The 225,091-nt window shown below is 39.0% G+C and overlaps 4 protein-coding genes and 1 long non-coding RNA gene across 27 annotated transcripts; 4 read left to right on the top strand and 1 right to left on the bottom strand.

Moving 5' to 3' along the window:
* The first annotated feature begins 9,347 nt into the window (after nt 1-9,347).
* IL17RD (interleukin 17 receptor D) lies at nt 9,348-52,797 on the top strand. Of its 3 annotated transcripts, none has more exons than XM_069028224.1 (13): nt 9,348-9,548; nt 33,045-33,102; nt 36,350-36,475; nt 37,890-38,008; nt 38,697-38,817; nt 39,837-39,881; nt 39,976-40,127; nt 40,512-40,577; nt 41,004-41,058; nt 41,987-42,097; nt 43,741-43,925; nt 46,091-47,027; nt 49,304-52,797. In XM_069028224.1, the coding sequence occupies exons 1-13, from the start codon at nt 9,417-9,419 to the stop codon at nt 49,417-49,419; spliced, it is 2,223 nt and encodes a 740-aa protein (XP_068884325.1). In that variant the 5' UTR covers nt 9,348-9,416; the 3' UTR covers nt 49,420-52,797. The 3 variants fall into 3 exon arrangements, with proteins under 3 accessions (XP_068884325.1, XP_068884326.1, XP_068884327.1); XM_069028225.1 differs by lacking the exon at nt 9,348-9,548 and adding an exon at nt 23,607-23,667; XM_069028226.1 differs by lacking the exon at nt 9,348-9,548 and adding an exon at nt 32,582-32,648.
* A 3,760-nt stretch (nt 52,798-56,557) lies between these two features.
* Nucleotides 56,558-167,006, top strand: ARHGEF3 (Rho guanine nucleotide exchange factor 3). Of its 11 annotated transcripts, none has more exons than XM_069027691.1 (13): nt 56,558-56,582; nt 69,402-69,497; nt 92,261-92,327; nt 114,490-114,552; nt 153,043-153,150; nt 158,066-158,236; nt 159,973-160,035; nt 160,315-160,411; nt 160,515-160,591; nt 162,081-162,338; nt 162,504-162,674; nt 163,670-163,856; nt 164,773-167,006. In XM_069027691.1, exons 2-13 carry the CDS (start codon nt 69,409-69,411, stop codon nt 165,111-165,113), a joined length of 1,692 nt encoding a protein of 563 aa, XP_068883792.1. In that variant the 5' UTR covers nt 56,558-56,582; nt 69,402-69,408; the 3' UTR covers nt 165,114-167,006. The 11 variants fall into 11 exon arrangements, with proteins under 11 accessions (XP_068883792.1, XP_068883786.1, XP_068883784.1 ...); XM_069027685.1 differs by lacking the exon at nt 56,558-56,582 and adding an exon at nt 57,060-57,529 and having other exon boundaries at nt 166,743-167,006; XM_069027683.1 differs by lacking the exon at nt 56,558-56,582 and adding an exon at nt 57,062-57,529.
* A 5,627-nt stretch (nt 167,007-172,633) lies between these two features.
* On the top strand, nt 172,634-196,858 carry TASOR (transcription activation suppressor). Of its 5 annotated transcripts, XR_011154736.1 has the most exons (24): nt 172,634-173,133; nt 179,247-179,392; nt 180,492-180,584; nt 181,444-181,516; nt 182,470-182,561; nt 182,898-183,056; nt 184,103-184,230; nt 184,895-184,926; nt 185,580-185,685; nt 186,105-186,208; nt 186,318-186,421; nt 186,646-186,718; nt 186,861-186,935; nt 187,317-188,027; nt 189,060-189,499; nt 190,391-190,529; nt 191,371-192,299; nt 192,981-193,103; nt 193,661-193,820; nt 194,407-194,515; nt 194,669-194,847; nt 194,934-195,092; nt 195,446-195,648; nt 195,897-195,981. XR_011154736.1 is itself a non-coding variant. In XM_069028096.1 (23 exons), the coding sequence occupies exons 1-23, from the start codon at nt 172,752-172,754 to the stop codon at nt 195,499-195,501; spliced, it is 4,572 nt and encodes a 1,523-aa protein (XP_068884197.1). In that variant the 5' UTR covers nt 172,634-172,751; the 3' UTR covers nt 195,502-195,735. The 5 variants fall into 5 exon arrangements, 4 of the variants coding, with proteins under 4 accessions (XP_068884197.1, XP_068884195.1, XP_068884196.1 ...); XM_069028096.1 differs by lacking the exon at nt 195,897-195,981 and having other exon boundaries at nt 195,446-195,735; XM_069028094.1 differs by lacking the exon at nt 195,446-195,648 and having other exon boundaries at nt 172,636-173,034; nt 195,723-196,858.
* Nucleotides 196,859-197,871: 1,013 nt separating this feature from the next.
* CCDC66 (coiled-coil domain containing 66) lies at nt 197,872-219,124 on the bottom strand. 7 transcript variants are annotated; one of them, XM_069028097.1, is made up of 19 exons: nt 219,059-219,124; nt 217,988-218,052; nt 216,329-216,351; nt 215,061-215,478; nt 214,121-214,256; nt 213,846-213,949; nt 212,764-212,882; nt 211,813-211,989; nt 210,903-211,034; nt 209,682-209,932; nt 209,207-209,291; nt 207,631-207,792; nt 206,015-206,162; nt 205,447-205,572; nt 204,455-204,933; nt 203,468-203,505; nt 202,919-203,199; nt 202,332-202,459; nt 197,872-198,248 (listed from the first exon to the last, which is right to left on the bottom strand). In XM_069028097.1, the coding sequence occupies exons 1-19, from the start codon at nt 219,067-219,069 to the stop codon at nt 198,168-198,170; spliced, it is 2,964 nt and encodes a 987-aa protein (XP_068884198.1). In that variant the 5' UTR covers nt 219,070-219,124; the 3' UTR covers nt 197,872-198,167. The 7 variants fall into 7 exon arrangements, with proteins under 7 accessions (XP_068884198.1, XP_068884200.1, XP_068884199.1 ...); XM_069028099.1 differs by having other exon boundaries at nt 205,447-205,533; XM_069028098.1 differs by having other exon boundaries at nt 206,021-206,162.
* On the top strand, nt 202,391-207,623 carry LOC138117617 (uncharacterized). The gene is made up of 3 exons (XR_011154738.1): nt 202,391-202,451; nt 205,090-205,232; nt 206,583-207,623. It is a non-coding gene; the product is annotated as an uncharacterized lncRNA (long non-coding RNA).
* Nucleotides 219,125-225,091: the final 5,967 nt, after the last annotated feature.

Genomic DNA, 225,091 nt, shown 5'->3' with positions numbered 1-225,091 from the left:
GGGAGCTGGGGCTGTTCAGCCTCTTGGGGGGCATAAGGATCCCACCTGATTGCATCACGAAGGGAGTTCTTGTGACAAACAGGATTGTTGGTGAGGGAGAGGGATCCAGGGCTGCTGAAGAGCCTGCAGTTTTAGATTCCTTTTGAGAGGGATAGTGCCTGGACTTGTGTGACATGAGGGGGAGAGGGCTACACAGAGAATATGGAAACCAGTCTGTCTGTTTTGGGCACCCAAAATTGATACTGGTGGGGCCAGCAGTATTTTCAGGAGAATCCCAGGAAGAGTGAAATGCTGCTTTGCATGGCACAGTGTTACCACTGAAGTTTTGCTGTCTTAGATTGACTAGCAAATTGGAAAACTAATCATGTACTTGTTGAGTTTAGAAACAGCAATAAGGATTTCTTCTAATATCTGGTTTTTTGCAGGACACTGTTTATTAAGCAGGGAGGTAAGACCATGATCAAAAATGCTTAGGGATATACAGGTTTTGGTGTAGCTGGGTGTAACTGCCAATGACTTTCATACCCCTGGGTATGTTTTATATTTGATCACATGGATGTGCTATGGGGCTGGTATTGGAGTGTCAGAATAAGTAATACATTGCTTGTGCCTTAAAAGAAAAATAAAAGGGAAAAAAAAGAACAAAAAAGCAATGAAAGAACAGATTTTGCAGGTGTGTTTTGATCCATGTTGTGGATCCGTGGGTGTAAAGTCCAGTGTCTTGAGCAAACAGAATATGTTGTGGATTCACACAGGTATCAGTTATGCTTTTGATATTAAATTTCAAGCAGGGTCATCTGGCTTGAGATATTGTAAGGTTGTGTATGTGTGGCCAGTAAAATTGATACAACACCCAGACTGAAAGGGAAGTAAATATTCCTTCTTTCTGGATTTATGTTCCAGGTTTTTTTTCTCCTAGCTCCTAAACCAGGATTTCCTCTGCCATTAGGATGGCTTGAGAACACCATGAGTATGGTCTGTCACTCTTTTCCTTAATCTTGTGCAATTTGGAGCAAAAAGGACAGAAGTAGGCAGGTGGTATAAGATAGTCCTCTTCATTAAAAATTATCTATGTCATTAGTCTTGTTATTAATCACTATAAAATTTTGGAAATTTGTAATTTTTAAATTGCATATGTTTCAAACACATTATCTCATTGTGACCTTTAAAAAAACCCCATAACCTTGCACCAACTCAATTATCGTACCTTCTTTTTCTCTGATCCTTTCTTGCTCTCTTAGCACTGAATTTTTATTTTACCAGTCCATAACATTTTACTGCTTCTAAGGTTTTAAGTGCCTGTCCACAATTTCTAGATTCTGGGGCAGTCTCTTGTCTGCATAACCAAATTATGTTTTATATATTAAATGAAAATGAATATATATATATTAATGATAGATTTCATACTTTTAATCTTCAGAATTTTATTGTATGGACCCTAGTAATATTCCAAATTATCTTGGGATTCAGTTTCTATGAATGACGCCATATTAAGGAAATTAAGAAGATAGCAGATAAAGTATTCTGCATTTAAAATTGTTGGCTATTTATTTGGCTTTTCCATATAAAGGCAGGCTTTAAAGTTACAAAGTTTGAAACAGTTTTAGTCTGTATTTGAACTGCCTAGAAAACTGCTGGGCTGCTTCTGCCCTCTGGTGGCTGCATTTAGTAATGACAGCCCCACGCGTTCGGGGGTTTCATTCCGCGCTCTGGAGCGGGGCCGTGGGCACGGGATGCCCGCAAGGGATTGACTGATCCTTGCGATTAACCAACATTCGTGAGCGAACTGACATCGTGCACGCATACAAATGCTCCATGGCAGGCCTGATTTTCCAAAGCTCTGAGTGCTCCATAATGAACAGAACCTAGTGATGTGCGGGTGCTTAATATTTTTTGATACTCACAACAGCCAACCTTTTAAAATCTTGCCTCTAAATGAATTTAGGCTGCTGTCGTGATTATGTGTCTGTAAGACTGCCCAGGATTGCCAGTTTGTGGTAGGAGAATATTTTCACATTCCAGAAAGAAATTCTCAGGAAGAATTTCTTCACACAAAGGGCTGTTAAACATTGGAACAGGCTGCCCAGGGAAATGCTGGAATTGCCATCCCTGGATATGCTCAAGAAACCACTGGATGTGGCATTTACTGCAATGGTCTGCTTGACAGTGTGGTGATTGGCCAAGGGTTGGACTCGGTCTTAAAGGTCATTTCTAAGCTAAATGATTCTGTGGAAGCTTTTGACAAATTATCCTGCAGTTCTAAAAACCCCACTCATTATGGTGTAAAACTTAGAATGACATCTGGTACAATATCTACTAATGTAATTCTTCTGTGATAATAAATACAGTGTTGTCAATGCAAATATTTGCCAGGCAGAAACACTTATTGCCACCTATTTTATTTTTCATTGTTTCATCACATTAGAAGGATAAGAAATTACTTCATGCTATTTAAATACTGTGCATTTCTTAATTTTATTGCATTTCAAAGCATTTGGTCAGAGCAAAATATTTTAAAAATATTTTAAAATAAGATAGTATCCACTTTAATTTCTGTCATGATTCAAATATTTGTAGGCTTCCCTCACTTCAGAGTTTAATCTCATTATGTGCTACAGGATGTGGCTATCTGACAATATTACTGCAATTTGCTCTGATTCATTTTGGCAGAGAAAGGAAGTCAGAGGGAAGCAGTCTCAGGTGGCATCAGCATTGCCCTTAGAATGCTGAAACTTTTGTAAAATTTAAGTGGGTTACATGGAAAATCTTTTCTTGGGGATGTTTTTGTTTAAATGAGAAAGCTGATTCAATCTTTTCCTTCTCTCCTCTGTAAAAATATGATCCTAGGTAGTTAGTTTTATCACAAATTATGGTTTAGGAGGACTAGTATTTTCAGTGATTGTTACTATTATAATCTAATTCAAAAGAAATAATAATTATCTATTGTAACTTACCATATTAACAGGCTTTAACTTTCCATGGAGTCTTAACAAATCTTGTTCACTGCATTTGATCAGTCTGTTACTATCTGCATATTTATCTTACTCTTTCCAAAAACAAGCAGCTAACTCAATCCTGATATCCAACTGCTTCAAATTACTGTTTTAAAATAATATGCCAGACTGTAGATAAAAAGAACCATGAGTTTGTTTGTTGGAGAGGTAGAGCTGCCAGCAACAACTGTCATTCCTAACAAGGCCCTTCCTCTGGTTTTTTTTAGCCCAGTCATGTAGAATTGCTGTGGATTCTTTTGTAAATCTGTTATAAAATGTTTTAAAATTACATTCGACTATTTGGGGGAATATCTATCATATAAACAAAAAATGTGATTTCCATATGTCTCCAGCCTTTGTATTTTCTTTTGTTTGTGTATTTCCCTTTGTGGGAGTAGAATGAGGTGCTACTGACAAAGGGTTTTCCAATTTTCTTCCACAGTGGTTGCACAATAGTCAGACTTTTTGTAATTCTTCCAGTCATGTTTCTATTGTTCTGCAGTGATATCTGTTACAAGTGTCTCTATGCATTTTAATTGCAAAAATTTTCAGAACATTTTCTTTAGCCTTAATTACCCTTAGCTTTTGGCCTCAAATAACAAATGATGTCATCCCAAAGTGCTTGAGCAAATAGCTCTCCCTCAGTTAAATGGGAAAGGGTTTAAGGCAGGTTATGCTCAGTGAGGGGTCCCTTAGTGTGCTAGGATTAATTTTGCAGACATTGCCACAGGATGCTGTTGAATTGCACAACAGACTGTTAAATCAGGTTAGGGTTGTTCTCCCACCCCACCTCCCTCCCCCGTATTTCCCTGCAGAAGGAAAATGACAGGCTGTCTGCATGGGAAGCATTGTGCTGCAATAAGAAAGGGTTGAGAGTAGAATTAAAACTGGAAACTTTTGTGAAGACATTACTTCATTATCATTTCTGGCATTTATTCAAACTGCATTGCGAGGATCTTGGTTTGTGTTTTTAATAGCTGTTTGACATAAAATTTCTGTATTGCAGAAATACATTATTTTAAAATTGAACATTACAAATTATTCACTTCTTAAAGAATAAAACATAGATAACTTTGGGGATACAGTTGTTGGTTCAGAATACTTTTAGTTCAACAGCATTTTTATTGAAAAAGTAAACTTTGGGGATACAGTTGTTGGTTCAGAATACTTTTAGTTCAACAGCATTTTTATTGAAAAATGACTCATCCATGCAATTTTAAATTTTCTTTGCATCATAAATCTACTCTTCTCTAAAAGTGCAGTTTCATATTACACCTAATCCAGTGTAACAGAAGACTGCTGCTGAAAGATGCAGTCCTGCCCTGCTCCCACAGAAACAACATGTGGCCACAGGGTGAGTCACTTCAGTGTGCTTTTGGAGCAGGGAGGAGTATGCTTGGTGGCACATCACTAAGTGGAACAATCTTAGAGAACTTCCTTTATTATATTCATATGAATAAACAGATACAAAACTCAACAGAAATACGGAAAGTTGACATTTGGCTGCAAACATCGTCTGCCAGTAGAAGGAGGCCTCTATACAATATAGGGAACTGTGAGGTCTGGGGAGGAGTAATATTGTATGAAGATTTGCATCCATGGATCACTGACAAATTGTTGATTTGATGGTGATCAGAAGTAATTTTCATATAATAGTATTTGCTTTAGTTCAGTCATTTCCTTTTCACCATAACATACTCCTACATCTGATGCTGACTTGAGCCTCTAGGAATATAGGACTTAAACTTTTCTGGTCATTGAGTGCAATTTCCTGTAGAAGAGATTAAGTCATCCAGAAAGGTCACAAGACCATTCACTCCCTTCTCTCTGAACTCTACAAGCTTCAACACATCCCCAAATATCTGGAGACAGACTTGAGATTTTTGAGAAAAGTCTCAAACATGACACTGTGACAAAAAAGTGAGCAGGAGAGAAACATCCCTGCCAGTACACTCCATGGGATTCTGGAAGGTCTGGCCAGCAGTAAGGACTGGATGCTCACTTTCAGGACCTGTTGCAAACCATCTGGATATAGAAATGGTGGCTGCCAGTGTCAAAGTAGAATTCATGAATCTAATTCCACTTTCCCATCTGGACACAGCAGCAGCTACTCCAAAGTGCCAATAAATGTGTTTATGGCCACAGCAGGAGGCAGCTGGCTGCCAGGACAGCCTGCTGGGTGCTCTTTGCCACTCCAGAGAGAGAAGCAGCCACTTGGGTGGAATTGTTCTGGAGGCTTGCACCCACTGGTACTGTCTGGATGACCTTAGGAAGCAGAGTGTGTCTCTACAGAAAGCAGCAAATTAAAACCAAAGAATGCTACACACAGGGGTCTTTTCCTGTCCTTCTAAGGCACAGAGTCTTTCCTGACTCCAAATCTAATTATTGGTTTAGCCCTGAGCATGTGTGCAAGACATAAAAGCAGGCATCTTTATGACTCAGTGCTTAAGTTTCCCCATCTATAAAATGGGACTGGTAATACAGATTTTTCTTTGAGAACTCTGTGTTTCATGAATTTTTGTCACATTTCTCAAGGCCTAATGATTTAACAGTTGCCTTGAACAAGATGGGTATTCATAACAATTGATAGACTTAATTCAAATTTCAATTCAATTTTATGGCTTGAGGTTGCTTTCTTATCAGTTGATAACCTTTCACTTGAGCCTGGCCAGATCATTTGAAACTGTGGCATGTTATAATACAGAAGATTCCATGGAAACAGTATTTTTATGTCCCCTGACACAGGTGGGAATTTTCATGCCCTTGCTGGGAGTGTCCACATCCATTTCACACTTGTTAGTTTTGATCTTAAAGTTTGATACTGGAAGATGGTTCTTCCTCTATTTTATGCTCAGTGCTCATCCCATAGGTAAATCATCCCCATGGAAGTGGGACAATTTCATGTAAGTGGGTATTTTCAAAAGATCTGATTTTCTGTCTTCCGGTATCTGCCAGATGAAGACCCTCACATTGAGGGGTTTCCATTCTGGCATCTCTTTTAGCACATGGTCTGCTTGGTTCACTGCATCTCGTCCTCATTTCCTAACAGTGGGCAGTGTCTGTAACAGGAGTTATTGACGTATTGCAATATTGGGATATTGCAATAGTCATGATTGTCTGACTCAGCTGAATACTCTACAAGCCTGATGAATGCTTTCTGCCCCAAAGTAAGCTGATTTCTTTTGCAGACAAGGTCAGGCTCTCTTGGGAAAGAATTCAGTGCTAGAAATATGAACTATGGATGGAGCATACAGCTTCCAAGTCCAAGAATGAATTTTTGCTGAGCAATAGAATGTTTTTGTAGGGAATTTTTAACCATATTATTAGAAATTTTTGGTACATGAGTTTTCATGTTTTTATAGGGATTGCTGAGTTCTCACTGTCTCCTTCATCTGGGAACAGCTGCTCAGAAAGGGGAAGGGAAAAAAAGGGATTTTTAGCTTTAAGCAAGAAGGGAGAGTGGCAACCAAAACCAGCTGTAGAATGCAGGATATTGATACCCATGACTTTTGGATAGTATGCATTCTATACTGCTCAGAAACAAGAGACTGTTGTAAAAAGGACAAAAGAACCTACAGACAAGCAGAGTCCTCACAGCCACTTTTGCCCTTCCATGAGCTTGCAGCAGTTTGGAGACTCCAGTTAGAAACATTAACTGCTGTCATTTGATTCCATCCTCTCCACTACTTTTTTCCGCAAAAGATTTCAGTATAAATTATTCTAAATGGATCCTGAGCAATGCAATACTTCTGTATTCAGTTCACTCACAGGATAAGTTGGACATGGTGGCAGCATGGAGGAATTGTTTTTCAGACGTGTCATTTTGTTATTAGCATAGGCTGAACTATTGGGAAGGAGGTATCAATGCTGGTTTTGTCAGGTGGCATCTTTGCTTTGTGCTGCTAGGTTTGAGGTCTCAGTAAATATGACCAATCATTTTGCTGCTTTCTGGGTGCAACCAGTGGCAGCTGTGAGTGCAACCAGTGGCAGCTGTGAGTTCTTCAGTTATTCTGCTACTGAGGCATTGGCACCATTTGTTGTGTGTCTGTTTTTGTTAAAATCATAGACTAATGCATCAATGGCACAGATAATTCTAATTTTGTCCTCACTTAAAAATTACAGCTTCTCCAGCAGTCTAGATCTCAGTTAACAGAAAAAGCCAAACAGTTTTCCCTATGGTTTAGAAGATTTAATTGCAAATCAGTGGCGTTATGTTCAACAGGGAATCCTTGCTTGTCACAGGTGGTTATGGGAAACAGAGGTATTTACTGACCTGTAAATGAACTGTACATATGTCTTCCTTTCTTTAGCCATGATGCTGTGTTTATGTCCTTTGTAATTCATTCAAACAGAAAAGGACTAGTTATTTACATGGGTTTTATGCAGCCTGACTTGATTAAAAATAAAAATGTTCATATAGTTTTCAAGTCTGTTAGATTACTTCTGAGTAATGCAAGGGGAAAGTAAAGCAGGAATATCCAGACAGAAGAGTGCGGTGTACAGTTGAGAAAACATGCTAAACTTCCATTCTGGCCTGGGTATACCTGACCATCAAAAATATCTCATCATAAAATCAGTGAAATTCCACCTAGAGACTTAATACTACCTTTTTCAGAATTCCAGCCTGCAGGGGCAATGGACACCAAAAGTAAGAACCTTTTGTTCTCAGAGCCGCAAAGAGCTATGGCCTAACCTCCAACTTTTGCTAAAAAAAAACCTTTAATAGCAAAAATGTAATTTCTGTTCATGTCACAGTGGAGGGCTATAGCTTTCCTGAAGTCACAAACCTGTTTTCAAAGGTAAATGTGAGTGCCAGAGCTGTGATCCATCAACTTAAACAAGCAGTTTAAGAAAGTTTTATTGTATTATTTTCACCACTAGTCACAAAGGATGGAAAACCCTATGACAGGTGTAAAACTAATAGTAGTTAAAAATTACCAGCTGGTCATGTTTCCTTTCAACTGATTGCCTTAGTGGTGGTTTTACATACTATTTTAATCCAAACTGTAATGTCTTTTATAAAATACTGATGGGTTTGTCTGTTCCATTAGGATGATGTTTTTGTCCAAGATCAATCATTGCAAACAGAATGTACTAAAATCAAGGTTTTCAAAGCTAATTGGAGTTAAGGCATATGTAAAAGGGACATATGACAAGGCCCTGGGCTGCCTCATCTAAAACTGAAGTTAGAGCTACTTTGAGCAGAGGGTTAAGCCTAGTGACCCCTGAGGTCCCTTCCAAGCTGAATCATCCTGTGCCTCGGAGGAGCCTTGGGCTGCTCTGTCTCTTACATGACTTTGAGGCAAAGGGGTTGAAATTGATGTGATTTACTGATATATTAGACGAGCTTGCATTTGACATTTATCAGAAATATGATTTATTTAATTTTAAAGAAAAGTATTTTCATCAAAGCATGTAATATCAGAATTAACTCCAGTTGAATAAGCTGAAATATTTATTGCCATGTACAACTTCCTTTGCATTTTCTGCAATTGAAAACTTTATGATATTATATTCTTGCGGTTTGTCTTCCTTAATTAAAGAGTAATTAAAGAGTAGCTATGGGAACTGGTGTTGTTTAGCCTGGAGAAAAGGAGGCTTGGAGGTGACCTTATCACCCTCTACAGCTACCTGAAAGGAGGTTGTAGCCAGTGGGGTCTCTTCTCCCAGGCAGTAACAGGATGAGAAGACACAGTCTTAAACTGTGCCAGGGGAGGTTTAGGTTGGACATTGGGAGGAATTTCTTTACAGTAAGGGTTAGACATGGGAATGGACTGCCCAGGGAGATGGAGGAGTCACTGTCCCTTGAAAGCGTTTAAGGAAAGATTGGACATGGCACTTGATGATCTCAGAGGTGTTTCCCAACCTAATTTATTCTGTGGTTCGGTAATGCATGAAAGCACATCAAAGATCTATGACTGGTCTTTGGCTTGTGGCCCTGATCTTGTGAAGCACCTGGACCGTACTCCTTGGGTTTTGTGTCACTAAGTGATGCCTCTCTTCCCTGCAATGTAGTGAGTGGATCAGGAATATGGTACCGCACCATATAACCAAGATGGGAATTCGGCAAGGTACTGTCTTGACCCCTTACTTGCCAGGAAGGCAGCAGCAGCCCCCCGCTGTCCCAGGGAGCGGGGAGGCCCCGCACACTGAGGGATCCCCGGGAAGGGAAGGGAAATGAAGGGAAGGGAAGAGTGCAAAGCAAAGCAGCCGGAGGGGGTCCTGCTCCCTCCCATTGTTGCCGCTTGCCAGGACGGGAGCGGGGCGGGGGCGGCGGGGCCGGGGCTCGGGCGAACCCCCCGCCCCCGGGCCGGGCGCGCATGCACACACAGCCCCACAGTCCGACACCCGGACACACCGACACGCACCGGCGGCAGCGCTGCCGCCCCCGCCCCGCCGCCCGCGCCGGGCTCGCTGCGGACCATGGCACCGGGGCTGCAGCTCGGCTCCTTGCTCCTCGCCCTCGCCGCCTGTCTCGGCGGTCCCCGGCTCGCTGCGGCCGCCGGAGCAGCCGGCGGCAGGAGGGGCCCGGCGGCCGATGCGTGCGCAGGGAGGGTGAGTAGAGCGGAGCGGTGCTGCCGGCTCCCCGCGCAGGCAGCCGCGGCGGGGAAGGGGCTTTGGCGAGGCGCGGGGAGATGCGCGGAGTTCCGCGGAGTTCCGCGGAGTTCCGCAGCCGCGGGGCTCGGGCGCTGTCCCGCGGCTCCGCGGAGCTGGGGCGCTGCTCCGGGAGGGAGGGAGCGGCTGCCCTGGAGACACTTCTGCAACAAATAACGCTGCCCCGGGGCTCTGCATCTGGAAGTTAATTGCAGGCGGGAGAGAGGGGGGCATTTCCCGGCGAGGGATATTTATTGGTTTCTCGCCGAGGGGGGAGGCAGCTCGTAGCCGGCGAGTGTGAAGAAGTCACTCAACAGGTCCTTTACCACCAGCGCTTTCCACTTCCCCGAGCCGACCTGGATAAAAGCGATCGCTGGGGCTTTGTTATTTTAATGATTCGAGGCCGGTTTGGGGTCTTAGCTCCGGGCCTGATCATTATACAGAGGATGTAGGAAATTTACGGGAGGGGGAAGGGGAGGAAGGTGATAAACGTTTTGTTACTGGTCTTTGCCTTTTGTTCCCGTTTCTGGTGTGTTTTGCTGTCAGACTTTTCTCGATTGCTTTTCTTTTTTTTTTTTTTTTAATACGTTTTTAATAACTTTTGAGTTGTATGATTTGGTTTGTTCCTGTGCTGTCTCCCGATGTCTGGTTACAGGTTTAGTTGAAGCGTGGTGATCCGAGAGCACTGGAGGGAACACAACTGACTTTCATTGCTTTTCCTTTTTGTTAGACTGTCACTAAGGATTTTCCTGGTTTCAGATCAGATCCTTTGAGAACGTTGCTGCAACACACAGTTCAGAAGTTTGTAGGGCATAGTTTAGAAAGGCGAAAGCATGGGAAAATGTGTAAAAGAAGTGTGGAAAAACAAACTTCAAACCCTGGTAAAGCTTAGGATCTAAATCTTTGTGTTGGATGGAACAGTTGTAGGTTTAGACTTCCCTATAAGGTCTTTTTAACAGAATTAGCAATAAAATGTTTTGGCTTAGTACGTCTATTGTGTGTTTCACCAGGCACGGGCAGGGTACTTCACAGGCTCATAACACCATTGTATATTTGTGTCAAGTTTTGCACCTTCTATTAAGTAAGTTATCACTGTTACAAGTCATAGTACGTGAGTTGTAATGCACTTGAATAAATGTATATTGACGTTTATAGAAATATGCAGATGCGGTTTGTTCTGGATTTTTTTGCTTACATAATTAATATCATTGTGTGTGTTAAACGGGAATGTACCACAATATAATTCTTTTAATATAACAATTTTGACTGGCTTTTAGATCAGCAAAACTTACACTCTTTCCAATTAGCGTAACCCCCTACCCTTTGTCTTTATTGCTCACAACTAATGTACCATTTTAACTTATAAAATATTTGTACTCGTTTCTGGTTTTATTGTATTTTCCGCTTCAAGTTCAGACTTCCCTAGCCAGTTTATTAGATACCTTGTCTGACTATAATTTTGTAGTCTGATTTTGTAATACCACCCTTGCACATGATTGCCTCCATAATGCAGGCAGGGCAGCACTTATTAGAGTAATGACTGCAGGATGGTACCCATTGTCTCAGTTATGTGGTATTTATCTTGGACTGCATGTAAGTTTTGAGTAGACTTGACATACTATTAAGTGACTGATGGCCCCTCTAACACGTTGTCTGCTCTGGAGCAGGGCTGCCTTTGAAGTAGTACCCTGTAGGAAGTAAAGAGACTATTTGCTCTATTAAAATTCCTTGGTATTTCCTCTGTTTAACCGCAGGCCACTTCCCCTCTGCCACTCTAAACACTGCAGGGACACTGACTGATTGAAAAGACACAAGCCCTAAGTAATTGTATCCTATTCAAATAGTTATTCTTATTGCAGGTTATTTATAAGTGGTGTCTAATTAATGTATGTTAAGGGCATGAATAAATCTTAACATTTTATACAGAGAAAGTAAAAACGTCTAGTTTGCATTAAATGAAGTGGTTGAATTGAGGTAATTCTCAAGGGCATAAATAATCTAAAAATATGTCATTTAACTTTTAATGGTTGTTCAAGGAGAAATAAAATGTAGCTAGCTGGGTTTACGTGCATTTAGATACATTCACGCTGGGTATTTTCCTTTGCTAAAATTGTAAATGTGTGGTGTATTTCCCTATGGTGAATCTTTCTTTTATCATCTGAGTGTTGTTTTTGAGAATCTTGTGTTCCATTTTTCTCCATACACACACGGGTGATATAGGTACCTGCACAAGTAATGCACAGGTTTCTTTCACTGTACAAAATACAGTTTTAAGTGTGCTCAATATTTTGTAGCAGTAAAAAAACTGACTGAATGAGAGCATATTACTGGACTATGGTTAAACGAATGTGATGAGGAAGTATTTTTTGGCTTTATTCATAGCTCCTGATATTAATACCTAACATTTCCAAAACTATAAACTAAATCACATTCTAGATGTGATTTTTTGTTTGTTTTTTTTACAACTTCCATCACAAAATACATTTATAACCCATATTATTCATCTTCTCTGGTAATACACTGGCATTTGTCTTGCAGACTTAACATGTGTCTGTAGCAGGAAAGCAGTTAATACCAGGATGAGTAACTTAATTTTACTGTGGCTAAGAATTATCAGATTTCAGTGGGTTCAAGATTGTAGAATTTGGATTGACTTTGCTTGGTGTAGGATTCCTTTCATTGATGTTTAAAAAAAATTTTCATGTATTCCAACACTTAATATTATTTCAGATTAGGGTAGATGTTTGCTTAAAGTAGAATAGTATTGCAAAGTAGTTTTCCATATGGATGATCTTAGTACCTTGTATACATACCTTTATCCAGAAAAAAGTAGTGCAGAGAGGGGCCTCTTTTAATCTAGAATAAAGTGTGTCCACATGGGGAGCTCTTCTGGAAGAGTAGTCTCTCAATTTTTCTCGTGCTGTAAACAAGCCACGAGGTGCACAGAGAAGACAGACTTGCAATCTGAGGATGATTTGAATATATTTCAGATTCATTTATTCAGTGTTAAACACATGAGCAACTTTACTCTCAAGTTATTTTGTGGATTCTAATGGGACTACACACATGAGTAATTATTTTCATATGTTTAATTCCTCTGAACTTCCTGGCACTGAACTGTGTTCAGTATAAAGCTTAAATTTAATGTGACTATATGAGGAAGAATAAATAATCCAGCATTTTACCAGCCCTCCCCTCCTTGTTAGCAGAGTTGTGCCTTCTCTTGCTCTGCTAAGCAAAGCTTCTCAGACAGACTAAGAGCTCTGTTCCCGTGCATTCTCCCTGAAATTCCCTGCATCCCTTTCTGTGCTCTCTATGTAAGGAACTTTCTATTTCCTTTTCACTTCAGAGCAGAGACTGAAGATTTCCTACTGTTCCACTATTGGGAGCTCTGCCTGCCTCATTATTCTAATTTAGGCTCATGCTGTTGTGTCCCTACATTTATCTCCTCAAGCATCCCAAAGTAGACTCATGCTTCTCCACAGTTAGGAATCTGCCAGACACAGAGTTAAGTCATATGGAAATACTTTTCCCAGTTAAGTACATGTTTTGGGAACTTTATTTTGGAGGAAAAGCACCCTGTAAAATGGTAAGAAATTACCAAAGTTTAAATTTCTCCCTTCTATTTAATGTTACTTTCCAACAGTTAAAACCCCCAGATTTTCTCTTGCAGAGTATTTTAAAATTTTAAAAGGTATTAGGCAGATGACAAACCTAAGATGGAGCATGGTAGAAGGTGTTAATGTTTGCTGTGAGGGAGTTCTTTAATCTGTAGACAGTTCCAGAGCTGCTTTACTGCTCTGCACACCAGATGCTAGCAGTTCCATATCTGCTATTTTTTGGGAATTTATAGAATCAATAGATCTCTCTGTGGCATCCAGAACAATGTGGTAGCGTTTCAGGATTGATGAGATGTGTCACTTAAAGCTTCGTGTGTTCTGTGGTTAGATACAATGCAAGATGTTGCGTGCAAGGCTTTGCAAGCATGGTCAGTCATGCAGGTAGGCATCTGTATGACTTTTGTTTAGCTTAGAATTTGACTTCAAGGTCCCTCCAGGGTTTGTTTTCGGTTTTTTTTTTTTAATTTCATTTATTGAGTAATGTAGCAGAGAATGACAACCCATTTCTACTCTAGTGTCAAAAAGTGTTGATGGCAATCTGCCTGTTTAAATAAATTTAAAAATGCATTAAGTAGCCTAAACATGTTAGTGTTTAAAAAGCAGATCACTGTTTCCTCATGAACTGTGAGGCTGAGCAGTTTAATGCTGTGTTTTCAGAATGAGCTTTTAAATACATGACCTAGAGGAAAAAAATATGGCAACATATGTTTATGTAATTGAAACTAACTCTCAGTATTAACAACGAAATTATATATTTCCTTATGTGTTTGCATGAAACTGGGAAATTTGAATATGATAGGAATTCATCAGCTGCTGACTTAACAGGGTTTCTGCAGTTGAAGTTGCTTGGGACTGTTACAGATTTGATTGAGTTCCTCTCTAGAATGTGTCCCTTACTTTAGATGTTGAACTCCACTCCCTGCCTTATTGCCCTCAAAATCTGCTTTTGAGTAAGTACAACTGTAGAAACTGCTATATCAGACTTAATTTAAAATCTTGAGACATTTATTTAAGAACAAATTCTCCTTTAATAAATACTGTATAGTCCACTGGTGAAAGAATGTTAAGTTGTCACGATTAGATTATACTAGCTTTTCTTTAGTTAATTATTTGGTAATGTTAATATAACATGGATGTTACTTAATTAAAACTGCAACATTTAAAGGGTGTGTAATAAGGACCAGCTGTCTTTTCCAACAGATCAGTCTAAAGATGATGAAACAAAGCTTTGATGTGAACTTGCCTGCTTAATTATGCTCAAAGGCTGAATTTTACCCATAAATTTAGCATGTGTTTTTAGAAGCAAACAAGAGGAGTGTGAAGTATTACTGCAGAACTGCTAAGCTTGAATGCCCTTTTTAGTTTTTAAAAGTAAAAATTTTTTCAAGTATCTTGCTTTGGTTTTATATGTACTGCTACCATTATAATGAGTTGTATTTGAAATACATTTTTCTAGAAGTTGAGGTTAGTGCTGATGTTCCTGTAGTTGTTTTTACATTTAAAAAGGAATGTTATGCATTAATACATCATACCTGAGAAAAACCACATAAAAGTAGTATGAGTTACATGAATGCTTATTTTTTGTATCCTTATCTCTATATTAATTATAACAAAGGATTGAATGAAAGTGTAAGTTACAATAACTTAAAATAATCAGTAGATCAGTACATCTGAAGTACTTAATTTTAGATTATGGTAATGTGAGACTTTATTTAAGGGTCAAAATTTAAGTGCAAACTTGAAAAAGGATTTTATCCTTTCATGTGTATAGTATTTTGTAGTTGTTTCACTGTCCTATTTCTCCTCTCCAGCTCTCCTCAACAGGAGTGGCACATCCTGACACCCAATGTTTTGACGTAATTTTATCATAACGATAAAGATTTGAGCAGATGTATGCTTGGTAAAGTAGTGAATACAGGCTTATGCCAGTAATGGACAGGCTCATTGCAGTATTCATACAGCAGAAACACAGGTATTACCACTCTGGTTAACCAAATTCTGCCACCCAAACCAGGGTATAAATGTGTATCTTAACACGCTTCAACCTATTTCACTTAGTAAACTCTACTTTCAGCATCATGTCTAAGACATCATTTCTGGATTTTAAAGGTATAAGTGGCAGCATTGTTCTCCTCCTGTCACCTCTCACCTCTGTATGGTAGATTCCAAGAGTCTGAGGAAAATCAAGTGTGCAGGTAGGGATTTGTTCTCCCAAAGTTTGATTTGATTATTAAAAATAATTAGGCTTGGGTTAGAGTTTTATCAGGCATCAGCACATGTTCCAGGAGATACTGTATTCTCTGAAATCCTCTCACTTGGAAGCTGGTACAGGTGTCACTACAAGAATTGTTCCAGACATCCTATTTTTATTATTCCTCCTTGGGCTGTTATTCAGCAAGACAGTAAATCTGCTTTTGGGGCACATCATTCATACTCCAGTGTGCCCAAATAAATGTGAGAGGTGGCTTTGTCCTAGGAGATTTCATGCTGCATCAGGTGTCACACCTGAAAGCATAAACTCTGAGATGTACATTCTGGTTGATTCAGGAGAACCAGAGTTGTGTGTCTATGACTAATCTGAATCAAATTTGCACCTCTTGGTGATCTGTTGGCACACAGAGGTGCCTGTCAAGTGCTGCCCACTGTGTTGGCTGATGCACCTTTTGCTGGCAGCACGGAGTGAGGGAGCCCGCAGCCCCTGGGTCTGTCCCAGACCTCCTCCTTTCCCTGGACACATTGCAGAGCTGCAGCAGTGCCGAGGGCAGTGCAGGCACTTGGAGGGCAGTGCTGCTGGAATCTGTTCTTCTGTTTTCTCCAGCCTTTGTATTCAGAGGATCTCACACTGAAAGTAGGAGCTCCTTCTGTGCTGAGCCCTGGGTTCCCAGGAACAATAAGAGACTGTTCTGGAGCAAGTGGAGTTCAAAGGGCCCCAACTCAAAGTGTGTATTGGGACATGAGTTGCTGTGAACGGTGGGTATTACACCAACAACTGGGCAACATCAATCAGATCTTGAGGCTGCTGTCTGAAGGACATGATAGGCCTGCAGATCTGCTTGGAGCTGCACATTCTGGGCTTTAAGGTTTCCAAATGATTGATTTGTAGTGATCTATCCATACGATCCTTTATCTCACAAAATTGGGTGTAATAACCATTTCTATGCCCCCTGTTATATGGCCCTGCTGGATTTTCCTCATGGTTGGTGGGCAGACTTGGATTTTAATTTCTGACCTTGCCTATGTTCTTCACTCTTCTATCAGTGGGAGGGACTAGGTATTTCTGATCTTACTTCTGACTACATTCAAATCCAACCAAGCAATCAATGACTTCCCTGACTTTTTTTGTATACGGCTGTGGGAAAATTCCTGGTTGGCTGGCTATGAATTAATGAAAATCCTTAGAATGCTTCACTAATGATAGCTCCTGTGGCTTTAAAAATGCTATTCCCTTTTTTAATTTGAGGGAGGTCACAGAGGTTTACAGAAACTAAGAAAAGAAAACTTAACATCTGGTTGTGCTCTGTAGATGACTGCTTTTGTGTGAAGAAAAGTTATGGCGTCGCCTCAGCATCAAACACATTCAAGGTGATCCTTTCTAAGAACTCTTTGCAAGGGCCCTCTTTGCTCAAACTGTGTTTTCTAATTAACTTTGCTTTGTATTTTTAAATGGGGGATTTTAGTTCTCCATTGGAATCCCAAACTCGTATTGTTGCTTAAAGTTCATCCTACCTTTATAAAATAAACTTATTTTCCTGAGTTTTGTAATTATAGCATAAAAATATTTCTATATGTTTTCTAATACTTTCATCTAAAAGTTAAGGAACTCCAAGAGGATCTCCAGGCTGCTGGGTTGAATTCTGGTATTAATGAAAGAAGATTTGTTCTGTGTTTGCTTATCTATAATGAAGTTTAGTTTCAGCTATTTGTATGTAAAATACTGAAGAGTAATCTGATTTGTGAAAGTCCCCTTTTTAAAACCTTCATTTTACAGGCTGGAAGAGAATGATTTATTTTTTTCCCCCAAATAATGCAGATTAAAATTATATGTGAAGTTAGTTTATCTCATAGAAAAGCATAATATGAGAATGTTTAGGTCTAAACAGTTAATCTTCGAAATTGTTAAAATTGTAAGTTATCAGCTGCTCAGTTAAACATACGTAATTCCAGGTGTTGTGACTGGTCTGGAATCAGAAAGCATTAAAAAATACAACTTAAAATAGTCACATTATCTTTTCATATTATTCGGTGATTTAAGCAAACTCCAACCAGGCCTCTGTCATCTGCTTGTACAAACAGCTCCCCAGTCTGTTTTCCTTTCAAACATGGAAAACTAAGGGATTTGTTTCTGGTTTTATTGGGCTGTTTTGTTTAAAGAGCTAAAACCCTACCTGTTAAAATCAGTGGCAACACTTTGACTTCCATTTTGATGTGATTTTCTTTCATACTTGAAGTGGCGTGATGCTGTGTGATTGCCCAGCCCTGAGCTGCTGGGACTGACTTCATGCAAGAGCTGGGGAGTACAAGCCTCTCCTCTGGCTGCTTTTTTGTGTTCGTGGGGATGTTACTACCTGCTGAAGGAGATCACAAGTTCACCGTGCACATCCCTTCCCCAGTGCATCCCACGTGGGGAGGGTTTGGGTGATCTCCTCAGCAGGGGCAGTGCTGCTCAGAGCCACCCTGATGTGGAGCCAGCGAGCTCAACAGCAGGAGCAGGACTGGGGGGCACGGCTGACCCAGAGCAGTGGCTGCCAGGGCAATTGCTGCTGCTTAGGCTTTGTTGGTAATTGCTGTCTACAGTCGTAGTGTTGCATTGGTGTATCCTGCAACAACCCATGTGGTGTGTTCTTGCAGAGTTGGGAGCGCACTGTCAAGTTGTATCTTTGTTTATCCCACAGGAATAACTTCCTTGATTCCAACCTTAATGATTCTGTGATTTTTTTTTTTCTCCCCCCTCAAATGTTCCAGAGCACCTTTGGTTACAGCTGCCCAGCCAATGAACAATTCCATTCATTTCCTCTGTCTGAGCTATTGAGGTGCCAGTCTGTATCTTGTCTCACAGCCCTTGTAAAGCCTGCCTGCGCTGCTTCCTATTCCTGCAGTTTCTATGGGAATCAGTTTTATCTTCCTGTCCGGGCTTGCCCCAGTTGCAGGCAGTAGTAACAAAATGAGGACAGAAGTTGAAACTCGCAAATTGTGCAATTTATGCTGAGCATAAAGAATGCTCTGTCTGGATGAACTTTAAATATGGTGTGGGAAGGGGACATTGCTGAATTGCAAACCTTTTTGGCAAAGTTTTCAAGCCTGTGCTGGGCTTGCCCTTGAAGTTTGAGAGATATGGGGTATAAATGGGTGATTTAAGCTTCACCCTAGAAGTGTGAGAAGATCCTTAGAAGCTCGGAGTGGAATTCTGAAAAAGGATGGAGTGCCCTAACTCCTTTTAACTTTCAAAGGGATTTGTTCTCTTTTGTGGCTCAGGGGTGTAGTTATGTTTTATATTGACTCAGCAGTGAAGCTGGTTAGTGAAATTCTCACTCCCATCTGTTTCCTCCCACTTTGGTGTTGGTGTTTGCCCTTCCCTCCTCACCTGCTTTAATGCACCTATTTGTGAGCTGCAATGTAAATCACATTATTAAAGCAATCTGAATGGAAAGTATCCCTACTTTTTTTGTTTTGTTTTTTCCCCTTTTTACAACTGGAGTAATTTCAGTGACATGGAGAAAATGAGGCCCCCATGCAGTTATATTAAGTATATGTTCAGAATTGGTGAACTACAGCGTGGAGGCAGAGGAACTGAACAGGGGAGTCAGGAAATCCCCAAGCTAATTTTGTGATTAGGCCCAGTGTTCCATGTAACTATTCAGATGCTTTTAAAATTCCCACCCTTGAATTGTGTTTAGATAACTTTTTAAAAGGTGTCTCACCAAAAGAGGTTGAGGTTAGTATAATGAGCATATAAAGTATTGAAGATTTTTCATGTGAGCATTTTTTAACAGTGAGTTTTACACAAGAAAGAAGATGATAATGTTTCAGGAATCACTTCAGCATCTGTTGAAATGCAGCCAAGTCCGTGGTGGAATACAGAGCTCATGGTAACGCTATACAACCCTTCCTGCCAGGAAATGAAGAGTGGTGTATTCATTTGTAACCCAAGGGGGGCACTTCACCATCCAGCCTATAGTTTGTGAATGGAATTTGGACAGATTACCACTAAAATTACAGAATGACCCAGTGGGGGTCTTATTAACTCTCTCCATTTCTTATCTTGCTCTGTAGACAGTGTCTCTTATTAATACAGTATCTATGAGCAAATTTGTGTAGTTAGGGAGTACAGTTAAGGATTATTCCCCATTATAAGGAGCTTTCATTTTGTTTACTCTGTCAAAATTTTATCTGAGGTCTCCTGGTACTGCTTCACAAAGCAAGTGTTAACAGACCCAAAAGGAGAAAGGGTCAGGTGTGTAGCCCGATGCTTTATTTGTGAAAGAATATCTAAGGTTTTGCTTTTTCTGTTGTTGACTACAAAAAGTTTAGCTAAGATACTTTTCAAAGAACCAGTAAAATTGTCTGTTGCATAGTTAAAACTTTGCTTTATTGTTTAATTCTCTGTTTTGAGCAAATTATGTTCCTGGTGTTTAATGATTAGCTTAGTTTACCTTCTGACAGGAGTAATAGGTTAACTACAAAAAGAGTTAAAATAAGAACCAAAAAGAAAAAACACCTAACTCAGCCAGACCCTTAACAGGTGAAAAGTTATTTTTCCATGCTTCTTCAGAACATCAAAGGAAACAAAACCTTTATCTTTTATTCATTAGTTGGGAATAATGCAAGTGGGGATAGCTTAGGTTTCTCCATATAGCTGCATTTGTAAGAGTAATTCACTAATCATGCCATTCACTTTTGGGGTTCATTTTCATTAAGGACTGCTGGCCGTGAAATGTCATGCAGAGGTTTGAAAATGGGACATTCAGCTCTCTAAAGAATGAGCTGCAATGACAGAAGTTTCTTTTTATTACCTTCTGGCAGTAAATGTAGGCATCAAAGCCCCAAAGAAGTGCTAGAATAACACCCAATATCTCCTAAGAACGCTGGTAGCTGTGGATGATGATTGCTCAGGGTAACCACATTGCATTTGGTTTGCATGTTTTAGTTATTGTTTATTATATTCCATTCAACCAGTGAAGCTCCAGTATGCAAACTCCAGTAGTTTATCTGTGTGCTTGTCTGTGGCAAGCTGACTTGGAGTTATAGGTGTGATTCCTCCCTCTCCTCCCAATGTGGCTAGGTTTTACTGCAACAAAAAAACCCACTTGCTTCCATGTTTGTATTTTACAATTATATCCAAGTAGTGTTCCTGTTATAAGTTATCATTTCTACTGGAAGTGAAACTTGATGATCTTTGGATCTACTTCTCAATTTACTACAATAATGTGATTGTTTTTTATGTCTTCCTGTTCAGTGTTTTAGGATGAGCTGTATGTGTGTTAAATTTAAGGTTGATAGAAAGAAGTCAAGTGAAAGTTTGAGAGAAACACAGGTTCAATTTAACTTTTTAATCTGTATTTGACTGCTGTCTTAAAACTTAAATTGCATTCTGCTTCTTAAATGAGTGCTAGAAGACACCTTGTTCATTGTCATTCTGTAAAGAGACTTTATTTCTTAGAAGTGATTCCTTCCTGCAGAAAAAGATCAGTTAGTGTGCGTGGATCTTTAAAAACAAGAGGTTAAACAATTAGTGTAAATGCTTTTTCAAGTATTTTTAAATTCAGATGAAATTTTGTCATAATTTGATCAAAGTCACATAACCTGTGGCTCTGTTTTTGTTACACGTGCTCATGATCTGTGGATAACATTACATTTTTTCAGCATGAAACTGAACACTTCAAATCCCTAAAGCAGGCTCAAATTTATGGTTAATAAAAGAATTTATTGTACTGGATGTCATCTGTTATATCACTCTGGGAACAGAAACTGGCAGTGAGTGGACAGGAAATATTTCCATTTCAAATCGCTTCAGTCTATGGTCTATGGTGAAAGTGTCTGATTTCAGAAAAATCACTGTGAATATCCATGTAATAGAAGTATTTAAGAGGAGTATAAGCTTTTTCAAATATGTTTTTTTGCTTTATAGTATTTTGTGTGAAGATACTGCTTATTAATGTCACATGTTTTCTTTATTTCAGTCTTGATGCCTAACCTTTTCAAGGCAGAAGGAACAGTAGAAATGTAATTTCAGGTATATTCAGGCACCTCTATGTGCCAAGTAAGCAACAATTTGATGAGTTGCTGTGCAGTGGCCAAATTGCTTCAAAGTCTCAGAGCTTTGTGTTTGTAATTGGCTGGGTTTTTAAGAGTGTGAATTCCTGTGTGTTGGTTGGGTTCTTCCAGCTCAGTGCATTTCTTCAGGTTGTCTCCTCTTCAAATGTGTTATAAGGTGTGAGATCCATGGATTGTAACTTTATTAATGGAAACTTCAAGCAGTCAGGTTGGCATTTTGGTGTGTTTTTCATGTGTTAAGTAGTACTTAAACAGCTCTACGTTTAAAAGTATTTAAAGTGTTTCAAATAACTGTGCATTTTAAATGGACATGTTTGTCCAGGAACATGAAAACCAGCAGAAAAAAAAAAATTTAAATTTTTATCTTTATCATGTATTAACATCCTGAAATACTCAACTGTACATCAAGTAAACTATTTAGGTGTGTGGAATTTTTTTCAGCTTTGCAGGAACACAGAATAGGAAACAAGCCTTAATAGCATCAGGATTTATTACCTAATTTGGACAGTTTGGAAGAGTTTTATTATCTGATGTGTAGGCTAAAAAATAATTAATTAAATCTGTATGCAAAACCAAAGCACTCCTTCATTTTAAACACAAGAAAAGTTTAAGGATTCATTGTGAAACCTGTTAGTTACTGTGAGTATCATTGAAGGGCATGAACTGAAATCTGCCTCTCCTTGTGCTGTGTTCATTTGAACAGCTCATGTGCTTGATGTAGTATTCTAAAAGGATTTTTTTTTATTTCTATATATTTATAATTCTAGTGAGATGGGCAAAATTACAGTTTAGGATACCCTCCTTTCAGGTTCCTCTGACTTGTGAGGACAGTTGTGGAATGAGTCTGGATCTTATTGGTGCTGCTTGTGTGGAAACCAGAGGTATTTCTTTAGTGCAGCACAGCAGGGGTATTTTTCCTGAGGCTAAATGGACTTTCTACCTTTCCTGCATCTTGTCAGAGTAGGCCATGACAGAACAGATCCATATGTCAAGCCTGCATGTGCACCTCAGGCATTTGGTTTTAGGGTTCCTGTAATTCTTCCCACAGTATGATTTCCTATTATTATTATTTATTAGTGAGTATTGATATTTATAATTTCAAAAAATCTGATTTGACTGAAAAATTAAATGTTCTCAAGATACAGATGTTCTTTGCCATGGGTTTGTGGGAGTGTTTGGTTTGGTTTGGTTTTTTTAGTCATACATCAATTTTAACCAGTAATACAAGAACAAAAAAGTGTTCCAAGGTTCTAGAGAAAGATTTAGAATGAAAATCTCACAAGAGCTTAAATAGTAGTTAATCAAGTGGCACTAATGAAGTAATTTAAAGCCCAAGCAGGCTGTGGTACAGATTGTGTCAGTGTTTTAGCAGCTATCGCATGTCATGTCAAGTGCTGTATTAATTAACATGAAAAGGGCAGTTAGGAACTGGCCAGGTACCATACAGATAGGATGTGTAACCTTTGCTTTGGCCACCTTTCAAAAGCACTTAACATGAAATATTTATGAAAAATGCATCTCTTAAAGTGTTCAACTTGATCAAGTGTGTTATAAAGTGTGATATCCATAGGGTGTGATTTTCATTCGTGGAAACTGAATGCAGTCAGACTGGAGTTTCAGTACCATTTCAAACCTTAAATATCTCTTTTAAATATTGTATCTAGGCTCCCTTTTTAAGTAGTAAAATACTGCATGGGACTTGATAGCACAGAATGCCTAAAGAGTTTGCCAGTACAGAAATACTTAACACACGTATTTCTTTCCCTGGGGTTTTTTCCAACACTAAAACTTAGCAATACTTAATGCTTTTTGAATCCAAAAAGCATCCAGTACTGAAGATAGATGAGCACACAGGAAAATTGGAATGTATTCTGTCTTCTCTTCATCCTTCTTTTCATTGTGAAAAGCCTCAACAATCCTGATGGCAGAAACTATTCTGTGTAAAGAAGGGGTTGAATCACGAGGTGAACTTTATTTGAGGTTGGCAGTTCTCAGAAACATTCTCAGGAATGTTTCCTCAGAAAACTATGTTTTGGATGCTTTTGTTTTGTTGTGTTCAAATTCCTGGTGTTGATTATTTGGTGCAGCTTTTCCTACTTGTGTGTAAGTGGGGAACCTCCAGTTTGCCTGCAGAAACGTGCTGGTGTAGTTGGAATATTTTACTACTACTTCTTCCAGGTATCCTTCAGGTGAGCAAGAAGTGTTTGTGCAGCTTTGTGTATGTTTCTGACACTTCCAAATGGAGTTTTTTTGGCTGCAGATATGATGGCTGTACTCCATAGAGGGTAACTAGGGGTGTATAAATTCCCTGGCAGCCAAAGCTTTAAATCTGCAGCCACCAAATGTATCTGCCTGTGTCTCTGAAGTTCAGCCATGTGGATCATCAGTACACAGCAAGCACTGGACCTTCTAATCCTCTCTGTTGAATGCATTACTGCTTAAGCTGTGGAGTAATTGTCATCTTCTCTGTGGACCTGGACTAGACAGAGGCTTTGAGAAGGAATTATTTCCTAAAAATGCATAGTTCAGCAGTAAGAATCTCACATGGCAGAGATTTTGGGGAGGTGGGAGTAACAAAGTGTAGCAGCAAAGGAACCAAAGCCTGTCCCTATAACACAGCTGAAGGAAGGGCAGCACAACTGAGGCTTGAGTCTGCCTGCAGGAAGCAGCTTCTGCAGCTTGTCCATTAACTGAGGGAAGGGAAAGAAAGGGAGGAGTACTTGATTTCTTCCTAGGAGTGGATTTGTAGGGAAAGGTAATTGATTTTATTAGCACAGTTGATGTACAAAACCATTTATTTCTAACCAAAAAGTATCTTTAGTCGTTGTGTTTGACATAATGGCCCCTCCATTTTTATGGCTTGTTTTTTTCTGCTCACCCACAGTAAAAAAGTCTGGAACAGTCATCATGCTGGTGTGTTCTGAAACTGCAGCAATCTGCCCCTCACTTCTGATGAGCAGATTGTATAACATCTGTGTATGGAATAAATGTGGCACTTCTTGTGTCCCTCCTGCTAGTGAACTTAGTGCCAAAGGCACCTTTTCATTCTGACTGAGTAGATGCCTGTCACATTTCAAGTCCTGGCTTCTCATTGCCCAAGGCTTTTTAAGTTCTGTAGCTCACAAGGATGGGAACTTTGGGAGGAGATGCTTGTGTTATTTTAAAGAAAGTTGTTTTTTTGCTTCATCTCCTGTAAAAATGAGTTTCATGCGAGATATTAAAAATACTATTGGGGGAATGGTGAATGATTCTTTAAAACTAGAACGTGGGGGGTTGGCAAATAAATCATTGGTTATTTCTGGACTAGAACCATACTGCTTATGAATTCACTTTTAAATTCTCATGGATGAGTGTGTGTTTCTACACAATTGTGTGTTTCTAAATCCCTAAGAATAGTTTTTTATGTCCAAAATAATTGTGTTATTTCAAAGGGAGGGATTAAGATGGAAGAATCCCAAATCCTGTCTACTTTAAAAGTTTTATGAGTTCTGTGGCACTTTAATCAGTGCAGTTACTGCTAAATTACCTTGCCACCATATCCTCCTGAGCCAAGGCTTTGGTCTATTTATATGTTGGTCCTACAAAACCAATGTACATTAATATTCTTTGCAGTCAAGGTCTCTTGTGAATATGTAATACTTTCTGTAGTTGTGCCTGTATGCTTCATTCATGTCAGTAAGAATTACAGTGACCTTTCTAAGAATATGCACATTTTCTGACAGCAAACTCTTAAAGAATTTCAGTGACTTTCAAATAATACGGGAGAAGGATCTGGGGGGAAAACACTGTCTGAATACACCAAGACAAAATAGATGTGCTATGTCAAATTTTTCACATTCCAGCCTTCATGTGATGTTCTGCTTTGAAGATTTCCTTGCAAGCAGCTGTTATAATTTTCAGAAGTTACAAATTGGATAAACTCACCCTGTACTGCAAACAGAGTATTTGTATTCTGCTTACTCTGAGGTTGTTTGCAATAAAAATGTCCAAAACTGCAGTAAACTTCAAATTAGAATTTTTTTTAGGTTAAGCAGTTATGAATAAAGCAGTTAATCCTGATTTGATGACAGTTTCCCACAGAATTTTTAGAGGGATTTTTTTGTGTGTGTGCACTTTGGCATTTTATTGAGAAATGAAGAGTAAAAAATGCATCCTGAATTAGTCATAATTGTGAATTGTGTTCTGGCTGAAGCTTAAAACTGAACCTATGAAGTCAGTGCTAGTTACTTGTACTGATTTTCTGTTCATTTGGATGAAACCTGAAATCAAACAAAGAGCTTGTGCTGGGAGTTTCCAGATTGAAAGGTAGGAATCTGGCAGCAAAAGATTATTTGGGAGCCATTTATGATTTTGGAAATAAGCTCCTTTAATTGTTTTCCAGGTGCCATTGCATTTGCTCAGCTTTAAAGGCAAAGACTTCCTTTTTGGATCTGTCTTGCTTGCAAGTACTTACTCATTTAGGAGCAGCTGCAAACTTTTATTTGCAAAAAATCTTGAAAGATACAATTTGTAACTCTGAAGTTTTGGGTTTTTTTTCCTTTTCCCCTGATGTTCTGTCCTCTGAAAGCTACATCATTTCTCAATGTGGTAAGCAAAATGAATGAATGAACATACCCATATCTATTATGGACATATTAATATAAATAATATATATCCATTGATCTATCATGCTTCAGTCACTTCTTGAAACCATTTCTTGTTTGTCTTCTGTGTTTGAACATCTTTGTGAGACACAGACTGTTTCTCTCAGCTTATGGCTCTGTGTGCACAGTAAGTGCACAAACAATAAAATGAATGAAAATAGATTGTTTAATTGTTTCATGGACAGGTTAGTTTAGAAGTGCTTGGGCATAAGCTAAAATCCAGCGCTCGTGCAATCATTCCTCTTAAGTGTGAGGAACCCTGTTGGCCTACTGAGGTTGTGGAAAACTTCCTACCAGAAGAAGAAAGATACTCTTTGACTGGAATAGTCAGCTTGCTGATTTTACAGTATGCTGTGCAGTATGTTAAGCAATAAAAAGCCATTACAGGTTTCATTAATTTCTCCTCCTTTATTTCAGATATGTGTTATTCTGTTTGTTGTTTACAGCAGAAGTCAGTGTTTCTCAAACTAATTTGTCTTGGGTCCCTCTAAAAGCAGCTTTACCATTTGTAGCCCCCTTCCTTCCCAGTTGTAATCACCACTTCTGCACCTGTCTTGGCATTGCTTTTTCTTCCCCTTCCCAAACACCTCGTCTTTTCTCAGAATTCTCCTGCCAGGGGTCATGTCCCACAGTTAAGAGAACACTGCTTTAGCTACAGACTTTTGGCTTTTGTCCAAATATCCTTAGACCAGCACATTTCAGTATTGTTTGTGAGAAATGGGCTTTGTTTGAAAATATTTATTCTGTTAACTTCTGGGGCGTTTTTGTTTGTTTTTAGAATGCTTTTAATTTACCAAACATAATTTGCACAAGAATGTTGGAAAAAAATAAACTGTGTCAATGCAAACAATAGAAAACTTCTTAGGCAAACTTTCAAATTGCATGACAGAAATCAGAGCTGGTACTGCCCATTCTATGCCACGCTTTGCTGCATTACATTCCTGAGTTTGACTCGGAGATTTAAGATTTTCATGGTAGGTGGTGAACAGTATAGGTTAAACCTGCTTCCTTTGTTAAGTTGTGCCCCTAATAACTGCCTGTTCCTTAAAGAAGCCAGTTCACATAATTTCAGTGAACAACTGCCTGGAGCTGTGTTGTATCTGAAGAGTTGTGCTGCAAATACTTCTTGTAGTGTTTCTCCTTACGATGGTTTCTCACTTCTCTGTCAGACAAACTAATGTGTAAGATAACCTCCCACGCTGCCTTTTGTAAATAGAAGCTAAACCAGGCAGGAATGGGGCATAATGAAAAGGCATTTTTACTGGTTTGGTTTGCTTGGTTTTCTGTTTTCTTTTGTTCAGATGGGATATGCTGTGGCTCGTGCTCTTCAGCCAGCATGTTTCACCTCAAAAATCCCCAAAGACTCTATGAAATGAGTATCCATGAATACCTTTTTGGACCACCTCCTTCTCTGGTGGGGTTTAAACCAGCAGCTGTTCAATTCAATATCCTTTCTTGATAGGAGAACCTTGAGAATAACACATCATTGAAGTGGCAGAAGGATTGTTCGGACAAAATGTAATTACAAAATATGGGAAGTCAACCATAAAACCATGGATAATGTCATTGAGATATCTAATGATCACAAAAGGTCAGGACAACTCAAGGGGAGTATGAGTTCCTTGTGTTTGGTTTAGGAAAATAAGTATTACATGTTACTCTTCCAAGTAAGTTTTATCTCTCAGATTCTTACCTAAAATGGCTTTTTTTGCTACACCTCGATTATAACTCACTTTGCAATATGATATTATATACTTTAATATCTCACTCTGGGGCATCTACACAGTCCTGGTTTTGAATTTCTTCCTTAGAAGGTTTTGACTGTTGGTTAAATCAGTTAGCACATTTTTTTAAAAAGGCTAGTATGGATGCTTCATAATGTGTTTCCAAGACATAGGGCTCAAATTGGGTTAAAAAGCTGTATTCTGGGAGATGGAGAAGGAATATGGTAGATGTGAACATGCCTGACAGTTCTAAAACAAAGGCATGTGTTTTGTGTCTGCCTCCAGTCACCAGACATCTACTCCCTGGAAGGCTGAGCTGCGCAAAGAATGTTCACATGAAAAAAGGGCCCTTCCAGATCAGAGGAAGGGCCTGATTCATCTACCAGACAACCTAAGGGACAATTGTGTACAAGTAATGTGCTACCACCTGGAGATTGACCACTGAATTTTCACAAGCAGCATGGAAGAAAAACTGGGGTCTTTGAACATGACAGGCTGATGTTGGCAAGGATGTGTTAGGGAAGAACCAGGTAACCAGCTCCTATGACAGGATAATCAGGGATTTTGGGCCCCTCTCTACAAGAAAAGGTGCTGCAGTGTGGACAAGGAAGCTGCTGGAGGGGCTGGAGCACAAGTCTGATGAGGAGAAGCTGAGGGAGCTGGGGGTGTTTAAAAAGGAGGCTCAGGGGGGACCTTATGGCTCTACAACACCTGAAAGGAGATTGTAGCCAGGTGTGGTCAGTCTCTTCCGCCAGGTAACAAGTAACAGGACCAGAGGAAACAGCCTCAAGTTATGCCAGGGAAGATTTTGTTTAGGTATGAGGGAAAGCTTCTGAACCAGAAGAGTTGTCAGTCATTGGCCCTGGTCAGTGGTGGAGTCACCATCTCTGGAGGTGTTTAAAAGCCGTGTAGTTGTGGCACTGAGGGACATGGGTTAGTGGTGAGTTTGCCAGTGCTGGGCTGGTGGTTGGACTCAGGGATCCAAAAGTATTTTCCAACCTAAATGCTTCTTTTATTCTGTGACATTCCTTCATGCTCAAAAGTGATGGGTTTTGTTCCTAGCTAATACATAATTTACAATGAAGGAAAAGCAGTGCTTTGCCTTTCATGTCTCAGGTCAAATTCGAGGTGCTCTGAAGACCCATTCAGCTCCTCTGCAGCTGAACCTGTGTGCAGTGGCTCTGCAGATGAAACACTAAATAGCCACCAGCAAACATCCAACCAAAATCTGGTAGCTTCTTGTAAATTATGTTGCTTACATAAGAGCAAACACAAAAGATGTCAACTTAGTAAAAGAAATTAAAACCAGCCTATTTAGAGGAGTCTAGGTTCCTCTTTAAAATATGAAATAGGCACCAAGAAATCGGTTGCTCCTTTAATTCACTTAAATTCACTTAATTCACTTAAATTAAAACTAACTTTTCAGCGTCACTGAGATTTTTCTTTTAAATGCTATTCCCATAATTTGTGCATGCAATGCAGGAGCATATATATATATCGAAAGGTAAATCTGGACAAAATGCATGGTTGCAGTTGTCAGTCATATGAAGTTTTTAACAGTACAAACCCATTCACCCAGGGCTTGGAACTCATTCTGCAGTCAATGGAGTACACACAATTTATATAGCAAACATCAACATGGATTATGTATTTTGTTATATTCTCTTAAAAGCAATTCGAAATGCAGGCATCTAAATAATACAGATAATTCATCATTTTACTGATGACTCTAGAAATAGAAAATATTTTTACTTGGTCGAAAGCATCAATAAAGCTTTAAAACAAGAAGAGCAGATGTCAAATATAAAACCCTTGTTTTAGTGAGCAATGAGTATGATAAACATTGATTATTCATCTTGATGTTAGAGTTCAAAAACAATTGTCCCTTCAGTTTGCCTCATGGGAGTGTGAAATTAGGACCATGTGTGCATTGATTAACAACGTATGAAAGATGAATCATGATTACTGTTTTGGTCTGCTGCACAAGGCTGTGCTTGAGGGGTAGTGATTTCCTACCTCCTTTACCAGATTTCTGTAATTAGTGCTAGCATCCCTCTGTGTTTCCCAGTATTGATGTTGAAGTGGTTGCCTGACAGTACCTATTCACACACAGAAATTGGCTTTCTTGAATGAGAGAGTGTTTACTCAAAAGATGAATGTTGGAGTATATTTCAGTATTATTTGTAATAAAGATTAGTCATAGAACTATTCTGAAATCACCCATCCATTTCTATCACCAGTGCTATCTCTGGCAGGAATTGCCAGATGTAAAAAAAATATGTTTCTTTCAAATATGAAACACTGTATGTTCTAGCTTAAAAAGAAGAAAGGGAAAAGTTCAATAAAATCAAACAGATTTTTCATTTCATTCAATTGTATTTAATTTATGCCTGACAGCAGACATTAGTTAAATTTAACTTTTCTTGGAGGCACAGTTAGTTCCTGTGGTTGCAAATTTCATTTAAGCTTTATTTCTGGATATGTAATCCTAACTTTGTTCCTCTCTGGCCTAGTAATTGGTGTTGTCACCAAGAGTTGTCATAAATGCATTTCATTACTGAGCTGTTACTATAAATGAGGGTTGGGTATTAGAAAAATATAAACAAAATTAGAGGTTAACTTCATGTAATAATCTTTGCCTTTTATTAATACTTGTGCTCTTTCATGTTGAAAGATGGATGTTTAAATAAAATGAAATGCCTGTACATGCCTGGAACATGCAAATGAGCTGTTTTCCTTCAGGAGATGATGTGTATTGGTCTTACTTAGATCTGTGTTGACTTAAGGTATCTTGGGATCTTAATCATTCAGGCTGTTTATGTGCATTGAGGAGCAGATCCAACATTGATCTCTGTGATTTGAGGTGTGTGATGTATGATGGAAATTCTTCCTGTGCTTGCCCAATGTAGATACAGGATTTGGATTTTAGCTTATCATGTTTTCTGTGGAGTTCTGTGCTTTGAGCTCACATAATGTGAGATTTAATGTGGCTGATGCCTCCTGTGCTCCCCCAGCTTTTTGACAAATAAAGCTGTTTGTAATTTAATATGCATGCATTTCAACTTGGATTATCTGTCCAAAGATCAGTGGTCTAGAGTTCTTCAGAAAAGATATTTTGTCTGTTTTCTTTCCTATTTATTTCTTCTCAGTCCACGTGTATAGAAGTATGTAGACCACAGGGATTTTGTAGACAAAGCTCCAGGACACAAAGACTTGCTCTCTAGTAAAGTTCAGAAGAAATTAAATTAAACAAATGTACATTCAACAAATGCTCGTGGTTAATTAATGATAGAATCACAGAATGGTTTGGGTTGGAAGGAACCTTCCAAGATCATCTACTTCCACCCCCCCTGCCATGGGCAGGGACAATTAGCTGAGAATGTAGAGCCCTGAGGCCGTAACATTAGTGTTTATAGGTTTAAAGATGCTCTAAACAAGTTCTCCTAGCTATAAGCCATCTAAATAGCACAAGTACTTTAATTCAAAACCAAGGGAATGCTTTCTGGAAGAATATATTTTTAAGCTCACAGCAGTAAGTAGTTTTGGGATTAACACTAGAGTTTAGCATGATGAAATTATCTGAGTAGCTTGCATGTTTTAATTTACAACTAATACAACAGTTATCTAGTTCAGTAGTTGAAGGTGACCCTAATTCTCTCACTAATTACTGCAGCCTTTTTGCACCTTTTCTACATTTGGGAGCAAATATTTGCTACTAGTAAGTCTTATGTGCTGCATAAGTTCAGCAGAGTTTGGCTTATGTCTGTTTTATGCATCTAAATTATCAATGATTGTGGTATATTTATTTATGCTTCGCCTATTATATATTCTGTCACCTTAATCCCAGTAGAAATGTAATTAAAGGAAAAGTGTTGCCTTTTTATTTTCATATAGCATATAAAAATCCTATCTAATGAATGAAAATACGTGTGCTAATTTTCTGTGGAATTTGGTAAAATTTATGTCTCTCAAAACTTCATCTCTAGGACAAAAGGAAGACAAGTATCAATTAATTTGAGGGTTAATCTCCCTTTATAAATATAAAAAGTCAGTAGTTACTTCTTTGAGATTTTTTAAATCAAATAAATCATGTCTTTATTTTGCTATAAGTTAAATGACATTTAATAAAGTTTAGAGAAACAGTGAGTCATAATAGATCGAGTATTAATGGAAAAGTTACAGCCTGTTTCAGGAAGCTTTTTTGTATAACAGCTGGTTCAGTGCCAAGCTAAATCAAACTTAAACAAATGAAAAGCCACCTAAGAAGAGAGTGAGATTACAGATTTGTAACACTACTATCAAGGTCTGAATTGCTTTAATCCTTTAGGAAGTGCTTTACTTTTTTTTTTAACTTGACAACTCCCACCTTGTTTTTCTTTGTCCATACCTGGGTCTGGCTGTGGAGGGACACACAGTGAGTGCTTGGGCATGATCCTGACAACATCTAATTACTGCTGCTTTTTTATACTTTTATCAACTTTTATACTGTTGATTTTTGGTGTTTGCACTGTGGCAGTGAACCCAGATACAATTCTGTGTAAATGGGTGATATTTTTTTAAAGCTGATGGGAAATGTGATGTCATTTGACTTTCAGGGAATGATATTGTATCATAAGAATCAGTGTTCCAGTTTTCAGCTTTGTGTCTTGTGAGGGTGATGCTACATTTTGTGTTTCAAAACAATTTCAGTGCTTTCTGAAGGGGAAGGTACTGCATCTCTGAGGACCAAAGTTCTTTTCTATAAGTAGAGAAGAGACAGCAGACTCATCAACCTGGATTTTACCCTGGCAGAGCAGTTCTCTGGTTGGTCTTCAGTTTGCAGTATCTGCTTTAATGGTATTTGATAAAAGAAAAGGGTGTCTGAGGTAGCATAATGGGTTTCTGCAATGGTGCTCTCTTGGAACTTCTGATACTCCTTTTCATGTGGAGTCCTTTTTGGCTGACATTCTTTTCTCTTGCACCGTTTCCCCTGGAGAACCCAATTTGATTTGTTATTAAACCCTGATTAAAGGTATGGTTTTTGTTCAGACACAATTCACCTAGTTGGTGGAAGTTGAGAATATCACATAATTTTCTTCCAAAAATAAGCTTCTGTGATTCCCATGTACTGGGCAGGTCATACTACTTCAACCACAATTTCATGGCTTCATGCAAATACTATATTCAGACTTTGCTTTCTCTTTGTTTTTTTCTCTCCAGGGGCTGTCATCAGTCACAAAGAACAATGGACTACTCAACATCACCTTTAAATATGACAGTAAGTTGAAAATCTGCACTATATTCACAAAAATCAAGGACTCCATCCCAGTTGTCAATATATTGCAACATGTCTCTTAAACTGGCTCTAGGAATGGCATAAGCTTTTCAATATTGACATAATTTTAAGATGTAGAAAATCTGTGTCTGCAGGGTCTGGTAGATCTCCTTCTGTGTTTCACTGATAGTAAAACTATCTAACAATTTGTAGTAGTTTCTCTTTCAGGTTGGCCTGCATCATTTGCCCAGTATTTGACTGAACATTATAGAAAATTATTTTATTCTGTGTAAAAATGTAGTGACTGAAAGGTTCAGTACACACGAAGACATAGGAAAGGATTCTTTTGAGCTTTATACAGCTTTTCTCTGATGTGTAATTTTGGGTGAAAATGGCATAATGTGTGTCTTGAGGTAGAAAATGTATACAGGTAATATATTTAAAAAATTGTTGTTGCAAGGATAATATTGAATGTGAATATTGAAGAATATTGAATAGCATCTCTTCATTTAGTTGAATCAGTGAGAACTTTTCATCAGCTACAGTCTTCAAGGCCCAGGCCAGTGGAAAACTGCTGTCTACATTTGCAGTGCAGACAGATGGTTTTAGAGCTGTGGCAGATGTGGTGGGTTTTGCAGCTAAACTGAGAACAAAGCAATCTCTGCCATGGTAACAGTGATAAACAGGTTGCAGCAGTAATACTTCAGACCTCTTCAATCATCTGCTAAATGGCTGTACCTTGTTGCTGGCGGTTATTTTAGATATTTTGTCATCTTTCTTGTCTAGTTGTCAAAGTAGGACTGCTGACTACATTAAGAATTTATCCTTACTAGGGCAGGTAGTGGCCATCATCAGTATAAACTCAATGTACAGTCAAGGTCCTCATTTACATTAAAACAATGGTTTTTTTAATGCCAGTGCAAGTCATAGCTGTTTTTTTCTGCCTACCCAAAGAAGTTATCTCAGATGCTGAATGTAGGTAAAGTTTCACCACTGAGAGCATGCCTCAGGAAATCTAACAATAGTGATTTGTTTCATTCCGATCATCCTTTTGCTCCTCAATTTTTATGTTAATTTCTGAATTTGCAATCCTTCACTGTGAATTTTTTTTAAATCTAATTTGATCTTAACACTTAAAATGAGCAAAATTTAAGTGTGTCAGATTGTACAAGATGTAGGTGATCACTACAAAAGAAGTATGATTTTGTTTTTTAATCTACATAGAGAAAACTAGGAAGTAATACCAGTCAGAACAGAGATCCCCACATTTAGTTAACACAGTGAGTCTGTTTAAATCCCAGTATGTGTCATGTTTTTTCCATTAATTCTGGCACCAGAAACTGTGTTTAACGAATGAGGAGTATTAATTCACAATTCTGCTGGCACTGTGTGCTTCCTGGACAAAGGAGTTATTTGAGTTCTGCAGGACTAGGAAAAGAGTTTGCTGATAAGAAGACTAAAGAGCTCATGTGGTATGGAAATACATATTTACCTTTAATAAGCCAGCACAAAAGAGAATTTGGCTTGCTAGCTGTGATTTAGAGGCTTTTATTTTACCACACAGCAACTCTAGCAAACTGTGTTTTATGATGCTAAATTAGTTGGTTAGATTATTTATTCAGGTGAAAAAGAAATGTCTATTTTTTAGCATGTCACTTGTATTCAAGTAAAAGAAGTGGTTTCCTAAAAAGTGTGATTTTTCCATGCTGTTTTCTTCCTAAAACTGTTGTTCTTTAAAACTGTGAATCAGTGACTTGCAGTCAGACTTCAGGCGTTTGTGCTATATTCCATTTTGGCAAATTGTCATTTGACCATAAAATTCTAGTAACCAGGATCCAAAATCTTGGGCTTGCTATTAATTAGATCCAGACCGAGCAAAAACCAGTTACTTCAAACTTTCCATTGAAAGAGATCCTCTCTCCTCCTAAGAGGAAGTTCATGCTGTCATGGAGTTCACTCATAGCAACCGAATTCTACAAACAGCGGAGTCGGTACCAACTCCCAGCTTTTGTAAGAGGCAGTGTTGTACAGACTGTTCTCTTCTTATGTCTGTGACAGTTATATAAAAGACCCCCTGCCATGGTTATTCATAGTAAAAAGCCATTTTCTAAATCTCCTTTACAGTTAATAATTATTCTTTCCTTGCCCTTACGATCACACCTCTGAATTAAATTCGAATTTCCTGTACTGGTGAATCATAGCACTTGATTTTTCATGTTTCTTTTCTACAAGCTCTTATAGATGAATATATAGCATGTAAATGATCTCAGTTATTTTGAATTAATCATCAGTCACTAATATACAATCTACTGATCAATTTCTTCTGGATTTTGTTTGTTCCACTAGTTCAGGAGCAGAATGTTTTTGCACACCCATCTTCATGTGTACTGTGCTCCAGAACCAGTGAATCCCCTGCCTGCTACTTCTCTTCCTGCCACACAGTATGAGCCTAAATATTGTAAAGCTTTAAAAGTAATAAAATTAGGGTTTATTTGTTTTTCTTGTTTTGAAAACAAAAAGACAAGGTAAAGTTCAACAGCAAAGTCAGGAATCTTTTGCTTATATTTTGTTTTCTTAATTAAAGCTAAAGTTTTATATAATTAACATGTTTGTGGAGCTATAACTTTAGGGAGTACACAGTATTTTGTGAGAATAACAAGACAAAACCAGTCCTGAGTGAATCCAGTGGCAGTTAGGTGGTCTGCAGGGATGTGGCTGCAGAATGGGCAGCAGAGAGAACATGGATTTAGGCAGTAGGTTCTTTGTGGTCAGGATCAAGCAGTATTGTGGTTCAAAAGCTCTTCTTGAGCAGTTCTCAAGCTTCACATGGTTTATTGTTCTCATATGTGCCTGATCATTGACCAGCATTCTCTTGCTTTGAGCACTGCACATGAACAAAATTAATGTCAGTCTTCATGTTCCTTTGAACAACTACAAGGAAAAGTTGTTCTCTTTTGGGAGTCCCAACACATTGTGTGGTACAGGTTACACTGGTGGTATAAACTGGTAATTTCCTTGGGAGTCCTGTGAACTGTGGGTTGGCAACCAGTGAAAGTGGTTGTGCTCAATGATTTATGAAGTTTTGTGGGTTTTGGTGTCTTGAGACAAAAACTTCATCTAGATTTGCTGTATAGTACTTACAGAAAATAGTGCACTGGTAGTTTTACTTAGCTTGGTCTTGAAGACATGTTCGGGAATTTTTGTCAGCTGAAATGTTTTTCTAAAAGTGCTTGTTTGTCCATATTTTTAGACTGCACTCCTTACCTGAATTCAGTGGGAAGACACATGATTGGAGATGTGCAAAACATCACCATCAGTCAATTTGCATGCCAGGAGCAGGTGGCTGTGATGATCCTTTGGACAGCAAATGCCATTGGTAAGTTCTAGAGGGAAGTGGACTCACTCATCATGGGTTTGGTAATAACTTCCTGGTCATAGGTACTAAGTCAAATAATTAAATAATGCTTGAAATCATTGATGCAAACAGCCTAAGAAGAAAGGAATTGTTAACATCTTTGCAAAGCTCCTATTTTTCCACTGAATTCTGCAGAATTGTGCAGTTGAAAGCATTTGGTAATCTTCATCTGCAGACTGGATGGATCAAACATCCATGGGAAACAAAGCCTGGTGTTCTTCCTTGTAATCATCAGAGGTTAATCCTTTGGGAAATGTGAGGACAGAACTGCTGTGCAGACAGCTTGGGTAACATGGGAACTGGACACTTTCAGGGTCTTCATGTAAGGACAAATAGTGCTTTTGTTCCATAGAACAGTGAGAACACGTTTGGAAATGCTTTATCTTCTACAAAATTATAAAACATTAATCAAAACACACAAACCTAGTGAACCAGAGGAGGTGGTGGAAAATGTGGAAATGATACATATGGGATTTTATTTTTTGGTTTGACAAGCATAGCATAAACTGAAATGAGTCCATTTTGATTTATGTAGCATTTAGCTTACAAAAGCTGTGTCTGTGTCATTGATAAATATGTGTAATGCTATTGAGGACATGTAATTAGATGAAGTAGTGAGAGTTAAAAAGCTGTGCAGTGCCTTTGATACCTGAGCCACAAAACTGTCGCAGGGTTAACACTGGCGTTTTCCTGGGATATTCACATCACTGTGACTCAGTTTAGTCATGTCATGAAGTAATTCTGTGATGAGAACATTGTAAAGACACTGCTGAGATAAGTTGTATTGGAGTAACTTGAACAAAACGGGTGTAGTTCTGGCAGCAGTTATAAATAACTGGAAGTATACATGCACTGGAATAAATTCCATTCCATTTTAGTAAAGTTTTTTGTTATCCCTTACTGTACGAGAGCTAAAGAAGTTGTAACAATTGTTATCATTTTAATCTGGTAGTCTCAGAGATGATAGTAAAATTTATAAAGGAATATTTCTATAATTTGCCAGCAAAATATTATATTTGGTTGCTAGTAATGTGCTAGGAAATGTGAAGTTACTATGAAGTATTTCTGAAGGTGAAGAAGGTACTGATAACTTCTATTGCAGTGGTAATTTGGAAGCCCCAGATGAGACATGGGCCCCTCTGTTCTAAGCATTGCACAAGTATGTAGTAATTGTAGCCTTTGCCAAAGACTGAATTCTAGATAGGCAAGATAGAATGTGCAGAACTGATGTACAACAACAGGTATTAAATACAAACATACTTTGTATGACTGATAAGTTTCATTTTTAAAGACAAATGAAATACAAATTACATAAAATGCCACATAATGCATTTTGAAATATTCATCTTCTGTTTAAATGCCCTGCTGTTTGTAGGGATTGAATACCTGAAGGGATTTCGAGTAATACTTGAGGAGTTAAAATCAGAGGGAAGACAATGCCAGCAGATGGTTTTAAAGGATCCAAAGCAGCTCAGCCCCAGTTTTAAACGAACAGTAAGTGCTTTGTTTCAAGAATAGTTTCAGTGTTGTTTGACTGTGTGAGTAGTTTTGAAAGTGTCTATCATCCTACAACAGTTTGGGTCATTAAAGGTCATCCAGTTCCAGCACTTCTGCTGTGGTCAGGGATGCCTCCTGCTATCCCGGGTTGCTCCAAGTCCCATCCAGCCTGGCCTGGAACACTTGGAAGGATGGGGCAGCCACAGCTTCTCTGGGCAACCTATGCCATGGCCTCACTTCCTTCACACTGAAGAATTTCTTCCCAGTATCTAATCTAACTCTACCCTCTTTCAGTTTGAAGCCATTCCCCCTTGTCCTATTACTCCATGCCCTTGTCAAAGAGTTCGTTGGTTCCCGAAAGTATTACTGGTGAAATTAATGATGGTTGTTGCTTCGGAGAGAGATCTTGTCCCTTTCGATAGAAGCTTCCCTGGAGTTGGGAACTCTCATTTTGGTGACTCTGGAGTACAGATGCACGTCTGTAATGGTCTACATCCAACTATGTATTGAGATTCCTCATGTCAGATTGGAATAGAGGAGTAGGTAAAGCATTCTTAATGTATTAACTTGAGCCTTTGATTGCAAAACTGGGGGCTTGTTGTGAAAAATACTTTTAGTATTTCAACTATTATATCAACTATAATAGTTGATTTTAAAATACGTTGCAATCTTGTCTTTTTTGCAGGGAATGGAGTCCCAGCCCTTTGTAAATTTGAAGTTTGAAACGGATTACTTTGTCAAGATTGTTCCTTTTCCTTCCATTAAAAATGAAAGTAATTATCACCCATTTTTCTTCCGAACTAGATGTAAGTATTGCATATAATACAGTATTGCATATAATATAGTATTGCATATCATCTCCTCAGCGGGCCTCCCCTCTCCGCAACGCTTTGGGTTTCCCAACAAAGGAATTTAGTGGATGATGATGTTGGATGAGTCTGGGATAAGTAGTTACTGACATTGTCTTGGAAGGAAGATCTGGGTGTTAAGCAGAAAGAATTTGCATGCCATAGATAAATCTGTAGTGTGTGATCATATGTGTTAGGCAGCAACCAGGAGAAAAGTCTTAGGTAGCCCTGAGATTATTGCAGGTTTGCCTAGAACAGGATTGTTCTGTGGTTCTCAGGATCATTTAACTCATGGAGATGGTTTGCTCCTCTCTGGACATTGTGAAGAAGGGCAGGTTGTTTTTTGATTTTGAGATTACAATTTAAAAACAGCTGTCTAGAGATGGATGTAGAGGAGGACATTTAAAATTAGATAGCAGCAGATCAAGTTGAATTTCTCAAAATTACTTAGCAATTGGAGGTAGAGGGAAAAAACTTGAATAAGCTCCTCAGTGCTCACACAGTATGGTGAGAAACTGTAAGTACCCTTTGGGGTGAACTGTTGATATTTGTCCTGCTAAGGGTTTTTTTTCCCTGTAAAACTTTCCTAAGGTATTTTAAAGTCTGTCTGTTAATGCAGACCCCTGTACCATTGGTAGTAGTGCTCAGCATACTTACTCTGAGTAAATGTATTTAAGACTAGTTTTAACTTTCTCTCCTGACGTGCTGCACCTGGTGTTATCCCTTTTGTCTCACTGAGAAATGTGATACTCAAATTAATGGATCTCTGTTTCACATATCAAGATGAGAAGGGACTTGAAATCATGCCAAAGAAGTTAAGTTTGCAAAATGTATTTAGTCCAGGCATATTAGAGTCTGGGAAAGAAGTGGAGGTATTCAAAATTATGAGCTCCCTACTTTTGCCCTTGTTCTTTTTCTGTTTAAGTAGCATAGCAGTTTGATACTGTATAATTAATAATTTTTCTTTATATTTGTAGCGTGTGAATTGTTGCTACAGCCAGAAAACCTTGTCTGCAAACCTTGTAAGTAAAATGTAATATTTTAATATATTAATCTTACAAAAAGTTACTGTACTTGAAGAGTTGTTTTGTGATTCATGAATATCTCCTCTGACAGACTGGAAGCCAAGGAATGTGAATGTTACCCAGCAAGGCTTTAACATGCAAGTGTCCTTTGATCATGCACCTCACAACTTTGGGTTTAGGTACTACTTTCTTCACTACAAACTTAAGCATGAAGGGCCGTTTAAGCAAAAGACCTGCAAACAGGTATGTGGCTGAGTTGTGAAGCTCTTAAAAGCACAAACCCTATTAACATGAGGTGTTCTAAGGTCTTATAGAAGCTTTAAAAACTTAATATAAAATAGGATCAGTTTTAAAATTGTAAAACTATTTGGAACTGTTTATGTAAATAACAGTTATACTGTGATAGCACTCATCAGTCAAAAGCAGGCTTGAGGGCTCCACTGGACCTGGATAACACAAGTTTGTTCTGCAGGCAGAGGATTGTGTAATTGAATGGGCAGACTGAGTTTTGCTGCTTTAAGGTGTGTGAATACAAGAATGCTCTGCCTGTTCCTAAACCAATGTGAATTCTTTATTAGGTTTTAAAAGTATGTGAATGGCTTGCAAAGTATTCTTTCTTTGATGTAGGAGCAGAACACAGACACTACAAGTTGTGTTCTTCAGAACGTATCTCCAGGGGATTATATAATTGAGGTAATATTTCTGAATAGTCTTTTGTGCAACACCTAAGTGAGGATGTTAATGGGAAAATGGAGTAAAATTAAAATATTTCAAACCACACTGGTAGAATTGACCTTCGAGCATCCCTGCTGAAGTAACTTGGGCAAGTAAATTTTTTACAATGTTCTTGGCCTTTCCATAGCTTTGCTTCCCTGAGTGCATAGCACTTTCATCTGTGCCTTAAACTGAAGTTGAAGGCCTGCATAATTCCTGGACTTTGATTTTTATTTTTGTTAATTGGAATTCTGTTCCTTGGTCAATTTTTGTTATACTAGTTTGTGCTGCTCTTTAGTTTTAACTATTTGAACAGTAACTTTCTTCACGTTTGGTCATAAGAGCTGTTGCAGTTATTTTATGTATTGCAGAAAGTAAATAAAATTAATTTTTTACTTTTCCAAGCTGGTTGATGACACTAACACAACAAGGAAAACAATGCACTATGCACTAAAACCAGGTATGAGTTCTGTTTTTTAAACAATATACTATATTTAACGTATTAATTTAGATTCAGTTTTAATTATGTTAGAAGTAAGTCTCTATTTGACCTCTGTTTGCCATAAGCTAGACCATTGAGGTAATTGTGCTGTGATTTTTTGACCTAATGAAAAAGGAGTAGAGGTGACACTTGAGCCTACACATGTGCATCTCTCTACATTTGTATTTAGTGGCGTTTAGATCAATCCATCATTGGAAATCTTTGTGGGAAAGTGGCTTTTGTTGTATATGTGGATATGAGGGATCATAACTTTAATTGTATATAACTGACAGTGCAGTAGTGTGGGAACAGTGTAATGAAACTGTGGGAGCAGCCTAAGCACATCACCTGTGTCCTTCAGCCCTGGTACCAAACCGAGCGATCTGGAGAACCTGTCAGGTGGATGCTTCACATGCCTGTGGATCAGCCCTGTTTTTGAGAAGCTAAACAGGGATTTCAGAGTGTAATTGCAGCCTCAAAACAGCCACAGATGGAGGCAGTGGGAAAAATGCACTGAATCCTAATGCACATTGCTGAGGGTGATCTCTGCAAGAGGGCAGTTCTTTCTAAGTGGCAAGTTCAGCACCCTGGAACCAAAACATGTCAGGTCCAAATGACCACTGCATATCTCATCAAAACTACACCTGGCACAGGGTTGTTCTCCTGGGGCTGGTGTGAGTTGCAGCTCTTGTTACTTGCGTGAGCCACTGATGCTGTGGCAGTGGCACAACCACCATAAAACCTAATTTGAAATGGAGCAGGACATGATGTTTGGGCCTACTGTGTCTTCAGGAATTAGCTGATAATAGAGTACTGCAGCAGTTTTGCATTCCCAGTGTGAAGATCTGTTCAGGTAATTGTAGTATAGCATATTTGCATGTGGCTAATTGTGCTTGCTTTTTCCAAGTGCACTCCCCGTGGGCTGGCCCGATCAGAGCCATTGCCATCACGGTCCCTTTGGTTGTCATCTCTGCATTTGCCACGCTTTTCACAGTGATGTGCCGCAAGAAACAGCAAGGTAAGAGGGTTTATTCAGTACAAAGTTCAGTTTAAAGATGCTTTTGCAACCAAAACAGTCTTAATTGGTAGGTTAATTCCAGAAATATCTTTATCTGAACATCTTTCTTTTCTATTTCTCTGTCCTTCCTCCCCTCAGCTTTTTTGTCTATTGAAACCTATAGCAAATTCTTACTCAGTGCTTGAGAGTAATTGGTTGCCTAGACACTATTGTATCACAGATCAAGGCTTCACTGTAAAAAGGAGAGATCAAAAGCAATATTGGAAAATATTTTTTATTTCATGTTTCTTTTTATTTGAGAAAGTACTATGTGACCATGTAGATTACTAACAGGTTTGTAAATAGATATGTTTTAAACATTCCCTTCTTTTTCTCAGAAATACCTAATTCATTTTCATTTTAAATCAGAAGGAAAGTAAAGCCATGTGATGCCAATACAATTCACAGTGCTTTCTGGAATACTGTCTACAGCTACTATTCCAGATTTGCTCACTTTCCTGGAAGTTTCCTTTACCTTTCATTCTAAGCCATCTTCCTAAATTTACTCTAAGCCCTGCTTGCAGATGTTTTTCTAACTTAAGGTTCCATCCCTCCTTGCTGACTTCTCCTCTGTATCCAGGAGCTGGCAAGCAACGCTTGATACATTTAAATGTTAAAAAACCATTGGCTTTTTTTACAGAATTTGGAGAATCGTGGTTTCATGAATAATGGAAAAAGAGAGTACTTCTCCAAACCTCAGATATCTGTGTTATCCACCTGAATTTTGGCACTGAGATATACTGCAAGTGCTGTATGCCAGCTGGGTTAAATCCTTTTACCTTCTGGTCTCCTGTAGTTATCCCTTTGCTCATAGCTAGCACAGTTCCAACAAAAAACCCAGACAAATCACTGAGGATTTGGCTACAGAGAGAGTTGTTCCAGAATAGTTATTCCTGATGAATTGTTCTGAATTGAATCCCTAGATGGATATTTGTATTTTGAAATACTCATGCTTTATTCTGAATTAGCTTAACCAGCTGTAGAACTAGATTGAATTAGTCTGTCATATGGCCAGACATTTTTGTTCCAGCACAAAAGCATCTACGCAAGGAAACAGTAATAGCTATTTTGATTTAAATTAATCATATCTTAATTCAAATTAATGTCAAATTAATGTCCAAACATGGGTGTGTATATATACACTAGAGAGATCCTGTATGATATCCTGAAGGGGTCTGTGGACCTGGAGTTTAATATTCTTACCTGGCTTATGTTGTGGTTTGGGGTTTTTATAACAAGAGACTTTGTTAGACAGGAAACTCTTGAAGATGATACATCTTTTAGGCTTATAATATTTGGACAGAGATTAGAAGCTGGTTAATGGTGAAACCACCTCATTCTATCTATAAATTAAACCTTCCTTGTGTTTTCTGAGTTGGACAGAAATAACTGCACATTTAACTTTGAAAGTGTATTCCACAGGTAGCAACTCTTAAGCTGGATAAATAGAGTGTGTGCAACTTTTCTTTTTCAGGATGGAGAGGAAAGTCTTCAGAAAAAAAACCCCATTATTGTATGCATTAGTAAAGAGACTACAAAAGTAATAAAAACCCAACACAAAATCAAGCTTTATAGTGTGAACTCTCTTTTCTCTTCCAATTTAGAAAATATATATTCCCATCTAGATGAGGAGAGCTCAGAATCTTCAGCATATGCTGCAGGTCTCCATGTGGAAAGACTTCGTCCCCGGCCAAAAGTGTTCATCTGCTATTCCAGTAAAGATTGCCAGAAGCACATTAATGTCATCCAGTGCTTTGCTTATTTTCTTCAGGACTTTTGTGGCTGTGAGGTAAACTCAACATTTCAAATGTAAACAACTTTTCCTTAATTGAAACAGCACTCCCAAAATCTGTGCTTGAAAAGTAGGTATTTCAGTCCCTCCTTTCCACAGAGATAACTTTTGTTATTTTTCTAAATATTGGCTGTTTAAATTTACTTTACTTGGGGAAATGAACAGATCTTATCCAGTGTAAAAAAAAAAACAAACAAAAAAACCAAAAACACAAAAAAACCAAAACAACCCAAACCAACAGAATAGTGGAAGATCACGATTCCAGGACTTTGATTCAGCCATGTTTAGCTTGCTTTGAATTAAGTGCTTTTTCTGTTCGGTAGGTCTTGCATCTTTATAGTCAGCAGCCACAAAGAGGTGTTTTTGTCTACCTAATATACTTTAGTATTCCTAAAATATGTTTTGTATTGTAGTTTAAAAGAAGTTGAATCTCTCAAGATTTCTACTCATAGAGCAAAAACTGCATTATTAGCATTACTTGTTGACAATATGTACTTACTAATTGATTTTCATTTTTTTACTTCCCATCTGTTCCATTAATACTGTAAAATCAGCAACTCTTTTTTTTTTTCTTGTTTTTGTTTGAAAGCCATGAGAGAGACATTCAAATTGCTACTTTAAATGAGTAGGCTTAGAATCTCATACTGCTTTCTAACATAGAATCAATATGTGGCCAGTTTTTCACTTTCCAGCTGGAAAAAGGCAGGACAATGATTGGTCTCTTTGTGCTGCATTTTTCCTCCCATCCCCGGGATGTGAATGAGATGAGCTGGAGCTGGGTTTGGTTACAGCAGTTCTGCTCTCTGGTGACCAAACACAGAAACACAACCGAGGCCTCACGTGTTTGGTGGGGATGGTCAGAACTTTTTCATCTGTTTAAAATTTATATGACAAAATACTGATAGCATCTATGCACAGAAATAATATATTTTGTTAATAAAACTGTGGAGTTTAATACAAAAAGTGATGCTCGGTGCATAACAGAAGAATTGCACAAGTACTTTTCATATGGAATTGGAATGTTTTCTCATAAAGGATAAAACCAGTGGCATTTAGTAGCCATTTAAAAATAACTTGTCAGTAATAAAAATCGTTTCTCACAGATAGCAGGTCACACAGGATTTTGAAGACCAGAAACAAAACCAGACACAAAACTACCTGCATCTCCCAAGCAGCAGTAGAATGACTCCTCTTCCCCATGCATAGAATAGAGTTGTCTGTTTGGAAGGAACTGACAGTGATCATCCAGTCCAGCTGACTGAGCACTTCAGGCAGGATCACTTTCTTCCTGTAGCCAACTGTGTGGTAGCAGTTTTCAGGAGTCCTTGTGTTCTGGGCATCCACCTGCTCTGTCTTCTGATGGGGCAAAGTTTTCCACTCTGCTGTGGGTGATACATAGCAGAGCAAAGATTTTTGTTCTCTGGAAAAATGCTTCAAAGAGGATCTTATAAGTCGTTTTGATGTGTGTCTATTATGCAAGTTTTTTGCATCTGTTTTTTTCTTTTATCCTACTACTCATTCCTCCTGTGAGATGAAGCATTGTGTCCCTCCTCTTGCTGTACACCAGCATTTCAGATCATGTAGAGTGGTCAGAGAGCTTGACAAAGTACAAAATAAGATAACTCTTAGGACAAAATTTTCAGAGCTTTCTCATCAGATAAAACTGCTGCTGTTTTGCATCCTAACTGGAAGGACTTGATATTATAGGCACTAATTAGGTTTCTATCTAGATATGAAAATTATTGGCATCACACTTCATTAGTATGCAAGGGTGATAAGTGAATATGGCACTTAGGGGCACGGTTTAGTGGTAGACTTGGCAGTGCTGGGTGAATGGTTGGTCTTGATCTTAAAGGTCTTTTTCAATCTAAACAATTCCATGATTCTGTTACTTCTGTTACATTCAGCACATTATGGACCCAGACATACAATGGTAAACTGTTTGAGGCAAGCACAATTGTTTATTGTGCGTTGATGATATCAAATTTAGTTCCATAGGTAAATTCTGATTTACTTGATGCAGCCACATTTCCTATGTTCTTTTTATTCCCCAATAAATACTGCTATGTATCAAATCCATTGTACTTTTTTTTTTTTTAGGAACTACTTGGGTTTACATTCATAAAAGTTAATATCAACCAGAATTTTTTTTTCTTTTCCAGGTGGCGTTAGATTTGTGGGAAGATCTAAAAAACTGTAAAGAAGATCAGAAGGAGTGGCTTATTAAAAAAATAAATGAGTCCCAGTTTATCATCATTGTGTGTTCCAAAGGAATGAAATACTTTGTTGAAAAAAAGAACTGGAAGCACAGAGGAGTCACCAAAGATGCAGGAAAAGGAGAACTCTTTCTCTTTGCTGTGTTGACTGTTGCAGAGAAGCTTCGTCAGGCAAAGCAGAATTCAGCTGACCTCTGCAAGTTCATTGCAGTCTACTTTGATTACTCCTGTGAGGGAGACATCCCTGCTATTCTGGATCTAAGCACTAAATACAAACTCATGGACAATCTCCCCCAGCTCTATTCACACTTACACTCCAGAGATCTTAGTGTACAGGATTCAGATGTGTTTCCTGTTAACATTAGTAAAAGGAATTATTTCAGGAGCAAATCTGGGAGGTCCCTTTATGTTGCTATTTGCAATATGCATCAGTTCATTGATCAGGAACCAGATTGGTTTGAGAAACAATTTATTCCCTTCCCTCTGCCTTCTTTACACTACTCAGAGCCTGTCATGGAAAAATTTGATTCAGGCTTGGTTTTAAATGACTTGGTGAATAAACAGGTGATGGATGGTGATTTTTACCTGAAAACAGATCTAAATATTTCAGTGGGGAATTCAGACTCTCACTGTATAATTCAGCACTTAAACCTTGGAGAAGATACAGAAACTCAGGACATTCAAGTTGATGGCAGCTCTGTCCTTCAGCCATTGTTACATGTTGTTAAAGCTTCAAATCTGAAAGACATGCCTCGAGATTCTGGAATCTACGATTCATCTGTTCCTTCTTCTGAATTATCTTTACCTTTAATGGAAGGACTATTGACAGACCAAATGGAAACATCTTCCATTACAGGAAGTGTTTCTTCATCATCAGGTTTAGGTAAGATACAGCAGTGTTTCAAAACTTATATTCAGTTACTGTGCATATTTCTGCCATCTCCAAATAGGTAAGATAATATGTGAGGAGCCATATAGAAGGCTGCAGAGAAAGGTAAGCATTGTATAAAGATGGTAAAACAGGTACAGTGACTTTGGGAAAATGAATATTTTTCTTAACTTACAGTGTGTGGAGGAAATCTTAGCTAGATGAGATTTCACTAAAATTCTATTAATAGGTCACTACTCATTAATTGACCTATTCTTGGAGAGATAGTTTCTTTCTTCCTTCCAGGGGCTCCTTGGCAGCTGGGATTTCAGCTGACAGCTGTGTGGTGTAATCAAGAGGGTGATATGGTGAAGCATTCTCACAGACAGCCATAAATCTAAACCTGACATCCTATTTTGCTCCAGCACATACTGGATCCTTTAGGGATATTTTCTGTACAACTCAAGTTTCAGAATGACATCAGGCTTCTCACCACACAGGGATCTGGGGAATGAACAAGTGGATTTCAGTGGAGGAATTTAAATGCTTGGAAGACACTCCAGAATAGAAACCCATCTTAGATGCCTCCAGTTAGAAGGTGTAAATTTTGCCTCAGGCTGTATAAAAAAAACTGGTCTGACCTTACTAGTTGTAGGATATTGAACTGGCATCACAACTGCATCAGCGTGGAATGTTCCAGCAATTGTATTGACATGATAAAACTGCACTTTGCTAAGATTTTCCATAAGCAGCTACAACAGGTGAATATTGCATTTTGATGGTAGTATGCTGTTCTGCTTTCTGGAATGAGTGCTGACAGTGAGTTAACTAGACTTTTCTCTTGGCTAAATTAATTTTCTAATATTATTAAGACAATTCATAACTAATGTTTGATGCCAGAATTATCTTGGAGGAAGAGAATACAAATGCTGATTTACAGATATAGCACCTATATTTATCAGGTAGATAGTCTACAGGACTAAATAGTTAAAATTTGAAAAAAACTTCATGGGGAAAAAACCCCAGATTTACTGATTTAATTAATTAAGTCACAATTAGTCTGTTTTCAAAATGAAAACTATATTTTTTAGTTTCCTGCTATCTTCTTATTTAGCCTTTTGTCACATATGTGGGAAAAATTACAGATGATCTCTGTAACGGTTCTAGTGAAAGTAGGATGCTGGTTTAAAATGTATGGTCTTCCTGTAAGAATGCTTTCCCAGTGTCCCCCTCCTGAATCAATTACTGAGCTGTCAGCTGGGTATCCCAGCTGCAAGGAGGCACTGGAAGAAAGAGGCAGTCTTCCCAGTAATTAATTCTCAAGTCACATACCCCCTTGTTAACATGCTTCAGCTGGAGAGGTTAAACGTTAGAGCTCTTGCTGGTGGAGTTGGATTTAACACTGATGTTCCAATGTCTTAAGAAACCACTATAATTTCTGCCATTTTCCCATTTACTGTCCTCATCCAAAAGCACCACTCTGACTGACTCTCCCCCAAACCTGCCTCACCTAAAGCACAGTCTTAATGAGGTACAGGGTAGAAAGGAGACAGTATCTGGAACTGAGCATCATCTGCCTTTTAGAGTGTAACCCATTCAATTTCTTTAGTGTCCCAGACGTACAAAACATTTATAGCCCTAATATTTAGATGCCTGAAAATGAGAGGATTAAATTGAATTTTTAAACTTTTATTGTTGTTCTGAGAGGTGGACATTATTATTACTCTGAATTCACACTACATTCTGGTTTTTTACTTATTTTTTACCCATTACTTGATCAGAACAGATGTGAATAGCTCTGACATTTAGCATCTCAGAAGAAGATCTTTCCTTTTTTCCTTAAAGGACAGTCTGATATAATCTTCTGAAAAAAATCATAAATCATGTAATTTAAAATCCTAAATCACTTAATTCGTAATCCTTTCTTTCAGTGCAGTTCCTGTGCAGAGTATTGATGTGCAAAGAAAAAAAATCCCCAAAGAGATCATCATATTTGGCATCCTCAATTGAAGTTCAAACCAGTTTAATTTTGAGGAAGTACCAACAACCAGACCTTCACTAGGTCCATTCACTAATAAGGTCTTCCCAAAGAAGTCCTGCCTGGGAAGAAAATTAGTATTGTATCTTTTGATAAGGTTTTACTGAGCCTGGTGGTTCAGCCTCAGGAGTGTGTGACAAGATGGTGCAGAGGTTTTTCATAAGTTTTCTTTGCATTGTTTCTGAAACGTTGACCAAATACAAAATCACTGTTTCAATTAACGAACTTCACTTTTTTTTTTTCCCTTTTATAGGGGAAGAAGAACCTCCTGTAATGACTGCTACAAAGTTCTTAGTGCCTGGAATATGTAAAGCAGAACTTCATTGCCATATCCACACTGATGAACTGCAGGCAATTGCTCCTTTATAATACATCACAACATTGTTATGCATTGCCACTTTATCAACAGCCTCTGTTTGTGCTTTAACTACCACACTGTCTCAGCACTAAATCTACTTGAAGGAACAAACAGCCCCTGAAGAAGATCTGTTATTCTGTTTTTTGTGGCCAGTAAACTTGAATCTGTTGGTCTTTTTATAAAAAGTCTCTCATGATTTGAAAAATGTAGCATGGAAAAATAGAAGAGAATACATTTAAAATTATTCCTGTTATAATTTAAATGTCATGGTATTACACTGTTTATAGATGCCATAATCAAAATTTAGTATTTTTTGCTAGGAATAACTTTGCAACTGGACATAAAATAGCTTGGAACATTAAGCCTTAGTAAATTTTGTAGTCCAGCCTCTAGTTTTAAGTGCTGATGTACTTGATGGCAGGAGTGTTGTAGTGAATGAGAACAGGATTTTTTTCAGAAGCAAGATAAAATGCCAAAGGTAAGATCAAGAAATTCTCCATCAGAAGAAATAATTTTCTTTTAGAAATGTTGGAGCTCTTTTCCTCAGTCTCTTTTTCCCAGATGTTAATGTGTCTCAGTATTTAACTTCAGTGCATGTCTCCCTGTTCTGCATTAATCTCCCGTCTCTGCTGCAGTCTGGCTGTGGTGACTCACAAACAGCACCATCCTGAGGCTGAAGTATCGTTTTTTGTAACAGACAAAAATACAGGTCCTCCATATGCTGAGTGATACCATGGAAACAAAGTTTCCTATTTTTTTCCTGAAGGGCTAATCTAAAGAATAAAGAGATGGGGGAAGGAAGACCGTATTTTATATTGAAGATACTCTGGGTTTGTTCAGCCATGAGATGAGTATGCTTTATGGGGGGTTCATACTGTCCTTTGAGGACATGGTGCTACAACACCACCTGGGCTAAACCAAGCCAAGCCAAGCAGTTAACAGGCAGGAATGCTTTATCTTGAGTCAAGCAGTAAACAGAAGCCAGTGAGTTACTCTGCAGTTTTCACTAGTTACCATCACTTAGTGATTAAGATCATGTACTGTCACTAGTATTGTATTAAGGAAAAATGCAAAAACTACAACTGGCCATGTTTATCTGCTGACACAGAGCATGCATGTCCTGTTTCCTGCAGTGACCAGCTGAGTAAATCCTCATTCAAAATGTCCCTCCTGTTTCCAAGGAGCAACTTTTCCAGAGTTAAACACATCTGTGTAACTGCAGTTCCAGGCACTATTACAATAAGCATGGGAACAGCAAATACTAAAGGATACCTTAGCAATGTGCCTTTGCTCATTCTGCTCATGGAGTCAAATTCTGTCTCATTTAACCTATATTCACATTCCACTAGCAGGAGGTTACTGTAGGGAGAATTAAGGGAGAACTCAAATACCTCAAACATTCTCTCAGTTTTAATAGATGAGAATTAGACATTGCTAACTGTTGCATTTTATTATCCATTTTAATAGCATGAGATAGAACTATTAAGTGATTATTTTGGCTGAGTAGCTGTAAAGCTCACGGGTTGTTTTCTTGAGTTGTTTTTGTTTTGGTTTGGGTTTCTTTGCGTCAGTTTGTATTTAATCTTTTAATTTCCAAACAAAAGACTCTTGAGATTGTTATCACAGATGGAATAAGAAAGTGCTGTAACAATTATTTGTGTATAACCATTGATGGCAGAATTCTGACATGCTTTGCAATTGTAGTATGGAATTCTGTGACCATTTGGATGCATGTGTTGGATCTGGAGGGCCTTGTCCATTAATGTAATGTTTCTTATTCTCTCTGCTTTCTGAATTTCAGAGAACATTACCTGGAAAACTTCAAAACTTGCAATATCTAAGTTTAGGTACGTTACTCACACAGGGAATCGTCTGCACCTTTGATGATTTTTTTTTAAGGCTGTGCCTTGGGCCTTATTGAAGGCAAAATTCTCCATGTTTTCCAGTACTTGAAGGTCAAACTAGGCAGAATCATTTAGAGGTAAATGCTCCTCCACTAAATCCAGCTATGAAGGATCTTGATTTGGTGCAATTCTTGGTTTTTTACTGGAGAAAGGGTTTGGGTTGAATAAGACAAGGCAGAAAGGTGACACAATTTGTGTGCTGAAGATCTGCTGTGCATACAAATGCCAAAGCTGCAGAACATGAGGAGGAGGAGGCAGTTTCTTAGCAGTGAGCTGGTGGAGGTAATGCTGCTTTCATCCATGGGAAGTCCCAGCTCGCTTACTGTTACTTAATGCTGGGCTAAAGATTGGGAAGATTTCCTTGTTCCATTAAATGAAATTAAGTTTTCTTTTTGAGCTCTAAGAAAGCTGAGTGTTGAAAAGGGATTAAGGCAGTTGCACAGAGAATTGTTATTAATGTTTTTTTTTAAATTTGTTCAAAATTTGCTGTACAATCATGCAAACTTATTTGTTAATTATGAAAAGTCTGTGCACGTGACAGTCAAATCTAGGGGTGTGAGGGAAGAAAAATTCCTTTATTCCTTCTTATCTTAAGGTGGAAGCAGCATATTGTATGTACTCAGAAAAAAGACAATATAATTAAGTGAAAATATAGATTAGGACAGCCCACACTTAAAGTATACAAAAGTAAGAGAAGTAATACTTAATCTAACTTAGTATAGTTTTTTTACAAAGTCAGAGTTCTTAAAACAATTAGAAAGATACTGTATATTGAGATTCTGGGAGAACATAGTACTGAATTGGCAAGAATTCTTAATTTTTTTCTCTGATGAGAATAGCATCAAAAATCCTTGTAAAAATTATTTTTTTAAAGATACGTTAACACATGTTAGAGATTAGTTTACTACTGTTTTCAAGCATTAGTAAATTCTAAACATCATGTTAATGGCAAAAGGATCCCTTTAATTTCTGGTACTCTCAAGTGTGTGGACATTGGATGTTTTATAGTGTATTTTCTGGGAGGGTGGAAAAAACATTGGAAAGCTGAAGGCTCAAGATGTGGCAGCATGTTCAGCATTTTGAATGATGAGTACAGTTGTTGTCATAATTTGTACGTGTCCAAGGACACATAAACTGTTGAAAATGGAATGCACCTGACATTTGCAGAAATAATTTTTTATCATACTATAATTTAGAAGTTAAATATCAAAATAAAATATTTTTATTCCATTTCATTCATTGGGCTTTTCTTATACTGCTAAAAAGAAATGGCTTAAAAGTGCAGTGGTTTTATCCTGCACCCTTTGAGTGCAGTTCCACACAACACACAAGCAGCCAGACCTGCTAACTGCTGTTCATGCTCTACATGAGGGAGGGAAATGGCTGTTTTGATGGGTCTTTATTATAGTCAAGCAACTCTAAGAAACTTTAACTTCTAAATCTTCTGTATTGGACAGACTGGGTCTGATTTTATTTTTTAATAAAATTGTGTTAATGTGATTTTATGTAATTATTTTTCCTATATCCTCCCTGAAGGTCTCCTAGCAGTACATGATTGTTCTGCATGCCAAGTGAAACTTATCCACATCCACAAAGCTGTAGTAACCTGGACTGGATTCATTTTGTCAAAGAGGATGTGATAAATGCATAAGATTTATATGTGGTTTCTTTTCATCCAGCTGATTTCAAAGCACTGCTCCAGTCAGTGAAGCTTGCAAACTGTAATTTTAGGGGTAGGCCTTGAAACCCCTCTGATTCCTTATGTTGCTCAGGTAAATGAAGGGAATCTAGTTATATAATGTCAGATATAATAATTTAAAATATAATAGACTTAATAGTTACAATAGTAAATATCTATGCAAGAAGAAATCAACATCTGGAGAATTCTCTTCATCAGGTTTTAAGAAGACTTAAAGCTGTAACAGTCAAGGCTGATTGACAAAAATCAGACTTGTTTTCCAGACTCTCCTGGTAGAATTGCAGGCCTTGACAATAGATGGCAGATTGAGCTAGTATGAGTGAGTGGGTGGAATGCTGTCCTGTTGGGCTGCTGATTTAGTTGGAATTCTAACTATTTAGTTGCTACTGGTGTGCAAAAAGATCTGCTTGAAGAGAGGCTGTCTTGTTGATCATATGAGTCAGGTAAGTTTATTTCATGGCAGTCCATCAATTTGGCATTTTGTCTCCACAGGAGAAGTGTGTATCTGCAGTTTCAAGTAATTCTAAGCTCTCTAACACATCTGCTCCCTGTGCAGATTCTGTATTAACCCTTGAACTGTAAATCAACATAAAATTGTTCACAAAACTTGCTCTGAATTTTTGTTAATAGCCAGCCGGGTTTATGATGAGATTTTACTCAGCCTAAAATAGTTTGCTATTGATAATCATAATACATTATCCGAGGAACACAACATTTCTTACATTTCTTTATTACTACATTTCTTAATAGCCATGGAACCCTAGATTATATCATGGACTTTGGTATAGATTATACCAAGGACCAAGTGTTTTTTCCATTTTAAACTAAATTAACCTTTAATTGCAATATTGACTACTTCCAATAACTGCAAACCAGGACTTCTTCATTACCTTTGACAGTATACTAAAAATACAGATCACACCTAAAAACAGAAGTCACCTTCTTCATGGTTAAGAAAAAAATTGATTTCTAACCCAATTACAGAGGATTAAACTTCTCAAATTGGATGCCTTGCATAGTAAAAGGGAAAATTAAACACCTGAAGAATGGGCTTGTTTATTTATTTTTTACATAATTACCACATTAAACTGTTTTTTAAAGAAAAAGAATCCCCAGAAGTATTTTACATTGAGGAAACCTGTGCCAGGAGTACTTTCAGGGCAGCCAGCTACTGTCTGGTAAAAATAATTTACAGTGCAAGTTGTTGAACTATAATCACGATATAAAAGTGGTTTTTGGCAACATTCTTTAGGCCTTTCCAGAAGGCAGTGGCCACACCCTTTTTAGTAATGCTTTATTTCTCAGGTGATTCAACCAATCTCAATGGGTCTGGTTATGAAATCAGATACTAATGATGGGAGTGAGAGATTTTTTTTCTTCATAAGTGTACAACTGGTCATACACAGGCCATGAACAAGAGTTACTGTGCTGGTGTTACATGAGAACTGGGTAGGAACTAGATAAGGAATAGGAAATAGGTCCACTTGGGAGCAAAGGTGGGCTGGTGTCAGCTGAAGGCAGAACAGGGTTTCTTGTCTTGATCTTGAGCCATAATGGTGATTCTTTGAGCAGTCTGTGACCACTCAGTGTATTTGGTTAGAGATTATTGTACAGCTTTGGCATTTTGCAGCAACTTGTGTGGTGGAACCACAGGGTACTGGTTCATGTCCCAGGGTTCTGTGGCACCACTGCAGCAAATCCTCTACTGATGGAGCATGTGGGAGAGTGCCACAGCAAGAACTGCAGGAGAAGGAAGAGGTAGATTTTGGGGCAGACGTTAAGCAATGTTTTATTTCCTTTACAACACCCCAGAGAGACTTCTGAAGGGTGAGGTACCTCGGGGCAGACTCTGCAGGGGCCTGTTTCAGCCCCGTAGCACTCCTTGGTACTATTCCTCTGGAAGTGCATTGCTTGATGAGAACCTGGTTTGCAAGAATGACTCCTTTATAATTTTGATGAAAATCTGGAGTGATTTCATTGCTGTCAGTTACATCATACTTATTTCAAAATAATTAAAAGTGAGAATAGAATTAGGCCTGCTTGTCTTTAGCAATGTCTAATAGAGGGGATGTACCCGGAAAAGCCATGAGTCATCAACAGAAAGGAAACTGTCTGCTCTTCATTGTAGCTTTTGCAAACATGCCAAGGTGTGTTTAGGTGTTAGGAAGGAAGTCACCATCTCTTTGCTGAACAGTTGGACAATGCTCAGCTACTGAGGGTGGAGTGGGAATACCAGTGACAGTGAATCAGGAAAACAGGGCAGGATTTGTGTTTCTGAATTTCACCTTTTTTGCTTAGACTGCCTCCAAAGCTGAGAAATACCAGTACATTTATTTGATTATTCATGTTTTTTACCCTTGAATTGTCTTGCTAACCATTTTTTAAAAAGTGTAAGTCAGATATCACTGTGTTTTTAAGATAATGTTTTGGACTGAAGTAATAATACATTTAACATTTGAATTTTATATATTGCATACTAAAGAAAATTCCATGCTTATGATTTTAAAATACTGAACAAACAACAATTAGAAGTTGCGTTTTATAATTTATCATCTTTAAACCCAGGAAATGCAAATTAGTAATTACTAAAAAGTTTCCAGTCTCCGTGGACAATGCTTTTAGTTGATGTGTTTGACCGGCTTCCACTTTGTTATATAATTATAAATGTTACATCAACTAATTGTTCATTCCCTGTGTGCATAATAAGTGGAAATTTTATGGACACATAAAGTTAAAAGTCTCTAAACAGAGCATCTCTTCCCATTTCCTGGTAATGAATACAAAATTAAGCTTTAAAACAGGGGTCTGGAACTGTCACTTTCTGTGACTGACATGATAAGCCCTGGATAAAAAATGGACATGCACTTACAGCCTGTGCATCTCTGCTTTTGTAAGAGGCACTACCAAAGCAGGGGGTGGGATGTCTGTTTTCCACTTTTCTTGGCCACAGCTATGACAGGCTCAGTGTTCCAGGAACCCATCAGAAATTACCAGACTTAAGCAACCTCACAGATTTCTCCATTCTGCTAATTGCATCAATACTGCTGGGAGCCCAGGTTTTGCCCATAAGCTGGTGTTGCTTAAAACATAAGCCCCTGACTTTGCCAGAGGGCAAGAGAAGTGCCAGGTCTCCACACACCTGTATAATTTATGTGAATTGTTACTTTAAGAGTAGAAAAAATCCCCAGCTATAAACTACTATGTAAAACTACTACAGCATCTTGATGGCTATTATCCAGTTAAATTGTCCCTAGTTTAAAAAGAATTCACCTTAAGAACCAGTTTCTTTAAATACGATTTTAATTCCAGAATGTTTTCATACAGTGTGGAGTTTAGAGATTACTTTAGTATTCCAGCCTGAAGAAATGACATGGAATTAGAGACCTTTACTTAAAGCAAGGTCTGATGTCCATATGTGTCTTCCATACCACATTCCTATCCTCAGCAATTAGAAGCGACAGAGAGATGAAATCTCCTTGCAAGATGTTGGTTTAGAAAGTAAGGCCAAACCATAGTTAATTATTAGTTATTCTACTGTAAAGCGTTTCTGGTGTCTGGGCTATAAAATGTGGTGAGTTTCTTTATTATTGTTTTTCCATTGGCTGTTTTATGTTGGCAATGCCACTACTGTGAGAGAGACCTACCAGCTACATTTGAATTTGTATTTAAGTGATGTAATTGTTAGTATTTATTATTGTTATACTGACTTCAGTCACAGAAAATAAGATTATCTTTACCAGGTACAGTACAAACAGATAGCAGAAAGAGTCCCTCATCTAAAGTGCTCATCATCTACATGCCTCCAGCTTCATATCTGTATTTTTCCAGGTCAGTAGAACTTTTGAGTGTATTTCCATACTACTGCTTTTGTCCAAAACACACATGCCTGTTACCATCCGTACATTATTTGTCACTATTTTGCCCACGTTTTTAACCTAATGGGACCTACTCCTGGTCCCATTGCTGCTAATCTCGTTTGAGATTCTTAGCGTGGCGTGATGTACTTCGCCTTTTTTTAGTCGGTCTGCCTCCTTAGCTGTTCCCGACCCCAGCTTGGCTTCCTTCACCTTCCCCGGGCGGGAGGTGAGGGATGGGGGGAGGCCGGGGCAGCGCAGCCCGGAGCCCCGGCAGACCCAGGGGCGTTCGGGGCTGCGGAGGCAGCTGCTATGGGCCCGAGCGGCCGCCCCTCGCCGGGATGAGCAGTGCAGGAGTGACCCGGAGCGGAAGGGAAGGACAGAACACACAGCCGAGGAGCAGATGGGAGCCGGGAAAGGAGCCGGAGCGGGAAGGGCGGAGAGCCGGGCGGGGCCGGCGGAGAGGGGCGGGCGGCGAGGAGAGGCGAATACAGAGACGCGTCCCCTCCCTCGGGCCGCCCGGAGCCCCGGGACCACCGCGTCCCGCCCGCTGCCGCCGGCTCCCGCTCCTCACCCTCCGCAGCCCTTTCTCGCGGCCGCCGGGCCGGGGCGGCAGCTCCGCCAGCCGCATGCCCGGAGCCGAGCAGGAGCAGGACGGCGCAAGGTGAGTGCTGTCCCTCGGGGCTGGGCTCCGGCGGGGCTGGGCAGGTGGGCGCTGCCCGGCAGAGCTGGACGGGCTCGATTCTTCTGGGGCAGCCGGAGGCGGCAGTGGCGGAGCTGAGCGGAGGTCGCTCCGGGGGGACCCGCCGCGCCTTACGTGACTCGGCACGGAGCGGTGGCGGCGGTGCCACGGCGGGTCGGGAGGGGACTCCTGCCAGCTCCTGCTGGGTGGAAGGGAACTCGTCCTGCTCCAGCTCCTCGCCCCGCTCCGCGCTGCCCCGCGCAGGGGAGGCCGCAGCTCCGCGCTGCCCAGGTCGGTGCGGGACTCGCGGGCTCCGCTCGTGTCCCGGGAGGGGCCCTGAGGGGCGGCACCGGGGCTGGCGGGCGCTCGACCCGCTCCCTCTCGGATGCCGTTATTAATTTATGGTTTTGAAGAACTTTCAGCGTTTGTTTAGTGGCAAATCTTACACGAGCGTGGGTTTCGAGGGAAGGGCCGCGGTGCCCGGAGCCGGCCGCCTCCTTTGAGCCCCGTGGTGGTTGTCACGGACCGGCTGTACCCCCGCTGCTGTTTGCCGTGGCGGGGCCCGGAGCCGGCTCTCGGCCCTTCCCTCCGCCCGCACGGCCCCCGCCTCGGGGGAGGAGGTGGGGGAGGCTCGGGCTGAAAGGAAAGTGGAAAAAAACAAACAGGGAGCGTAATGAGTTACACTTGCGGAGCGAGGCTCCGCAGCTCGCAGCGGGCTGTGATGGGAGGCGCTGGTGCGCGGACCGCAGCCTGGTCTCTGCAGGTGAACGCGCGGCGGGGTCCGTGCCGGCTGCGGGGTCAGTGCGCTGCTGCTCATCTCAGGGCTGTGCTCGGCAGCGGCCGGCAGCTGTGATTTACTACGGAACCATTTACGTTCATGCAAGAAATTCAGCTTTGGTAATTTTTTTCCCCGTGATTTTATTTTTTAATTTATTTTTTATATAGTTCTTAAATCTTACGATTATATAAACGTTCTTGTATGCCTACATTCATTAATGCAGTTTCTAGTTAAATGTTATCCTTTAGTACATTTTCACAGTTAAAGGGTAGAGGACATTCCCTCATTCTCAAACACTTGCTATGGAATTACTTTGGTTGCATAGTTCTCTAGCATGTACCGAGGTCTGCCGAGTGCAACAGGTTATGAGATGGATGTTGTATCCGTACACAATCTGAGTTCAGAATAGGAGAAGCCATGAGATTTGGAAACGAATGGACCAAAGTATTGCAGAATAATAGTGCTTGCAGAATGCAGGTAGTAGAGTGCGTGAAACAGAGCTGCCCTGGTGCAGATGAAGTAAGGGAATGCACGGGGATATCTCTGGCTTGTCATTTTTAGTGGGTTTAGTCCTTCTGTTTAAATTTTTCATATGTATGACATGATACCTGTTCTCAGTATGTATTTGTTAGCCAGTTTCAGTAAACAAGATGTCGCATTGTTTTGAACAGAGATCCCATTCACTTTCCCGTCGGAGCGGTGTGTATGGGTTAGCAGTGTGGCAGGGCCTCGTGACCGCGAAGACACTGTAACATTCAGTATCATTCCCTGCACATTCTCGCGGACCTCCGCTCTGATTTGAATAGCTCACTTCTTCTCAGGACTGCTTTTGTGTAGACAGTTGTTCTGGCGTGATTCCAAGTTGTGGGAGTCGCATGTGCACATGATTTGGAGGTGTATTATGTGGAGTTGCTTCCAGAAAGTGGCCAGTGAGACCACGTCCTTAAACAAAACTTTTGTTTTGCTGTTCATGAATTGAAGTGGGTGAAAGCTGGTTCTGCTCGGGAGTTTATGTGTAATACCTTCATATTGGCTCAGGAGCTTTTTCCCGTGTTAAAAAGCTCACGTGTTTCTTTTCTCCTATCTTTAATTTTTTGCTTTAGGTATTAAAGAAAATTAACCTGACCCCTTAAATTTTGATTATCCTGGAGTTTTATTTGTATGTTTTCAGTGATTCAGGTTTTTGAACAATGTCCTTTGATGAAAGGATTTTTCTGGGTGTGTGTATATATATATATTCACATATATTTTATATATATTTATATATTTATATATATATATTTATTTATTTAATTTTTTTTTTTGTAGAAGCATCTGCCTGCTGCTACAAATGCTATAATGAATGTGTTTAGAATCCTCTTGGAGTGCTTTGTGTATGTGCTGTATGTTTTTGCAGACACCTTATCAGCGTATAAATGAGAAGTGTATTTGGAGAAATAATTTGTTGCCATTTTCTTCCTGTATAATATGGAGGGAAGCTGGCAAATGATTGTGGAAGACTTATTTTGTTTAACTCAACCAGCCTCTATGTAAGTGTCTTTGCTTTGTTACCGAAGTGTGCCTCTCAGCTTGTGGGGGTGTGTTGTGGATTCCAGTTGTTCGGGTCATATGAAATCTGGAATTAACAAATGGTTGAGGTCTTGCACAAGTCTTTAGGAGTGTGTAGAATTACTGTAGTGTAGTAGCTAAAAAAATTGGAAAGAAAGGACTTGCTAAATACGCTCAGTAATGTGTGATTAACACGCACCTCCTGCTTTGCTTTTGACTATAACAGCTATGAAGTAAATATTCTGAAATAAATGGTTATTTAGCATGAAGTAAATGGTTATTTAGCATGTGGTCTCCATCCGCAAATGTAGCGCAGAGGATGTGCACACACAGACTGTTCTCCCCTGTAGTGCCAGCCGGGGTAGAACGTGCAGGGATGTTCTGTCAAGTACCGAAATGTGGGCAATGATTAACTCGCAGGTGCTCGGCACAGCCCGAGATCAGCTGAAAGCGTTCCTGGCGAAAGGATCAGGCTGTTAATACCTAAACACAAGGGCGTGTGTACATTTATTTACTTCCTAATCGCGTGCTGATGAGTATCCTGAGGGGAGGCTGCTGCCGTGGCTGGAGGAGGTCGTTTGCAGTAACACGTCTCACCCAGACCATTGCTGAGGGCGGTACTTGAAGGTATGGCCAGTAGTAAAATCCAGCAATTCCATCCAAAAATTGTTTAAACTGGACAAGAAGCAGAAGCTTTATGTTCTTGGCAATAAAAGAGGGGGTTTGGCCTTTTGTGTTAAATCATTATATATGCAACCAGAAACGTAACCAGAAAGGTGCCCCATACTGTTGTTGTTGTTATTTTTTCCCTTTCTGTAGAGTTAATTACCCTCACAGTCCTCTAGTTGCCCTCATAGCTCTGCAGGTGTAATCAATGTGTGGTACAACTTGCATTCAAAGAAGTTTATTGGCTTTTACACCACTGAAGCTTGCATAAACTTGGAAAGTTGGCAAGAATTATCTGGACTTGTGTGGTTTCTGTAGAACAAGAACAGCTGCTCTGTTGGTATAATCTCTCAGACATTTCAGTTGTTAAAGAGAAGTGCAGCTTTTGTTAGTTTAAACACCTCACCATTTCTCCTAAATAAATTTTTGGGATTATAACTAGGAGTATGCCCATTACACTGTCTGGACTATCACCTATTTGCTGAAGACAACAACCAGCTATCTGGACAGGTTATATTTTGGGGATGACTGACTCCTTCATGCTTGTGTATGGCCTTTCCTTGGGAGAGGTTAAAGGCATGTAGGAATTGTAGCACCAGCACGTTTGTATGGACATGTGCAGTTATGAGGGTATCCCAGGCCTGGTATCCCCCTGTGGACAGTGAGGTTCTTAGGTGAGGCTGAACCCTAAAATGCTTTGCCTACAGAAGTAGGTGCTGTCAAAATTAACATTTGTTGATGCTCCATAGGTAAGTAATTAATAGCCTAGAAAAAAACCTCACTCAAGTGAGTAGATTGTTGTGTGGAGGGGTGATCTTGCAAACTTTGCCATGTAGACTTGGATTCTAAAAACTTTCCCATGTTGGTTTGGATTCTGACTGTGCTTAGCAATTGCAGGCGAAAAGCTGTAAAGACTCAATTTTAGGACAATACAACCCTTTGTCTGCCTTTCAGTGTATTAAATAACCCAGAAAATAAATGCAAGGCCACCTTGACAAACTTCAGTTAAGTGTATTAAACTGTGCAATAATCCTGAATGAAATAATCATGATTATTAAGACAGTAGGCTGAAAGGATCATCATTTTAATTTTAGGCAAAAAATATGACACCCTTCCAGGTAGATAAAATTTTAACCTGCCGTTTCCTGGCAGTGATGATTCTGATAAAGGGAAAAATGTGTGTTGTATTTGTCTCAGCTGTGGTGATCTTTGTCTTGGTTTTCATTTGTGCTTAATGTATTTTTGTTGAAGATAAACAAAAGGGAAGCAGGGATATGCTGAAAGGATGAGAAGAATATGAAGAAAAAGGACAGTGGTTGCATTAATTTTACACTGGGCATGCCTGCTGTATCTCATTTTTCTTTTTTTTCAGAGTCTGTCTTTACTGTGAAAGAGATTTAATTTCAAAAAATGTCTTTTTTGTTTAGTTAATTGTTCCTTAAATTGACTTAGCTTTGTATAGCCCTTTTAATATTCTTTACAGAAACAGCAAAAAGATATTTCTGGAAATAGTTTTCCTCTAGGTAAAACCTAGATTTAAAAAATAATAGAAAAAAATCTTTGTGTTTTAGTGTTACAATTTTGAATAGAAACTTAGTGCTTGCTTTCAAATACAGAAGTTTGAGGAGGATAGAGTTAAATAAATCTCAAATTGCTGGTTGTATGAGTCACTAAATTGGGAACATAAATACTCATATTCTTTGGAAAGAACCTCTCAACATTGTTTTCCTGCATAGTGTCAACTGCAAAGCACAATGCAGTATGTTTAGCTTAAAAGTAGTTGTATTTGCATTTGAAATCATAGTTTATGATAAAAGTCAGATAACCTTTTGCATGTCAAACTGGCTAAAGGCTAGCATTAAGTCTCCAGTGGAAGCTGCATTATTATACTGTTGTGTTTTGTTTGCTTGCTTAGCTGAAAAGAAAGAAAAACTTGGAGAGGGGTAAAGGGTAGAGAAATGGGCAGTGCTGGAGAACTGCCTGCTGATAGAAGGGACAGGTTGTTTTCTTTGCTGTCTAGTGCTGAAGCCAGAGACTTGAAATAGGAACATCTGGATCTTTTAGTCCAGAGAGAGACAGATTTGTCTCAGGGTGACATAAGTAATTTCAACATCAGTGGCAAAAAAAGTTCTTGATATCTTTGTGTATTGAATAGCGTATAGTACTTGCTGTTCTCTGTATTCTGCTTAAACAGAATTCTGCTTTTGTGTGTATCTTCTGCATTTTAAACCTCTTTAAAATGTTTTGTTGAAGTCTTTGCAAGTGTTTCATAACATTAGGTTTTGTCCTAATCAGATGAGAGATTTGGTTGCATGTTTTAAGATGCAAGAGTACCGAAGCATTATTTTTTTATCGATATGGTAATCAACTACCATCCCTAAAAGTGACAACAAAGCTCACAAACATTCCCTGTTGTGCCCTGCACTGCTAAAGTTTGACTTGAAACCACTGGCAGCTCCTGATAACTTGGCAGATTGAAGAGTGTGGATGAGTCCTTGCTCTCCTGTATTTATGGCAGTAATGGACAGTATTATATAATATGCTGGTGTGCAGGACAGACTAAACCAGCAGTGTCAGTCCTTTCTTGTCCTTTCCTGAGCCATAACCTGCTTAGGAAAATCTGTGTTTGTATTTTGGGAGTAGAACGTGTGCATGTACCTGCCTGTGGTGTCCCTGATGTTGCTGTCCTACCATGTAAATGTATTTAAATGGATCTGAAAGCTGAGATGTAACCCTGTCCTCTCTTCGATGCTGGGAAACTTCTCTGGGGGCTTTCAATGATGGTAATGTTGGATGGATTCTAATGTAATTGGTTGCCATTTCTTTTGGTATTTTTTAGGGAAAAGAGCTAAGGCTCAGTTAACTGGAGGAGTGGTTCTATTGACAGTGTTGTCTCATACTGGGCTGTATTTCTCCAGCATGGAGCACTCTTTCATGTCAGTCTTCTGGTCTCAGCCTGGAATGAACTTTTATCTATTTATTTATTTAATAATTGTCTTCTACCTTTTAATGTACTTCGTGCTGAGAATAAGTACATCATTTATGCTATTTCAAAACTAAATATTGTCTTTTATATATGCTGGATAGACTGTCTTGCTGTCTATAGCAAGTGTGTGTCTCTGGGAGAGGGTGCCAAACTCAACACTTGCTGTGAGGCAGGATCATTCCATTACTTTAAAGCTTCTTCTCTGTCACCTTGAAGAGTTCTGACAGATTCACCAAAATATGCAGCATCTGTGGTTCTCTGAACTGCTGCCTCCAAATATCTTTGTGTATATGCTTGTAGAAAGTACCTATATAAAATTTAACTGCACTTCTGAAGAGGAGAGAAGGCAAATATTTTTAATGCAATGCCTTCAGAACAGGAATAAAAACTCTCAAAAACAGGTATTTGAAAAGGTGCTCCAAAACATCATTCCTTAGGGCATCAGGTGCATTTTTAAAGACTCCAAGAGGGTAAGTAATGGTATGCCACATGTGTTCATTGAGGTCAAAACTTGAAATAACCATGGCGTGTGTGAAACCAAGTTTATGGTGTGCTGGGTGGATGATTTGAATTGAAGTGGTCATCCAAAGTGGAATTCTCAGCACTGGCTGCTACTGTGAAATATTGTTCAAGAGCTTCTTGAGTTTTCACTCTGGTTTCACCGAAGTGTGCTATAGTGGCATAAAGATGTTTTGCAGCTGCCATATCTGAAAGCCTCAGAGAAACACTTTGAAGAAAAGATTGTTTTTAGAATTTGTCGTTATGCAGTTAAGTAGTGAAGTTTGGTTTAAAGTTTAAATGTGCCCTTGAACAAAGTGTTTGCCTAAGGCGGCAGCTGGCTGGGCGCTGAGTGCTATTGAGATGGGAGATACTTGTGTTTGCTGACTTCGGGTGTGGAAACCTGACTTTTCAGAAAGCAATGCAAGGGTAAGTGTGTTCATTCACCTGAAATGGCAGATTTCAGGCATTTAGTGAGGGAATGGGGATGGCCTCTTTGGAGATGTTACACTACACCTGCTAACTGGTAATCAGCTCTTCAGGCTTTGTGAGCGCAAAGACATTGGCTTCAGAGAATGACAGTGGCTAACACATCAATTTCTTTGTAGTAGATGCACATTATTGCCCGTTACAAAGTGATGCTACTGCCTTCTTTTTTCATTAAAAAAAATAATAGTTTCTGCATTGAGGGTTCTTAGAGTTCAGAAAAGATTTTTTTTTCCCTCGCAGTTCTCTTATCAACTAAGTTTAACAAGATACTATTTCAACAATGCAAAGCATTTTAGTGAGGGTGAGGAACTGTGGGAACATGTTTCATCAGAAGCTATTAATTATTTTTGCTTTAACTATAGTGAACAGCTGTTGAATGATTTGTTATTTTTTAACTATGGCTACTGTGAATATCTTGTCTAGAGATACAAATAGGGTGTGGAGGGAAAGGCAAAAAATATTTTTAGCCTGAGGATCAAAGTGTATCTACACTGTAACACAAGGAGAGGGGGGAAAAAAGAGGAGGAGGAGAAAATGGGCTTTGTGTAGGGAATCAGTTTTAACATGATTGGCTAATACTTACCCTATTCTTCCAGATATAAGTTAGGTTTGAGCCTGTGGGGTATTGTGACTTCAATACTTTCCTTGAACCCTCTTATGTCTTTGTGTTCAAACGATCCTGCAGTGCTGTTCTGTGCAGGTGTTCAGGGGCTTGAGTGCTGTGCTATACTAGAGCCTTTCCCCCTGCTTTGCTTTTGTCCACTTAAGGGCCATTGCATAACTCCCAAAATGAAATACAAATGAATAAAATATACTTAAATATAGCACACTTGTTGGTATTTGCGCTAGTAGCTTACCACTGCTAGACTTTTCTGTGCCATTATGTGGTGTAAGAATTTGCTCTAAGGCAGATGGACTGATAAGGCTTCAGACAGAGTTAGTGTTTTTAATGGAAGCATAGAAGAGGTAACATAAAAGAATTTTGGGGTGCATGTTTCCCTCTGGGGACTCTTGTGTTAAGCAACGTATACTTGGTCATAGAAGATTAAGTATTCTGAATTTTAGATGTCTCCTCAAAGCCAGCAAGAATGTTTCTTCAAGTTTCCTCAGTAAGACAGAGACAGTAGTGTTAAACATAGTTGCTATAAATAAACTCTTTGGCATTGTTTTCCTATGTTTTTGTTCTGCAGTAGCTTTTTGCCCACTTCCTGCAGTTACAGCACAGCACGATCTCCAGGACAACACCTAATTCAAGTGCGTGTCCCTTATCTGGACCAGGCAAGGTTCAGTGTACAGAGGCTCAGGAACAGAATGCGTCTGAGCAGTCTCTTAATATTCATTGACTTGTCTTGGCATCTGGCTTCAGGTTGTTAAGAGGGAAGATGATAGATTTATTTTCCTCCTTCAAGTTTCATCATGAATCTTGCCTATGCCATAAAGTTCAAGTCCAAACAAGAGTTGGATGGTGATACAGAAAGAGGCACCTGTGAGCAGCACATTTTTTTCTGAACATCGTTCTTTTGCTTCTTGAATTGCATTTAATTTTCTAAGATGTTGTTGTTACTGGAGGCTGATTTCTGAGGATAGTGGTAGTATTCTGATTGTGTGTATATATATATTTTTTTTTTTTTTTCAAAACATAAACAAAGTTTTCCTTTGCTAGTTTTAACTTTCATTTTGTGTGGCTTACTTTGAATATGAACAATATTTTTTAGAGACTATAAGCCTTACAACTTTCTTTCCACAAAAAAAAAAATTCAGTTTTATTTTAGACTTACTGAAGCAGTTTCTGTTTGCTGGAAATATGTAAAATATGTAAATATTCTTAATATGTATGTAAATATGTAAAATATTCTTAATGCTTGAAAAGATAAATCCCCCTTGTACATATTTAAGTAAATAATAATATTTTATTCTCAAGAAAGCGTCTTATGGGAACTCTGTGGCACATGAGTAGGGAATCCACAAGCTGAGAATTTTTCACTGAAACGACTTTCAAGTAAGTAATAGTGGTATTTGGTATCCATGGCTTTGTAAAGTGTTGACAGACACCAGTTTTCCATTTGCCATTTAGAAACTAAAAAACTTTTGGCATTTTGACAAGGCCATAAAATTTGTCAATGTTGTGGGGATCAACTGTTTAATTACCTGTTGCTCCTGGTAGAGCATGAACAAAGACTCGTGTAGACCTGTTGACAGGAATAGTGTGACAAAAGTGTGTCCCCAAAGCTTGTCTGACTCACTGCTGTCCAACCTCCAGAGTGTGGCTGAGGAGAGCTGCTGAATGGCAATCCTGATGTGGCCTCCAAACCTTGGCAGTGCCCTCCATCTCCACAAACAGTAACCAAGGAGTGTGATTGGAAAGAAGCTGATGTAGACAGCTGATATAGGCTGATACAGACAAAAGTCACTCAGGGTGCACAGCATGCTACTGTTGTTCTCAGATATCAGGCTGGGAATGTGAGGGAGTTGAGAGGTTTGACAAGATGTATTCCTCTCTGTATTACTTCATGTGGTTTTCTTTTGCAGAGCATCTGAGAACATAAATTGGGTTAATGCCATATTTCATTTATTTTCTGTAAGATCTATGTCAACCTTTATCATCAATTGTTCATAGAAAAGAATAACACAATAACTTTTATCACTTCTGGCCTCTGCTTTTGCTCTAGTTTGAGTGTGGAAGTCTCAGTGCAGAGATATGTATGGCTTGGATATTTCCACAGGTGGGGAGGAGAGTGCTGAAAACAACTTCATTTTTTTTTTTTTTTAGTCATATGTTGAGCAGTTGTGCTGCTCTAGTACCAGCTCACAGGTGAACAGTGGAAGTTGTACCTTTTTTTCTGGAATGGCAACCTTGTGGTTTTGTAATCTGAATCTTTGACCTTCCAACTTTGAGAAGTAATGGACTGCTTCCAACCTTTCCCTGAACCTTTGATCTTACTGGTACGGGTGACTGTAAGAGGAGGTAAAACTCTTGCTCCCATAACTTGTGTGATCACTGAAGAATCTGGGCTTTCCCCAGGTTAGGAAATTGCTTCCTCAAAAATGGGTGCTTTGCAGAAGATGTTAAGTATGGACTCTTGCAGTGTTGCTTTAAAATATATTTAAGAAAAACTCTCCTCTTCCTGTGTTATTATAGACTAGAGAAGCAAGTAATAATTTAGTTTTCAACACATGTTGCTGCTCAGCCAGTTTTAGAATTACTGGGTTTTTTTGTGTGGATTTGTTTGGTGGGGTTTTTGTGCTGTTGATTTGGTTTGAGTTTTTGGTTTGTGTTTGTTTGGTTTTGCTGTTTTTTTTTCTTTGTGGTGTTTTTGTTTGTTTTTTCTTACTTTTTGTTTCTTCCAAAATGATCCACTTGAGAATCAGGAGTAAATTTGAGGCCAGGCACTGATCCAAAAAGAGGTCAGATGGCTGAGTCTCTGTTCCTGCCCTCACAGAGGTGAAGCTCTTGTTGTTTTCCTGTTCAGAATAGTTTTTTTGATCCTTAAAATAAGATGTCAAGAAATAAATTTGCCCAGAAATACACTTGTATCCCTCTCTATTATGAGGGATGTTAAAAAAATTCAAGATTAAGGACCTATTCTTGCAAATCTGTCCTGTTTGCTCTGAAGGGTCAGTGCTCTGTTCACAGCAAGGGACAGGCAAAAACATGACATTAATGTCAATAAGGACCAAAGTTTGGTTGCTGGTCCTGGGACTTCTGTCTGATAAACAGGGCTTTGCCAGGGCTGTTTATCCACTCCTGCATGGGCAGAATTTGGAAACCAAGATGGGCATTCTCTTCAGAGCATTTATTTTGTGCAGGTTGGCCTTATCTACCTGCCAGTGACGGGACACGTGCCCTGCACTCAGTTTTTCATGCTGTCCCTGAAATCTGTCAAGTCATATTTTGGCCCAGGTTTCACACAGGTTAAACCAGCTTTTCAATGGTTCTTTGTACCTTCTTGAAAAACTATGGGATTATTATTTTGACAAGCACAGTCTATTTTCTGGTTGTATACTAGAAGGTATTAATTAACGTACAGTTGAGCCTGACTTCTGTTAATCCATTAGGTCTTGTACTGATCATAATAGAAACCAGGTGTCAAATCAAGTTGAATAAGATGACTGATGGCTAAAAATATCCTCCCCCCTCCTTTAAAAGAAAGCAGGAGTGGGGAGGTAAGCTGTAGGACTCACAAGTTTCAGGTTAACATTGTGGATCCTGTTACCAAAAAATAATTACTGTTTCATGGTGGAATTAACTTGCATTATGTAGAGTCTTCATTTGTTCTTGCCATGCAAGTAATTTACTGGAAACTTATTTGACCATATAGACCTTTTGTAAGTGGTGTAACTTGGGAATTGCTATTGCCAGCACTGGAATATGTCTGTGCTGTTTTAGAGTGGGACTTCAACCATGAATGAATTGTTATTTTCTGCAAATTGGCAAAGTATGATCTTAAGTTATTAAAATATGCTAAAAAGCTTCTGTAAATCTCTACATGTTAGAAATTGAACTTTCCTTCCCTACATTGTGTGTGTGGATCCTTCCACAGCAGTGCTGGCTGTGGCTGCTGCTCTGAGTTAACAGAACTGCTGTGATGCACAGCCCTGGCTACAGGCTTGCTGACATCAACTCTCTTGGCATGTGTTCAGAAGAGTAAACAGAAGACAATCAGTGTTGGCTTTGGCATAACTAGCAAGTCCATAAAACTGCCAAATCTTTCTCAGTGTATTCATCCAATTAATCCCATTGATGTAGGACATTTACTTAAATGAGTAAAACATACTGCATTTGGTTTTTAAAAGTTCTTGTCTTAAAGTTTCAGTTTTCTACTTAATTAGTAACCACAATCTTTACTTAAATAGCATTTTTCTTGTTTTTTGATGTTATTCTTTTGTAGAAAAAATATGAATTCTGAAAGCTCAGCCCTTACCATGAGTAGCCCTGCTGTAATAAACCAGTGTGCCAGAGGAGGAATGGAAAAAGAAAAAATTTGGTAAGCTTTGCTTCTCATTTTCTGAGACATTAGTAGACAGCAATACTGGGAGATGTAGTTTGAAAATTAAGTAAAACAATTATTTGTTATAACAGATAAATTTAAGTCTGTATTATTTAATAACAGAGAAAGAAAAAGGGAAATAATTTTTTATTTTGGTTTTGAGTTTTTAGCAAATGACATGGTACAGGGTGTCATGGGGGATGGGCAATGGAAAAACTCCTGCTCACTTCAGCAGTGCAGCAGTTGTGCTCAGGGAATCTTTCACATATGGCAAATGTTTTAATCTCCCAGTGCTGCTGCTATGCTGGTATCAGCACCTTCAGTGCTATGAGGCTCCTGAGATTCCTGCCCTGGGAGACATTACAAAGTCAGTAGTTTCTATTTTGTGTATAGAAAAAGAATTTACTCTGTACTGGAGGAAAAAAACAATTGCACTGTTAAATGGTGGTTGTGGACAAGTGCTTACACTTCATAACAATTTTTTGGTGAAAATTGCCACAGACCATTTTTAGCACCTGGTTTGTGTTTTCATGAAAGGAACAGGGTGTTGAAAAGGCTTTGATACTATTCCACCTGGGTTAATGAGAGCCTTTTATTGAGAGCCTGCTGGTTTTTACTTGCTGTTGTTTGCTAGAGATTTTTTACATTATTTATTTACCATACGGCAAACAACCAATAAATTAATGACAGGAAGCGTGACGCCCATATGGACAAAAAGCAACCTTACTGTTGTTTTTGTAGTCTGAGAAATACTCTTGAAAAGCTGAAGAATTAAAGAAATTAGCAAATGAATGTTCTGTTTCCTGTTGCATGCTTGTCAGGAAATCTTTTTTTTTTTTTTGCTTTGGTTTTTATGTAATATTAAAATAACGGCATTATAGTCCCTGAAAGTAGTTTCTTTTAAACATGTATTCTGGAACATTCTCAACAAAGTCTTTGGATGAAAAGGCAGGACAAGGAAGAACTGTGGGCTTCCCTCCTTCCCAAATCTACCAAGGGGTGGGAAGTTGACACAAATCCTTTTTTTTGTTTGGTATCTTTTGCTGTTTTTTGTATCCTGCTTGTGGTATTGATCTGGGAAAATTTCTGTTTAATGTCTTTATCAATGACCTGCATGAGGGGATTGAGGGCACCCTCAGTCAGTTTGCAGATGACTCCAAGTTGGGTGGGAGCCTTGATCTGCTGGAGGGTAGGAGGGCTCTGCAGAGGGATCTGGGTGGGCTGGATCAGTGGGCCAAGGCCGGTGGTGTGAGGTTCAACAAGGTAAAGGCAGATCCTGCCTTTGGGTCACACCAACCCCCTGCATCTCCAGGCTGGTGCCAGAATGGCTGGAAAGCTGCCTGGCAGGAAGAGATCTGGGGGTGCTGGTTGACAGCAGCTGAATGTGTGCCCAGGTGGCCAAGAAGCCCAGTGGCATCCTGGCTGTATCAGCAATAGTGTGGCCAGCAGGACCAGGGCAGTGACTGTTCCCCTGTACTGGGCACTGATGATGCCACAGCTCAAATCCTGGGTTCAGTTTTGGGCCCCTCACTCCACAAAAGACACTGAGGTGCTGGAGTGTGTCCAGAGAAGGGCAATGGAGCTGGGGAAGGGGCTGGAGCACAAGCCTGATGAGGAGCAGCTGAGGGAATTGAGATTGCTTAACCTGGAGAAAAGGAGGCCCAGGGAGGACTTTATCAATAGCAGTGTGATGCATGTCTGGTTGGGTTTCTAAAATACTGGTTTTTATTCTGGGGTTCTGTGAGTACTAGAGCTGACTGAACATTATTTTTCTGAGCCTAATAAAGTGCAATGGTGCACTGCCTTATTGCATTGTTCATTTATTGCTGTTTATTCATTGTCTGATTCTTGGAACTTATTTACATTCTGATGGTTCTGGGTTTATTTTCATGGAAATGTGAGTATTTGTAAGGACTGGTGTTAGTCATACCAAGATTAGAAATGTCTACTGTTAAATGTATATAGTGACAATGTAAAATATTCAATTAAATCAAAAGACTCCACAGAGCAAAGCCATGAGCAAGACCTTATCTAGCATTTAAACATCAATTATGATGCACGTAAAAGGCTTTGATGTTGCATAAGGCCCCTAGAAACAGAGGGGGGAGTAAATAATTGACTGAACCCCAGTTACCTTGTACAGCCATTTACCAACTCTGCCATTCTAGTTCATGAGTGTTTCATATCTGCATAGTTTGGTGCCTCTACCAGATGAAGAAAATAATTGAATTCTCCAACTTGCAATGCTTCACTTGATTCTGTTGCTTTTCCTCCCCCCCAACATACATAATCAAGATTACAGCAGCAGAAGAATGATGGTAGTAGCAGAAGTGTGACTGCTGTGAATGTCTGAAAATTACAGAGTATCATGGCAGTTTGTGTGAACCAAATTAAGGTGCTCTTGATAAGCAGGAAGGGTGAGGAACTTGGTGGATGGTTGTAACATCAACAGTATCAGCTGTCTGAGCTGGTGTGGAAGAGTGTTGAGCAAATCAAGGCTTGAGAGCCTTGAAATTGTAGAAGCTCCTGATCTGGCAGATTCTCACTTTCCTAAAGTTGAAAATTGCAAGAAAGGAACTAAAGATAAGGGAGCAAATGGGAACTTTGTCAATTAATCCATGATTTCTGTGAACTAGCTGGCTGGCACATTGTTTTTCAAAACAAATGTGCAGGAGAATTGGAAATTTTCCAGGTTTTATTACTGTGTGTGGATTTTATAATGTGCTTCCTCTAGGCTGGATGAAACCTTGCTAGTCACTCCTCCATCATCTTGCCTAGGATTAAGTCAGGATGCATTTAATCCTTTTAAAACTAATAATTTGGGGTTCTGGGTGTCTCATGACAGTTTGTGGTGCCTTGGCATTTCTGTCTCCAAATACTCTGCCATGTTCCTTATGAAGTATGCAGTGTTCTGCTATTTTTGTGACAAAGTTTTCATCACTTTTAGACCAAATTTCTCTGAAAACTGTCCATGTTATGAATAAATAAATCTATAAATCTTAAAACTAACCAAACACACAATGTTATGTGTGGACTCCAGTGCATTCTGACTCTGTACTTATGACTTGGCTTAAACTAAATTTGAGGACAGAAACTTCTTAATATATTTTTTTTTCTTAAGCTGTAACAGATTGTTTGTTTCAGCTTTCCTTTCTGATCTGAGACTAGTGACTTTGTGGGGAAGGGAAGCTATTGAAACTCTAGTCTGTGTAGTGAGAAAGAAGACATGCTTAGATACTGAATTTAGATATTGCAAAAACTAATTTTAAACCCAGCTCTGTGATTGCATACATTGAAAGAGAACAGCTTACTGTCATATCTTAGTGTGCACGTCTGGAAACTCTTTGGTATAGAAAAAGTAGTTATTCTGGAGTATTGTACAAACCTCTATTTGAAGTGGTTTTTTTTTAATATATAAATTCATCTGTTTAAGAACGAAATAGAAATAATAGGGTCAACTGAGACGACAATAATACTTGAACTGACATCCTCATGACTAAGAAACCCCCATGAGTAAAAGCAAGATAGGAAAGCAGTGGTGAGCAGCTGAAAATGTGCATCTTCACTTTGAGGAACTGTGTAGATACCACATAATAGTAGATACACATAGATTTTACCTTAATGCCTGTGGTTTTAATCACAGCCCTTCTTCCTCAGTCAGGATCAGAATGGAGTAGCTAAATTGCTGCATTCTGCACCTCAGAGACAGACAAGTGCACAAGCTGACTCTTAGATTGTGTGGGAAGTAAGGTTTCGTGACAATAAATCATCTTGACTCTGTTGCACATTTTGCCAGCTGCTAGTTGATGAAGGAAGAATTATGGTCTGGAATTACTGTAAGAAGAGAAACAAGTTTCACAACTTTCCCTGTTTCTCCTATATCCTTGTTTAATCAGTAGAAATGAGTCATCCTGGAGAACTGAATTAAACTGGCTCTAGTTTAGTGCAGTTTAACTGCAGATGTTTGATTACAAAAGGCACATACATGTTTGGGGAATGCAAGGTTACAATGTGTACAAAAAGGAAGCCCCGTAAATTACAGATTAACACTTTAGATAGCTGGATAAAATTAATCTTTTCTGCAAGAGGCCTTGAATAGTTGCTTTCTAGTAATGTCTTATTACAAAGAGAGAAAATGCTTTTGGAAAGCTGAAGAATATTCAGGATAGTCAGCATAACATAATAATTATGACCAACTACTCTTAATAAAGCGGATAAGTATTTATTATAAATATATAAAATCACTTCTCTCTTACCTAACTTTCTTAGTTTATTTAAAGTACTTCTCTGCCCATAAAAGGAGTAGTAGAATTGAAAATTGTTACACGGGAATCACTTGCATTGGGACTTGCAGCCTGAGACCAGTCCCTTAAAGGAAGTGGATGAAGATCCAGGGGAATGACGTAGGGCATGGAGAGGGTGACTCATGAGGCTTGTAGCACACCCACAAACAGTGAGAGATGAGAATGTGCTGAAATGGTTAAAGTAAGTGCACTCACCAGCTGCTGACTTTGCCTCATGCACACTTGAAATGGGCTTTGTAGCTGAAGAAAATATGCCCCAGAGGCAAGTACAAGTTTAAACATATGTTCAATCATCATGTCTTACAAAACTAAGTATGGATTGCATTTCCTCATCCTGGATGGGATCAAAAACTTCTTGATTGCTGCCTTGAGAAAGAAAAGCGCTGGGGCTGCCCCCGGCCCGAGCCCACGAGGTGGCAGCCTTGGTTCGGCTGTGTCCGTTCCCTCTCTCGTGTCTGGCTGTTCTCCTTCCCTCTTCCCACCCCGCCCTTGGCTTTTTTCTGGGATCGCATAAAGAAATAGCAGCAGAGGTGAGTTACTGATTGCTTGTTTAAAAACTACCTTACGAATCTAAGGCTGCTGCTTGTAGGTAATACTTGGTGGTTTTTTGCAGGGGGTTCATTTTTTCTTTTTTTGGTGAAAGATCATCACTCACTAGATTCCTGGATAAAGCTGTGATCTGCATCTTGTACATGTTATTACATTGTCTCTAGGTCGTACTGCAAATAATTTTTGTTGATGGTGTGCCTCTTAAAGCATCTGCTGCCTTCTTGGTTATGACTCTGATGGGCTCTACCTGCTTTTTCAGAGTTACAGGTCTCTTTACTATAGCTGTTAGCTGAGGGAGCGAGATACAGCAAACATTTCTGAAATATCTGATTGGATCCAGCTGAATATCAAGAAATTTTTATCCAAGTAAAAGATAATGCCATCTTTAGGCTGCTCTCAATGGTATTTTGTTTATGAACGTGTATTAGTGCATGGGCTGGTGACATGGCTTTTGTACTCTGACAAATCAACTGAGTGTTCACAGGGAGTGTATAGAGGGAGTGAAATACATTTATTTATTAAAGCAATGAAGCATGTTTTAACACTATAACTTTTAGTTACTTTGATGTAGGAAAGGAGTGTAAAAATCTGTCAGTCCATTTGTTTTATAGAAATATATTATTGTATTCTTCCATATGGGCTATCCTGGTGAAATCTAGAAAATAAATTTATTTTAAAAATGTCACTTTGGACTGTGTGAGTAACTCTCTTGGCTGGAATAGGAATCACTGATACTGAGAAGCTGAATCTGTACAGCTTTACATAAGTAACCAGGCTTTCATATCTTGATATGTTAAATTTTTTAAACTTATTTTCATTCTTCCCCTCTGTGGATTAGAGAAGTGCATGCTGTCAGGGTGATAAATAATACAGGTGATTAGGCTTGGATCACCAATGTTAATAACTAATACACTATGGAAGGAGGCCTCACCATCCCTAACTCAGGTTTTGGTCATTTGTAAGTTGAAATTATGATTATAGGGGATAGATACATCTCCTTAAGTGCTGTCTTGCAAACATCGAGTAAATGAGTTTTCGTAGTTTAGAACAAGGATGAAATTTGTTAGCTTAGTTCTTATTCATGCTGTAGAGCCTTATTTTCTCATTCAGATATGCAGCATCTTGCTGTATTTTCTTTTCCTTCTCTATTATCTTCTGAAAAAAATCCACAAAAAATTGCAGAATAGTAAAAATTTCTAATTGAAAATTACGAAACATGTTAACAAGCCAAGTAAAGGAAAATGCTGCCTTCTCTCCTTCATGGTTGCCGTGGCTTAACCCCTAACTAATGACAATGATAGTGTCACCAAAGTTGGGAATAAAACTCTCTAGCACTGTAATTTCAGTATTAGAAAGAGGCATCACTTTTATTTTAGGTGCCAGGCATGAGGGGGATATTTCCGCCTAACCCACTACATAACAGACCAGTTTAAATCTATGTACTTATACATATTCATTACATTTCCCAAAACTCATGCATACATGCTAAACATTCACACAAATTCTTTTGCATATTCAAATCGCTTCTTGGAGTTTATTTACATTAGAGTAGGGGTCTTTTGAGGGTCTCTGGTGGTCATTTGGGGAACATTCCATTCCTTAAATCGTCCTTTTTTGGTCACAGGCCTCCAAAACCAAAGTTTCTTCTCTTTGAATGCACCCCAGCTGATGTGGTCTGGCCAAGACACAGCTTCTTATCAGTGTTGCTCAGGCCCAGGGACTTTAAGGCTGCAGTAACCACTTGCACACATTAATACAGGACTAAGCACTGTCCTGCTTTAGTTAAAGCGAAAGGAATTCACAAGATTTAAAGGCTATTTGTTACAATTAACGATTTTCCCAGCAGTAGTAGTAATGGCAATGAAAGGGACAGAGAAACAACCAATGCACAGTAGGGTTGCTCACCAGGTATTGACCAATGCCCGTCCCCATTCAACAATCGACCCCCTCTGGCTCCCTCTCATACTGGGCATGACCTCCTGACTTATGGAATATCCCTGTGGCCAGCTCGGCTCAGCTGCCCTGGCCATTTCCATCCCAGTTTCTTGTGCAGCTCCTCACTGGCAGAGCAGGGGACAGTGAGTGTGAGTTTCTGCTAATCACTTTGAAACATCTTGATTCTCTGTGTGGGTGTATGTGCATGTGTCTAAATGAAGTGAGACTTTTTTTTAATGTAAAAAAACCCCCAAACCCCAGTGATCTACCACTGGTAACCATCTGTTTCCTGTATGCTTACCCTGCTTCTCTTTTTAAAGATTCTTGTCCTTGGTCATTATTTCTTTTCACTAAGATCCCAGAATCTGTTCTTATAAACAGTCTGTTATTATTTTATATGCGTGTTCAGCCCATATTACTGTTGAGTTTCTAGTTAATACTCTGATACTGATAGGAAGACTTCTCCTTCCCTCCCTTCCCCCCAAAAAAAAGTTCTTAGATATGCTTAGTTAATTCTCTGGCTGTAGAGGGAGCTGGTGATAAAAGTTTTTAACGAACACAAACGGTATTTCTTTGGAAATATTTATACATTGCAGTAGTTGGAAACAAAAGATCAGAAACAGAAGGCTGATTCATAATTTGGTCTTTCCTTTGAGGGGGAGGGAAGGCTGGAGGATGTATGAACTGGTTAAATTAACTGCATTTTCCTGTGGGCCCTGAAAATTTCAACAGGTAGGTGTCAGAGACAGTGATTTGAATGTGTATCTTTCAGCTGAATCCATTTGGTCACCTGCAAATTTCTGGGACACAAAAGATGGCTTTTCTGTATTAGATTGTCGTTCTATTGCCTTAAAACTACACAAGGAAATTCCTCAGCAGACTTATTTCTTTTGATGTGGAAAGAGAAAACCTGTGTGAATAGGGATATGAATATTAAGGTCATTATGAACAGAAACTCACTAAAGATGTGTGACTAAAAAATACCTGCAAATATGTCAGAATATCCTCTTATGTTAGTTAGTATGAAAAAATCATGTTTTTCTTCCCTGACTTTGAGCTTAATTATTATTGTAAGAAGCATGAATTAAAAATTAATCTAATGTATTGCTAGGAATAGATGTGGTTTGTTGTCACCTTCTTTGTCGGGCTTTGTACCTGGTGGTGAAGGCCAGGAGCTGACTGTAGTTTATGAGCTCTCCAGTTAAGTCTTCATTTTAAGAAATGGATTCTAAAGTTGTTTTTAAAAAAGGGAATTCAATTACTACTATGCTTCTGAGTGTAGAGAAGATTTTGTTTCAAAGACTCGTTTATTGTTGCAAATTGCACCAAAAAGGAGGAGCTCTGTTTTTCTCTCTTGGGGTTTCCCCAGCCCCACTCTGTAGAGAACAGTAAGATAAATATGACTCTATTTTGAAAGCTATATAATGAGTTTTTATTCCACAGATTAAAATCAAGTGGTATATGACTAGATAAATAAATAAAAGAGAGAAGTTGCACTCAGATTTTTAAAAACTGAGGTCTCTCTGCAATTTCATTAGGTACATTCACATCTGACACTTTATAATCCATTATTTATTACTACAGCAGAGCTAGATCTGGCAGGTTGTACCTGGGCATGCTTAGGCACATTTCCCTCCCACTCAGATCTGCTGTTTCTCTAACTCAGTGCAGGGAGGGAGTCATGCTAAGTCAACTACAAATCAGTTAGGGATTTGTATCAAAGTGCAGGCAGGGAAAGTCATGATATGCTTTTATTGTAACTACCCTGGTATATAGCACCTCTTGTGTCCCATCCATCAGATTTCATAAGTTTGGAGGTTTTTTTTCTTCCCCCAGATATCCTTCTTTATCTAAACTAGCAACTGACCCAAAGAGCTCTTTCATCTTCCTGCCCTGTGCAGTGCTGTGGGGGCACTGCATAACAAAACAGAAACCTGTTGGAAATATCCACCAATCTCCATACAAATGAAGAAGAAAGCAGGGAGGAAATATAGATTTAGAGGGTTAAATTAGTTTATCATAAACCTGTGAAATTTATTTAATAATCTGCTGGTTTATTATTCCTGAAATAACAAAATTTTAATAAACTCCTCCAACTGTTGCCCTTCACTCTGCTAGAGTGCGATCTTTTCATTCTCCGTGTGCTGGAGCAGGGAGGCAGCTGAGCTTTGGGAGTCGCAGCCGTCAGGGCGCTGCTGTCCGCCCTAACTCCGCGGCGGGTCCGCGCTGTGCCCCGCGGAGGGCGCTCCTGGCCGCGGCACCTGCCCACGCCGCGGTTGTTTCCCTTATTAAACATGCCATGTTTCAATTCCATTTCAGCCGTAGCCAGACTTCTCCCACTTGCTGGTGTTTGTCTTTTGTTTTGAAGGACTTAATTAATGTTACAAGACTTGGCTTCATGGTAGTTTTTTAGTTATCTGTATCAAGGTATTGAAAAGGTACATTCTTTAGCACCGGAATCATGTCTTAATTATCTCTCTGAAGGTTATATGCGTTTGATTTTGCTCACTGTGTGTGCAGGATGGGTAAGGCTGGACTTTTCTGACCAGCAGTGTCCTTCAGGTCTGTAGGTGTGCTTTTCAGAGCTTTCTCTTGTCAGGTGAAGCAGGTTTCTTTTGCAGCTCCTAAACAGCCTGTTTGCAAGGAGACAACAGTGAAGTGTCCCCTGACTCTGTGCACTTAATTAAATAAAAAACTGTATGTGCTAAGTTTGTAGTCATAAACAGAATAGTGTTTTCTTACTGTGTTCCTCTACTAATGTGTAATTTCATGAAACTGAAGCAGCCGTCCCTGCCTCCCTGAGGAACACAGGCCATGAATGTTCAGCTGTTTGTTTTTCTCATAAACAGTGCAGGTAGGATGTGATCGTGATTTTCTCTTACCGTGCTCCTGCCTCAGGCCTTTCAGCAACTGACTTCTACCTACAGAAACACATAATTGTCACAATGGGCAGGTTGGAAGATTGACCAACGATTCTAGAACTGGCAAAAAAAATTTCTGGATTCTGAATCTCTGGTGTCCTTATTTAAAGGAAATGGTCTCATGTTAAATTCCATCAAGGTTTCTGAGTATTGTTTCCTTACCCATTTCTAGTCAAACTGTTTTAATTGGTGATTAAAATAATATTTTTTGCCCAGTAAGGAATCTGTGACTCTCTTGCCAACATATTGGTAGCCCCCAAAACTGTCTAATCCATCATCAGGTCACGGTTGATTTAGGATTTTGCATCGGCTGGGTGACTAGGTGAGGACAGTTTGTAGTCTGGTGAAGCAACAAGCTGTGTTTTCCCTGAGGAAATGCTGACCTGTTTTCTCAGCCTAGCCCAGCAGTTTAGAAATTGCTCAGGTAAACAACACTGTGGTGCTGCAGAGCAAGATTTGGGATCAGTATGGATGACTGTTGTCTTGCTTTGTCCCAGACTTAATCAAGTGGAAACTTAAACAAAGCGTGTGAATTCCTTTTGTTTACAGTGCTAACCTGTGTAGGAAAACAAGCTCAGTTATTCAAGTGCCTGTATTTATTTGAAAGTGAAATATCTAAATTTTCAGATTCTTTAAACTTCCTACATGTTTTGAGATTTCTGTAAGAACAGAAAGGTTTTTTTGTGTGAAGCAGTTGTAAAAATGTAGAAACACACACCTTTTTATTATGTGTTAATGTCTATTAGGCGTTGTAATTGGTGTGCAAAGATTGACACTCCTGATATCAGAGCATGCTTACAATAAATGTCTGCTATGGTAATTTAATGCCTTAATAGCCTTTTAGCAATCAGTTACATCTCAAATGCACTATAGGGCAAGGGGTTTTTTTGTTAGCTGAGGCTTTTGCTCACAGTAGAACTCCATTACAAGTGTACTGCAACTCTGTTTATATTCCATTAAAGCAAAGATGTAACTGTTCTGATCAGGTTTCCATTTAAAGATAACTTAAAAATACTGTGATGCTTCTTTTTTGCGTTTTTTTTTCCCAATTGAATTTAGTGATCATCTTAAAGCTTGTTTACATATCAGACACAGTGTTAATGTTTGTCTTTGTAGATAAGGATTAGCATTTAATATTTTTCACTTGTTAGTAATTTAAAATATTTCTCTCTTGAGAAGAGTAATCTGATTCTATGAACTTGGAGAAAAAAAAAATTTCATTTTTCTCCACGTAGGGAGGTTGATTCATTATGACAATTTAAAGAACAGGCCTTTTTTCCCCATTCCATAGATTTACTTTAAGAATAAAAGTTACGACACGTTTTGAGTTTAAAGATCCAACCAAATAACACCCCAACTTTTATCTTCCTCAGTAGGACACCAAGGGACATGGCAGCTTGGAGTTCTGGAACCATTTTTTTTGCTTTTCAAGGTACCTCAGCAAGTCAGACTTGCAAAAGGTGTGTGTGTGTGGTTTGAAGAGAGCCTGGTTTCCCCAGGAAATGACATATGACTGTGCTGTTGGTCTTGCCAGCAACTTTTGAACTCATTGCCTAGTTTCGTTTTTTAGTAGATATGAAAAATACCAGACCATATGACCTCCAGTTTTAACATAATTGTGTGTGGGTTGAGGTGAGAGATCCCAGTTAGTACAAGCATGGTTAGAGAGGGCCCCAGAGAGCGTGGCCACTCACATCCTTGGTAAAGAACAGCAGCACAAGTGTTGCCCTGAGCTGACCACATCCCTGTCATGGCAGGGGAGCACAGAGATGGTGAGTGCTGAGGTGTGGGACACAGCCTGGGGGCTGCTGCCACTGGAAGGACCTTGCTCAGCTGCCTCAGCAGAGACTGTGTGTGCAGCAGCGAGCGGAGGCTGTGCTCTCACCGTGTGTGCTCGGCGCTAAACCCCTGATCTTTAGTTCTGGCTGAAATCACGAGGTCACAGCTCACCCCATGCCATGCATAGGATGCGAGTGCGGCTTCACCTCGTTCTGGTGCCGCTTCAGTCTCTTGGAAGCGAGAAAGCAGCTTTTATCTTCAATCTTTACCCTGAGCAAACAGCCCATACTGGAACATCAGACTTGCAAGCTTGTTCTTCATTACTGTGCCACTTTTCTGAGTGATTGACTCATCAAATCGCTGTGTATCTCTTCTTTCTCGGTTTGAAGTTGTTGGGGTTGGGAGATTTGCTTGTAGGGCTCTTAGATAATATTGTTAGTGAATCTTGCAGCAGCCTGAAATCCTTGATGTGTGACCACTCTTCAGTTGGAGGTGGGGAGAGTATCAGATGAAGTGAACTCTCTCACATCAGTTCATAGAATCACAGAACAGCGTTTTTGGCACATTTGGAAATGAAAAATGCTGTCCTGAAAGCACAGATAGTGTTTTATTAATCAAGAGATACAGTATAAGTGACTGGAAAAAATCCAACAGCTTGGCTCCAGAAATGCACTTTACATATTTAGGAGTAGGATCACTCACCTATGGCTAGCAACAGTAGTTCTGGTATCTGTGACCATAAAGGAAACATTAAATGCTTCTGCATCATCATTGATCAAATCAACATCTGTTGTTTGATTTCTTCCCTTGTGGTTTGACTCTTACTTCAGCTGCTGTAGTGACTGAGAATATTGTCCTTGTGTTCCAGTGCTTTCTGTATAGAGACTGAAAAAGCCTGTTCTCCTGTGTTTGTGAGTAGGGAGCTTTTCAGTTTTTATAATGGAATATTGCAGTGTGTGTGTCTAATGTACCTCGCTGAAACCCGAATACATTAGCTATCAGCAAGAGTAAGGACAAAGATAAATGTGTTCTAATTTAAAGGCATGGCATTAAAAGTTTCTGAAGAAACCTAATAGTGGAGAGTGTCTGGAAAAAACCAAAAACCTGATGAAAATAAAGAACAAAACTGTGTGTGCAGATGTGCAGGTACTAATTTCCTCCATTGGTGGCTCATCACTGGTCTACTTTACAGTAAAATCCCATTTCCTGCCTCACTTCATGTGTTAATGCTTGATTTTGCAGGGATAGTAATCAAGGAGGAAAGAAAAAGTATAGGAGTGTGAATATGTATCCATAGAAATAAATTTTATTTTTTATATATACATATATATGCATTTTGGAAAAAACCTAGCTCCAGATATCTCCTACTGATAAATGAACTTTTTGATGAATGTTCTTTGACCTGGGACAACACATATGAACCCTTTCAGAGCCATCACTGGTATGATGTTAGTTTAAAATAAAGGATTCTGTACTTGTAAGAAAATTATTTTAACACGGTTTCATGTTTCTTTTGTAAAATGGTCTTGGGCTGAAATTAATGTAGTTAGTGTATTGATATTGAAGAGACTAGAAAACCTAACTTGTTGCTGGCAAAAGTAGATGTAAGTGAACATTTTCTGTCCTGAGTGCTAATTTTGAATGGAGCTTTAATGGTACCACAGTTTCAACAGGTTTGACTCCCTTGCATTCAGGGTTTCTATAGTAATTACTATGGCAACAGTGAATGTTCCCACGGGAACCCAGCTGTGAATAATAACTAACTGAAAACATTTTGCTTTTGCATCTCAGGTTAAATGTCCCTTCAGTGAAAGTATGCGGGTTTGCTTACTTAATAGGAAGTCATTCTTTTGCATAGAAACCCACATATGTTGACAGGTGTGTCTGGTTTCAGAGTAGAAACACCTTTTCAATGTATTGCTGAAGTATCATCCCACAGACCAATGAAAAGTGTTAGAAACATTAGATGTAAAATTTGGCACCAGCTTCAAATGTTTTATGTTGTAAAGAAACTTCTTAAGCCAAATTTGTAGTACAAAATCTTCTGCTCAGGAGATATAACTTGGTTTTTATTAACAGTATTAGTCATTATGTAAATTATTTACATCCTTCTTGAAGATAAAACTATCTTGGTAGCCTTCTGACCTCACTGTGCAACAAAGGTCAGGATCACACAAGTCACATGGTAGAGGTCAGTATTTGTTGACTTCAGCATCTATTTATAAATTGCCTTCAAAAACTCTCCTGTTTTTTTCCGAAATAAATTTGTCAGTGTTAAATGAAATATCCTGAAACTGTTTGTTGTTAAATCTAGCTCTCCTTGTACTTGTAAACTGGCCTTTGTTGGCATACAACTGCCTTGTTCATATTTATTTCACTTTCATTCAGAACAAAGGGGAAACCAGTCTAGTGTTTATGATATGAATAAACTTCTAAACTTGAAAGCATTTCAGGGCTTCATTTGGTAGCTTCACTGTCATGGAGTAACACAAAATGCTTATGGTGCTCAGGGGATTTGTGGCCACAAGGAAAAGTTCTAATGAGTTTTATTAAGAAAAGGGAAACGAAACTAATAAATATTTAAAATACTCTGATAATTATATTTGAGATCTAAAAAAAATTTGTTAAAGCTGAATAAGAAAATTGTGAAGAGCACTTTGTTATATACGAGGAGAAAATAGTTTTCTAAGCTCCAGGGGCTGATAGTTGCTCTTAGAGTTATTTATGCAACTTAATAGGAATTACTGTGCAGATGGAAATGTGGTGAAATGGAGGTGAAATCACTATTTATTTGGGCCCCTGTGGTGTACAATCTGCTAGTAATGCAGGTGAAAGTCTTACAAGCAAAAATGTATTTGTAAATCTAAAAGCTCCATAGTTTGATCTTGATGACTTGTATCTATATATCACATAATGATACTACATGCACTACAGATGTTTCATCTGTGAGTATCTTAAATATTTTGTTGCATTTATTATTCTTATTGGTCTTGGTAATCTAACAGATTATAAATTCTGTCTCCCAGGTTTCACTGGATGCTTGTCTTTAAAACAACACCCAAAGGAAAAAGAGATAAAGTATCATGATTTGGGATTTAAAAAAAAAATTCTAAGTAAAAATCTCTAGAAATGGCAAAAGGTTTAAAAAGTTGAAGCTTTATCCCTCAGGCTTGATATAAATAGTGCAACTTCCCATGAACGGTTTTGCTATTGATAACATGACGAGGACAAGAGGAGATGGCAGCACAAGATGAAATGGCCTCAAGCTGCATCAAGGGAGGTTCAGATTAGACATCAGGAAGAATTTCTTCACTGAAAGGGGGATCAGGCATTGGAATGGGCTGCCCAGGGATGGGGTGGAGTCACCATCCCTGCAAGAGTTCAAGAAACAGCTGGATGTGGCACTGAGTGCTGTGGTTAATTGACATGGTGGTGATCAGTCAAAGGTTGGGTATCTTGGAGGTATTTTGCAGCCTTAATGATGGTATTATTCTATGAATTTCTGACTTTCCCCCCACTTCTTAATATTCTGTTCTTTATTCAATTGACAATGCTCGAAGTGTGGGAGAATTTCTGTTGTCCATGGTGTAGTTATGCCGTCATAAAATGCTTGTGTTCTGAGCAAGGCCCGAGGATGCTGCAGAATTTAACCTTTGGTGAGATTTTTATGTCCAAGTTATTGACCTCTGTGTGACAAAGTAGCTAAATGGAATTTGCCATGACAGTCTCCAATCCTTTAGGCATGCTGGAGGGCAGAACTAATGGAGACAGAAAATTGTGGTATAATTTGACTTTCCTGGAGAGGCAGTTACTGCATGCTGAAGATAAGTTATGGGCATAGCTGCATTCTCTTGGAAAAGTTTAGTTTATTAGCTCTGGTGGTAACAGGCCTGTTACAATCTCAAGATAAGATGTTCTGGTCTGTCTGCATAGAGATTGCAGGAGTGGTTCTTGTCGTTCAGTGTAAAACCCTTTGAGCAAGAACAGTCTTGCTCAGTGAAACATTATGCTGAAAGTTACTCCTCTATAACTGATCACATTTAATCAAAGCAGATTTCTTTCCTTGACTGTCTGGCTTAGTGCCATATCCTTGAGAGCAAGGTGTGAAAGTATCACACAGCTCTCTTGAAAAGGTATGCAGGAATGTTTTACTTTCCAACACAGTCTCTAAATGGACTATAATGATGATCCTATATGACATTTTAGTGACAAACGTACGTTTTTTGCCTTTTCAGGCGAAATACAAACTGTAATGCAGAAAAATATGAAGTTGCAAATGAAGGATAAGGAACCAGCAGTGTAGTTTAAAATCGTGTATAGGAGTGAATTGCCTCCAGATGTTACTTGTTTTAAGTACTGTTATCCTCTTTGTTCAGTCCTGTTCTCTCTGAATGTCTGTTAGTGAATCACAGCTCCACAGGAACTCAAGTTTACCTTCAGAAAGAGCCAGATGAGATGAATCCAAACAGAAAGGGCTTTCAGAACTCACCCATTTCCTTTATCAAGAACATGGTGTGATTGCACTTGAATGGATTTTGAGGGTGTTAGTAGGTTCTCTATGGCTGAGCTGAAAGTGTTGTTTGGGTGGATTTTTAACAGCTAAGAAATCCCTTGTTTGATTTCTATGTGAAAACCCTTTTTTTTCTGTCTAACCAGCAAGTATACAGTCTTGCTAACCTAAGTGGATTTCCCAGCCTTAGGTTCTAGTTTGAAAACAAAATGAAGCAGACTTGTCTTTCCTTGAGCATGAGTGTTGTGAGGTTTTTGCCCCGAGGCTTGGCTTCTTCTGGTGCTGTGATGTTGGGGCATTTAAGCCTTACTATCAGATCTTGTTTTTCCCATGGACCACAGGATCCTCTGTGGCTGTTGGGTGGAAATGAGCAAACATTTCTTTTGAATGAGCAGTTGTTCTCCCTGTAAAGAATTCAGCGTGTCTCTGAGATACACAAGTGGGACGAGGTAATGACTAAAAATTAACCAGTATTATTGCCGTTTTTTCTTCAGAACATAATTGAAACGATACAGGAATATTTTTAGGCTGCATAGTCAAAGTAAGGCTGTGAATTATCTCTCTCATCTCAGCCTTTTACAATATTCATGAATGGTGATATTTTTTACAGAAACATAACACAGGACTCTGTTCACATCCTCCCCAGCATTAATGCAGCTGTACCTTTGTCAAACAGCAGAAAAGTCTGGGTCCTCTTGTTGGCCATCAGCCAGGGATTTCTCTTTCAGATGTGACCAGAGTTCATGTATATCAGGGGGGATACTTTTATAGTGATGTATATTGATGGCATTTATTGCATTAACTTGCAGTAATTAGAAATGAAGAAATAATTTATGGTAAAAGCTTTAAATCAAGCTTGATATTCTTCAGAAGGTGAAACGTTATATCATTTGGAATATTTGATTTTTAGATTGAAATATAGCTCTTAAGTTGGCCTTCAGATTTTTTTATTTTCATCTTTCATAAAGATGTTTTTGATTTTTCCAGGAAAGCAGTCAAATACAGATATGAAAAAAAATGCATTTTGTAGCTTCTTTGTGTTTTGCTAGTGATGGGATATTTTATGGTAGGGTGCATTGATTCACAGTATAAATAAACATGTTCTGCAGAAAGCATGGGAAAAGAGTAGGTGTGTGATAGCTCACTGCTACATGTACCTGCTTTTTGCAGCCACAGTCACAGGGGCTGTTTTTCTTTCTTAATGCGTTTATGCCAGTTCACGATCGTAGGACAATAAAAGATTATGTTCACATTCAGGAAGTCAGCACTGCAGCTGAAAATCAGTCATTGTTTTTTTTCTCAGTATTTTTGTTTCTCTCAAGATATGAAATGTTCAGTCTTGCTCAGCTGAGTGGCCACCCCATCCCCAGTTACCCATTTGTGACGAGCTCCTGTCTGCAGGATAGGGCCCTGGCAAATGAAACATGCACCCAGTCTTGGAGTTACTTTGCCTTTAGCAAGAAAATCCCATTAAGTAAACTCCCTATAGGAACTTAAATCCTTTCTGAGCCCGATTCTGTTGTGTTAGATTTGTTTTACGCTTCTGGAAAATAAATGGAATTTTCCACAATCTCCTTTTAGGGCCAAAATGCACAGGCCTAGTATAAAAGAGAAGTAGTATTTGAGATTACAAATGGATGAGTCAATGTTTTTTATTAAGTAGGTCAAAGCATGAGCTTTTTTCCTCGTTTTAAAATCACTACCAAAGGTGCATTATTATCTGTTATTTAAAATATCTAAGAAAATCAGTATTCAAAACTATTGTTCAAAGCTAAAATGTTCTTGCACATCTCAGGCTTCACCAGGTAAACCACTTCCACATTTTCTGTGTGTGAAATTTAATATCACAACTATTCCAATGTGTTAAAATCAATGTGCTTTTGTGACCTGTGTCTTAGTGTACATTTTTGATAGGTTGAGCAGCTGATATCAAAAAGAACAGATCTGAGCAGTAAGTACTATTTATTATTTAAGAGCATCTTTGTAAAATATTCACAACTGTAGTAACAACCTTTATTTTTGCAGATTGAAAAGAATTTTTACTTAGCACAGTTTGTCTCCAAGTGGTTTGAGCTTTGCTTTTATTATCTGAGAATTCATGTAGATTTGCGAAATGAGCTTTTATCTTTGAACGGATGTAGCAGCTGAATATTTTAAACAAACCACGCACAGTTTGGATATTCATATCTAAAAGATACCCTTGTAGTCAGTGATTCTGTGTGCAGATAGACTGGAGGATCAGATAAAGATATAAAAGTTGCGTGAGCTTAATATAAATTGCCATAGACTTAACTCATCATCGTGCTTCAAGGCAGATAACGCACTTTTGTTAGTAAATGTAATAGAAACTTTAAAACATTCAGTCTGTATTTTAGTTTTTAGATTCCTTTATACACTTACCTACCAATTGTCATTATATAACTAACCTGCAGCGCAGTAAAAGTTGCACAAAAAAGCTCCACTGATTTATTCTGGAAGGCATGTTAATTTGGCCTTATATAAATATTTTTATAATAAATCCCTAGTATGTGTGTGAGGGAACCTAAACAGAAAACCCTGCACATCTTAAGGACAAATGCATTTTATTCCCTAGGCTGCAAAATAGTGGTAGAAACAGTTGGTCAAAGAAAGTGCCAGAGCACAGAGGGTATTACCAATGTCAGAAGTTCCTGCAGTAATAAAAGTTTAGTTCAGTAAAATTCTAAATTATTCTTATTGAACGGCAGGATCACTAGGAGGTAGCAGGTAAGCAAGTTAGTCATTCCCTGGTAAATGTTTCAAGGGATCTAAGGTATGTTTTAGTTACTAAGACATGAAGATGCCATGTCCTGGCTTAACGTTGCCACGGCTGGAGTTTAAGGATGAAATGGAGGATACACAGTTAAAACTTCTGCTGATGAGGAGGAGCAGTTTGACACTCAGAGGGACGGGCTCAATGCTGGGTTTCTCCAGGGCTGCCTTTCCAAGGGACAGGTCTCTGCTTGTGCTTTCCTCACAGTGGAGGGACTTGGCTTCAGGTTTTATTCCCAAGGTAAACTTTCCGTAGTGATCCCCAAGCCAAGCTCAGACAGAGGGTTTGGTGACCCCTCCCTCCCACAGTCTGGAGAGTCCCTTTATATCCTCACCCTTTAGTCTTTCCTTCTTAACACTTCGGTGCTGAGGAGAAAATGCTTTGGTGCCTTTTGGCTAAACAAAAAGAGATCCATGTGTAAGAAAGGTCAAGTGTTAGAAGTTACAACTTTGAGATTCATGCTGCAACTAATTTTAGGGAGAAACTCCTGCTCTCTTTACCTCTGTGCTTCCTTTTCTTACCATAATCTAGTCTGTGATAACCTATTTGGTGCATTTCAAGAGTGTTCAGCACAGTGCACTTAGTTATAGGAACCATCCCTGCCTCGTCCTTGACATTTGAAAAAGCCTTACTATATAGTATCTGGGTAATGTATTTTAGATTTATGTGCCTCTAAAAGTCAGGTCTGCTTATCACTTTTAATCCCTGTTAATATCTCCTCTTTTTTTCTTCAAGCTGTTTTATTTTGTTGTATCTGCTACCTACTTATGCCAGTGATGATTTTTATTACTGGTCTTGTAAATTATTTTGTTACTGAACCAAGTTTGTTCAATACACTATTGGACCCGTATCCCCCCTACCAAAGTGTAGTATCTATTGGCTGTGTAAAAAATAGAATTCTTTGACAGTTTTGTATTTAAAATATCAAATAGTAATTTGGTGTTTTAATAGTTTTGTAACATAGGCTGTTTCTTAATTAGCTTATATGCTGCTGCACTTCCAAAAGGATTTATCCAGTAAACAGAATGATCTGAAGTAACAGTAGTATTGTCCTGTAGGGGAAAGAAAAAAAAAAAAGCAAAACATTAATTTAAAATGTGTCTGAAAAATCTGCAATACTTTTTTTTCAGTAGAGTTTTCACTGGTGTTGACAGATGGGAAGACCAAGAGATCAAAATAACTTTAAGGTAGTGAAGGACCAAACTGAAAACTGTAAATGAGGTCTTGCTTTTATAGAACTATGTTTTGTCACTTGAGGTGCATTCGAGAGTCAGAATTTTTATGTCACTTCATATTTAATTTAGGGGTGTGTTCAGCTTAAAAATGTTTGTTCAGAATGGTGATCATAAACAATTTACAAATATGTTTAACCTAGATCATTCCTAGTTATGGGAACAGTGAGATTTCTGAAACAGTCTTTCAGGAAAACAGTGGGACAGTTCGTCCACAGTTCTAGTATCTTGGTATGTTTGAGATGGGCTGTATGAAGTGCTTGCTTGTAATGGGAAAGTGGACTTGAAACATTCACTGTGTTCTAGACTTCAAATGCCCCTGGTAGAGTAGAAAATAGGGAAGTAATAATCAGGCCAGATGCATGAGAGTGAAAGTTTTTGAAGAAAGCATTTAAGGTAGCACATAGGGTGCTAAATGAGTCTAATGCTTCAGTCTGCATTAGAAGAGTGCTGCACACATTGGGTGGAAAAAAAAAATTGTGAAGAATTTTGTTGTACCCTGATTGTATCAGATCAGGTCAGCAAGTCACGGAGGAACACAGAGTGACCTCCATATGTTTCTCTGACTTTAAAATTAACACAGTTCAGTAAAACTACGTTGTTTCATTAGGCTGCTGCATTTAAGACCCTTTAATAGTGCCACAGTAGTATTAAAATGAAGAGTTAGCAGACCACTGTGAATGATGGGGAGATTCATTCTCACCAAAATGAGATAAGGCTCTTGATTGATAGTAGGAAAGAGGATACCTATTGTGAAAACTGGCAAAATGTAAATTTGATATGTTTGCTCTTTATAAAGACTGGCTGTTTTGTGTAGTCTGGGTGGCTATCAGTGAATGGGAAAGTTACAGGTTGATGATAACAATTGCTTAGTCATCCTTCTTCTGCTGGATGGACTTTAGTTGAGTGCAGATGGATGATATGACAAATTTATTGCTTACTAAAGAGTTCTCAGTTCTCATTACAGAATGATTGTGAGGAGAGATATTTTTTAATTAAGTCTTCATTTCCTTTGAAATATTGTCTAAACTGTCATAAAACTTGCTTTGTTGAAGTTGAAATGTCTTTTGCTTCCCCTACATTCATCTTAATTAGTATAGAACTACTGCAATTCTTAACAAAATGGGAAATTAAATGCATGAACAGCATTAAAATATAAGGTAAAAATGAAGAAATGTAAGTTCAAACATATATGTTTTGAAAAATTACTAAGGAGCACAGCTTTATAGAAAGCTCGCAATACTTTCTCAAAAACCTGACTGGTTCCAGTGTGAGATCATCTGTGAATAAAAAGGTGCAAAACACCATTAGGACAACTGATAATTTGTGTAAGTCGCTCTTGTTAATCACATTTTTCTCTTTTTATAATGCACTTATTATTCCAGTGAGGCTTTTAGGTTAGAAATTCAATTTCATAATATTTTAACTTGGAAAGCTGCAGTAGAGGAGGATTTATTAGTGGGGCAGTCTTTAACACTAATCTGTCCTGTGTGCTGCCTTGTGCTCTTTAATGACTTTACCAATGCACTTCAATATTAATATTCTTTCTGGTTGGCAGGCTGGTGCAGTGAAAAACTGAGAAGATTTACATCTCATCCTTTGATGTTACAAAAATTACTTAATTGTCACGATTATAATTTTTTGCATTATGCTGGCATCTAAAAATGTTTACTGTGATCACAGCACTATGATGTGTTTAATGAACATGGAAACTAAAGCATCTGTACACCAAATATTTTACACCAAAAAAGAGAAGACAGAAAAAAAGACAGTGGAAACTATTGCTATCCTGACTCTAAGGAAAGAGATAGGGGTCTGGTGTGTTGGAGTCCTTCAGGAGCTATAAACAGCAGGAGGAACTTGTGTGTTAGTTCAGTGCTTTAACTTCAATATCTGTCATGTTATTGTTGGATGGTGAGGTTTGACAAGCAGCCATTTAATTTGCTAATTTTTAACCAAGTTTTTGTGTTCCTGTTACTATTCATGGTCACTTCTGTAATGTGTCTAATTGCATGGTTGGAGGTGCAGTGTGCTCAGCACTTGGGTCCTGCTGCCAAACCATGTGTTGATCTGGTCAGCTTCAGCAGGTCACTCGAGCTTTGATCTGACTCCATGTGTAAAATCTCGGCAATGTTTGCCTACCTTTGTGAACTAATTGAAGATCTTACTGGTGAAAAGCACTCATTAGGAGAGAAGTGGGCCATGTTATGGTTACTTTTCAGACATAATTGTACAGTGTTAATTATAGGGTAGGAGAATTTTTTTTTTTTTTAAGGAATAAAAACACAAGTCAGCTTCTAGTTTTTAGCGTCACACAAGAGGCTGGCTACCTTGCTTTTTACAGCTTTCTGTAGCTCTACTGTCAGGAGGAAAAGATGTGAAATATCCCCCTCCTGTCCAGCTGCACCATCTTGCATCACGTGGTGTAATTGCAGGTTCACAGACTGTTTGGGTCAAGGTTGTCTCTGCTGAAAATCAGTGGGAGGAATAAGTTGCTGTCAGACATCAAGTCAGAGCATCTTTGAAGGCTTGAAAGGCTGCCATGTCCCTTAGTGCTCAGTCTGAATTAAAATATTTAACACTGAAGACAGAAACCTGTCAGAGGTACAGCCAAGGAAGTCTAAGTGTCTTAGTACTTGAAGCATGTGTTTTCTTTTCTCCCTCTATTGTCATTCTGTTATTGAGGTAGAAAATATGGCAGCTGAAAATGTAAACACTTTTCTTTGTCTCATCTTGCAGGCCAAAACAGCAACAACAGAATAACTTTTCCTTGTTTCCTTCCACCAAGGGCTGGAATTTCAGAGGGGTAAGTTTAGTACTGTTTTGTTTACGCAATAGCATTCCCTCCTACTTCATTCTGTTGCAGTGTAACTTTGTACTTACACCATGATCTGTGAGGACTAAAATAATGGCAAAACAATTAGACCTTTTAGTTTTGTACCCTCCTAAAAGGCTTTTTAAAAATGCCAGCTTTTTTTTTTTTTAAAGTGATTGGTTGTATTATTATGAGGGGTGCGGGACATAATCACACTATACATTAACCTACTGTAAACTAAAAAAATAGGGTGTGTTTTCATATCTGAAAATAAATAATGAAAACTGGACTGATACTCTTTAATGTAGATATTTGTAAAGTTATTGAAAGTTTGTATTATGTGAACTTTGCAGAAGTACAGTTAAATCGTAACAAAGATTTACGTGAGTCTCTTACAAGGCAGAAGGGAATTGGTTTTATTTCTATTTGCATGGCTGAGTAAGGAAATATGGAAGCTTGTGTGTTCCCACAGAAACTGACTGAAAAGATACATGAAAAAGCAATGCAAGTGACACTGAGAATCTTAATATTTGGTGGGGGTATCAGGAGCTTTTATTCTTGTCCTCTTCAGGTTTCCAAGGTAGCTTCTTAGGTAGGTTAATTTGTTCAGAGAGTCATCTGTTATCCCCTCTCCGTCTCCTATGGCCTGTGAACCCTTACACCATTTGGTGTAAAACTTAATGTGATGGTGGTGTTGCAATGGCAGTGGTGTGTTTGCCATGTGTGTAAGTGCTGGAGCCTGAGATACAGTGCAAGAGAAGTCACTGCATGTTGTATCTAAGTCATAGTGATCTTTTGGTTAAAGGAAGGGCTCTTCTGCCTTGCAAACACTAAATTACCATTACCTGTAATGTGGACTGACTTGTACTTGGGAGACCATATAAATTTGTTTTCTCTGAGCTTCTTCCAACAAAATAGTTAAGTAGACAGACATTACTTAAGTGCTTTGCTGAAAGAGTAAATGGTATTGACAGATTTACTGATCTGTGTTGCTATAATATGGTAGACTTCATTAAAAAAATTTTTTTTACAATATCTGGTACTGACTTTTGCATTCTAATTTGGTGTTTTAAATAGAGTATCCACTGTTGTTTACGGTGAGCTTTTTATTGTCACTATTTCTTGTGTTATTCTATTGTTATTGTGTTAGGGGTGAAGTTGTCAGTGATACTGAGAGAATAGTTCCCTCACAACAGCCCTGTCAAGAGTGTAGGCAAAATATCAACAACCTCTAAGCTGTAGATTAATTATACAGTGCAGAGCCAGTTTAAAAATAAAATTGACTCAGTGTTTCCCCCAGTTCTCTCCCAGCTATGCTGGAAAAGTAATTGAGGAAGAAGGTGGGCATGAAAATAGTAGGAAGAGTATTGTAGGTGTGAGTCGTAGCTGAAGAAACAATGATCCCAAGTTCAGAGCAGTAGCTCACTGCAGTAAAGACATGGGGCTGGTTTAACAGTGGCAGCATGAGGTCTGTGATCCTGTGTGGTGCAGGTGGAGCAAGCTGTACACAAAGAACAGAAAACTGGGGAGTAAAATACTTCAGAATCAAGAACCTGAAAGGAGGTAGGAATACTAGTATTGGAGAAAACAGGCAGCAAGTTAATGGATCTTCAATGTGCTTCCTTCATGTGTAGAAATGAAGATCTGTGCCAAGTGACTGCCACCTTATTTTTAAGGAAACTTAAAATTTTGATACTTACACAGATGTGAAGTTCTACAGCTGTAGTATTTCATACAGTGCATAGTAGGCAGTTGCAGTTGTTTGAAACAAATGGCTGCATTGAGGGAAGAACCTGTGTGAGTCGTTCACTTGATCTGTTTGGATGCTGAAGCCAAGATAGCTGAGCACTGGAAAAGAGAGAGCTAAGTGTCTGTTGATGTTTGCATTGTGTGAGCATTAATTTTATTTTGATGGATGGAAAAATTGTGTTATGAAAAGCCCAGTGAGCAGACTTGAAGTCACACAGGTTTTCATAGAGATGGTGAAAGATAATAGGTTGGCTTTGATGTCTTTTCTCAAACATGACTAAAACCTTGCTGGCTAAAAGAGCTGGGTTAATGTTGACAGTGGAGCAGAGCCACAGCTGAGTATAACAAACACAACTCTGGAGCTGACTTATTCATGGCTATGGTTTTTTTTAACTTCTATATCTATTATTACAGACTATAATACAGGATCATTTCAACAGTCACAAAAAATAATAAAGAATAAAGTGATTAGCACAGAATTGCAACATTGTATTCATCTCCCTGTCCTCACTTTGCAGTCAGTTCACTCAGTTTCAATGTCTCAGTATCATGCTGATAAAGGGACATGTCAAAGAGGCCTTGAACATACACCAACGTAAACCTCAGAGTAAGATAAGGAAGGCCCGGAAGGTACACATTTATCAAAGAAACTCCTCTGCACTTCTCTTTTCCTTACTTAATTTATCAGAAGAAGCTGATTTCCATCTTGAGCAGCTCTTTCGAGCCCTGTGGTTGGAGATCACATTTAACTCTCTCAATGGGGATTTTCATGTCAGAATGATACCATGTTTCTGTCATTTTTAGATAGTGGTAGCAGTGGCTTCCAGAATTTTGGGCAATGTTTAGATATCAGTGGGAAGAAAGGAGTTTATTAATTTTTTCTTTTTTTAACTGAGTAAATCAAACCTGGTTGACATTAAATTTTGGCTTAAAGTTACTGAGCAGTGAAATCTTTTTGCTGTAAATCTCCTCCTGCATACACAGAAGACATCAGGTTAATTTGGGGTTTGAAGAGATTTTTACAGTCAGGTGTCCAGCAAATAGACTATTATAGAGGGAAAGTATTTATAGTGAGAACTGTCATTCCTGAGGAAGAAACGGAACCTGTGGAGATAAGAATATCCCACACTGAAGGGAAGACCAGAACATAGGAGATTAGGTGTTAGATGTGGTACTTAAAATAGAAGAGGAATAAAGCAAAGGAATATAAAATACAGAATATAGAAAAGGAATAAAAGCAAAATCCTATCCTGGATATAGGATTGGAGAAGGAAAGAGGAGGAGTCTGCAGCTTGGAGAGAGGGATAGTCAGGGTGGAGAAAGCAAAGAGCTGTGAAAGAATTGGGAGAGAAAGAGAGTGGAAATGGATAAAATATAGAAATGGAGGTAAGCTACTGAGTGTAAAAGTAGAGAGATGGAAGCACAAAGTGGAGGAAGAAATTTATATAACACTGCAAGTTGTCTTGGGGTAACGTTATGATGTGTATCCCATATCGCTGCCTATGCCCAGAAATTAATTTCTGTGTCTTTCTATGCCTCTAAACTGAGCCTGAGAGGGGGAAGGAAAAAACTGAGCAAAACTTTTTCAGGGCAGTTTGCAGCTTGTTCAAGGTCACACAGAGATAGCAGGTTTTTTTTCCAGCTGCGGGAGGAGAGCGAGGAAGCACCCGGCTTGCTGCTTTCCAGTCAGCTTTTGGCCAGTTCTTTCAGCTTCTTGTTCTCCGGAGAGAGAGACTGAGAGTTGGACTTTGTTTTTCCTTCTCTGGAATTCCGGATTTTCTCCCTTTTATACTGGACTGTTTTTTTCAACCTCAGAGCACATCGGGAGGACTTTCCACCAGGCACAGAGGGCCTGGCCCTGGCCCAAGCCCCAGCGCCGAGGAGACCAAAGGGAGGACTCTTAACACTTTCCCAGGTTTTTTTCCTCCACAGTGAAAAGTTTTATTATTTAGCCTTATTTTCCTTTTCCCGTGTGTTTGGTAAATAAATAGTTTTATCTTCTTCACTTTCCTTTGAGGAAAATTTATTTTTTCCCCGAACCTGGGGGGGGGAAGGGGTAGTTGTGCCTTCTCTCAGAGGATATATTTCTAAATTTGGCCAAACCGGAACACAAGTTTATCAGTTCAACATTTGCAAGTGCTGACCCTGAGATGATAAGATGATGTGGGTGGGGAGCAAGCTGTGGCTGGGACTTGGTAAGGAGAAGAAACACAAATATCTGAAGGGATGAGGCAGTTCAGAGGCAGGTTAGTAATGAATATAAAGGAAGTACCAGCACAGATCTTGGCACAGAAATTAGTATTAATTCTATTTTTACTTTATCTTCTGATTGCCATTAATTCTCACTGTTCTTCTCATCTCCATGCCACCATTCCCTTAAAACCTTGATGCAGATAAGTGGCTTTCCTCAGCCTTGCTGTTTGGTGCTTATGAGAGAGCAGGTCAATATGCTGCTCTGAGTCTGTGGAAATAATGTGTTATGTTGCTGTGCAGGGTGGGAAACGGCTTCATTTCATACAGCATTCCATCAAATGAGGATTACATTTGTACAGTCATCCACATACAATTAGAAGATGTCAGGATTAAAGCTTCTGTGGTTTTTTGGTACTTTTGATACAGTCTTCAGTTATATGCTTGTATGCTATGTTTCACCACACTGAGCAGTCAGTTTTATAAATAAGGAAGTTCTGAATTCAAGAAGAAAAAGAATCTCTCTTGAGAGTGAGATTTCAGCTGCTTTATCTGTCTCCCTTCCTGCTCCCTTAAAAACACTCACTTTGTTTATTCCAGCAAGATAAGCTTCTAGACTTAGATATGCAAATGGAAGTCTTCAAATGATTGTTTTTCTAAAAAAAAAAAAGAAAACCCAACAAAAACTTAAATAAAATTGGTACATTTGCTGAAGTAGTGGTACACGGTGTTGCTATGACGAAGTGTGAGGTGACTATGAAGAAACTGCCAGTCAATCAAAAGAAAAGCCATTACCTGATTAGTGAAGAATGCTGGGCTGTAGGCAGAACTGAAGAGGATGCTGCTTTTGTCTGCACTTGTCTCTAATATGTCTTTCCACTGTTCCACCAAGAGAGCATCATTTCCTGCATGCTTTGAGCAGACTTCTGAACCATTATGATGGCTTCTTTATTTCCTCCCTGCCATGCACAACAAATTTGGCTGAAGATCTTCAGTGCTAAAAATAGTGAAATCTAAACCAACATTTTGTACTGAAATAGTTGGAGGCATGTGTTTAGTGCACAGTTGCCTGAAGATTGAAGATAATTTATTGCATCGTGTCTTCTTCCTATTTCGTCCTTCCTTGTTTCCTTTCTAGTTTTGCAAAAGCATCTAACTGAGCTGCAGATGTGGTCACCTGTGAGGAAGGCTGATCTAATTTATGAGAAAGCTGACATAAATAAGTGTTAAATATGCTGAAAGTCAATTTTAGATGTGGTTTCTTTGCTAGTTTTACTGCACAAATGTTTGTGGCGGAAAAGATGTCTGTCATGCCAAATGAGAAGAATTCCAGTCTTTTCTGCACTTTTTTTTTTAGAAAACAGTATATTTTTGTGCAGACTGGCACACTTCAGTTATCCCTTTCAGGGTGTACGAATCTCAAGATTAAAAGATAAGAATTGCTAAGAGAGAAAAGAAGTTCTTTCATGGCTTTAACTTGATGATTAATTGCATAAATTACATAATTATTTACTACCATAGAAAGCACCTCTGTACCTCTCCTGTATTGTGCCTGGTTTTACTTAATTTCTGTATCCACTGATAGTTGTTTGCTTAAGCAGTGATGTTACCTGTAACAGAAACATATTAGAAGTGGTATCATACAGGCCATTTTTCATACTTGTTGAAATGAAGTTATGCACTAATGTCTCTACATCAAATATGCTTAAATATCATTATCTCTTAGTATGTCCAGTATGATTTAAAAACACATCATATGCATTAAAAACCTGTGTGGTTTTCTGTTAGTTCAGTATACTCCTAGGCATAATTTAAGCAGCCTCCTCCTCCTTGGATGGTTATGTCATTGACAGCATGTTTTTATAAGTGATTATTTTGTGTAGTCACAGCATAGCTGGGAGTGGAATAATTGTACCTGTTGTGACACAGCAGTCAGGAGTCAGTTCCTTCCCATGCCATATACAGACTCTGAGGCAGGGGTGTCCTGCTCTCCAAGGCTGCTCTGGTGCTGCTGCTTCCTTCCTTCACCTCTGCAGAGTCCTGTGTCTTCTGACCTGCAGCAGGTTAAAGAGATGCCAGGTGGATGCTTGGTCCCTGACCCGACTCATCCCCCTTTGTCTTTGAACAGAAGAATTCCATATTCCTTTTCTGCTTTCCAACAGATGATGAATTCCTGTGTGCCACTGGCTCCTTTTAGATCTCTTCCTCTGTCTTCTTACCGTGGGTTCAAGCTCTTCCATTTCAGAGTTTAATTGTCTCAGCTCATCTCTTTTACTGCCTGGCTCTGCTCAGACGTGCCTTTGGTCTGCCTCTGTGGAGGAGCTGGAATGCTGCTGTCCAGCTTTGACCTTTCCTGGGCCAGAATGCCCCTGATACCTGACACCAGAAATAGTGAGAAGCAATTCTGTAAGTCTGTTCTTGCAGTTCTTCCTCGGGAGCACTGCAGGAGCAGGGAAGCTTCCCACCATTGGTAGCAGCAATGTAAGGAGCATTACAAATATCCTTTTGTGATACAGAATTTCTAGTTCAGAAGACAGGAGCTTATAAATGGTAGGAAATAGACACCCTGGACACGGATTTTTGTTTGTAGAAGAGTTGGTTTGATGTCTCCCTGCTTAATCTGTGGGCGGAGTTTTAAATGGTTTAGCTTGTTATTGGTTTTGGTTTTGAGCAAACCATTAGAACTGTTGTTGATTAGTCACAAGACTAATTTCTCTTGGAACAGCAAGGTTTATGTTGGCAGACAAATAGAGATGCTATCAGGAATTCATTGTGTGGCATTTGCGTAACTGGATAGCAGTCGATTCCATCCACAGTTTCAAAACACTTCAGCATTGTTGTATTCTTAATGTATACACTGAATTCAAAAACCAATTCAGAGTGACCAGTTAGACAATTTGTAAGACTTAAAAAATGTCTTACTCCAAAGCCATGTGCTGAGTCAGCATGGTTTGATTACTGTCACTTCTACCCACAGTGTGTGATGCGAGATTAGTCATGTCATGCTAGAATGTTTTATTTGAAATTCCAGCAAAACATGGTTTGTTGATGTGTTGGTTGTTAGGCCTGTGATAAATGGCCATATCTCTTTGTAGAACCAATGGGTACTGTAAATTACAAGGTCCTCTGCATACAGTAATGTGGCAAAAATCATGAACGTGCTGGAGAGACATCTGTGAGTTGTTTATAAATCAGTTACAAAGGAGAATGATGTGGGCTGGGCTTCAGACTTCAGCGTTCCAGGATTTCAATAGTTTGGGACTCGGGTAGACAAACTTGTGCATATTTTACGGGCTATTACTGCTTGTGCTGCCTAGAGAGTGCTGTACTGCTTAGGAATTTGCACTGACTTAATTAACTTAATTCAGTAGCTGATTATTAAACTTCCACAACTTTTACATCTGAAGTCATCTATGAGTTAAGTACATAGCCATTAAACCTTTCCACCTAGTTTACAGAGGTGCTTCCAAGTTAATTACGTGGTAGTTATAGAAAATACACTTTAGATTCTATGTTTCTTGGGGCAAAAATATTTAGGGCCTTATGGAGCACTTGGCTGAGGCATTCATGAAAAGACCTTCGCAGACTTTTACACTTTTATATCTGCAAGACTTTTCCCCCATGACTTTTTTTGCTTACTAAAGCTTAGTTATTCAATTAATACTTTGAATTTTTCTGATAATGAAAATAGTGTAATATCTCCCATTTGGAAGGGTTTTGTATAATTTAATTTTATCTTTTCAAAAATTGGTTGGTTTTTTTTTTTTTTTAATACTTCATACAGTCATTGTATGAAGGATTTTGGGGTTTTATTTTATGGATCTTTGTAAGTGCTTTGTAACAAGTTTATTTTTGTTCCGGGTGTGGTTTGTTATTTATAGTAGAAATATTCTGTATATGCTATAAACCCTCCATGCCAGCTATTTTGCACATACAGACAATACTGAGCTAGAAGCAGCATGTGATAGAGCAGATAGGTCCAATTGTGATCCTCTTTGGCTAAGTTGGATGTTCTGTTATAGAGCAGATTTCCTGTCTTTAATCATAGACTGGGTGTTAACCTTGTACTCCTGCTGTCATTTACTGTTCTTTTCTTTGTTGAGCAGCAGATGAACTTGACCCCTGTTCAATTCAACTCAAATCCAGCTCTGCCCATTTCTTTGTCTTTGTTTCCCCTCACTTCACCAGTGGCTGCTCTTTGAGAACACGTGATGTGAAATTACTATTTCCTGTGACTTTGTTTCAGAAACCTGTAATGGTTAACAGAGTGGTGCTGTTGTCCAGCTGAATTTGGTGCCACTCAGTCTGAGAAACCAACATTTTAGAAGCAATTTTGAACTGTAATTAGTATTTTATTGATGCTACAGTGTTTTCTATTAGCAATTTTATTTTCAAATGTCTAGTGGATATGAATGGCTGCACACATGGGCTTGAATTGCTGTTTTGTTTACTCGTTGTGATGCTTGCAGGAGAACTTGGTGTTATCACAACCTGTTACAAAGATCCATTTTTAACATTGCTCTTTCCATTTTCTCCAAATTGTTGTTATGGTCTGTTCTCTTATTTCCTAGTGCTTGTACTGTAAAAACTCACTGGTCATTCTAAGATGATTGTAAAAGTTTCCAATTTGGTGGTGCTTAGGTATTATTATTTAAAGCTGTGGATTAAATTTTAAGTAAAAGTAAATAGATGGACTACACATTTGGAAAAGGTTTCAAAAGCATAGCCAGAGACAGTTGGGAAATCCTCCATACTGGAAGTTTTGTTCTAACATCTACCTCTCCATTTCCAGTCCCTCTGCAGTTCCACAGGTTCTAATTTAATTAGTCAAGTTGTAATTGTGACAGAAAGCTAAACAAAATCCCTTTAAGGACCAGGAGAGGAGGAAAACCTCCTGAAAAGTTCTGAACTTCTGAAACAGCTTACAAACAGTCCTAGAGCTGATGGGAAAAGGAAATTTGAGTTCTTTCTGATTGGAAGGAGCATTTTGAGTGGTTTGTTGGTTTCTCTAGGAGGGCTCTCATTCATTCCAAACACAGAGGTGCTTTCACAGCCAGATTTGCTCAAACATCTCAGTTGTAGAATGAATCCTAATTATTTCTAAGCATAAGAGCAAGATTCCTCTTGTAAGCTAATGCTGTGGTTAGAATGTACACAGCACTTAACAATTATGGCCATCTTTTAAAATCTGTCACAAATGCATAACAACAGCAGTATGGTGGCGTCTTCCATTTATTGCAGCCTGGAAACAAATTTTATTGTTACAGTAGCAACCAGAAAAAAAGGTCTCCATTTTGCTGAATATCACATGAACATTCTCTAAAGAATTTATAATCCAAGCGTATGTAAGAACATACTGTAATATTTCTTTAAGAATACTAAATTAAAAATTTTAAAGTAAATTCACACCTGTTGAAGCTCTTAAATTTCGTTCATGATGACAGATCTTTGTAATTACTGGATTCTGTTACATGTTTTGAAGTGGGATATCCCATTCTAATGGAAGATGTATGAAGCAGTGTATATAATATGATCCTGACATGATTTGTGGTAATGTTCTAAGGATATGTAAACTGCACACTTAAAAATATTTATTACATTGTTCTTAATGCAAAAACTGTACACTGGTGGTGTCTGTCTCTTTCTAGATTGTGATTAAATTGTTAAGCTTTTCAGAGAGCGTTAAATTTAGCATTCTTAAAACACTCATAATGCACAATGAGAAAACAGTTTCAATCTCTGTGCCAGCAGGCTCCCCACTGAATTTACAAAATTTATTTATTTTCCAAGCACTGTTTTCAGTTGTTTACAGCCTTAAATATCCTCAGAAGTAGCAGTCATAGGTTTCAACAATCCTTGTGTCCTCTGAGACACTTCCAGTCCAAAGCAGAGCTTTAGTCTTGTGAAAAGGTCATGAAATGAGGGCAGCTGTACCGATCCTAAAAAGATTAGATTAGATTTCGTGTCCTGCCTGCAAGGATACTGGGAGGAGATGGGAGAGAACTGCAGCACTTCCTGAGGGTCCTCAGTTGCTCAGTGGCTGGTGCAGTTTGGTGTGGCATTTGCTTCTGGACTACTACAGTCCTAGAAGCAAAAATAAAAATTACTCTCTTTTAAATGTCTTCAGCAAACCATAGCAATTTTTTCACATTCTGGGAAGCATTATCTTAGAGTTCCTCAGATTTTTATCTCTGGGAGAATATGTGAGAAACTACAAATACAGTGGTTTGTACTATGGGAGATGGGATGGGTAAATATTGATGTCTTGCAGGGAATTTGCTACTGATGAACATCTCTCCCAGCCCTTGGAAGGAGCAAGGTCAAACTTCACAACACTTGAGATGTGTATTTTCCCCTTTGTGCAGTAAAAAATCCTGGTTGCAGCAGTAGGATACTGCCCTGGAAGAAGGAGTTTTATGTATCTATTTTCCTATTTGTAATATCTATAATTTTAAGAACTCTGCAGAACAAAGCAACAGTGAATCTACTTAGGTAGCTTTGCTCGCATTTTGCTGTGATTTTTGATGTAGCAACTGGAAACTGTGTGCTGTCTGAATAATGACTTATCATGTGCTGCTGGTTACAAACATTTGATAGGCTCCAGCCTTATGCCACCATGCTGCTTTGGGCATTTTACAAGTGAGAATCCTAAGGCAGGAAACTTTCTGAGACCTGGTGTTGTCAGATTTTTTAATTTTAGTTTTTTAAAAAATTTAAATGATGAATAGCTGGTGTTCATTCTCTGTTCTTGAAAACTATAGTTACAGCAATATTTAATTCCCTTTATCCAGAGCTTTGTGGATGTTTCTGGCTATTTATTCGATTCTATGTTCATTCTGCTGTCTTGTTTCATTTTATGTTTTGTTGGAGTGGGCAACAGTGCTGTAACTACACAGGGACCAAAGGACCAGCTTTCATATATTTACATATTTTGAGTTTGTCAGTTTTGATTTCTAGACCTCATTCTTTTGAGGAAGTTGCTGTCTGGAATCTAGATAGGGTATCTTAGATTTCCTTCCTTGGTACCTGTGTTGCTGTTTACAATATAAGTAAGTTCAAGCTGCACTTTCTTTCAGGTGGATGCCCTTGATGCTGCTGTCAACAAAGTGCAGAGTACCTTGGAGGTGACTCGTGTGCAACTGCAGGGAAAAAACACAGATAGAATGTTTTCTGTCCTCAGATTGTAGAAAGCAGGTTGTGCCATCCCATTAATTTGTGTTGATTGATACAGGTAGGGGGCCACACTGCTTTAAATATTGTTTATTAAATTGATGAGAAAAAGCCTGACACAAAGCTGAAATCTGTAGTATCTGCCTTTAGGCTTCTTAAATTCTGATGGCTGCAGAGGCAGGTGGTTATAGATGGCCTGAGGAGTAGTGCAAGTGCAAATATAAAGAAGCATAACAAATTAAAGTCTTTACATGTTGTGGTCTCCAGGAAGTGGAATATGGAAATCCAAATATTACCAGGAAATCTGATTGGAAAATGTCTACCTGACTTCCTCCTTGGTGCAAATAAAGGGCTACAGGTATCATAACACTTGAGAAAACTGCACTCCTGTATTTGAACCTGGGTGAGGTGTTACCAGATTCTGATAGCAAAGGATTAGGGTTTCCTGTATGGGGTAAAAGATTATTTAAGAAATACCTTTAAGTTAATAAAGAGAGAGTAAAGAATGCTTGAAAAATATTTCAGGCTTATATATAGAATTTATATGTATTTCCTTGGAAAAATAAACTATGTTCTGCTGGAAGGGTCTGAAAAGAAGGTGGCTAGGCTGGATTTTAGCTCACCTTTGGGCAGGGAAGACAGGCCAATAGCATTCACCAAGAGGGATGTACTTGAGTAATTTTTTAAGTCTTGGCCTAAAATTTCTGCATTCTGAAAGGTCTTTCAGTCAGTATTTTCTGTCTGCAGTAATGTCATGGCTCCTCTTCTCAAAGGAACTGGTTGCTCACTGGTATCAGTTTCACCTTTTATTTTCTTCCTCCAAGCTCAGCAGAAATTTTCAATCAGAAGAAAGATTGCAGCAGATCACTAAGGACTTGTTTTTTTTAAAGATGAAGTTTGAATTGCTGTTATCTTGTCCCCAAATTTAAATTTATCTTGACATTCTTGCCAAGTGGAAGAATGCAGAATTCTGCAGCTGGCAAAAACAGCTCTGTGCAGATCTGAGCAAACCACAAAAGACTGAACAGGATAGGGACAGATTAAGAGTGAGATGTAATTCTTCAGTTATACTGAACTACTAGTGATAAAATCAAAGCCTGCACTTGACCTTTTATGCAAAATTGGGGTGCTCTGCCATGCTTATCTTTGCTCCTTTATTCTGGGCTGATTCTAAAACACCCTGTACTTCATTTTTACCATTATGCTTCCGTGACTTTAAGAACTCCTGCTAAGCACATCCCCTAACTGTTCAAATACTAAAAAAAAAAAAAATCTGTAAAATAAATATTTAAAAGTTCTGCCCAGTATCTACCAGCTCTTTTGTTTGCTGAGACATCTACATTTGGAGACAGTTGTCTGCCCTTGAGTTTAAAGCCCATTGCTGCTGTTTAAGAATTGCACAGGTGGGAGATGGACTGTTTCAGTTACAGAGACTCAAAGTTCCCAAACACCTACCTGTTATTTTGGAAACCGGTTAGTATATCTTTACCTTCACCACACTGGTGCTGTTCACTTATTGGCTGTTTGTAAAACACTTTTGTCTATTTAAAATATTATTTTGAAGCGGTGTGTGAGAGAAAAACCACAGCAGAGATAGACACGACATTACAGACCCCTTAGCTTCTGACACCTGCAGTGTGTTGCATGACAGGAAGTGAGAGCAAACTGTGTGGCTGCATGGGGAGTAGTTCCTGCTGAAAACTGAAGGACAGACATAGGGACTTCTTTGTAGCAAAGACTTTTCACTGTCACGCTGAAAATTAAGAAACCTCCTCAAATCTGAGTACAATACAAAATAACTCATGGTGTGGTGCTGCTTGTTTGTGCATCATCAGGTAAGCGTGAATTGAGATGGTTTAACTTTTTATTGTTTGTGTATAAGTTGGAATTGCACAGATACTCCTTCCAAGCATGCCAGGATTTAAGATTAGGTATTGATTAAACCAAAATGTTGTTTGGCAGGAATGTTTCCTTCTATAAGGAAAGAAATTTGCTAAAGGTTGAGGTAATATACTCTGCTATTCCCAATGGGACGGAGGACGGTTTATTTTTCTCTCTGTATTGGTCGTTGGTTGCTGCAGGATGATGGGTTTAGGTCTTTGCTTCTGCTTTTCTGTCATACCCATGTAAACATCTCTGCCTCAATCTCCTAGGCTGAAAATGTGAATTTTGGCTGATGCTAGGGTTTAAAGGGGAATATTTGTAGCAATATGCATTATTGTCTCCATTGTCAAAGTGAAAGCTGTAACACATCCTATTTACAGTGTGTTTACACTGCAGAATGATTCTGCTCAGCAGCATGTGGATGTGGTATCACTTGGAAAACTGGGTGCTCTGATGGACACTACCCTTTGGAAAGATGTGGATAGAAAAGTAGCAAGATAGATAATTACTGTAGAGAATACAGCCTTTGAGGGAGGTTTAAAAGATTTTGTGCATCTTGTGTATAGAAAAACAAAACTTGGTATCAGATGTGAGTATAGGTTTATCTCTGAGTGTGTGTGAACAGTTGCAAGGTGGGCACTTGTTCTCTGTATTTGCCAAGTATAGCACAGGAATAAATGGGCTTTTTTCATAGCAAGGGAGATTGAGGTTAGATATTTTGGGGATAAATACTTCCTGATTTTCGTGTTCATTAAGAGTAGAACAAAGTATAGAATTAGAATCTTTCATTTCAAACTGCTGTATAAAAACTTTTCAACCTGTCTTACATGTTGCAGTGGTTAGCGTTTAGTGTACTTGGTTGTTCTTAATGATTTGTGTTGAGTTTTGATTTTGGGCTGTTAGTATGTGAATAGGAGTAGCCCATTAGGGACACCAGTGAACAGATGTGATCTCAAATTTTGCAGCTCCAGCCGCAGTTTACAGCATCCTTTCTTGGAAAACTAGAGAGCATCCTCTCATTTAGGAAGCCATGTTATTTCAAAATATTTGTGTATATGTTGAATCAAGGTGGGGGCCTGTAGTGTGAGGCAAATCAGGGATCTGGAAACCTTAAGGCTCTACAACACCTGACAGGAAGATGTAGCCAGGTGGGGCTCAGTCTCTTCTCCCAGGTAACAAGTGACAGGACAAGAAGAAACAGCTTCAAGTTGGACCTGGGAAGGTTTAGATTGGATATTAAGGAAAAATTCTTCACCAAAAGCATTGTCAAACACTGGAACGGGTGGTCTAGGTCAGTGGTGGAATCACCATTCCTGGAAGTGCTTAAAAGCCACGTAGTTGTGGCACTGAGGAACATGGATTTAGTGGTAGCTCGGCAGTGCTGGGTTAATGGTTGGACTTGGTGATCTTAGAGGGATTTTCCAACCTAAGGGATTCAGTGACTCTGTGTTCAAGGGCCTGTGTGCCCTGCAAGTGCACAAAACCTTTAAGAATAGACTTAGAGCATTAAAACACCCCAGCTTTGATTATTCTCGCTTTTACTGTAAAGTTTGCAAAAGTTTCAGTGTATTATCTCTTCTAGATTCCAGTTACTGGTCCTCTCCCCCGTCTTCCAAAAAGGGGAAGGAAGAAGGTTAAATAAAGACAGAGTAAATACCAGTGCTCAAACAAAGCTGTGCTAATCCTTGTCCTTACAGCATCCCGTACATGCACACCCATTTCCTGTTGTTAACGTTAAACACATTGAATATTACTTTCATTTCATTGTTCACTACAGTGTTCTTTTTGCATTACATTGACCGGAAAATCTCCATCACAACGAGCAGTGCAGAAGCAGAGCCTGCTGCCTGTGGCCAGGGGAGGCTGGCAAGGAGCTCCCATTTTGGCCAGCAGAGATGTGGTGACTCCTGGAAGTGCTTAAAAAGTGTGAAAGCCATCAGTGGCAGAGATGACCTCACCTCCATTGCAGTTTTCACTGTGCTGTAACAGAGCAGAGTCTGTTTTTTCATTTGTTTTCTTTGGAATACCAGGAACAAGCAAGTTCTGTTCCTAACACCAGTATCCAGGGCTCCTGCCAGCTGAATGTGTGCAGGGTGGGAAGCTGGACTGTCCTCGCTGTGTCCCAGGCTCAGTGCAGGCTGTGCACTGGGGTCATCTCTGGCCATGTCTCCCTTAAAAGCAATAATGTTTAGCATTTTGTGTCACTCTTGAGAAGATGAAACCTGGAATGTCTCTGGTATTCCAAACAGCAGAGGGCAGTGGAAATGTACACGGAAACCAGTTTTGTTATAACACTAAAGAATTTTTGGTTGCAAGTTCCTTTTGCCAATATAACATAAAGAACTGTGTAGCAGGTTCTGGAATTTCAAAAAAATTTTGTGTTAGAATTCACTATTTTGAGAATATGGTCTCCAAAATCATGTACAATGCATCATTCAGCTAAAAAAAAGCATCATGCTCTGAGGAAACTTGCTTTAAGATGTTTTTGTCTCTGCATCCCACCAACACTTGTCAGCGGTACAGCCACGGAAGTGGGAGATGAACAGGGAGGCTCACTGGTATTGGCATGAAGGTGAGTGACAGGCTGTGGTAAAGTGAAAAGAGGGCTGACCTCTAAAGGTGGTGGAAGAGCCATCTCTTTCTGAAAGTGCTTAAACTCTAGGGCATGAAATGTCACTTTCTTGTGAAATTGCAGTTGGTTACCTTGGAATCACGCCCCATATTCAACAGGAAGTGTAGATATTTCTTGCTGCGGGTTGCAGAGAGAGTTGTTTGTGTGATTAATATGTCACATTCTTCTGCTATACAGACTATCTAGAACTGTGCATTGTATCAGCCAGGCTCGAGTTCTTTGATTTTGTTTGGCTTTTTTTTTTATCATCTCTCCCTTTATTTCATTTTAGATGCTTGAATGCCAGAGCAGCAGGAGTGTGATATTGATGGAAAGTGTGTAATTGTGTGAGGCTTACTCTTTTTCTCAGTATCAGTATCATTCTGGCTTGAAGCCGGGTAATGCAACACCACTGCTGCCTCTTCTAGTCCACTTCTGAACTCTGCTTGGTGGGGTTAGAGCCCACCACCTGTAGCAGGAAATGTTAAATTAGTGATTATTCAACTAACCTTAACAGAAGATTATTAATCTCTTGCCCAGTGATTAAGCTGGATCCAAGGCATATTTCATTAACTGAGTAATGAAAAATGCTAAGAAAAATGCTGAAGCTTTTAGTCAGAATTTCTTCCTCTTGTATTAGGAAGACTAAACTGAAATGTTTTAACTTTTCTATTCGCTGGCTGTGTCAACTGTTAAACTTTTGGAAACATTTTAAATTAGACAGGAGAATAGAAACATTGTCTACTTTCCTTCTAGTCCAGTTAGTAGATTTTTCTTTCATCGTACCTCCCTTTTTGCATTCCTTTTAACATCTGTTTTGTACTGTTTGTGCCTCATTGCTGGACTGTTCTGAGTCCTCTATACTCTGTGGTGTAACTAACTGGGAGCTTGATAACTTTGAGATCATTTGAATGGGATTTAAAATGGGAACAGTGAAAACTTGAAACAGATCTTATAACCCAGGAGCAACAGCAGATGGAATTTTTTGAGTCATTAAAGGAATAAATATGGTCTTGGCAAGTGGTGCTTTTCAGGGCTTTTTAAAGCGAGATCAACGTGTTGGTTGGATGGGTGTGGACACACTGACAAACTACAAAGAAAAAAGAATGAGAATTGCAGTGTCTGAATATTCTTTTGAACTTACCAGTTTCTGTACATGTTAGAGACTTAAGAATTAGAAGGGTGTTTAGAAGTACACATCTGTATTTCAGTATATATGTGTGGATGTTGCTGCTAAAAAGTATTTACATATCAAGAGAATTTATAAGCTAACTGGATTTAAAAAAAAAAAGATATAAAAACAGTGTGACTAGAAATTCACATGGAAATCTGGATTATTGCTGTGATTTGATGTCTTTCTATAAAGAAGTGATGTTATGCTCCTGCCTTATTCTGAGCTGCTTCAACATCGGCTGTGATTCCCAAGGCATAATGCTTTGGGTGGGAAGATTCCTTGTAGATGTAGAGGTGTTCTCAGCTGGCTCAGGAGATACTGATTGCTTTTTCAAATTAAAAGAAAAAAAAATCATGTAATAATGCTGCTTTTCATGCAGACATAATCCACCCTTTGGAGTGTGGCTTAAACCTGGCATGTGATGTTTGACTTTTTATTGAGTATTTGATCAGTTTTCTCCCCTCCTTCCACATTCATCCCTTTTGATTTTATTTTTGCTCTACTTGATCTCTTCAAATCGATTTTCTTTGGTTAGTTTTGTTTTTTAACTCAGTCTGATACAGATATTGTCCCTAATAAAAGTGTACCATAAACTGAAGAGGAGCATAAAGCCCAGAACAGTGAATCCCTTCTTGCCTTTTTCTCAACACTAAAAATGATACAAAACTTTGTTAGCTAAATGGTTTTCCCTTTTCTGAATTATTGCAAGTTACAAATGTGTGTATATATCCACTTGTTATATGTATTTGTATATATTTTTATATGTGTGGTGTGTATGTGTGTATATATGCACTTCTACCTACTTACATTTATTTTAATCATATATTATGTCTCCATTATTTGCAAAGTTATTTTCTTCCAATTAGCAGTGTTGAAGTGTCTTCAGATGTATTTTCTGGAAAGACTGTTTTAAAAAATATTTTCATATGAAAACACTAAATACAGACTAATTATATGGTTTCTAATTTTTCTTTGTTTTGGACTTCTTGTTTTGGGGGCATGGGAAAAGTATTTCATTACAATGAATGGATTTCTGTATGAAAAAAAGGCCTTAAATTGTTTAGTGTTTGGTTTTGAAATGAGTCTGTGACTAAGAATGTCTAAAGATATGGTGTGCCTATGCAAATACATTGTCTTGAACTGTTATTTTTGATACCAATCTGTGTGCAGACACATTTCTAAGCATTTAGAATGGACAGATGATTTAACAAAAGTCAGCAATTCTTCTGAAAAGCATTTCCTTCACCATCACAGGATGGGTTTTGTCAAGCTATTTTTGTGCATCTTTGCATTTCATCTCCCAGGTGGTAAAGTATAAATCTGTGGTATTGATAATTAAAACCCTGTGATGGAGACTATGTTAATCCAGCCTTCCTATAACAATGTCTTATTGCTCTAATTCCTTTAATTAAATCATTACTTTAATATATAATTGGATATCTTATCTCCTCATCTCCTGTGAGATAATTATGGAAAGCAACTCTTTCCTGCTATGTAAAGGCCAGGAAGTGTGCTGTCTCTGTAACCGTGGATGTAGCCACAGCCTTTTGGGCAACAGGATCACAAACATTGAATTCAAAATTGTGATACAAAGGGCTTTTTCAGCCTAGAGGTACATGTTCAGATGCAGGTAATGAACCTGTGTGGTCAGTCAGAAAACACAGACACATTCCTGATCAGAAGGTGTACTTGCTACTATTTTCATGCAGATGTGTACCCATTTTTTAAGGTCTCCAAATACTGTGCAAAAAAAAGAGTTACTGATGTGTTCCAAGCTTTGCTGTTTTCCCAGCAAGGCAAAAACAGCATCATAACATTTTCCAATTTAGTTTGGTTCACGTACATACAAATTCTAATAGAGATGCTCTGGGGTGAGATGGCATTTGTCCATTGCTCATAGCCCAGTGTGGAGTTACCATTGTGTCCTGTGCTCAGTGTGGCACTCAGTGCTGCAGTGGGACATCCTCATGTCAAAGTGTGCTGGGGACTGTGAGGAAGCAGGACTGGAGTGAAGCAGAGCCTGCCTTGCTGTGGGACACTGCAGTGCTTCCTCACCCAGCCGTGCCCTGGGCTCGGCTGGAGGCTGCTACACCCGACAGAGCTTCTGGGCTCTTTGTTGAGAGGTTTATATTGCTTCATGTGCCATGTGAGTTAAAACATAAAATGGAGAGCAACAATTAAGGGGTGATTTTGTGGGATGTGGCAGATTCAGGGGTCAGCTGTGTTGTGCTATGGCAGCTGAGACAGGACTTGGAACTCCTTTGGGAAAAAGATCTTCACAATGAGCAGGGATTAATTTAATGAGCACCTTATGCTTCCTGCACAATATCCACTGCAATCTTAGATTCTAATCCACTTCTTATGGGCAAAGAAATTTATCTGTGATCTGGTAGCTCAATTATTGGATTTTTTTTTTTTTTCATGGAGATCTGCCTCCCCCTTATACAATGGTAATAGCCCTTGAAACTCTCAGAAATATTAAAACATGATTCTTGCCTGCAGTGGTTGATATTTAACAATTTCTATATGAAATGACTGGTGTTGCATAACCACTGAGACTAATAGAGAACATAAGGAGTATAATAACTGCAAGCTTCCTGATAACATGTAGATTTTTTTGTGAGTGTGTATTACTTTTCAGTAAGTAGAAGATCAAAACTAAAGTGAGGAATGATCCTTTGATTAGCACAATGAAGTATGAGGTAGAGCAAGAGATGTTTTGTGGAGGCTGTCCCAGATTTACTCAATATGTAATTGCTTTTCCTACACTTTAGCTGTCTTTTCATTGCTTTTGGTTGGTACATCACAGTTGATGTTCTGATGGAACAGTTGATTTGTTCCTTGGGAGTGTATTGATGTTTAGTTACATAACCAAAGAGGTTGCCTCTAAATAAGATGTGAGCATTTTAATTCCTGCTAACTCAGTTTTGTGCTGTGCTTTACCTGAATAGCCTTGCTGTGGATGCTTGTCCTCATAGCCACTGCTTTGGCCACACCACCTCTGTGTTTTGGACCCAGTACCCCACTTTGAATATAGCAGTTAGAAGCCCACATGTAGTTGTTGTGTAACTTTCCCTCTGCAGAAAATGATGTCCTGCCTCGTTCAATTCACTTTCATCCTGTAGCCTTGCCTAGTACACTTGTACTTCGTGTTATGTAATTTATAGTCTCAATCCACTTTCATTAGAGTTGGACTGTGTTGGAAGTGCCACCTTCTGTGTTGATCTGTAGCCATGTGACTGCAGTAAGAATCTTGTAATTGGTTGTTTAACAAGGGAGCTGCTTATTTGTTGTGTGTGGTCATTTGTCACACTCCATTACCAGTGAAATCGAGTCTAAAATGTCAGACTTAAAGCAACACTATCCCAAGCTCGGGATGTAGTTGCATCCTGTCCATCCATGCACCAGAACCATCAGTTAGTATAGACTCAGGTACACCAGATCCATGTACCATTTTAGTATTCCAAATCCAAACATCCTTCATTTTTAGTTAACCTGTGTCCACTGTGTAGGAGGGCTGGTACTTTTCAGTTTTATAATTTCTTTTTGTGAAGTAAAGACTTGGCGTAGACTTAAGTGGAATCAATATATGATTTTTTGAGTACAGCTAAAGGATGCATGCATTTGGGTTCCCAGAATTCTAATTAGATTTGAAGAACAGTCTGCAACATGTTCACTAGAATCTTTGTAGATGTTCCCCTCTGGGCAAAGTACTGACCTGAAAGATTTCATCCGTGTTTTGTGTTTTTCACAACGACTTCACATTTGCTAACCCTAGAACAGTAATTCAGATTAGTTTATCCTGTGGGAGAAAAATGAACCTTACAAAAGACTGATACAGGATAAGCAAGCATAGTCAGTATTATTTCAGATATTTCTGTTCATAGCTCAGTGTCATCTGGTCCAGAAATTTCTGTGTTCTAGTCAGTCCTTAAACTTGTTGCTAAAAATCCATACTGTAACAGTAAAGGGGATTTGATTGTGCTTAGCCTAAGGGTGAAGAATTGCTTTTCATAAAACACTTTTCACTGTGTAATGTGGTGACAGAACTCATGGTCCAGTTTCTGGATAATAAAGATGTTAAAACACAGCTGTTGCTGACTTTGAAATTATTGTTAAAAAAGTATCAGAAGTTATTTTCTGAAAATAAGAAAAATTTTATTTGAATGAGTCAAAGATCTGCTGAAAACCAATGAGTAAATATAAAAGGTTTCAACACCTAGAGTTTAGTTTTAAAACAGTATGAAATCAAAACATCTGGATTTTATGATAAATATTCCTTATCTTTTTTCATCAAAGAAACAGTTCTCAGAAACCATATGCTTGACCTAGTAGATTCAAAGTTGTTTCACTGGCTTGATGAAATAAAACCTTCAGGCTTCGCAAGAGCTGGGAGAATGGGCATGGGGGGGGTAGGATACTGTTTTTAGATTTTTTTTTAATGAAAAATACCTGCATCGTGCACAGTCTCTGCCTTTTAGCTGAGCTTTGGGAATCCCATAAGCTATGAACTCTGCATGTCATCTGTCTGGGGTTTTTTGCATTCTTAATTGCTCATCTTTGACTTCTCTAGACTGGAAACTGAATCCCAGCTATAATAATGTGTGACTGCTTCTCTGGTTGACAGTGGAAGACAACACAGCTGGATAAATAAGAATCATATCTTCTGTGACTTCTCTTATTTCCTGAATCCTTCTGGCCTGTTAGAAAATGCAAAGCTCTCCCAAATGACATTTCATACTTATTTGAAGTGCATGAAGATTTAATCTTGTGGTGAACCTGTGAAATTACATGAGGGAGGGCTTTTTGCCATTTGCAAGCCCAAAACCTGAATATAGAGAGAATGCAATCACTGACATGGAGAGTGAAACCCTAACATATGTTAATGTAACTCCTGCAGTACATGTCACCTTTTATCCTCACTATATTGACTGTCTAGTGATAGGACTTGATTGCTGAAGGTAGGCCTTGAAAAATCTGAAGTATAGGCTTTCAGCAAAAAACATGAATTTCTTTTCCTGACAGTCTCATTAGTTACAAAAGTTCATATCAAGTGCCAAAGTAAAATTTCCAACATGGAATAATTACTTATGCTTTTAGTTAGAACTAAGTTTCTTAACTGAAGCACAAAAAGGAACAGCATTTAATTCACTATGTGCTAATAGGTAGCTTTTCAACTTGTGAAAAGAGAGTTTATATTCACATACATGGTGATTATAATGATGATGAGAGAAAATTAACCATATATACACATATATTTATGTGTATGACATCATTATGTACTTGTACAGTATTATGTACTTGTTTCAGGATCAAGCTAATGGTAGTTGGTACTGTTCATCAAAACTGAGCTCTCTTTTCATTTTGCTTTATAGAAAAAACGGAAACAGAGTACTCAAGATGAAGATACAATCAGTATCTGCAGCCTGGATACAAGTGTGAGTAATTTAATTTTCTTTTTTGCCCTGCCTCTCCACCCCCTAAAACTAAAATATGGCTGTTAGGAGTATTCTGAAATAAGCCTGTTGCATCTTCTCAGATGTATTGTTTTCATAGCATGAAAAACTTGTTCTGCTTGTTAAGAAAAATAATAATAATATTACTGCTCTCATTTTCTGTATTAAAACCTTTAAAAGAAAAATGAAATCATAATGACAGTTTATTGTAAAGCATTGAATCTCTTATTAGTAAATAATTATCATGATAAACGGGCTTTGTGAATGCGGGTTTTAAATGCAGGCCTTTTATACCATTGCATGGGTGTATGAAAAATTCCATTTCAGTTGTCAGTGGTGGTTAATGTGGGCTATAAGAACCAAACTCCTTCTGTTGATTATGGTGGATGTTGAACTAAAGTATTAATGAAGGTAATTATGCAGCAAACTGCAATGTGTGTTGTTTTTCCTGTAAACTTGTGACATAAAGGTGCACTTGATGTTATAATTTCGAATCCATGGAAATAAAATAGAGGTGGGAAAATTTGCCATTCCTTCTGTTCAGTGTTTTCATCAATATTTGCAGTTTTCTATTTACAGTCAGCTGTTGAACCAGCTTTCCTTTTCTGTAGACCTCTCACATAGTGTAGACAGACAAAGTAATGGAAAAAATAGAGAATAAACACTGCTTGTTTTAACAGTTGTATTTTTTAGCAGGTGTCAAACCTAGTGCTGTGGTTTCTTTAAAGATCAGATGTTAATTTTGGTTTGAAGTATACCTGTTCTTTGAAGAATTAATTACATTTAAGGGCTCACCTGCCTGGATGGCTGCAGAAAAATGCAAGCTCTTGCAGGCACTTCAAGTGAGCTGGGTAGAATCCAGCACTATTTGGGAAATCATAAACCCACAGTAGCCTGACCTTGTCTGTGAGCTAATACTTTAATGTTAGTTAATCCCATCAGACCTTCCATTGGGCCCAACTTCAAAGGAATTGTTATTCCTTTAAAGGAATTGTTGTTCTTCAGGGAAAATTGGAAATTGTTGACTATTTATTATTATTTTTGGATAAATTGATAGTTTTTAGATGCTTAACTCTGATCCGGGATGGAAAAAGCTGGGCTTAACTATTTTATGTTGCTGCAAAGAGTGTGTATTTTATTCTTCTATGATTAAGACAATTAGGTAAAATTCTCTTGTGTAGAATCTGTTATACTGCTGTAGAAATACTTCGATGAATATAGCTTCTCTTTTGGCTAGTAGCTAAAGATTTAAATACTTCTTGAAGGGGACAGTTTCTGCAAATAGAAGAACTCCTGGAGGAGGGTGATCTAATGTGACCTTAGCTCTGAGTTTGCCCCACAGAAATACAGACAGAAAGCACCGAGCAAAATGAGGTTTGTGGTTTACTGATGAGCAATAGGTACAGCAGTAATAATTACAATGTCCTTCATTTGCAGTTATTAAATACCACTTAAAATTTATAAAATATTTCCTTCGTACTGCTTTCTGTGTAACCATTATTATTGGCAAGACAAACATGAGTTGGAGAAGAGATAAAGTAATTTATTAAATGTTGTTGCTCATCTATAAGACCATGACTAATAAAACTATTGAGTTTGGATTTTTATTAAAATATTTGTAAATCCCTACTTTAGAGGGATCTTGTCAATAAAATGTGTGAAGGGCTGTTAAGAAAACTATTCCCACTGTCATCAATGCAGAACTCCACAGTTTCAATTTAAATGCACGCTGGAGTCTGTATTACAAAACAGGGGTAAGAAGTGAATGGGTGAAGAAGTTTGAATCTTTCCTTACAGTGCTTCAGAATCACTCAGGTCAACAGGGTGGGGAATATCCCATGAGGATATAAAGGGCATGCATTGTATTTTGAAGAATGATCAGATTATTTAAATGTACAATTTATATAAACACTAGTTGACCTTTTTTTTTTTTTTTTGCTTGAGGTAACTTCAAGCCTGTCACCTCTTTTTTCTGTTGCCAGAAAGTGCTGATTAGTTTATGCTGTACAGACTATATTGTCTCTTGTGTCTCTGAAATTTACTTTGCCCTGAACTCTTCTACATTGCAATACTACAGTTTTGTGTTCAGCACGTGGTACATACTGTGCCCTCACCACTGGCAGGAGTTGCTGTTAAGGCCAGTTTGCCTCTGGCTGTGACAGAAGACTTAAAGTGTCATGGTGACTGACTTGGAGAGGGAAGGTGCCTTTGGTTAAGAAAATGAGCCTGGCATGTGACTTCAGAACAACACCCTCAGGTTTTTCACTTCAGGTGATGGTTCAAGTGTGCCCATCAAAACTCGGTGCTGCTGACATTAAAATAAGTTGGGCAGGAAGAGTTCACATTTTCTCACGACTTGTGTTCCTGCCCATTAGATTATCATCCCCCCAGTAAAGGAGGACTATCACCTTTGTAAGCCTCCTGGACATGGCAAATAAACCTTTGTTTTTCCTTTCACATCATATTTTGCTTATGATTAATGATAAAGACAGTGCTGAGGATGCATCTAGACTGAATACCAAGTGTCTTGTGTGATTAGAAAATATTGGAGGGTCTTCTAGTTGCACTGTGGAATGCTGTAGCACAAAAGGGATGGTTGGAACCCAGCAGTCCATGGCTGAATACTTACCTGTAGAGGCATTTTGTTCTCTGCGTGTGTTTAAATGCTATTTATATTGAGGAGAAATGTCTCTTTTTGTGTCTTGGGTTTTGGTTTTAGAGAGCCATAGCTGACATTATAGGTAATTCAAGATTTTTGTTACAAGGCAGAGAGTTGGCTGTCTTTTGTTCTCATGTTTGTGATGGCAAATTTCAAAAAGAAGGAAAGTGTCAAAAATAATCAGTTCATACCTCACAGGAACCAGCTGTGGTGGTGTTATGCAAGGTCATTTTTCCTTTCTGTGTTGTTCTCCACTCCTCACATACAAAGTAACTTATTCTCAAAAACGGAGAGGGGGCTGAAGAGAGGAGTGAGGAGAAGTATCTAGAATAATCAAAAGTTTGCAACAGTTTCTGTTTAAAAAACAGTCAAATATACTGAAACTTACATAAACTGGAATCAAATATCCTGGGAACAAAATGGCACATGATTAGTTCATGAGAAGTGGTCCGTGTAAGGTCATTTTTTCATGGGATTAAGGGCACAAAATAAAGCTGTTTGCAGGTTCCTACCAAAGCAAAAGGGATGCCATTTCACCTACCACCCAGTGGCACAATTCTGGCACAGGGTGTTGTGGATACCAAAGGTTTTGCAGGAGTTCAAAAAACAGGGTAAATTAATGGAAGAAAAGTCCGTCAAGAGCTATTAGACTGAGTGAAGCCATCCATCTGAGGAAGCCCTTGAAGTTGCATATTTCTGAGTCTGGGAGAGAAAGCTACGTGTCTGTCACTAGGTGTTTACTCTGCTTTCACACACTTGCCTGAACAGCTTTTTTTTTAACTATTGCTAGAGAAATGGTGCTGGCCTGAGATCCATCCTTAGCCTGTCATGGCCATTCTGAGGAGACTTTAGTTAGCCCAATGCACTACCTTCTTTTCTTCCAAGCAATGACAGCTTTGAAATTACTTAATGAGGGCTGTACACTTAATTGGAGTCTTTGGATTATAGCATGATGTAAACAATTAAATGTTCAGGTTCCTTTGTCTAGCAATTCTCTTATGCTCTTGAAAAGATATGCCAAATTGTTTATATGTATATCTTCAATGAATGCATTTATTTTCCAGGGCTAAGAATATGAAAATTTGAATGCGTGTGTTCCCTATTATGAATTTAAACTGGGATAATGGTAGATCATTACATTTTTACAGATAATAAATCTCTCAGGCTGTGTAATAAAATCGGTTATTTTTTATAAAATATTGTAGGTATTTAACAAATAATTATGTTAGGCTCTCCTGTGCAGCACACTGTCTGGTTTGCACGATCAGGTGAAGGACTCCTGCTCTGGTCAGTTCTCCAGCTCCCTGAGCTGCTGATGTAAAAAGCTCATGGTGCACTCACCCAGCGCTGGTTTCACAAGCATTACCTCAAGGATGTACTTCCTTTTTGTGCTTGGTAATGGAAAGATCTGGGGCCATCTTTACTGTCTAACATTTCCAGTTTGTGTAAATGTATCTGTTGGCCACCTTTGCCCTGGAGAGGGTGGGGGATGGCAAAGAAAGAGGATATTAACTATTTAATGACTGGATTGCTTCATACCTGGGAAAGCAACATCCATGTGGGTTTCCTGCCAATTACGTCATCACGTGTCTACAATACTTTCACAAAAATAGATTTAAAACTTTTTTCTATGACTGACCATTGCCAGACATACCTGTCTTTTCCAAGGGAATCAGTCATACTGACAGAATTTCACAGGAAACACTGCCTGGAGCTTTGCTGACTCAGGACGGGGGCTAAGCACGTTGAATGATCTTTGTATTTGTTTAGTGACCTGGACTGGTGTTGATGCTTCAGGAGTTGATAAACTGGCTTATTAAACTGGCTGGTTGGACTTGGCTCATTTTATTGCCAGCTTAAAGAAGTGGATTTGCAAATCCCCTCAATGTCAAATAGTTTGTGATAACTTGTGACAGATGTGGCCAGCAGACTGTGAGGACTGAGTGCATGAACATACAAGGCCACTGTGGTCGGAAGTTGGTATTTAAAGGGAAATGTGCGTATTATCTGACGTGGCTTTGTTCATGTTGGCCTCCACTGGGAGGCTTAACTCAGGGGACTTCAGTCTATCTGGTTAACTCAGCCACTGGTGTTTCATGCTTGTGCTCTTAAAATGGTGACAGCTTCTCGATCTGCATATGCGTATTGATTTACAGACATTTTGTAATTAACATGACTTACATAAACTTCAGATTTTATCGGTATCCCTTTAAAGGCTGGGGAATTGGGAGAGAGAAACTGAGACAGCTTGAAAGATCATAGAGGGCAAAGTACATTTTTGTATTTAAAACACCTCCATGAGCTCTACTCTGTGTTCCTCCCGTTGCAACAGTCTCTCCTTAGTTAAATTCTGAGCAGCTTCTGGATTATTTCTGTCTGTGCTTTTGCTCTTTGTTGCTGCTGTGACTTTTGTTCTTTCCTCATAACCCAGCTTTGAAACGTGGTTCTTCATTCAGTGCAACCTTCTCATGAGCCTGGTGCAGCACTGGAGGGTTGTGCTCCTTACTCATGCACAGGCAGACGGTTCTTTAGCTGTATTCCAGAGCTATTAAATATGGTTAATACATCACACTGAGCAAAGTGGTGGTGAATGCTGTTATCTGGAGATTTTTGTACAGAGCACTCAGCACGGTACTTAACAGCAATGCATTGTTAATGGCTGTTGTAAAAGGGGGAACTGCAAATCTTGTAATGGTGATGGTACCATGTGCCTCAATGTCTGAACTCTAAAATCATTAGTAACTCAGGAGGTATCCAGAACAAAAACCTGGTAAAACCTAATACAAAATTTGGACTTTTCAGAATAAAATTATACTTAAGCAAAATCCCATCCAGAAAAAGAATCAGGGCAATGGTGTGCAGTTCTCCTCTGCAATTGGTTGTATGCAAATTTCTTGTAAGCTAATGGAAGTTGCTGCTGTTCTTATGTTGAGGAGAAGGAACATACATAGATATGTCAAACAGTTTCATAAAGAAGGTAAAATTTCAGAAGAGCTGTTTAATTTTGTTACATAGAACAGTTATCATTACTGAAAGTTGAGTTCTGCCAAATAGTCACTTACTATTGAGTGAACTTGAGATGTCTTACTGCTCATCTGTCTACTTGCAAGTTAATAAAATACGTCCCTGTATAAAATACAAACAAAAAGGTACCCAGACTTAAGCTACATTTGCATACACTAGATGAGAGTTCATTAATTTTGATTGCTTTTAGTGCAAAGTGATCATTTATTATGTATTTAATAGTCAATATAGCTGAAACATTATTTGACATAATTAAACTTAATTATAAACTCAATTATATTTCATTGCTAAGGTATGGCGAGCTAGCTTTATAAGCTTAGAGAGGATTACTTCTACATCAGCTTATCAGAGTCAAGATAATTAAAATATATATTGTATTTGGGTCTTTTATTTCTATAAACTGTGGTCTGTTGCATGTTCATAGTATAAAGGTTGCCCAGTAAGATGTATACAATATGTCTGAATTATTCATGACCTTTGAATATTGCTGTGTAGCAGGGCGGTCAGTGCTCATCTGGATTCAGACTTCATTATACAGAGACTGTTCTTAATCCATTATTAATCCCTCATGTGATTGTCATAGACTAGACCCTGTCGGCTGTTGGCATTACTTGGAGTAATGTTCTGTATCTTAAGGCTCTGTTTTGTTACTCTCTTGCTATTTTTCATTAGATAAGGCCTACAAGTGCTCTATTGGAAAATGTGTAAATTGCTGGTTGGGCTGCATTCCCCCACCCCCCTTTCTAGTATGATCTCAGAGTTCCTGTGTAGTTATACAATTACTCTTTATTTATGTGAACAACCTCTTTGAATTTGGCTAATTGTTCCAGTAAATCTTATGGATTATTTCGGTGAAGACAGCAAATGTGTGATGAACTTTCACATCTTCAGTGCAAAGCTGCCTGGACAAATATGCCAAACCTTTGGAAACACAGACCAAACTGTCTTGAAATGTACTTGTGCAACTGGGAACTGAGTAAGAAAGTGTTCTCTTGTATGCATTCACCCAGAAATTAAAGATGGTCCATAGATACCTTAAATGAAGTATGATCCTTGAAACCAACTTGTTTCTATGGTTTAGCTCAAACTATAACAGTATCCTACTGTGACTTGCTCCCATCTATTTGTCTGCCCCTATTTAAATCCATGTCCAAGGCACAATTCGATACAACATCATCAATTTGTTGTATATGCCTTTTCCTTTGCTTTGAGATTCTTTATTTATGCAATTCTTGACATTCTGCAGTCTCTGAGGGGGAAGTAAAGCCACAAAATGGTTTTGTTGGGGAACTTTGCTGGGGAACTTGTTGGTTCCTAGAAAATGACTTTTCTTCATATTTTTTTTTCCTGATGAGGCATGCTCAGTGTTACTATTCTGAAACTGAAATCTGTATAACTGTGGAGCAAGAAAGATGTGATAAAACCCCAAATCTTATGATTTTCAGACACTGCAAAGCTATCCCTTATACTTTTGCCATGGGGTTTAGTTGTTGATCAAATCTTAGATTGTAATAAAGTCTTGGGAACTGTGAAAGACTTCTGATATAGATCTGGAAACAGGTTATACCAATTCTTAGACTAGGTGTGTTTTGCTGAGATGCCAATTTTTTCTTCCCTTGGCTGTACTAACAAAAGAGAAGAAAATGAGCTAAGTTTTTGCCTCCAAATCAAAAATGTTTCAAAAACATCCGCTCAGTCTGTGGACTTTGCTCCCAACAGCAGCAAATTACCTCAGTGAGAAATAGATGAGAAAAAAAAGAACTTTATCTTCATATTTCTGAAGATTTTGTTATTCTTATGATATTTGCATGTAGCACTCTTTATCTTTCTGATTCAGTCAAAAGTAGTGTACATAAGTCTGTGTTCTATTTCAAAGATTTGCTTTGGATAGTAATAGCAGTGTAATTTATGATATTCTGCCATAACAGAAAATGGAATTTGAAGTTTGAATTCAGTTTAAATTACTTTTGGGTTACAGAAACAGGCTTGACATTTGCTTTTTTTCCACATGGCAAATCGGGAGCATTTGTGAACTGAAATTAGCCAGATGTTATTGGCAGCTATGAAGTTGGATCTCCATTAAGCAGTGCATGTAGTGGTTGGTTTGATGAAGATTTGTAGGGGAGGTTTTCATAATGAAATTGAATCAAGTAATGAGTTACTGTAATTTGGTTTATTTAGCAGTCAAAATAAAAACCGATATTAGTTCTATAGTGATAAATATTGTATAATGCCATGCATTTTCTAAAATTAAGTTTTATACATCATTATTGGTAACTGTGTTTTATATTGAATTTATAATATGGACTGTGCAGACATAATTTATAAGAAAAATGAAGGCACCATGTAAGCAATGTGCTGTGTGTGGCCTGGAGCCAAAGAGTTGAGGTTTTTCAAGTTATGTTAAACTTTTGACTGAAGCAGTCTACCTATATTTGTTCTATTGAGGAGGGAAAGGATGGCCCATTCATCCTCAAATAATATCCACTGGGAGTGTTTGACACAGTCCAGTGCTTACTGAAGTCTTGAGTGGAAGCCAAGTCAGGATTTCATTAAATTAGCATGGCTGTATAGTTAAAGTCCATAAATTTCTGCAATGCCAGCTACATTTTGGCTGTGCTTCTAGAAGTGACCAGCCCTCACAGGAAATGAAGTTTGGACATAAATACACTAGGATGCCTCTGTACATCATAGCATTAGGACAGGCCTTATGAGGGCATTGTCCCATCCATCTCTCAGTGGCTGAATTAAATTATAATGAAATTATTCACTACAGATAGTTTTGCACAATCTTTTTTAGAAGCCTCTACTACTTATGCAGGCAATCCAGCCTAGACTTTCTCTGTCTGTTCTTAACAAGGTTTCCTACTCACAAACAGTTTAAGGCACTGTCTTATACCACATGTGAGCATTCAGATCAGTGTAAGACTCTAAAATCCCCTGAACAGGTATGGGAAGGGGATCCTATACTGTACTTTTTACTGTAGCCAGGACCTACAGACAACCAGTTCTTTCAGATGATGCCTCTTCCATAAGCAGGTCAGAGGAGGTATTTTTGTTTCATCTAATGGGAAGTTAAAGTAATTTTATCAATATATTGAGCTGATTTTCATTAAATAATAGATAATGTCTGTCTCTATCTTTTGAAGAAACCTCTTATACTAGGCTTTGTATTTTTTTAAAACAGGCTGCATCTTAGCAGGAAAATCATTATCAAATAACTTGTTCAGCAAGAGCTTAGCAACAAGAAAAACAAAGACAAGCTTACTGTTAAAATTTTTCTGGTAGGTATTTCTAATTTTAGCTGGTGAAAGTAGTTTTTTTTAAAAAAAAGAGATAAGAAGTTTCACTCAGATATTTGTGGTTACCTGGTCTATTTGGCTTGGTTTTATTCTATCATCAGCATTAAGTTTTCTGTGTACCCTTGAGTGGATCATTGGACTTCTCTCTTGCTGAGATCCTTATCTGAAAAATGCAAGTAATTATGTGTGTTTGTTTTCCTAACCTGCTTTGAGACCAAAATGCAGAAATTCCTGGAGGAGTGTTCTGCACTGCCAGTGCTGTGACTGCAATTGGAAGGAGTGCATCCCAATGCAGGCTGTCAGCCAAGGCCACTCCAGTGCAGAACAGTGTAGGGAGACACAAGCAGGTCAATCTTATAACAGAGAAGTGTAACATGATTTGTCATAAGTTTCATACTTTTCTCTGGAGTAATCTTAGAATGCTGTGGTAATGCCACAATAATCCTTGGAAATTATCTCTGCATAGCAGCGATTTCTCAATTCATTTGGTAGCCTTTAGGTCCTCTTATCTCTTAGGGAAAAATTTTTATTATTATTTCTGTCATTCTGTTATCACTGTAAATCTGTAATCAGGACAGCTGAGGGGGTATCTGCTTACAGCTGCTGCCTCTTTTATGCACCTGCACCCTGTTCCCTTTCCATGGTGTGGAAGGCAGCCAGGAGGGGAAAGCCCCCAGCAAACAGAAGCTTAACAAGTGTTTCTAAATGCTTTAAGAGTATTTTATGAAAAACCATAATATGTTATGTTTTACAAGTGTATAAATATGTTTGTCAATAGAATATTAGTGTGTCACCTCTACTGCTGATGAACAAAGCTGCAGAAAAAAGAGAATTAAAACTTGCGGAGTAATACTCTTGGGGTTTAAGATATACCCACTAACATACAGAAGGCTGAACAAGAGTATTTTGTAAAGTCAGCCCACCTGGACGAGGACATCTCTAGTGGTAACTTCTGAGATATTTACAGTTGTTTGAACTTGTTCATTTAGATGACTACAAAAATTTTAAAATTGAATTTCTTTCCTTTTTTTTTTTTCAATTAAAAAAAATTGAAAAAATTTCTGTAAATCTGCAAGGTTCATTCACTCAATTCTACATTTGCAGGAGAAAATGTAAATCTGCTGCTATATTAGAGGATTTTTCACTTACTTCCTCTGTGCTGTTTTCTGTGTTATCTGCTAAATCAGCCATTAGTTGGATTAAAAGGTCTGTTTTTTAATTGATCTGTTAATTCTTAGGGCAATATTTATAACAATCTAGCTGATTTTTTTACCTCTGTTCTCAAAGAAACCAGTACTGAAAGGATTTGACCTTGTCTTGGGAAATGTTCAGATTTTTATCTACCATTTTTGTACATAAAATACATTATTTAAACTGTATATATGTGCTTTTTACTTGAGGTAGAGGTTCCCCTTTGAGTTTTGTTTGCCTCTAAGAGCTTAATCCCTTCATGGAGGAGGGATTCACTTGATTTATCTCAGTAATCTGGCTTCTTTACTGAACATTTGATAGAATTGGAAACCAAACCACAATCTTTTTAAAGCTCTCCTTCCTGGAATGCAGGCAGTTTAGCTGCCAGAGATATTCCTTTGCATTACTTAGAATTTTATGCCAGTTTTTTTGAAAGATGCTTAGGTAGTGATGGATGCATTAATCTGCAAAGAATTGTCAAAGATGCTGAAGCATTTAATTTTTAAACTTGACTGTAGGTAACAATACATTTAAATATCTGTTGCTGTGTGCTTAATGGTTCTACTCAATTTTAACTCACTGTGAGAATGTAATTGACTTTTGATTTGATTTTCTAAAAATGTAATTCAGAAGATAGCAACAGTCCACTAGTCTGGCTTTGCATTAGCATGTTGATTAAAAACACGTTATGAATTTTTGCGTATTTCCTCTTAAAACTTATAATTTGAGATTTTTCCCTTCCAAATCACCTTAGTGTACTGAATTATGTTTGTAAAGAAATGGCAATTTGCCATGCTTGTGTTCAGAACAAACTTGATCTTAATATATGCAGGGCACTCACCTGGTGAGGCATCATACAGCCTGAGTGACTTACCCACTTGATAAAGTAAAACAAAGAATTATGGTGCTGTTGTGAATGGTAAGTTTGCTCCATATCAGCTGCATATTACTGAAATAAATTTCCAATTTATAAAGGTTTAGTTTTGCAATGTTGGGGATAAACAACCAATTATTAAAGCTTTTAATAATTCATATTACTTAAGAATGTGTTCCTGCTGGTGTAGCTGTTGGCTGTGTAGGGGCCCTGGTAATTACAGAGAGTGTCCAGAGCACTGTTAGAATTACAATTCACCTGCTTAAGGCCAAAGTTCTAATTCTGCCATTTTGCTTTTCTGTGTTCTAGGTGAGTTCTTCAATGAAATGTAAGAACTGGCTATGTGTTATTTGGCCTTTATTGAATCCCCCATCTTTCAAGAGATCTCACTGACTTTGTTGTAGCTTTGAATTATGAGACATGCAAATGAAAACGTAGGATAGCTGAGGCTTAAATAGATAAGCTTGGACAAGATGTTTTGTGTTCTTGTCATAGCAGTTACTCTTCTGCAAAGGTCAGTGAAAACCTTTGAAAGTGAATGAAACTAATTGTACACTTCCAGGACTTCAATAATGAGCAAAACAAATGCAAGCCCTTAGCTGCGGGGTGTGAAGCTGGCAGTAAATTTCTTCTTCCTGTGAAATTAATGGAATTTCTTCCAGAAAGCATTGATTTCATCTAAGGAGGATGAACCCAGATTGTGTGAAAATATTAGCAAAGACAAGTTGCAATTTGAATAGGCATATGGTCTTATTGTTTATAGATATCTTTGGATCAGATCTTTCATCTTCTAAATCAGATATTTTTTGTCTAATTTATATCTGTTGTTGGATGCAAAGGTGGTCAGTGATGTGTATGGGATGGTATGTAAACAGGATGAGACTTTGGAAGCGGCAAACTGTGTGAACTGGGTTTTGTCATGAGGGCAAAAACATTCTTTGAGAGTCGACACAAGTGTTTGTTATACTGTTTACTAACTAACCATTAATTGAAGTTCTGAAAGTATTTACAGGTAGTACAGAGTAGTTGGAGAAAGTTTTTCTTGCCTTTTTAATGAAAGTGCCATCTGAAAGCTCCACAGTTGCTACTTATTTAGGAGAAATGAGTCAACTTTGAGGCGTAAAAGCTGAGAGTTGTCAAAGCATTGTTGTATTGGAATATGTTGTTTACATAGTGTTATTTATTGTATGCATTGTGTTATTTCTGGGAGGTTTCTTGTTTCATATTCTGGTATTTCTTGCTTACAGCATGTTAGTTGTGATTTTTTGGTGGCTTTTTTCTTTTGTACCATCACTTAGAATAGCACAGTGACTTCCTGCACTCTGTATGAAATGTGTTCTGCATTCAAGTAGTTGAGTGTTTTGATGTTTGAAGACATTTTTGCTTTTAGACTAGAACCTCTTGTCTGAATAAGCAGCTTTTTATGCCTTTTCTGCTCACTCACTCCAAAGTTTTATTTTAAGAGTTATGATAATGATAATGAACTTGCTGCCCGTATCTATGTGGAATTGGCCAAGGAAGTGACGTGGAGGCTGGGTTTGACACTGCCTGAAGTTAAAAGCCTCTTTGTGGTTACAGAACATATTTCTCATGAACTTCATGTAACACTTACCTCTTCTCTGGCTTGGTTTTGTTGCTTATAAAATGCTGATGAGCTTACTTTTCCTTAGTGGTACTAAGAAAACTTATTCGTTGAACATAAAGGACTGTGGAAATGTTACTGAAGTGGAAACTACTGTTCTTGTACTCATTTATGATGTAATCGGAATTGTGCTTGGTCTGGTTGCAGAATTTCAGGACCTGCTGTGGTTGAGACAGTCTTTTGATGCAGGAGGCCTAGCTGTAGAATAAGCAAAGTAAAAGCAGTGCCAGGAAGTACTTCAGTACAAATTTGTTAAAATCAGTTTACTGCATGAAGACAATGTAATGGTGTTCTGTCATATAGTAAGAAGGAAAAAAAACCCCAAACCCCAAAATGATAAGAGCCCTTAGAGCATAGCTAAATGTACTGATCTCTGTCTTCCAAAATACTTTCTAGCCAGCACCTGCATCAAACTCTCACTTGACTAATCTGCACACAGGCTTTAAAAATGTCATTTACAGAAGTTCCAAAATACACTACCTGGTCAGAGACAGCTAATATTCATTGCCCATTTGTTGCCATTGTCATTCCTCATTCCTCTACCTTGTTTTTTTTAAATTCAGTGACTTTTCTAAATAGAATCTTGGGTCATGGATAGGATTAGATGCCTAACTGGCAGCTTTTGCCTAATTCCTCAGGAAGTTAAGATAGTTTGCCTCAGGAAAAATAATATTCCCTGTGACATCCTGGCGGGGAGACTTTTTCTTTCCTGTGTCTGGGGATATGGCATGACATGATATGAATGAATGTTCCCTTCCATTAAATGAGATGCCTTGTTTCCAAAGTAATTTCTTTAGCAGCAGTAGTATAGCTATACTCTGATTCTTACTGTTGTCAGCTTTTAGTGGTTTTTATTTACATTAGCAGAAAACATAAATAATGTCAACATATTAATAATTTTTCATCCATGAGTTAGGCAACAATGTATCTCTTGCTGGATATATTTTCTCACATTTGTCACTTCTTAGTGCTCTTTATAAATAACTTTCTCTGTGGTGTTCACTTAAGTAAGCTAAAAAACCCTCTACAAATGAGAGATACGGATTAGGACATCTTATAAAGTAATTCTTAACATTAAACAGACCACAAAGTTGTAAATATACAAGTGCCAGATGGATTTACTGATAGAGCTCTCATCTCCTAGGTTCCTTTTAGTGCCCTTAGTTTAAGAAGAAAAGAATTGGTGTATTCAGCAGCGTTCAGGTTTTTTTCTTGTAACCTGATGTCTGAGGTCATTCCAAAAGGTAAACCTATATGCAAGTGGGAAAGGGAGAGTTGATAAAGCCTTTATAAAACAGTTGCTATGGTATATGTAGGTACAGCTACACTGGTAATGAAGCTATGACAGATTTTGTTTTGCCTTGCATCACTTTCCACTTCTTAGAAGTAACTCCAAAACAATGAATTGAAATTTCCCATTGAGTAAAGAAAAAGGAAATGGAAGAAGGAACAAATTGTTAGCGGCAACATTAACATCTTTTTTCTGTTAAAGGATCATTAGAAAAGCTAAAATGTTATAGCTCTTCCACGTGGAAGCTTCTATATGGAAAAAGTGGGTCTTATCCTTGGGGATTACAACAGCTAATGAAGGAACCCCTTTATTGTTCTCGGATTACTGTAATTTCCTGATACGGAAACAGTTTGAGCCAGCCAAGCTTGCACTTGTGAGTTTGGAATGGCATCACCTGAAAACTGCTTCAATGGCTTCTTTCTCCTTTATAGAATTATTACTAATAACTACTCGAATTGCTGCTTATGGATAGCAAAACTGAATCAACAGCAGCTCTGTGAAGCTGCAAACGGGTGCAAGTTCCCCTGTGAGCAGCAGTCACTGGCACTCAGGTTCTGGTAGGTATTCATGTAATGCAGCTGTAAATTTACAAAAGTAATTTGTGCTGATTTGTTTATGTGCATCATTTGTGAAGGAATCAACTGCTGCTTTGCAAATACTCTGTCAGGGCAGTTAAAGCAGAACCCAGTACTAAAAATATTCATGTAAGATCTGCTGTTACTGAACAACAAAAATAAATGGAAGGAAATGCTCCAAAAATAACTGGGGATGGTTTTTTTTTTTTTCTTTTAAGCCTATACCCCTCCAAAGACTGTTCTTTAAAATACAGAAGTTAAATATCTGGCCTCATCTATGGGAAGGTGGCTTGTGCTGAGCACTAAGAGCTGATCAAGAAGAAAGGTTGCAGAAATGACATTCCTGTCATGAGTCGATGAATCCATGGAGTTGACACATTCCTGACCCTGGCTTTCCAGCTGAATTAGTAGTTGAAATGCTGATACAGGGTACTGAGAGGTTCCAGCTGAGACTACTTGTAACAGCCCCATGAATCATATGGCTCTAGACAGAATATTTAAAATAATTCTAAGACAAAAAAGACTAAAACTGATAAAGGCTATTGTTCATTAGGTAAGATAACTATTCTCACTGTACCTGCTTGTTCAGGTAATAGCTTAGCAGCAGACTGAGACCCAGATGGTACCAGTGACTGCCAGAGGCACCCTCGTGTCTTTGTTAATTGGCATTTGCCTTTCCTGTTTTACCTCTCCGTGTTTTGTACCAATAAAAGAGTATTAAAGCAAGCAGCAGTATTTTTCAATACTGCTTGCCGTGCTTAATTGTGTGCAGCAGTCAAGTGTGTGCTGGTTCCACTGCATTAATTAATTCCAGGCTGCCAAATACAGGAGGCAGCTGAAATACAAACCTTTTCTCCATGCTGACACCTCCCCTCCCCCTGTCAGGTGTGACAGCTACAGCCCTGCGTGACTCAGTTCAACAGGAAGAAGTAACACTTTGAGATTTAATTAAGACAAGGTGTCTTTAAAGTTTCTTCCCCATCCCCCTCATCCTCCAGTTATTTCCTGATACATTTTTGGGGCCAACTTAAGCAAGTTTAGGAAGGAACAGGTTTGGAAAACAGATGCATGCTTCCTGAAAAGAACCATTGGAAACTTCCAGCCAGTTTCACAAACAAGGCATAATCCTCACCCTATAAGAATTGAATATAGTATGAGAGAAACTGTGGTCTCAGGTATTGGAATTCATTCACATAGGGAAAAATATTTAACAAAATTATTGTATAAGAATCTTAAAAACTATGATCAAAGTGTTATCTCTTTGAAATGTTTCTTTAGTATTCTCACCCTTTTTTCCACTGGTCAATACTGGGGGGGAGTATTGAGTGTTATTCAATTTCATTATTTTATTTTGTTCTTTTTTTTAGTGTTATGTGAACTGTTCAGGCACTTTGTGAGTATTGGTCAGCTGTTACTAGTTAGTAAAAAGGTCTGAAAAAGTGGTCCTGAGATTATGGGTGGCAGACAACACTGTCTCAGAGATCAGCTTAATGATTCTTGTGGCCACATGAAAGAAAAAAATCCAAATTACAGGCCTGAATTTGTTGGTAAGCACACCAATTGCTCAATATTGTTGTCCATGATCCCTAAAATTTGGGGATTACTTGTACAAAATCTGTGTAGCTTTTCTTTGCAAAGAATGTCCAGTTCCTGAGCCACTTGCCTGCAAAATGTGCTTACAGAGATAACTGTACATGGGTATTTTGTGGTCAGAGGCAAAACTGGATTTGTACTATATGCTTCTGTAGCAGTAGAGAGAGGATGAGAAACACTGGGCAGTATTTCTGATGTCATTTTTCAGCATGGTGTTTGGTGACATCTTCCTTCTGTGTTGGATAGGAAGTCATAGTGAAAGCTGTTCATCTCCTAACACTAGAGATGGAATCAGGGCTAAAGATTTCCCTCTATCTATTTTTTCTTTTTGCAAGGAGTATCTCTCTTTGAAGTTATTTGTTAATTGGGTTTATCTCTGTTACTGTAAGTTGGCAATATCTCACTCAAAACTGCTCTCTCATAATCTGGATACAAATGTAAAAATTGGCTAACGGGATGTTTTGATTGCCTTGCAGAGGGCGGGGGGAATACTACAATTCTGACAGAAATGTTGGATCAGAAACTGATTGACTTAGAGGTTTTTGCTGCTCAAATGCTGCAGGTGTTGAGAAAGAATGTGAGGACAGGCAACGATTAAAAAAATCCAAACCTGTACACCACAAGCAAAGCAACCTTCCCTCCTTGAGCTGTTGTATATTGGGGAAATAATATCTGAATCAAAGCTCCATTGTAGATCTACTGTAGGTATGTAAACACATAATTCAGGACAAAAAAAGAGGTGCTAGTAGGGTAGGTAGCAATTGTAAAACAAGTGCCAGGCATTAGACTGTGTCTTACATAAGATCTGTTTCCTGGTTATTGTATCTTTCCCATATGTGCAGGTAATACCAGACTGGTGATTTAGTTTCACAGAGATCAGGGAGGCTGCTCATGTTCTAAAAGGTCTTTGTAGCTTCTTGTTTCAGCTGTTTGGCTCATTCATGTGCTGTGGTTAATATATCCTGCAACGACACGTTATAATGCACATCTGCTGTTAGATAGCACGTACTGGAACAAATGGCACTTCCTGAGCTAACAAAATAGATGGATCCTTATTGTGGCAAAACTGCAATCATTTGGATAGATATCCTTTATTTTAATAAAAATAACAGCCCTAGAGGAAGCAATTAGGAACAGAAGCAGGTAGTCTCTAAGTGTTTGTACAAAAACAACCCCACCAAATTCCAGAGAGCAGTATGTAATAACATACCTGTGTTTCTATTGCAGATATGGAGGTGCATTCCAATCTTTATTGTACAGCTATACTTTTATGAAGGCATCCTCTCAGCCTTTCAATTTGGATTCATCAGTGCAATGGCTGGACATTTCATAGGACTTAGCCATTTTTCTTTGTGGATTACCATTGCAACTCCTTTAGGTAGTCTTGAGTACCCAGCCTGGGCTCTCTTCCTAGGTCCTGTTTTGTTTTAGGGAGGAATGGAGTAGTGAATTCAGGGGGAACTGGCAGAGCACACTGAAATACCTGTACCATGTGTGACAGTGTGCTCAAAGTACAACATAAGGATTAACCTTTTCCTTCTGCTTTATTGAAACATTTTCACGTGCCAGCAGTCTGCTCACTTTTTTCTCCCACTTGTTTGATACTTGGTTTATACTTTTCTATTCATTATTTAACCATCATATGCAGAATAAGATAAGTATACAGGCAGTGAATGTTATCATGTTTCTAATGGATAATTATTAATCTAAATCAAAATAAAGGTCCTGTATCCTGCAGCCTGGAAAAACATGGTTTTACTCCTGTTGCACTTTTTACTTCCCTTTTCCTTCTTCAACTTTTATAGGTGACAAAATATTTTTGCTTCAACCAAAGTTAGCAATTCTGGATGGTTGCAAGTTTGTTTTCTATTTCAGAAAATGGTTCTTTGTTAAAGTGCTTGCAAGCCCATTTCCCACCTTTAGCTAATTTAGTTACCAAGAAGTGTTCTGTAACCTTGCTCTCTTCTGTAGTAGCCTAGAACTCATACACAAACTCACAGTTTGAGAGCTGAAGAGTGAAATAATATTCCTTGGGAGGAATTTTTTTTTTTTACATTCAAAATCACTTGCAGGTCTACTCAAACTGCTGCTTGTGTGCAAGGTTGAAGGTCACGTTAAGTAAAAGGACTGTCTCAGGGAATTTTCTAGTGGGCAGTGTTGTGTGTGGGCTTCTAGTGGGCTGTTCATGGTACAGAGCCTTCAGCACTGAATTTGTTCTATCCATCAATTACAGAACACGTATTGCCACACAGAAAATTAATTTAATGTGACAATTCCTTCTCTTCTAAAATTCTTTTGCTGTGTTCCTGAATGGCATCAAACTCACCTGAGAAGTAGGTCCTTTTATATATCCTGTATCTAATTTTTAGTATTATTTGCCATTTTCCTAGGTAATCACTTTGATTGTTCTGTGCTCCTCTTTGCATTGCTCTAATGACTTCCATTGTGCATCAGACAGAAACTACAAAAGCTTTTGAAAGGATAGATAAATTATTTATCCCAATCCTTCAAATCATTCAGCCATTCAGGTTGTTCACTCCAGTTCCTGTCTGGTCTAGAATAAAAGCTTTCCTTCTCAACTTGATATTTAATTTTTTTTTTTTAATCTGTGTGATTTTCTCCTGCTGTACATCCCCATGTTTTCAGAAGAATCCTTCCCAAAAGTTGCATGTTGATCAGAACAAACTTGTCAGCTGTTAATGATCTTGAGCTCTGAAAGCAGTGCCTTGCATTAAAAGTACATGGCTTCTCTTTTCCCTTTAGTATACTCTCTTTATAAAACACATCCTTAGAACAAAATAATTTTTTGGCTATGGTTGATATTTAAGTCTCCTCATGTTGTTCTACAGTAACTTATATCAACACTTCACTGTTTACTAGGGTAAGAGTTTTTTTAAGAGTTCATGTTTTTGCAGGGATTTGAAGATACAATATTTGATATCCATGTAATGTAACACCAATCCCAATTTTATAATAAAATCAGAATGTTTGTAAAGAGATCTTGGTTTTGTGTTCAGTCAATTGCTATGTTTTCAAGATTATTAGATACAAGAAGTATGCAATTTTGAGTTGTTTCTTAGCTTTTAAAGTAGTAAACAATATTTTCTCTGTGATGGTTGGAATTACTTTCAGAGACATTTTTTCCAACTATTGACTTTCTCAGCTATCTTGGGAACTAAATTAACTGTGATCATTAGTCACCTGTCCAAAATTCATAGTTGAGCTTGAATGGAAGTGGAACACTTGTGGTGGGTTGTGGTTGCAGATTTGGTAATGAAGATCACATAAAAGCAGAATGAACTTGATCAGTGCCAGAGAGCAGTTTGTGGTTAACAACTTGACCAGAGAGGAGATAGCCTTCAGAAATTACAGCTGGCTTTCTTAAATCAGGAAAGTATTCAGGAAAACTGTTTCTTATTTATCTTTCTGTGTCAATTAAACCTGTTGTAATAACTTCTGTACCATGGGATGGGATTACATCATTATATTTACTCTTGGGAAGACAGTTATTTTGTAACTTTAAATAAAATCTTTTTTATTCCTGGCAATGGTTTCTCAATTCTCTAATCCTTGATAATGGGATATGAACAAAGAAGATCTGTCCTAGTGTAAGTTGTTGTCTGTTTGAAGATGTTATGTTCCATTTCAGCTTTTAAAGATTAGTCACATTGTTGCCTAATGTCACATCATCTTTAAAGACACAGGTCTGCAGTGCAGTTGTACTGGGAGTAGAGTAGTTCTATCAGTTGTTGATGCATTACCAATTTTTGAAGGACACTTCTTTTTGAAGTTATACCATGGTTTTCCTCCCTGCTCTTAGGGGGAGGATGTGGGTAACAGAAAGATGGTTTCTTGTGTTTATTTTTGTCTGATGTTTTTGTACGGTAGGTCATAGCATACAGGAATTGAACAGCATTTCTAAAGGTATTAATGGACCACTACAGTGGAATGTTGTAATTTGCATAGTCACTGTAAAAATCTGGATTGTAAGGCATTGTGTGATCTAAGGAACTCTATTCAGGACCAAATGTGGAGGGTTTCTGCACTGGGTTGTCTCTATTGCAGTGTGAAAAAAAGGCCTCTCAGGTTCAAGGCTGCTTTACTGTAGGGGAGATATCAGACTCCTGTTTCTGTTTGTAAAGCACTGAGCAGTCTCACTATTTTGCTTGACTTTCATCACTCTCTCCCATGGATGTCTTGTAATCTGTGTTGAACAATTTTTATTTGCTTAACTTTGGGTCTAGAACACTGCTGGCACATCCTTGGCTATGGTCTAGAAAAGGGTACATGAATTGTAATTTTCATGCTTCTGATTTCACTTCCTGCAATTGTTAGACTTTCCTAAGGTACATTATCTCTAAACTATTAGTGTTGCACAGTGATCTTAATTTGCAAATTTTAATTTTTTTTTAAAGACCTTTTGCAATTAATGTATTGTGGTGGGCAGTGCTGGGTTAACAGTTGGGTGTGATGATCTTAAAGATCTTTTCCAACCTTAATTCTATTGCTCAGGAGAACATGAAATCAGTCTCAAGATTTGTGTTCTAAGTATTTATTCAAGAAGCACAGATGTTCTAATTTCAAGATAGTCAAATTGGCAAAAATGACTGCCTGGATGAGTAACAGTGCACAGTTGTTATGGAAATTAATAGGTGGGTTTGTTTTTGAAAATAAATAAATAAGGCTTTGGATCCAAATCTCTCATCTAAAAAAATGAAATGATGACAGTATTCTTTGGGTATGACTTCATGAAACAAGCTGAGCTAACAGTTTAGAGCTACTAGGAGGAGAAAAACCAGCCTTTTCCCTGCCCTGTCCTTATCTGTACCTGAGAGCTTTTTCACCATTTCTCTGCAGTGAGTTCTGGTGCTTTTCTCATGCACAGTAACTTGTTCAGCTCCCGAAAGCAGCAGATGAGAGACCTGGGAAAAGAAAGTATTTGGGGGGGGGGGGGGGGGGGCGTTTAGACTGCTGACTTACCTGTGTGAGGAGATGAATGTTAGAGTTGCAATAAGGAAGGACTTGCAATAAGGAAGGACTTACAATAAGGAAGAGCAGGAAGAGAGGGAGGAAGAGGAATTTGGGTAGAGAGGGAAAGGGGGTTTATGCTTTTACAAGTGGCAAATTGTCAATTCACCTCAGCCATACTCTAAAATCCTGTTCTTTGTCAGAACTTGGGACTTTGGGTACAGCACAATAAACTGTGTCAAACTGAACACACATACGTGTAACAAGGTTTGAAGTTTGTATAATTAGGTAAAGAGGTGAATAGGAAAAGACAACTCAAAAGACCCAAGTCTTATCCTTTGTTGCTGGTTTTATTTCTGACCTGAAGAAGGACCTGTGTAGCTGAAAGCTCTTCTTTTGTTGTTTGTTCAATTGGTTCTTTTTAGGGTTTTGTTTGCTTATTTGTGTTTAGGGTTTTTTGTATGCTTTGGTTTGGCTTCTGTTGTTTTTTCTCCCCCAGTTATGTGATTTGTCTAATAAACCCTAGAAAACCCAAACTTTGCTTTACATATTGCAGTTGGAGGGCATGGTTGGAAGAATGAACCAAGTGGCATTTGGGCAGTATTGTGAGATTGGTTCTAGACGGGAAATTCCTGTTGCTTCTGAATAGAATTTTCTTTTTGCTCTTTTCTGAGCATACATACATATATAAGCAAAACATACATACATACAGCAAAAAATTACAAATGACTATCCACTCTGAGGACAAATATTACAGAGTTACTCATGTAATATAAATGTTATTGTAATAAAATTTAATCTAAACAAAAAAATAGACCACTACTGTGATGTCTTGCTAAACGTTTTGTATTAGGGATAGTGATTTCTCATAAAGAAATGTTACCTAGTTTTCCAGTCAGCAGGAATGCTCTGGAGAGAAATTCCTGCTCTCCCACTGCCTGTAACTTAGACAAAAATATTTTAATTACATTTAATCTTGTTTAAACATCATACAAGTGTTTCCAGTAATTTCCTCTCCCTAGAATGCCATTCAATGAAAAATTCATGAAAGGACACTCCACTTTGGGTGATCATTTCACCCTCTACAGAACTTGAGCAGCTGTTTAAAATCCACATGGATAAATCGGTACAATCCTCCCCACCTCCTCCTTTCTGCTCTCCCCAGGGAAGTGTACTCAGACAAACTCAACCAACTTCTTTGTTCATAAGTGTGACTCGTGGAGGATCATTTTAGCCAATCTCACCACACCCTGTGATTCCCTCATCAGGGCCCACCAAGTGGTGTGTATTGCTGGGTGTTGTAGCAGGGTGGAGAAGTGTGAACCCTTCCCAGTGTCTTGAGGCCAGCTGTCCTTAGGCTTGAGCTGAAGTCACCAAAACAATTTCTGTTTGTGAACCTGAGGCAGATTTAAAATGGGCTGTTACTGTCGTCCCTAGGGAAGCTCGTGAAAGGAGTGCTTCTGCCTCAGTGTGAATGTGATTGTTACAGGGCATCCTTTAACTGTACAGTATTTCCTGTGGTAATCAAAAGTTACATGAATTTAGCAAAATAAAACCTAATCAAAACAACTTGGCAGGTGGTTTGATCTGTTTCTCTCCCAGTGCAGATTTGTTCTACCAGCTATGCTTGTATGAAGAAACACTGAGTGCCTGTGTGAATTTGAAAGCCTGCAGTCTTCCTTACAACTGGGTGTGTGTTTATACAATAAATCATTCGTGATGGTTGGCATGAGAATCATGGCTCTTCATCACTTCAACATGAGTGTACTTCAGGGTAGAGGTGGTATTTTGAAATAGCCATTATTCATAGTGGAAGACAAGGGAGACTCCTGCTATCAACTAATTGTATTTGACAAAAGTTAGCGGAACAGTTCAGGGCATCTTGGCATCCAATCCCAAAGCCCATGATAATAGTGAGGAAACATAACTTCCTCCTTCTCATGTTATTCCCCAAGTGGCACAGATAAGCATCACGTGAAAGGTCTTCAAATGGAGACTCTAGACAGAATAGAAATTTGGGATTCAGTTTTGTGATGTCACATGTTTGACAGAGATGTGTGTCATTGTTCTGCACTGTCTTTCCATGATTAGGACTCTACCTGGAAAAATTACAGGTGTGGTTTTTGAGAACACATTTTTAATGGTAATCACTTATTCTCTAATATTTTTATTGGAATTTCTCAGCAACAAAGTGTTTAATCAAGCAATCTTTTCCTGATATTTATTACCTAGTAAATTGTAACTCATTACCATGTGAACAATCTGCATTTGCAATGAGGAAGTTACAGTTTCTTGAACAGCTGGGTAACTGCCTGATAAATGCTCTTTTTTTAGCAGTTCATATGATTTTTGTCTTCTCACTCAACACTGTCAGTGGTTCTGCATTCCAGCTTCTGAGCAGATTCAAATTATTAATGTTGGGTTGAAAAGACTTCTTCAAAAGTTCTCTTTGGATTTTTTGAATGTGGTTTTGGTGTCGGTGGTTGTTTGTTTCTCTGTAAGGAGAGCTTCCTAATGAGTATCCTGAAGAGATACTGCAGCATGTTGGAGGGAGGCTTCAGAGATACTCCACAGGTGCAGAATTGTGTGTGTGTGTGCAGCATTAGCCTGGCTGACTTCACTGGTCATTTCAGAACAGTAGGAATAGTAGCTTTGCTTTGTGTATTCTTAGCAAAATTCTTCCTCTCCTAAGCAGTGGCTTCTGGTTTACTGGTTTGCTTGTTGTGAAACCACACACGTGGAATCACAGAATGGTTTGTTTTGGAAAGGACCCTAAAGCTCATCTCATTCCAACCCCCTGCCGTGGCAAGGACACCTTCCACGAGGCCAGGCTGGTGAGAGCCCCATGCAACCTGATGGCCTTGAACACTTCCAGGGATGGGCTGTCCACAGCTTCTCTGGGAACCTGTGCCAGTGCCTCACCACGCTACCTTCACAGTGAAAAGTTTTTTTTCCAGTATTTAATCTAAATCTACCTTCTTTCAGTTTAAATGAAAGGAAGGGTGCATATATTATATGAGAGATACTACAAAAAGTGCAAACTACTGTGGTTTTTTTAACTTGAAATGTGTATGCAATATTTCTATTTAATTTAAGGCTTTTGTAAGGTTTGACCCTGAACATCTCGAAGGGCTTTGCTGTGCTGACAGATGCTTTTGCAAGAGTTACTTCTGTGCTAGGTTTTGAATCTGTGAGGAAATGAACTAAAGGCATTGGTGTCAACACCATGACCACAGAACAGCTCTGTCAGTGAATTTCAGTCCTCAACCAGGTCAGCAGTGGTAGGCACCTTTGAGCTGGGCTTTCCAGACTTACCAAATACCTTCCTTCTTTCTCTCTGACAGGTAAGTAACTGTCTGAGTAAATTCTGTGTTGGCCTAAATAAGTTAAGAAACCCCTCCTACACCTTCCCCACTGAATTAAACCCACAAAAAATGTGTTCCATAAATGGCAAAACTGATGCACTGGCTTGCTTTGCAATCTAGTCACTACCATCGTTTTATCTGAAATACTAGTTTATTTTTTGAAAGTACCTTACAATTCAGATTTACAATTTTTATAGCGTTAGTGTAGACTTGTAGTCTTAAGTACAATTTTTGGAAAGAGTGGACTCACTGGCTCCACACTTACAAAATTCCTTAGTGGAATCACTGGAACCTTTGTTTCTCCAACTGTGTAAGTGGAGTTCTCTAGGGAGTCTTTCAGCCACAAGTTTATGAACTGACATTTGACTCTGCCTGGGCCTGTGTGCACACACACAATGCAGTGACTACTGATGGGCAGTCACTGTGCAGCCTAATTTAATGTAGAAATGAAATGTAAATCACACTAAGTCTGTAAGATCTTTCAGAAGGGACTCCCAAGTGTTTGACATGCAGTTCAGAAGGGATTCAATACCATGACTAACCTGTAATCATAATTCATTGTTTATAAATGCACATAGCATTCTACAGACATTCAGCTCTCTGAAAGAGAGTTGTTTGCAATTGTACCATTTGTTATTCCATCATATAATATTATGTTTATAAAGTTCAGTGCTGTTCATCAATGAACTTTTGGGTCCAAATTTCATTTCTAAAACTGTATTTACACTCTTCTGGAGGAGTAAACAAATGTCCATTGAGTCTAATGAATCCTACTTTCCGTGTCATTGAAGTCTATCTTGTAGGTACAAGATGCTCTGAAACTTATTGACATGAAAGTCCTGCCTATTAACAATCATATTCCTCTTAGAACTATTTTTTCTTGTGTTTCTCAAGAATGCTTAGTCAAGCTGAAGTGCACTGGCTGGATTAATGGAGAAATGACAGAATCCTTTTCTTGGCATATTTTTTTATCTGTATAAACCCAAGTTCATTATTTCAATCTCCAAACCAGTACACTTCTGTCCTGTGTGAAGTGCTGTTCATGCCATGAAGCATGCTACAGGATTAGATTGCTTTGAGAACATGCCCTGAAGGTATTTTGTCTAAATGATTTAAGTGAAGCTGGTTTTTGAAATGGTATTAGCATACACCTTCATAAACAAACATACACAGATGGTATTTGAAATCAAGGCTTCTTGGGTTTAAATGGTTACACAGCAGCTGCTGTGTTCTCATGGAGGTTCTTGACCATTTTTTACAATTTGTATGTAGTGGTGCTTGAAATGTGAGGTGAAACTGCCTAACATTGTCAGGTTGTGCCCAGAGCTGTGTCCCCTGAACATCACATGGAAGAAGACTTGCAGAAGTGCGTGTATGTTTGTGTGACTGAAGTAACTGTTCATAGCTTCAGAAATCCTGAGCTAAGACTTGTATGTAGTCTTCAAATAAGATGCTACATTTTTTCATATATTTTTTTTTAAATATGGAAAGAAAGGGGGTGGCTTGAAGAATTGATCTAACCTAACACCAAATATCCAGTGGTGGTGAGCAGTAGATGGTTAGAGAAGAGTCTGAAACACAAATAGCCTGTCATGGTCTTTCCCAAAATACTGCCCCAGTAGTCAAGAACTTGTGTCTGAGAATATTTCTTAGGAGCAGCATCTTTTAACAAATACTTCCAATGTGTGTAATACAAAAGTTGTACATAATATGAAGAATTAGTTCCTTTTTGTTTGCTCTGAATCTGCCACTGTCTGGTTTAATCCGGGGAATAATTTTTTCCCTGTAGTTGAATACAGTGAAAAATCATTCCATATTTGCTTCCTCTGTCAATTGTGGTTTGTAGGTCTTTATCATACCTGTTGCTCTCTCTCTGTCTTTCTGTATATCCTGTCTGCTTAACCACTATCTTCATGAAAGCTGTTCTGTGCCTCTTGTCAACACTTTCACTTTCAGTGAACTGTGTCCTGCCCTACTGTGATGCAGGTGAGGAGGCACAGAACACCCAAATGTTCAATGTCACATTTCCTTCTAGAATCATTGCCCATCTAGAAGTACTGATAACTTTGTTCTAGTGATTTTGCAGGAATTTCAGGGTTGGAAACCTAGTAGGGCTTTTGTTTTAAGGGCAGACTACCATAAAATAGAAAGATGTGCGTAACAAGCACAGGAGAGCATCTCTGGTTGTACTGCAGCTGCTCTTGAAAAAGCCTAGGAGGGTAAATATGAAAGATAATTATATGTTTGGGATATTGGTGAAGTCAAAGGAAAATGTCCAGATGAGGACTAGATTTGCCATTTGACTAATCTTATTCTAAAGTCATCATTATCTGATTAACAGCCTTTAGAAAAATAGATGCTTGTAAAGCCACATCCATCACATAATCTCCCTTTAAAATCAGTCAATTTTTTCAAGGTCTGTGAAGTTATTCTTGGTTGGGCTGCTTCCCTGTGGCTGAAAATATTCTTCCCTTCTCCCCCATCCAGCTTCCTACTCAATTTCCTTTTCCTTGTCTCCAGTATTTTGGTCTCTGTCAGACTGGTCCTGTGTTGCAAACAGGGTCCCTAATGCTTCCTCTCTCTTTTCAGGAAATTTTCACTGCCTTTGTTCTAAGGTAGCCATCAAACAGAATTTGCCTGGCAAATTTCAGACACTGAAATGCCCTATGAGACATCTTAGGCAGAGGTGTTTTTCCACTTTCTCAGTTCGATACAATGAGAGGTGCAGGCAGGGGAGTCATTTGGCTGAACAATAGCAACAAAAGTGGAACTTAAAAAACACAAGAAACAAACTCCAGCTTGCTGGACAGGAAAAAGCAACAATATGGGTAGGAGGAAAAAGAAAAAAAAAGAAGTGTACTGGGGAGGGTGTAAAAGCAATGCTCAGTGTTGTGGCACCATGACATCCGTGCCATGATGCAGATTGCCGCTCTGATCAGCGGGAGCACAGCGCACTCAGTGCAGGTGCCACTGCCGCGTGCAGGTCTGGAGGCCAGTCTGGCTTTGGGACTGTGCCATTGGGGACCACTGTTAGTCCTGCCCTCCTGTCGGACACTCGGCTGCCCGAAAAGCCAGACGCTCTCGCAGTCGCCCGGCGGGAAGCACACGGTTAATGTGTCCCTGTGTCCGTGCGCTGTTAACGCTGCGGGAGCGATAAGGGGGAAGGCGCCCGCTCCGCCGGGCCCGGGGCTGCGGCCCCGAGGGTGCGCGGGGCTCGGACCCGCCCCGGCCCGCCCCCGGCCCGCCCCCGGCCCGCCCCCGGCCCGGCCCCGGCCCGGCCCCGGCCCGGCCCCGGCCCGGCCCCGGCCCGTCCCCCCGGCCCGCCCCCGGCCCGTCCCCCCGGCCCGCCCCCGGCCCGTCCCCCCGGCCCGCCCCCGGCCCGTCCCCGGCCCGTCCCCGGCCCGTCCCCCCGGCCCGTCCCCCCGGCCCGGCCCGCCCCGGCGCTGCTGTGCTGCGGCAGTCTGCTCGGGGCGGCTGCGGGTGATGCGCTCCGAGCCGCGGGCCGGGGCGCAGCTCAGCCACAGGCAGCGCTGCCGGGGCCCGGGCAGGGCCGGCGCCTCTCGCCCGCTGCTCGCACAGAGCCGGCGCTGAGCCCCGAGACCGCCGCTCCTGCAGCCACCATGGTGGCCAAGGATTATCCCTTCTACCTGTCCGCCAAGAGGGCGAATTTCGCCTTGGAAGCGCAGACGGTGACCAGCCCAGCTAAAGAGACCGAGGTAGTGCTGACACGGTTGTAACTTTATTTTTTCTTTATGGTGGGACCTGTATTGCGTTGGAGAAAAGTAACGTGCTTTGAGAACAGTCTGCAGTGTATAGATACCTGTTTTGTTCTGGCATCCTTTACTGCCTTCTCTAGGTAAATTCACCTTTCTTTTGGAATAAAGCAAGAAACAAAATCTAGATTTTTGTCTTTAGGAAAATTAATCTTTAAAATAGCTGACTGAGAAGTAGCTGTTTTACATAAGCAACTTAAAGTGATTTAGTTGTATTTTATCCCAGCACTAAGTTACAAATTGTTAAACTTACATAGGAACTGAAAGGGAATCAGTAAAATGGTGTCTTAAAGCATTAACTGTTTTTTCCTCGTCACAATAAACAAAAAAATTAATCCGATGTACAGTTAACTGAAAGTCCTGCCCTATCAGCAGGTTGACTGCTCTATTTCTTAAAAAGCATGGAAGCCTTTCAAGTGACAATAGAAATCTTATTCATTAATTCAAATTCAACATTGTTTATGAAGAACTTAAATATTAGATACTTTAGGTTAATGTCGGTTTGTGTTTGGGGAAAAAAACAGTGACATTAAGGATTCTGAGTGCTCTGGAGGAAGGAAGAACATTTCTCTCTGAAGGTTTTTATTACTTAAATATATAGTTTCTTTATTAATCTTGTTTGCTGAGTAACTTGAAGACAACATATTAAGCTGGGTTCATTTAATACATTTCCATCAAAGATTAATTACCTCCCCACTTGAATAGATCTAAAGTAAAATTAATATAAGCCCAGTGATCTTATTTAATTATGATGCTTAAGCTAAGAACGAAGATGATGCTGCACTCTTGCTTTTCAATGTACTTTTACACAGAGAGACTTAATGATTGAGCTTAAGGGAAATGGAATTCTTTTCAACTGTGTGTTTTTGAAAAGTAACACCCTGCCTCTGTGTGTGTGTGTATGCATCTATGGAAAACACAAGCTGTTATGTACTAAATGTTTCTCTTAAGGGTACTCATTATATTAATGATAATATTAATGAAACATGGTTTTAGCCTTTACTGCATGAAGGGATTTTTTGTAAATGAATTGAATTGTCAAATCTGAAGGTTGGAGTATTGCTCTGTTACAGTTAGGAAGGGCAGCTTGATTATAGTCAAATTCCAAAGAGAAAGACTCAATAAAAGCTGAGAGCATGAGGAAGTATCAAATGACAGATGTGATCAATCAAAATTACAACGTGTAAACAGCTTGTGTTTTATATGAATAAGAAAATGCACCCTTATGCTTTCGAGCTGTTCTCTGAGAGTAGGATGGGATTCCAGCATTCTGAAAAGGAAACTTTTAAACATCCTGTTTGTCTTAGGAGGGTAAGACCACCCACCACTCCAAAAAATTGATTAAGAAAGCAGAAATAAAGCTACTCTTTGGGAAAGGCATTATAAGGAATGTTGTATGCAGCCTGTTTCTTTGAAGTCTGTCAGTGTATGGGGGAAAAAAATCCTTAAGCTCTAACATTAAGCTGTTCTTTCAGCTTTTGTATTTACAAGGTGAATTAAAGCTGTTGGGCGCCTTCTACCACAGCTGCGTGTCACTGCAGCAGAGCTTTCCTGTGTCCGGGCTGGGCGTTTCTGCCTTTGGAAACGCGAGTTTCGTTCTAGTTATTAACATGTGAAGTCGGTTGATTACTTAATAACTCAAAATTTGCATAAATGTTAGTATGTTTGGATTAGAACAGATTTTCTGCTATGTAGCTGTTTTGAGGAATTAGTCAGTGGCAGAAAAGAGAACTGAGGTTTTCCATTTTCAGCTTTCTTTAAGCTACTCCAGCTCCCTTGGCATAAACTCTGTAGAAAGTTGCACAGTCACAAAACAATGACAAATGAAATTCCCAAAATATATGTAAACATTAAAATCTGGATTCTGATAAAAAGCTATTGTTCTAGTCCAAGTACAGTTAATCATAGCTCTTTTTAAGTGCAGTTTAAGGGCAACAAAACACTGCAGTACCTGAGTTAATATGGCAAACACTATATGGTTGTTACATGCATCATTACATGCCCCACACAAAATCCTGTAGTGCAATTGTAGGTGTGAACAGTACAGAGGTGTTGGGCTCTTCCCAACTTCTTCATAATTCAGAAATAGAAACAATTAGTAAAACTTGAAATTACTGTAAGTTATAAAGAGCCCCACGCCTTTCCCGATGAGAAACACCATTTTCCGTGTTTCACTGGTTAAAGCACCTCCCTTATCACCCCTTCTGAAGCAAACACCTAGACCGGGTTGGCAGCAGGTGAGAAAGAGCATTCACAGCAACAGATTGAAGTGTGAATGTGAAGTCATGGGAAGGAACTCCCGAATGCCTCAGAGTAAGGATGTCCTGTTCTGCCATACAGGATCTAGCACAGTACCTGGATTTAGGCTCCGAAAACTACAACGGGGGCATAGAATTCCTTTGCATCTCCAGTATGTTGTATGTTTGCTTACAGCTCTTACAGTGCAGAATCTTAGACCTCAGAGTCAGGTCTGTCAGGCTGTTTGCAGCCTGTCTTTGGTGCTCTCCTGCCATCCTCCCAGCACTGGTGTGCTGGAGCTCTGGGCTGCCTGGTGCTCAGGACGGTGTTTATTTGGAGTGGGGAGTGCAGGAAGGGGAATGTGAAGGGGAAGCCACCGGCCTCTAGGCCATGGCACATCATTAACAGGAGAACCAGGCATGGAGCCAGAGGGAGAGGGGCCAAAAGATCATGAGATAAACTCCAAGTCATGCATTTTCTTTGATCTTCCCAAATGTATGTATTTCATTTTAATGAAATATTAGCAAGTTGCAGTTTTGACATATTTCAGGTAAGTTCATGTGCAGTGTAGCTGGAAATGTGTCAAACCCCCGCACTTGGAATTGCTGATCTGTTCTGCTTAAATGGCAGTGTCAAACAAACAGCTTGTCTTTATTTTTCCATTCAGTAAATTACTGTATGATGTCTGCTGGTTAATTGGCAGTCCAGGTTAATATCCAGTTTGTTCCAGAATGGAAAAGGTTTTTCTTAGGTTGCCTGTACAAGCAGCTTCTAATGAGAGGAAATGCAGAGTTTAATCAACTCTACATTAGTTGTCTGGATTTTTCAGGGTTTCTGTTGCTTGTGTTAATTCACCTCAGTGTGAGGTTTTTCTGTTAATTTGCCTTCATTTCCTAACTGCTGAAAGATGTATTGATTTCTGGATGTTGCAGATGAATGAATAATCAGTCAAGATTGCTGGATGCAACTTGTCCTTGTGCTGCTGACACTTGAGTGGGTCTGTCTTGCCTATGACAAATGAAATCCAAGGTCCTAAGGGTGGTGACCAACGAGGGCAGCCTGTGTGCAACCGGGAGCCAATCTTTGATTAACACGTGGTGGCATAACATTCTGCAAACTTCACTGTTGTCTTTGACCAGGAATACTTCACCACTTCCCTAAATGGCTCTTCATTGTACCCCAGCTGTCATTTCAGGTTCTCTTCTTTGTGATTAAAACAAAATGTCTCCGGATTTTCCTTTGTTTGCTTGCTGGTTTTGAGGAGGCTGACAGAGGAGGAATAACAAACCTCCTCCTGCTACCATCAGGGAGTGCAGGTGGTGCATGGGATCTTAAGGATTTGAAGGAAAATTGTATCACCAATACACACAGTTTATTGGATGATCAAGTTGTCTTTTTGTCGATTTATTAAAACTGCTTAATAAATTCTTCTTGAGATGCTGGCAGTTTTAGTAGTGGAATGCCTCTCCCAGGTTTTAGTGTGGACTTGTGTGGATGATTTATTTACCTTTGTACAACACTGAACTATACGTACAACTGGTTTAGGGTCACCTACTTTGTTTTGCTTGACCATATGGCTTGGTTCTGGAAGAGGCAATGTTCTATAATTTTCCAATCAGAATATTTCTAAGATTCTATGAAGCAAAGGCAAATTCTCTGCTGTTTCAATATAAAACCCCAGTATTTTAGTGCCAAAATCAATTGAGAATGTTGTTCTAGTTTTAGACTTGCTTTGCTCCGAAGGTACAAAAGCTTGAGATGCCTGGGTTAATTTATTTTTAGGTTTAAGTGTTTGCTGTGTTAAAGACTGTTGTAACATAGGTTGTTTTTTCTATTTGAACCTATTTTGTTTTGGTTTGGTTTTTATCCTGCTGAAGGTTAAATACTGATAACATCCTGTGGAACAGAGCTTGAATGTGTATTTTTTTTTTTTATTAAACTCCAAGTTTTGGGGGCATTTATTAGAGCTGTTTAATCTGAAGCCAATTTAACTAGTAGCAGACTAACAAAAATAATATTGTTGGGCTTCCTGCCATGACAAATGTTGACTTACCCTTATAAAGTTGACTAAAAACTAATAACCTTTAAAGTATGGAAACCTTTAAGGCATATGGAAATATAGCCAGTTACATGAAGTCTGAAACAGAGTGGTTTTGTTTGAGTTTACTGGCACTGTTTGTGAATTAGGTTTGAAACAAAGGTTACTGTACTGTTTCAATTTATAGTGTCTTCTATTTATTACAGTGTTAACATTCTTGAGACTAATTTAAGTTAAAACATTTTTCCCTAATGAATGCTCCCATAGCACAGAATGAATGCTTTGGATATCTGTTTGTCCCGATTCACATAAAAAAGGAAAAAAGGTAACCAGCATGTTTTTTATAAAATGTTAAGCAAGTTAGCTACCCCAAGTCCAGAATTGATGCTGTAAATGTCTCAGAACTTGCTGAACTCCAGTAAGTTGGGATTCTAACAGGCACTGACGATTTCAGCCCCTTTGTGTGTGGGTTAGGAGGTCAGTTGGCCTTTGAAGGTTAAATAGGATAAATTCTAATATTCTAAAATGCTAAGTTTCTGTACCAGTTTTCACACAGCACTTACTTTCTGGGCTGTCTTAAAAATCTCTGTAAATTCCTTTTGTTGAGTTTGGTTTTAAATGCAATCAGAAAAATCAACACAATATCCTGGTCACAGTAGTGCAGCAGACAAGAATAATGGCCCCTCAGGGACACATTTTCCTTTGTTTGTCGGATTCAGCACCAGTTCTCTGACATGGAGACTGTTGTTGAAGTTGCTGATAAGAGATGAGAGAGTCAGGTGGAAAAAAAATCATAGCAGCAGTGAACATACATTTACTCTTCACTGGCAGGAAATCAGTGGCTAAGCCCTCCAGGGGCATGGAAGAACTTGGAAGTGAGGTACTGGAGCAAGTGAAAACCTTTTATATGGCACCTAGACTACTATTCAGCATGTGTTATCCAGGTCATTGGTTCTGATGTTCTTAGGGCAATATGAAGGGAACCTGGCCTCATTCTTTTTGTTTCCTTTCTTTCAGTTAGGAAATGAAAATCAGTCTTTTGCTAGAGTAATTTATCCATGAAAGTGTAATAATTAAGCTGTGCGTGGTCTTGAATGACAGTGTATCAAAAACTGAGTGATACAGTTAAATGGGTTTAACTTACTCTGCTTTGAACTTTGGGAAAATTCCATTCTTTACTTATACTAGTAAAGGAGGTTTTTTTTTATTTTGCTGATGAAGAGCACCAAAGTATTACCTTCTTCCCCTAAATAGCCTTCTAGAAGCTTTCATATCTGTGTAGTGTGTTCTTGGATGCAACATAACCAGTTATTAGGTACCAGTTTCACTACTGAAGAGGCAAAAATAGCATGAACTTAGCTGTCAGTGCATTGCAGCTAATGTAAGTACCTAATTCTTCACAGGATCTTCTGCTTTAACACACTTCCATGGCTATTTGAATGCTCAACTTGCCCTGGGAGCAGGTGCTGTGTGCTAAGATCCAGGCTTTTAAATGGTAATCTGTGTGCATCAGACCCAAAATAATGATACAAAAGTTACCTTTTTGCCAGGATGTTGTCATTTTGAAATGACCATTCCACAGTTTAGGAAGCAAGACGTCCTCAGTTTTGCAAGGCAAAAAGACTTAAATTTTACTGAAAAGGGGGCTGGCAGCTGTTAGTCTTCTGAGTGTGGCTTCCCAGTAATGCTGTAATTGTAGGTGATAGCTGTGTTTTCTGCTGTCCCACAGCAGAAGGGCAATTTTTTGAGAGTTATACATTAAGAGATGGAGCTTTCCTTGCTTACTAAGTAGTCCAAACCATTGTGTTAGAGCTTAATATATAGAAGATACTGGAGATACAATTGGACATATACATAAAGAGTAAATTAGAATGAAGAAGCAATTGGAAGCACTGTGTCCTTCATGCCTGAAGAGGCATGGCATCTTTGTAACTTCTTGTCTGATAGCTTCCCATCTTAAACTGGTGATAATCACTGATTATGCCATTATGATTAATTTTTCTTCCTACTAATTCTCCAGAAAAGTATATTATAAAAATGTACTAAGAAGGATATAGTAGTTTTTTGAAATGTCCACTGTCTGGTTTTCAGAACTATCCATATTTTGGACACGGATTTGCTTATCAGTTTGTTCACAGTTTCAAGTTCTTTCTGAGGCTGCATGTATTCATGGTATTTCCAGCTTAAATTTTTTTCTCTCTGAATTCAAATGTTACCAAAGTCATCTTGAGTTCAAATACATAGCTCCCTCCAAAAGACATCTGCTCTTTGTTCTAGCCTAGTCAGGTATTAATTTGATTTCACTTGACTGTTCAGCCTTTGAAGTTCCTGCACTCATGTTTCCCTCAGCTTTATTTAGCCTTATATCAAATTTAAAGCCCTGTCAGATTAATGTTACTTGTTCACATATACCAGCTCCACATTTTGGAAACTCTGCCAAACTGTAGTCTGGATCTTTTTTTCTAAACCTACTTCCCGTATTGCTTTGGCAAGCCTTCACAACTCTGAAAATACGGCCTAGCATGCGATAATCTCAGACCTCTGAAATAAGTTTTTTAAAATACTAATAATAATGGCTTTAAAAGGTCAGGCAAAACATTGTAACTCCTGAATTTTTTGTGTCATAACTTGGCCCGGTTCCCTATCTGGACAGGTGATAGTTGTTGCAAATGGATCCAGCCTCTAAATCCTATCTCTTGATCCCTCTATTTCAAAGTTCCCTGAGCTGTGAGGTGGGAGGCAGGAGAAGGGGTGTGATGACTTTGGTAGCTCTGAGTCTTCTGAGCACACTCAGAGTGCAGGTCTGGAGTCTGATGTTCATTCTACCAGTGCAGTGTGTCTTCACTGGAGCCTCCTCATGCTGGGCAGACACAGTTCAAATTCATACCCCAGAGGATCTTATGGTTCTGGGACTTCTGGTTAACTGGAAAATTGGAGGGTTTTCAGAGACAAATTAGGGAAATAACATATTGGACTAATGTGCAAGTGCAGATTCTGGTCAGTACCTCCGGGTAAAGCAGAACAGTTCACACTGTCTCCTCTTTCCATTTGTTTTGTTGGCTGTGACGAAGAGAGTCCTTGGTGAGAAAAAAACACCCACCTGTTCAAAGCTTGCTCTTGACTGCGGAATTTTTCCCTATCTAGATCACTGGTCTCAGTAGTTTGTTCAGCTTCTCTGCAGTGCTGGTTTGGAGAGGTGACCCAGCTTGAGAATGAGGATGTTGATGAAAGGGGAGGTAGAGGCAGAATGGATGTAGACAGTACAGCAGAAATCCTGCAATCAAATGTGCAGCAGTTTCAGTATTACTGTCTGACAGTTTTAGAATTGCTCTGGTAGTGCTGTATTTTCATTGCACAGTCAAAGCCTTATTTGTAGAAACTCCATTTTTCTACAGTAGAAAGGGTGACTCAGTGCTGATGGCTTTTGTTGTTAGACTTTTCTGAATAAAACGATTCCTGGAACACTAAGATTTGATGAGTTTTCACTTCCAGCTCAGTATCTTAACCTACCACACCGGTTCTAATGCAAGGTGCAAATCAGTTTGGGAGTATTCAGAAAAGCTTTTCTCATACTTAAGAACTTATGATTAACAAGATTTTCTTTCAGAACTCATTGGTAAAGGTGTAAAGTCTCAGGCTTCTGAAGTCATCTTAAGTAATGCTATTTGACAGAATTCTGTAATAATGCTGATTTCTTTCCATAAAATTGAATTCTAAATTTGAACTGCATGTTTAACTGTTCCAAATTCTGGTCAGAATTTTCCATGTGAAATCAGAACACAATACATTGCATGAGGAATTCAAGGTGGGGTGCTGACTCAGAAGGGCAGGACTGCAGTTACCTGACCTTGCTTTGCCTGCTGGGAGAACAGCTGGCCTCTAGCGGCTCACAGCAAGAGGTTCCAGAAGATATTAATGGTGTTTGATGGTGGCTGAAATTCTGCTTGGTGTTCATCTTTAAAATCAGTTTCTGTATTCAGTGAGGTTTTGCATTACGAACATCAGTAAAAACTACACTGCCTTAGCATTTTTCTCCTTGAATTGGAAGGGAGGAATGGATACCAAAAAGGATACAGCATAAAGAAGGAGCAATAATTTTTATTAATCCTAATCCTCCTCCCTTATCTCCTGGAAAGTCCATACAACGTTCATTTCCAGGCTTTGCTTTTGGGCTGGGGTATTGGTGCCTAAGTGCCCTGTGCTGCTAAGGCAGAGGTGCTGGCACAAGCTGTGCTGCTGGCATGGCATTGCCCACCCGGCTGGGGCTCCGTGTCCTGGCACTGCAGTGCAGCACAATTCCTGACCAGCTGCCTCTGCCACGGGCTGTGATCTGGGCCCCAGCACTCGGAATAATCAGGAACCAGAAACAGCTCATGGCTGTGCCACCAGTTAGAGAAGAATTGCACTATAATTGCCAACATTTTCCCTCTTTTTGGGGAGTGGGGGAGGGGGGTGGGATGCTGCTGCTGGAGATGAGTATGCGAGTGGTGCTGCAATGACGTAAAAAATGCTCCTTCTGAAACCTGCCTCAAAGACATGGTTGCTGAAAAGGAAGGGTTATGAATAACAGTGCAGTGATGAAGATGAGGATTTAACTTGCTTTAGACTGCTACGGTTCTTTAATGCCAGGTGTCATGTGTGATGGAATACATTATTTTTGCTAGAGGGTTAAACACTGTGTCGCTCATCTCAGCTGGCTTTTCTGGATTTCCAGGTCTGCCTGCTGAGAAGTAAATTAAATATGTAGCTGCTTCTCACCTTTCCTCTGTTGCTGCACTAATGGAAGAGAATTTTTCTTGCCAGTAATACAGATGGTGATCATCACTGCTGAGATTTTTTTTTTTGTATCAAAAAGGATGACAATTCTGCATTATTTCCAGAAGGATTTGTATTTCTGAAGAAAAGGATAATAGGCATGCTTCATTTTCTTAAAGCTATGTACAGACAATTGGAGGCATAGCAAACTGTGCAAACTTTATAAGCATGGCTGAAAAAGAACGATGAACTGCCTTAGGATGTCCTTGAAATATGGTGTTGGATGGGGTTTTTAACTTCACTTGGAAGGTTTGGCTCTTTTTCTGTTGCCTTTTGCATGTGCTGTTCGAGATCCATTAAATGTCAGATGGAGGTTAGGAAGCCAAGGGTAACTGTTCTATTTTTATGTATTTATAATCACTTTTTTCTGTGTTACAATTTCTGTTAATTTTTAAAAAATATATATATCTGCAGGACAATTGGCATATTATTTTGTTTATACATTAATTTGAGTGCTGTTGTGCTGTTAAAATATATATGAAAAGGAAAACATTTAATTGAGTGCTTTATGGTAGATTTTTGTTTAATTTTCCTTTATATTTTATGCAAAAAATAATATATGAAAGCATGCTATTAATGCCTTTCTGTATATGTGAGTATTTTCATAAGAACATGCATTCAAAGACAATAAGAGTTAGAGATTTCTGTCTAAATTAAATTATATATTCTGGGAGAAAATACATTTAACTGAATAAAGTCACATGGTGACAGTGCTAGATGCAAAGGCACAAACAGAATTGTTTATATTTGAAAGTATTCCTTTCAGTGAGAAGATTATTATAATATGCAATATGAAAATTTCTCTGCTAAGAATGAGTTAAAATAATCAAATGATACTGTCTTTCTTTACCTCCCTTCCCCCGTTCCTAGCCATGCCAACTTCTCCAACATTACATTTTCCAGCTGTTTCCAGGACCTGTAGGTACCAGCCAAGAGCAATTTGTCACTGTCAGCGTTTGAAAGTGCTTTTGTTTATATCTGCCCTTATTACAGACCAGGTTTGCAAACATGCTTGCTGCAAATGCTTTCTTAGGAAAATCAGCAGAACTGTTGGCAGTCTTTATCTGGTTATGTTCACACTCCCCTGATTTTTTTTCCTTTCCTTCCTCCTCCCTGTGCTGCAGGAGCCCAGTAACAAACGGGTCAAGCCTCTCTCCCGAGTCACATCCCTGGCCAGCCTCATCCCTCCTGTGCGAGCCACTCCGCTGAAGCGCTTCAGCCAGACCCTGCAGGTAACCAATTCCTGCTGCTCCCACACAGCTGCAGTTCCCCCCACGCTTCCTGGGAGCAGGGATGCACATGGACACTCCCCACTGTAATGTGCCAAACAGGGTTAGGCACCTTGTGGCCACAAGGTCACTCAGCTTAAAACTCACAACTCTCACCTTGAAAAAACCACTTCTCTGTCCAGATAATTAATGTTTTTCACTTACCAGTAGGAGAACTATTGTACCTGTAGCATATAAAAATTGTTTACTAAAGGATTACATTTTCTTCTTAAATTTGATGAAGAGAATATTCCATAATGCTTTCAATTAATGTTGGTTGGTTTCTTTGAAAATGTTATTTTTGGTATAGTTGGTCAGGTAGGACTGCCTAAATTTCCTCCTGTAGAGTGAACTTTGACCTTACCTAAACAAAAGAGTTAGTGAACAACTGGAAATTTCCAAGTCATTTTCCAAAGCTGCTGATAATAAAGGGCAAACAATTTTTAAATGCAGTTTCTATGTTACAGATTAGGTGTGTAATATTGAACATACTTAGAGGCTAATGAAACTTTTGTTTATAAAGCATTTGTGCCTTCAGACCTAGAGATGGCAAAATATTGGGGTGCTCAACTCCTGATTGCAGTCACAGCTGGGAGCTGCAGCACTGCGCTGGGTCTGGCCTAGAAAGCCACTGTTTCCTCTTTAAAACAGTTTATATAAGAAGGCATGTAAAAGATCTAAAGAAAATTATTGAGTAAGCTTAATTTCTTTGAGAGGAACTTTAAAGGTAACTTGAATGTGTTAGAAATGTTCCTTAATCAAAACTTCCTAAATTAGAGCTTTACTGAAGTTACCTGTTAAGGGGGAAAGAAATAAAACTTTAGAGTCTTATGAGAAACAAGAACCCCATTTTTCTGTAGTGGTAATTACCTAGAAAATGGATATTACAGGGTTTTCTGACATTTCTCACATTTCTGTCTTTGGTTCCTGTGATGTTGGAAGTGCAGATTTCTGCACAAGGTTGGAGGATCAGCCAAATGTCTGCACCCCCCAGCCTGGCTCGGTGCAGGTGTGGTTTGTGTGACGCGAGCAGAGCTCCCTGTATCCCCTGGGCTGTATGAATCTCCTGCAGAATCTGTCTCCAGGAGAAATTGGCCAGACTCTGGAAGGGGCACATCAGTTCCAGTTGTGAGGAGTGTGGAAAGGGATTTAGTTTTTGGCTAAACTGCTGCTGAGTGAGGTGCTTCCCTTTCCTAAGCCTTAGGCAGCTGTTGGCCTCATTTAGGTACCTGTGCTATTGTTCTGCAGCAAAGGCCTCTGGGACTGCACAATGCAGTATCCAGAACAATACTGTATTTAATAAAGTTGTTTCAGACTAACCAAAACAACTATCCTTTCATGTATGCAGTAGCAGCTTCCCGAGATGAGAGCTATATTAATGTGTTTCAGGGTAAATTTTGTCAAAAATAGGAGGGAAAATAATGGCTTTGTTGCAAGTCCTACTGTTGCAAGCATTTCTGTTTTGCTCTGTTCATACTGACCATAAGAATATATTTCAATTAGCAGATTAAATAGTGATGTTATTTATACCATCCCTTCTAACTATGTGCTTGAAGGAGCTGTGATGAGAAATCAGCTTCTGTGTTGTCCAAATCCTGCTGGTGATGTCCCTCAAAACTCCTTCATACCTGGCTGTAAATTGTCTTCTTATCTGATTTTCTCAATAGCTGTAGAGCAGGGACAAAAAAGACTGACCTTGTGCTCAGGTGTTCTACTTGGAATTATTTAGAAACATTCTGGGAAGTATGTATAGCTATTTCACTTTATTTTGTTTTGACGTCAATGTCACTGTGTCTTGAGAACAGTGTAGATTTCCTTTCATCATGTGATCTCCTGTAAAAAAGAAAAAAAAGTTGATTTTTCTTAGTGGGTGAACTTTTATGTAGCTTCATTGTTATTTCAGTCAAAACCCATGTTTCTCCTTGAATTGCTGCTGGATGTTCTGTGGCTGTAAAATGCAGAAAACTGCTGTCATCACCACAACATGCAGAACAAACAACTTCTTCCCCTGGAAGAAAAGAAACAAAGTCAACAGAACATCCATCTAAAAAGACCACTCCAACAGCATTTCAAACAAACCTTCTTAGATATTCTTCTAAATGGAAGATAGTGTAAGAGGGAGAGAAAAAAAAAGCTTATTGTGTATAATTTTCCTTACCTCTGTACATGTACCTTCCACTTTACATTAATGGACTTTCAGCATGAGGAGAAACATTTCTGTCTGGGATTTGTATAGGTTTTTTTTAAAATATGTTCTTAGCAACTTTCCATGTTTTGCATATTTTATTGATTATAGAAGTATTTGATTTTTTTGTGTATACTTGACTTTATTCCAATTTTCCACTTATTTTCAATACTTTTTTCATAAGGATTCCAAGTAAAAAATATTTAAAGTCTTTCTGGTTTTCTTTCTGGGCTTTTTTGTTTTGTTTTGTTTTGTTTTGTTATTGACTATTTGTAGTCATTCTGTTTCTGTCATGTAGGGCAGGGTAGACCAGCTGACTAATAAAGTGCTGTTAGCTTCACCTCTGCCAGAGTCTGTCTGTGTAGCTGCAGGATACGTAATGCTAACAGGTATTTCATACCTAATGCAGATATTCTTATTTTTTAATCCACCTGGGAAGCAAGTTTACTTCACAGCTGTATTTTCAGTCTCCATCAAGCCTAACTAATGATTATGATGATCTGCCTGGTCTTATTTACAGCTGTGCTGTTTGGCTTAAAGCAGAAAATAGGATCAGAAAAAGAACTCCAGCTGATGCTGAAGAAAGAAATTGAAGTCTGGCTGGCTTCCTCTGCAACTTCAGTTTTCATCAGTGTGTCTTGAATTTAAGTAGGGAGTCCAAGTTACTTTTATCTCTCTTAGGACACCAGAAATTTCTAAAAATCCTCAAGAAAAAAATTGTTTTTAACATCAGTTCTGAATGCCAGGACTTTGATCAGTAGTGGCCTTTGCCCAGTACATGGAGGTGTTTGCTTTACTGCAGCTCTAATTAAGGGTTGTTAATTTCATTAATTAACATCAGTAACACATAGACCTTTCAAGTAACAGTCTTGTAACAGCCAGGGAAATCTGTTGCCACCAGAGAAATACGGTAAACAAAATGAAGGGTTGTGAATGGATTTTCCCCCAGCTCCTTAAAATTTTGGAATTACATGAAAATTCTAATCATCCCACAGGGCCATATTTTTTAAACAGTGTGTTGGATATGTTTTTTAAGGAAGCCAGAAACTAAGAAAATATTTTTAAAAGACTGGAAATGGAGAAGTGCTATTTTGACATTCCTGCAATTCCGTTGTGGGATTCTATCATGATGGATTATTTTTTTTTTCCTTCTTGACAAGTACAAAGCAAAGAGAGATACCATCAGACTATCTTCAAACTTGTTTTTAACATTTTTTGATAGAACTTCAGTTTAGGGCTCTATTCCACTAATAAATAACCTCAGTCCTGTGCCCCTTATTAAGTGAGGTACACTTCGTATGGTTAATGAAAGGCTGATATATAACAGAAATCAATTAAATATATACTTATTGTCTCTAGGTAGCAAGGATGCTAAGCAAACAAGCAAGCAAGATTTTGGGGAGTTTGGTTTCATTTTGAGTCTTTTAGCCTCTTTGTGCCCCTTCTGCCCAATGAGGACAGTTTAGGGCTGTGGAGAATTGTACAGAGTGTTCTCCTGCAGCAGGGAGGAACATTCTGTCAGTGCATGTGAAAGATTACTTTTCCCAAAACACGGCCTAATTTGACTTTGCTCCATGATTCCTCATTATAATAAATGTAAATTAAGCATGTTATTTCACATGTGTTTCTTTATCTTCTTTACTCTTGAAGGAAGACTAGCACCTGACTTGCAAAGTTTTGGGGGGGTAGGGGGGTGTTTATTGTTAAGGTCTTTGTCAATTCCAAGTAGGACTCAAAACAGCTTCTGTTAAAAGACAAGTTTATATTTTTATCATATCTTCTGATATGGTAAAAACATAGTATTTATAGGCACTGTTTGCGTTTCATGGGCTCTTACCTTCAGAGAAGAATTTCAAATATTGTCCTTTGTATATGCTGCTTTCAACCTGGAAATTGAGAGAATTTATTTTGTTTTAAATATTCTTACCCAAGGCAATTGAAAGATGATTGTGTTATGTAAGGGAGGTTTTAAATAACAATAAAAATGTCGAGTATTTCAGCTATGTGAAGTAGTTAAATAATTTCAGAGGTATGACCTCAAAAAGAAGCCTCTAATTTTAATGAAGCAAAAAAGAAACCTTTTCAAAATAGAATAGTAAGAGCATAAAGTATGCATCCTTAGCCTGAAATCCTTCTAAGAGTTTACAGGCAATTAGAACTCTCAAGTCTGTCCTAAAATTGAAATTGGCTTTATTGAAATTTAGGACCAGACCACATAGTAGGTACAGAGATGCTGGAACACATTGGTAGAGTGTCTAATATTTGCATTAATTCTAAATTTTTGATGAGACAGTTGTGGAATGTATGAGTAATTCCTGTCAGTCTACTGAATTGAAGCTCTGTATTTGACCAGTTCTGTTAGTTCAGTGTGCTGCACCATTCTGCATTATCCCTGTAGTTCACTCTTGGTGCTTGTTGTATGGGAATGCATTGCAGAAGTTTTGTACATGTTGAGGACAGGACATGGACAGAGTTCACTGCAGGAAGGGAGGTCCTGCCCTTTCATGAAGTTGTATTAAAATAATTTCTCTTACGTTCCCAGTACTAAATGGTGCTATGAAGTTCAAAGTAAAAACAAATCAGAGAACATTTATTTGTTGTACTGAACTATGTATAGTAGTTCCTTAGAAAAGGAGAAAATGGAGAGTGTTAACATGAAACTGTTGTAACATAAACCTGATTCTCTCTTCCCAGCGGTCCATCAGCTTCCGCAGCGAGAGTCGCCCCGACCTGTTCAGCCCACGGCCATGGTCCCGAAATGTGCCCCCTGCTAACACAAAGAGGAGAGACAGCAAACTGTGGAGTGAGACCTTTGATGTCTGTGTCAATCACATGCTTACATCCCAGGAAATCAAGCGGCAAGAGGTATAGATATATACACACATATATATCTATTTTAACTGTAAATTTCATGTTCAAAGGTCGCCTTTAAAGTGTGGACTTGGGAATGCTTTTGGGCATTGGGGTAGCACTTGAAGATGTCCTGCAATTCAAACGTGTCACCACCTCTACTAGAAGCAGAATTCCATCCCTAGTCTTTATGACTCAAGCTGTATTAGGTGAATGTATTCTTTGTAAAAACCAGCTCATTGTATTTCCTTAACAAAGCCGAAGTTACTGAGATACATTGTCCTGGGATTGGCTGCATGTTCTGTCTGACACTTTCTGGAGTCATGGTTGATATGTTAGTGTTTCATTTTGTTGTTGTGGTAATTAGAGGTGAGCATGCTATGCCAGGAACAGGCGTTCATCAGCTGATACATACACACAAAAATGCACCATCATTTCCCTTTTGGAAAAGACTGTCTTTGAGGAAGTTTCCAGTGCTAGAAAGATGACACACTGATCAAAAGATGTGTCTTCCAAAGCAAAAAAGAAGCATGCCAGTGCTTTTGGTGTGTCATACAAGATAAAGTCTAGATAGTTCATATTATAGTCAACACAGAGCCCCTTCAGAATCAAGATATTTTTATTTTCTAAAGAAATTTCTAGCAGTATCAACAAAGCTTGTAACTCTCCCTGAGAATACTTCAGGGACTGAGTCATAAATCAAACAACAGTAGTGACAAGCATTTCTTGTGCAAATTTTAACATTGTACAAGAATTCATAGGAAATGAATTTGTAATTGAAAACTTCAAAGGCAGCTTATTGAAAAATAAACTGTAGAAACTGTGCACAGTGCATAGCAGTCACTGCTGTGTGGGGGCAGGAGCCAGGATCCTTGGTACAACCCAAATAAGTGAGCTGAATCCCAGGAGGTTTTGCAGGAGGGTTCTGCTATGTGCTTGTTCCCATTCTGTGTGCTTTTCTGGGACAGCTGACCCACTGCCTGTGATTTGCACTGTGGCAAATCTGGCAGGAATGTGTGTTCCTGAGCCCCAGGAATCTGCTCCAGCTGGGGATGGGCTTCCATGATTTATACTGGTTGAAAGCCTTGACTGTAAAGCAAGGAATTCTAGCCCGAAATGTCCTTAACTCTTAGTGTACTCCAGTATAAGGAGGAAATCATGCAGTAAGTTAGTAACAATAGGGGTTTGATTTTTAATCTGCCAGCTTTAAAGTCTCAGATGTGCTTCAAGAGGAGTAACTAACATCAGCCAGTGGTTAACTAGAACTCAGCTTTTGTAACAAAAAAAATGAACTGGTACCAAAATAAAAGTGCTCAGTACCAAAGAAAGGCTTTAAGTAAGATCTGTCTTCTACTTGGTAGAACCCCCTGTAACTTTTGCCACTGCATGTGTTAAAATGGAGCACAACAAACTCCTATGCAGGCAGTTGTGTAAGTGGTTAAGAGACAGTCAAGTCAAAACTCCACAATGAAGGTAGATTCCTCCATCTGGGAACACATCCCTTTAGAAAAAAAAATAATTCTTTGGCTATTTGAGATAAGCATTTAATGAACATTCTGGTATAACTATTTTAGAAAACACTGCACTTGATTCTGTAGTTATGGAATAAAGCCTTACTTTATTTCTGTAGATTTATCAGAGAAATGCTGTTACATGGTGTTAAGACAGCTGTTCACAATATAACATCAACCCAGCAAGTGGAGCATAGATTAAATAAAGATATTTTCTAATATTTGTGTCTGTTTTTACAGGCTATCTTTGAACTTTCCCAGGGAGAAGAAGACTTGATAGAAGATCTGAAGTTGGCAAAAAAGGTATGTTTAAAAAACAAAAGCAAAAACCAAACCACAACAAAAAGTACTAATTGGTTCATAACACATTTAAAACAATCTTTGTTTTTTATAGTTGCTAAGACAGTAGAAGAGGAAAAAATGCAAAGCATATTTTAATCTTCCCATTCTTTCTGAAACACTTAAATGTGCTGCTGGGTTTTTTTTTATATGAAATTGATAGTTTAATATATGGCTATGAAACTTACTTACAGGGAGCAATTTTGCACCCAACAAACCACAAATGTTTGTTTTTCTTTTCAGGCTTATCATGACCCAATGCTTAAGCTTTCCATAATGACAGAGCAAGAGTTGAACCAAATTTTTGGAACATTGGACTCTCTAATTCCTCTACATGAAGGTAAAACTCAAACAGTCTTTGTCTGCATAATTACTGCACATAGATTTAAGTCATCAGGTTTATTAAAGTGAGGTTTCTGTTATTTTTTTCTAATCACAATCAGATCTCCTTAGGCGACTTCAAGAAGTCAGGAAACCTGATGGATCAACAGAACATGTTGGCCACATCCTCGTGGGTTGGGTAAGGCAGAGTTTATAACCAATTTTGGGACTTTAGTTTGGAGCTGTAGCATGACAATATTTCCTTTCTGTATCTAGTGTAACTTGTCAAAAAGATATTCCCAAAAATACTTCTAAAAGGTAAGGCAACTATTTAGAGACCTAACAGAATATTTCCTCTTTTCAGGGATTTTCCATGAAAAGGTTTAGACTAGGATATTGTTTTAAAAGCTTTTGCTATTCAAGAGTTGAGCACTATTTAATATAACTTAAATAAAAATCAAGAGTCAGACTAGAGTTTTTCTTATGTAGGTCCTTTAAGAATCTCCCCGTTTGTGTTCTGGTTTCCTTGAAAATTCATATTGTAATAAGGGCACTCCCCAGTTAGTTTTGGATGACATTCTGTTCCAATCCAAGGTAACAGGTAGGTGTTAGTGTTTTTAAAGATATTGCTTTCTAGAACTTTGTTAAAATAAGGCAGACAGGGATACAAGAGAGATGCTGCTGCCTCACAAAAGATAAAGTTGATATGTTCACGTTCACCAGCATCCAAAAGCATAAACACTGAAAATAGCTTTTGTTAGTTTTGTTGATAAAATTCTTCACTGTAATAAAGAAGAGCTATTTTTGGTTTTAGATATGTGAGAAGTATGCTTTTAAGTAAATGTAAATAATGAAATTTAGCAGGGAAAAAAGGGCTTGAAATCTTTAAGGAATTAAATAATGATATTTAGCAGCTCTATGTGAAAGTGTGGCCTATGGTCAACAAGGGAAGCATGCTCACTACTGTATAATATCTATAATGCAAATAGTTAATGATAATGATTTGTAAATGTCAAAATAATCTCAGTTTTCTTTGCCTAAAGTAATTTAAAATATTTTCTGATGTGTGTTGAACATCAGTGAACTTCTCTTGGTTCAAATATATTCAGTTCTAACTTCCTTTTTTGAAAGATTTTCCATATAATTGTGTGTTAATACAGCAGGTTTTGTAAATGGATATATTGCTCTAATCAGCAGACAAGCTATTTTTTTTTTCAGATTTATAAGGCACAGTTTTGTCATCTTAGTTTGGTCAAGGTTCCTCTGGGCAATATAGAAGTTTGGTTGTAGAAATTTGCTGATCTGAAAAAGGCCAGGTTTGGGAGTGCTCATTCCTAGGCCTTTATTTCCGTTCATAATTAAAGCCAGGCTTCTGTGTTCGACTGTTGTCTGCACTAAATAATGCTCAGTCTTAAGCAATTTGTATTTTTAATGCTTTGCAATAGTATTGGAGATCTGGAGGATCTGAGTGATGAGCAAGTGCTTCTAAATCACTCAAATGTTGAACAAGGTGGTCTGAGGACCCTTGTAAAGGTTATATTTGTTGGAAAGATTACATCAATAAACTGCGGATAAATCTCCAGCTAAAAGAGTCTCAGCATGAATTCTGACATCCTGAATCACCTGAACCTTTCAGTGCAGGAAATCGTGCTTTACTTCAGCTACACAATTATTTATTCTTTCCTCAGCTTCCATGCCTGAACTCCTATGACAGCTACTGCAGCAATCAAGTAGCAGCCAAAGCTTTACTGGATCACAAGAAACAAGATCACAGAGTGCAGGATTTCCTGCAGCGCTGCCTGGAGTCTCCCTTTAGCCGCAAACTGGACCTTTGGAATTTCCTGGACATCCCCAGAAGCCGTTTGGTTAAATACCCACTGCTGCTCAGAGAAATTTTAAGACACACACCAAATGATCATCCAGATCAACAGCACCTGGAAGAAGCTGTGAGTTACTGTTGGGTTTGGGGTTTTTTAGCAGATTATAGCAGTTTTACCTTATTAGTGAATTAAGGGACACTACATAAAATATGAAAATGCAAATACTTATATAAACAGCTGAATATTGGACTGTGTAATTAAAATGCATGTGTTTTCATTGTGTTTCTGCAGATAAATATAATTCAGGGCATTGTGGCTGAAATCAACATAAAGACTGGTGAATCTGAATGCCAGTATTACAAAGAGAGACTTATTTATCTTGAAGAAGGCCAAAGGGATTCATTGATTGATAATTCACGTGCTGTGTGTTGTCATGGGGAACTGAAGAACAACAGGGGAGTGGTAAGGAGTAAATATTTTGTCATAAATAACTTTTAAAGGTACCCTCATTTTGCATGACAGCTAAAAGAGCTGTGAGCACACATAGAGAAACATCACTCTAATATGTAGGAAGTTGATAAATATTAATCATTATCTATAACACTCATCTTTTTTGTTGTAGTTAAGTATCTGTATTGGGAGATAATAAGATTATATGTATCTCTGTCTTTTATGGGGCCTAGCAATATCCTGGATAAATTGTAAATCTGATCAATTTCAATACTTGCTGGAAAAAACCCTCAAATTTCTGGTCTCAGAGATGTGATATTAATGTCTATAAAGAACACGCAAAATGCACCAACAAATTTTAAATTTGTCAAAGGCTGTGGTTATTAAAAATGCTTTATTTGATTCTTTGTTGAGATCAAAGTTAATTTATTGACCAGAGAAATTTGGTACTTTGAATTCCAGTCTCTGGGACACTGCACTATTGATAAGTTTCACAATTTGAGCTTTCAGTTAAAAAGAAAACAAAAAGAAAAGAAAAAAAAATATGATATTAGTAGAAGAGAGCATTGTCTTTCCCAGATTCCCCCCCCCCCAGTGTTTAATAGAACTTTTGAATGGGCAAACAATTAAAAAAGATCTTTTTTTGATTACTGACACTAGTGTAAATATCATACTTATGACACTTATGGAAGTAAATAAAACTTAAGGAAAATTTATTTTAAAAAGCAACAAAGCAAGCAGTGCATTTTTTCAGCTCTGGAACTGCTTCTATGTAGCATGTTCATGTATACAGTGGAAGGGGGTCCTGTTTTACCACACAGCTGAGAGGGAAAGACGAAACAGGTGCTGCTTCCTGGTTCACCTGATGAAGATCAGGCAGTTCAATACCAAATTAAGAGGAAGAAACTGGTGCTTTTCATCTTTCTGGTGAACTTTATTTGTTCTGTTTGGTTTAATGATGTTTCAAGAAAGGAATAATGCTGTATTTTCTATTAATCTTTTAACAGAAACTGCATGTCTTCCTCTTTGAAGAGGTGCTGGTGATCACTCGGGCCGTGACCCACAATGACCAGCTCTGCTATCAGCTGTACCGGCAGCCAATCCCCGTCAGGGAGCTGGTGCTGGAGGACCTGCAGGACGGAGAGGTGCGCCTGGGCGGATCCATACGTGGAGCATTCAGCAACAATGAGAGAAGTATGAATACAACTTTTTGTATTTGCTTATGTAGGGTCATCATAACCTTAAGATGACTGCCAATGTGGCATCAGAATGTTTTCTCTAAAATTAGCTCCATCCAACATCTTGATTTTTGTTCCAGACTGGTTTATTATGTTCTAAGTTGTTTCTTTTCAATTCTTTCTCAAAGCTCACTATATTGGTAATAGAATTTCTCCACACACCTGCTCCTGTACTACTGAATTGAGAAGGGGATAATGTACAAACTGTAGTGGCAAAACTGCAAAGTTATAAGCAAGTGTATTTTGAAATCTTGAGCTTCAGCTGTTTTGCCTTTCCTTGTACTGGAGATGCTGATTGCTATTCCATAATTCTTTTGAGATGGCAGATACTGTAGAACTCAGGGTCAAGACTGCAGCTATTCATGTTAATATCCTTCCTGTTAATATTATGAAGATGCTTCTTCTATTACAAGGGGCCTTTAAATCTCATCTGGTCAAAACTTCAAGGGGTTTTTGTGTGTATCCACTGCATTAGTGAAGTGAATGGAAGAGAGGAGTCTTTGGCTGGCACAAGGACACTGTATTCAGTGAAGGTTCTGGAAATCTGCTTTGCAGAGAAGTAGGAGAAGAAGCATTAAAATGTGGGAGAAGCCTTCATCTTGCTGATTCACTTTAAGTTTTATGGATAGCTCATGCGTGGCAGAACCGACATTATTTAATCCAGCAATATGAAGTTACTAGAAGTGCTTGTGGTGTTCTGTGGTCTTCTCCCAGAAACAAGGAGATACCCAGACTCTTCTCTTTGGCCTGACATGGTCTTGTCTGATCTTAACGCAAAGATTGTGCTTATTCTGTTACTTAAATATACTCTTCGATTATAAAATCCATTCAGCCAAAGCATTCAGAGGTTTGATATGTTTTGTTTCTTTCAGTCAAAAACTTCTTTAGAGTCAGCTTCAAAAATGGATCCCAAAGCCAGACTCACTCTCTCCAAGCCAATGACTCCTTCAACAAGCAGCAGTGGCTTAACTGCATCCGCCAGGCCAAGGAGAAGGCTGCGTGTGCAGGCAAGGCTGGCGGGCTGGAGGCACATTTCCTTGTGTCCCCCAATGGACGCAGAGTGCCCCAGGGAGAGGCTGCCCTGGAGCAGATGGAGCAGTCGGACTGTGAGTCAGACTGTAGCATGGACACCAGCGAGCTCAGCGCCGACTGCGAGCGCATGGAGCAGACGAACTCTTGTGAGAGCGAAAAGCAAATAGAAACCAATGTTTGACAAGGACTTACAGTTCGTGGAAGAAAATCTGTCTCTTACCTGTACAGTATTTGCATTCCATACATGGAACCATTCGGAGAAGCACTTTTAGAATACTTTTTGTGAAAATGTCAATGCAGTTCTTGTATTTGTACCTGTGAGTGTTGTACTGTAACTGCCCACTGTATAAGCTGGAATCTCTTGCAACTCATGTCCTGTGATTATATTCCATAAACACCCAAGGTGGATGAAAGAGGTACTTGACCAGTTATTCTCAATGTCCTGCTGTCGACAGAATCTCTAAACTACTGTTTATATATGCATTACATAAATAACCTTTTCCTAATTTTTAAGTATTTGCCCTTTAAAGGGGCAGCTGAAGATGTGGACTTAATATGGAATTTCAGGATGGGTATCAAGATAATAAGTTTTCTTAAAGGCATGGAAAGAAAAAATAGTTTCTTGGAACAAAAAAAGAAAACAGTCTTGCAATAACCTATCCAAACTCCTGTGGTATTAAATCAACAAGAATTATAAACAGTGGGCCATGGAACCAGGGACTCTTAAGGAATTTATTTTTCAAAATGAAGCACTGTCCTAAGATCCAGGAACCAAACTTTTTAAAATCTGGGTATTTCAAATCATCAGCATAGTAAGATGGGTTATTTGTCAAAGCATGTAATGCTAAAAATAATCAACTGAAAAAACCACAACCAAACCTCTGCAGCCAGCACTGAATTAAATGAAATGCTGAGAATACTGGATATTTGTAAATAAGCTGGTAGTTTGCTTTCAGTGCCATATATATACATTATCCCAAACAGAGTAAGAATGGAAAGGAGCTTTTGCTTGTGAATAGGCCCTCTTCAGCATTTTGCACTCCACTGACCTCCACTGTTGGTTTTAAGCACCACTAATGTTAAAACATTTAATTTTCTGTAAATGTCTGTTTACAATTACACGTAGTTGGTTTTTAAAACTAAGTGATGATTTGATATAAATGGTGCTCTACAAATACCCCATGGGATTATGTAGAGAGTTCAAACAAAAAGGGAATTGTTTTTCCTTTAGGATGTATTACATCCTTTTTACTTTCCTCAAGTTTTGTTTTAAAAGTTTTTGTTACATTTAATTTTGTACTGTAATTGGAAATGTTACTGTGTTTTCTGGTGGCTGATTTAACATACTCATTATGATGAGAAGCAAATGAGTCACTTAAATGCAGTCTAAAACACATAGTTGAACATCCTGTTAATTTTCAGGAATCCCTGGGTAATATTTTATTCCTTACTATAAGAAATAATGCCAGTGCTGTATGGCAAGCTATGAAAATGATATATTACAAATTTTAAATGATTCTTGGTATTACACAAAATAACCTGTGCAGAGTACTTGTAACAACAAAAGTAGAAAAACTGCTAAGTTATTGCCAAAAATATTTTTCTTGTGTTCTACAAGTTTACAGAAAATTTACTAAGTATCTTACATATATATATATGCTGATGTGCATTACAGAAATCAGTGTGACAAGATGATAAACAATATAAAACAAGGTATTTTTATTTTTTAAAAAAATGGCATTTTTACCCTATAGAACATATTTCTGTATTTATAGTTTTTAAAAAAAATCAATTTTCTTTTCTGTTTCAGGCTTTGTAATTTATTTCAACTGCTTCATTTTTTAGAGCTGAATGAGTATACCAGTGAAGATGAGAGAAAGGAAAAATCTGCAAAAGAAAAGGCACAGGGAAGTTGTTCAGCAAAAATGTTGAAAAAGAGCAAAAAGCATGTAAAATGTTCAGATAGAGAAGAAAGAATGAATGTGTGTATTGACTTTTTTTTTATTTTAAATAATGGCCTTAAACTTTTCTGGAAGCATTTAAAATAAATTACATTAAACCATTTTGATTTTTATTTGGTTTGGTTGGTTGTGCAAGAAGGCTACAAAAAGATTTCAGTGGTACACGCAGTGAGGCTTTAACGTGAGTGACCAGAGCTTGTATTTTGTTTCTCATAAAGTGGTACATATTTGGATCTAATTTGCTAAATGCACAGTAGTAACAGAAACAAGTTACTGCACTCAGTTCACCATATTCCCCAAAGTTTTGTATGACATAATTAATTTAGTAAGTAGGTGGAACAAAAAATGTAACATCCTGTCATCAGTTTCTCCCTCATGATTCCTTGTGGATCACAATTGAGGTGATTAATTTTGGGGTATGCAGGAGCCACCAACCAGCCAGGAAATCTCAGATTTACATTTGTTTACTATAATTTAGCCACTTACTGTTCAGCGTTCTGGAGTGCAAGTGTTTTGGTTGTGCTTTGTAGTCGACATGCACTTAGCTACTGACTGATCTAATAAATCCTAATGATGTTGGGTTTTTCCTCTTCAAATCATCCTAAGAATTAAGCTTTCTAGTTTAGGAATGCTGATATCGTGCTGGATTTGGTAAGCTTTAGTTCTAGCACTTTTAAAGTGTCACTGCTTTTGAAAGGATGACTTTTGATTGTGGCAGGAGGGTGGTGGTGGTGGTGGAGGGGTGGGATGGGCTTGGACAATAAAATGTACCCAAAAGGATGGGTAAAATGTAAAGTTATGAGTGTAAAGTAAAGAGGAAGAGTAATATACATAAATATGTTCAAGTGATTATCACAGTCAGTAATCCTGGTGTCCAGAGGGGAGTCTGAGAGGTTGCAGCAATGAAGAGGCAAGAGGGAGTGAAAAGCCTGAGGTGCTTCCAGGTTGACCACTGCGGAGATGGCAAATGAGGAGAGGGATGCAGACACTCATCTAAGGCTGAGGTGTGAGCACTCTGGATGTCACACTCTGGGAGAAGGGTGTGCAATGAGGTGTCCTGCTCTCAAGAGCAGGAGATCTGAGGTGGCAGATCTGTCCCTTCGTGGCAAATCTTAGCAACCTGTTTGCTCTTCTGCTCCTGATGGGGACAGTCAGTGTAGCTGTACCTTATGGAAGACCTGACAGACCAGAAGCAATACAGGTAAAAGCAGAGATTGTCTTGACTGAGAAAGAAAGGTAAGCAAAGAGAATGGCCTTGGGACTCTGAACTGCATGGGTCCTCTGAGACTACAACACAAAATTGAACTGTCTGTGATCTTTGTTTCCCTAGATTTGCTCTGCAGTTCTGAAAAGAACAAAGCCAGGATGGCGACTGGGAACAGAAGGTCTGTAAGGAGACACCAGGAACAGTAAGTTTGAGATCTGTGAAGCTCAGTACCAAGAATCAGTAGCCAGAATCTGGGTAAGGATAGGGCCAAAATTGCAGGGCAGAAAAAGTAATTATCCTATTTAGCATGACCCACCTGAACCAGGGCTTCTGCCTTAAGAATGCTTCTGTGACAGTGGGAACCAGGTTGCTTGGAGTTTCACAGAATTTCTAGAATTTGAAAGCTGTATCAGAACTTTCAGATAGCAGTTTAATGGATTGCACTTTTTGATAAAAATGATGTTTTATGGTGCCTGGCACTTAACAGATAATTCTTGATTCCCAGCATCTAACAGAGTCTGAAACCAACTTCCACATACACGGAAGAATATTTGTTCCCTTTTAAAAGGGGTTTCAGATGCATAATGGACACCTCTTCCATATTTCATGTTTATTCATGAATACTGATTTTAAAATACTGTGATGTTGTTCTCCAGGTTGATGCTGCCATCTCTTGGAAATAATGGTGTAGTTTCACAGCTGATTTGATGACATTGAATTTTAAATATTTTTAAGATATTAAATGTATTAATTATAAAATGAAAGTATTTTAAAAATACAAGTAGATATTTTCAATCTTTTACCTGAGGATCACATATTTGTTAGGAAAAAGTACTAGGTGAATTTCTGCTACTAGTTCCTGGTTTTACAGAGCCAGGTCAAGACTACTGCCCCATTTTGTCTCACTTTTTAATATCATAGGCATATTTTCTCCATGGCTGGTAAATGATACTAAAGCTCTTTCCAAGTGTGAAAATTAGGTTTTGTTTCTGAGTTTTCCAGAGATTCTTCTCTTTGCATGGTCTAGGAAGAAAGATTAATGAGACAGTTCTCCTATCTTTGATCTCCTGGCACCTGAAATTTAGCACAAAATTAGCTCTTAAGCTTTTGAAAAAATTAGATATGTTTTGCATCATTAGAGTAATAATGAAAAGTAAAATAGTAATTTATGGTTATTTAAATTTAATCGTAACAATATAGTCATTGATTAATTTCAAATTTCTAATTTAATTTTCAAAATTTCTAAATTTGCTTTCATAAAAGAATACTGAAGTAATGTCTGGATGAAGCACCCAAGTTTGCTCCTTGAGCATATAACCCTCCCTTGTGTCTTATTTTGTGGCTCTTAATCTGATCTAAATCTGTATTATTAATGTGTTAAAATCATCTGAGTTCAGAATGAAAGGGATCTGCAGCTGCTTTGTACTGGGGTGGGAAACCACTTTGTGCAAGCCTGAGAGTCATGGTTGAATGCCTGGCAAGTACAAAAACCACAGAAAGCAGAAACTGGAGAGAGAGAATAAGGTGACAGATTTTATAACCTATTTTTACTTCAGGGTATTCAAGTAACTCTTCCTATGGTGGTTTTTCACTGAACATTTGTTTTGTGAACTGGGATTCTTGGTACCTGTTTAATATCTGTTGGGATTTAAGATGCACAGTGTGGTGCAGTGATCTGGAATTGTTGGAGCGTTTCTCAATTAATACCTAGTAATTTTTGTGATGATCTCTCCCAGACTTAGGTTAATTGATACATAAAAATAATCCTGTACAACTGCAAAGATGTATCTTGTTAAAGCAAGTGATAAATGAAGAAAACTTTGTGTGTTGCTTGGTAAATAAGCAGGACTTCAGACTTTGTTTGGTCCAAACACCAATCGACTGAACTTGTTGTGTACTGAAGACATCCACAGCCTGAAATCATCCACAGCTGATTTTAACAGCTCTGCAAATTCAAAACTGATAAAGCAGTTTGACATGTTTGGAGATGTATAATGGATCAACACAGCCTTAAGTAGGACCAGATTGTTGGTATTTCCATTTTTTCTTATATATGGAAATTCTATTTAAACAAGGTAAAGCACAACAAAATTATTTCAATAATATATCAACACATCTGTAATACTCTCTTTACCAGCACTGAATCCTCACTAATGGCAGGACATCACATTCTCAGGAGATAGTGTTAATTTATCCATAGGATGAACACTGCATTTGTGGGGTTTATTACCTCTATATAATAGAACACCATGTTTCTGCAGTTAGATAAATATTGGGTGTTATGTTTTTGTAATTTATGTAAATTATAGTTACAGATGCTAATTGAGGTAAAGAAATTCAGCCTAATTAAATTTAATAAAGAAATAGATTTTATTCTGCGGCCGAAAGATCGGTCACACAGAAAGCCACGATCGGAAAAAGGTCAGGCCCGAGCCCGGGATCGGTGCTGGGTGAACACAGACCTGACCTCTGTCGTGTCAGATCCCCAAGTTCACGAGAGCTGCTTCGGCTGGTTCCTTCTTATACAGTTCTTGGGCGGAGTCCGAATTAATTCTGTTCTTCTCGCAGTTTAGCACATTCACGATGTTTTCTTGTCCCGAAGTTGGACTGCACAAAGCATTTTCTGGGTCTGATGAATTGTCTGTCTTGGATGATGAATGGTCCATCTCTCTGATTCCTGGAACAGTTATTCTTAGTTCCTCGAATGGGATACTCCTTTAACGTCTCAGAGATGTTAATCAGTTTCATCATTGTCCAGATCATCGCCCAGGTGTGGTGTTAATAGCTCCAGATAAGGTCTACCTCCACCCGGAGACAGACTTTTTCTATCTGATTCGTTCCTGGCCGTATTGTCTTCTCTGCTGCTGCCAAGGCTTGTGAAATTTTCTCTGTCCCCGGCCTGGGGTTTGGGCTTAGGCGTTTTTATTTGTACAATTAATATATACATTTATGTACACAAGCACGAATTACCAATTTCATTTATAATACTAATTACCCTGTTTAAATTTGCTGGGTCCCCAAACACTCCTAAGAACTAGTAATAATTATTAGCTTATCTTTTAACACCCTGGAGACTACCACTAGGCCATTTGGGGGTTATTTATATTTTCTGATTTACAGCTAATCTAAAAAGAGATTAATAAAATAAAAGGGCCAAATTAAAATATCTGTTCCTTGCACACCGTGCAAGCAAGAAATCTTCCTATTTTTAAGGTCAGTGACTGCTTCCGAGATGACATATAATAGCTACAAGTAGGGGGATTGAAGGTAATTGGTGTAAATAGCTAATGAATATATGTATTTGTTCAACAACTACAGCACTAGTATACTTTTAACAAAGAAAACAAATGATGGGCTTTTAATGTTTTGCTAGTTACTTGTAAAACTAAAATCTGGTATTTGCATTTCCTAGGCGCTGCAAGAATAAATGGTTATTTTCAGCAGGCACTGTTCACTCCGGTGCATTTCTGGGACAGGTCTTTGTTTTGGCTTTCGCATTTTCACATCCTTCTTGCACCAGAAGTTGTGAGCCTTACAGGGACAATAAATATTAACCTTCTGGCCTCCCATATAGGTTATTTAGTGCTGTTCTAACTCATTATGAGACTGTGAAAGAATCCTGCCGAAGTAAATACACGGTTGGGTTTGTTTTTTTTGGTTTTTTTTTTTTCTTTTTGGCTTCCCTTCATAACCATGATAATGTATTTTTATTCTTCAAAGATGAAGTGTTGTCATTTTGTCCAAAGTCTTAGAAAAAACCCTGGAATCTGAGAGGAACAAGTACGCGCTGGCACTCAGTGCAGTGAACTTGTACTTTGCGTTGGGAGTTCGCGCAGAGAGCTGTGCCAGCCCTGGAGCCGGAGCGTTCCTGGGCCCGAAATGCCAGGGCAGGTTCCAGCCGAAGGCAGGCAGGGTTCATTGCGGGGGGAGCCCGTTCCCGTGCGTCCTGCCCCAGCTGCGGGGCAGGCGCCTTGTGCCGGCTGCGGCCTTCCCGGGAGCGCGGCGTCCCCTCAGGGCAGCGCCCCGGCCCCGCTGCCCCCGCGCTACCCCTCGCGGTGCCGGTTGGGGGAAGCGGCACATTGCGAGCGGGCCCCGAGCGGTGCCGGTTGGGGGAAGCGGCACATTGCGAGCGGGCCCCGAGCGGGGCCCGTAGGCGGGAGCGGGACGTTCCGAGCAGGTCCCGAGCGGGTCGCGTGGGCGGGAGCAGCGGGTCCCGAGCGGTGCCCGTAGGCGGGAGCAGGGCGTCCCGAACGGGTCCCGAGGGTGCCCGTGGGCAGGAGCAGGGCATCCGGAACGGGTCCCGAGGGTGCCCGTGGGCAGAGCAGCTGGTCCCGAGCGGAGTCTGTAGGCGGGTCAGCGGATGCAGAGCAGCCCCCCCCGGCCCATCCCGTGGGCACTGCCCGCGCCCCGGCCGCGCCCCTATTTATGACGTGTTCCGCCAGCGGATTGGCCGGGCCGGGCTGGCCGCAGTCCCGCCCCCCGTGCCGCCGCCATGTTGTGTGGTGGGGCGGGGGTGGCCCGGAGGCTGCCGTGAGGCGGGCGTGGGGGAGCCGGGGCGGCGCGGGCGCTGCTGGCGCTGGGCAGGGGCGCTGTGCTGGGGAGAAGAGAAGGCGCGGGCTGCCGGGCTCGCTGGCTCGCTTCTCCGGAGGGAATGGCGGATGCCGTGATCCGCAGTGGCGGCGAGATGGAGCTGGAGCAGCATCAGCGGACGGAGAAGACCAGCGCGGGCGTCCTCGGAGTGGAGAGTAACAGAGCAGGAGCCGCTGAGGACACCACACAAAATGGCGGACGCTCTGAGAGCGGTAGCGCTGGGGAGGCGCTGCTGGTGGCTGCTGCTGCTGCAGAGGACAAGGTCCCCACAAACCTCAGCATCAGCAGCAGCCAGCGCAGGAGCAGCATCTCGACGGCAAATGAACAGCAGCAGCCGCCCAGCGGTATGCTCGGGGGGCCGCCCCCTCTGCCTAAGCCCCCAGAAGACCAGCAGCCTGTTAGGAGGAACTTTCAGATCCCCAGGAAGAGCAGAGAAAAGAAAGGTTGTTCCTTCCCTTCCCCTCCCTTTTCTCCCTCGCTCCCCTCTCCATCCGATTCATCAGGCCAGCTCCCAGACACCTCACACGGCTGCATGCAAACCCTGCGGTGTGGAGGAGGCTCTGCTGGCTCGCACTCGCGAGGATGCTGGGGAGCTGATTTTAGTGTCAGGCTTTTACATTCTTTTCCTACCCCTCCTCTTTTCTTTCTCACTTTTATTTTGTCACAAGGATGAAAAAAACAAAGCAAAAACTCGGCTTGAATTTCAGACTTTTGCTTTAAAAGGAGGAGAAGCTGGATGCGATCAGGGTGGGCTTGAGTTGATCTCGGCTCTGCTTCTGGAGGTGCGTTCGCATGTGGAGAAGATGGTTCTTTGGGACACCGACATCAGAGAAGATGGTTCGCTTTTCTCTTCCCCCTGACCTCCTCCCTGCAGGAGAGGGGTGTAATCCTGGTTAGGATAGACTAAACAAACACTGAGCAGAGTTGTCCTTCATTGATGATACGCAGAAGACTGTTCTTATCTGGTGAAAGTTCTTTGCAGGGAGGAAGGGAGCATCCCACATTTTTGTGCCTCACCTTTGGAAGCGTTCTGCTTCCAAGTGTCCAGGGTTTGGGGTTTTTTTTTTGTTTCTGAATAACTCTTCCTCTAAAAGCTTGTGGTATTTCTTGGTTTTCACAAGACTCCACTGGTTTCTGCTTAACTTTATTTTTGTTAAGTGGAGTTGAAGACATGTCTGATTTCCTCCCTGAAACTTATCTCAGTTCTTGCCCTTTTGCAATATGGAGTCAGTAACTTAGTCCATATCATAGAAATAGTTGTTTGAATAGGCTTCTTGTTCTTCAGAGAAGAGTGTAACATCTTAACTTCTTGAAATACTTTCTTCTGTAAGGAAGAGATGAAGGTAGGTTTATTTCATTATCCAGTCTTTTCTCTCCAGTAATGGAATAATTCCTTTTGGCAGTAATGACTCCGTTTTCTTCCCCTTCTTTCCCATTGCCACCCCACCGTGGGGTGATAGAAGTCTGGCAGAGATTCATTGTAGAAAGAACTGGGTTGATTTGGAGGAAAAAAAGCCTTTTATAATTCATCTGACTGAAAAATACCTGGATATAACATCGTGCCTCATGAACAACTGAAGTGTCTTGTATGTCACGCCGAAGTGTGGTTACATGTGAATACCTTTAAATGTATTTCAGAAATATTTAGTACTTAATCAACGGTATTTGAAGTTCCTCTTTAGCATTTGGTTCCAATGTGAATGAAAACCTGCAGAATACCTTTTCAGGTCATTTTGGTTCATCATTTGCCTATGCAGAGCCATCTGCAGTGTGCAAAAAGTTTTAGGTTGTGTAGTTCACACCTCAGGCTTCTGTGCCCTCTAGGGTAGAAGAAGAAGCCATTCTTACTTCAAAAACTGACTTACTCATATCAAGGTCGTTTGACCCATTCTCACCTTTTTTCCTTTCTCAGCCTGCAGAAATTTCTCAGGCATTTTAATCATTCTGATGACTTAGAGCTTCCGAAGCTCTCAAAGCGGACCCAGCTCCGTCAGCTCATGGTGCTTGTGGGCTTACAGGTGCTGAGCATTGGCTTCATATCATGGACTGCCAAACGTGCAGTTTGAGGACAACCAAATTGCTGTTGGGATTTGTATTGTCATTTGAAAAATGATGACATTCAGTCAGTTCTGGAACTGAACTGGAAGATCAGCGCTGCAGGGATCATCTGATGCTGTCGTGGCACATGCTTACGACATCCTTATTGCCAGTGCATAAGTACATCTTAAATTGCAAAATAATCTGAATATCACAAGTCCCTCTCAAAAGAGCTCTCTTGGCTTGATTCTAAAGCCCAGCATGAAGCAATACACATGGAAGCTTCCTTCATCATTCCTTGCCTTGGAATTGTCCTTGTTTTGCTTTTTAAACCACCATTTCTCTCCTGGACGTACCATCCTGAGAGATAACTGCTGCCTTGATTGTGAAGGCTTAGCTGCTATGCACAAAGTATGTACAGGATTTGTCAGAAGTGTTTGGGTCTCTTAGGAGGGTTTTTTTTGGTAGGTTTTTGATTTTTTTAAACATGGAAATGTGTTTCAGGAACAATTTTTGGTAGTGAAGCGATTAAAAATTGAATCTGGAAAGCAGAAGTGTAAGAGAAAATTTAAGCTTTAGCTGTTTATTTATCTTCTTTGGAGTTTATCTGCCCTCCTGGAGACTTAAGTAGGGACTGAAAGTCAACAGAAATCCTTGTTAATCTGGAGAAATGCATCCAGAGGAAAGATACCTCTTAAAGACAGCTGTGATCATTTGGCACAGAGAATACTTTTGATTTCCTCATTCTTTTTCCTAGCATAGGACTTCAGGAAGTAAGTGAAAGAAAGGTTGGCTGCAACATTATTTTTTTAAGGTGTGCCTGCATTTGTCTGTCTCCTTAGAAGCCTTGGAAGGTTTGTTTTCTTGGTAAATAGAGTTTAGCAATGGTGTTCTGCTCTCTTGAGCAGCTTATCTATCATTTATCTTCAGGCTTGTCCTGGCCTCTTCTAATTCAGTTCTCAGATCTTCAGGGGTTTCCAAGTTTGCTTGAAACTTGAGAGATCCTCGATATGATTAGAAAAGCAAATTTTAAGGCTAAAGCACTGTAAGGACACTTTTAACTTGCTGAGCTATATGAGTGATCCCCTTACCAAAAGATAATTCCACAAATGATGCTGACATCGAAGTCAGTGCCTTTAAGGGGTTGCTTGTTGATTAAAGCTGGATGTTTATTTCTGGAGTCTATCAAAGTAGCAAATGACTGCTGTTTCTGAGGCTGAGTGGGGGAAAAAGGTCTTGCTTTTACCCATGAAACTCTCAGTAATATGTGCACAAAGGTCCAGGTTGTCCATTTTCTGCTTCACCTTTTTGCCTTGTCTTTTGTCTTCTCATTTTCCTTTTCTTTGGTAGAGGTGTGCATCTTCTGTTTGCTACACGATATTTCTAAGTGGGGAACTCTCTCAGTCCTTGAACTTTGTAACTGTTTAGGCCTTTTGAGAGCAAAAGACATTTAGGCTGAAAAAATCATAAAGGTAAAAATGTTACGGTTCATTAATACCACAGATTTTTGGTCTTAGTCTTAAAAAATGAGGACTGAAAAAAATGAAGACTTAAAAGGGTGCTTCTCAATGGAGCTTTTGTAGCAGGAGCACTTCTGAGTGAAGAGTGCTAGCATTCTGCCAAGTTAGCTGATTAGAAAATCAGTCCTGTCCTTATCTTCACTTAAAAGCTTGTTCAGGATTTCGCAAGCAGGATAGCTCTGTCTTCACATTCTGACTTAAAGCAACCAAACCCACTAACTCCAGTCTCACTTTTCTGAAGTTGAAACATCAGACAGCTGTGAAAGAAAAGTAGAATCTCTCAGGCATGACATACATCCAAATGTCCAGTCCCAGTCCCTTGAGTAGTACTTATTAGCTAAATTCAATTTCCACCTAAAAATAAATTACATATGTTCCAATGCCCTGGGAAGAAACTGAACAAACCCAGTATTTATTTACGTATTTTTACCTATGCAGAACAAGTCAGCAAACCTTACAATGATTGATTTATGTTATAAGGATGCTGCAGGTTAGTCCTTACTTTAATTACTGCTTAATTAACACAGGTCAGTAAAGGTGCAGCATACCCCCATCAGCTTTGTACAGCAAGCCTGGAAGACATGAATGTGCACACTACTGGTCTTTGAAGTGATGTAGGACTGGAGATGAGCTCAGTAATTTTGTGGTTTGCCTGGGAGCACACTTTGGTGACTGCTGTGCAAGGTCTAGTTTATTACTTCTCGGTTTTATTTTAGTTTTGTTTTGTTTCTGATTTCCTTCCTTGAAGTGAGGTGCAGGCCCTGCTATGGTGACATGAATATTTTAGACCATTGCTCTCCTTGAACACCGCAGCTGAATTAACAAAAACTGAAAAGTATTGCCTGGCTACTCGCCTCACTGGGGTCGTGTTTCATGTTTTGGTTTAGAACATGGAAGTCTGCAGTGCCTCATGTTCTGGAAGAAAAAACTGCAACAACCTTAAAAAAATTTCTTAATTTCTGTATTCCATAGTTAAAGGACTAGGTAGGGCTTTTCCATGAATGTGTTGAGAACTAAGTGTATAGTAGTTTATGCAGGTTCTCCCTAGCAGGAGGATAGGGGGACTTGCTGGTTTTGGGCAAGTCGGTCTCAGCTCACTCCTCAGAGCTTTCCACAAAGCTGGAGATGTTTAAACACAAATAGGAACATGGATGACAATATTTGCACGTGTGACAGGATCTTAATTCGTGTAATAATGTGCCTCTTCCTAGATCTGCATCTGGGAAAGTAGGTGAGACATTGTATATGGTTTGTGGTGGCTCTTTCTAGCTCACCCTGCAGTGGTTTCCCCCTTGTTTAGGCTCCCGGTGGAAGTGAGAGGCTGATTTTTACTGAGCATGTGTCCTGGGGGAAGGAGGGAGAAGGGATAAGGTACAGTAAAAACTGGTAAGAAAACAGGAAATTCGGTCAAGCAGCTAGCACAGATAACCCTCTGCCTTAAGTGGTCCTTTTTGAGGAGCTGGCAGCATATGAACCCCACATCTTTCTGACTGTGAGTTATTAAACCTTGGTGTTGTAGTGCCCAAGAGGTGTTTGGAGCTGGGGTGGAACAGGGGGTGCTTTCCCAGGGCATGTCCCCCTGCAGCAGGCTTGTTTTCTATTCTCTTAATAAGTGTTTCTCTCTTCAGTACAGGAGCATTCAATGCCAGTAATACTAAGTTGAGAATTCCATTCACTCTCAGTTCTGTCTCCTCCCATGTTGCTGTCAGCTTTTCAAGAATGTAGGCATAGTTACTAAAAAGGATGTTACATAAGTATGGTTTCTAAATCACTTTCATAACTTCCACTCTTAAAAAATCACTTGCTCATTGTTGCTGGTGTTGGAATCACTGCTTGAGTTTGCAGATGTGGTGTTGCATTCTAAAGCGTGCAGCTCTTACTAAATAACACAGAACAGTTCAGTTTTCATTAGGAACATTTGTTTTATATTGAGGCTTATGCAGTAAATCTTTTCTGCAGATGAGGGAAAGATTGCTGTCTAAGTCTACTGCTATATTATTTAATGAAATTGGAGAACATACTCTGAAGATGTAATTAAATTTAATTTGTTGTTAGAACAATGGTAGATTTGTTTTTTTTGGTGAGACTAGTACTATTGTTGTTCTTCCTAACTGTTGTAACTACAGTAAAAATCCTGCACTTTTGGTTTGTGTTTTGGAAGTTATTCTGAGGAGAAAAACCACTTATTGTGTTGTGCTAGTTCAGTCCCCCAGAGATGTTATTTTCCTAGCCACTACTCTCAAAATCTGCACTGCCATTCTCTGACGCTCCCTCTGGGGTTGCTCCTCTGATCTGTTTGTCACCTTGGCACCCAAACACAGATAAGAAGCTGGGGATATGAATGCTTCCCTGTGGGAACTCAGGCAAAAGTTTGCCCAGGAGGGAACTTGTACAACAGCATGTAAAAGGCTTGTAGTAGGGGATAACATCATCAAACATGAACACAGGCAGTGGGGGTTTTTTAATAATAGGAGCCTATTTGTCTTCTTCAAACAGTGTTGAATTTCTTCATATTTAGCTTAATTGCCATTAGCAAACAAACACAAAAAACCCTGTAATAGTTCTGAAGCGAGGCCAAGCTATGAAACTCTTGTTGAGGTTTTTATTAGAACAATTTGTTCCTGCTTCTTAATTTAAAAGAGTTAATTAGTTAATTACAGTTCTGAAAGTTTAATTACAGTGTTTCGCAGTACATATTAGATGTTTTTCAAGGGGTAAATTTGGACTTGAGGTGATTGCTTTACAAACTTTTGAGAACTAGTAGCTGCTCAAGAGTAATATTAAAAAGCCATAAATGATTTTTTGTAAGGTGCTATCATTCTAGGAAATTTCAAGATAAACTTTCTAAAGTTCATATTTTTGAAGAATTTTAGGTGTTTAGTATTTGAAATTGAATCACAAACCATTTGTCTTCATGCATAAACTCAGTGAACTAGAAAGTTTTGGATGTTTTCACGTGTATATTGGTGCTAATTATTTTATTTTTTTCTCTTTTATAGCACTCTTTCAGCCAGTACCTCTAAGTTCTCGAGAATTTGAGGATATTTTGAAGATCCTGCATTCTTCCTACTTGGCTCAAAGTTCAGTGTCCAAGTTTAAATACAAGAGAGCCAGCTTAGTTCATAGTGAACTGTTGGAAAAGGAAGTGAGTATATTTGTGGCTTCTGCTTCTCAGTAAGGTGTCAGTCAAAATGACAGTGCTTCTTCTCAGTCTAGAGGCAGAGACCTGGGGATTATTTTCAGTTATGTGATTGGTACTTAATTGCAAACTCACATCCCCAGAAATGTAAACAGCTATTTTTTCAGGCAGGTTTATTACTGCATAGTTGTAAACTCTTGCCTGCCAGATAACTCCAGAGAGACTAAAAGAAAAATTGTATTTGGCACCATTTAATTCTATGTATTTTTAGCTTTCAAAAAGTTTCTCAATTTTTATGTATTTGAATAAGCTGGAAAGATAGTTTAATGTCTTCTTTGCAAGGCTGATGTTTCCCGTGAAAATTAAGATTAAAATACATGTCTGATATAAGTTTCCATAGTCTCTGTAGTTTATTGTTTTCCAAGAAGTACTTAAACTGAAGTTGATTACTGAACTAGAAAGTGGAGCACCTTGGTTGAAGCCCTTCTGCTTTATGTGGTGTCTCTTAAATCCAGCCTTGGCTTGCTCTCATCACTCTGAAATGAAGTTTTCATTCCCAGGGCCGAAAAGCTTCACATATGAAGTAATTGAATATATAATTTGTTCCCTGTGATTATCATCTTGAATTTATAAACCGTAGCATTTTCTGCTACTGTTACATTAATTATTCATGGTTACAGCTGAGAAATATTGGTAAAAACCACCTCAGCAGCAGCAAGGTGCATGTGCAAAAGTACATGCACAGTGTAAGAGATCTGTCTCCTAAAAAGAGAAAAAGCCTTATTTCTGGAGTTAAAAGATGATATGGAAGGCGTTGGGCTGGATGGTTCTATCCAGTTCTGCTACAAAGATCAAACTAAAATGTTACTGCACAGGTTTGTTTGAAGAGTGTCTTTTTTTTAAAGAAACAAATACTTGGGCAGATTAAGCTGATTAGATTTCCCACAGGTATAATGTTTTTGAAATTTAACTGTAGCATACAGTAATTTCATTTGGATTATCTTTTGATTATTTTTGTCCACTTGGACCTGCTTACATAGCATTGACTCTTGACTGTGCTAGCAGTAATGTGTCTGCCTGTGTTAAGAACCTTCTGTGTGAACAGTTCACAGAAAAACGCAGAGAGCTGAAATTCGATGGGCGCATGGAGAAGGAGCTCTCGGAAAGCTACGCATTCCTCATGGTGGATCGGGGCCAGGTGAGGACCAAAACACTGCAGGGGAAATGCTTTCTTTAGCAATTAAGAGGTTTTGGGACTTTGGTTTTTTTCAGAGTGTTTTTATTGACACAGTCTTTTTTGCAAACTTTTTGCAAAAGTTACTTTTGCAAAATTCAGCACTGGAAGGTGTAGAAGGATGGGAAAGGGATCTAATATGTCACCATTTAAATCCTCTGTTCCCTGCTATTTAAGGTACTCCCTTTACATGTATCTTCTCTGGTTTAGGCTCTGTTTTAAAAATAAAAGGATAGATTTTCTGGATGGCATGTGAGTTTTTATTGGGTTTGTGTTTGGGTTTTTTTTTTTAAATTGAGGAGCAGTATTTTGTGTTTTCATTGCATTTAGGCTTTGGTGTTTATTCTGTTTTTTTGCATAAATAAGGTAACCTGTAATATTAGAAAGTGGACATTGTCCTCTCTGTCTCTTCTTTGATCATATACTTCTAATCAAAGTGATGGAAAGGGAATTTCTGTGCTTTGCTATTTTAAGCCAGGATTTCTTAAGCATGCAATCATTTGGCAGGCATACTTCTGTTTTAAATAATAAAATTTTCTGCATTAAAAGCAAGTAATGTTCATAAACAGTGTTTAAGTTATAGGGAGGCTGTTGTTTTTTAAGATACAGGTGAGTCTGTATAGCTGCTCCATATCAGAGTTTGACTTCCACAGTTTAACAGTTTTATAGAGAATTCAGTCTACTGTTGCCTCTGTTTGTAAGGGTTGGGGTTTTGTTTTAAATCTCAATTTAAATTTTGTGATTCTCATTTCTCACTGTTTGTTTTGTTCAAATCCTGGCTTTCCTAATAGACTTGCTTAAAAAAACTGTCTGTTCTCTTTAGATCCAGAGCATATGTGAAAAGGGGCTGCAGGTTGGCCACTCCAAAATCACAATTCTCGGCAGCCCTTCCATGGGTAACTATCTTTTCATTATAAGTGCTGGTGTTATTCAGTAGCAGTTGGCAAATAATGGCAGTTGTGTGAACTTTCAGTCCTTTTTCTATCACTGGCTGCAGCAATATCACAGCAAGATGTTTTTTGCAAAGGGAATAGACATCAGAACATTATTTCATAGCTCTGTTTTTCAGTAGTAGGAAGACCTAATTCTCATTTTGGCTTTAGTCAAACCCATGTACCATGTCTTTCCAGTAAACCTGGGGGGCCAAAGAGCTCATGCAGTGTGTGGCTGGCTGCCTCTGTTTGTTTGTAGGTGTGTATTCAGAAATACCTCATGGACACAGTAGCTCAGCTCAGTTTTGATGTAGATAGAATTCTTGAATCCACAAATCCAAGAAGAGCATAGATTGGAGACTTACAAGAGTCACAAGGTGTTAAAGAGTCTTGAGAGTGCAAGATAGTGAGTTCCTTTTGCAAAACTTTTCAAATAGAAAATAAGGAACTAATTTTGTCATCCTGTGTAAGAGGAACATGATACAGAGGTGATGTGAATATTGAAAGCAGAACAGGTTCGAGGTGGAGAAGAACAAAGCTTTATGAGCATTTGATTTTTTACTGGTTTAGCTGGTAGAGGGTCTGGAGCAATTTGCTAGAGCAGTTAAATGCAGACTGGGAATGAGAGGAACCTGAGCAAAATTGATGTTTTTCAGTATCTGAATTCAGTTATAGTTCTTTGATGTGAGGTAGTCAGCCAGACCAACAAATGACAGTGAATGTTTGAGGCCTTTAAGTCTGTGAAATAATTAAGTACTGAAAAGCACAAAATTATTTTACCTTTGCACTTGAGTGTCAATTGTATCTTTATTCTTTTGTGTATATTGAGCTTTAATCCCATATAATGCTTTTTAAACTTCTAATAAAATTTTAACATTCAGCATAATGTATTTGGTTTATTTTTATACTCTTTTCAGGCGTATATATCTCCAAGTATGCTGATTTATTGCAGCCTAATCCTCTAGAATCTGGAGCAACTGGAGATGTGATTGTTTTTAAAATAATAAAGGTAATTTTATCTTGCAATTCTTGAAAGATTACATTGCTTACTGATAACACACGGGTGGTTTAAACCTAACTTACTTTTAATTTGCAGAATCATCTGCTTACAGAACTCTACTAGATTTAAAATACAGTGTTGATATTAAGCTTAAAACATAATAAATTGTTCTAAAAGGTGAAAATGTATTGTTTTCTTTGAAAGTATGAAAATAATATGCTTCTACAAGTGGCTTTCTTAATGGCCTGTTTTATTTTCTCTGCTCTTACTTACTTTGATACTTGAAGCAATTTGCCAGTGTCCAGAAAAAAAGCTCATGCTTACAATTCTGCTGCTTTATTACAGGGGAAAATGAAAAGCATATATGACCACACTGGTATGAAAGCAACGGAATCAACTGTCAAGAGTGTGTTGGATCCCACCCCAAAGCACGAGTGTCATGTTGCAAAGAATGCAAATAAAGTCACCTCCTTGCTGGCTTACCGAGCCTATGAACTTACTCAGGTAAAGCTGAGACTGTTACCTCCTTACATAAAAACTTCATAAATGATGGAGAGAAAAATCACTGAAGTACAAGAAACCCTGGGCTTCCCTGTAAAGCTGCAGCTGGGTGTGTGAACAGCCCACTGGTGCCTGCATTAGAAATCACAGAACAGCATGGCAGCCTCTCCTGTTCCCATTGTGTGTTCCTGAGCCTCAGGCAAAGATCTCCTTCAGATTAGGGTGGAGGTGGAATAGGAAATAACTGGGGAATGTACATGGGACTGGAATGGAGGCTGGAAGAGAGGACATAATGTGGGGAGTTTGAAGTGTGAAAGTACAACTGGTTTGTGGTTGTTAAGTGAGACTCCTAAAAGGGAAAATGTTGGCTGGGAAAGAATAGCATTTTTCTTTCTCTCCTTTTTTCTTATTCCCCTTTCCAGATTCTCAGGTTTAGAGATGATGAGGGAGGAGAGGATGAAATCAATTCCAAGCATTTCTGTTCCTCCAGGTGTTCTATCTCTTACTGCAGTAATCTGTTGCAGTCAGATAATTCCACCAAGTCTGTAGATTTCAGGATCCTTACTTGAAAGCATTCTCTTCAGTATTAGCAACTTCTTTGGTCTTCTGTAAATCACTGGGCTGGACACTGAATCAGATGACTAAAAAATGAATGTATTTTTTCATTCCTCATTACAAACTTGCCTTAATTAACATTTTACATTAGAATTTTGTGACTGAATTAAGGATAAACCCCAAAACTCATTGCAATATTTACTTTCCTCTGAAGTTTTTGTTTTTATTAGTTGTCCCTTCTCTCACCAAGAATATACTTTCAAGTAAATGTTGCAAAATTGTTTTCTCATTCTTGATTTGCTCCTGAAGTAGTGTCTGCATCTAAGTCATTGAAAAAGGAGGGAGAAGGAAAAAAACTTACTTTAATTAATTGTATTCTATTGTACATATGAGAGGAGCATTTAAAAGCTTCCTTGTTTTAAATACCAGCTTTTAAAGAAACTGACTGTTGCTCCAGGCTTCTGATTTAACATTGTGTCACTTCTTTTTCCCAGTACTACTTTTATGAATACGGCTTTGATGAGATCAGGCGAAGACCAAGACATGTTTGTCCTTATGCTGTTGTTTCATTTACTTACAAAGACGACATGGTACAAGGACCAAAATTTGTACCCCCATCAAGGTAAGCTACGAAATGAGTTTTGCAAAGGCTGCATATAGCATGAAGAATTCATAGCTCTTGGCAGTAGCTTAGAACTGATTTAAATGAACAGTGCTGAAATGAATGGATGTGTCACAGGGACTTAGCCTAATAAATACTTCTAATGCAAAGCAAGAGGTGGCAAAATTGGTTTTACGCAGCACGGTGGCCCCTGTGGGAAGCAGTTCTGCTGCTCTTCCCACCTGCTTGCCTTCTGCCCAGGTAGAATCCTCAAATAGTGGGGGGTTTTACCTAACTGAGGGAATTAGTGGATGTAAAAAACGTTTGTGGCATTATCTTGCTTGGTACCCTACAATAATATTCTGTATATTGTGTCTCTGAACCCTTCACTGGTGCCTTACTGCTTGTGGAGAGAATATGTAGATGGCCAGTTGATCACAGATGCAATGGGATACCTGTGCTGATGGGAAGGTGTCCAGGTGTGGGGACTGTACTGTGAAGTGCTAAAAGCAGTTACCAAGGTATCTAAAATAGTATAAGATGCTGCAGCAACATAGCTTGAGGTTAGAGAGGTAATTACCAGTCTTGCTGTCTTGTTAGACTGATGAAGTGTCCTTAATGTAAAATTCAGTGGCCAGAATTGTCTGTTCCAACCTAGTCATTCTGTCTGTCTTCTTTTGTTTAGACCAAACACCTTCCACACAGATAGAAGTACAGGTAAGAATGAATTCCATTATTTTGGTTTTATGGTACAGACATGGAAGGTTTTGATGTCTTTCCCCTGTAGTTTTATGTTTGACCAGTTTAGTTATGCTGTGTGTATACCTGAATTCTGTCCTGAACCATGCTGGTTCCTGATACTGGATGATGAAACAGACACCTTCGTGTGTATCTTCTTTTATCAGAACAAACCACAAGTGAACAAAATCAAAAGCCTTTCCCCCCTCCTTTCCTACTTAGAGTGTAGTAAGAACTGATCTTCAGTTCCTGAATTTCCTGTTCAATAGCACTTCAAGTAATATTTTCCTCAGTCATGCTTTGTTTTGAATCTAATTCAAGCAAAATTAAATGTATGAAAGTGGTTGACAGTTAAGGTGAGGACAGAGGATATCACTCCTCTGATATTGGCATCTAGGGTGTGCTTATACACACAGGTGTAGGTAACACACCAAGCTCCTTTACTCTGCTCAGAGCAGGTCAAAACATAACAGGGTTGATAACATCCTTTCTGTTGCCTTTTAACGTTGTTGTCTGGTCTGGTATTAGTATGAAATTTCTGCTAAACTGGTTTTGGAGATTCAGCAGCTTCTTCTTTCAGTCCCAGCTGGCAAGTGGTTTAATTTAGTCTTCCTTTCTCCATCTTAATTTAGAGAAATCTAACATTACATTGTGGAGGGGACAACTTTGGAATAAAGGCAAACTTGTGTGCCACGTTTCCCTAAAATCAGCAGCACTACCTTTCCTTCCATGCAAGCTGTGAGTATTACCATTTAGACCATTTAAAATATTGCTCTATTAAAACTCTTTTGAGTAGAGACTGCTGAGTTTTGGATATATTCAGATGAAAACCTAAGATACTGACTAAGTGCCTTAAATATGTCAAACAAGACTTGAGTCATGCATGTCCAGAACTTTCTTGAATTCGGGCACACAACTGTCAACATCTCTTTGCTGTTTGGTGTTTTGTTGCTTGTGGGTTTGTTGATTTTTTTTTTCCATTGAAGTGACACACACTCCTGTGCAGGAATATACACCACTGGCTCATGAGATAGTCCAAAGAAATTATTCTTAAGAGTATGTATTTACTAGTTCTTATTTTGTCAATGAGGTTAGGAATATAAAAGGTAAAAAAAGAGGTCCTTATTTTTTTATCTCCCTCCAACCTTCTTCTCCAGTCCTGAGAAGCTTGAGGTTGAAAAAGTTGTCAGCATTGATCAGTTGAAGAAAAAATTTTCACCAGCATTGTTCTTTAAAGAAACTTACCAAGGAGGAAAAGAAGGTAAATAGTTCTTGCTTAATTTCTTTAAATTTAGAATTTTCAAGTTTTCTGAATTACAATTTTGTTTCTTTTTTTCTTACTTTCTCTTTCTCCCCTTGTATCGTGTCAGTGTTGAAGAATGGCATGCACTGTAGCCTGTATGAAGTTGTGGAGAAGTCCCGTTCTGGGAGTCACTTAGAGGGTTTACTTCAAAAACTAGAGAAAGAGAAACTTGTGAGTGCAACAGATTTGACTATTCCTGTTTTTAAAAATAATTTTACTAGTTAGTAATTTGAGGCATACTACAAGATCCACAATCTCACTGGAATTCTTTAGCTGGCGTATTTTTAAGTATCAGGGCACTTCTCTGCCCAAGACAGAATTATCTGACAGTCAGGAAGCGTATTCCTGGTGAGCAAATGTCTTTGAAGCAGTTTGCTCTTTTTGCTTGAAAACAGGTCCTTGTGAAACCACTTGTGGACAGAGGATTTCTCTTTCTTCTTTCTCCTTGGCAAATGATGTCCCCTTATGGTAAGCATACTCTGGGTTTTTTGGGTTTGAGTTGAGTTTGTTGTTTTGGTTTTTTTAGGGGAGTTGGTTTTTGAGTGCTGGATTGTCTTTTGGACTGTAGTGGTCCTCTCCTTTTACCTGTTTTTATTTTTTTGTGTTCTAGACCACCAAACTGGATGGTCCCATGTGCTTCATGCATTGTTTCTGTTTCCAGAGCCTAGAGGTGTAATTAACTCAGGTAGGTTTGTTCACTGTTGTGTACAGGTTTATTTAAACAGAGATGATATTCTGTTGAAGACTTTGTACTGCTCACAGTCAGTATGGACTAAGAGTAACAGTTTGCATTGGATATGGCCATGGTGTTGGTGTTTTAAAATATTTGTTTCTTCACAAAAGAAAATATCACACATTGTAGGTTCCTTTGTTCATGTTTGAGAAAGTAAAACTTTGTTGAAATTTCTTGATATGGCTTCCCTGGCTTCTGAATTATTTCTTCACAGTCATTCCAAACTGTGTTTCATCCAGTATGTATTAACACAGAATATTGCTAACTAGTCATCATTTATTTATAGCTTCATGGTTTGATTTTAATTGTGGGTTCCCTTTTCTCCTATGGCAGCACAAAAAAGTGTTCCATATGGAACACAGAAAAATTCAACTACCATGGTTTTGCATGAAAGAAAGGAAATCGTTTCAGAACTCACAAAGCTGATTCAGTCTCTACATTTTGCTTTTATTCGGTCCCGTAAAGACAGTAGTGCAGATTTCAATGTTGTTGTGGAAAAGTACATACATGAGTATTTTAAAAAACTCTACAGTGGCACTGGTAGAGAATTTATATTACATGAGTACTCATCACGGCTGGATGACAAACCATTTCTGTATCCTGCCCCGAGATACAAAGCTCACATTGACAGCTGCTTACAGAACTATATTTTTGGTTGTGAGGCCTATCAGCTCCTCGTTTCCAGAGCTAAGGAACTGCTGGACAGAAATCGGAAGCCTCAGCGCTTCAGTCCCATCTCAGATTACGAAGCTACGGAAGAGTACTCTGACTTTGCCAAGGCAAAATGTGGGAAAAGAATCCGTTCCAAATATGAAGCCCCTGCTGCCAAACAAAAACTGCCTCCTCCTGGAGATGATGATACTGAAAGACTCAAAGAACTTATTAATTTGATCCAGTGTAGGAAGAAAAATGTAGGTGGAGATTCTGATTCTGAAGACCCCAGAATTAGAAGTGGTGTGAAAAGAAAGCTGGAAAACCAACCTGAAAATTTACAGAAATATCTAAAAATGAGTGACTCTTCAGAGAATATTTGTCAGTATGAAGGTAAGAAAGTTTTTCTTTAGAGTTCTTCTTTAAACATTGTTATTCAAAGCATATTTATAATTTAATCATTATAGATTGAGTATTTTTTGCATGCTGTGGTTGTTTAATGCATGGTGGTTCATTTAAACATTGGCCTGAAATCTATCCATAGTTTATTTTTTGCAGGTTTCTTCTTTCTAGGAGACAAGTTAATTGGAATTGTCCTGCAAGTTGCGTTTGTTCTGCCTCTTTGGAAAGAAGGCAGACTTTCAAAGAGTTTACTTGCCTTGGAGCTATCCAAAGACTCAAATAGAGAACACTCAGCAGAGTTGATACTGTAATGTCTTCTGCAGAGTTTGACTTTGCTGTAATTCTTTATGGCTCCAATACCTTCTATAATACCTAAGAAGTTTAGATTGAAGGGAAAAAGCATAGTTAAGTTTTGAAATAGCCAGTAATGTGTGTAGTGGGACAAAGGAAACAACCTAATAGTAATAAGATTAAATTATTCTGCACATGAAATTATCTAGAGAATGATCTCAGATACCTTCTGACTTAAGATCTGCCAGAAGAAACCCCTTTGATTTCTGTTTCCCTGACCCTTTTCTCAAGGCAATGATAGAGGCCTCCTGCAGAAGGGGAAAACTGGGGAGCAGGGTGACACAAAGAAGAGGGCATTTCCATCAAGCACCAGTCACTCTCATGTGTGTGAATCACTGGAAGGAAGTGACTGATCTTAGTTGTCCTCTTGAGAGAGTCAAAAGCTACTGAGTGGCATGTTGGGGTGAAGGAGGCAAAGGGTGGGCTTTATGTTTGGGATTCCTGCTTGGAATTCTGTGAACCTTCAAAGGTCTTCTAATAGTGATTATTAATGTAGAATATGTGATGAATGCATGTCTACATTTTTGTTAAAATAAGTGTATGTATACATATGAACCAATGCTAAAGAGTGAGACTGTGGGTACATGGCACATGTTTGCAGGGGGATCTGGTTTTGTTCTTATTTTAAGACTTAGTAATGGATTCCCTTTCCCCTCCTTGCCCTGTTCTAAGGGGGCAGAACCTTGGATTCACCACACTCTGTGTTCTCAATGAATTCTGAACATGGTGGCCACGAGAGTGACTTCAGGCAGGTGGATGTGTCTGACCCTGCTGCCGACACACCTGGGCTCCTCAAAGTACTGCTGGAGAGGCTGGCCACTGCCGACCGCTGGGACCCGGCCCGGGCACAGTCTGTCAGTCAAGCCTTAGCAATAGGCACTGAGGAAATTGAAGAGGATATGAGACAAAAATATGAATATGAATCCATTCCAGCTCAGGACAGAGATGATCACGAGCTTCCTAACATTGCTCAGGCTGACAGTGTTACCTTCACGGACCCGCAGAGCCCGGCCATGCTGGAAGCTGGCGTGCTGTGCTTGCCCTACCCTGTCGATGTCAGTCTGCAGCTCCCACCTAATGAAGCAGGCCTTGAGCACACACTACATTTGCAAGTAAGTGAAACTGCTAAGATGCTGACAGTGAAAGGACTATTTTCATAAATATTGTGAGACAGAATGAAAAAAAATTCTACTTTTTTACAGAGGTAAACACAGGTAAGTACTAACTTTCCTGCGAAGCTTTTCTGTTTGGTAAGAACATACATGGAAATTTTCTTCACTCTTAAGCGTGTGCTCCTGGTTCTTTATATCTGTTCTTTCTGTAATAAAAAAGGAGCAGAGTTGAAGAATTCTGAGCATTTCACTGCATGCCCAGCTCTCTGTGTGCCTTCAGTGCAGTGGTGTACATGAGCTCTGTCAGCTCACAACTAGCAGGTCACCCTTGTGCTTAGGGATCACAGTGCCCCAGCTGCTTGCTCCAGCTTCTTACCCTACAAGAATGATTGTTCCATGATCTCTGTTACTGGTACTGACACACAAAGCCCAGTTTCTAAGTCACAGAGCAGGAATGAGTTTGTCCTACCTGTAATATCCACACCATGCTGCTTCTACCCATCTGGAATGTGAGATGAAATTGGCTTAAGGCCAATACTAGTTGCAGGCAGTGCCTCAGCAAAGCCAACATCTCATGGCTTTAGTCAGGTATCAATATAACAGCCTGCAAAGAGCAAGGGAGCAGCCAGTTCTCCTCTCCTTTCCTCTTTCCCCCCGCCCCCAGCTTCCATTGTAAGGCCAGTGCTCAGGAAATAACTGCCTCAGTTATTTCATGACAGACCAGGGAAGTACCTCATGGAAACGGTTCCAAGTTTGACTGGACTTGATTGATGGCAGAATTGCCAGTGTGCTGGTGAACTCAGATGTGTTTTTTCTGTCAACTGCTCAGAATGTAAAGGCTTAATAGTAGCAAGGTGTTGTTTTGAGATGAGCACTGTGTTTGTTTTTTAGGAAGCAAGCACTGGGAATACCTTTGAAGACTACAGTGCCTGTCCCAGTGCACCTATAGAACATGGCTATCGCACGCAACATCCCATCTCAAATAATGTGGGGGAAGTTGGAATGCACTGGAAACTTATTCCAATTACAGGTAACATGGGTTTTCACTCCTCTATTCCTACAAATAGCGAATGAAAACATATTCTAAAGGTGTGTAGCTTTCATAGATCTGTTCTTGGATTACATGTTGGTACACAAGCTCCTCTGTAGCCTATGCAGTTGTTTCTTGTATTTGATTAATACAGAAATCTGCTGGATGAAAACAGATATTGGTGGAGAATGTTGGTTTGGCTTCATATTGACACAAATTAGAAATGTGAACACTTTAAAAACAAACAAAACTATAGGTTTGAATTTGGATGGTGAAGAAACTGAGTTGGGGTTATGAGGGGCTTTCAGCAGTCCTTGCAGCACCACTGAAGCTGTGTCAGTAATCAGTCAGACTGATATCCTCCCCTTTTAAGCAAAAAAACTTGTGTTCACAGTTGCAAGATCAGATGCAGCTTGCAGTCCAACTCCACCAAGTCATTTGTGTCCAAAATAAACTTTTTGAAAGTGAGGATTTTAACCTAGTAGCAAATGAAAATACTTGAATAATGTTGCCCTGCTTGATTTCTAATTTAATTTTTAATTTGTAATGGAGGCATATCATGTTGTGCTTACCCTGTGTTATCTCTGGGAAAACGACTTGTATTCTGCTTTTTCAGTAGACTTGGACTGTGTTGCTTTACTGTTTTAGGAACTGTTAAATGTACTGTGCTTCTGTACCTCAGCAGACTGTAACACTTGAGTCTTTGGATTTAAGTTGGTTGGTGGGAGAGACATAACAGTAATGCTGGTTTTGGGCTGTGATTTGGAGGTTTTAGTGTATCAGTTGTGTGTGACTTTTGAGATGATGATGATGATGATGATGAAGAACTCTTCCTCTGCAGGTCTGAAATCACCAGAAGAGCCACTGGAGTACTTGCCACCAACAGATGCACTTCCCAATGACCCCCGGGTAGTAAATCGACAGAGGAATTCTGATTATCAGTTTCCATGCTCTCCATTCTCAGACACACAGAAGGGGACAGCAGAAGATGGACATTACGCAGGACAAGTGGAGAAACCTGAAGATCAGTATGAGCTGACAGATCACCCTTTTACAGCTAAGCATTCCATTAGTGCAGTAATAGAGACAGCACTGTTAGAAGAATATAAGCTCTTTGCAAGAAAGATTCAAGAAATTTTGGAGCAAAAGAACATTGCTTATGTCAGTGGCATGTCCACACCAGTCCTGTCTGCCCAAGAGAGGATAATGAGACTTTCTGAACACATCAGTTTGCAGGCATCAGAGGTTTCTGTCCAAGAATATATAGAGACCCTGAGTGAAAAGTTGAGTAGTGTCATTTTGGCTTCTTCATGCATGAAGCAGACTCCCCCAGTCTATTCTAGTCCTGAGGCACTGGAGGTGGTGAGCAGCACTGCCCCCAGGCCTGTGCCCGACACGGTGGCCGTGTGCAGGGACAGCGACACGGCGCCGCTCCCAGAGCCACTGTGCAATAACCTGGGGGAAGAGCTGCACTCTCATGAGCAGCCTTCAGCAAGCCTCCCCCCAGGAAAGGAGAAAATGGGTCATGGGAATGCTAAACCAGAGGATCAGACTTCTTCTGCTGGTGATCTCGTGGAACCACCAGAAAAGACTCAGAAATCCCCAGAGAACTTAAATGTTTCAACTCAACCAGCTTTTTCTGATTTTATAAGTCAGTTAAAACCTGAAGACTTTAACAGCTTGGTCAAAATTATGAAACATGTACAGAAAAACATTGTCCAATTTTATGTTCATGAAGAGGAAGAAAGTGTTCTCTGCAGAGAAATCAAGGTAAGTCTGAGTTCAACCTCTCTCTCGTGTCAGAACAGTGTGTCTTTCAAATCCACTTGTATGAAACTGGACTCACTTTCACTATGAAAGTGAATTGTAAAAGTAGGCTGTCCTGTCCCATTTCTTCCTTGAGCTTTTGAGGTAGTCTTGCTTATATTTAGCTTTTACGTAAGTCTTTTTCTTAGAGCTGGAAAACAGAACAGGCTGGAGGTTGGTTCTTTCTGAAGATCCTGCCAGGGGGTGGCCTTACAGAAAAAAGATAATAAGGGAAGAAATGTGATAGCTTACCATTTTAGAAAGAATGTATGAAAAGTCACTCTGTGTGCCTTTGGGTTTTTTTCCCTTCCCCTCTAATTAATAGTAGAGAGAACTTAGAGAAATCACTGTTCTTCTGTAGTTAAATGTGTAAGATGAAAGTTGAAAACTTCTGGCTTTTCTTGAAAACTCAGGCAGTTTGATACTGTCAGTTGGCCGTGGGTATGTGATTTGATAGGAATGACTGACTTGCTGAAACAGCTGCTCTGTGTTGCTGCATCCTTCTGATGAATGTATGTGAGAGATAGCCAGTCCCTCTGGGATTCACTGACTTGGAAAACCTTCCTGTTGTGGGTGTCATCTGGGCACTGTTTTTACCAAACTACTTATTAACTTTTCCTTTGTCTCCTCTTTCTGTGGTGGCAGGAATATCTTAGAAAGTTAGGGAATACAGAGTGCCACCCAGAGCAGTTCCTTAAAAGAAGAGCTGATTCAGATAAACTATTGATCATTATCCAAAATGAAGACATTGCCAACCTCATCCATAAGGTATGTCCCACGTAAGTAACTGTGTGCTACAGAGAGCTGTTGCCAATAGTGAGATGAGCTCATTTGGAGCAGTGCTGCTTCCTTCCCAGCACAGCATTAAACAGTGCCCCGTGTTCAGCTGCTGTTTGAAGAAACAAAAGGGTTGTGGTAAAAATGGTCTTGTCCCAAATTCACCCGTAACTTCTTCCACCTCCATGCATGTGCTAGTGCATATTTATTGTTAGTAGCTGCAAAGCTGTGCAGAGGCCTGAGTAGTTCTGCTTCTGGGATGCTCTAACAGCAGGTGAAGGCAGCTCTCAGATGACCTGAGCTATTCCTGATAGCTGGGGCTTAAGATCCTGTGCTGGACAGAAAGTAAAACTACTCCAAGTACTCAGTGTGCCTTTACCTTATTCCTGTAATGCTCCAGAGAGCACCTGCCAGGCAAGACAAGAAACTAATTTTTTGAAAATGTGTTTTGAAGTTTGGTGCCTGGCATTGGTAGGTAGGAGAGTTCTGTAGTTCCTTTTTCTGTGTGACCTCTGGTTACATCTCTGATTTCAAATGTTTTTAAACAGATCCCTGGCCTGGTGACTCTGAAGAGGCTCTCCTGTGTCAGCTTTGCAGGGGTTGATAGTTTGGATGATGTGAAAAATCGCACTTACAATGAGCTGTTTGTTTCTGGGGGTTTTCTTGTGTCAGATGAATCTGTCCTTAACCCAGAGTCCATCACTACAGGTAGGTGTGATGCTTCTGGGAGCTTTAGAACTCAAATCCTGATATTTCAGTACCTGGGGAGGTCCCAAACTCACCACAGTAAAGGATCAGGTCTTCCAATTTTTGTGATGTTCTTTGAGAACTTCAGCTAATTCAGTCTGTCTCAGCTCAGTGACTTTCTTGAACAATATATGAACAGGGAGATTTTGTCTTCAGTTTGTATTACATTGTGTAGTTATGTCTCTGGAACCTTTTATTCCTTACTACTCCATCCACAAATACGCTATATATACTTTTTCTTTATTTGAAATTGAACAGTTGATGAAGTTACAATTTAAAAAAATATTTTAGCAAGGCAGAGCATGTATGACTGGGGTCAGCTTTTAAATACCACTGCTGGGCACCTGAGGTACAGAACAGCCTCTCAGTTTTATGATACTGTTGTTGGCCAGTCTGCTTGGAAGAAAACTTGAAGTGAGTGGCTGCTGTTTGTAATTGTGTGACTGTACTGTGATGGAAACAGAAAACAGCTTTTTGTATATACCGAAGCAGTATTTTCAGTCTGCATACCACAAAATTTAACTTTTATTCAATATCTCTATAACAGATAAACTAAAACAGTTCCTGAAGTTTCTGGAGGATCTCAATACGCCAGAGGGGAAATGGCAGTGGAAAGTCCACTGCAAAATACAAAAAAAACTTAAAGAACTGGGGAGGTAAGTAGGGTTCTGCAATACCAGCTGTTAAAATGGTTCAGCATTCATTATGCCCTCCAAAATACACTTAAATAGAAGTTACTCTTATGTTTGTCTTTTGATATTTAGACTGACCTTAAATAGTTTCTAATGCTGACCTTTCCCCCCCTGCAGGATGAATGCCAATGCCCTGAACCTGCTCACCCTTCTGAACACCTATCAAAAGAAGCACTTGGTTGAGATTCTGTCTTACCATAACTGTGATTCTCAAACTCGAAATGCTCCAGAACTGGACTGTCTCATCAGGCTTCAGGCTCAAAACATACAACAGAGACACGTTGTCTTCCTAACAGGTAAACACCACATTTGGGAACACCTCTCCCCCTTTGTTGATAATGGGTGCTAAATATTAATACAAACCCTTCTTTTATGTACTTAGAAAAGAATCTCAAAACGTTCTCGAGTTACGTTGATAATGGCATAGTGGTTGCTGCTGTTGATGACTTTATGTGTAACTTCAAAAATCTCGTTGGGTATCACAACTCTGTTACTGAGCAGAACCACCTTCCTCCCTGCAGTGCTGGCCAAAGACAATCAGGTAATGTCAAACACACTTAAGCTTTCCTTTCCAAACTGCATGTGGGGGGGAGGTCCTGGGACAGTGTGCCTTGACTCTGGTCAGTGAACACACAGCTGGCAAGGAAAACCCAACTCTCAGGCTACTCTTTGTCTATTTGAAATGATGGGGGAAAGGCAACTGGGGTGGAGCACCAGAGACCTTAAATACAGAAGTACAGGCTAAGATGGTATTTGAGGCACTAGACAGGGCATGTTTTCAGGAAAAGGATAAACTTATCTCTATCTACTTAGAGTAGATAAACTGTACTGAGATGTCAGTAATTGTACTCCTTTAATTGTCTGATCAAATACTCACCTGCTGTGTAACTTTAGATGCTGTTTTGACATTGTCCCCTTTGGAGCTGGGAGTTGGGATTTCCCAGCACTAAATATGAACATGGTGTGCAGAAGCTTTTAGCACCGAGTAACTGGACACTCCCACAGAGGGTTAAGTGTGTGTGTTGAGTAAGTGAACACGAGTGGCAGAAGACCAAGACTTAAATGCTGTTGGACTGGCAGACCTGAAGTGTAACACTGTGAGTAGTGTATGGCCTTTTTAACCAAAGTTTGTATTTCAATAGAATAGGTCTTTCTCTCTCTTTTAATGTAGTTCTTGTAGAAAAGGATGAAAAGGATGAGGAGGACATGTCTCTGGATTCAGGGGATGAGTTGTCAAAAATAGAAATCTGCAGTGATGCCTCTAAGTTTGATACTCATGTGGAAGCTTTGCAGACAGAGGCCAAGGGCCCACATGGAGTAGATGCTAAAGACAGCTGCTTATCAGTTACAGAGTTATCTCCTGAAGCACAAACTGGCCTTGTGGAAAAGACTTACAAAACTGACTTGGAAGAGAAGCAGCCAATTACTCCAGTTTCTACAACATGCTCTGCTGAAGGAGAAAAACAAAATGCAGTTGAACAAACTCCTTTCAGTAACTTCCAGGTTTATAGCAGACAATTAAACATGTCCCATCAATTCAGCCACTTTAATGTACTCACTCATCAGACTTTTCTGGGGACAACATACCCAATTTCTCCTGCAAATCAAAACCAAGAAGGGAGCAATTATTTTCTATCTGCCTACACTCAGAGCATGGATACAGAAAAGTCATCATCACCTCGTGGCTGGGATAGCTGCTGTGATTCTTCCAGGCCATATTCAGAAAATAAATGAACTTCGAAAAAGAGACTTATAAGTTGCTGTGGACTTCCCTGTTTCTAAAATGTTGGATTAATGATTTCTATTTTATTCTGGAACAAAATGTTTCTTGTTATCTCAGATGTTTTCATGTTCTATTTAAATTCCTGATGGCCTGTCCCTGTTGGAACCATCTGAAAATTTAAATAAATGCATATATTTTTTAACGTTTACTGTACTTGAATTATCTTGTTCGTTGGCACTTTTAAGTTTCTACATTTGTATCTGACCTGTTACCTAGGCTTCAGTTTGAGGTCTGTTTAATGTAAAGCTGAATGTTTGCCTAAAATATGTGAAAGAGCCAGTTGTTTTCTTTTTTTAACTGTAAGAGTATCCAAGTCACGTTTCTCTACATAAATATTAAAATTAATGTATTTATTTGACATTGACACAAATTTTGTACAATGTTTTTACATAGCTCTAAGGCAGTGTACTTATTTTCACGACTCTATACTGGATTTTTGGCTAAATACCTCAATTAGAGTAACCAATGGTGCAGTTCCGTTACAAAAAATCAAATAAACTCTTAATGCACAAGGGACTTGCTAACACCTTGCTTTGTCTGTGGTTTTTATATTGTTTGCAAAGTACTTGGGGAACACCCAGGCTTGGTTTCATTCACAGCAATTATTTGTTCATCTCACTTGGTGCTCTGTGCTACTGCAGCACCATCGGTGTCCTCCTAGCTTTTAGCTGGCCACTGTAATTACTGTAATGAGAGGACAAACCTGGGTTTAATGACTGTGGGAGTTCAATTTGCATCAGAAAAACCTCACTCCTCTCCCACTTCAGCTTAATGATTCCTGGGCTTTCAGCCTATTTTTTGGTTTGGTTTTGTTTTGTTTGTTTTGTGAACTAGCACTGGGGTAAGTAGTTTTACCTGTTTCTTATTCTTGTCTTTTTAATTTCACATCTGCTGAGTTACCAACTTTTTCCCCCTCAGCGATTCTGTCTTGGCTCGTTTTGTTCATCGTCCTCTGCCTTGGGCTTCTGGCAGGCAGCAGCCACAGTGAGCAGCTGTGGAGTCTCCACACAACCCTTGCTGCTGCATTGCTGGTTTTGCTGAGACTCTTAACTTTTGCTGCTTGGCTTCAGGTTGTCCAAGTCCTGAGTTTGGGGGTTTTCCTGTTTGTAATTTGATTTTACTGCTTTTCTCTGGGATGTGCTGTTTGGTACCAGGTGAGTGTTTGAAACTATGTAACTAAACTCACAAAATTAGTAGGGACAAAATTATTGGTTAAAAAGGGCAGCTTTAAAAAAAAACCCCAAACCCATAGACTTTTGCCTAAAGTTGATTCTTTCCCTCTATAAACAGTGGATTGATCTATTTGTTCAAGTTAAGAACCAGTACCAGACTAGTGTAGCACTTATTACCCTCCCCCAAACATGGCAAATAATCTTTTCTGAAAAAAAACCTCCCTTGTATCAATGAATTGTTCTGCATTATGATGAACTGTGGTCTTAAAATCTGGGAGTACTGAATATTCACTGTATAAGCCTAAAAGGTGGCTGAATATTGAAATACAAGCAGTTTTGTATAGTTAAAAACAAGCCATTCAGAATACATCTTAATCTTTTTATTTATCAAAATTCACACACTGAGTTCTACAAAACCCCATATAACAGTTTTCTTCCATGTTTTTGGTGGTTTATATTAAATTGACACATCTTTATTCTAAACAGACAAACCATCATTAGTTTAATGTATCTTCAATATAAAAGGTAACATGACCCTGTAGTCTATCAAAATTCTCATAATTTAATTTTCATAAAAAAACTCGGGTGGTTCATAATTAATTAAGAGTAGCAAAGTGCTGTGCATTTCCATTTTAAGAATTCAGAACATTGACAGTACCTCTCAAAACGGTGGCATGAAGTTCTCTTGAGCTACAATGGGAATCAGAGTGTTCTCCAACTCCTTCTGCTTCTGCAGGAGGCCCTGAAATAAACAGAAATGTGAATGTTCTGTCTTCCTCATGCAACCTGAACTAACGAAGTGTCATTGTTTCATAGTTAAAAACAATTTCCTTGTTAAGGCCCAATGGTTTTGAAATACACAACTTCAGAAAAAACAGTAGAACCTCACACACTCAGGGGAGAGGGAACTTTACAGAAGCCTTCAAGTGTGAGTGGCATGGAAGCCAGGCCAGTTTGCAGGGATGACCATGCAGAGGGAAAATGGACTTTTCCCCTCTATGAAATGGAACTTTCTCATTCCTTTGTGCACTGTCTCTGCATTTGCAGTGTTGTAGTGAATTCTTGTATGATGCTGAACCCCAAACCTTGATGGGCATTGGCTTTTAGCCTTAACACAAACAATAAGAGCAGCACTGCCATTGGAACCAGAGCAGTGTCAGATGCTTTGGGATACAGATTTACTGTCAAAAGATTCAAGGTTCCTGCTTTGTTAATGGTTCTTGTAAGTACTGATGATAGAGAAAACCTGTCACAAAAAACCCTCAGGAAATGTATCCTTGTCTGTCAAGTAATGCATGATAGAACTATGCCAAGTATGTGCATAAATTAAAAATAAGTCTTTTTACTGTAATTAATAGGATCATATATATTGATACAACTGGCCCCTTGCTTTCCATCTATTTTAGACTTGTCAAAAATAATTTGGTACCATGGAGGTTTTCTAAAAAGCAAAGAAAAGTAAATTATTTTTCTCAGAGTTCCAAGGCCTTTCTCAAAGGTAAGAGTTACAAGGCTGCTGGCACAGCTCAGTACAGACCTAAATGCAAGACAGCAGCTCCTACAGCAATTTAGACACAGATTCCTGGTGGCACCAAAGGAAAGTCAGCACAGCAGCCTGTAAGACTCCACTCTGGCTCCTTCAAAGGCAGCAGCTGCCTACTTTCAATCACTCAATGAATTGCTTTCTAATAATCAACAGGATCTGCTTATTTCTATTAATGGCTCAGTGTTTTCTGTCCCTGTGTCAATAATTACTACTTTTACAGAACATTTCTTGTGTTTAGGAGCACATCACAAAACCAAGTTATAAAATAAACCGCCCTAAATAGACCAAGAGCTGAGGAACAAGTAACCCTGCAAGCTGGGAGTTCAGTGTTTATCCCATGGGTTGCACAGCTACTACAAAGGTGCACAGCAATGGGAAACAGCTCCCCAGGGAGCCGTGGGGGTGTGTCCCCACCCAGCCATTGTCACCTGCAGCCCTTGGGCTGCAGCCTCAGGAACAATGGGGTGCCCTGGCAGTACTGACCTGGGGTGAGGGGGGTGTGCTCCTCTTTCTTAAACTTTGGCCTTTCTCTGTCACAAATAGGTCACTTTGCTGGGCTTATCCACTGACTTGATTTCATTGAGGAAAGTGAGTCTGTTGCTAGTTCCTATTCCTGCTGTGACCTGAGACAGGCAGAGACTTGCTGTCCTGTAGCAAATGCAGTGACAGACTGACCCTCTCTTTGCCCTCTCTTTTCCCTGGTGTTTTCCCGTGGCTCTTCCTGCACCAGCCCAGCTGTATTTATCTATCACTGGCTGAGTGTGGAGTTCAAAGACTAAAGAATGTTCAAAATTATGTGAGTATTATGTGAATTTCCCCGGACAAAACAATGGCTAAATATGTTGTAAATAGAGATATGTATGTATGTATGTAGTCTGAAACTACCAATCTGCTCTATATCTGTATATATAAATGTAAAAAAGCAAGACTAGATTATCTTCTGAAACAGAAAACTTGGCTTTTTGTCTGTATTTCGGACAAAATTCTGCACTATTCGTACTTTCTCAATGAAGTAACTGATGCAAAACAAGTGTAATCTGTACATCAGGAGGAGTACACAATACTTAGGTATACAAGATATACTGAAGTTGAACAGTTCATGTCCTAAATGCCTTCTGCAGCTGGCAGAGTATTTAAAAAGGAACTCCACATAGTTTAAGTTAACTCTCTTGCAGAACCAAGATCCACTGGAAGACTAACATTACTGTTACTTTTTAGCCACTGCAAAAATGACTGTAGGTTCCTGTCTTCTCTAAGCTTGCCAGCTTTAACCTTTTTAAATATCCATGGCTTTTGTATCCTCAGCAAGCACAAGGATCAAATTGTACCTTGAATCTGGCTTCCATCTTAAACAAAATGCCCCTGGCAAGTGAAGTGAAATACAGAACATGGACTTGTATAAAACATGGACTTGCCCAAAGAAGGTGAACCATTGCAGGCTGTGAACAGTACAAGGACCCAGCTTCTACTGCAAACGGTAACTGTTCCACAAGGTCCCCAAGCAGGGACCTAGCCCTAGGCTAGGAGTGATAACTAACTGCTTCCCAAGCAGAGACCTAGCCCTGGCCAGCTGAAAGTGATAACGAGTGGGAAACTCCCAAAGTACCAGCAGGAAACAGTGAAGATGCAAAGTCACAGGTTCTGCTAGAACAGGTAGGGAACTAGAGTGTAATCAGTGAAATAGATGTAGGTGGCCCATAAGTGTAATGTGAACATCTCTGTGTCATAAAGGAAGATGTAGTTATTTGTGTTAGCTAGATTGGAATGGTGTGTTGTGTTTGTAAGCTGGAGATAAGAAAACCACAGGTTATGTAAAACCCCAACCCCCAGATGTGGGAACTCCAAGATAAGTAACTGGCAGGGGTGGGGGGCAGATTTGTAAAAGTATAAACAATAGTGGGATGTGCAGATGGGGGTGCTGACCCCTGCATGCTCCTGGCACCAGTAAAGGTGTCTTTACTTTACACAACCTGCTGTGGAGTAGATTCCTTTGGATAAGAAGCCTGAATACAAAATACTTAACAGATGCAGATATTTAACAAAAATGTTAACAAGCAGGGAGGAGGACCAGATCCGATGAAACCAATCTGGAAGCTGTTAGAAACTGGCAGCCTTTCAGTGTTCCTGGGTCACAGCTTTTCTTACTGACCTGGGGAGAGTCACAAGCCTTTGTTTGCACAAGGAATTTAGCTACTGCTGAAGCACTGTGTGTACGTGGCAGTGCAACAAGTAATCAGTAGCATTAACTACTGTTAATTTTGCTGTGCTTCACCCTGTCAGGTTTTCTTCCCTTTATTTTGATTATTTATGAAATTTTCCTCTCTCAAGGCAAAGAAAAATCCTGCTGCTAGCACTAAGGCAGTTTTAGATTGGACTCATTCAAAAGCAGGGGAAGATACTGGTACATGTTTGTTTTCAGTGTTCTTCACAAAGAAAAGGCAAGCCTGAAGTAAATATTTTTTTGTCTTGCAGCCCTGTCAGGCAATTTAGAAGCACAAAAGAGAAGTGCTCATGTGCATGTCCAGACCTGTGGCTTCAGTGGCCTGTGGCCCACACCTTGTTGCCAACAGGTGGAGTATCAAATTCACTCAGGCTTTAATAAGTAGATGCCATTACAGTAACTGACTACAAATAGAACAATGTACACAAACACACACAGGCTTTTATCTCAGGAGCTCATGTGTCTGTGGCATTAAACTAATTTTCATTTTCTTTTCTGAAAACCTGGCTGATTGACAAATCCTGAGTTTTCTTTTTAAATGCTCATAAGTAGCAGCTGTCTTGGAAGGATTTTTTTAAGTGTTCACACTTCCAGTTTGCAAATTACAGTATTTTTCCAGGTCTGACAGACCACCCCACCAACCCTTCTGCACCAACCACTGCTCTGTCCTGACCTGGGAACTGCAGAGGGGAAACCTCATTAGCAAGGTTCTAGTGTTGTGTTAAAATTCTATTCTTTTGGAACTGATCCATTCCCTACAAACAACCCTAACTATGGAAACCTGGATGCCAAACAAAGCCATTTCTCTTGGTTTCAGGTGTGCTCAGGCACTCCACTGTTTCATAGCTGATTTAAGGACTAATATTCTCTCTCTAAGTCCTGTCCAAAAGTGGAAGCAACACGTGAAAAGCAAAATTAGTAAAATGGAACAAAAGTGGAGGCCAGGGCCCAAAACATAAATAATATGATGGAAATTGAATTAAAGATTATGATGTGATAATTTTTACTTCAGTATATATATACACACATGCATATTCATCCAATATATTTTTGCTTACCTGTCGTAATTTTGACAATCCTTTGAGAATTGCCTGTTGTCTCTCTCTGATTGTAACTACATCAGGATTGAGAAGAGGATCTCTAATGTGATCTGAGCTGAAAATCTGTCGTGGCATTTGGTAAGAATCTAAAAGTAAACATATATTAAATCAGTTAATAATATTCTTTGTTAATTTTCTTTTAATTTTGAAGCAGTAGATTTGAAAGTTTGTGAAAATCAGGGGTTGGTTGCTATCAAGATTAAAATCTCTTCTTTTAAATCAAAACAACACTGAGATTCCTAAACCCCAATCTCTATACAGTTATGCAAGGAAGTGCAATCATACTTCATGAAAGGTAAACAAACAGACAAAAAACTGATAAAAGAATTTTTTTGTTGCTTTTCTGATTTTTTAAAACTTATCCTGTGGTTTGTTATTTTTTTTTTAATACAGAGTATAATTTGTTTGCACAGCCTTTTTTTTTGCACAGCACTGCTGCGACACAGAGAGATTACTGCAAAATTCAGTAAAAAGCAAATACGAAATTGGCTGAAGCTGTAAATCACTGTAACATCTGTTCTCCTCTCCACGAATCCTTCCAGTACCGTGCAAGTGTCGATGCTGGGGGTCCTGTGTTGAGGGCTGGCTCAGTGGTGCCTCAGGGTCGAGGTAATAAACCTCCCGTGTGCGCACGTAGGGCACGAACTGTGCCGAGGGAGGTCTCACAGGGACAGCAGGGGGGGAGCTCCTCTGCTGGGCATCTGCCTTGCTGCTCTTCTCTCTTCTACCATGGTGGTTATGCACCAGGAAATGAGAAGCCTGGATCTGTCTTTGTTGTACTTGGAGTAATCTGTTCCTAACTGCTGGAACAGGTGGTGATTCAGACCTGTACGGAACAATCGCAGTTATAAAAAAGCCCAAACAATACTTCAGTAATGTGATTAATTTTCTCAAATAGCAGACACAAAGAAACCTTGGAGGACAGGATTTTTGTTCATTTACTCTGCTTTTATACCTGAAATCTGTCTGGTCTTGTGTGTTTTTAATATTAAATTAGATGCATCTAAATTCTTTTTAAAAATCAGGAAAGAAAAGCATGTATATTTCAGTAATAATGTGTTTCTACATTTCATTAATGCAGAGTTTTGACGTACCTTTCTTCATTCAAGTGATTCTTATGAAATTGTTCTTCCTAGGAGAAAATCAAAAAAGTCAAAATAAAACCAAAAATCTCCATTTTTTTGTATTAAAAGCTTTCATTTTTCAGAGCAAGTTTGTTCTGAAATTCCAAAAGGATTGTTTAACCTGGGTTCAGGAGAAAGGTATTTATCAAAGATTTGCATTTAAGAGACTTGTAGTGCCTATGAAATAAATGAACAAATTACAAGAGGATTTGCCCCAATTTTCTGTCTTTGGCAGCTCTAAGCACTATCAAAAATATTATGTATATTTTCTTATGTCCTTGGCATATAAGAATTTATCAACCTGAAAGGGTCAATCCAAGATATTAAAGGAAAGGTCCAGAGTTTTGCTATTTGAAGGTGTGAGAAAGTGAGATGTTTGTGCATACAGTGAGTAGAGGGAGAGAGGAAAGCCAAGAATACATCTGGTAGTATTTTCTTTAAAAGATTTTTTTCCAGCCACAAGCTCTACTGATATAATGCTTACTGCAAATGGACAATGACTCCACTAAGGAGGATGCATTTCTGTGGCAATGGAGTATACATTCTCAATAATCCATTCTCTTTGCAAAAATAAACATTGTTTTCTTAAGCAGGTACTGCTGTACCTCACCTGTCAGCACAACACAATGGCTGGGCAAAAAAAAGCAAGTCAGTGATGTCACTGTGTCCTGCACACTGCTTGCAATGAAGCTCCCTGTTTACATAATGAATCAGTGTTAGTCTAGAAATGAAAAGGAATCAACACTTTGGAAGACTGAAATAACAGTAAAAACTCAATCACAAAATCTGAAAATGTTCTGCTGCTCCTGATGAACAACAGAGTGCTGACACAAGGCTGAGCAACAGGAGAGCTTCAATGCTTTGGTTACGTAACTGAATTCCCACCCAGGTAAAACTGAGGAACAAGAATCTTAATTAAAACACATCATTGTTCTCAGAGAGCAGACAGTGACCCACCTTCCTGCCTCTGTGGCCCTTGTTCTTCCCAGCTGTTTCTTCCCGAGGTGAGAGAGACCTGGCTGAGTGCCCCCCTCTTCTTGTACTGAGCTGCCCAGGGCTGTTCCTTTCTACCAACTGCAGCAGCTCCATTTGGCGGCGCACTTTGTTCTCCTCCCTTTGTTTCTGCAGTGGTTTAGGGTACCTTTCTGAGGCTGGAATATATCTTTTCCCAGGCTTGTTTATGTTCCAGTCAGGTCTTTTGCTGTATTTTTCTGAAGACTTAATTTGTCTTTCTTTTCTTGCATATTGCTCGTATAAATCGCTGTAAATGCCACCAGTCTCTTTTCCTGAAAGTTTATTTTTATCTGTATACTGCATTTCCTTCTGGTATTTTTTACTGTTAGAGGTTTCTTTATATTCTATGGAAATATCAGGTGATTCACAACATGCAGTTCTTTCCTCAGCTGACTCAGTGTATGCTGAAGTATTAAAGCAATCTAAAAAAAAATTATTATATTTCAACTCCAAGTCTGAGCTATTCAAATTACTTGGTTGACTTTTGTACGTGTATCAATCTACCATTACTGATTTTATTTAAAAAATGGCTGCTACAGTTTTATAATGCTTTTCTATTCTTTTTTTCTGTGGAACAGAGGATCAGTAGAAGCAAACTCAGTAAGGAAGAGATAAAACACAGAAGACTGGAGAACCAAATCAAGTTACTTAATAAATTTGGACCTATGTGGCTTGTGACCCTAAGTCAACACTATATTCCAGACTGTGGGATTTGTAACTGGTAGGTAATAACTATACAGAAATATCATTTATTTAGAAGAATAAGGAATGATAAATAGAGGAACAAAGTGATACACCAGCATGTCTATGTCTGTGCAAGTATTTCTTTCTAGCTTTATTCATTGTGAGTAACAGTGATTTGGCTCAGTTGCACAAATGGGGTCCCCCTGCCTGTCTGGAGGTCCCTCAGAGTGACTCAGGTGTGGGCTCTGTACCTGTCTGCACCGCGGTGTCCCTCCAAGGAGAAGCCTGCTGCTCAGGGGGACTACTCTCCACACCATCAGGGAAATCAGGACTTTGTGCTGAAATGCCAGAATTACAATTTTCAAACTGTGTATCACCTGAAAAGTGGTAAAATTGTTCCATTTAGTAACCCCAGTGCAATTTAAACCACACTACAGAGTTATCAGGCTGTTGTGGTTTAGAGCTCAAAGCACTACTGAGAACTCTGGTCCAGATCCCAATACTTGCCCTTTCCCACTGGAAATCTGACAGCACATAGAATATTCCTGTGCATTCCTACTAATATCTTTACACATTTCTTCCTTTATGTAATACACTATTTGAAACTTACTAAAACACAATATTCTCCGTAATAGTTAATGTTTTTATTTGTTTGAAAGGTAAATAAATTGTAATGAAATTTGGTTTGTGAAGCAAAGGAGCTATTTCTATCTCAGATGCAGACAGGGAAACAAAAACAAAAAACCCCAACCCCAGAAACAACTTGCTTTCTAACACCAAAGGAACAGGCAAACTGAGTATGAGAAGACTTGTACTTGCCACTACCAAGATTGTTCTGAAGTTTTGAAATGTCATGTGCCTTCTGAGCCAAGTCTGGAATGTGCTGTTGTTGTTTTGATCCATGGGCTAATTCCTGAGCTTTTTCCATTGTCTGATAAAGCTCTGTGGCTTTAAGAGTTGCAAGTTCCTTAAAAAAAAAAAAAGTTAAATATGTGATCATTTATTTTCATTTATTTTGAGAATAAAATCTATTGGATTATTTAATCACCATATAATCCTCAAGGTTTACATATATTCTTATTTAGAGAAAATATTTTTTTTTCACAACTAAAACTAGTTGAGTAAGTGCAGTATGTAACCTATAATTTCTATGATCATAAATTCAGAGTCTCTGCTGTACTAATGAAAGATCTTCAATCCTAGCACTAAAAAGTGAGCATTTATATCCTCCAAGTTATCTGGATATTTATTTCCTTTCTAAAAAATTCCTCTTTTTCTAGATGCCATCTGATGTCAGCCATCTGTGACTTCCTGGAACACGTGGTTTAATGAAAGGAAAGGAGCCTAAACAAAACCAATAAACCCCATTTTCCTCCTATTTTCACAGGAAGGAGTCAGTAAAAGCTCCCCAACAAATGTCAGGGGGTTACTGTTCCCTGACTCAGTGGGTTCAAGATGCAGGAGACCAGGAAAAGGAAAATCTCATTTCCAAACTGTTATGAGCAGCTGATCCCACTTCCCCCTGCATTTGCAGTTGGAAAGAACAACTGGTGCTGTAACATGTAGCTGAGCAATTACAGAGAAGGATGACTTTCCCCATGTTGTACCAGTCTGTTCAAGCATCTACAGGCAGATGCTACACATTTCCATCCAGGAAATGCAGAGAAATCAGGAATCCACATTTCTGCAGGCTTTGAAGAAGACTGTTTTTGGAATCACCTTGTCTTATGAGACCATGGAATCTACTACTGTTCCAAAGAGGAAGCAAACAGTAATAGCTGCTACTGTGCCAAAAGGAAGAAAGAAACGTCAGACCAAGTGTTTAACCTTCCACAGAGGTAAGAACAGATAGAAATGCAAAATCTGTACCAACCAAAGGTCACAATGTACTTTTGGTTTACGTTTTGTTATGAAAGCACTGTGTGAAGCTTAGCAACAGCTACGCAGGGGAAACCTGTAGAACTTGAATGACTTTTAAATTTACTTTTCCACACTATATCCTAAGAAGTCTTTAATTCAGACTGAAAGCACATTCACTTAGATGAACTTATGGTACTGAAGCACCTTAAAAGCATCAAGTTACCAATTACAATAATTGGATCACATACTTTAAGGTATTTTTAAATTTTAAATTTCCATTTTAAAATGGCTGTTTCTGCACTATTTAAAACTACATTTCTATTTTTTCCAGTTCGTATAATTTCTCTTCTTGAAAAGGCCATTATTAAAAAAAAGAATCTGGCCTTACTCTTGTATGGTGCTGTAAGTTTATTAATGAAAAAAGCAGATTTTGGTTTCAAATGTCGACGTTTTGGATAGTTTTCATTTTCAAAATGATGCGCTAACACAATTTTGCAGGTGAGGAACACAAAGCATTTTCCTCAAAATTCAGTATTATCACTGACTATCTACACTAAAGATAATGCAAACCCCACCTCCTTCTGTTTTTGTTTCAGCATTTCTTCTTCAAACTGTTTTTGCAGTTGTGCTTTTTCTCGTGCCAGGCGCAGTTCTTCCTGTTGTTCTTCCCATTTTCTCTGCTCTTCCTCCAGTTGTTTCTTCTTCCGTTTTTCTTCCACCTGAGCCATTATTGCTTTCTGGCAGGATCAGAAAAAAAAAGGCAAAGTAAAAGATACAACATTAAAGTAATGTAAGGTATTTATTTGTGTATTTTTGTATATGTGTAGAATTGGATTTGAACAAGTGAAAAAAAAAGAAAAATCAAGACAATTTATTTCAAGCATTCCTGGTTTTGTTTCTAGAAAAAAGAGCTTTTTATGTTTTATGAAATGCTTTTTTTTTTTCTTGTAAAGAGATGAAGGTCTGATTTTCACCTTATGCACATATGGTAATCTGTAGGAGCCCAGAGTGCCGAGAAGATTTCTCTGCCTGTTTTTGGGGGTTCTTGCCCCCCTGGGCAACACTGTTTCAGCCTCAAACCTTGGAAAAAATTACCAACAGTCAGACAAGAACTAGAAAATACAGTGGTGTGAATTAGGTGATAGACTACTATGTAAAACTGTCACAGGGTGAAAAATTTAGAGGTTTTGGGCTTCTCTTTGTAGTAAATAGATAAGAGTAAAAAATATCAAAATGGAGGATTGTTGTTGTTCTCTAAACCATCTTCTCCTCCTTCTACTACTCTATGTTCTGCAGTAAAAGTAGTTTGGGATGACTGGATAGAGAATTCCACAGTTCCTGCCCATGTTACTGAATAATTGGTAGGAAAGTGAAAATAATGTATGTTTTTAGTAACTATTGGTTAATTTATCTTTAAAAGGCTGTGTAAATCTTGATAGCGAGGCCTCACTCTTGCTCTTCTGTGCTCTATGCTGCACCTGGGTCATGCTAGTGGCTCTGTTCCTCTGATAAGACCTAATAAACAACTATCTGACAGCATTGAAACTCAAGGAAAAGTCTTGGTTTATCTTTGAAACTCCTTGCAAGGACTTTGAGCAAATTCTCTCCCATCCGGAGGGACTTGATTTACGGCACGGTTCAGTGTCAGTAATCCAAGAGTTTGATCCAGCAGAGCAACAGTGTGACCAGAACAGTCTTTTTACATTTATCCTGAGACTTCTTCACACCATGCTAGAGACACCAACATGCAGATACACATTGTCAGAGTGCCACAGAGGTTATGTAAATGTCAGTAAAGCAGATGAAAGACTAAAGATTCATGGAGTGGCAATCTGTAAATATCAGTCCTCCTTAACAGTGGAGACTGAAGGAAAATGCACACAAACCTGTTAGAGCTCTAAAGACTGAACTGTACATTTTTTGAGGCAGGAATTCAGTTACAGAAATGCAATAATCTTCTGCAAATATTGAAAGAGAATTGTAGAGTCTGACTGAAGGAAATACTGCCAAGCAATGTACATGCCATCTAAAGCATAAAAGTCAAGGGCCTCCCTGCATTCTGGTATTAAATCTCATGCTTTACTCATGAGACAATACCTTTCATCCTTTCTCCTTATTAAAAAAGTGTGAGGCTTTAAAACCAAAGTCTACCTGATGTTCCAACTGCTTCTGCCGTCTCCTGTCCCTCTCCTCAATCTGTGCAGGGTCCAGCAGAGCTGTCATGGAACGGAGGAAACTGTCAAAAAAGGGAAATGTAAATGCTTTTAATCATTAGAAAATAATCCTAAAGCCTTTCTTAATTGGAATCAGTTAGATTTCATTTTCATATTGAGATTCACTCATTATATTAATTATAAATCCACACATAATTCAAAAATTATGAAATTCCTTTTATTAAGGAAAAAAGTAAGGTTATTTGCAGTAAATTTTATTAATGAACAATATAACCACTTGTGCCTTTCAACAGTGAAACAACAGGTACTTGAAAAAAAGCAAAAGCCAAATGAATGAGATCCGAAGATAAAATAATCTTATTAAATTTCTTCTTTTTTTAAATTTTAATTTCTGAGGAGGTACCAGAAATGTACTGGTTGGGAAAATAATTACCCTTACAAAGCTTACTCACCTGACTCTCTGACTTTGTTCCAAAGCACCACTTTTAGCAGCTTTTTCTGCAGTTCCCACCTGTAAAGGCATGAGGTTGCCTAAAGCTGCAGGTGACAAAGGGTGAATGAAAGCACTCGGGTCCTTGTGGTCAGGTGACAGGCAAAGACTTTCAGGCTTTCTGTGCATTCCATTTAGGGAGTGTTGTGCATTAGCATTAAGGTGGTTCTTAAAAGAATCAAAATGCATTGCCCATCTGTCATGCTCTTCTGCCTAAATAAGTATCAAGCAACAAAAAAAAAAGAAAAAGTATTCAATTACACTGTTTCTGTAAAGTGTGGTTAACAAAACAGAAAATACACGTTTTGTATAACAGGAACATTTGAAAAGCTACAGTGCAGACAGCAGTTAATTCCTTAAGTGAGAAAACAAGTGTCTCAGTTGCTTAAAATGCAATTCAGATCACAAATTATAATGCTGATCCATACCTGGTCAGCACAAACATACTGCTACTACCTTTTCATAGAAAAAGGTCACTCCCGGGTTCCTGCAGCCCTCCTCCCACAGCACACCTACCCAATTAACAACGAGACAGCTAATGAAGGAACCTTTCCCAGCTGTGTTCCTTCCACAGTTAAAAAACCCAATTTACAAAGGAAGCCTGATCCCTTCAACAACTTGGGAAAAGACACGACTTGTGTTGTGTGTAGGTCTGTAAATACTCCTGGCAGCAAGGCTGTCTTTGGGGGATGAAAAAAAGGTAAGGCTATTTTCTTCAATACTTTCTGGAGAAGTGCTTGCTTTTTAACTTTTTTAAACTTTCAGGAGTGTGTGTATTAAAATAATATCTCTAGAAACAGGATTTAAGCATCACTGTGACACACTTTACTTGTCTTTTCTCATCTCCTGTAGTCTACACAAACTTTCTTTTTCCTAAGTGTCTAGCCATGGTCTCTATGCCACCTTGCAAACCCAAGTGCTTTTACAAATGGTGGAACAGAGAAAGAAAGTGTAGCACTACTACTGCCTCCATGCCTGCAGCAAGCCCTCTTACCAGACACTGAAATACTGAACAGCCACTGGCTCAAAGTCCTGTAAGTCCATCCTTATGGTGAAAACCTGGACATGCGGCAGGAAATCCCATCTTTGTTGCCACTTCATTAATTACATCTTTTATTTCTTAAAACAAAACTGTGGAGAAAGACTTCTCTTATTTCAAAAAGTCCCTCTAAACCACAGATACCTTTGATAAATTAAGTTTTTCTTCTATTTTTCGTAATTTAGCTTCTTCCTTCTGCTTGTCCAACTCTTCAAGCCACTTCTTCTGTTGCTCATGTTTCAAAGCACTAAAAGGTCGTTCCTGTGGCACAGCTTCCTGAAATAAGGTAATGGCTAGTTCTTGTACAAAAAAAATTAAGTATCTTATCTACCACATGATAAAGACTTGGCAGAAAGCTCTGCCTTCAGTTGGTGAGCAAAACTGGGCCCTTCTCTAGCACAAACAAAGGATGTACGTTTGTAACACTAGCAAGTGTCTGACTGCTGACAGAAAGATGAATTCCTTGAATATTACTTTAACTTGAACCATCAGCCTCTCACTCCAGAAAACCTTACTTAGTTGTATTATGAACAGAAATCCCTTTTTCTTCCTGTGGTTCACTGCTCAGTCTGTGTTCCAGGTAGATTCAGCACCACAATCAAATTAAGGAGCTACCATCTTCATTCTTCTGTTTCTGCTTCTTAATAGATGTCTATATTATTTAATAAGCTCCAGTTGCACTGAGAACTTTCAGTGCCATCTGACAAAAAATTCCCTTCAGTCACTACTTACCAGCCTAACTCAAAACCTACTTCTTGAACCTTCTGCCATCAGTATCTTTTATTTTATATAGGTTCCCACTTCTCTATTTCTTCAACACATACTTAAAAACTAATTAATACTGCTTGTCACACCTCTAGTACTGTTCTTCACATCAGCCTGGAAAGTGCTCTCTTCAAAGCACTGATATTTTGGTAAACATTCATTCAGACACAATTATTTAGAAACAGCAAAAAGGTCTGAGGAATTCTTCTAGTTTAAAAGAACTATTGGAGACAAACATTTGTTGTTAATAAATAAGTAAAAAAGTCCTGCATGCAATTTAAGATCTCACCCTGAAAGCCAATGCTGTGCAACTGCCAGCTGGAAAGTCAGAAGAACTGAAATCAGAAGACTGCCCAGCTGGAGCTCCTGGAATGTTCAATGCAACTCCATCAGGCTCTGTGGCTAAAGCAGATGTACAGGCAGAGTTTTCCTCAGTGCCATGAACTGAATCAGCTGGAAACACTGTCTGCAAATAAAGGGACCATTTTAAGACTTATTTAGTTCACCTGTTTTGTTTCTTAACAAAATTATACTTCTAGAAGCTGCTGTTCATTAAAACTTCAGCCCAAACTTGTAACAAAGCATCTTTTATCCACTATTTATCAATTTCGTGAATTGAAACAAATTCTTACAGGGCAGTCAAAACTTTGTTAGGAATACTGAATATGCCACCAAAAAAAAAGTGCAATTTGCCTTTGCTGGAAGAACTGATAGCAGATACAACTCTAACTTCTGTTTAACAGCAATAAATTTCACTGGAGAAGTCTCTTGTGAATATAATATATTTATCTAACACAGTGTTTTCAGGATGACAGCTGACTTTTTAAAAGGCTGGAAGTCATACTGCTATGCTCATTATGTAAGCAATCAAATATGTGTGAGAGCTCATGAACAATGTATATAATTATATAGCCAGGAATTACATTTGAGACTACTCCCCAAACAGAACAAGAAAAGATTTATACTTTTTAGTCAGGATTCCAAATGAAAGGACAGGAATGGGTTGTTCCTGTTACAAAGATCTTAAGCTGAGAAGTTACAAACTGGAGCAACAAGTAAGTGTGGACCATGGAGATGCAGCAATTCATGCCCTGAGAGGGCTTAAAGCACCAATGGTATTGGATTCTACAGATCTGTACAGATTTGTACAGAAAATAAAATCTTCTATGAATTAAAAGTTAAACTGTTCTGCAGCAGTACTGGGGAAACTGTGTGCTCTTGTATTTCTTGACAGCCTTACCTGGTCTGGGTCAGGTGTTTCCACTTTATGGGTTTTATTATTGCCAGGTTTTGCCCAGAAATAGCCCAGGTCTCCCCCCAGAGTTTCTTTCAGTTTCTTCTTCAGTGCTACTTGTTCATCTTAAAAAAACAAACAAAACCAAACTCTAGCAATTACTAGAGTTCCTCTTATAAACAGTATTTAGCAGTTTAAAAAATGAACAAGACAACAGTGCCTGTCTCCTCTGTCATTTGGACTGTAAAATGGACTCAAACAAGAGTTGTCACCGTTGTCTGACCACTCAGTCATGACCTTGCTCTTAAGAGCCAAGTGAATGTCTGCACAGGTAACTGGGGAGTCTCTCTGAGAAGACTAAAAAACACCAAAGGCTTAATTTCCCAGGGAAAGAGGGAAAACTAACAAATAACCAAGTATATAAACTCTCTCCATTTTGTTATACCAGTCTTGAACAACTGTAACATTATTAAAACCAACAGAGCTATAATGGAAGCTAGTGACAATGCAGAATTAAACATGAAACCAAATGGTCTCAATCCAAGTTCAGAACAAAACACAGCACTCCTCCATGTGAATCACAAAAAGCTTAATTTGTCAGGGAGAATTTATTCCTGTCTTAAACATTTTTACTTTTCTCCAGAGATTCCCTTTGGTTGGTGATGGGGCTGGACTGCAAACTCTCTCAAGTTCAAACTGCAATTTAATGCAGTCATGCTTGTAGATTGGGGTGATGCTGTTCCCATTAAAGACCAAATGCATTTGTTAGTAATAATGGCTGCCAACTGCTGTCAGAATGTGACAAAACTGCTGGCAAGTAGCACCTAAAATACAAAGCATAACAGTACATGTATTTGAGATAATATTTAATTGGCAAAGAAGTGTTTCTTGCAAGAATTTATAATCTTTGCATAAACTTTTGAAATTCAAGAATCTTAATCTGTCTTGGAGGCTTATTATTTACTTTTCAATTTGTAGCAACTGTACTGATATAAGTAAATTTAAAGGGACATAAGGAATATTAAGTTTCTTGGCATTTTGAGTGTAATGAAAATTGATCAAAAATGTATTTTATACATCATAAATACCTAATTCCTTCTTCCATTGGGCCTTTTTAAATTCCAATAAGGCTTTCTCCCCTTCTCTTTCACCCAAGGTACTAAACATGTCAGCAGGTTTCCATGAATCCTTTCTAGAGAAAAGGAATGAGGGGGAAGATTTTTATCTAGAAAGCTGATCTGTTAAATTTTAAAGGTAACTTTGAAATTAGCATTTATAAACACTATTAATGTTATTAAGAACATATGATATGAACCTTTATTGGAGACACAATTTCTGTAGACAGTAACACAAATGTACGTACGTAACTTTTTGTCCTGGCTGTGGATGTGTTTCTTGTTTCCTGCCTGAATCAGAGTTTGCTTCATCTGGAACCAGGGACACTTCACAATCTTTCTGGAGTGATGCTGTAACATTCTCCTCTGATGCCTCATTAGAAGCTGTGGTAGAACATAAACATATAAATGTATATATAACCACTAAACTTTCTTCAGCTTTGAGTAAGTATTCTGAGAGCAGAAGAAACTTGCAGATTCCCCACAATTTAACAGAAGTGTTTTCAGCCCTACTTATATAGTTAAGGCACATAAGTTAGACCTTTACAGGGTATTCTTAAAATGCTAAACTTAGCAATCACTTATTCTTGGCTAAGGGCTCAGAATCTGGGACTCTAATTAATTGCAGGATGTCTTATTCTTGGTGCAAAGAGCTGACCCCTCCACAGATCCACCAACAGGAGGAAGGATGCAATGAAGGAAGATAAGCAACAATTCTTACACCTCTGAATAGAAGAACTGGAGAGGGGAAAAGAAAAATACTATTCAGCAGTAATAGTCCAGTTAGGCAAAAAGACACATGTCCATCTCTGGGCCATAGGAAAATGGCAGAACTGCTCTTGAGACACACAGGAAGGCCTGAACTCTTCACAAACCAGAAGAGCCCTTCTCTTTGGGGCAGTTCTGTGTTTTCCCTGCCAGTGTAAAATAATTCTTATTTTGCATGAAACATTTCTTGCTGGTTTGCTCTTTGAAATACTTGAAATCAATCAAACAGTCCTTTTTACTGTTACAGTTATGAAATGTTTGGTTCTTCACAGTAACAATTTCACATCCATAATGGCAAATGGTACTTTGTCTGAGACCATCCAACATAAGAGTAACATCTCTCCAACATGCAAAAAACTTCAGCTTTCACATTTTGCTCTGTTTCCACAAAACTAATGTATGCTATGGTTTGTATCTTACCCATTTCCTCTTGCTTTTCATTATGAGTCTCAGAGATGCTTCTCCCTTCTTTAACAATCATCAAAATCTGTTGAAGCTGTTCTTGTGTTAAACACACCAAACTTTTAAAGTCCTCAGCTGATACACATGGGGTTTGAGGTTTCTGTTTAGTTTTTTTCACAATATTAGGATCCTCTGAATCAGGGTATCTGTTTGTCTTATCTCTTTGGAAAATCAAAGAGTGATCTTTAGTTGTGGCTTCATGTGAGGAGCGTTTGTTAACTTGTAGCTTTTCACCTTTTGTCATTGATAAGCTTGATTCACTCCTTGGTTTTGTTAAATTTTCCTGCTTGATACAAGCATTTTGTGTTGGCCTCAAGATGAGCCCAGTGTGCTTTATTCTCAAGGTCTGTTTAGGTGCTCTGGCTTTATTACCCATCTGTTAAAGCAAAAAGATTTCACCATCTATTAAGAAAGGAAATAAAACTGTATTCGTAACAAACGAAAACAAGATTGACGCAACAAGTAAAATAAGTGTCATTTTTCTTTTCTGTTCCATCAGTAGAAACTCTGCATAAGCTAATGAAATATCTTCATGAGTACCAGGAATACTTTGGAGGAGAACACAGCACCTGAATTTGAGCATTTCAAAATGACAGTATGAATAATAACTTTATGTAGCATGACATTTAAAAGAATTTAATAAACATTAATTCTGCTTTACTCCGGTGTTTCTGAAGCCTGGCTCTAAACAGGTACATGTTTTCAACCCAGCAGCCAGCAGTATTTCAATCTTGATTTTCCATTCTGTACTAAAGATTTATCCTTTCCAAGGTCCTTTGTGTACACTTGTAATTATTTCCTGTGTATTGGGACCTTTTTCTGCCTTTTCTCCTTCCCAAGCCCACTGCATTCCAGTTTACTCAGAGACAACCGGTACGGCCAAACTTGAAATTAAACACAGTTCTGATCTCTATTTTACCAGAATTCCTCTAAGGTCTCTGAACGTTCTGATCTAGATGATTTTCTCTGCTGCTCTAACTTCTTGGCCAAGGAAGCTAAAGCATTTTGAAAAGGTAAAAATAGTCACAGAACTTTGAATTCATCATTTTGAACAGCTACTATAAACCTGAGAAATAACAGAATATCTCAAGTTAGAAGGAACCCATAAGCACATATTTCTCTCTCATAAATATAATTGATTACAAGTATTTAAACAGTTCAGTGAGTTCTCAAATTTTCTGTTAATAAACAGTAAACTTGCGTGTTCTAAAAACTTTTCCACTTACCTTCATGGCAGGCTTTGATTTATCTTTTGGGAAACAAACACAAACATATGAAAGAAGTATTTAATAACAACTTGCTCCTGAAAAACAATCTCGAGAAATTAGTAAAATGTTATATTCATCTGATTTTTTTAAGTCATGGGGGAAGTACTTCCCCCATACCATCAGCCCTGATTATTTTACTTTTTTTACTTATTTCAGTATACACACTTCAAAAGCACGTTGGAAAAAAATTTAGATATATTTCAGAAACTATTTCCAGTTTTATACACATCTAATCAAATTATTGTGCCAGTCTGACCTTCCCCTGCTATTCACTGTTTCTCAGAGAGCCCTGTGGTGATGCCTTCTTTGGTTCCATGATGGTTTTTTGTCTCCATCACTGAGATGCCACAGTGCATTGCTCCCCACACCTGTCCCCTGCATTACTCTTCAGTCTTTTAACCCACATCCTAGAGGAGGCATAGAGGTGTGGTAGTCTCAAAAATAGTAAGTACCATGTTCCATATAATACTTACGAATAAAGAATTGTCTAATATTAATAGAGGGAAGATGGTACTCAAGAAATCCTGTACACAGAGCTATTTTCTTTGATTTTTTTTTCCTGTGTAATAGAGAGACAGCTATCTCCAGTAGCAGCTTAAGCTACTGCAGAATAATCCTACTTTAGCCCCTAAGAATGTGAGCAGTGTTTTTCAGCACAGAAACCAAAATTCAGAACAAATACAATTTGATGCAATTTTTGACACCATTCAATTTAAGGAAGTGCTGTTCATATCAGTGTATAAACAAGTCAATTCTGGAAAAGACTGCTTATTCAAGGCTAGTTCACAGTCCAAGGCAAGGCTTTATCTTGGAGCACTCTGGAACACAGACTGCCCCTCCCCAGCCAAAGATGCTAAGGATGATTGTAAAGAGTACTGGAATTCCTTGTGGCTCAAAACACCACATAATGTCTCATTAGGCAGCTGTCTGGTAAATGCAGAAAATTAATTATAATTTAAAGGGCATTTAATGGAGAATTTCTGTATCCTGACTATGTAGAACAGTTAGGAAAAGTAGGCTTGTACAGAAATGTATGTCTGATAAATCACAAAAATGGAATTTATTATAGAGACATATGCTGACAAATCACAGAAACAGAATTTATTAACACTTAATTACCAACATAGATTTTTCCAGTATATCTCAGATGACAGTAGTGAGATTTGGCCTAAATAAACTGCTTATTTTAAATTAAAAATGTTAATTGCAAACACTGAAGCTACTTGAAAAATATGACTGTAATGCTGTGTAAATTAAGCAGTTTTTAGGCCTCTTTTATCCTGGCAAGTAATGTGCTATAAAGTTACAGAAATTATCAAGTTATGCCAGTTGATACACAATAGCACTTAACCTTTTTTTTTTTTTTTTAAAATGACAACCTAAGGAGTGGAGACTATTTGCCACCTGTTCCCTGGTAGGCAGACTATTCAGAGCTTCATTATCAACCCAGTGTTCAGAATCGAGCTGGTGAGAGAGAGGACTTGTAAATAACAATGCACAAACATTCCTCCTACTCTGAAAAATATTTCAGGAAAGCTGGGCTTCATGTCGCTTGGATATTAGGTTTAACTTCAAGAAGCTTTAAAGATTACTTGAGATAAATGATTAAAAAAATACCAGAAGAAGCTAAAATTAGCCTAGGCTTTCCATCCAGCACTTCAGTTTCGAGCTTCAGTCCATCGCTGCAAAATGAGAGAGAGTGCAATCTGAAATATTAAGTAATCTGATAATGGTAAGATTTTTACATTCATAACAAGAACAATAGTACTTAATTACAACACAGTATTTACTGTTGTTCCAGACAGTCTTTTACATCCCAAGCTATGTTTTGAGAAGTTACTTAAAGAAATCAACACGTCTTGAAGAGCGTATAGTTTTATTATTGATACTGAAAAAACTGGATTTGCATGTTGCAAAGTAGATCTTTGACACTAAAGGTGCCACTCAATATCGTTACACAGAGCAATGTGCCTCAAGAATTTATTAATCCAACAACATGAACTGTGAGCTGCAAAAATCGCTAACCAAGTCTCCCGGAATGCCAGCGCTGATCACAAAGAGGGGCTGTACTCTGGAAACAGCCTTTGGTTGTGCTTCCATGCACAACAATCCACCTTTGCAAGTGGAACAAGCGCTATTATAAGCGCTTAGGAGAAGAGAAAAACGTGGCAAAGTACCCAACTGCCTTTCTTTCTTCCGTGCGCTCGGACAATCCAATATGACGATAAGTGCTCAAAATAACACTTCATCCTCAAGTTTCATTTAAAAAAAAGTTCACAGTTTAAGAATCCAGCGCAGCTCGAGCTCGCACGCAACTTTCTCCGGGGCAGCCCAGTAAGCGGCACCCCCGTACCCCGGCCCCGGCCCGCGGCCGCTCTGTGCCGCAGCCGCGGGGACCGCGGGACGCGGAGGGTGCGCGCTGCCCTCGCTCCGCCGGAACGCGCTGTCCCGAGCATCCCCCTCCCTCCACCGCTTCCCAGGCACTCCCACCGGAGAAGGGTCGCTAGCCCCCGGCTCTGTCCCGTAGATCGCTCCCGCTGCCTCGGCCGCGCGGCACTGCGCGCCCTGACGCGGGACCGCCGCGTTCCGCGGGGCTGGGGCCGTCCCTCCCCGAACAGCCTCGCCCCGTGGAGATCGCGTCTCGCTGCCCGCCCGGCCCGGCCCGGTCCGGTCCCGCTAGCTCCTTACCCCAGGTTCATGGCGCTGCCCGGCGGCCGCGGAGCCGCGCGGAGCCCCGCGCATCGCCCGCCCTCAGCTCCGCTCCCCACTGAAGGAGCCGCACGCCGATTGGCTGCCCGCGGGGGGGCCTCCGCCAATGGGCGCCCGCAGCACTGCGGGGCGGCGTGGCCGGGAGCGCCGGGGAATGGAGTCCTACACGTCCCGCTGGGCCGGGAGCGCTGGGCACGGGGTCCCGATGGAGACCCTGGGCCAGGAGCGCTGGGCACGGGGTCCCGATGGAGTCCTACACATCCCGCTGGGCCGGGAGCGCTGGGCATGGGGTCCCGCAGCCCCTCGTCCCGGGGCATGGGGTCTTGCAGGCCCACCGAGGGTGCGAGGCAATTGCCGGGCGGTTATCCCCAGCCTCAAGCGGCTGGGAAGGACGGAGGAAAACGAAGGGTGGGCGTGGGGGAAGAGAGAAGATGGGTGCGGGGAGGGTCTGAGCCGGCCGCTGCCTTCGGAGCGGCCGCGCAGGAGGGCGGCGGCTGCTCGGTCGCTTGCTTGTTTTATTTATTTATTTATTTATTTATTTATTTTCTGGTGTGGGCAAAGCGGACAAGGTAGGAGAGGGGCGAGAGGCTGGAGGTGGGGGACTGAACGGCGATCTCGGGTGTCCCGGCACTGCGGGGAGCGGCGGCCGCGAGCAGGGAAGAGCCGGGACACTGCCCGGGGCCGGGGTGGCCGGGAGCGGAGCGCGGGGAGCTCCCAGCGGGAGCCGTGCCCCGTAGGACTCGTCCCGTCCCTCCTGGCTGCCGTGTCCCGGCCGGGGCTCTGCGGCCCCGCCGTGCTGCGCTGCCGGGGTGGTTTCTGCGGCACGCTGCTGCTGAATTGGGCGATCCGGACCTTGGCCATCGCCCCGGCTTGGTTTGCCAGACCGCGCTCCAGGTGCTGGTGCGTGTTCCTGGGCTGCTTGTGATGCTCCAGAAGCGTTTTAGGAGCTGTTGATTGAGCACTGCTGTTGTGTGGGTACAGGTTCTGGAATAATGGGACCCGTAAACCTGCAAATTAAATGAATGTACGTTTTGCAAAGGAGGAGTTGGTTGTGTTAAGGAATACAGTCAGATTCAATAAAATGCTTCAGAGCCCGTTGAGTTATTTTACTGTTCAGGGTGGCATTTAGGCGAATGTTTAAGGCCAAATGGCTACTGAATTCCATTATTTCAAAGGAGTTTAAGACCTCAAGATCTATCTGGAATAGCGTTGCTTCTGGATGTGGTTAATTTTGTCTGGCCGTAGATGAAGGGGCAGATCCTCTGGTGTGTTCTCCAGCTGACAGCAAGAGAAGTGCTGCCCTTGTGAGTTTGCACAGGAAACTGAGCAATAATAGAGAAATAGACGGTGAGGTGGAGTTTATTGTGTGCACAAAAATCTCTAAACTGCTTTGCTTGTATTTCTATGAAATTATCACTCATCAGACAAAATTATGACATTTTTTCCCCAAATACTGCTTTGCAGCTTATTGTTTGGTACTTATCTATACAACAGCTAAAAAGTCTTTGAAACTTTCATTTAGGGACTAGAACAAGAGAGGAAAATAAGAGGAAGCCTGGAGTTTTTCCTCAGTAGTGCACTGTATATGAAGTCCAGTGAAGCACAGAACATACAAGATGGGTGATAAGAGCAGTGAGATTCCAATCCCCTGCTTCACAATGCATTACTTAAATGAATGGATTTCCATTATACTTGCAGAATTTTAAATAATATAGCCAACCAGACCTGGCTCCTGCTTTTTGTTAGAAACAGCAGGTGGCAATACAATTTCAAGCATCTTTTCAAAACTTTGTCATAGAGAAAATCATCTTATAATGACTATAAAACAAGTTTCATAGTCCATTTAGATTTCTTTTTATTTTAATATTTTGTAAGCTATCAGTGTTTGGCTAGGCAAGTGATATGTTCTTTCAAAAAGCTGATAGGAGTTGATTGGTGGTTTCAGAACTTGGGGAAAAATCAGTATTGTTGTGTTCTTTGTAGACAAAGAACTATCAAGACTATCTACAAAACTTGTCCTACATATATGGAACTGGATCTTTCAAAACTGGCAAGTCTTTCAAGCATTTGATAAAATACTACACAAAGTAGAATTATTTGGCCAAATAAGCAGATTGTAACTTGTGTAAAAGGACTTCCTACATGGTAAAAAAATTATTGATTCCATTAATGTACACTTGGCTTTATATTATCATGAAGGACAGATAACTTGTTTTTTTGCTTTCAAACTGCCTTGGAAATGTCATTCCTGTGTTAAGGGGCAGAATTCTAAAAATATCCCAAGTCCCTTAACAGAGCTGCAGTTTCACAAGGAGTCCCTATGGAATGTTTACATATTGGAGCAGGGCTGTATCAACATATTTATTTATCAAAGATGGAAAGGAGAATTACTCTGTCCCTCAGCAGGTCAGTTACCTGTCTGGCACTGGGGGGACATTGTGCACTAATGCAGATAGTACAGATTTTAAGGCAGCCAACTGACACATTTGCTTAAATGGGCATGGAAATCTTACCTACATGCTGTAATTTAAAATGTTTTTTGAAAACATTTTAAGGCGTCTTTGAAGAGAAATCCTGTTCTGATACACATTTTTAAAAAATACTTCATTTTTTTTTCACCCTTCAGGATTTGTTACTATTTTAAATCATTGGAACCTTTCAGCTTCAAGACAACTATTTTATTTAAAGGCTTTTATCATGGGTTGCATCAGGTAGTAAAGCTCCAGCCTTAAGCTGTGGTTTTATCTTGCCCGTATCTTTTCGCAAGACATGAAATTAATTGCCTCCAGCTGACATATGTTTTTGTAGTATGTGGCTGCAGAATCTACATATTATCATTAGGCATTTTGGTATTTTGGACTGGATGCTTTAGCTACGCATTCCAAACTGTGGATAATGTATCTATTCATAACAGTAAGTCTGATTGCATGGACTATATTCTAATTTGTCATGCTTCCATATTATAATTACCTTTAATAGTTTTATTTACTGATTCTTTGCAGAATTTCATGTGGATATATCAGAATCCAACATAATGGACAACATAGGAGTTGAAATGAAATATCTGAAGAAATCTAAAGATTGTTTGCTTTACTGCTAGTCCAAAAATGTTATTTACAGTGCTTATGTCTTTAGAAAGGAGAATAGAGGAGGTAATACTTGTTTCTAAAATGCAAGGACTGTTGCAGTGCTTGCAGGAAAAGCATTACCAGGCTCTATTTCATTTCCTGATAATCATCAGCATTCCTAAGTCCTTGATTTATCATTCTAGAGGACTGAATAAAAATGCTTTCAGGCTACATGCATCTCTCCTAAGGATCATGAAACACTATACAAGCACTTCAATCACTCATTCATTAAACTTTTTAATAGCCCATATAAGCAAGGTAAGAGGATGAGATTTCAGTGGGAGGTAGGTGTTATGAAAGCCCCATCAGGTGTCTGCCTTGATCTCAGACACATAAATACCATTAATATCTGGTCTTAATTGACTTACAAGAACAAGTCACATTGATTTTTCAATCACACACTCATGAGAACTCCACTCAGAATGGTTGTGTTTGTTTTCTAGGTGGACAAATGGATTGGCACAATGATTAAATTCAACACTTAGTGATGCCTTGTGGAAGCTGGAACAATGAGGGTTTGGCCTGGAATTCAGTTTGCAGATGTATTTACAATACAAATGGAGCTGAGAGGGTCCCACAAGAATACATTTCTTTGGGGCTTGTATATGGAATGTAGCCAGATTTGTATTTGTTGCTGCATGGGCAAGTGTTTTTTAAATAGTTGAATATACTGCTAATGTGGTTTGAGTCCATTAATTTCTGGTTTTTAACTTACTTTTGGAGGAAGGGATTCCCAAACCTTTTCAGAATAATGTGACTTGCATAGAAAGTGTATCCTTATACCCTACAGTGATGGGCAGAAATCATTATTCTTCCTCTTAATACATGTGTGTAGTTTCTCTGGCACACCCAGGCATTGCAGTAAAGTAAATCAGGAATGTCCTTAAGGTTTCAAATTCTTGGGTAGCTTTCAGGGTTTCTGGAGTTAAATAGGAAGCCTAAACAGTTTTGGCCTTGCTTCCCATACATTTTAGGTAATGCAAATGGAAGTTTTTAGACTTGTTTCCGTGATTGCTTCCTGCAAAAGCAACAAGATGAAGAGTAACTATCAACTGAATGCAATCAAATGCCAGCATGAGATGGTGTTAATCTTTAGCCAGCACACACTTGATGATTAATGGAATGAACGTGTGATCTGTGTGCCAAATAAACTGAGTGTTAAAATAAAATAAAAATCTTTCTTCAAAGAAAATAATTTGCTATTTGATACTCCAGTTGATACAGGACTGCATGTTCTGATTCTAAACTATAATTCCAAACGGGGGCTTACGTGATGTCCATAAATTAGACTTTATATCTGATATCATAGATTACTACATACTGAGAAGTTTTTAAACACTGGAATATTTCTAAGATATATTCCTCTGTAGCAGAGGAATTTGGTTTCTGAAACCTGCCTTTGTGGCCAAGAAATGTGCAGGCCATCTATAACATACTTTTGTTCTCAGTGTGAGGTTTTGCACATTTCCTCCCTTCATACAGATGGATTTAAATGATAGTTATTCTTGAGATTATGAACTGGGGCATTGTGTTTGCATGACCTGTTCTGTGGAGGATTAATACTTTTATATTCTGAAATATGCACAGTTTAGACCACCAAGAAGCACATAAGGAATTTAAAGACAATATATTCTTGCTGCATATGTGTTACTGAACAACATTAAACTAGGAAGAGAAACTCGGGAGTACACAACCCAAATTTATGTAAACTGAAACCTGCAGCAGTCTTCTCCTTTCATAACCTTCAAGTCTATGGGTTTGATTGGGCTGCAGTCAGATCAAAATGTGGCAAAAATAGCTGTTGCTCCAGTGGAGCTGCACTGCATCAGAACAATAAATCTTAATTTCCACTTGAGATAAACCCTTCAATTGGCTGCTTGGGCTTCATAGCATTTGCCTTAAGTATTTGTGAAGTATTTTGTGTATTTGGGTATCTCATGCACACCTATGAATGGTAACCTTTGCACTCACCATCGTTTGTAGGAATTATTCTGAGATTACATATTGGGATCCTTCCCAAAAAAGGCTACCCACATTTTAAATTGAGCCTGCTTCAAAAGGACAGGTGTAGTTACTGTGCATCTGTTTGTGCACAGCACTTTCAAATTGCACATAGCCATAGTTCTCCTCACAGTTAATTCCTGTCCTGTTTCTTCACATGAAAATCTTAACAACAAAAAAAAAAATCTCAAATCCGTCACAAAAAATTATTTCAACATTTATGTGACTAAAAAGGATTTCTATGTAGAGTTACAATAGAAGTGGTACAAAGTATAGAAGTAGAACTTACTGCATGGTTAGGCAAAAGGTAGTCAAGAAAAGAATGGATTGTGGTCTAAGTTAAGAACCTGAGGGGCTGCAGATTTTTACCAACTTTTCTTTCTACATTCTTATTAGCAAAGAAACAAAACTTCATGGTCCTTTACTGTAATACAGAGTGACTGTCAAAACATGAAGTTGTCATATGCCTTACAAATACATTTCTCAACAAATGTTGGGAAAGAATAAATTTTGCATCAAAATAGCAGTATTTTCTGGTAATGAGATCAGAATGCTATTTATGTAATGCTAATATGTAGTGTCAACTTTGGATTTTAAAAAAAAATTAAATTACAAATGATCAGCTTATTAAGTGGGGATGTATCAGTGTTCTTTTGGAACGATGGTAAATCTCTTTTTTTCCCGAAAAATATATTTTGATATAGTTTATAATTAAGCACTATAAAAGCAAGGATTACCACTTTACATTTCATTTTTGTCAGGAAAGCATCTGCAAAATACTTACAAATGAGTCTCTTCTGCAGCCTTGACTGAAATGCATTATGCAGAAATCTGACAACTGCTCAGTACAATTTGCAAGCTGCAGAGAATTCAAAATAGTCTT

This window comes from Aphelocoma coerulescens, chromosome 12 (genome assembly GCF_041296385.1).
Source record: "Aphelocoma coerulescens isolate FSJ_1873_10779 chromosome 12, UR_Acoe_1.0, whole genome shotgun sequence".
Classification (NCBI taxonomy): Eukaryota; Metazoa; Chordata; class Aves; order Passeriformes; family Corvidae; genus Aphelocoma; species Aphelocoma coerulescens.
Note: the sequence above shows the minus strand (reverse complement) of the source record. Positions and strands in the feature narration are given on the sequence as shown.

Bases quoted from the DNA above. Each gene is read 5' to 3' on its own strand.
- IL17RD (XM_069028224.1), top strand. From the start codon at position 9,417: ATGGCACCGGGGCTGCAGCTCGGCTCCTTGCTCCTCGCCCTCGCCGCC. The intron at 41,059-41,986 runs GTATGAGTTCTG...GCTTTTTCCAAG, and splicing joins GCACTATGCACTAAAACCAG to TGCACTCCCCGTGGGCTGGC. The intron at 47,028-49,303 runs GTAAGATACAGC...TCCCTTTTATAG, and splicing joins TTCTTCATCATCAGGTTTAG to GGGAAGAAGAACCTCCTGTA.
- ARHGEF3 (XM_069027683.1), top strand. From the start codon at position 57,102: ATGGGGGGAGGCCGGGGCAGCGCAGCCCGGAGCCCCGGCAGACCCAGG. The intron at 160,412-160,514 runs GTAAAACTCAAA...AATCACAATCAG, and splicing joins TCTAATTCCTCTACATGAAG to ATCTCCTTAGGCGACTTCAA. The intron at 160,592-162,080 runs GTAAGGCAGAGT...TTCTTTCCTCAG, and splicing joins GCCACATCCTCGTGGGTTGG to CTTCCATGCCTGAACTCCTA.
- TASOR (XM_069028093.1), top strand. From the start codon at position 172,752: ATGGCGGATGCCGTGATCCGCAGTGGCGGCGAGATGGAGCTGGAGCAG. The intron at 184,231-184,894 runs GTAAGCTACGAA...TCTTTTGTTTAG, and splicing joins AAATTTGTACCCCCATCAAG to ACCAAACACCTTCCACACAG. The intron at 193,104-193,660 runs GTATGTCCCACG...GTTTTTAAACAG, and splicing joins TTGCCAACCTCATCCATAAG to ATCCCTGGCCTGGTGACTCT.
- CCDC66 (XM_069028097.1), bottom strand. The intron at 212,883-213,845 runs GTATTTATGATG...TGTTTTTTTAAG, and splicing joins CCAATGGAAGAAGGAATTAG to ATGAACAAGTAGCACTGAAG. The intron at 209,292-209,681 runs GTGAGTAAGCTT...CTTTTTTGACAG, and splicing joins GAACAAAGTCAGAGAGTCAG to TTTCCTCCGTTCCATGACAG.